This window comes from Tursiops truncatus, chromosome 9 (assembly GCF_011762595.2).
Source record: "Tursiops truncatus isolate mTurTru1 chromosome 9, mTurTru1.mat.Y, whole genome shotgun sequence".
Lineage (NCBI taxonomy): Eukaryota > Metazoa > Chordata > Mammalia > Artiodactyla > Delphinidae > Tursiops > Tursiops truncatus.
The window spans coordinates 36,531,244-36,770,350 of record NC_047042.1 but is presented as its reverse complement, the minus strand read 5'-3'; the positions used below and the strand labels follow the sequence as shown (position 1 = coordinate 36,770,350).

General features: G+C 38.2%; 4 protein-coding genes and 1 long non-coding RNA gene across 13 annotated transcripts; 2 read left to right on the top strand and 3 right to left on the bottom strand.

The window, feature by feature from the left end:
* Positions 1-2,437: 2,437 nt before the first annotated feature.
* On the bottom strand, positions 2,438-6,724 carry SOSTDC1 (sclerostin domain containing 1). The gene is made up of 2 exons (XM_004320192.4): positions 6,446-6,724; positions 2,438-3,945 (listed from the first exon to the last, which is right to left on the bottom strand). The coding sequence occupies exons 1-2, from the start codon at positions 6,648-6,650 to the stop codon at positions 3,530-3,532; spliced, it is 621 nt and encodes a 206-aa protein (XP_004320240.1). The 5' UTR covers positions 6,651-6,724; the 3' UTR covers positions 2,438-3,529.
* An 18,802-nt stretch (positions 6,725-25,526) lies between these two features.
* Positions 25,527-57,966, bottom strand: LOC141279463 (uncharacterized). Its single transcript, XR_012333720.1, has 3 exons — positions 57,910-57,966; positions 57,212-57,275; positions 25,527-25,683 (listed from the first exon to the last, which is right to left on the bottom strand). It is a non-coding gene; the product is annotated as an uncharacterized lncRNA (long non-coding RNA).
* A 203-nt stretch (positions 57,967-58,169) lies between these two features.
* Positions 58,170-100,682, top strand: LRRC72 (leucine rich repeat containing 72). Of its 4 annotated transcripts, none has more exons than XM_019931442.2 (9): positions 58,170-58,304; positions 63,936-64,009; positions 68,730-68,799; positions 76,953-77,034; positions 78,137-78,247; positions 85,963-86,052; positions 86,984-87,136; positions 98,207-98,234; positions 99,221-100,682. In XM_019931442.2, exons 1-9 carry the CDS (start codon positions 58,212-58,214, stop codon positions 99,384-99,386), a joined length of 867 nt encoding a protein of 288 aa, XP_019787001.1. In that variant the 5' UTR covers positions 58,170-58,211; the 3' UTR covers positions 99,387-100,682. The 4 variants fall into 4 exon arrangements, with proteins under 4 accessions (XP_019787001.1, XP_073665760.1, XP_073665758.1 ...); XM_073809657.1 differs by lacking the exons at positions 58,170-58,304; positions 63,936-64,009 and adding exons at positions 64,191-64,236; positions 64,734-64,841; XM_073809659.1 differs by lacking the exon at positions 63,936-64,009 and having other exon boundaries at positions 58,171-58,304.
* A 5,830-nt stretch (positions 100,683-106,512) lies between these two features.
* ANKMY2 (ankyrin repeat and MYND domain containing 2) lies at positions 106,513-140,785 on the bottom strand. 2 transcript variants are annotated; one of them, XM_019928207.3, is made up of 11 exons: positions 140,171-140,784; positions 137,605-137,668; positions 133,233-133,297; positions 128,530-128,668; positions 126,736-126,834; positions 120,102-120,262; positions 115,804-116,018; positions 114,877-115,012; positions 110,649-110,777; positions 109,481-109,610; positions 106,513-107,739 (listed from the first exon to the last, which is right to left on the bottom strand). In XM_019928207.3, the coding sequence occupies exons 4-11, from the start codon at positions 128,660-128,662 to the stop codon at positions 107,555-107,557; spliced, it is 1,188 nt and encodes a 395-aa protein (XP_019783766.1). In that variant the 5' UTR covers positions 128,663-128,668; positions 133,233-133,297; positions 137,605-137,668; positions 140,171-140,784; the 3' UTR covers positions 106,513-107,554. The 2 variants fall into 2 exon arrangements, with proteins under 2 accessions (XP_019783766.1, XP_019783757.1); XM_019928198.3 differs by lacking the exon at positions 137,605-137,668 and having other exon boundaries at positions 140,171-140,785.
* On the top strand, positions 139,523-198,184 carry BZW2 (basic leucine zipper and W2 domains 2). Of its 5 annotated transcripts, none has more exons than XM_019928171.3 (13): positions 139,523-140,018; positions 140,909-140,962; positions 158,090-158,154; positions 166,812-166,988; positions 171,174-171,277; positions 174,499-174,564; positions 178,230-178,365; positions 182,390-182,499; positions 187,084-187,254; positions 189,045-189,191; positions 190,304-190,442; positions 196,922-197,044; positions 197,721-198,184. In XM_019928171.3, exons 1-13 carry the CDS (start codon positions 139,903-139,905, stop codon positions 197,747-197,749), a joined length of 1,437 nt encoding a protein of 478 aa, XP_019783730.1. In that variant the 5' UTR covers positions 139,523-139,902; the 3' UTR covers positions 197,750-198,184. The 5 variants fall into 5 exon arrangements, with proteins under 5 accessions (XP_019783730.1, XP_033718898.1, XP_019783745.1 ...); XM_019928186.3 differs by having other exon boundaries at positions 139,930-140,018; positions 140,909-140,946; XM_033863007.2 differs by lacking the exon at positions 140,909-140,962.
* Positions 198,185-239,107: the final 40,923 nt, after the last annotated feature.

Below are 239,107 nucleotides of genomic sequence, written 5' to 3'. Positions count from 1 at the left end.
ATCAAACTCTCTTCTATCTATCAAGCCACTTGAGTAAAAGCTCTTTATCCATATTGGGCAAAATAAATTTGATAAACAAATCTTTAATTGATAAATATTATGATGTAAACTAGAGGTCAGACTCTGCCAAAATGATCAGTCACCATTCTGAAATGAGAGTTACTAAGGCGAGAATACAATTATGCAGTTTAATCAGACTGGAATGTGTGAATTAACTGGAAAAAAACAAAAGCTGAAATATAATCAGCAATTAAGATGCAAGTGCTTTTTAGCATTTTAAAATAATAACTACAAAGCTACTCTTTCTGTTTAAATTTTTACTTCACTGAGTGACTGATTGTATCCTAGGCTTTTCTTATTGATTGCTGACCTTTTCCTGTCATTTGATGTTAAATACCATGCATTGAATGCATCACAATGTAACATGGCCTGAAATGGATCAGTAAGTTGAATGTGACCATAAGAAATGGATCCAATCCTTGACTTAGCAGAGACTAATCTTATTTATAAGTTTGCTTTATTCCATTTCATTTTTCTTAGTACATTCACTTACTAAATACTATTAACAATCAAATTAGTGATGATTTTAGTATTTTATCACCAAAACCTTTGTTTCAATGTTTTATTAGTAAAAGGCAACCACATAGCCTTCTTGATTGTGAAGCCGTTGTCCAGTCAACTCCTTTTTATGCCTCAGGCCTTAGGACACACTAATTTTAAGACCATCTCCAAGGCCTTCTATACAAGGTGCTTTGATGTTGAGAAGGAAGAAATGGCCAAAGTGTCTTAAGTCTTCTGTTATGTTAAATATCCCATATTGGGCAATGATGAGCAAGTAAAATAGACATATGAAATAATACATTTTTGGTATATTCAACCTATGATATAATTATTATGAATGTTCCATGCATTGATATAATGATATGAAGTAGTTTAAGGTCTAGTTAGTAAGACTAGAAAATAAGTCAATAGTGGACTATGAATCATTATTTTATTTAATGATACAATAGTTGGCATTATTACAAAATCGAGAGATGTTTTCTCGTCTTTATGTATGTTGAGACTCTCCTACCTCTCATAGGGAAGGGACAACATTAATGTCCTTATTTAGCTTAGTATGATTTATGTCATATACATGTGACTTTTAGACATAATTACAAAAAGAACAATCTACCACAAAAAAGCACTAAGGACTCCTTCATGCTCAGGAGCCAAAAACTGAAAACCAAGATCTTGTCAATACATAATGAAGCCTCTTTGGCTTTCTTCACTTGGAGTGATGGGATCAATCATTGATTGAATTGACAAAACCGTTATTTAACTGTATAATCTTGTTCAAGACTCATTACATTGGTTAATAAATGGCATGTCAAACTTGAAAACAGTGAAAAACTAGTTTTTGTTTTGTTTTAGTTTTTGGTTTTGGGACCCTGCAATATTATTCAAATATTCAAAGTTTCCCAACATATGGTAGTGATTTTTCCACAATTCCTTTCTCAAACTTAACTGCATATTAGAATCACCTGGAAAACTTTAAAAACTGCTGATATCTGAGTTCCATCTTCAGAAACTATGATGTCATTTGGATGGCAGCCTGGGCATTGGGTCTTGTATCTCCCCCAGGTGATTATAATGAGCAGTAGACTTGGTATATTTAAATATCATATTCTTATCACAACTCACTGCTGGATTGCCACCCAACTTTTTCAAATGTCTTATTTACTGAATCGATGGTCTCCCTATCCCTCTCTTTTTTCTTAATATAGAATTTTCTATCAAAACTTGAATGTGCCTTATATTAAAAAAAAGCAGGGGGGCTTCCCTGGTGGCGCTGTGGTTGAGAATCTGCCTGCCAATGCAGGGGACACGAGTTCGAGCCCTGGTCTGGGAAGATCCCACATGCCGCGGAGCAACTGGGCCTGTGAGCCACAACTACTGAGCCTGCGCGTCTGGAGCTTGTGCTCCTCAAGAAGAGAGCCTGTGATAGTGAGGGGCCCGCGCACCGCGTTGAAGAGTGGCCCCCGCTCGCCGCAACTAGAGAAAGCCCTCGTACAGAAGCAAAGACCCCAAAATAAATAAATAAATTAATTAATTAAAAACAAAAAAAACAGGGACTTCCCTGGTGGCACAGTGGTTAAGAATCCGCCTTCTTATACAGGGGACACGGGTTCAAGCCCCGGTCCGGGAAGATCCCACATGCCGCGGAGCACCTAAGCCCGTGTGCTACAACTACTGAGCCTGTGCTCTAGAGCCCTCGAGCCACATCTCCTGAAGCCCGGGCACCTAGATTCCCGTGCCCTGCAACAAGAGAAGCCACCGCAATGAGAAGCCTGCACACCGCAATGAAGAGTAGCCCCTGCTTATCGCAATTAGAGAAGGTCCGCGCACAGCAACGAAGACCCAACGCAGCAAAAATAAATAAATAAAATAAGTTAAAAAAAAAAAAAGCAATTACTCTGATACGTTTATTCTGTAGTTTTTGTAAACACGTACTTTTTTATACATGTTAGAGACAAGGACAATAACTTTTAGCAGTGTTTATTTTTGTTAAAAGAAACTGATGGAATTGAAGGTTAAATCACCTTCCGATTGCACAGATTAAACAAGAAAGTATTACATATTTCATCTTTACAAAGCATCTTATTGATTTAAAAAGATCCATACTATTGATAAAGTTCATGATGAAACATGTAAGTAATAAGGAGACTAAAATATTTATTTTACATATCTACAGTATGTATTGTCCTATTTCTAGATCAACCACAAATTACACAAGAAAATATTTAGATACATGAAAAAGCTTCAGAACATAAAAAATTAACATTTTGAAAAAAATCACTTGTGAAAGCTCATTAAATAATAACATTGACAAATAAATAGTTAATCAGCTTTACTTATTAGCTGCTGCCATGCATTTCTGGCATTCCATTCCAAGCGAGGGTCAGCATGCAGGGTATAATTTCATACTATGAGACTGTAAAAAGCTACAGGGCTTATTTTTGAAGTGAAATGTCACGAAGTCTTTCACTCTTTCAAAGGGCGATCACTCTTGGCTGCTAAACTGTTCCCATGAAGATTACCAAAAAAGCACCTTCCTGAAGTGTTAACCTGAAGATTCATGGCAACAATTTTTTTTTGTTTTAACTTTTCAATTCTGAAGAGGTTTTGTTGGGGGGTGGGGGAGATGGATTGGGAAATGAAGGGTAACTGAGAAGCCCTTTTCCTTTTTAAAATGTAATGATTCAGTGATGTGTATAGTATCACCAGTCTTTCAAGAACTAATACTACAGGATGTGTGGAATTTAAATGCAAATCCCACTCATGGATGTGCGTACGTCTTGAAAAACTTGAAAAGAAAAAGCTATTTCCAAAGAAGCTCCTGATACTTAGGACAGCTTGCTGGGTTTGATCAAAGCAGAAAGCATATATTTTCAAGTAAGAAAAGAGCAGTGGCAGGCTTGAGTCTTCTGAGCAATCAAATCTGTAAAGCAGATGGTTACCAGTCAGTCCAGTTTGGAGAGCCTGAATTCTAACTCATGCTGTGCTTGCTGGATTTGCTGGCTCTTTTCCGCTCTCTGTGATGCTGGGCTGGCTTGGCAGGAGACATGCTCTCGAAGTTATGACTGGACTCATTGTGCTGCCGCGTGTACCTCTTGCACTTGCAGGCGGTGACCACCGTGATTTTGTAGGTGCGCGTGCTGCCATCTTGGCACTGCAGCTGGATTCTCTGAGTACGCGTTTTGTCATTGACACACCTCCACTCCTGGGAGCTCCTTCTGCTCCAGTACTTTGTTCCATAGCCTCCTCCGATCCAATTGGGGAGCACAGGCAGGGGCAAGCATTCGCCAGCGCACACCAGCTCCTTCAGGGGGCTGATGCTAGTGCACTGGCCGTCAGAGATGTATTTGGTGGAACGCAGTTCCCGGCAACCTACTTGAACTCGAGCTGCAGGAAACAGGAAAAAAATGTGCATCAGAGGCAAAAAACAAACGGACAGTTTTTTTAAAAAAGTAATCTGCAATGACAAAAATAATGTCCAAATGATAGCAAATGGCCAAATAGGAAGCGAACACCTATTTTATTTTCACAATGCAAAACACTGCCTGGATGGTTGTAGAGAAAGCTTTCATGAAAATTATCAGCTTATATGGCTACAATTTATGGAATAAAATAAACTGGGCCTGATTTTTTTTTCATGTATAACATTAGCTAATAGCTTACTGGAGTATATGAAAATCCCATTTTCTTAGTCTTACTCCCCAATAAGTATTAAGCAGGTCTTACATTTCTGTGTAAATATTCATTCTTTAATGAGGTAAGAAGGAGTATACTTTAATGTTCTTTTACTCATGGGTCATATTAGTTAATGTCTGCAAGTGCTTTTAATTAGGTTTTTTAAAAAAAATCTATTGAGAAAATGCAGAAAATATTTAAATATTGTGTACAATGCAATCCATAATATTTTGTTTCACTTATAAAATTCAGCTGCAGAGAATCATATATACATATGTGTACGTTTGACATTTTGCATATCAAACTTAATAACTGCATTTTAAGCATAAATCCCCAAGCTGACTTTTAAAAACACAAATATTAAAATGTTTAAATGCAAAATGTCACTACAACTCAATATTTAAAGAATATAAAACCCCCTAAATCAGGAACGTATGGTTGCCATAACAACTTGGCTACATTTCCATGAATTTTATGGCAGAAAAATGCCTAACATGTCTGATTTACAACTGCAAAAGGAACTACGGTGTTCGTTTCCTGAATATTGGTCATGGCAAACTTTTTGTTTAGTCATTTGAATTTGATAAGCATGTTCTCTAATTGACTGTTTCTCATTACATGCCTTACATAATTAAAGCAAAAATTAATCTTGAAATATTTGAGTTTTCCTTTCCATTGCTTTGTTATCTAAACTTGAGGAGAATTGCCTGTAACAAGCTTGGGGGGAAAATCGAGCCTTGTTAACCAGAAATATATATATTTCAAAGTACAGACTGCTGAAATTTAAAAAATATAAATTATAAGGGACATTGAAGTGGTCTTGCATAGAATATTGAAAGCTAGTATGAAGTAGATACTAAATTCGGAGTTTTACGTCAGCTCTGTACCGCAGTACTAGTAAGGTGAGAGATATAGGCTAAAGGGATGTGATAATTGTGAAAAAATTTAAGGTATATGCACATACATCCATGCGGGTACAGAGCATGAGACTGAAATTAAAGTGTAAACTAGCTGGCTGGTCTGGGTGCTCTGCCTGTCTGATTCTGATTCCAGTTCACCTTCCTGCAGCTGCCTTAGGAATGCACCTGGAAACAGCTGGAGATGATTTTGACCTGTCTAGCTTTTTGTTCCTGTTCATATAGAGATTTGGCATTTTTACAGTGACAGTTCATTGACAATGAATACCCACCACATTGCTCGGTAATCTAATAATAATAAAGTAGTTCCTGTGTACCTAAAAGCAACCATCCTCATGAAAATTAAAACACCTTGGTTTTCTTAGAAAGACACTAACAGTCACATTTGCTTTGACTTTTCAGAGGTTGAAACTCCTTTTAGCACTTGAACGACGAGTGCTTGAGGACGAGCTAAAGATTTGTGTAAGATTTCTTGTGCACTGTTTCTCTGTGTCTCTTTTAAAACCCTATTACTAGCATATGAACTCTTCTAAAGGAAAGGAGTGAAGTAAAAGAAGAAATTTGAATCCCTCTAACTAATGGTCAATGAGTCTGTCAATTAAGCAAACAGAAAAGAAGAAAAATATTTTCTATACAAAGTATTATTGGACTGTCATTATTTTATATCTCTAAAGTCATGAAAGTTTCCCCAGTCTCTCCCAGAAATATACAGTTACCTAAATTTTGATCTGGTTAATGAGGAATTATTTTGGAGAATATGATTCTCCAATGTTTTTAGTTTTATCCCTCTTTCTCAAATATCATCATCCAAACTTCAACTTTTTCACTAGACATGTTTTAGAAATCAGTGTGAGCCATTTTTTTTTTCCCCAAAAAAGCTTCTTTTTTTTCCCTTGTGATTTCCCATACATGCTTTGGTTAATTACCTTTATACACTTTACTAGAATTGCACATGTCCTGAAATAAACAGAAAACAATCTGAATTTAACTAGAACAACACTTTGTAAAAATTCTCATCTTGCATGATTTTAAAGAAGCAACAGTCTAATTCCTGGAAACATTTTCTTTTGGAATGTTTAGAAACTTAAGTCTGCGCCTACATTATCAAATCACTGTTTTGGTAATGTTAACTTTGTAGGGAAGAATGCCAATATACACGTGCAGCAGATTTTCCCAGATTGTTTAGCAAAACGTATATGGTTCAGGTTAGTTAGCAATGAAACAGTTCTACAGGAATGTGAGCTAATGCTACCAAATAAGAAAAAACCAAATCCATGGAAGTAAAACACACTTACTGTTCCGATCCAGTCCAGTGTCACTGAAATGCCTGCCTCCATTTCTGGCTTGATTCATCGTGCTGTTGTTGCTGGGCTGTGCTGGAACAGGTTTAACCACATGTGAATAAAGGATTTCTGTGGCATCATTTTTAAAAGCCAAACAGCTTTTCATTAGGATGCATGCAAGGGGAATGAGATAGAAATGAATGGCAGGAGGAAGCATGGTGAGTAGAGGATTTGCTTGGCTGGAGAGCTGGTTAATTCCTTTCCCTCTGCTTCTGCACTGTAACTGTGAAATTCCTCCTCAAGGTTCCCTTTATATATCCACTGAGGTTTGGCGTTCATTCAGGTGTAAAGTTGTGTAAAGCTTCAGAGTGAAAACACAGAGAAGGGGTGGGATCCCTACATGACCCTGCAAAAGAATTTTACCAATGGAAGAGAAGACTACAGAAAAGGAGGAGCTTGGTATACAAATTGCCTGAAATTTCAGAGTTGGACTTCATCAGTTGTCTGTGAGCTGAAGCAGCCAGGCATACTCTATAGTAACTACAGCCCCCCTCTTTCTCTCTCTCTCTGTCTCTGTCTCTCTGTCTCTGTCTCTCTGCCATTTCCTTTCCTAAATCTAGTTCACATTCGGGTTTAATTTAAAAGAAAATATGCTGCTGTTCATTTGAAGAGATTTACATTCCCACAGTTGTTCTGTATTTGCGATAGGGAGAGGGTTCATCCCAGATAATAAGAGGAATTCAGGAGTTAAATATTGTAGGGCTTGCATGAAGCACCTAATTAGTTAAACATATCTTGTTTCTCAAGACGCAAACCACCATATTTTTTTCTTAAATGTATAGGCACAGAGCTAAAAATCTCCCCCCTGGACACACTTAAATAATGCAGCTTTGATCTGCATGAACTGCTGCGTTCCTAGGTAAATTATTGCCAGGGGTTCTGTGTGGAGAATAATGAGCATAGCTCTGTCTGCGTTAAAGTAACTAATATCAATTTTCATCTTAAAAATGTGACACAAGCGTTAACATTCATTGCCTCATTTTACGTGAAAGAAAGCCATTTCTGACAGATTATTGTTTAGCAAATTAAATTCAAGATAATTTTTACAAGGTTTTTCATTTGCTGCAGAACACATGTCCTACCTGCATTTACTGAACATTTTGTTCATTACTTCCTTTGGCTCTGCTGCTCACATAAGAAACATGGTAGTTTTCTGTTTATCCACACAAGGCACAGATGTTCCATTAATTACTACTAGGCCACTAATCTCTATCCTTAAAACAATTATGAAATTCCAACTGATTGGTGGGACATTTTGATTGGAATCAAAATTCTGAATCTCTTTTCAGTTTTAAACCCATTTTTTTGCGCTTCGTGTGGCTATTAAACTCACCCTATGGCATGGATACATCTCTTTATAAACTTTTTCCTATTGTAACTGCTGTTCATATCTATCTGTCTATCTATCTATCTATCATCAGTTATCTGGGTTTTTCCACAGCGGCACTATCGGCATTTTGGAATAGATACTTCTTTGTTATGGGGGGGTGGCATTCTATGAGTTTAGTAGCATACCTGGCTTCTACCCACTAGATGCCAGTAGCACCCCCAGTTATAACCAAAAATGTCTCCAGACATTGCCAAACGTCCCCTGTGAGCTAAAATGACTCCACTTGAGAACTACTTGTTATCTATCTATCTCTATCTCACTACAAAAGAAAGTACAACTAAGAACAAAAGACTAATTATTTAATAATACTAAGGAATAATTAGGAGAAAAATGGTACTGTGGTTTTACTTAAAAACAACAACAGCTTCTCTTTTAGAGGTATATACTGAAATATTCCTAGATGAAATAATATGATGCCTGGAATAAACTTCCAAAACAACATGGGAGGGGGGTAGTTAGGTGTGTGGATGGGGCATGATTTGATGGCTGTTGGGGCACGCTTCCGGATATTCTATTCTGTTTACTCTTGTATATGTGCAAAATTCTACATAATCAAAAATTTTTAAAAAACTAAATTCAAAAAAATCAATATATACATACAAGTCCCCTACATATGAACGAGTTCGTTCCCAGAGCATGTTCATAAGTCCAACAAAGTTAGCCTAGGGACCCAACTAACACAATCGGCTATACAGTACTGTACTGTAGTAGGTTTATAATAGTTTTCACACAAATAATACATAAAAAACAAACACAAAATAAAGAAAACATTTTTAATCTTACTGTACAGTACCTTGAAAAGTACAGTAGTACAGTACAACAGCTGGCATACGGGGGCTGCCATCGAGTGAACAGGCAAGAAGTCCTACTGGAGGTAGGAGGTAGTAGAGCTGAAGGATCGCCAGCAATAGGAGACAGAGGGCAAGCTGCAATTTCACTCACGCCTGATGTTGATGGAACGCATGTTCGAATCTTTGAAAGTTCACAACTTGAAGGTTCGTACGTAGGGGACTTACGGTACTGCCAATCTGATCTCTATCTTAGGATTGTACGTAGTCATTTATTCTAACATCCTTCCTGGAAAATAATATATCAGTTTATTCTGTGCACATAGAGATTATAGATCAGACATCCTTCTAAAATAGTAACTATGAAAGATTTCTTATCCTGCTTATCAGGGGACTTCATATTAAATACGTGAAGTGTGTTAATATTAACCATTGACTGGTAGACCCAACGCCTAAAGGAAGTAGGAGCATCGAGATATCTAATCTCTTCCCCCTTACTCTTTTTTGTATCAGGAGGAGATTTGTTTGTTTGTTTGTTTGTTTGTCTGGCTGCACTGCGCAGCTTGCAGGATCTTAGTTCCCCAACCAGGGATTGAACCCAGGCTGGGTGTGGAGTCCTAACCACTGGAGGAGGACAAGATAATTTAATCTGCAGTTTAATTATTAGGTTGGGCTAATCAAATTAACTCATAATTGTTAAATCTGCTCTGTACCTAGTATTCTGCAGGCGCAGCCTTAGGATATCCCCTCGGGCAGGAGTAAAATTAGGAATGAAGGTAATGTGGTTGATACACGTGGACAGGGAAACTTCAGCATTCAGACAGTGACTTCTATGATTAGGTTAACTTCTATGATTAGGTTAGCAAAATACTGTGACTTTCAGTCTTGCTTGCCTGCTCTAGCCATCTCACTTGCTTCTATGGAAGTCAGCTCCCATAATGTAAGCTTTCACACGGAGAAGCCTAAGGGGCACGGAACTGATGTCTCTCACCAACATGGAGCAGAGGCCCTGAGCCAAACAACCCATGAGGAACTGAATTCTATCAACAACCACATGAGTGAGTTTGAAAGCAAATCTCTCCACAGCCAGCCCTTCACATGAGACTGTAGCCCTGGCCTACACCCTAACTGCAATCTTATAAGAGATTTTAAGTCAGAAGCACCCACAGGAACTATGAAATAATAAAAGTTTTAAATAAGTTGGGGTAATTTGTTACATAGCCATAAATAATTAACACAATATTATCTGCTTAAAAATGAAGAAATAGTAATTAAGCCATTCATTTTGTGAAGAATGCTAGGACCTCAAAAGCATGGAATCATTTAATATGGTGACTGAGTAACGTTCATTCTTTGGGCAAGCTTTAAAACTTATTTTCCAGGTCTCAGCTGAGTCATCAATGTGATGCCATTATTATTATTATTTTTTTTTTTGCGGTACACGGGCCTCTCACTGTTGTGGCCTCTCCCGTTGCAGAGCACAGGCTCCGGACGCGCAGGCTCATCGGCCATGGCTCATGGGCCCAGCCACTCCGCGGAATGTGGGATCTTCCCTGACCGGGGCACGAACCCGTGTCCCCTGCATCGGCAGGTGGACTCCCAACACTGCGCCACCAGGGAAGCCTGATGTCATTATTAATAATCAAATAATGGTATCAGAATTACTATTATTGGCCTGATATGCAAAAGCTTGAAAGTAATTTTAGTACTCTAAAATAGTATTGTTTATTATGTGACTCTTGGCACTGGAATCAGAAAATCTGAATTTGAATCTTATTTCTGCCATTTATAATGTGTATGAACTTGGACGTATTTCCTGAAACTCTCTAAGTCAGTTCCTTCAACTGCAAAACATGACCAAGCTTACCTACCTCACAGAGGGGTAAGAAAATGTGAACATGTCTAGAACAAAACCTGGCCGGGAAGAAATGTGGAAAAAATAGTCACTGAATATGAGTCTAAGCCTACTGTTTCTCATTAGAGTCGTTGAACTTAAAAATGACCTTGGAAAAAATAGAAAAGTCTCAAATACATGCAATTATCCTGTTTAAGGAGGGGAACAAAAAGTCATGAGAAAAGACTAAATATGAAATAATGAGTAAATATTATTTGATTAAGAAAACAGTTAGCCTGACTTTTTATCTTTGACAAGAGAAGAATCAGAATAAATATACACAAAACATATTTATTGAATGCAATATCTGGTGAGCTACATCTGGTCCTCTATGGATTTAAACTATTTTCAGAGAGCTCCAATTAATAAGGTAGAACTTGTAAACTGGAAAAGTAGCCATCATTAGTTGAGAAGAAAATAAAAACTACTTACAGACTCTTCATTCATAAAAATCCTTAAAAAGAGGGTGGGCTAACATCTTGCATTTATTTCATATCAACATGTGTTGAAAGCAGTGTTTATCATAGGTGCTGTAGTCCAGGGACTGCAGAGCTGAATGAGGTGTGGAGCCTGCCCTCTTCCCTCTCCCAAAAGTTCCCCTTTAGAATTCCACTAAAGGAGCTCCCTTGGCCTCATCTTCCTGTATCACTTTCTTCCTTCTTCACCACCTTTCTCAGTTGTCTCTTTATTTTTATTTCGTTTAAATGCTTTCGGTTTAATATGTAAATATTCCTTTTCCTATAAGCTGTCTCAACAGAGATAATATTAATTTAGATAATACTGCTTATAATCCAGTGTAACCTGATGTAAAACCCAAGTGGAAATTCCAAACCTGGTGGATATATTTCTAGGTAGAACTTCTCAGTCTTGGTACTAGTGACATTTTCGGCTGGATCATTGTTGTCGGAGCTATCCCCTATGTTCTAGGATGTTTAGCAACATCCTTGGGCTCTACCCACTAGATGTTAATAGCACCTCCCTCACCCAGTTGTGACAATCAAAAACAGTCCTCTGGTGTGCAAAATCATCCCAGGTTATAAACTACTGGTCTAGGCAAATCCTCCAGTAAATTTCCTAAAAATGGCAGCACCCTGCTCTTAAGGAAAACCTCACATGCAAGCTCTAGGGAGCAAATTAGGACAGTAGGGTTAGGGTTTCCATCTGATGGTACAAACTAGGGCGAGTAGGAAGTTGTCCTTTTTATTGGCATTTGCTACCTTGCTCCGTAGGAATTGATGTCCTCATTCTGTACACTTAGCTCACGCAAGTACCTAAACTCAATTTGACCAAGGCTGGCAGCATATTAAATATCCTTTTTTTCTTTCTCATGGAAAGGCATTTTATTTTAAATATAGCGGTATGTACCTGTCAATCCCATACTGCCAATATATCCCTCCCCCTGGTAACCATAAGTTCGTTCTCTAAGTCTGTGAGTCTGTTTCTGTTTTGTAAATAAGTTCATTTGTGCGATTTTTTTAAGATTCCGCATATAAGCAATATCATACGATATTTGTCTTTCTCATATTAAATATCCTGCCCACAGTGGTGCCTGGGAGCTAGAACTAGTTTTGTTCCACAAGCCTAATAGTTGTTCTAAAGCCACGTTTTACCTGGGTGTTTGCTAGATATGCAACTTCTAGGCCTGATCTCAGGCCAGAATCAGAATCCCTAGGGGTGGAACCCAGGAACCTGTGTTTTAACAAGCTCTGCAAGTCATTCTTATGCGTGCTAAAATTTGAGACAAACTGTTCTCAAATCACATGTGCCCTCCTAACTGTGGCCTGTCCCCATAGTCTCCATCACAGTCACCTCATCTATTTTAACTGGGCCTCTACCTCAGAGTCTTCCAGTTTGCACAGTCAGATGGAAGTCCTGCCCTAAAGCGCAGCCCTGCTGACCAAAACCCGACCCCCTTTTCTCTTCCTGCATTTATTTCTCCCCACAGACTGGATGCTCTCAGTGTCCCCCAGTGACTGATTAATGCTTTGTTCCACAGAGTTGGTCACAACAGTTACTACTTACAGTGATGTCATTGCTCACTAGAAATTTTGGCAGTCATATCTGATTCAGATATCACTGTGAACCCAGATTTAGGCAAAATACTTCGACCACTGTGATTTTGATTGTTTTCCACCAGCCCCCGGAACATACCATAGCCACAACAGGCTCCTAGACTGGGCAACATGCAGTCTGGCTTCACTGTTTCCTGAGGAATCTCTTACTCAAATACCAGCGGGTGTCACGACCAAGCCAAAGATGGTAATAACTTACATCACCAATAGAGACTTAACAGTTGGTAGTTCCCTGGTATGTCAGAAAATTGGAGAACAAAAAGAATTCAGCAGAGCATTTGGCCCAACAATGACACCGTCTTTTCTGGGAAATAAAGTTGTTATAGACACTTCTAATTTCAATTCCGATTTTTTTTTCTTTTTGGTCATGCTGCATGGTATGTGGGATCTTAGTTCCACGACCAGCGATCGAACCCATGCCCCCTGCATTGGAAGTGCGCAGTCTTAACCACTGGACCGCCAGGGAAGTCCCTCTGATATTTTTAATGAAGTAATTTGCCTCTAAGTTATGTACAGATGGAAGCTGTGGTGTAGAGGATTCCACAGCAACAATGTAGCTGGAGTGAAGGGAATGTGATAGGGAATATGGGAAAAAAGTTTGACCACATTGATTGGAAAGGTAGATTGGAGCAGATCATGGACTACAACCCTGTTTTGTAGGTTTAGAAGTCTGGACATTATCTGGTGGACAATGGAGAGCCATTGAAGGATGTGTGGTGTATTTGTGTGGGTGTGTTTATTTTTATTTTCACAAAGTGAAAATGCTGTGTAACTTATACCTAGGTAAAGTGATAGAACGTTTCCAGTACCCAGAAGTTCCCTTCCTGTCCTTTCCTTGTAACCACTTCCTTCCTCTCTAAAAGGAAGGGCTTCCCTGGTGGCGTAGTGGTTGAGAGTCCGCCTGCCGATGCAGGGGACACGTGTTCGTGCCCCGGTCCGGAAAGGTCCCACACGCCTTGGAGTGGCTGGGCCCGTGAGCCATGGCCACTGGGCCTGCACGTCCGGAGCCTGTGCTCCGCAACGGGAGAGGCCACAACAGTAAGAGGCTCGCGTACTGCAAAAAAAAAAAAAAAAAGTTGGGTCATGGAGAGACTGAGGTGTCAGGAGAACCAGGGTTGGCAGAGTTTAGAGTTGAATAATGAGTTTGGGCTGAGTTAGAACGAGGTTAGGGTGCTGATAGGAATTCATAAGAGGGACTTCCCTGCTGGCGCAGTAGTTAAGAATCCGCCTGCCAATGTAGGGGACATGGAGTTCGAGCCCAGGTCCGGGAAGATTCCACATGCCGTGGATCAACTAAGCCCGTGCGCAACAACTGCTGAGCCTGTGCTCTACAGCCCGCGAGCCACAACTACTGAAGCCCGCGCGCCTAGAGCCCGTGCTCTGCAACAAGAGAAGCCACCACAATGAGAAGCCCGCTTACCACAGCTAAGAGTAGCCCCCGCTCACCACAACTAGAGAAAAGCCTGTGCACAACAAGGAAGACCCAATGCAGCCAAAAATAAATAAATTAAAAAAAAAAAAAGGAATCCAGAAGGAAGTGTCTAAGAGACAACTGGAATCAGAGCTCAAGAAATCTGTCTAGCGGCTGACATCAGTTTCACTAGGATGCTTTCCTGTAATATTAGCATAATAGAACTTGGTTTAGAAACACTTTGTCAAATAACACCAGGACTTTCATTTATATATCTACTGCCATCTAATCATGCCCCTAGGCTTTTAAAATCTAACTCCCAACTTTCTGTAATTCCCAAGGAGGATGAAATATTGTATAGATATATTCGTGTTACCACGCCTCCCAAGTCGGTCTCCAACAGGTGTTCTCCTGGCCAGTGTCCTTTGAGGCAACAGAATGAGACTGAGCTCAATTCAGAAGCAAAGGAAAGTATTATTCTTTGGTCAGAGAATGGAGACGTTCAGGCTCCCGCTCTAGAGCACACATTCTCCCAATAGGTCCTGGACGGAGCTGCTTTATAGAGTCCCGTCAGGCGCAGGGGGCGGAGTTATCGCTTGGCGGTCGCAGCTGTGCTGCTCGCTCCAGATCACAGTGTCGGGTGCAGCGACTCTGCACACGGCCCGCGGCCACCATCTTGAATTGCGGGGTCGTGCGCCGCGGCTCTGCACCGGGTTCCCTGAGGTGTTGGCTGCAGCGTTTTACACTCCGAACTCCGGCCTGAAGTGCCGGGTGAGAGTCCTCTGCCCGCAGTATCCTGTAAGCGAGTGAAACTAGACTGAGCACAAAGGAAAAGAAAAAAGGTTAGACTTTATTTTATTACCTAGATTCTACTTTTATTTCCTGAGAATTGTTAGTGGCCTTTGCCAGTGACATTTGTATAGGCTTATCAGATGAATGCCCTGTGTTTTATGTGAAGCCATAAATAATAAACATTTTTCAAGATTTCTTCTTTTGTTTCCCCCACAAAACCACTGGCCTAGTTCAAGTTTCCATCGTTATTTTCCTGAACTACTCTTTCCATAACTTTTTAACAGATCTCTTGTCTTCTCATCACCCTAAAATGCACTCTCCACAGTGAGATCCAGAATTACCTTTAAAAAAGGGGAGTCTAAACATCTCATGTAAAAGTGTCATTTGCTCCTTTTACTTGCAGAACAAACACCTTCATAAACCAGCTGCCCTCATTTCATGCCACCCTCTTACTTATCTTTTATGCTTTGGTAGTAGTTTCTCATGCTCATCATTCAATTTAACACTTTAGGCCGTTCATTCCTGTAAGTGTTACTTTCATAATTCAAAACTCTGCTCTTTACAGTCTTCCTTGAATATATAATTTAATCAAACAATGAGAAACAAGGAAAAGGACAATTGAGGCAAAGGAAGCTTTTCTGAACATTCAGGAGATGGATCTCTGGAATTATGTACTACAATTTAAAATAATATAAAGACATTTATTTTAATTTCAGTAAAATTGTGTGTTTTACATTTCCAGCCCTAAAATACTGCAGAACACATTTAAGATCAGTAAAATAATTTAAAATATAATAGTATGAAGTATTAAAATATTAGAAAAAAGAGTACATGTAGATTTCAGTATGCAATATTTACTTAATTCATGAAGGTTGAAAGAATACTGCTTTAAATTTTCAAATTTTCTGAATGCATATCCTTTTTAATGCTCTCATGCCATTAACAAGAAAATTAACATGATTACTTAATAATACTTAAACTCATTTTAAAATGTATTGAACAAATACAAAAATTATTGTATTATGGAAAATATTCACATCATCAGATTTCTACTCTTTTAAAAACTGGGGTTATAAAATAGTGACTATAACATATGCATGTTGTAAAAAATGTCAACAGTTCATTAACTAGGATAAAATTCACCTCTTCCCATCCCTCCTCCATTGCTGTTCTCCAGAGATAATCACAGTTAAGAGTTTCTTGTGACGTCTTCCAACATTTTCTGCACTTACAAGAACATTTAGTTATACATGTATATGTGTGTTCATACAAGTATGTTTAAAATTGTTTTACATAGACTGGATCATGATATTCATATGATTTCTCAAATTACATTTTGTACTTAATGACCTATCTTGTACATTTTTTATATCAGAATGTACAGATTTACCTCATTCTTTTTAAGCCTTGCATTGAATGAGTTGTATGGATGTGACACAAACTATTCATCCCGTTCTCTGTTGATGGCTATTTAAATTATGTTTAGATTACCTCCTTTATAATTGTGGCGGGATATTTGTTGTGTACAATTATTGTTTTTAGCCCCAAGTTTTCCCTTCGCCTTCATTCAGATAGTTGAGGAGGGGGTAGAATTGGGAATGGAAGTGTAAGGTTGGTTATGTGTACTCCATGGAAGACCAGATGCCAAGCCTTACTCCCTGACAGCATGCCAGACAGGTGGCTAGCCTACAGAAAGGCAGGGTAACCACGTTCGTTAAAGATTCCAGCAGGAAATGTAATTGCAGAGCCTCTGGACCTGAAGGAAGCATGTAGACTGGACTTGAAGAGCCCAGTAGTGACCAACGGGAAATGATTGCTAATGAATAGAGCCTAGAGGAACCTCACCAGTGCCTTGGCCATATGGAGGAAACTTTGCAAAGTTCTTGTTAGGGGGCTGGTGGGCGAGGGGCAGGGATGAAAGGAAAATGAGGGTCAGAGTTCTAAAATTGATTTTAAAATATAAAGAAATACAATATATATTTTTTTGCACATCTAAGCTTCTAGGCCAGAATTCATAACCATCTTCGTAAACATTTAGATATACCTTGATATAGTTAAAGTTGCACTTTAATTTTGGAGGCTTTTTATCCATAGAGAACAATTCTTCATTGATTACAGAAAAAATTCCCATTTGAAATAATGTTTTTTTTAATCTTGACATCATTACATGTGGAATTTTGTGATATCCATTTGTTCTTTCAAAACGTAATTCCAACAAAAATAAACCATGCTTTTATTATAGTCTCAAGTTGTTAAGGATTTATTATATCATTTCGATGTCATACTTACATCAAGCATGGTTTAGAACACATAATATGAAATGATAAAACTTAATAGTCTATTTTGAAGAGCAGAAAAAAAAATTTATTTATGGAAAAGTCATGCTTTTACTATGACCATTGCATTTTTGTTTGCCATTGCTTTTACCTTTAATTGGTACTTTTGCAGTCTTTATTGAAGGCTTTAGCCTGGTTTAAGGTTGGCCAAAGATTAAGTCAATTAAAAATCTCATGGAAACAATTTAACAATTATTCTCTGATTAAGAAGCACTGATTAAAGTTGCTTTTAGAAGGAAAGACGGAAAAAAATCCTGAAAATGCCTTACGGCTTAGAACTTTATTATGTCAACTAGCAGTTTATATTGTCTTCAGGCCTAATTCTCTAGTGTGTTTATATAGCAGTTGGGGGCTGTTGACCTGACAGTGCCTGGGGAGGAGAGGCTCCTCTGAAAAACAGCCAAAGAAGAACTTGAGACAGACCGGGGAAGGCCCACTCCTGCCAGGACACTGCAAGCTGTTTAGTGACCATCTAGATGTTCTGCTAGTTTTGTTGCCATACTTGGTAGTCCTGGGAATCTGGCTAGTCTCAGAAGTTGAGCAAAACAAAATACAACTGTGCACAGCCACGCCCTAGGGTGACTGTCTCCAAATACCATACAAGTCCAAGGCTGAAGCACTTGAAAGGCTTGTATCTCTGCAGATCAAATCTTCATCAGATTGAGCCTTTAAAGACAACCCTTAAGCACATAAATGTTGTCATTTACGGCACTGTTTCAGCACTATTTTACCTTTCCAATTATAAAGGTGGCTAATGCACATGATAATTACAGTTCCTTAAAATTTATGCACTCTCAAGCAGATCAGCTCAGAAATGTTGGCACAGTTTCAGGGTTCCTTAACAACTGCTTGCCAAACCGCTCTTTGATCCAGTGAAATCATCATATGATTCAAAACAAGGCCTAGAGCCTTTCAAGAAGTCACATCTTAAGTCCTCATCTGCATCGGCCAACCTCCCCAGGTTGAACCTAAAAACTGATTTTTTTCCGTATCAATGCCAAAGGAGTAAGTTTTTTCTTTGTGGGATTTATAATATGCTTTCTTGGTCCCCATTCATTTAGTCACCGTTTTAGCTAACATTTATTGAGTGCTTATGTACCAGAGATTGTGGTTTATCCTGTAGTTTAGAACTAAGCTACCTCCCCTAAATTCACTGCATAAGGTAGCGGCAATCAGTTAACAGATAATTACCAAAAAACACTCTAAGTCAGGGCAGGGTAGAGTAGGAGGACAGACTTTGGGCTCAAAGCCACTGGTGGAGGTCAAAAAGAGTCCCAGTGGAGGTAATTCTGAGTGGAGCATTGAAGAAAAATTAAAGTAGGCAGATGATAAAAGCAAGTGGGTGGGAGGATTCTAGAGAGAAGAGATGGTGTGCGCACAAGGTCTGGCAGCAAGAGAAATGGCAAAGTTTAGAAGCTAAAAATGTTTTGCTTGCCTTGGAATGCCTCCCATGGAGTAGCTAGAAAAGAGGTGGGAGAAAAGCATGCCAGGAATTTGAATAACCATTTTTTTGCCCTCCTGAGGAGTTTGAATTTTACTCTAAAGTCAGTGTGGACTTTTAGAAGAATTGTGAGCAAGAAGGTGACTTGACCAGTTTGGAGTTTTGGATGGATGACTCTGAGGGATTGTAGAAGAAAGTTCAATTCAGAAGTATTTAGCATATAGTGAGCGTATCTCAAATCAAATTGTTGGAGGACTGAAGAGAGGATCTGGTCCTGAGGACAGTGCTGGACAAAAAAAGACTGAACCGTCACTCCTGTGGGTCAGGACTATCATAAAGAAAGAACAACTAAAGAGGAAAAAACTAAAAAGGAAAGTGAAGAAAAAAATAAGGGGAAATGAAAGCTGGAGGGAAAAGACGGGAAAGGAGTGGAGGTGATTTGGAAGCAACACTTGCTGCTTAAATCCTAGCTCTCCAGTCAGGGTTGAAAAGGAGCAGGGAGGAGAAAGTCAAAATATGTGTCAATAGCATTCTACTTCTTTAAAAAAGACACAAATTATTTTCTTTCTTTAAAAAAAACCACTTTATTGAGATGTGATTCACATATAAAGAGCTGTACATATGTAATATATACAACTTGATAAGTTTGAGGATAACTATATACCCATGAAACCATCAGCACAATCAGGGCCATAAACTTATCCATCACCTCCAAATGTTTCCTCCTGCCTCTTTTTGTTTAAAGGTTTTAACAAATTATTTTCTTTTTCATCTTGATGTCCGGGCAACCAACATCAGTAATTCATGGCCTGTTCAGTAATCTGGCCTGTTCTGAAAATAATACAAAAAAATTCATGAAATTTCTATAAACCTTTCATGATTATAAATTGAATATCATATCCAATTGATTTGGTCAAAAACTCTTTAATGGCTCTCTTTCTATCCCATGTATTTCAAATCTACCAACAAATAATACCCGCTCTTTCCTTAAATTATATCCAGAGTCCAACCACTTCTCACCATCTCAACTACGACAACCTTGACCCAACCTCTATCCTGGACAATTACTAAGCCTCCTCTACCTACTGACATCCTAGAAGCTGCTAACTCTCCAGTGGTTTTCCATCACCTTATAATGATCCAGAGACTGTGAATGATCTGGTCCCTTGTTACCTGTTTGTCCCCATCTCCTCCTGCTTTCCCATCTTCTGTCTCTGATCCAGGTACACTGAGACTTTTTGTCTCAAATGCACTATTTGTCCCAGGGCATTTGCATTAGTGGTACCCCTCTGCCTGGGACATTTCTCCCCCAGATATCTTTTGTTCGGATATCTCCGTAATTGAAAGGTTTTCACCATCACCTTAAGTTAAAATAGCACACTCATTACCATTCACATTTTGTGTTGTTTACTTTGTTTTTCTCTCCCCACTGCCACCAGCAGAATGTAAACTCCTGGAGAGGAAGGACTTTATTTTGTTCACTGTTGGGTCCCATATGCTTATATCTGGAACAAAGTTGGTGCTCAGTATTTCTTGACAAATTGATAAACCAATCAGTATATAATTGTCCCCTGAATAGTACTTTTTTTGCTTTATGTGACGCAGAGTAAGCATTATTATTTATAAGAGAGTTGTGGTAGAAAACTCAGTCCCTTCTCTACAGATAGGTATTACAACATTGCCAGAATCCTGGAGGGTAAACAACTTTAGCATGGAAATGAAAATGCCAGTTACTCAGCAGTGGTTTTAGAACCAGAATTTAACATCTTTTCAGGATTTCCAAGTAATCTGAGAATGGGCCAAAGTTCTGTTCCACTCAAAATGGCAATGTTTCAAAGGAAATAACATCTTGGTGATGGGGCAACTCAGAAGTATATCACGTAGGTGCATCGTTGATAATTTGATTGATATGGCATTGAATTGATGGATTAATTAGGAAGAGTGTTTAACTGAAATCTTTACAATATTTACTCTCTATGCAATATTTTCGTTTATATATTCCATTTATTTTTGTCCTTAGTCAAGTTTTGTAGTTCATTTATATCTGTCTATACATTTCTTAAATTTAATCATAGGTATTTTATATTTTAGACTGCTTTTGGAATGGGATTTTCTTACATCATTTTCTAAATATATATTGAAAAACTACAGAATTAGATAATTGATCTTATATCTGACTTCAGTACTAATACTGTTTAATACTTTTTTAGTTGATCTCAGTATTTCCTGCTAATCACACCATCTATCAATAATGATAACTTTATTCTTCCCTTTTCAGTGTTTTATATTTTTGTTTCCATCATATATTGCTATTTATTCTTCTGGTTAAAACTTTCCACTAATCTTAATTTCTGTCAGCGATGATGGGCAATCTTGTATTGTTCCTGACTTAACTAGGAATGCATTTAATATTTCATCTTTAACTTTGGGTATTGATAGTTGTGTTTTGAATAGAAACTTTTTAGGTGTCTCTAATTCCTTGATAATTTTTTTTTTTTACATCTTTATTGGAGTATAATTGCTTTACAATAGTGTGTTAGCTTCTGCTTCACTACAAAGTGAATCAGTTATACATATACATATGTTCCCATATCTCTTCCCTCTTGCATATTCCTCCCTCCCACCCTCCCTATCCCACCCCTTTAGGTGGTCACAAAGCACCGAGCTGATCTCCCTGTGCTATGCAGCTGCTTCCCACTAGCTATCTACCTTACGTTTGGTAGTGTATATATGTCCATGCCTCTCTCTCACTTAGTCATAGCTTACCATTCCCCCTCCCCATATCGTCAAGTCCACTCTTTAGTAGGTCTGTGTCTTTACTGCTGTCTTACCCCTAGGTTCTTCATGACATTTTTTTTTCTTATTCTATATATATGTGTTAGCATACGGTATTTGTCTTTCTCTTTCTGACTTACTTCACTCTGTATGACAGACTCTAGGTCTATCCACCTCATTACAAGTAGCTCAATTTCGTTTCTTTTTATGGCTGAGTAATATTCCATTGTATACATGTGCCACATCTTCTTTATCCATTCATCCGATGATGCACACTTAGGTTGTTTCCGTCTCCGGGCTATTGTAAATAGAGCTGCAATGAACATTTTGGTACACGACTCTTTTTGAATTATGGTTTTCTCAAGGTATATGCCCAGTAGTGGGATTGCTGGGTCATATGGTAGTTCTATTTGTAGTTTTTTAAGGAACCTCCATACTGTTCTCCATAGTGGCTGTACCAATTTACATTCCCACCAGCAGTGCAAGAGTGTTCCTTTTTCTCCACACCCTCTCCAGCATTTATTGTTTGTAGATTTTCTGATGATGGCCATTCTGACTGGTGTGAGATGATATCTCATTGTAGTTGTGATTTGCATTTCTCTAATGATTAATGATGTTGAGCATTCTTTCATGTATTTGTTGGCAGTCTGTATATCTTCTTTGGAGAAATGTCTATTTAAGTCTTCTGCCCATTTTTGGATTGAGTTGTTTGTTTTTCTAATATTGAGCTGGAAGAACTGCTTGTAAATTTTGGAGATTAATCCTTTGTCAGTTGCTTCATTTGCAAATATTTTCTCCCATTCTGAGGGTTGTGTTTTGGTCTTGTTTATGGTTTCCTTTGCTGTGCAAAAGCTTTGAAGTTTCATTAGGTCCCATTTGTTTCTTTTTGTTTTTATTTCCATTTCTCTAGGAGGTGGGTCAAAAAGGATCTTGCTGTGATTTATGTCATAGAGTGTTCTACCTATGTTTTCCTCTAAGGGTTTTATAGTGTCCGGTCTTACATTTAGGTCTTTAATCCATTTTGAGCTTATTTTTGTGTATGGTGTTAGGGAGTGATCTAATCTCATACTTTTACATGTAGCTGTCCAGTATTCCCAGCACCACTTATTGAAGAGGCTGTCCTTTCTCCACTGTACATTCCTGCCTCCTTTATCAAAGATAAGGTGACCATATGTGCATGGGTTTATCTCTGGGCCTTCTATCCTGTTCCATTGATCTATATTTCTGTTTTTGTGCCAGTACCATACTGTCTTGACTACCGTAGCTTTGTAGTATAGTCTGAAGTCAGGGAGCCTGATTCCTCCAGCTCCGTTTTTCGTTCTCAAGATTGCTTTGGCTATTCGGGGTCTTTTGTGTTTCCATACAAATTGTGAAATTTTTTGTTCTAGTTCTGTGAAAAATGCCAGTGGTAGTTTGCCTTGATAATTTAAATACACTGAAGCAAATATCTTTGTACATAAATATTTGTATTTTTTTATTATTTCCTAAAATGGATCTCATGATGCCAAATTGTTTCCAGAGCTTCATGGACAAACTTATCTGCAGTATATAAGTCCCACTCTTATCAGCATTTAGTATTGCCAATTTAAAAATCCCAGCAATTTAATTGATAAAGAATATTTTTAATCTAATAAGTAAGAAATACTATATGTCTTAATTTCTTTGCTCATTATTGCATTTGGTTCTTTTTTCATTTCTTAATTGGCCATTTGTATTTATTCTGAAAATTATTTATTCCATAGTTTTATTTAGTTGTGAGTTCTGAAAATATAATAAAGAGAATGATTCCTTGATTTTTGTATTGCTCATTTTAGCACATTTGTGAATAATGCCAAGTTACTTTTCAAAAATATTCTCTTGGATAATCTTCAGCCATATGTGAAAGTGCCCATTTCTTTCTACCCACCCCAAACCCGAGAAGAATAACTTTTTTAACTAAATTGCCAATAGGCAAAAATTGCATATTTTAAACATTTCACTTTCATATCTAAGACTGTTAATTAATAGGACCATTTTTCATGTTTCTCATCAGATTTTTTTCTTCCTGCATTATTTGTTCTTGTCTTTAAATTGTATTTACTTTATTCTTTCTACGTATTTATGAGAGGTCTTTACCTATGAAGTTATTTCTATAAATAGGAAGTATTTTTTAATTTGATTTGCCATTTAATTGTGCTGATGGTTCTTATTTATTTGCTGTACTGAGTGTGTCTTTTGCCCCATCTTAAGTCCTCTAGCCTCACGTCTTATTCCAGCCACTGTTGCAGAGTTCATTTCCCTGCTGGCTTCACCTAACTTCTCCTGGGTGCAGGCTGAGAGCATTTACTTGAATCCTTTGTTCCAGTCCTCTTGCTTCCTGACCTCTCAGTAGCATACACCCACGTGTACCCATTTTTGCATCCTAAAAATATAGAGGAATCAAGAATCTCTGGTTACTGCTACCTCTAACTAATGAGGTCTGGGGGAAATGGAGCTGCTTCTTTAATCCTTCAAGTGGACCTTCTGAGTTATCTCAGAACATCCCTAGGGATAGGGTAAACCGGCACACAGAGGGTGGCCAACAGCATCATGTATCTTTGTATTGACTCTTTCTGCTAACCTGTCTCCCTCCTTCTGTCACTCATTCCTGCTCTCTGGCATCATGTTCGCAAATAAACTACCCACACATGGATCTTTGTCTTAGACTCTGCTTTCAGACCAGGTCCTATATGCTTTTACATATAAGCTTTGTCTATGTCTGTGTGTTGGTATGGGTAGGTATGACCACGTATATACTTCATGTATTTTATGGTTTCTATCTATTTCTTCATGCTTATAAAGGCTTTCTCTATCACCAGGGTCAGATAAAGGTATTTGTGTACATTTTAGTTCTTTATGATTCATTTTCTCATTTTTCTTTATTACATAAAGTCTATTTGCTAAGTAAAAAACACATCATTTACTTCTATCTTTTATAACGTACATTATCGGCCACGTTTTTCAAATATAAAGTGCTTAATATTTCAAAGTGTGTTCTTTCTAAATTTATTTTCCTGTATGTTTAGTGATGCTTGGCTAATGTTGCCTGCATATATAGAGTACCACAGTACATCTTGGGTTAAGAGATCTTTTTTTTTTAAACATAGCTATTAAATTATTCAAAGGCAAAAAAAAAGTTTATTTGTGCAAAGTAGTGATTTTTTTTGTCCCAGATAAGTTTTTACAAAATTAATTTTTAAATAAAGTTGACTGAACGTCTAGCTTTTTCTCACTGATTTTGATGCTTAACTTTTCGGGGTTTCAGGGGAATTACAGATTAACAAGAATAGACTAATCCTCATATTCCTACTCTTCTTCACACATAATTATGATTTAATTAGCCAAAGATAGATACATATAAATATCCACAGAGGAGGAGCAGATGCATTATATCAAGACGCTTTTTCTCCACTTCCTAGCTGGACTCACAGCTGCTGGTGACACTCTGCATAGAGGCTTGTCACAGCAGAGTAAACAGCCGAACACTAACTGTGCCCTAAGCCTTAAATATTTAGGGCTTATATCCTCATTCCAGGAGAACTTACATCAACAACCTAATTACTTCCATTTATGTACACTTTTATGAACATGAAATTATCCAGATTTTTTTTTTAAACAAACCTAATTATCCACAAGGCCACAGCCACATGAGGGTGGGCTGCACGAAACAGCACTCTAGTATTCATGAATGATATCATTGCCTTAATCTTCTGAGTATCTCAAAAAACAAAACAAAACAAAAAGCAAACTGTTCCCCCACAATCATGCACTAAATATTTATGTGTACAGGAGACTGTTTTTGGCCTTCAGATCCTTGTCATTGAACTTTCAGTCTATTCTTATTACAGGACTACCAGGGAGTTCTGAGGCTTTTCAAATATGTTTTAATGACTGACAGAGGAAATCCTTTCTCTTATTTTCCTTTTTCAAAAATTTATTGGCTCTTCTTGTGTGCTTATTCTTCCAGTTGAACTTTTTCTTTTTTGGCCGTGCCACAGGGCTTGAGGGATGTTAGTTCCCTGACCAGGGATTGAACCCACGCCCTCAGCAGTGAAAGCTCGGAATCCTAACCACTGGACCACCAGGGAATTCCCAGTTGACCTTTAAAATCACTTTGTCACCTTCTTCCCAAAATGTGGCAGACACCAAGATGCACAGCCCAGAACTCCTTCAAGGAAGGGCTTGTTGCCCAGCTGTGAGGACTACGTAGATACCTTCCAGCTGTCAGCTCCTTCAAGGTCTTGCCCTTCCAGAGGCCACTTCCATCAGGTACCTGGGAGAAGTGGTAATAAAATCAGTCATTTCAGCTGGCCTGGGATGACTCCATGGGGCAACCAGCCCTCAGGTGGTTAGCTGAGGATTTTTGCATCTATATCTTAGTCTACTTCTCCTGCTATTAATAATTCTATTAGCTATTATGAGATGGGCCAACATCTTTATGAGAATGGCCATAATAACTTACTCATAGAGTGACTCATCCTAACAATACTTGCTGAGCAATTCTGCTACTTTCCCCCTCCTTTTCCCACATGTCAATTCCTAATAAATGTCTTATACTCTAAATTCCATCTCAATCTTTTTCTCTAGAGAGCTCAACCTGCAGCAAATTTAATTGGAATAGTGCCAAACTTATCAATTAATTGTGGAAAACTGACTTTCTTTTAACTCAGTTTTCTCATTTAGGAATAGGAGATGTCTCTAAATTTATTCAAGTCTTGTTATATATTTCTTAGCAAACCTCTCTTCATATAGAGTTTACAGATTCCTTTTTAAGGTTTTTCATGGTTGTCTTATATTTGTGGCTATTATTGATTTCTGTATTGAATAAAGCTCTTTCATTATATCTTTTATGTGACCTATAATGTTATAAATTTATTTATAAATAATGCTATAGATGTTATAAAACATTTTTTTAATTGTAACTTTACTGAGTTCACTTGCAGAGTATGCTTATTTAAAACATTGTCTACATTTTTCCCGTCAAGCTTCCTCTCTTCCTTCATTATAATTTTTACCTGGCTTAATGAATTATAACCCTGATATATCAAAAAAATTTCAGTTTTCTGCATTTTAAGAGTAATCTCAATAGTGATAGCATCTATTGAGTGCCCTTAACGTATCAGGTGTTGGTACGAGAATGGTTTGGTGTTATTTTGAGCAGCCACCCTACAAGGATACATTATAACCTATGCTTTTCAAAGAATACATATAACTCACCCATTAGCTATTGCTTGCAAGTTATTGAACCAGGAGTCAAACCCTGGAAAATTTAACTCTAAAGTAAAAAAATATAAAGACTTTTTTCCCAGGCAACATAACCAAACCATGCCTTCCTAAGTTCATTTTTATTTTTGTCACATACAAATATTTAATAAGTATAAATAATATATATTTCAATTTTGATAATATATACATTTCAACTTCATAACACACACATATAAACCCCATGAGTAATTTCTAAGTGCAGTCTTTATGTAACATTCAAATGTAAAGAAGCATATAGACTAAAAAGCTAAATTTCACCTTCACCTGACTCCCTTCCAAATGCTTGCCCTTCTCCAGAGGAAACTACTATTAACAATTTTCCATATATCTTTACATTTTCTATTAAGTTATGCATTCACATGCACACACGTACACTCATATGAGTTTGCATATGTGCATACCAAGCTAGTATATATAAATTTATTTTTGTGTTTGTTAATTTATTGGGTTTATACTTTATGCATTATCTTGTAATTTGCTTTTCTTACTTAACAATGTCCTTAAGTCTTTCCATGTCAGTATGGAAAGTCAACTTTTTCTCTTTAAGCTCTTCAGGACCACCTGACTATCACTCAAGCCCCATAAAAGTCCAAAGCCGGATTAGGCAAGGGCTTGATACCTGAGGAAAATTAGAGCTCCAAAACCAAGTAGAGAATTGGGGGAAATTATTTTGAAGACAGATCTTTAAATAACTAATACATAAATACATACACATGCATACATACATATATACATATGTATGTATAAGCCAAATATTCCCTTCTTACGTTAATTTGGTTCACTGAAAACTTAACAGGTTCTTACCATATTTTTGTCACCAATAACATTTTCTCAGGTATTGCATTATTTAGAATAAAGATTTGGCTGTATGTACTATGAATCCAAAATCACAGTGACTTGTATAAGATGGATATTTATTCTCCTGCTCTTAACAACACAATCTAAATTATACGCATCACTTCTACTCATATCTCTTGGTCTTCAAATCTAGTCACGTGGCCACCTCTAGCTTCAAGTGTCTGGGAAATTTAATCTGAGCCACCAGCTGAATATTTTTTTGCTAAGCATGAAGGGGAGAACTAGTAGATTGTTACAGGCTGTGCTCGATAACTTCATGAATCAGTTTAGAAAAGTACCCAAACAACCACTTTTCCAGGGAAGCTTTACTTTATTTTTTCTTTAAATGCTTGATCTAATCCCTTTTGAAAAACTTGTTAAAATTGAATTGAAAATGCTAGTAACTCAAAACAGCAAATCTAGTTTTGTGAAGTTTCTTTACCTAAATCTATTAGCTATTATGAGTAGGCCAACATCGTCATCAGAATGGTCATAGTAACTTACTTATAGAGTCATTCATCCTAACAAATGTTTATTGAGCAATAAGTTCTTACATCAGTCCTGAAAAACATACCAGAAATAAAGTAACAAAGATGGCCCCCATTGTGTGTTTCTCTGTATCATATAATTCCATCCATAGCATCTGCATTGGTAAATATTAGTGAAGAAATAGAAGACAGTTTACCCATGTTATTTCTATCATAAAAAAAAGAATTGTATATTTCTGACTTAATTTAGCATTTTGTTGTAGGGTTCAGAATGTAAGGTCTTTACTTTTACAATAGTGAAATAAAACAAAAAGGAAGATTAGTGTTCCAACCATCTTATAGCCAAGAAATTCTTCACATTTATTTGAGTAATGCATCTGATGAAGTGAAATATGTTACTCATCAAAATTAACCTGTCTTTTACTTGAAATTTTACTTGAAAGAATAATATGAGGTTAAAATAGAACTCATTTTCAAACTGAGTTTGAAAATGAACTTCAAGAATACAGGACAGCCAGCTGGTAACTGTCTATCAACCCAGTTATCTGAAGAGAGGCATTTCTTGATACTAGTTCGGCTTATCTGTATATTGAGGGTGTATATTGATGACAGGTCACTAGAAAAAGTCCCTGGGAACTGAGTGACAAAGTACTGTATCTCTCTATCAAATTGACTTTGTAGTTTAACACAGATGCTTTAAGCTCCAGAAAATTTTTCCAGTAGGGACTTTTTACTTCTGGATCATGATAATGCAACATAATATGTCAGATGACTTTTGCCCTTAAGATCCTGGCGCCTAACAGGACAGGGATGAATTTATATACACGATCTTTTGCTCAGTCTCTTGCAGCCTATACATGTGTTTCTTTACGTAGATTCATTTTCTGACACTAGCATTTAGTTTCTTAGAAAAGAATATCCAGATAGTAAAGTATATGCCTTTTTAGGCTAAAAATAAAATCTTCCAAGGAATACCCTAACCAGATTATACTAAATATAACCATTTGTCCATAGTTATACATGTCTGCTCCAGTCCCTTACTGCCAATTCGCAGGTAGCATTTACTGACCCATGAGCACAGCACTGCAGTAGCCCCACTATGTGTGGAAGTTCAGCGAAGCTCAAAGTGAACATATTAATGTCTACTATGGAGTAGTGTGTGTGTGTGTGTGTGTGTGTGTGTGTGTGTGTGTGTGTGTATGTGTGTGTGTGTATGGCGGGAGGGAGGTGTTGGGGGGAATCTACAGCCCTGAGAGGCCACACTTTCCCATTTGAACCAGAACACAAAGAAAGGTAATGTCGTTCTAAGAAACCTGAACAACCGAGGAATCCTCTTCCTACTTCTGTTAGTACTCTGTAGTAGCAATCTCTTACACTGAAAATGATGACATAGAAGAGAAGGGAAAGTTAGGACAATTCATATCTCCTTTCTTTTCAGTTCTTCCCTACTCATTAGCATGCCAAAGGTAGAGAGTGTTGGTAGAATGCCTATGTATCAAGAAGTTAGAAAAAACAGTTGAGATAGTTTTGTGCAGAGTTTCTATTCTTCTAGTAAGGACAAAATACATATGCATGTATATGCTATGACACATGAATTGTGGTGATTTCAGTAATTTTACATAAAAACGAAATGGTCTTATATTTTCATTTAAGACTGCCATTGTACACCAAGATGAGTGATGAAATTCATACTACAAATTTTTAATTTTAGTTTTTTCCATACTTAGAACAACACGAAATAAATAAAAAACACCATGACAGGTTAAGAGACTGCAGGAAAAAGGAAAGAGCTCTACATTTTAGTGTCTTTAATGGAAATGTTCCTATTTTTTGAAAAAGTGGCCCCATATTTTCACTTTGCACTGGGCTCCGCAATTTATGTCGCTCCTGTGTGAGCTCAGTGTGTGTATCCCTCAGCAGCCTCTACCATCTGATTTAGGCATTGTCCTTTTTAAGTTACTTCCAAGTCTGACTCTCTGCTACTCCTACCTCAAGAATCTAAGAGCCACCCAGGGTCCTTTAACAAATTCCTTTTCTGCTTACTCTAGCTGGGTGGGTTCTGTCTTTTGCAGCCAAGCACAGTGACTGATAATGATAATAATAACTAAAATTTATAGATTCTTACTCTATGCCTAGTACATATTCTCATAATAGTGTGATAAATACGATCAACTGTATTATCCAGATGAGAAAATCTAGGGTTAAAAATCAAATAAATTGAGTTCACTAGCTAATACATCCAGGGCCAGGATTCAAACCCAAGTGTCTGATTCCAGTCCTGTGTGGAGCCACATTTATTGTCATTTGTCCTTTTAAACTTTGTTGATCCCTATGGGAGGAATTTGACTAAGTTCTAAATAGGCACTGTGCCACCTAAGCAAATAGCCATTGTTAGAATCTGAGACAATAAATGTTTGAATCGGCTTGTTGCTGAAAACATAATTCTTAGGGAAGACCCAATGAACTGTCTTTTCTGAGAACCACGTTGGTGGTGATCAAGAATGTTCAATGGTTTTTATGTCTCTGGGATTCATTGTTTCTGGATTTTATTTCCCTAGATTTTACAAGATTTTACCAGCATAGGATTACACTGATTAGCAAAGGCAGACAAAGTGAGGAATTTGGATGGCTTTAAACATCATACAAATACCTCTCTTTCTGTTTATCAGAGGTGTTAAAATAGCTTTCTCAGCAAGTTGTTTTCATGCTGCTTCTGCTATTGTTTTTCTTACTGAAGTTCACACAGATAACTCGGCAGGATACAAAATTTTGCAATTACAACAGATTCTTGGAAAGTTCTGTATAAATAAACGAGGGACAAAAAAGGTTGAGATTGATGGAGTTTGGAAGCTCGGACCACACCTACCTGTACAAAGTTTACCATTCTGCCATGAGTCCCGCACTCTGTGAAAATTAAATCACTCTAATTTAGGACACACATCATTGCAGTTTTTAGATGTTTCCAATTTTTGCTGTTACAAGGTAACAGAAACACGGTGCTTTTTAAAAAAGTCTGCAGTGTACTGTAAAAAAAAAACCAAAAACCAAAACAAACCAAAACAAAAAACCCCCATGTAATGTGGGCTAAACTATGCAGGTTGAAACACTACAAACCACAAAGGTGAGGATCATAGGACAAGTATTTCTTTACCAGCTATGGGTGGGACAATGTCTTAATGATTTATTCTGAAATAACAAAACAATCTGAAACAATGAAGTGTTTCTCTGTGCCTCATGAATATATACGAATTCAGTTCATGATAGAACAAGTCATTGGCTGCCTCAGCCAAACAGCCAGAAGGGGATGATTGATTGTTTCGTGCAGAACCTCGCACAGTCGAAAGGTACTTGCAACCTGTGGTTCACCAAACGGGAAACACTGCCAAAAATGAAGGTAACTCTTCAATAGTATCACAGTATTAATACTGATGACCAGAAGTACTTGAGGACTAAAAATCACAAACTTCCCAAATCCACTACAGATTTGCTTATATAAACTATGTTTCTATTACTTCTTTAAATAAAAACTCTTACTGCCTTTAAAGTACATATACTAGAAAATAGATTTGATTAGCTTTAGTTACTCACTTCATACATACCGGAGGGTTACTGCTTTCATGAGAAAAATTTTTTACCATAAGTGAATATGAGCAAGTGATTTATTTTATTCACAGTCAGATAAGGCAAATGTCCCTTTCTGAAACGTAAATGGTATAATTTTTTATTTACTTAGAATCTAAAATTATGTCTTCATATAATTCGGTGATCATTCATTCCTGCAAACTCATTTTTCAAATTTATGGCTACTTGAAATTATTTGAGGGGAAAGGAATTGCTTATACTTACTTCTATCCATAAGAATGTTGTCTTAATGTAGAGTCCCCCAAATGTGAATTCCAAGACATGGAATTAGATTTATTTGAAGGGCAACATAGGAAGCAGGAGTGAAGGGGCAGGAAGAAAGAGAAAGGAAGGAGAGGCCATTACAGGTGTGCATTACTGAGACCTGCTGCTGGAGGGAACAGGGACTCAGTAGTGCAGGAAACTGTGAGAAACAGAATACTCGCCCTCCCTCCACTGGAAGGACAGGTGCTACGTGCCAGTCCCCAGCTACCATCCTCCATTGGTTGAGGGTTACTCCTGGGGACATGAACTCCCTCCCACTGCTGGGCTCATATACCCAGGCTGAGGATGCTCCAGTGGCTTCAGAAAAAGCTCTGTGATGGAAAAGTGGAGACCCTCCTGCCTAGAGGAGCAGTAAAATACAAGATGCCCAGTTAAATTAGGATGTCAGACAAACAGTGAATACTTTTTAAATTATAAATAGTATGTGAGATAGACTTATGTTAAAAATTATTCCTTATATTCCTTATTTATTTAAAATCTAAATGTAACTAGGCATCCTATATTCTTTTTTTTCTCTTCTAAATCTGGCAGCCCTACCACTGGCAAAGTGCTTGTGATGGGCTGCTGTTGGCCTGAGTCTGAACTTGCCCAGAACTGTCTATCTCTGCTGCAGCTAAAGTCAGAGGTGGGCTGAGGGCAGGTGAAGCAGGGCACCAAAAGTGTAACTTAGATAAAGAATAAATCTACCTAACTTCACCAAACAGAATACCACATACTATGTGTTTTCATCCTATGTGTTTTCATTTTTCTGATTGACACTTTTTTTTTTTTGCTACAAATAGATATCCACTTAACGTCCTCATAAGTAATCTTTTACTTGACTCTGTACAGCACAAGTTTGCTTAACCAAAATTATACAACAGATTACTTATCTCCTGAATCTTCTCAAGTCCTCCTAGGCTTGCTCATGCCAGTTTCTTGTCACATTGTGATCATAGATGCTTCATATGATGCCAGTAAATGTTAGACTGGGCCTTCTGAGAAGCACATGGAAAGACAGGACCAGCCATGCGAGAGATTTACGAGGGGCAACAACACCTGTGAGAGGACTATGACGAGGTTTGACCGCAGTGAATGAGAGAGGCAAGGAAAAAGGATGGGTAGAAGAGTCTTAGACTGTAGTACAGTTTTAAGAGATCTGGGCAGGGCCATTGGGCAGTCATCCTTCAGAGGAGTCCTGTGTCCTGCGGGAGCAGGGCTGCCTTGTTGACCCTGCCACACTCAGTCACCGACCAGGAACAACTCCTGGGGAGCGTGGCCTTGGTGTGGACACAAATGGACGTCAGAGCACAGTATCTGGTGCCCTTGTCAGTTGGGCTCAACTGCTCACTTTCATGTGCAGTTGCTTCACAGTTTCATAGGAAGAGGTACAAAATACACCTGCTAAAGGTACTCATTGACTGAGTACCCTCTTTAGAGATAGTTTTGAAAAATACTTAAGTTAATACTCATATCCATGAAGCTGAAGTAACTGTGATATTGCATTTGTAGAGATATTTTAGGGCAGTGAAATTTTGTAGCATTTTTTCTCATCATAGCTTTTTAGACAACAGCTTACTTCATCAGCTCCTTAGAGATGTCTTGCAGTAAACTGGCGAAATATAGTAATAGTAGCTACTTATTAAGGCTATTGTAAGGACAGTATGAAGACAACTCTAATAGAACCCTTAGCATATCACTGCCACATGGTAAAAGTTCAATTAATGTTAGCTATTGGTGAATAATTATTAAAAACCAATGTGGCATGGGAAAAAATGTGATATGTATCCATGTAAAATTGCCTTGCTTCTTATATTATTCCTAGCTCCACATTCCTGAGGAAGAACACAACATCTCTCCTCCCATTGCCAAAGAAACTGAGAAGATATGCGAGGTGATGTATGTGTTAACGAACCTTATCGCGGGAATCATTTCACAGTATATACATATATCAGATCATCACATTGTATGCCTTCATGGTGCACAATGTTTTATGTCAACTATATCTAAATAAAGCTGGAAAATTTAAAAAACAAAGTAACTGAGGAATGGGTCACGAAGATTGATTCTTTTACTTGTTTTTAGGGATAGATGCCTGCAATTGTGGATGAACAACTCAAAATCTACCAACTTTATTTGTCATGTCATCTACTGCTGCCTAAAAAATCACCACTAAAACTTAGTGGCTTGAAACAATACATAAGCATTTATTACATCTCAAGTTTCCCTTGGTCAAGAATTCAGGAAGGGGTCTTATGGGCAGTTCTCATTTGGAGTTTCTCATTTAGTTGTAGTCAGATATTGGCTGGTCCTGAAATCATCTGAAGGCACGATTGGGTTTGGAGGATCCATTTCCAACATGACTTTCATTAGACTGGCAAGATGGTGCTGGCTGTTGGTTGGAAGCCTCAGGTCCTCTACACAGGGTTGTTTGAGCGTCCTCACAGCATGGCGCTGGCTTCCTCCAGAGACAAAGGTGAAAGCTGCGATGCTTACATGACCAAGTCACACACCATACCCTCCACACAACTGCTCACACAGGGCTAGCGCACAAGGGTATGAATACTGAACACAAAGATTATTGGGAATCATCTTGGAGCTAATATGTTTATTAAAATCTCCTGCAGAATATATGTGTCCAGGAAAAATTACCTTTAATAAGAGTGCTTCTAATACTGGAGACTACAGAAAAGAATCATTTTTCACCAGAGCTAAACTAAGCCTTGGTTTTTCATTTGTAGACATAGGCAAATGCAACATGACTACCATATCCTACCCTTTTAGGAAAGGCCTAAAGCAAGGATGTAAGTGGGCAGCTTTCAAGCAGAATTCACCCCAAAGTCATACAGTGTTTGGCTTGGCATAACCAGTGTGTATAATGAATATGCAATTAAATACCTTTAGAGAAGCATTTGTTCTCCACTCTGCCACCACTCCCTACAATCTTAAATCAAGTTATATATTATCTGCTCGACCCCTGAAAGGTCCCAGCAATCCCTACCTTAAAGAAGTGGAAATTCTAAGTGTAGAGAAAAGAGGGCCAAGGGGGAAAGAGGAATAGACAGAGAGTTCCTGAGCAAGCTCACTCAGCTGTCCTCCTCCATGCAGAGGATATTATAAGAACAAATGAATATCTTGGCAGTATCATGAACGATTTAACATAGGCAAGAGAACAGTGCTCTTGAGAGTGGAGTCTGTTCAATACTAAAGTATGGAAATGGAAACTCCTTCTCCGGAGGTCTTTAGAAAGAGGAAAGATTCTAATCTGTCTGGAAGAATTTAGGTGTGGTTTTTCTTGGGGATAAATGGGTTGGTTTATATAACTTACAAAGTTTCTTCTATGATTTTTTGACCCCCTTCTATGATTTTTTAAAAAGTTATTCCTTCTCCCTCCACTCTCCCCACACACAGAGTCCCCTTAAGTGCAGAGTACGTCATGACTGTATCATGAAGCTCAGCAATTCCCTCTTCTAGGAAATGGGAGACCACCCAGGCGAACAATGATAGGCTGTCCCCTAAAATCTACATATCTGGCTTGCCGCAAATTGTCTGTCATTTCACTCTTCCATTTGTAGAATTATTTTCAAAGTCTGGTCATTAGCACTATTAATTTCAAAAGTTTCTATTATTTTGTTTCCTTTTTTCCTAAAAGTATTCCCCATGCAAAAATATTCTGATTTTTAGTATATCCAATAATATATGCATATCTTTAAAGCTCAACACTTTCAACTAAAGAACAAAGTAGTCTGTAATTTATGCTTTATCCCAAGCCCCAAAATTTTCAATGTGTGTGTTCTCATGTGAAGAAATCCAATGCTTCCAACGTATTCTTTGAATGTTATGTTTTCTTTTCTAAACAAACAATGTGATGATCAATTTCAACCTTATGCCCAGGCTTCTATACAAGTGTGTTTCCCATTAAAGTTCATCATAACTTTTCCAAATGTGTTTCTCAAACAAATCAAGATTCTTTTATCCCTATATAGCTAGATAGTCTTGATTTAATTTGACAGAAATTTCACATATCAGAGGTCAACAGAAATTGTAGCTGAGTGCCACTGTTAAAATTTTCATTGCACTTAAAAAGATTGAAAAGATATAATACACATCACCTTTTATGCTCAAAATTTAGAAACTTCTTAACTCTTTTTATCCCTGTGTTCACTCAGTGAACTTTTTTTGTACCTTTATTGAGGTATAATTGACAAGTAAAATTGTAAGATATTTAAAGTGTATTTGATGATGATTTGATATACGTATACATTTTGGAAGGATTCTCCCCATCAAGTTAATTAACATATCCATCACCTCATATATTTACCTTTGTGTGTGTGTGTGTGTGTATGTGTGTGTGTGTGTGTGAGAGAGAGAGAGAGAGAGAGAGAACATTTAAGTTCTACTGCCTTAACAAAATTCAATTATTCAATACAGTGTTATCAACTATAGACACCATGTTATACATTTGTATCTTTAGACTTCATTCATCTTAGAGCTGAAAGTTTGTACCCTTTTTACCAACCTCTCCGTATTTCCTCCACCATCTATTCCCTGGAGCCTACTTTTCTACTTTGTTCCTATGAACTTGACTTTTTAAAAAATTCTGCGTATAAATGATACCATGCAATCTTTGTTTTTCTCTGTCTGGCTTATTTCACTTAACACAATGCCCTCAAGGTCAATCCAAGTTGTCACAAATGGCAGAATTTCCTTCTTTCTCGTGGCTGAATAATATTCTATTACATATTTAGATATAAGTCTTGGCTACTGTGAATAATGCTGCAATGGATATGGGGGTGCCGATACCCTTTGATATCCTGTTTTCATTTCCTGTGGATATATACTTAGAAGTGAGATTGCTGGATCATATGGTAGCTCTACTTTTAACTTTTTGAGGAGAATCCCTACTGTTTTCCACAGTGGCTGCATCAGTTTACATTCGCCAACAGTGCAGAAGGGTTCCCTTTTCTCCACATCCTCGCCAACACTTGCTATCTCTTGTCTGTTTGATGATAGCCATTGTAATAGGTGTGAGGTGAAATCTCATTGTGGTTTGGATTTGCATTTCCCTGATGATTAGTGATATTGAGCACCTTCTCATGTACCTCTTGGCCATCTCTGTGTCCTCTTTGGAAAAGTGTCTATTCAGTTCCTCTGCCCATTTTTAAAATAGAGTTGTTTGGGGGATTTTTGCTGTGTGAATTCTTTAAAATGTTTGCATATTACATCCTTATCAGATATATGATTTGCAAACATTTTCTTCCATTCCATAGGTTGCCTTTTCATTTTGTTGGTGGTTTCCTTTGCTATGCAGGAATTTTTATTTTGATGTAGTCGCACTTGTTTATTTCAGTCAGTCTTAACTTTTAAAATCCAAGTCCCTGTTTTTAATTTTGAAAAATTTCAAACTTACAGCAAAGTTGAAAGAATTTTATAGTGAACACCCACATATGAATCACTTTTTACTATACCTTACTACTCGTCTTTTACCATACCCAGGTACACTTTTGATAAACATAAAACAACTGTCATCCCCTACTCCCCACAGTCTGATGCACAGGTTATCTTAAGAATTTCTGCTGTCATCTGTGTATCCCCACCAGACAAAAAAATTTTTTAAAGCTTTATATTGTTTGTTTTGAATTATAATGATAGCAGTTTAAAAAATAATAATGACTACAGTGGATTGAAAAGAATTCAAGAGTTCATAATAAAACTTGAACAAAAATTCATTGGTCATCTTTGCAGGTTTCTGGTACCAATTCACCACTCTGAAAATGAATTAATAAATTGAAAAGATAAAGCATTTGTTCTGTTTTCCCTGTACAAACTGTATTTCTGGGTAACTAAATCTTCAACAAGAGAAAATTATTTATAGAAGAATTACAGCTAATAAATGCAGAGAGACTGGAAGAAAAGTCACCTTTTGCATCCCTTAATGAAATAAAGGAACTAGACAAACATCAAAGGCTACGAAAACCTTTAGGAAAAGGTGGAGAGGGAATATTATAATGGGGTAATCTGGCTGACAACTCCTGAATCTACCAATCAATCTTAGCATCACTAACTGTAGGACAGAAGACATTGTGGGTCTCCTGAATGATGTAATAAAGAGTACACTATACCATCTATAAAGTGTTTCTTTCTTTAAAAAAAAAAAATTGCACTGGAACCTAAGTCAAGACTCTGAATAGCTCTACCTCCCAGTTACAAAAAAAAAAAAAAAAATACAGGCAATGGAAGCACTGGAAGCACAAGGTAAATAGTACCATGAGGAAGCCAGCAAACAAATGCAGAAAAACAGGACATTATCCAGGACCAATGAGCTGCTTTATTCAATAGCTGAAGGATATTAAAATGAAGGAGGGTAATAAGTGGAAGTAGATTAAAGAAACTTAAGAAACACATTAACCAAATAATAATTGAGGACCTTGCTTACATCCTAATTGAAACAAATTGAGTGTAAACAGACATTTTTAAGATAGTTGAGGAAATTTGGATATGAAATGAATAGTAGATGACATTAAGCAGTTATAAAATTATTTAGTTGCTTTAATAGCATTGTGATTATATTTAAAATGTCCTAGATCTTACAGTTAAGTACCAAAGGTGAAATGCTGTAATTTTGGGGATTTGCTTTAAAATACTCTAAAAAATTATGGAAATATAGATAAAGCAAGATTAACAAGATATTCTCTCTACACATATGATGTTTGGATGCTTTTATTAAAAGAGGTTAAGAAAGAATAGAAAAAAAAATGTCATCAGGAGTGGTAATGATACAGGAAGGCACATGAGGGAGAAAGAATAGAGTTACCCATGGTTCATTAGCTTTAAAATATGTTATGTTTAGAAAATTAAGTCAATAAATAGGAATGTGTTGAAAAATTATGCTGAGGTTGTATATGTGGGGGTGTGCGGGTGGTAGTCCTTTAATACCACATTAAGAATTTAATTATCTATATTGTAATAAATATAAACCCGGTAAGGAACTTTACACTGAACTGTAATTACCTTGTTTTGAAAAAAAAATACGTTACCTTTAAATTTTTTTGCATTTAACCAATATGAAATCACTTGAGCATCACTTATTTTTAAAAAAGCTTTTCTGTTCATCCATTTAAAAAATATACAATAATCTTATAATAGTGAAAAGTTGTTTTTAAACCATTTTCTACCTCCTAAAATTCTGAGATGCTCTGTATTCTCTCCTTCCCACCCACACCCCATCGTGAAGTTGAGAATTTCCGTTTAATAATGTGTATGTGCAGTGGGGCAGGTAGCAGACAGAGGGCAGAGAAACAAGAGGTCCTAGGGCATCAAAGGGTGAGAAACAGAGGCAGAATGAATTGTGGGAGCTGACGCCAACCTCTACTACCTGAAACCTTGCCATTTCCCCCACTACACGATATAGAAATGAAGCACCAAGGAAATCATGCCCAGACAGATTTCTGGAAGACTTTGCCTTCAGCTGGAACAGATAGAAGGAGACGGTCTATTGGATCCAAAGCAAGAAGGTCAAGGAGTGGAGTAATGCAACTCTCAATTAGGGTTTGCAGACTTCAAGTTCAGGGAGCATTCAGCCACTCTGTCAACCTCCTTAGGCAAGCAGGAGTTTTCCCTAAACACGGACGGCTCAAGTGACTCCTTTCGTGGGAACACTAAACAAAGCTTCTCTGGGTAAGTCACTGCAAGGAGTCCTGGAGAGATTTGGCAGCAGCTTTAGGCTTCATAGGGAGCTGGCAGAGGCAGCAGAGAAATGAGGTCGCACAGTGTAGGAAAAATCTCCTGACAGAGGCAAGGATTCAAGATTAGAGAACAGATACAAGTGGCAAGAAAGAGTGGTATTGATGAAAGGGAAGAAATGAATAGGGGTAGGGCAAGCATGCCCAATGTGTTGATCTGGTGGTGAGAGTCACCATGACAGGTTGGGAACCTAAAAAATGCAGAAAGCAAGAAAAGAATGAGAAGAAAACAGAATGTAGGGGTGGGGAAGAAATTAGGGGGAGAAAGGAAAAGCAAGCAAGCATGAAAGTGGATACTGAGGGACTTACCTGGTGGCGCAGTGGTTAAGAATCCACCTGCCAATGCAGGGGACACAGGTTCGATCCCTGGTCTGGGAAAATCCCACGTGCCATGTAGCAACTAAGCCAGTATACCACAACTACTGAGCCTGTACTCTAGAGCCCATGAGCCACAACTGCTGAGCCTACATGCCACAACTACTGAAGCCAGTGTGCTCTTGGGCCCACGTGCCACAACTACTGAGACTGCGTGCTGCAGCTACTGAAGCCCACACACCTAGAGCCCGTGCTCTGCAACAAGACAAGCCACCACAATGAGAAGCCTGCGCACCACAACAAAGAGTAGCCCCCACTGGCTGCAGCTAGAGAAAGCCCGCATGCAGCAACCAACACCCAAACGCAGCCAAAAATAATAATTAAAAGAAAAAAAAAAGAAAGAAAAAGTGGATACTGAACCAGCCTAGAGAATCTTTATACATCTTTAAGGTATAACACATTTACCCCAACATACCATGGAAGAATAATATCGAGGTAGAATATCATGGTTAACTCAGATTACCGTCTTCTTAACATGTGCCATATTTATTAGATGTTCAACTGTTTGGATTTTTTCTCATAAATAAACCATATTCTTTGCCTAAATAAATTGTAATGTAGCTCTCATCTACTGTTCAAGAAGAATAAATATAGAAGCAATTTTGCTAGAAGTTTATTTTTATTACTTGCTCAAGTATTGGTTTCTGTTTCAAAGTATGTCACAAGCCATCTCCTATTTCTTCCCTGCCCAGGCTCACCATGCACTTTGAAGGTGGCTGCCCCAACAAAGGAGATGGATTTCTCCAGCCTACTTGTACCAATGTGTGTGCCATTTCATCCTGCCCTCTCACCTTTGCTCTTCCCCAATTCCATTCCACTATTTCCTAGTCTTTGATACTTTAGCCTTTGCCCCTCCATTATTTGACTCAACAATATGATTCTATTACCTGGCTTTGACTTTTAAATACTTGCTAGCCTAGGAGTAGCTTTTCATGCTCTGGCTAGAGTGGAAGAGAGAAGGAGAAGCTGGCACAAATAATAGAGTACTGGCAGCCTTCAGGTGTGTCTAAGTACAACTTTGATGGATGCCAAGAATAGCATTTATAGCATGTGAATCCTTGCTGGGAGGCCCTGCAAAACTAGGCTTCATTCTCCTCTCTGTCCTCCTGCTGTTGGTTACCTTGGTTTCCTGCCTTCACTTGATCTAGCACTAATGTCTAAAAGAGTGATTGTCAACTTCAACTGCATGTTAGAGTCAACTAGGGGACTTTAGCAAATACTGATGCCAAGGTCCTAGCCTCCATGATTTCATTGCAATCAGCGTGGGGTGCTGGTTGGGCTCTGGGATCTTTCAGATCTCCTCACGTAATGTTATCATAGAGCCAATGATAAAAAACACTGCCCTAGAAACATACCCCAGAGTTCTGGTTGCCTAAGTGATTCCAATCTGACCAATCCCTATTTATTTAAATTGGGGAGGAAAGGGGACTGAATATATGATAACTGAAGTATCATTTACTAATAAGGTAATAATTCTGAAAATGATAGAGCCAATCCAAGTGTATCAATATGCATTGGAATGCTGTAGCATTACCTTAGCCCACTAAAATAAATTAACATGTCATCTAGACTAAATGCAAGGAAGATGTTCATGTTGCACTTGGTGCAATGTGGAGTATAGGAAGAATGAAACCAGAAATATGTGGTATTCATAATAGACAGTCAAAGCCAGATACAATTCAAGAGGTTTACGGAGTGTATGAGGAGAAGGTGCCAAGCACTTAAGAGAAAATGAACCAGAGCTGCAGCCATGGGACATGGGACCAATGATTAGGGAAAGGAAAACAGAAAAGGCAACAAGAGACATTTACTAATTGATTCCAGTTAGTTGCAGTGGAAGGAATACTGTACAAAGCCTGGTCAATATTTGCCAAATTGTGCTGTGCAAGTATAACCTGACACCTGATTGCTCACAGGTCCTAACAAAAATGCTTCATTTTGTTTTCCTTTAAACACATTGTATTAGTCTGTATAAGCTGAGCTATGCTGCAGTAACAAATAATGTCTCCCCTACAAAATCTCAAAGGATCAATACCACTAAATGTCTCAGTCACACACCATGTCCCTTAGGAGGAGGTAGTAGTCATTCAGGAGCCCAGACGGACGAAGCAGCCACTTTCGCAGATGTTGCCATCCTCATGTCAGACCAAAAGAAATGTCACGGAAAATCTTGCACTGGCATTTAAATGCTCCCATTCAGAAGTGACCCAAATTATTTCTATTTATAACTCACTGGCTATAACTAGTCACCTGGCCCCATGCAATGAGAAGGGATCAAGGAAGTGTAATCTAACCATGTGCTGAGAAGAGCAGAGGACCAGAAATATGACAAGCAGTTCAAATGGTACCACCATCTTCATGGTGAAACAGTCAACCTTTTCTTGTTTTTCTTGTTTCTCATGGAAACAGCTATGTATAAAGATATGTCATGTTATATAACTCGGTTGTACCCACTAAAATGTAATGAGGGAAAGAAATTTTGTTTTTATATGATGTGTCCCTAGGGCCTAAAACAGTTCCTGTAACATGAGAGAGTTTAAACAAATATTTTTGGATAAATAAAACTCTTGTGAGAAGTAAGAATAGGCAGAGAGAGCTAAGAGTAATGTTATCATTTTTCAGAGTGACTATCACTAACTTGCTATTAATTATTTCACAATCACCAAGAAATTTCCATAGTCAAATGATTCACCAACTGTATTGAAATGATTCTGTCACCACTTTATTAAATTGCTTCAGAAGCCTTACCCCAGTTAAGATCAAGTACAAATCCCATCATAGACTATGCCCAACACCACATATTTAACCACAAATAGCCAAGTCAGTCTTTAAAAAAATTTTTTGAAAGAGGTTGGGCAAAGAGATGGCCTTGTCCTCTGAGATACTGATCTCAACAAATAGAATAACATTCCATACTCCTGCACCTGCATGGGAAGTCAATCATTTATATTGATCTGGATTTTCCCTAAATCTATAAATTTAGTGAAAACCATTCAAAATTCTAGTCAGGCTTTTTTCTCCATAAAATTATTTCCATTTTAATTTCATCAAGTTCCTAACTTCCATAAGTCACCAAATTTCACCCAAAATGCCTTTGACATTTGCAAAACAGCTGGATTGGTTTAGGAGAATGCTTAAGGCCACTGAAACTCTCTGGTGAATTTGCTAAGAAATAAAACCATATGAGGATAACCATCCTGTCATCTTGGAAGAAGCCCTGGGGCCCTGTCCTCTCCCACTCTGGGGCCACCCGCAGAGTGTAGCAATGGAGACTAAGCATGGGGTCGTTCCCCCTTTCCCAGACCCCAGATTCTCCCAACCTTGCTCTGGACCTTATGACCAGTTAGACGGAGCTGCCTAGAGAAGCCAGGCTGAGACTTCCCTCTGATCCTGGGCCCAGGGTCTCGGATGCGTGGGGACAGAATCTGACCATTTTGCAGTTTGAGTCCAACAGGGAAGCCCAACGTTACTCATATGGTGACAAGTAACATCATATGGTGACTGGTATGAAAGTAGAAGAAGCCATCACGACAGGAGGGGTTCAAGCCTCCTGGCCTTACCCAGATGGCTCTGCATTCTGGATGGTGGTCTTTACTCACAGAAAGAAAATGTGGCCTCTCAAATGGAGTGACACAAGGTTCAAAGGTAGCTGACTGGCAGATTAACCCTGGCCACTCACCAAATCAGGACAAGAACTGAGTCTCATTCCTGTGTTCACCCCCAGTATCAGCTGCCTTCCTGAAACATGGTGGAGGTTCCTGAACTTCTCCTGAAAGGAGTTAAACAGAAAGCAGGTCAGGATGTTCTGAGTAGACCGGTCATGACAAAGGGCTGGTTAACCACAACAGAGGTTCCGAAAGGGACTTTTGTTTCTCCTACACACCTTTGAGCTTTTCTGTCTAGTGAGGGACCAACCATGGGCTTGAGCTCTGTCCAGCATTTATTTACCTGGCATTGGCTGCTGGTCACGGCGTGTCTTTTAACCCTGAAAAGGTGAGGGACCCAGGAGAGCACACCTGGCCCAGGTATGCCTGATATCACTCTGGAGTTGGTCTGGGCAGCTGGCCTCCCGGCATGGAGCTGAGACAGGGGAGCCCCCAGTTTCTGGCCTGTGGGATCCACCCCACTCATTGGGTAGCATGGACCTCCTAGGTGTTCCTGTCTCTCAGGTGGCCTGCTTGACCTTTCCTTTCTGAGCTGTGTTGACTCACCTCTATCCCCTGAGATTCCTCATTTCATAACCCAAATTCTGCTGTCCTCTCGTACTCCAAATTCATATCCCAAGTCTGCTCTCCCAGAATGACACTGTGGACACTTTGCCTAGAATCCTTCCAGTCCTGCTTGGGGCATTTATAGGTTTATACAAACACTCGCTTTATAATCTGTAGATGGTCCTGATTCAGTTTTTACAGCAAACATTGTGTGATAAACTAAACATCTTTCCTCACTGTTAAATGTAACTCTATTGTATCATTCTTTTACAGCTGTTTAATTTCCACAGGACAGATGATTCATAAATCCTTTCCCCTCTCTGGTTATTTCTTAATTTTCTTCTAGTAAAGATAGTACCACAGCCATGTATTTTTTCCTCAGATGAGCACACACTAGGAACTATAAGGGCAAGGGAGCCAGGCTGCATGGGGTGGGTCCTGCCTGTCCCTCTTACAGCTGTGTGACCCTGGATCAGTTACTTAACTCACTGTGCCTCAGTCTTCACATCTGTAAAATGAGCCTGCTGTGGAAATCTTGCAGGTAATATAGCAACATAAAAGGTTTATTGCCACTCTAAGTTCCCTTCTAGTGACAAGAATGATGAAATTATGGTCAGGACCAATCATAAGTACCATCACATTAACTCTTAAAAATCAATTGTTCTGTTTTAAATTCATTTCTGGCAAAACAGGGTCAGATTCTTATTTTTATATTTCCAATTGACAAATACCACTACATAGTTTTAAAAGTTAAAATGTCATTTGAAATTGCTATTCTCTGTTTCTGTAACTTGAGATACTGCTGATGAGATGGGGGAATAGTTATATATATTTTTTAATTTATGAAAACCACATTTGTTAACTGTAGGTACTATAGCAACAGTGTGCATGTACCATCAAAGCTTTCTAGTCTGACCACTCCCATTTATTTTTTCCTGCAAGTGGAAAAATCTCATAGCTTTTTCTTTTTTACTTTTTACATTGCTGTTTTCCATATCAACTTGCTTCTTTAAACAGACTGCTATAAAAATTGCATCTGAGCAAGGTTTTAACTCTTGTTGGAACAGACCGTTGCTGGGTAAGCAGTCTCAGTGGTGTGACAGAGCACACGGGTGTCAGAGCCTGGGCTGGGTGAAGAACCCGTCGATGCATGGAGTGGGCCCATACTGAGGATTCAGAGCCTCTGCTCATTGTCGGAGAAGCCCCACGGGGTGGTAGGTGGGTGCAATATCAGAGTTCAGGCCAGGGGAGAAGCATGTCCTTGTGGAAGGAGGAGCCCAGTGGGTGATGTAGGAGTTCACCAATGATTGACTGTCTACCAATGATAGCAATACCACTCCCCTTGCCAATGTTTAGGAGGGCATGTGATGCCATTCTGGCCCAGGGTACCTGAAGGGAAGCATTCAGGGAAAGAAAGACTCCCTAAAAGGTTTTCACTCTTGGAAGGTGAAAATGGAAAGTCGCCCCTCTTATTTCTCTCAATAGTGCCATGTCAAACTGTGAAACCTGGAACTGCTACTGCTGACCTGTGTTGGGGGGAGGCAACCTGAAAAGAAAGTTGCCTTAGAGGAGTGTAGCCTTTAAAACTAGCAGAGTTCTGGAGCCCCGTTCCTGACTGTATGGAGCCCAGATTTCCTTTGGACTTCTTGTTAGGGAGGCAAGGCATTTCTTTACTGTTGAAACAAGTAGAGCCTAGTGTCCTGATACTATAATGAAAGACATCCTCACTGATAACTACACCTTTCCTCCAAGGTTAGCACCTATCACTGCCAACGAGTCTGCTAGTGGCTCTGTTCATGACAAACCAGAAGGACTTGGAAGCAACAACCAGGATCATTTATAGATAAACAATATAAGATCCAGGGCTTAGAAGCTGCCCTGGGAAAAAGCCACAGCCAGACTTATGATTTTCCAATGGGTCTCATGTGGATCTCCAGACAAGAGCCTTGGGGTCATTCCACCAGTTAAATGAAGCTTCTTAAAAGTTCCTAATTAATACAAAGTGTGAACTTGTTATGTTACCATAGCTACCTACAGTTTACGTGTGAGCCATATCTAAGTTACAAGATAAAGTTAATAAAAAATAGTTTATTCAAACAAGAATCGTACAGGAAAAAATGTGTCAAGAGGGAACAAAATAGCTGTAGGGTAAGAAGTTAAGATATGGAAGCTAGACTTTCTTAGCAAAGAAACTGTCAAGTTTACCAATCCAATAATATTCTTGGTAACTTCTCTTGTCAAAGGACTTCTGATGGAATTCCTGAACTTTTACAGAAAACAGAACCAAAAAATAGCAAGAGATCATATCAAAGAACTGAATAATTTTGATAGTAGAAGTCACTTTCAGCATTGGCCACAGCAAGATAAACAGTTATGGGAGTGCACTTGTAATACTTTGAGTCATTAATTTGTAAATGACAAGAATCGGAAGTAAGGGTTTTCTTCACCCCAAAGACATCCTAGTTGCTAAAGCTATGATACAAAATATAACAAAAGTCAACAAAAGGAAGTTGAAAAGGAATGTATGTAATCACACCAAAGGCAGGATGCATGACATTTTCCACTAACTAACATTACTATAGGTAGATGGATTAACTACTTATACAATCTGACTTAGAAAATATAGAAAAGATTATTTAAAATAATGTCATATAAAGGGCTTGGTTGACTTCCTTTGTCGAATGGTATTCACACTTTAGTGACAGTATTTAAAAAGTTGATTAGTAAAGGTAGGAATGCAGTAAAATATTTTTAGACCACCTACATTTAGCATACATTAAATTACACAACACATTCTTTTTAGTAAATGCTCTTTTTATAACATTCATTCCAGTTACTGATAGAAACTGCAAACAGGGTTATGATATTTAACTAATTCACAAAATGCAGCTGTATTTCAAACTCTTGGCAACTGTCCAATAGTTTTAATGTAAATTTATATATAGAGAGGGAGAGAACAGGAATTATTTCAAATTTTTCTATTAGTTCCTAATTTGGGGGACGGGTGGGGCAGGGAGATCAATAGATGCAAACTCTGAGCAAGTGTTGCAATAAAAATTAGAGTCAGTGTCGGCAGGATGTAGATCCAAGAAACAACATGTATATGTGAAAATGCCGTGATATTATGCGGTACACGCTCAAGATAACATTACCACATCAACTACCTTGGTCACACTCTTGATTTAACGTAGAGAAATCTAATGCAAACCAGCTTAAACCAAAAAGAAAGTATACGTTGACCTGCATAACCAAACTGCAGTGGAAGCACGCATGGAGCAAGCTAGAACCATGAACTCAAATGCCATTAGACTTGATCTTCTCTTGCTCTGTGTGTTAGTTTTATTTTTCTCTACTGTAGCTCCAGTTTCTATATAGAAAGAAACATGGCTGATGGCAGTCTCTAGGCTCATACAGTAAGAGCTTAAAGATAGTGAAAAGATTCTAGAGAAGGATTCTGATTGGCCTGGCTTGTGTGATTGACCAATAATTGTGGCTAGAGTTGTGAGGTCTGGATAAGCTTAAATCCCCACCTTTAGACCAAAAACTGTGGCAGAATAAAAACCATATGATCATCTCAATAGATGCAGAAACAGCTTTTGACAAAATTCAACATCCATTTATGATAAAAACTCTCCAGAAAGTGGGCATAGAGGGAGCCTACCTCAACATATTAAAGGCCATATACAACAAACCCACAGCAAACATCATTCTCAATGGTGAAAAACTGAAAGCATTTCCTCTAAGATCAGGAACAAGACAAGGATGTCCACTCTTGCCACTATTATTCAACATAGTTTTGGAAGTCCTAGCCACAGCAGTCAGAGAAGAAAAAGAAATAAAAGGAATACAAATTAGAGAAGAAGAAGTAAAACTGTCATTGTTTGCAGATGACATGATACTACACACAGAGAATCCTAAAGATGCCACCAGAAAACTACTAGAGCTAATCAATGAATTTGGTAAAGTTGCAGGATACAAAATTAATGCACAGAAATCTCTTGCACTCCTATACACTAACAATGAAATATCAGAAAGAGAAATTAAGGAAACAATCCCATTCACCATTGCAACAAAAAGAATAAAATACCTAGGAATAAACCTACCTAAGGAGACAAAAGATGAGTATGCAGAAAACTATAAGACACTGATGAAAGAAATCAAAGATGATATAAACAGATGGAGAGATATACCATGTTCTGGGATTAGTAGAATTAATATTGTGAAAATGATTATACTACCCAAAGCAATCTACAGATTAAATGCAATCCCTATCAAATTACCAATGGCATTTTTTATAGAACTAGAAGAAAAAAATCTTAAAATTTGTATGGAGACACAAAAGACCCCGATTAGCCAAAGCAGTCTTGAGGGAAGAAAACGGAGCTTGAGGAATCAGACTCCCTGACTTCAGACTATACTACAAAGTTACAGTAATCAAGACAATATGGTACTGGCACAAAAACAGAAATATAGATCAATGGAACAGGATAGAAAGCCCAGAGATAAACCCATGTACTTATGGTCAACTAATCTATGACAAAGGAGGCAAGGATATACAATGGAGAAAAGACAGTCTCTTCAATAAGTGGTGCTGGGAAAACTGGACAGCTACATGGAAAAGAATGAAATTAGAACACTCCCTAACACCATACACAAAAATAAACTCAAAATGGATTAGAGACCTAAATGTAAGACCAGACACTATAAAATTCTTAGAGGAAAACATAGGAAGAACACTCTTTGACATAAATCACAGCAAGATCTTTTTTGATCCACCTCCTAGAGTAATGGAAATAAAAACAAAAATAAAAAAATGGGACCTAATGAAACTTAAAAACTTTTGCAAAGCAAAGGGAACTACAAACAAGATGAAAAGACAACCCTCAGAATGAGAGAAAATATTTGCAAACGGATCAGTGGACAAAGGATTAATCTCCAAAATATATAAACAGCTCAATATTAAAGGAACAAACAGAGAACGGGGGGGCGATGGGGGACAGCACCACACCTGCTGTGATGGATACACTTCGGGTGCTGCATTCATACAAAGCACTTGGCCAAAACCCAGGTGGTGCCATGGGGGACAGCACCATCCATATTTAGGGAGGAACCTCTACTCTCAGTAAGAACACTGGGGCCCCCAAGTCAGGACACCCCTCTGACTTAGAGGAGGCAGCATTGTGTTTGGAGGCTCCTGGTCAGGGCAGCTGTGCCTGTGCTTATCTGAGCCTGGCAGCCTCATAACCTGCCCAGGGCTTCATGGGAGCCACCAGCTAATTCCTTTCTTCTATGAAGAAACTCAACAAATGAAGAGCAGATCTTATTCTGCAAACTGTGAGCTTTGCAATGGACTTTGTGTCACTGGAAAGTGGCTCGGCCCCTTTAAGTGAAACTTAACCTCCTCTCTGCCTACAGCAAGCCGGAGGACCACACCTCAGGGGTGTGCAGGAGTGTGTGTGTGTTTGTGTTGGAGGGTGAGGAGCATATGAGCCCAGTTCAGAAATTACACCAGACTTGAGAAGTTCCAGTTAGGAGAATGGAAGAGAGCTGCATGTATCATCCACTGTGCCATCCCTGGCTTGACTGTTAACTTGGCCACCCAAGCTCCTGGCCAATTTTCCCTAGACTTGGAAATGTCAGGATGCTCACAGCTGTTTTCAGATGCTTCCTCTCTCCCTATGCATTTGCCTCAATGGTCCCTTCTCTTTCCCAGCTTTATGTACATATATATATATATGTACATATGTCAAGAAAATCTTTTTCGTATTAAAACAAAAAAACCCACATTATCTCCATTTCTGAGTGTCAGGAATCTGGGTGTGCCTCAGCTAGGTGACTCAGACTGAGTCTCCCACAAGGCTGCAGGGCTGTGGCCATCTCAAGCCTCCTTTGGGGGGACCTACTTCCAAGCTGGCTCACATGACCATTGCAGGCTTCAGGTCCTCTCTGACTTTTGGCCAGAGACATCAGTACCTTGCCATATGGGCCTCCCCATAGGTCAGCTCACAACACAGCAGCTGGTTTACCTTAGAGTGGGCCAGAGAACAAAAGAGGGTGCCCCAGACAGAAGCCACAGTCTTTTTGTAAGCTGCTCTCAGAAGTGATTGATAGCCCATCCTTCTGCTGTATTCCATTCATTAGAAGTGAGACCAAAGTCCAGCCCACTTGCAAGGAGAGAGGACTAATCATACAGGATGTGAAAACCAGTGGGGATCACAGGGGGCATTGTACAGTGTGCCTGCTATATGTGTGTGCATGTGTACATATATATGAATACATACATGCACACACATGTATTTATACATGTATGCACACATATATACACATATATGTACAAACATATACATACCCCACATTTATATATAGAGAGAATTTATGCTTGAAATGCCTGATTGTTACATCATATGTGTGAAAAAATTCAGCATTCTTAACAGCACTAACAAGACTTCTCTGCTAGCTCAAGATAAACCATCAATAACTCATCAAGCCTAAACTGAGCAAAGTGAGGGAAGGGTTAGTATTTTCAATGACATCACACAATGAAGTCCTATATGGAAATTAATATTTGTGACTTGTATGACTTTTCCACCCAGTACCACCTCTAATTTCAGGCAAGGGGGCTTCTGACCTAGGCTCCACGACTTAGAGGGCCCTGCTCAGTTCTTCCACTGGACTCTTTCCCTACCACTCCCACCCACTCCACTGTGGGAAAAGTGGATGAACCCACCTGGAGTTCTTGCCCCCTCATCTTTTTCACACTGTATACCTAGGACCTTGATGGACATGTGATTCCCTAGGTGCAAGGAATAGTCAAAGGATAGCTATTTGGTGAGATAGACAGAGCTTAGACATGGAGTTCTTGGGAGAAGATGTGAAATCACACTGAAGCAAACTCAGGTTTGGAATTGAAAATTTATTATTTGGTTAAGCTGGGGTTCTGTCTAGAGGTTCCTAGCTTTCCCAGACAGTATAGTATATTTCCAAACCTGAAACACTTCCTGTTCCTATACAGGGAGGCATTTAGAGGATCGTGTGTGAATTTTGAGAGAAAACAGGTATGTAAGGATGAAGTGGAAATGGCTGCTTTCCTGAGAGTTTAAGAAATATTACATGTGGGCAATATTCCTTCAGAACCCCAATAACTAAGCATGCCATAAGGATGAGGAGAGACTGATACTTCCTCCATTAGCTCACAATCCACCACCATTCTGATAACTCAAAAAATGCAACACTTAGATCATCGGAGGATAGCATCCTGGGCATGGACCCTGGAGATCAGTGAAGGGGTACTTTTGGAGATAGATGAAGTTTATTTAAGCAGTCTAAAGGGCAACAGGCATTAGCCAAGGAGAAGAGAGCAAAGGAAGACAGCTTTGCAGGATGCTACAAGATGACTTGAGGCAACTCACTGTTGACTTCAGGAAATATCTGGAAAATTCTTTACAGATCTAGCTTGTAAAGCTTCAGTCACTGGCATTTGCACGGTAAAAATTAAGCAATTAATATGAAACAACAATTCACAGAAAAAATAAAAATGACCAATAAACATTTGAAAAGACACAACTTCACTAAATAAATACAAATGAAAACATTGAGATAAAATTTTACTCTAATTAGATTGGCAAATTTCAACAAGATTGATATCATCCTACAAAGAAAAGGACACTCATGTATGATTCATTAATATCATCAAGGGATTTCAGCTAATGGAATACTAACCCAAGAGCACAAAAGCATTTAATACAGCATTGTTTATCATAGCAAAAAACTGGACAGTGTAAATGTCCATCAATAGAGTAATGAGTAAATAAACTATAAAATACGTTGCGGTGGAACATGATGCAACAATTTAATCCAGTAGCTGACTTTAAAAGATAGAGGTTCATGAGACGGTAAGGAGAAATATAAATGCTGAAAAACACATTACATGGATGCATTCCATTAAAAAAAAACAAGAACAAAACCAAAAACCTGCACAAGCAGAAGAAAAAGCTAGCCAGCCGCAGTGTGACAGATGCTGGCAGAAAATAGAGACTTTTGGGTCAGAGACTAAGGACAGTTTATTACTCACAGTAACAGCATAGCCAGAGTTTGGATATTTGCACTAATTCCCTTAGCCACAATTCCTAGTCCAGGTGATGTGGTCACATACAGTGGCTTGTGTTATAGGAGAGGAACTCTGAGCTTAGGGAACCCAAATCTTTTATATTGGGTAGTAAGTCCGCCTGACCTTATCGTTATTATAAAGGAGGGAGACATGATCTTTATGATGCTGCACAGTAACAAACAAAACACCCACCCTTTGCTCTGGAGGTAGACACTGTCTCTATCTCCCAAGGCCAAATATCCTTTACAATGCTTTACAATGTGGTCCTGAACAGAGGCAGTCAGTGCCTGTTTTCATAAGATGTGCAGTAACATGAAAGACTCATGTAGAATTCCAAGAATTCCCAACATTCTATTGTACTTTTCATTTTGGAAAATCTGGAAACATACAGAATACTGTAGCTGTCAATTAAAATGATATGTTATTTTACCTAAAGGTATAACAGTGAAAATGTTGATGCTCTGGTCATTATATATCATAAAAAGACATATCTTTTTATACATATAAGAATGTGATTTGATTGTAACTGATATATGACTCATTCTATGCTTATTCTACACAGTAGAAATGGGTGATAATGATTATTTTATTTCATAAATATTTTTTACTCACTTAGAAAAATAACATCCAGACTGGAATTATTCAAGACAAAATTAAGAAGAGAATTTAAAAAAAATTATTTAGCTTTAATGATAGCCATTACATGCATAATTTTTTCTTACACTTTTTTTTTTTTTAACTAGAAAATTGTTCTTGAAAAACAATTACATGTCAACAACTCCATAAGAATCTTTTACTCTGTGAACAATACATACTACCTGTCTGGGAGAGTGTAATTAAATAATGGATTTTTTGAGCTAAACTTCCAACTCCTTCATTTTACTGTTGAAGACACTGAGGCTCAGAGCCATTAAGTGCCTTGAAGGTGGCCAACAACTAGTTAACGTCAGAGCTGAGACTAAATCCCACATGCCCTGACTTGGAGTGCAAGCCTCTTTTTTCTTATCCAAATCCACATACGTGGTATGATAGAGCTTTCAAACTGGGTTATGCATACGCCTGCAGGCAATGGCAGCATGCCAGGGAGGTAAAGCCACAGGGTAAACACAGGATGTCTTGCTTCAATGTAAATATTACTCAAAGATTTGAGAGGGGTTGGGGGGAGCCACTTTATTTTTATATTAAAACAAGATTGATTATAAAGGAGAATGTACATTTTACACAAATTTTTAAAATTTCAGGCTGGATTGCTCAGCTATAATCCCACCAAATGGAGGTAAAAGTTCTCTCTGCTCACTCTGCTAGGGATACTTCTTTTGTAGATCAGCCATGTGAGGACGTCTAGGGAGAACCTTTTATCCAAGAAGTGCCTTCACTAACCGCCAGCTTTCACATTCCATTTTAAATTTCCATTATTTTATTCCTTGTGATCACTTAAATTGTAAATTTTTCTTGAAGAGGGAACACGTGAAGACCTTATAATAAATGAGTTTCTGAATTCCTTTCCTAAGAACAGAGCTGTTCTTTTTAAAATTTATTTTCCTCTTCTTAATCGGTATAAGGTAAAAAGATTAAAAAATTAATCAACAATATAATCTTTAAATGTGATTCTAATAGAAATTAACTTGTTAGTAGTTTACTTCTGTAAGATGCTCTCTGAAAGTATTTGTTTTTAATTGAACTGTTTTTTTTTTAACATCTTTATTAGAGTATAATTGCTTTACAATGGTGTGTGTGTTTTTTTTTAACATCTTTATTGGGGTATAATTGCTTTACAATGGTGTGTTAGTTTCTGCTTTATAACAAAGTGAATCAGTTATACATATACATATGTTCCCATGTTTCTTCCCTCTTGTGTCTCCCTCCCTCCCACCCTCCCTATCCCACCCCTCTAGGGGGTCACAAAGCACCGAGCTGATCTCCCTGTGCTATGCGGCTGCTTCCCACTAGCTATTTACCTTACGTTTGGTAGTTTATATATGTCATGCCTCTCTCTGGCTTTGTCACAGCTTACACTTCCCCCTCCCCATATCCTCAAGTCCATTCTCTAGTAGGTCTGTGTCTTTATTCCTGTCTTACCCCTAGGTTCTTCATGACATTTTTTTTTCTTAAATTCCATATATATGTGTTAGCATACGGTATTTGTATTTCTCTTTCTGACTTACTTCACTCTGTATGACAGACACTAGGTCTATCCACCTCATTACAGATAGCTCAATTTCGTTTCTTTTTTATGGCTGAGTAATATTCCATTGTATATATGTGCCACATCTTCTTTATCCATTCATCCGATGATGAACACTTAGGTTGTTTCCATCTCCGGGCTATTGTAAATAGAGCTGCAATGAATATTTTGGTACATGACTCTTTTTGAATTATGGTTTTCTCAGGGTATATGCCCAGTAGTGGGATTGCTGGGTCATATGGTAGTTCTATTTGTAGTTTTTTAAGGAACCTCCATACTGTTCTCCATAGTGGCTGTACCAATTCACATTCCCACCAGCAGTGCAAGAGTGTTCCCTTTTCTCCACACCCTCTCCAACATTTATTGTTTCTAGATTTTTTGATGATGGCCATTCTGACTGGTGTGAGATGATATCTCATTGTAGTTTTGATTTTCATTTCTCTAATGATTAATGATGTTGAGCATTCTTTCATGTATTTGTTGGCAGTCTGTATATCTTCTTTGGAGAAATGTCTATTTAGGTCTTCTGCCCATTTTTGGATTGGGTTGTTTGTTTTTTTGTTATTGACCTGCATGAGCTGCCTGTCAATTTTGGAGATTAATCCTTTGTCAATTGCTTCATTTGCAAATATTTTCTCCCATTCTGAGGGTTGTGTTTTGGTCTTGTTTATGGTTTCCTTTGCTGTGCAAAAGCTTTGAAGTTTCATTAGGTCCCATTTGTTTCTTTTTGTTTTTATTTCCATTTCTCTAGGAGGTGGGTCAAAAAGGATCTTGCTGTGATTTATGTCATAGAGTGTTTTGCCTATGTTTTCCTCTAAGAGTTTGATCGTTTCTGGCCTTACATTTAGGTCTTTAATCCATTTTGAGCTTATTTTTGTGTATGGTGTTAGGGAGTGATCTAATCTCATACTTTTACATGTAGCTGTCCAGTTTTCCCAGCACCACTTATTGAAGAGGCTGTCCTTTCCTGCCTCCTTTATCAAAGATAAGGTGACCATATGTGCATGGGTTTATCTCTGGGCTTTCTATCCTGTTCCATTGATCTATCTTTCTGTTTTTGTGCCAGTACCATACTGTCTTGATTACTGTAACTTTGTAGTATAGTCTGAAGTCAGGGAGCCTGATTCCTCCAGCTCCAATTTCCTTTCTCAAGATTGCTTTGGTTATTCGGGGTCTTTTGTGTTTCCATACAAATTGTGAAATTTTTTGTTCTAGTTCTGTGAAAAATGCCAGTGGTAGTTTGATAGGGATTGCATTGAATCTGTAGATTGCTTTGGGTAGTAGAGTCATTTTCACAATGTTGATTCTTCCAATCCAAGCACATGGTATATCTCTCCATCTATTTGTATCATCTTTAATTTCTTTCATCAGTATCTTATAATTTTCTGCATACAGGTCTTTTGTCTCCTTAGGTAGGTTTATTCCTAGATATTTTATTCTTTTTGTTGCAGTGGTAAATGGGAGTGTTTTCTTGATTTCACTTTCAGATTTTTCATCATTAGTGTATAGGAATGCCAGAGATTTCTGTGCATTAATTTTGTATCCTGCTACTTTACCAAATTCATTGATTAGCTGTAGGAGTTTTTTGGTAGCATCTTTAGGATTCTCTATGTATATTATCATGTCATCTGCAAACAGTGACAGCTTTACTTCTTTTCCGATTTGGATTCCTTTTATTTCCTTTTCTTCTCTGATTGCTTGCATATGGTTCTAAAACTGACATTTGTGTAATGTACAAAATTGACCAAGTAGTATGCATTTCCATTTTTCCATGTAGAATATTCATGAATGATATCTGAAATGTTGTAACGCATATTAACAGCAAATGTGGGAGACAAGAGGCTAGTAAATTATTTTATACCTTTTCTCAGTGGACCATTCTTCTCATCTGATTTTTATTTCTGGGATAAAAGCTATTTAAACAATAGTTTTCAGATGATTACTCTCTCAATGATAACTGGGAAGACTTTTACCCACCCACCTACCCCAAAAGGCTCAAATAATTTTTAGAAGTACTAAAAATAGTGTGTTTGATTTGAGGAATAATGATATTACATAGTTTCAAAGTATCTCCCCACAAGAAACCTATACATTACAAAGATAAAATAGTAACTTTACTATTTGACTGGAGAAACGTGGCAGGTATGACCTTAATTGAATAATCAAATGTAACACTACCAGTAACGGGATTAATTGACAGCAACTGCCTCCTGAAGTGATGCACTGAAAAGCACTCAACATCACCTCTGCAGTATCCCAGCAAAAAGTCCATAACCTGGATCTAGTCACGAGGAGACATCAAACCCAAACTGAGAGCCGTGCTACAAAATAACCGGCTTGTACTCCTAAAAATTGTCAAGGTCATGAAATATAAAGACAGACTCAGAAACTGCTCCAGATTAAAGGAAACTAAAGAGAGACAAGATGAAATGCAATGCATGATCTTGGATTTTTTTTTTTTTTTTTTTTTTGCTACCAAGTACATTATTGAAATAATCAGAGAGCTATGAATAAGTTCTGTAGATTATATAATATTATTATAGCAATATTAATTTCTGATTTCAATAATGGGACTGTGTTTTTAAAAGAGAATTCCTTGCTTTTGGGGAAACACACTGAAGAATTTAGGTGTAGAAAGGCAATATATCCACAAATTACTTTTAAATGAGAGAGAGAGCAAGAAAAAAAATGTAGTAATATATTTACATTTGGAATCTTGGTGATGGGTATTCAGGAATTCTTGTATTATTCTTGCAGCTTTTCCGCAATCCTGAAATTATGTCAAAGTAAAATATTTCTTTTTCTCAAAAAAAAAAGTCTGTTTGATTTCTTCACTGAGACTTTTTTAAACGCTCTATTCCAATACCAGCATTTTTTAATGCAGTAGCTTGACGCATTTCAAAAAATTACATTTAATTCCTAGATTTCAAGTTCAAATTTGGAGCCAAGAAACCAACCCATTCAGTTGAATCAACATTTATTAAATGCAGTGTGTTAGGTCCTGGCAAAAAACAGTGATGGCACAGACAGAATCCTGCCTCTGAAGTTTCCCAAGCTAGAGGAGAACCAAACTCATAAATAAGATCATAAGATAGTCTTGAAGTCTTCAAGATTGGAAGAGACTGGCCAAATAGTGACTCAACTTAGCAAAATAAACCTTAATGCAATGTTTTTAGAAAATCAAAATTAATGCAAGACATACATGACGAACAAAATGTCAAATTTTCAAATAAAGAGAGGGTCAGCAGTATTGATTTTTTTTTCCTTTTGCCTTAAGCTCCACTAGGACTCTGTCAGGCACTGCTTCACCCCTACCCTCCGGGACGGCCAGTGTTTTCCAGACCCATCTAATTTTCAGAAACGTAAATTTTCTGATATTTAGATCTCAATAAAATTATTATTACTCGGTGACTGCAGTTGGGGTCCTCTGACACACTCATGGTCTCTGGCATATGCTGTCTTTCCGGCATGTATGGCACGCAGTACCCGGCGCAGGGGAAACACTAGTGTATCTGAGGTACGACGTGGGGTCTTGCAGGGTCACACGCGGGAACGTCACAGAAGTCAGGATTTGGCTTCAGATCTTCCCTACTTTGGATTGGCTGTTAGTCAACAAGGTTCCGGTAACTGTTGGTAACCGTCAGAACAATCAGCCGCAGGCCAGGCTGGGTTGATCATAGGTGCTGCTGAGTCCCCCTGTGTCCTGATGACTGGGTACCTCGAACATCTGCCCTGTGCCTTCCAACACACGACAAGCCAAGCGAAGGCGGCAGATGCCGCCCTGGAAATCAGCCGTAGAGTAAGCATCTCCCCCTTCCCCAGATCACGGAGCATTTCGGGGCGGGGGCAGGGGCGGGGGCGGTGAGGAGGGGGCCTGTCAGATGCCCTAATCTTCTGGAAGCCACCCCTGGGATCCAGGGTGGAGGGATGGAGCAACGGCGGACCTCAGCCAAACCCTCCACTGGGGCTAGAGGCCTGTAATCACCTGGGTGGGGGTTGGGGACTGCCCCGATCCACACTAACTGATATATACTGACTTTTTCCCACTTAATATCTCCTGAATATATAATTATGGCAGTTTAGAGATTAGGTAATAAGGCCATAAATTTGGAGTCTTGACTCTCCAAAGGAGATATATATATATACACATATATATAACACTGAAATGTTTCCCTAAAGTGCAGATCGACACACCGGGGAGGAAAAGTTCTTTGAGGACAATACAAGCAGAATTGAGGGCAGTTAAGATAATGGCTAAAAGAATATTTGAGTGGAAAAAAAATGTCAAAATTGTGTTATGCCACTTAGGACCTAGCAAGGTGTTCTTGAGTTCTCACACTTGTCTAGAAAGGCTGGGGGCTATGATGATTAATCAAGGCTGAAAGTTCTGTAATGAACTGAAAACTTCACACTAAATCTTAACTAACTTGTGGTGCCTGTGTATTGCATGTAGGTATAGGAATTTATCTATCATTACAGTATGTAAATCGTCAAAGCAAGGATATTTCCTTCTATAGTTTTTAATACAGTCTTGATTCTTCTAGGATTTAATAATCCCACAATTTTCAAACATTTTTCTCCTTTATCCAGATTCCAAGGCATCTGCCGTGGAAGAAGTTGCTTTTATTCTTTCCATGCTAGAACTGTCTACACCCAAGTTCTGTGTTGGATTGTTTTTATTTTCCTGTTTTGTCAATCACTTAATTTGAAAGCTAACATTTCCTCCTCATCAGGTTGCTGAAAAATTTTTTTTTTTTTTTTTTCGGTACGCGGGCCTCTCACTGTTGTGGCCTCTCCCGTTGCGGAGCACAGGCTCCGGACGCGCAGGCTCAGGGGCCATGGCTCACGGGCCCAGCCGCTCCGCGGCATGTGGGATCCTCCCGGACCGGGGCACGAACCCGTGTGCACTGCATCGGCAGGCGGACTCTCAACCACTGCGCCACCAGGGAAACCCCTGAATACCTTTTCTGAGTGGTATCCTCTACCACCCTATGCAACACTGCAGATTCAAATTCTACCTTCTTGAAATCCTCCCTCTCAGCTCCCACTGTCTTTTTGTTTCTCTTCCTCGCTTTATAAAAATCCCCCGTCTTTCTCCTTATCCAGCTTGGTTCTCCCCTCCTCTTTCTAAATATAGACAGTTTACGATGAACTTACCTGTGTCCCACTCTCCTCTGTGCTGGCCGACCGGCCAGTCTGTACACACCCACCCTGACATCTCTGGTGAGATCCGCTCTCCCACTTGCAGCTTCCTGGTGGACGGCTTGACTTGTATGTTCCACCAGTGCCTCAGTTTCAGCATTTCTCAACTGCAAGCATCTTCCCTCCCAGTCACCTGTCTCATCATCATGTCATCACACAATCGTCATCACCTGTGACTTCTCTTGCCCTTATTCTCGGCCTCTAGTTACTTGCCAGATCCCATCAGTTCTCTTTGTACATCACATGTCATATCTGTTCCCTGCTTATTCTCCGTTGCTACTGTCCTGGGGCAGGCTCATCAGCTCTTGACTTGATTTTCCAGAGGCAGCCTTGCTTCCTATCTGCAGTTCTGTCTTCACCCCAGGCCATCATATATGGTGCTGCTACAGTCATCTTCCTGAGATTTAGCTTTGTCACATCTTTTCTCCAGTTTAAAAATCCTATAAGACTTCTCTATTGCCCCAGAATTGAGTGCAGTGATGAATTACCCAATAGTTATTAAGCCCATTCTTTTACAGCCCGACAAAACAAGGGCACAAAAAAAGGAGGAAAAATGATTTTGAAATAACTTGATATTGCATATTACTTAAAAGCATTGATGTAGTTGTCATGGGAAAAATCAGAACTTTATTGGAATTCCTTACACTGATTTTACCATGCAGTTAGTATATATATTTCATGTATATGTATATATATCTCGTATAAAATTAAATTAAATTTAAATTTCAGATTACATAAAATATGTGATTTTAGGTTAGCATTCTTAGGACCTATAAAAGTTTTGTTTGAGCAGTGGGTGCACACTTCTGAGCCTAAATTTCAAAGTTAGCACAAATAATATGACCCTAATCCACCTTTTAAAATTGATTCCTCACAATTGCCTTCCCTGTGCCTTTCCCTGCAGCCAAAGGCTGTACAACCCTAACGCCTCACACGTTCTTCCCCTGCTTTTTCTCCTTTGTGTACTTACTCCCCTGTGTCTAAAATGCCCATCCATCGATATCTGTCTCTCATTTCTCCTCACCGTTTCAGATCCAGCCCAATTGTCAGTGCTGCCCTAAAATCCTCTCAAAGTTCCCAGGGTTGACAGTATTTTCTTCTTCCTCTGAATTCACCAGAGCATATTTTCCTTTTCTCTTAGCCCTTAATATTTGCAACCTTCTTTTGCAACATTGTGTATACTTCCTTCTCTTACTAATAGTTTAGTCATAGAGAGTAGGCACCTTTCCTGATTCATTGCTACATTTACTAGCTAGTCTCAGACTAAACTAGTCATAGCCTGAACTAAGACAAAGTAGTTTGTGGTTCAATAAATGGCTGAATGATCTGTTTGGACCTACGACTTAAAAAATGTTCATATTAAAGAGTGCTGTTGTGTGCAGCTGTTGTGAAAAATAGTATCGCAATTCCTTAAAAAACTAAATATACAATTACCATGTGATCCAGCAATTCCACTTCTGAATATATACTCAAACCAAGTGTAAGCAGGGACTCAGATATTTGTATACCCATGTTCATAGCAACATTATTCACAAAAGCCAAAAAGTGGAAACAACCCAAGTGTCCATTGATAGTTAAATGGAAAAACAAAATGTGGTATATACATACAATGGAATATTATTCAGCCTTAAAAAGGAAGGAAATCCTGGCATACATCACAACATAGATGATTCTTGGAGACATTATGCTAAGGGAAATAAGCCAGTCGCAAAAAGACAAATACTGCCTGACTCCATTTATTTGAGGTACTTAGGGTAGTCAAATTTATAGATTGAAAGTAGAAGGGTGGGTGTCAGCAACAGGGGAAGAAATGAGGAGTTAGTGTATAATGGGTACGGAGTTTCATTTGAGGAAGATGAAAAACTTCTGAAAATGGATGGTGGTAATGGCTGAGCAGCAGTGTGAGTGCACTTAATGCTACAAAACTGTACAGTTATAACAGTAAATTCTATATTATGTATATTTTACCACAATAAAAAAAATAGTCCAGGGAAAGAATTCTTGTGCTTCTTTAGATGAAAGGAATATGCTGCTAGTGCAGTTGTTTGTTGTTTGGGAACTGGAACTGCTCCACCACGGATTCACTGAAAGTTGAAACTTCTTGGCACATTTTTGAGTTCTTTGGCATTTTGACACTTTCTTGTTACCAGATTCGTATGAAGTTTTCAGTTGGAAGGAAACATGCCATGATAAAGAGCTGTGTAAATAAATAATTAATTACATCAGTGATTCACATATTATGACGATAGTTTCAATTTTCCTTTTCATGTTTTTATTTTCAAAATTTGATTTAAATCCTAAAATACTCATTCCATGGCTAAAATGTTCAAAATGTGTATTAATTTCTGATTACTAAGTTAATATGTGTTTATCATAAAATATTCAAACATTATTGAAAAGTGGATTGCTTAAAAAATGACAATCCCTCATGATCTCAAGTGATAACTTGTTAGTAACTTGGAGTGTGTGCATCTTGTGTGCATATAAATATCATTGGTAACAAAACTGCCTATGACATTTTAACTTAAAAATATATTTTGGATATCTTTATAGGTCTAGATATCCATCTGTCTACATTTTTAAGCTACTGCACAACGTTCTATTGAGAAGTTACATTTTTTTTTTTTTCGGCACGCGGGCCTCCCACTGCTGTGGCTTCTCCCGTTGCGGAGCCCAGGCTCCGGACGCACAGGCTCAGCGGCCATGGCTCAGGGGCCCAGCCGCTCACGCGGCATGTGGGATCCTCCCGGACCGGGGCACGAACCCGTGTCCCCTGCATCGGCAGGCGGACTCTCAACCACTGCGCCACCAGGGAAGCCCAGAAAGAAGTTACATTTTAATTTAACCCATATTCCAATTAATGGGGCATATTTCACAACTACAATGTATGTATGAGATGAGCAGTGGTATTCACATTTTGCATGTGTGTGTATGTACTGGTGTATTTCTGAGTGCTAGATGTGAAATTGTGGGAGTAAGTTAAAAGCAAGTTTGTAATTTTAATAGCTGCAAAATTTTAATTCTAATTTGACCAGGCTTTAACATTCCAAACACTTTGGTGAAATTGAGATTGACTGTGTACAGTAGAAGCTGATGGTTTGGATGTTAAATTAAAATTCCCAGATGTGGATGCCTAAGACTGATCCATTGGGTTTTTCTAAGCCCCAGATTCAGCTCACTTATCATGGCCACAAAAATACCCTGATGGAAATGCCTACACCTGAGCCAATAAATTCTCTAAGCCCCAAGATTCAGGTTGTGTAGCAGGGTCGCAAAGGAAGTTTGGGATATAAATTAGCAGCTGCTCTCCATCCCTGGGGTATCTGTCTTTTTCACTTCTTCAGATATTTGTTCATCCCATTAAATCTAGCTCTTCTAATGTCCTCTACTAAATAATAAAACCATTGTCAAAATTTCATAAATCCCTTACTGACATTACTACCTCACCACCCACAATGAATCCCAGCTGAAATTTGGTGATTGTTTTGACTCTGGTAATTACAATGTTTGTCAGCTTCCAGAAGTGCAATGATTATACTTTCCACTTTTGTTGTGTCTTGTTAGCTTTACTTCCTCATTGACAAATTATAGATGGGCTTTAATTTTTCCATATCATCTTAGGCCATGTGGCCTATACATGTTAGTCTGTAGTTTAGTAAAGGACCTTAAGAAGAAAGAGCAAAGCAGTTAAATAGCTGTTGTTGGATGTGTGTTTTCCAAAAATAACCTATGGGAATAAAAATCGCTACTTCTCCACCAAAAATTCCCATTGTGCAAGTGTGTCAGTAACTCTTGAAACATGAAGACACTTTCTTTGCAGAGAAAAGAAAACATTTATTCACTCATTCATTCATTTGTCTGACATGTATTGAGAATTTACAGGGTGCCAAGCCCCTATATGATAATGTACATTATACTCTACTCCCTCCACCTCCAACCTGGATACTGTGTCTTCTGCAAATATGGAAAACCTACCAAATATCAGTCCTCCATGCTTGAAGGACTGATATTTACACATCTGTGCCCGAGATTAAGGATAATGAAATTCAACCACAAAAATGATTAAGTAATGTATAATTGTAGCGTTGGAATTTATCAGTTTAGAGTGGTTGCCTCCATATTCACCTTTCTTTTGATCTTCTTGTAGACATTATTGTTATTGACTGTAAATGTCTCAGTATTTTTGCTCAGTGGAATGTGGCTTGACAGATTAATTATATGTTATCAGGCAGTTGAAGATCAACTAAAGATATGTGGCCACAAGAGGGATGCTGATGTCTTTGAGCTGTTTCTTTCTCAAAAGTAAGTGTGCTTTATATGTGAAATAGAAGAGCATCATGTTATGTTTCATAGATTCAAATGTTCTCTTCCATTGTTTTCCCCTTCTGTGGATAGGCAAGTAGCACACGCTCGTTGGCAACCAGAGTCTCTATTGGAGATGCAGGATCCTGAAATGGATAACAACGAAGATTATGGAGTCAGGCTGAGTTTGAATCCCAGTTCTCTCTCTTCCAGCTGGGTGACCGTGGGTGGGTCACAAGCCTCTCTGTTAGGGTTGTCAGGTTTAGCCAATAAAAATATAGAACATCCAGTTACATGTGAATTTCAGAGAAACAAATGAATATAATTTTTTTAGTATAAGTATGTCCCACACTGCATTGGGACATTTGTTGTTTCTTTGAAATTCACATATAACTGTGTATCCTGTGTTTTATCTGGCAAACCTACTGCCTGCATATAACAGTACTATCTGCTTCACAGGGTTGTTGTGAAGATTAGGTGAGTTAGTAGAAGGTAGAGAAGGGTCTGGTACACAGTAAGTACTCAATCAGCATTAGTGCAGTTAATGTTACTACTACTATTAGAGAATAATGACTCATTATACCACTATACTATAATAATAACCCCTATTATACTATAATCTCTACCTAACAACCTTTATACTAATTTTACTGGTAAGTATGAAACTTCTCCCTTATATAACTTCTTTATATCGATTTCTTTGTTTCCACTCCAACTCCCCAAGGTGGCAGACAGCAAAGTTGGGTTCTTCTTCTACAGAGGAATCACGGTGCCTGAGATAGAACCCAGGTGGAAGAGGAAGGATGTGTTCCGTTAGATGCAGACAGCACAGGTTTTACTAGCCAACAAGTGACACCTGTGTAGTCACAGTTAGCATTTTCATCGTAATGACTGTATTCCTACTCTTCTTTCCCTTCTTCATACCTTCTGATCTCTGTGAATTCCATGTATTATTTTTAAATAGACTTAACATATTTCTACATGTACGTAATATTCGGAACTTAGCTGCTTTTTAAAGAAAATGTCCTACTTTATCAATGAAGTTAATCACTTTATCTCTAGTGATTTGAGGAAATCCTTTATTAATAAACATATTTATTTTGTTTTATATTAATATGTTTTAGTTTATTAGTGTGGTGAATAATATTTAGAATAATATTTATTTCTGTAATGGCCCTGAATCTCTTGGTAGTAAGGGAATATATAGCTGACAAATATAAGATTTTTTAAAATATACATCTTAGAATGGAACACGTATGGTGGGTAATTCTGACAAACTTAAGGTCATGCTTTGAACCTTCCTATAGATCAGTTAGTTTTATAATAACAATAAATATTTTTCTTGTCTTCAAAAGATTGCATCTCTAAGCCTTTCATGATTTTAAAAACTGTACACTCTTGATCACTAAGATAAGTAGATAACAATAAGAAAAGCTTTAAAACACTAGAAAAAAATAGAAATATTGATCTTCTGACAGTGGTAATTGGTGGTCTTCTCAATTAGAGGACAATACGTTTTGAATCCTAAGAATACTAAGTCATCATTTAATCCATTTGGGTACAAGAAATGTTTCGCAGTCCAGATGCCAATAAACTGGGTAAACTGGGTTATTTGCCTAAGTCTTTGTTGCCCTTGGAAAATATCCTGTCAGTGTTTCCTTGAGAAATCATGCAGCACATATACTGTAACAACAGAGTTGACGTATTATTGTCAGCACGAGTCATTGCCAGCATTAGTAGTAGAATTTCCTATCATTTTCTTCCGTTGGCCTCACCTTAAAATGTAACAGCGCATTATTGATTTAGGATGGGTTTATATGCAGAATAAACCCTTCTGACTTGAGTTAAATTCCCCTCAACAGTAAGCCACTTTATTACATTATCTAATAGCAGGAAGTTCAGCACCAGTACTACTAATACAAGAAAATTAATGACACTTATTTGGCACAGTTGATATTTTTAAGCATTAATATATTAAAATAACTTTCCTGGGAATTCTTGGAGAGATACTCTTAGTGGGGCTTGAGTTTCTCTGCTACCATGTAGTGATTGCTTTATTTTTCGTAGGAAATAATGAAGCTAACATAATATCATTGTTGTCCAATGCAATAGTTTAAATGTGTCAGGGTCCAAATTCCCCTCCCAGAAATTAGCTACACATCTACAGTGAAAGAGGAGAATGCATTTTGTGTGTAAATCTATTAGAAGTTGCTTTGAAGAAGCCTAGAATATTTTGTTGTGCCAGGGAAGTGCTCGAAGACTAACGGTACATGTCAAAAGGACAAGGTGGGCTGCTTGAAAAGTCTTTTGTTTGGGATAATTTGAGAATAAAAAAAAAAAAAGTAAGAAAAGATTAAGAAAAAACTATTCAAATAAGAAAGGTGGAGATGAGAAGGAATGAGAGAAATAAAGGGGAGGGGAAGATCTTTTTTATAGAATACCAGCTAATAAATGTAAAAAGAATGAGAGCATTAGAAAAATTACCATTTCATAATACCAAATCTACTGATTCAGGTAAAGGTTATTAATCAAAGCTAAAGCCATTAAATAAATAGTTATTGGGGACCACTAATCTGTTCTCTGCAGGTTGGCGGTTACAGAGGGGAGAGGGATTTGGGGGTGGGGCATGATATATGTGAACGGGATCAAGAGGTACAAACTTCCAGTTGTAAAATAAGTCTTGGGAATGTAATGTACAGCATGACGAATACGGTCAATAGTATTATATTAACTTTGTATGGTTTCAGTAACTGGATTTCCTCTGGTGATCATTTTGCAGTATATACAATGTCAAATCACTCAGAGTTTTGCCCCAGATATTACTTTTCAATGATAAAATTTGTACTTTCACAACGGAGAGTACTGGCAGATTCCGCCTTAACCAAATGACTGAACTTAGCTTCACCAAGAATGGGACAAAGTGGCATCATTTTGCCTCCCGGTGTGATGCAGTAACTACCACCTTTGTAACTAAAAAATGATCTACCTTGAATTTAATCATGAGGAAGCAATCAGACAAATCAGGAATGTGAGACATCTATCAGACAACTGTCCCGGACTCTTCAGGAAGTAAATGTTAAGGGCTTCTCTGGTGGCGCAGTGGTTGAGAGTCCGCCTGCTGATGCAGGGGACACGGGTTCGTGCCCCGGTCCGGGGAGATCCCACATGCCGTGGAGGCTGCAGAGCCTGTGCTCCGCAACGGGAGAGGCCACAACAGTGAGAGGCCCGCGTAGCGCAAAAAAAAAAAAAAAAAAAGAAAGTAAATGTTAAAGTCAACAAAGAAGAGAAGGTGACTATTCTAAATTTAAGAAGACTAAGGGGTTATACCAACTGAAAATGCAAGGCATGAATGTTGATGGGATTCTGGGTTTAAACAAAGAAAAAATCTATAAAAGAAATGTAGGAGCAACAGGAACAATCTGAATATTAATAGTAGTGTATTAGATGATATCATTGAATTCAATTTTAATTTTCCTAAGTGTGATAATGGTATGGGGGTTATGCAGGACAGCGTCCTTATTTGAGGGATGTGTGTGCTGAAGTATTTACGAATCAGAGTCTGCAACTTATTTTCAAATGATTCACCAAGAAAATTATCAACCCACAAATAGATATATTGTATATATAGATAAGAGAGTGAGCATAAATGTGGCAAAATATTAAAAACTATGAAGGCATGCACTGTACTATTCCTTCAACTTTTCTTAGGTTTGGAATTTTCCAATATAAAAAGTTGGCGAAAAGGGTTTCTTTTGTTTAAAAATGTTGTTTGCATGACAAAAAATGTTTTCATAAACATTTAAAAAAATTAGTCCCTCAGTGTCCCAAGGTTAAATATAATTGTGAAAGGATGTTGCTACAACAAGTTAATAAATGTAATATTAATTAACATTAGTATTTTTTAAAGTGTTTAGAAAAGTGCCTTGCACACAGAGTGTGCTCTATAAGTGTATAGAGACATATATGTGTATATACCTGGCCTGGGCTCACGATTTCTGTCCTAAGAAATAAAAGAGATCAGAATACTCCAGCCCACAGCAGTCAAAGGGCCAACTATCTGCAGAGGCTATGCTCTCTTTGCTGACAGCTCCTCCACCACACCCTACGTGTGCCCCTTCGCTGAGTGAGCTGCATCACCAAAAAGACTCATGACCACTTGGGCAGCTGGAGTCCTGCACAGTTCAAGAAAGATGGGTAACATTTTTGACCCCATATTTAATAAACAACAAAGGGAGAATAAAACACTTAACCCAGTCTCTGTCTCTTGGTGTCCTGCAATTTCCATGTCTTAAATCCGGTTTGGCCAAGATCTGGACAACCTCAAAGTAAGGACCCTGCAGGCACTGTTGAAGCAGGAGTCAAGGCTGTTTCCCATATTTACCTTAAGTCCCATGTCTTCTGCACTTTTCTTCCTCTGCTCTCTCCTCAGTGAAATCTTTTAAAATTAAGGTCCCCCAAAATTCAGTCATAATGAGGTATAAGTTTCTACTAATGTCATAAAATTCTCTTTTAGTATTCATTTTACTAGCTGACAAAAATCTTAACCCAAGTGCATGAAGTTTTGAAGACGGAATTTAGGAAGTTAGCACATATAAGGGTGCCAGTAATTTTGAAAGGACAGAGAGGCCTTTCCAGTTCCCCCAGAGTCATACTACATAAGCCACCTTACCCATGAATGAATTAATCATTGCTAATGTTCGTTTTTTGTTTTCGTTTCCAGGGAACTGACAGAGGTCATTGATCTTTCTAGGTTTAAAAAATTAAAATACTTATGGCTACATCATAACAAGGTAATATGATATTTGATCTTAAATGGTTCTATAATTAAATTGCTATCTTAATTTCATGTTTTTAATAGAACTGATCATGAAAAGTATTAATACTTTATACTCCTAATTTTAATTTAGGTAAGAAACTTTATATATATAAACAGGTATATTGAATAGCACGATTTGTGAAATGTTATCAGACTGGAACTTTACTTTTTTCTCCCATGTGCTTTCAAAACTGCTCAGTGGAAGCTATTGCTTCCCAGTTTCCCGGAAGAAAACTTGGGCAGTCTCATGACCTTTCTTATCTCTCTTACGTAGTTCAAAAGCTTACAGTCCATTTTGAGACATAGTCATACTCTCAGTTCAGAAATGAGAATGTGGAGGTGAATATGTTAATTCATAAATGAGACATCCCTCTATCTCCCCTCCCTTATCCAGCTAGGACTGACTGCAGATGGCCACCTGCCTGCTTCATTAGCAAGGGGGGTGTGGTTGGTTGTTTCCCTTGCCTCTCACCTCCACCCTAGCCTTCTCCAGGGTTGGTATGGAATGGGGAGGAGTGGAGGCAGAGGAAAGGCAAAGGAAAAACAAAGTTTCTATTTGATTTGCACCCTCTGGTGTCAACATGTTCAGAGTTTACTTCTCTTGATGGGTTATTCAGAAGCTCCCCTGCTAGGTTCCTCCAACTCTAATTCCTCTTCGCTGGCCACTCCTGACCTCCCTTTCACCTTGTATCCCAGTGGTACTTACAACTGAGCATCTCCTGGCCTTGGCAAACTGCCCATTTGGGCAGGATCCTTTGTAAAGTGCCCTAGATCAGCATTCCTCCAATGGTCCTGCATGTATTTCCCAGAACTCACACACCTTTGTCCTGCTGTCAGAAGGATTGATTACCTCCCAGTTGCCACCCAGACTGATCCAGCTTCTTCAGGAAGTGCCAGGCACTAAGCCAACGTGTCCCCAACTGCAGGGAATGCTTTTCAAGGGCACTGAGTGTGGCCCTTGAAGCTTTTCTTCGAGGTTAGTGTTTAGCTGGCAGTGCCTCCTCTGTAGTGGGGTCCTGAGTGGGGCTCCAAGCTCTCTTCAAGTCATAGAGCAGGACTGAACTACAATTCAGGCCAAAACAATCATTACAGTTAGTCATTCTCAAATTTCTAAAGTTGGACTTTCCAACAGCTTGTATTTTGTTCATTATAAATTGATGACCCAATCTTAGCATTTTAAATTTAAACTTTCAAACACCAGCTGATTAAAAAATAATGATTTGAGTTTTCAGTAGTAGTCTGCTTGTCAAGCAATAGTCCAGATTCACAGCATTGAATCTTTAAGCATCCATGTTTATGAAAGTATTTCAATATTACATTGCATTTTCAGTCCGTTCTTTTAACCAAGTGGAAAATGGAAAATGAAAGTTTTTCTAGTATTAAGTGCAAGCATAAGTTTCATAAGCTTAAAATAATTTCTAGGAGAACAAACACAAATACATTCAAGGCCCAGGCAGCTAACAACTGAAATGGAAAGTGCACACACTACTTAAGGGCATACAAGTTCAAAACTCTTTTAAATACCCTGCCAAAAATTATCCTGGGTCACAGTGTGTGACCTCTGATTAGAAAAAGATGGAACTCATCAAGCATGGCAAAAGTGACTAATCTTTGCTTTTCATGTGTGTTCCTTGTGGAGTTCAGTATTCAGTTTTGAAGGAAAGAATGTACAAATGTTGGCAATATTTCTAAAGGGAGAGGTATAATTAGGGATTTTGTAATATTTTTTGGCTTTCTTGTAGTGGACACCGTCCCACCTTCAGCCAGTCATTGAATTTTCACACAGTTGAATTACAGATACATTACGTACATAGGAAGGGATTGCATACACTGTCAACTATTTTACTTTCTTTTGTTTTGGAAGGGGTGGGGGGGGGAAAGGTGCAACAAAGGGCTAAATTCTCTTCTTGTGTTTGGTTATTTATGCTCAACATACTATATTATTTCCAAAATAACCATCACTTAACTTTGTTTTTTAAAAATAGACATTTATTCCATATAATCCTGAAAGGATATCATATTTGAAATAAGTTTTAAGTGGTCGGGAGGTGAGTGAATAAGCTAACGTGAGTTTTTCTATTGATCAATAATTGACTGGTTGCTAAGTTACCTGAGTATTCACACTATGAAAAATTAAAATCTTATTCAGGATCCAAAACTCTAATGGGCATATTACCTATGATAGTACTTCATCAAAATTCACATGGAAGATTTTGGTTATTACTTTTCTTTAATATCTAGATTATATTAGGTGGACCACTAAGAAGTTACTTTGCCAGAATAGAAATGGTATGAAGAATCATGGTGAAAATCATCAACATCGACAAAGGAATACAAATATTTAGAATTGTAATGTTTTGTTAACAATGATCTAAATTTGTGACCAGCATTGTTCTTACATTATATTAGGCTACCCTTTATTTAGGAACAAGTAAGGCACAAAATAGTAAAATAAAATGAACACACCTTTTTTTGTTTATTCATTTATTCAATCAACAACTTTGTTGAGATGTATGTACTGACCATTATTGGTTGTCCATTCATTATCCATTCTATTCTTTTACCTATACAGCAGAATCTGGGTTAAGGTATTGGTACATACTTCTTTTTAGTCAGGTAGGTGGCTCCATTCCCAGTTCCAAGAGGTGGAGCCTGAACTGTTTAAACCAATCAGGATAATCCCATCTTCCTTGTGAGTGGCTAGTCAATGAATTGGCTCATAACCCGGCTGTCGTAATAGATATATTGGAGGTAGTTACTGGGAGGCTTCTGTGAAAGGTTTCCTTATTCCTGAAAAAGAGCACTAGAAGAGAGGTCCCTTGTTCCCTCTGGATGTTTTCTTGCCTGGCCAGTAAGCCAGGAACCATCCTATCAACTTGTGGATGTGTCCAACATTGTGAGAAAAGCAGAGCTCAGAGAAGCATTGAGATATTCAGACTGAAGCTCTCACAACCTCTGGACTCCTTGATATGTGAGATAATAAGTGTTCTAATTTATGTGCCAGTTTGAGTTGAGCTTAGGAGTTACTTGGAGCCCAAAGCATCCTCTGTAATATGGTTTATTCTGTACTTGTAGGCTACTGATAGAATATAAAAATAAATGTGATGGTGCCTGCTCTAGTGATAGAATTAGGAAGGGCAGAAGCTGTGGCTGTACTCCTGGTGAGGAAACTGTGGTTGCAAAGTGCCTGGAATGGAATGAGAGAAAGCAGTGGTTTGGGGAGACAAAGGATGAATGTAGTTTGGTGTGCTTGGAGCCTAACATGCTTGAAGGGTGCACACTTCTCCCCATTATTATGTAGTGGATGATAAAACTGGAGCTTCTGGTCTGACCTGGAACCAGCAAATTAGATAGGTACAAGTTGTTTCTGAGGACGTGCAATGCCCCAGCCTTCCTAGGTTTGCTCAGGCTGCCCTGCTTCCTTCATTATGCTCTCCGAGGATTTGCTTTCTCCTTGTACTGCATAGATATGTACTAGTCCTGCAGCGCCTCTCTTTCTGGGTCATCTGTTTCTAATCTCCGCTGATGTAATTAGTGGGAGGCAGCTGCTCTTAGGTGCGTATTAACTGAGGCCTTCTGAAGACTCCCTGCCTTGTCTCATCTTTTAGCAAGGCTGACTGAGGGAATTTTAGGTCAGTTCATCTTCTCCAGCTTTCCTAAGAAAAGAAGCTGGGTCTGCTCAGACGAGTGATCTAAGTGATTTGCATTTTATACTACAGTTTCAAAGGTATATAGACATTTGATCTGTTTGTGTTTTGGGTCATTACCTCAAAATTTTTCTTTTACAGACGTTTAGTAGTGAGCTCATAATATTGTTGTCACAATGCTGGTATCCTTCTATTTCTGGAAGACCTAGCGTTACTTGGGTATATTTCATGTGTCACAGATTAGAGTAAGCATTTGATGAGAAACCTGTATATAACGCCTCACCAAGCAACTGTCCAAAATGGAATCTGAGTTTCTACCATGTAGCAAAAACTGAACAGTTGACAACTTTTACAAACTAAATTTAAATAAAAATACCTATTCTGGCAAGGTCATTGTTTATAAACGTCTTCATCTAAAACACAATCAAAATACTTATTTATAATAACATTTTCCACACTAAAATAATGTACAATAATGTATGGTGTACTATACACCAACTTTTTTTTTTTTCTTTTTTCGGTACGCTGGCCTCTCACTGTTGAGGCCTCTCCCGTTGCGGAGCACAGGCTCCGGACGCACAGGCTCAGCGGCCATGGCTCACGGGCCTAGCCGCTCTGCAGCATGTGGGATCCTCCCAGACCGGGGCACGAACCCGTGTCCCCTGAATCGGCAGGTGGACTCTCAACCACTGCACCACCAGGGAAGCCCTATACACCAACTTTTGATCCAAGTCATATAGCCTTGAGTTTGAACCCTTGCTCTGTTGTCTTGAGAAAGTTGTTTTTTAACTTCTTTTAGCCTCAGTTTCCTCCTAGGTAAATAAGGGAACGAAACAACATGGGCTATTGGAAGGATCATATTAGATAATGGTGAAAACATCTAGCTTAGTGCTTGGGTCATAATAAGCACTTAAAAGAGGGCTTCCCTGGTGGCGCACTGGTTGAGAGTCTGCCTGCCGATGCAGGGGACACGGGATCGTGCCCTGGTCCGGGAAGATCCCACATGCTGCGGAGCGGCTGGGCCCGTGAGCCATGACCGCTGAGCCTGCGCGTCTGGAGCCTGTGCTCCGCAACAGGAGAGGCCACAACAGTGAGAGGCCCGCGTACCGCAAAAAAAAGAAAAAAAAAAAAAAAAAAAAGATATGCTTGTCCCCTTGACTCTGAACCAGCAGTTCTCAACTAGGAGCGACTTTGCAACCCCTGCCACACCTCCCACACACAAGGAGAACATTTGGCAATGTCTGGAGACCTTTTTGATTTTCACAACTGGGGTGTGTGTGTTCCTAGCATCTAGTGGGTAGAGGTTAGGGATGCTGCCAACCATACTACAATCCACAGGGCGGCTTCCCCAGCCCCCCAACAAAGAATTATCTGGCCCCAAATGTCAATAGCTGTAAAGGTTGAGAAATCCTGCTCGAAAAGAATGCCTCCTTAATTTTAAATTCATGCTGGTGTAAAATTTTCCCCACTAGTACCTCAGCAGTTACGTGTAAGAGCTTTACCTTGAATGTAAGTGCTCTCAGCTCTATGAAAAATAATAATGGTTAAATAGTAAATAATAAAAGCTATCGTTTATTGAGCCCTTGCTATGTGCTAAGCCCTGAGGTAAGATACATGATTTGTGGAATGTCACATTCAGCATAAATCCTATGGCAGTCCTTAGACTCAGTAGTACAGATTTTCCTAAATGATAATTATAATAACATTTTACTTTAACAATGGTTTGAGTGTCAGAACAATCAGCATGTCTTCCAACTCCCATTCCTACATCTTGACTTCAACAACGTGGTACATTGCAATGTCTATTTAAGTCCTGTGAATTCTGCCTTGGAATTATCTCTCAATTCCCTCTACTTTGCTCTTCTCCCACTGTTATTACTCTACTCTGGGACCCATATATTCTTTGGAATTAGCATAACACCATTTTTGTTCATCTCTTGCTGTTATACTTACTATCCCCTCTAAATAGTACTCTTCCCTGTCATTTTTTTTTTTTCCAAAATAAAACTGGGCAATAACACTCCTCTGCACAAAATCTTTTATTAGTTCCCCAAGATTCTCATGATCTGGCCTTATCTCTTTTCACTACATTCCTCCCATTCATTTCGCCCCAACAAAAGGTACAATCTTAAAATTCCAATAATCATGGTCCAAAGATGTTAATGCTCTTGGGAAAATTATTATTCTATAGTCAAGATGAAATGGTTGAGTTTATTAGCATTCTTGAATTAATGTGTAACGCAAGAGAAATTAAAACCTCAACTAATTAGAATGTTCTGTTAATGTGTGGTTGAGCAGGCAACTGGGAAAAAAGAGAGAAGAAAAAGTCGTGGTTTGCCCCGGTGTTCTCTTTCTAGGCTGATGTTAGGTGTGGCTCTCGTTAGATCAGGGAGTGGATGGAAGGTAGTGAGTTGCTGTCAGGAGGCCAGCAGGAAGAGTAGAAAGGGATATGAAGCCAACTGGGACCCACCCCTCACTGTGTTGAAGGGTCTCTCCTACCTGGGGGAAACATGGCTCCTTTTGTGACTTAACAAAGCTGAAGTGCAGTTACTGGTGGTTCTCCTGCATGAGTGCTCACGTAATTAGGTACAGATGAGACTGTGAGACAATGAGATGAGCAGCACATGTGCCTTTTATAGCTTCATAATTTGTGACTGTTACAAATATAAGAAAAAATTAAAGAAAATTCATTAAAGAAACCTATTTTCAAACTTTGATTACAAATCTAAAATAGCTTTTCTGAGATACAAGAGGGCATGAGTAAAATTTCCAATAAATCCTCACTAAATCAGACAGGTTGGCATCTGTCTATCTGAATCAACCAATCAAAGGTCAAAACAGTTCTGTTTAACTGACGACACTAGTTACTGTGATAGGCTTTAATAAACATGTAAAACTAATTTACAATCATAAGCATATATTTCTGTATATATAAATTAGGAAGCACTTGATCAATAACTATTTCATATGATTCTTCTCCCTGCTAGATCCTGTATTAAGCCGTAAATTTAGCCTTGTTACATTTAACTTAAGGGCTGCTTTTAGAACATACCAGCCCCACGTTAAGACTCTACCATGCCTCATCCTCATAACTCAAACAAATCTGTCAATTTCTATTGAGGTTATAAAGTCAATATTTTTAAAAAAGTAGTGGGATTCTCCTTGCAGGGTAACAGAAACATTTCTGAATTCAGTTTAAATACTCCTATCATGTACTTTAATGGTGCATTTGAGGAATTTTCAAGAGTGTTTTGACTATTTTCAATTCTTACAGTACACCGAATTTCTAATCTAATCTTTAAAGTAAGATGCAGCTTCACCATATCATTAGGAGAATGGAGAGGTGGGAAGGATAACAGACTGAAGAAACATCGTTTCTTTCCTCAAGGAAGACACAAAACTAGTGATCAAGTAATTGCACAAGTCATAGGAGGTGTTGGATGTGGACAAGAAAAGGAAGATTCATGGGCATGGGGGTTGTCAGGAAAGGCCTTATTTAAAAAAAGATGAGCTGTAAAGTAACAGGATTATTCTGTGCCTTGTCTTCTCCTTGGGGATGGTGGCCGGTTGAGCTGTTAGCACTGACCTCCTGTGTGGTCAGATTACAGAGTCCTCGGCTAAGCTGAGATCTGTTGACCCAAAGGACAGTGAGCCTGAGAAGAGGAGATGGTTCATAGACTGGGGCATAAAGAAAGGGAATTCAGAATTAGACAATCTCGGAGGTAGAGCTTGGGGAGGGGAGGTAGAGCATTGACTGCAGAATTAGACCATCTCTCAGGAGATCTGACTTAAAATGCTGGAGCAGGTGGAAGTTTAGAGAAACAAAAAGTGGGTCAAAACAGAGCAAGAAGACAACAGTGAGATGCAAAGAGATCAAAGAACGGTCTCAACAAATCCCTGGAGCAGTGGAAACTTCTTGTGGCAGCCTGCTCAGGCATGGTTGGATAGGCCTTGCCAGCCTAGGGCAGTTCCTTAAGAATAATCAGAAATGTACCAGGAGGAAAAGCCATGCAGGCAAAGAGAAATCGTGACTCATACACAGATGCAGAAACGATTCAGCATTATCGGAGGAGAGAGCCCTTGGCACATAATAGGCACTTAATAATATGTGATGGTGAATTAGTGGATATATGGAGCCAAATCCAATGTGACTATAGGGCAGAGAAATGTAGGGAAGGTTGTGAGAGCAAAAGGATAGGCCAGATTCCAGAGGCTTTGAAAACCTTTCAGGGAGTTTGGTGGAGACGTGGTAAGAGAAGTTTGAGTATTTAGTTAGCTAAAAGCACCCTTTTTATCATACGTATCTTCAAAGGCAATCCAGACATAAACTCATGGCCCAGATCAAAAGGTTAAAGGTTGCACATAATTAATAAAAACAGCAAATGCTGAACTTCTGTGGTTCTTACTAAATTTTTATATCTGTATGTAATTACATGTAATTATTGTAGAAAGAATATTGTTCTCTAACTCTCATTTTCAGCTCCATGGAATAACATTTATAACTAGAAACTATTGTCTGGCAGAACTATACCTAAACAACAATGCAATATTTGATATACAAGGTATGTCTTAAATTTTGTCTTTTGATTGAATTGATTTTCAATTAAATAATAACTTTCAACTATGGTATTGCTCATGGCATGCAATAATCTGTTTTAACATTTCTGTTGAAAATATACGATGGAAGCTGTTATTTTTTAATGTTCTTGTGTACATTTCATTTTAAGATGTGCTGTTTGATTATGGTTTTAGCTCAATATTGTCATGTATCTTATTCAAGACGTAAAAGAATCTTTTTTTAGCATAGAAATTTTGCCATTCTACTGCACAGTTGGACACAAGCTAGATATTGTGGAAGCAAATTTTAATGTTTGGGAGCATTAATAAAAAATAATGACTTCATAAATAGTTTTAAATATTTTTACAGGCTGTAATTTTTCCTAGCCAAATTTCTGTTTCACTCTGAGTTAATTTTGTACCTGCAACAATCTCTAAACTGACAATTTCAAGCCTGGTATAAAAGTACATGATATACTAGGATCATGAGATACAAAGAAGTATGGTACAAAACATTTTTCTTCTGTATTACATGCTGCAGAATTGAAATATCATAAATTTTGAGATCCAGTATGATTCCTTGTTCCATGAAGAAAGGAAACCTTGCCAATTCAACTACGATGTCGTTATCGCAAAGATACAACACACTTTCACTTATGTTAAAAATGTGGGAAAATGTGCAATTTAGAATCAATAAGATGATAGGAATATTTGGCTTCCCATTGTGTAAAGAAAATATTTAGTTGAGCAGTTTGGGGGAGATACTGATTTGAATAACCATTTCCTGGATTGGCACCATAAACTAAGCAACATTGGCAAAACAAAACCAACAAAATAAGGATAACGAAAATAACCCCTTCAGAATCAAACAAAATCATTGCTACAGAAAAAAAAAAAACAGTGGAAAGAAATTGGCTCTATATTCCCAAATTACAGTCACTTATTTGAATTGTTATGCTTTGTTGTATTCTTAATGATAATTCATCATATTATTAATAATTCCTCCCTTCACCAGATGTAATGTATTCTTTGCTTTTGCTTAGGTAGCATGTTTAATTAGCATTAAAAATGTTTAAAATCTTATACAACTATTTTAATTTCTTTTAGGCCTGCACTCTTTGCATTCGTTGCATATACTCCGGCTGCACCACAATGAGTTAACAAACATTGAGGCAACAGTAAAGGAATTAAAGGGAATGCTAAATCTGAAGACCCTAAGTATTAATTTGCACTTTTATATAGCCATAACTTAAAATAGTGATAACACAGGACATTTTTTCATTTTTTGAATTTAAATTAGATCAGTGTTTATAACAAAACTACTTAGATAGTTTCCTGAAAACAAGACTAGATCTTTTTCTTTTGAAAAATACATTTTTGAAAGAACAACAGGTAGAAAAACAGTTTTTGTGAAACGATATGGCATGCCAAATGGAAATGATGAAAGCAAAAAGAGAAGGAGGTACATGTTGAAATCTGTGTTTTTGGTTTTACCTCTAAAGGCAGTTTTAGCACATATTACATGATTCCATTTATTTATACAAATGTCCAGAATGGGCACATCTATCGAGACAGCAACACTGAGAGGTAACTGTTTTTAAATAGTGGCTGCCCAGTGCTGGGGGGATGAGGGTCTGGGGAGTGACAGTCTGGGGTTTCTTTTCAGGGTGATGAAAATGTTCTAAAATTGAACGTGGTGACGGTTGCACAATTCTATGAATATACTAAAAACCATGAATTGTATACTTAAAATTAGTGAACCGTGTGATATGTGAATTATATTAGCAAAACTGACACTCCCTCCCCCCACACTAAAAAAAAGAGCACGTTTTAATGTAATCTTCCTATTGGGTGAACAGCAAACAATTCATATATATTGAATCGCACCCAGCAAGGAACTGACCTCAGTATTTGAAGAAGGTGTGAGGTGGGTTGGAAAAATAGATAATACACAGTTCCTACTCTCAATAAGCTTATAGTTGTTTGGTTTGTTTGTTTGTTTTTAAGCTTATAGTGTCGAAGGGTAAATAAACTGGTACACGATTGCAATTCAGAACAAATGGTTCTAGATGGACCAAGGGAAAAGACTCAGAGCAGTGAATGGGTTTTCAAACTTCAGAGTTTGTAGACTTCTTTATACAAGGTCATAAAATAGATGGTTTTTTCCTATTTATTTTCTATGCATTTCTCAGAATTGCCAAAGATAGTGTTTTGAATATGTGTAAAGTGGTGTTGATGGTGGAGCTTCTAATCAGCTCAATACATAGTTATTAAAATTTTCAAATATTTTGAGTGTTAATCAGTTATACCTACTATATTAAGGAGAAATGATTTAAGTTCTTATAGGTAAGATTCTTTAAACCCAACTATTAAAAGTACCCCAAGTTCTAAGGAATTCAATGCTCATTTTTGAGACGTGATAAGGTCTGTGAAAGACTTATCAGGATTGGCCTGCATATTTGAATTACCTGGCCTTTCTGTGCTGAACAAATGCTTAAAATGTCTTTAAATGATTAAAAGACTGGTTATACTAGATCTTGAACTCTCTCTTACCTTCATTTTTCTGTAAAATGGGCCAATAACTACCTCTCAGGATTGCTTCAAATATTAAGCTAACTCTGTAAAGCATTAATTGGTTTGAAGGAGTAACAACAAAAAATTGTTTTATTATGGTTTATGTAAATTAGATAATGAATTAAGATGCACACAGTCTAGAAATTCTGCTGATTGGTAAATAGATTTTTAAAAAACTGACATTTTGAATAATAATTATAATAACATGTTTGAATGTTGAGAAAATGCTTTCTTATTATATTCTCATTTAAATCTTCATAGCAATCCAATGATGTGATTAGAATTATTCCCTCTTTAATGGTAGAAATGCAGGGCTCAGAGCTTTAACCAGACTACTAAGGAATGTTGAAACTTAAACTCATGCCTTGTTTCTTTTGTTTATCATTCATTCATTCAATAAATATTTATCATGCATTCACTAAGGACACTATTAGATGGAGATACAAAAGTAAACAAGAAAGACCCTATCTAGACCTTTATGGAGCTTATAGTTTTGTAACTCTCAGCCTAAATATTTCTTACAGAACTGAGGGGGCTTGATGCAAAACTGATTGGACAATTTGCTAAATGTAAGAACTGAATAATTTAAGCAAGCTTATTTTACAATGTAAGATTTGGCGGTTAACAATCAAGGTTGCCCCATCATAGTCAATAGTGTTATGCCTTAAACAAAAGTGCCTGGCGGCAAGGGGGGTAAATGGAGTCTGAAATTCAGCCCTTGCCTGCCTTACCAGCCGTGTATGTGGGCGCAGAATGGTGTCAGCCCTGAGGTGGGGTGCAGGAGTGCCTTTTCTAGTTCTCTGAAAGGCTGTTAGGTCAGCCTGGTAGTGTAAGGTCCATATCATTGCCTGTCACAACATTTTAAATGACCTCTACTTAAAATCATAGTGACTATAAATTGTTCCAACTGAGAATCTTGCAGAGGGAATATTTTTTGAAATGGAGAAAATGCTGCGTCAGGTTACACAAAAATGCATTTTCTGAAAATTTTTGGTAACAAATATGCACAGTTTGAACGCTTGCCCTATTTTGGTTAAAGATATTATACAAAAAAATGTTGGTGGACTTCCCTGGTGGTGCAGTGGTTGGGAATCCACCTGCCAATGCAGGGGACACCGGTTCGAGCCCTGGTCCAGGAAGATCCCACATGCTGCGGAGCAACTAAGCCCACGAGCCACAACTACTGAGCCCATGTGCCACAAATACTGAAGCCCGCACGCCTAGAGCCCGTGCTCCGCAAAGAGAAGCCACCACAGTGAGCAGCCTGGGCACCACAACAAAGAGTAGCCCCTGCTCGCTGCAACTAGAGAAAGTCTGTGCGCAGCAACGAAGACCCAACACAGCCAAAAATAAATTTAAAAAAATTAAGAAAAAAATGTTGGCATTTACTAGCTACTAATTATATTGTGCAGTAATGTCACCTGATTGAGTTCCTATGAACCTCCTTTGCAATCACAGATTAGATTCAGCTCATTAACTACAATAAGAAATCCATGTATTTAAAAAATATATAAATTTATTAATTTATTTATTTAATTTTGGGTGTGTTGGGTCTTCGTTGCTGCACGTGGGCTTTCTCTAGTTGCGAAGAGTGGGGGCTACTCTTTGTTACGGTACGTGGGCTATTCATTGCAGTGACTTCTCTTGTTGTGGAACACGGGCTCTAGGTGCGCAGGCTTCAGTAGTTGTGGCACGCGGGCTCAGTAGTTGTGCTCACAGGCTTAGTTGCTCCGTGGCATATGGGATCTTCCCAGACCAGGGCTCGAACCCTGTCCCCTGCATTGGCAGGCGGGTTCTTAACCACTGCGCCACCAGGGAAGTCCCCCATGTATTTTCAAGTGTTAAAACTTTTCTTTTCAAGTTATGAAACTGTTTAAAATGCTAAAGTATTATTATTATTATTCCACTTCAATTACAGTTCTTCGTAGGGTGAGAAAATAGCCTGGAGGGTAAACCTCTAACCCATTTCAGCATTGCACCCTCCACTGGCAATGAGGAGAACTGCCAAGAGATTACCCAGTATACACATGGCTGGGAGCTTCAGGGAAGCCTAAAACCAGCTGCAGAGTGTGAGGTCCTACAAACTGGAATTCCTGACTTCCAGGCTGAGTCAGGAGGGCCACACCTTTTCTCTCCAGGCAGTCTACCTTTCCACACCCTCCCCCTCTGGCTCCATTTTCCTCTTCCCTCCCCTCCTCCAAACTCTTTCTAAATCTGCATGTGTCAAAGATTTGCTTGTGGCTGCGGACTTTCACTAACCTTCAGTCTCCCTGCCTCTTTCCCAGCGCAGAGAGAAAAAACACCACCGACAACAGCAACAAAATACTTAACCCATTCTCCTGTTCCTAAATCTTTAGTCTCCTCTTTTTTCTCAAATTTTCTCTATGTTGCATTAAGCTCCAGTATTGGAAAGTATGCTTGAACTCCTACATTCCGTAATTGTTAAGACTTGCTTCCTAGCAGAGACTTGAGGATTCACCCTTGGAGACAGGAAGTGCCCCTTTCAAAGAGAAGGTCTCCATTTTTTACAGATTCTGCTCTTAAGCACGTCCTGCCTTTCCTCATTTGGCCGCAGTCCACTGCTGATGGCAAATAGCCAGGGAGTGAAGAGGGATGCTGAGAGGTCAGTGTGGGACTATGGTCTCAGTGGTCTGTTCATCTGAGACTCTTTACCCTGAAATGCCCCTCAAGGTGGGACCACTCCTCCCAAACAACACAAGAGAACAGTCCACTCAATAAAAGGAGCCAACTGGGTCTTTCACTGCTGTTTGTCTTGAAACAGCATCCCTCACTCTCCTAACCCTTGCTTTAGTCCAAGTTTGCCTTTTAAAAATCAGGGATCATTTCCATATTCAGTACAATCATGTGGTATGCGGTGGCCCAGAGATTTTAGTTAAAATGAGATGGTGACAATGGAGATGCTGACCTTACTAAGTAACCTTGAGCCAGAACCTCTGTCTGATCATTGACAGTTGAGCTTCTTTCCACAGGCTGTTCTGTGTGGGCACAGATGGAGCTGCTTTTAACTTCTCTACATCGTTTTCCTATCTATTAAAATGGATATGTTGGTACATTATTAATTACATCAACTTTCTTCAAAGGTGGTCTAAAAAACATCCAGGTTCATTTAAATGGTGATTTTTAAATTTTGCCTTAAAAGTTAAAAAAAAATTAACTGGAGCCAATTACTTAGATGACTTTTTTTCCCTCTTCTCTTTCAATAAGAAGTAGCTTCACACATGTGACTCATGTAACTCAAGCTTGTGCAGTAAGGTAGTAGAAACATTTTGCTATATTATTGGGTAAATGTAAATTGCTTAGACTCAGAATCCCAAATTAAGATAAGCAAGACAGTGCTGGCGCCACCAAGGTGTACTCTATAAGTAGCCTAGAGGGAAGGTGGATTAAATAGTATTAACCTATTGAAAGTGAAAGTGTAAACAATTTCGCTTCATAGTTTCTAAAGGAATGTACCCATACATCATAGAAGGTTTTCAGAACTTTCAGACACAGGAAACGAATATCATATCTTAGAAACTTTATTTATGGTAATTTTAGTAGCATCAATCCAAAACTCATAAATCCAAAATGTTAAATGCTTAATAGTATAGAGGGGAAAAAGATAATTAAAAATAAGATTGCTTCCTTCTAACATTTAAGAGTAAGAAAAAAAGTGAAGAATAATAAAAATGAAATTCTTTTTAAATTATTTAATTCTAATTATGTTTTTAAGTTAATTTAGTCAGAGACTAGGCTTAATAGCCCAGTTTTCTGACTTGCTGTCATTTAGATTTTATTTTATGATGAGATGAATGTTGAACCACAATAAGTGCATCAAGTTTTTAGTATTATGACAACTTTTTAATAAGTAATGTAATAGTAGTAAATCCAAACTTGGTGATTTGTTTAGCTGAAGCCAGAAGTTTTAAAATTTATGTAAAGCAGTTATTTAACTAAGCACTAGGAAGAAAAACCAAGAAAAGAAATTAAATAGTAGTGTTCTCAGAGGGAAAAGAGAATATGAAGTGTATCCTAAAAGTAAACATCATTGAAAGATGTTGGTACATTTTCCATTAACATCATATGCAAAGGCAGACTCTACTCCCAGCTGCTATAATGTAGGATAGTGTTATGAGGTGTCAGATGTTATTCTCCAAGACAGTAACCACAGAGCAGACTTCTGCACTAAAGCATCTGTGAATTTTTCTCCCTCCTGAACTCTCATTAAAAAGAATTGTGTTTTGATGGGCTTCCCTGGTGGCGCGGTGGTTGAGAGTCCGTCTGCCGATGCAGGGGACGCGGGTTCGTGCCCAGGTACAGGAAGATCCCACGTGCCGCGGAGCAGCTGGGCCCGGGAGCCATGGCCGCTGAGCCTGCGCGTCCAGAGCCTGTGCTCTGCAGCGAGAGAAGCCACTGCAAGAAACAATTGCGTTTGGCTTTTTTTTTTGCGGTACACGGGCCTCTCTCTGTTGTGGCCTCTCCCGTTGCGGATCACAGGCTCCGGACGCGCAGACTCAGCGGCCGTGGCTCACGGGCCCAGCCGCTCCGCGGCACGTGGGATCCTCCCGGACCGGGGCACAAACCCGTGTCCCCTGCATCGGCAGGTGGACTCTCAACCACTGCGCCACCAGGGAAGGCCGTGTTTTGCTTTTATACCCTTGAAGGGTGACCTTTTTTCTTCTTTGTCTGGCTCAAACTACAAGGTATGATCCCTGTGGATCTTTTAAAATCTGTCCTTATTACTGGTTTAGTATACATCCGTTCTATTCCCTGTCCTGTAGTTATAATTATTTGCTACCACTTTAAATTCCTTCTCTTTTGAGATTAAAATTCAAACCAGTTTTGTCACTTAAGAAATCTTGAAAAATATCCATTTCATTTTTCCTCTCATTTCCCCCAATACATACATATTTCCTTTCTTTTAAATTTTCTTGTTGCCCCTGGCTCTACATTTTCTTTTTTGCCTTTCCTCTTATAACTTTTGTTTCTTATGCACCAGGTGTCTTCCATTGCCTGCTTTAAGTCCCTCTAAAGCTCATGTTTTCCACAGCGAATAGCTACCTATAACGATTTTATTAGCCAGAAAAGTTTGTGCTTATACAACAAATATCAGAATATTTTATTGCCTGCAGAGAAAACATTCAGATGATTAACTTCTTCAGTTTTTATCTAGTTTGTTGTCTTTCAAGCATCCCCCTTGACCCCCTCTTCTTTATGTTGCAAGCTCTTCTTTATAAATATTCATCAGTTTTTTCTGGCTTTCTAATGCTTAATACTTTCATGCTTTTATCAAACCTCTTTGTATTTTATAACTAGTCAAATGCTACAGCAGTACTCCTAGATTTAAATGTACGTTAAATGAGCCTCATGTTGTTGAGTGATGTTTTTGTACACAAGCTGGAGCTCTTTCTGCTACTGCCATCTAGTGGTTCTCCTCTTTTCCAGGAGTATTTTCTAGAAATTACGTGTAGGTGGAATACAATAGCTAAAGATATCCAAGTGGAAATTATAAGAGTTTTATTTCAAATTGTATTGCAATAACCCTGTTTAATATTATCTAAAGAAGAATAGGGAAAGTACCTTTTCCATGGAAATAAAATACAACTTCTAGCTGAAGATTTTAAAAAATATACCTACGTGCTGATGCCTAAGGGATGTCATGTCAGAAGCGCCTGGAGCTCTTCCGCATCAGCATGCCTCCCACCTCCAGCCTGGTTCATTAAGTATCCTAGCACCTGCGCACAAGGAAATCCGAGTCCCCTGTGCCTGGCCAGAGGTAGATGAGATGTAAAACCCGCATCTCTTCACCTCTACTCCTGTTGAGATCTGAAGCTGCTACTGGCATTTATATGTTCTGAACTAGGTGCAATGGTGTGAAGCCGAGGAAGAAAATTATAATAGAACAGTGTGCCACAACTCTGCCCATCTCCACGCAGGTACCCATGTGACCTTTGAGACTGGAAGAAGAGAACTAATGAACAAATACTTTAATAAAGAGCAGCATCAAGAACCCTCTAGAGCTGATATTGAGTTCTTTCTTTACTGATTAATTTACGGACATGTTAAACGTTTCCTCATTTGTGACAGATTTGGGTCAAAGATATGTCCTCAGCACCTAGCACAGTTCCTAGTAGATAGTAAGCACTCCGAAAATATTTGTTGAATGAATGAATTTAACAGATAGGAAAAGTAAGTCCTGCAATGAATAAGTAAGGGTTTGGTGAAACCATTGGTCTGTGAAGCAGAGCTTTACATACTGTTATGTTTTATATTAATCTTGCAATTTCTCATATTTTATCAAGTGATAAATGTAACTGATTTCGAAACCTGACATCTTAATTTGGATTCTTTCTTTGCAGCTCTCTACCAAAACCCTTTATGCCAATATAACTTGTACCGTTTATACACAATCTACCACCTTCCAGGAGTAGAGTTGCTTGACGGAAATCGTAAGAACACCTCTTCTTGCAGAGAAATATTTGAGAGTCAGTCTTATAACTCAGTGGTTTAAACTGCTGATGTTTTTTGGAAATAATTGTCTTTGTAAAGTTTTTCAATTATTTATTTTTGAAATTTTTGCTGTATGAAATTTGCTATAGTTTAGGAATTCATGTCTGTTGACCACTTTATAGGAAAGGCCATCTAACTGAGCATGAGGAAATGTCTCCTTTTGATTCTAGTTTTGACAGTAATGTGTTGAATGCCAATTCACTGGCCCCCCGGCACCCTTAATTTTTTATTTCAAAAATGAGACAATTGGACTAAGCCTCATAGGCCTATTTAAGTTCTAAAAGTCATATTCTTTGAAATTCTGTAAATATGTATGTATATATATACTAAAACATATATAATAACTTCTATGTGATATATTTTTAGACATTGTACATAAACTAGTATGTCTGATTTATATAAGCCACAAAAAAGAAAAATCAACCTCAGTGCATTACATTTTACATTTTTTGAGCTCTATTTTACCCAGAAGTTCTTTATCACCTATCTACTTACCTTTCTACAGCTTTGAACATTCTTAATAACTTATAATTGAGTAACTTCTAAATGAGAATATATTAAAACCTTATGTTTATTCCTCTTCTTCCTCATAGCCATGAGGAAAAGAAGGGATGTAGCACAGCTGCAATTTCAATCATCCATGGTGATGTGTTAGAATGTGATGCGATAGGATTGATTTGTGCCTTGTGACATGAGGGACATATATTGAGCACTTGTAAGACTATGGAAATAACTTTTTACAAATTAATTTTGACAGGATGTTCACATACAACATGGGATAAATCCATTTTTAAAAGTAATTCTATTTTGAATCACTCTGCATATCTATTTATAATGTTATATAGTAACATTACTTTTTGCATTTATCAGAAGTTACAGAAAAAGAAAGAAGATCAATGATTACGATTTTTAACCATAAAAAGTCTCATATTGTTCAATCAATAGCATTCAGAGGAAAAGTAGATGCCTCATGGAATCCAAGATCACCACTTAAGCAAAAACCAGCCCAGAGAGTACCTTCAGGTATTTAGAAAAAATGAAAAAAATGAAATGAAAACTCCTGAAACTTTTGGTTAATTTAGTTATAATAATAACTTCAATTTACAATAAGCTAAAGTTATGTAGTGAAATAAATATTTTCCAATTTTATTAGCCTACCTATATAACTTTCATCTTCATTTGTGTGTATTAAATAAGGTAATGTTATAACGAGATAATACATTGAAGTCCTTACCCCAGTATCTAGCACAGCATAATGGGCTCAGTGAATAAGCTGCAATTGCTATTATTACGATTGACACTGGATAATTTCAACAATTAAGGCTATAAGTTTTTGATAATATAGAAAAATATAAAGAAGAAATAAAGATCATCTGCAATTCCTCCATTCAGAAATAAGCACTATTATTTTGTTGTACTCTCATAGACGGTGATCATATGCAAGTATAACCTGAATATCTTCAGTAATGTTTCATTAGATGGAATTTAATTTCTTGTATGTAACAGAAATCCAACTACAGTGACTTAAGTAAAAAGAGGTTAACTTTTCTCACACAACAAAGAGTATACAGTGTCCAAGGTTAGTGTAAGGTTCAATGATATTTTCAGTGTTCGAGAATACATCTATCTTTTGTTCTGCAATTCTTTTTAAAGAAATATGTTTATTTGGTCACAACAGCTAAACCTGCTATTAGGTTTAGTAACATGCCCTAGTGAATTTAGATTTTTGACCCATTTAGGATCCTGTATTCTATAAATTTTATTTTATTTATTTTTTAACATCCTTATTGGAGTATAATTGCTTTACAACGGTGTGTTAGTTTCTGCTTTATAACAAAGTGAATCAGTTATACATATACATATGTTCCCCTATCTCTTCCCTCTTGCATCTCCCTTCCTCCCACCCTCCCTATCCCACCCCTCTAGGTGGTCACAAAGCACCGAGCTGATCTCCCTGTGCTATGCGGCTGCTTCCCACTAGCTATCGATTTTACGTTTGGTAGTGTATATATGTCCATGCCACTCTCTCACCTTCTCACAGCTTACCCTTCCCCCTCCCCATATGCTCAAGTCCATTCTCTAGTAAGTCTGTGTCTTTATTCCTGTCTTGCCCCTAGGTTCTTCATGACCTTTTTTTTTTTCTTTTTCCTTTCTTAGATTCCATATATATGTTAGCATACGGTATTTGTTTTTCTCTTTCTGACTTACTTCACTCTGTTTGACAGACTCTAGGTCCAACCACCTCACTACAAATAACTCAATTTCGTTTCTTTTTATGGCTGAGTAATATTCCATTGTATATATGTGCCACATCTTCTTTATCATCTGTTGATGGACACTTCAGTTGCTTCCATGTCCTGGCTATTGTAAATAGAGCTGCAATGAACATTTTGGTACATGACTCTTTTTGAATTACGGTTTTCTCAGGGTATATGCCCAGTAGTGGGATTGCTGGGTCATATGGTAGTTCTATTTTTAGTTTTTTAAGGAACCTCCATACTGTTCTCCATAGTGGCTGTATCAATTTACATTCCCACCCACAGTGCAAGAGGGTTCCCTTTTCTCCACACCCTCTCCAGCATTTATTGTTTGTAGATTTTTTGATGATGGCCATTCTGACCAGTGTGAGATGATATCTCATTGTAGTTTTGATTTTCATTTCTCTAATGATTAATGATGTTGAGCATCCTTTCATGTGTTTGTTGGCAATCTGTATATCTTCTTTGGAGAAATGTCTATTTAGGTCTTCTGCCCATTTTTGGACTGGGTTGTTTGTTTTTTTGATATTGAGCTGCATGAGCTGCTTATAAATTTTGGAGATTAATCCTTTGTCAGTTGTTTCATTTGCAAATATTTTCTCCCATTCTGAGGGTTGTCTTTTTGCCTTGTTTATGGTTTCCTTTGCTGTGAAAAAGCTTTTAAGTTTCAGTAGGTCCCATTTGTTTCTTTTTGTTTTTATTTCCATTTCTCTAGGAGGTGGGTCAAAAAGGATCTTGCTGTGATTTATGTCATAGAGTATTCTGCCTATGTTTTCCTCTAAGAGTTTTAGAGTGTCTGGCCTTACATTTATGTCTTTAATCCATTTTGAATTTATTTTTGTGTATAGTGTTAGGGAGTGTTCTAATTTCATTCTTTTCCATGTAGCTGTCCAATTTTCCCAGCACCACTTACTGAAGAGGCTGTCTTTTCTCCATTGTATATTCTTGCCTCCTTTATCAAACACAAGGTGACCATATGTTTGTGGGTTTGTCTCTGGGTTTTGTATCTTGTTCCATTGATCTATATTTCTGTTCTTGTGCCAGTACCATACTGTCTTGATGACTATAACTTTGTAGTATAGTCTGAAGTCAGGGAGGCAGATTCCTCCAGCTCTGTTTTTCTTTCTCAAGATTGCTTTGGCTATTTGGGGTCTTTTGTGTTTCCATACAAATTGTGAAATTTTTTGTTCTAGTTCTGTGAAAAATGCCAGTGGTAGTTTGATAGGGATTGCATTGAATCTGTAGATTGCTTTGGGTAGTATAATCATTTTCATAATGTTCATTCTTCCAATCCAAGAACATGGTATATCTCTCCATCTGTTTGTATCATCTTTAATTTCTTTCATCAGTGTCTTACAGTTTTCTGTATACTCGTCTTTTGTCTCCTTAGGTACCTTTTGTTGCAGTGGTAAATGGGAGTGTTTCCTTAATTTCTCTTTCAGATTTTTCATCATTATTGTATAGGAATGCAAGAGATTTCTGTGCATTAATTTTGTATCCTGCTACTTTACCAAATTCATTGATTAGCTCTCATAGTTTTCTGCTAGTATCTTTAGGATTCTCTATGTATAGTATCATGTCATCTGCAAACAGTGACAGCTTTACTTCTTTTCCAATTTGTATTCCTTTTATTTCTTTTTCTTTTCTGATTGTTGTGGCTAAAACTTCCAAAACTATGTTGAATAATAGTAGTGAGAATGGGCAACCTTGTCTTATTCCTGATATTAGTGGAAATGGTTTCAGCTTTTCAGCATTGAGAATGATGTTGGCTGTGGGTTTGTCATATATGGCCTTTATTATGTTGAGGTAAGTTCCCTCTGTGCCTACTTTCTGGAGGGTTTTTATCATAAATGGGTGTTAAATTTTGTCAAAAGCTTTTTCTGCATCTACTGAGATGATCATATGGTTTTATTCTTTCAGTTTGTTAATATGGTGTATCACATTGATTGATTTGCATATATTGAAGAATCCTTGCATTGCTGGGATAAACCCCACTTGATCATGGTGTATGATCCTTTTAATGTGCTGTTGGATTCTGTTCGCTAGTATTCTGTTGAGGATTTTTGCATCTATGTTCATCAGTGATATTGGTCTGTAGTTTTCTTTCTTTGTGACATCTTTGTCTGGTTTTGATATCGTGGTGATGGTGGTCTCGTAGAATGAGCTTGGGACTGTTCCTCCCTCTGCTATATTTTGGAAGAGTTTGAGAAGGATAGGTGTTAGCTCTTCTCTAAATGTTTGATAGAATTCGCCTGTGAAGCCATCTGGTCCTGGGCTTTTGTTTGCTGGAAGATTTTTAATCACAGTCTCAATTTCAGTGCTTGTGATTGGTCTGTTTATATTTTCCATTTCTTCCTCATTAAGTCTCAGAAGGTTGTGCTTTTCTAAGAATTTATCCATTCCTTCTAGGTTGTCCATTTTATTGGCATATAGTTGCTGTAGTAATCTCTCATGATTCTTTGTATATCTGCAGTGTCAGTTGTTACTTCTCCTTTTTCATTTCTAACTCTATTGAGTATTCTCCCTTTTTTTCTTGATGAGACTGGCCAATGGTTTATCAATTTTGTTTATCTTCTCAGGGAACCAGCTTTTGGTTTTATTGATCTTTGCTATTGTTTCCTTCATTTCTTTTTCATTTATTTCTGATCTGATCTTTATAATTTCTTTCTTTCTGCTAACTTTGGGTTTTTTTGTTCTTCTTTCTCTAATTGCTTTAGGTGTAAGGTTAGTTTGTTTATCTGAGATGTTTGTTTCTTGAGGTAGGATTGTATTGCTATAATCTTCTCTCTTAGAACTGCTTTTGTTGCAACCCATAGGTTTTGGGTTGTCGTGTTTTCATTGTCATTTGTTCCTACGTATTTTTTGATTTCCTCTTTGATTTCTACAGTGATCTCTTGGTTATTAAGTAGTGTATTGTTAGCCTCCATGTGTTTGTATTTTTTACAGATTTTTTCCTGTAATTGATATCTAGTCTCATAACGTTGTGGTCGGAAAAGATACTTGATAGGATTTCAATTTTCTTAAATTTACCAAGGCTTGATTTGTGACCCAAGACATGATCTATCCTGAAGAATGTTCCATGAGCACTTGAGAAGAAAATGTATTCTGTTGTTTATGGATGGAATGTCCTATAAATATCAGTTAAGTCCATCTTGTTTAGTGTATCATTTAACGTTTGTGTTTCCTTATTTATTTTCATTTTGGATGATCTGTCCATTGGTGAAAGTGGGGTGTTAAAGTCCCCTGCTATGATTGTTCTGTTACTGTCAATTTCCCCTTTTATGGCTGTTACCATTTGCCTTATGTACTGAGGTGCTCCTATGCTGGGTGCCTAAATATTTACAATTGTTGTATCTTCTTCTTGGATTGATCCCTTGATCATTATGTAGTGTCCTTCTTTGTTTCTTTTAATAGTCTTTATTTTACAGTCTATTTTGTCTGATATGAGAATTGCTACCCCAGCTTTCTTCTGATTTCCATTTGCATGGATTATCTTTCTCCATCCCCTCACTTTCAGTCTGTATGTGTCCCTAACTCAGAAGTGGGTCTCTTGTAGACAGCATATATACGGGTCTTGGTTTTTATCCATTTAGCCAGTCTATGTCTTTTGGTTTGAGCATTTAATCCATTTATATTCAAGGTTCTTATTGATATGTATGTTCGTATTACCATTTTCTTAATAGTTTTGGTTTATTATTGTAGGTCTTTTCCTTCTCTTGTGTTTCCTGCCTAGAGAAGTTCCTTTAGAATTTGTTGTAAAGCTGGTTTGCTGGTACTGAGTTCTCTTAGCTTTCTCTTGTCTGTAAACATTTTAATTTCTGTGTCAAATCTGAATGAGATGCTTGCTGGGTAGGGTCATTTTGGTTGTAGGTTTTTCCCTTTCATCACTTTAAATATGTCCTGCCACTCCCTTCTGGCTTGCAGAGTTTTCGATGAAAGATCAGCTGTTAACGTTATGGGGATTCCCTTGTATGTTATTTGTTTTTCCCTGCAGCTTTTAATAATTTTTTCTTTGTGTTTACTTTTTCATAGTTTGATTAATATGTGTCTTGGTGTGTTTCTCCTTAGATTTATCCTGTATGGGACTCTCTGCACTTCCTGGACTTAATTAACTATTTCCTTTCCCATATTAGGGAAGTTTCCAAGTATAATCTCTTCAAATATTTTCTCAGTCCCTTTCTTTTTCTCTTCTTCTTCTCGGACCCCGATAGTTCAAATGTTGGTGCACTTAATGTTGTCCCAGAGGTCTCTGAGACTGTCCTCAATTCTTTTCATTCTTTTTTCTTTATTCTGCTCAGCAGTAGTTATTTCCACTATTTTATTTTCCAGGTCACTTATCTGTTCTTCTGCCTCAGTTATTCTGCTATTGATTCCTTCTAGAGAATTTAAAATTTCATTTATTGTTGTTCATCATTGTTTATTTGCTCCTTAGTTCTTCTAGGTCCTTGTTAAATGTTTCTTGTATTTTCTCCATTCTATTTCCAAGATTTGGGGTCATCTTTACTATCATTACTCTGAATTGTTTTTCAGGTAGACTGCCTATTTCCTGTTCATTTGTTAGGTCTGGTGGGTTTTTATCTTGCTCCTTCATCTGCTATGTGTTTTTCTGTCTTCTCATTTTGCTTAACTTACTGTGTTTGGGGTCTCCTTTTCGCAGCCTGCAGGTTTGTAGTTCCCATTGTTTTTGGTGTCTGCCCCCAGTGTCTAAGGTTGGTTCAGTGGGTTGTGTAGGCTTCCTGGTGGAGGGGACTAGTGCCTGTGTTCTGGTGGATGAGGCTGGATCTTGTCTTTCTGGTGGGCAGGACCATGTCCAGTGGTGTGTTTTGGTGTGTCTGTGACCTTATTATGATTTTAGGCAGCCTCTTTGCTAATGGGTGGGGTTGCGTTCCTTTCTTGCTGGTTGTTTGGCATAGGGTGTCCAGCAGTGTAGCTTGCTGGTTGTTGAGTGGAGCTGGGTCTTAGCGTTGAGATGAAGATCTCTGGGAGAGCTTTTGCCATTTGATATTCGTGGAGCTGGGAGGTCTCTGGTGGACCAATGTCCTGAACTCGGCTCTCCCACCTCAGAGGCACAGGCCTGACACCCAACTGGAGCACCAAGACCCTGTCAGCCATACGGCTCAGAAGGAAAGGGAGAAAAAAAAAAAAGGAAGAAAAAAAGTAATAATAAAATAAAGTTATTGAATAAAAAATAATTATTAAAAAAAAGAAAAAAAAAAGAAAGAAGAGAGCAACCATACCAAAAAACAAATCCCCCAATGGTAACAAGTGCTAAAAATTATACTAAAAAAAAAAAAATCCCCAAACGGACAGACAGAACCCTAGGACAAATGGTAAATGCAAAGCTATACAGACAAAATCACACACAGAAGCATACACATACACACTCACAAAAAGAAAGAAAGAAAATAATATATATATTGTTGCTCCCTAAGTCCACCACCTCAATTTTGGGACGATTTGTTGTCTACTCAGGTATTCCACAGATGCAGGGTACATCAAGTTGATTGTGGAGATTTAATCCGCTGCTCCTGAGGCTGCTGGGAGAAATTTCCCTTTCTCTTCTTTGTTCACACAGCACCTGGGGTTCAGCTTTCGATATGGCCCCGCCTCTGCGTGTAGGTTGCCTTAAGGCGTTTCTTCCCTCCCCAGACAGGACGGGGTTAAAGGAGCAGCTGCTTCGGGGACTCTGGGTCACTCAGGCCGGGGGGAAGGAGGGGTACGGATGGGGGGTGTGCCTGCAGCAGCAGAGGCCGGTGTGACGTTGCACCAGCCTGAGGTGCGCCGTGCGTTCTCCCGGGGAAGTTGTCCCTGGATACCGGGACCCTGGCGGTGGCGGGCTGCATAGGCTCCCGGGAGGGGGGTGTGGAGAGTGACCTGTGCTTGCACACAGGCTTCTTAGTAGCTACAGCAGCAGCCTTACCGTCTCATGCCCGTCTCTGGTGTCCGGGCTCCTTTAAGCGGCTCTCTGAATCCCCTCCCCTCGCACACCAGGAAACAAGGAAGCAAGAAAAAGTCTCTCGCCTCTTCGGCAGCTCCAGAGTCTTCCCGAACTCCCTGCCGGCTAGCTGTGGCGAACTAGCCCCTTCAGGCTGTGTTCACGCAGCCAAACCCAGTCTTCTCCCTGGGATCCGCCCTCCGAAGCCCGAGCCTCAGCTCCCAATCCCCGCCCGCCCCGGCAGGTGAGCAGACAAGCCTCTCGGGCTGGTGAGTGCTGGTCGCCACCGATCCTCTGTGCGGGAATCTCTTCGCTTTGCCCTCTGCACCCCTGTGGCTGCGCTCTCCTCCGCGGCTCCGAAGCGCCCCCCCACTCCGCCACCCGCCGTCTCCGCCCGCGAAGGGGCTTCCTAGTGTGTGGACACCTTTCCTCCTTCACAGCTCCCTCCCACTGGTGCAGGTCCGTCCCTATTCTTTTGTCTCTGTTTTTTCTTTTGCCCTACCCAGGTACGTGGGGAGTTTCTTGCCTTTTGGGAGGTCTAAGGTCTTCTGCCGGCGATGAGTAGGTGTTCTGTAGGAGCTGTTCCACATGTAGATGTATTTCTGCTGTATTTGTGGGGAGGAAGGTGATCTCCACGTCTTACTCTTCCGCCATCTTGAAGGTCTCTCAGCTGCTTTTTCAAACAAGAATCCAGTCAAGGTTCACGATTACATTTGGTTGTTGTGGCAGATTTCTCTTTTAAAATAGTCTTGGGCTTCCCTGGTGGCGCAGTGGTTGAGAGTCCGCCTGCCGATGCAGGGGACGCGGGCTCATGCCCCGGTCCGGGAAGATCCCACATGCCGCGAAGCGGCTGGGCCCGTGAGCCATGGCCGCTGAGCCTGCGCATTCGAAGCCTGTGCTCCGCAATGGGAGAGGCCACAGCGGTGAGAGGCCCGCGTACCGCAAAAAAATAAATAAAAATAAAATAGTCTTAAATTTTTTCCATGACTTTTTGTAGGGACCAGGCCAGTTACATTATGGAATGCCTCAATTTGTATGATTGTTTCCACAAAGTATAATTCAACGTGTCCCTTTATCCCCTATATGTCCTATAGAATAGAAGCAATGTCTGGAGGACACGTTTTGGATGCAGAAGGCTATAGCGTAGAGCAGTGGTTGTCGAAGTGTGGTCCCCAAATCAGCAGCAGCAGCATCAGTTAGTAATTTGCTACAGATGCACATTCTTGCCCCAAACAACATCTACTGAATTAGAAACTCAGGGTGGACCCAGAAAGCTATGTTTTAACAAGCCTTTCAGGTGATTCTGATGCGTACTCCCACCAGAGAACAACCAATGTAGAGGCAAGAACGCAAGGTTTAGATCAGATTCTCCTGGATTTGAACACCAGCTCTGCTAGTAATTACAATTTTTATTTTGGACATGAATTTGCTTCACCTTTCTGTTTTTTAAAATGGGGGTAATATCTTCCTTTGGCTGTTAGGATGCTTAATATGCAAACCATTGCAACACCTGATCTGACACATATCAACTGCATGATAAGTTGGACTGTTCTCTTGGTCAGCCACTTCCTTGTTTTTTCTTTTAGTTCATGTAAAAGCTAATGCTCAAACTGAATGTTTACTGGATTAGTGGGGGTAAGCCATGCTGTGGTAGGAAAGGAATCTCGGGATAGAAAATCTCCACTCTTAAAAATAGCTAATACACCCAGTAACAAGCAATATATGGTAACTCCCATCTGTTTTTCAGGGCTAGAGAGTTTTTCAGGTGTGAGGAGGATAGCTGATTGCTACCTTTAGTGCTTTACATTTCTTTCATATCAAACCTCCAAAAACAAAATTAGGGAAGAAAGGATAGGGAGAGTATTTCATTGCATTTGAAATTTTTTCTTCTTAATTCACATTCTTAATTCATAGAAAGGCTGACTATAAGCCTCCCCCAAATTGGCAGCATGACCGTAATCAATCTCCTCATTTTCTACAAACCAAACATATATAATAAAATTAATAAAACTCACTATGTAAGTTTTTAAAACTTGTGCCTTATAGTTTTTATAGTTTCTATATTTGTTCTTACTGTGACATGCACATTTAGGACTCTAAATTCTTTTATTGGAAATAAACTATTCTTGAAAATGTTTATAAAGCAATTGTAACACCACATTTTGATTTTATTATTCTTAACCCTAAAATGAGAAAGAAATCAATTGTATTCCAAATAGATTGAGAAGCAAGGACAACTTGAAGTTTCTTCAAATTTCAGGAACAAAATTAAAAGACACAATTGGAAGAAATATTTGCAATACATACAATAGGAAAAGTTAATGCCCATTATCTCGAAGGACTCCTATAAATCAATTTGAAAACTAGTCACAAAAGATACGGACATTTATAGAAGGAAAAAAATGTGATGTCTAACAATCAGCCTCACTAGTGAGCAAGTAAGTGCAAATTAAAACAATGAGATACCATTTTCATCCTGCAGGTAGGCAAACACTGAAAAGGTTGGTGAAGTTGAGGGGAGAAAAGAGCACAACTCATACTCTTCCAAGAAAGTTGAACCAGGGTAAACTGGTTCAACTTTCTTGGAAGGTTATATGGCATATGACAGTATCCACCCGTATATAAAATGTGCAACACATTCAACACAGCAATTAAATTTGAAATCTGTCTCCTACAGAAGTATTTGCACACATGAACAAAAATATATGTGTAAAGTGCTAATTGAAACTTTTTGTAATAGAAAAACAGAAAATCTAAATGGTCACTCATAGAATGTTAGCTTATGGCACATCCATACAATATGAACAATTGGATTTAGAATCATTCCGTGGTATATTTTGAGTACAAAAAAATATGTTGTGGAGTAATATAATGCAGAATAATGACAAAATTAGAATTTCGTCAGCAAACAAATCTTTGTGTATATGTATGTGCGTGAGTGCACGTGCATACGCACATAGGGGGCTGGAAGCATACATACAAAACTCTTAATGGTGATACTTCTGATATAAGGAATTGGACAGGTCAAAGGGAGATTTCACTTTTTACTATTTTCTTGTTTATATTCATCAAAAGTAAAATGTGAGCTTTTTGTAATTAAAAATGTAGAAAGAATCTGGGGAGATGAAAAAAGACATGGGAGACTTGGGTTAGCCACTTGTGAAGGGAACGATGCCTTGAACCCCTCTCCTAAGGCAGAGGCTGTGTGCTCCCTGCTGCCTGTGAGTTGGCAAGAGCTCAGACTGTGGGCTTTGCTGGCCCAACAGGTGCTGGTACATTCCATCACTAGCCTGGCACTGGGCCTTCTGGAGAGGAATAAACAAAGTAATGACAGTCTCTAGAAGATACCATAAGAAATCCAAGCTTTGAGGACTAGCCTTTGAGCTCCAAAGCTAGGTAAGATGTAGATTCTTGTGATCTAGGATTTGTTTATTTTGTGTCTTTGAAGTTAATGCCAAGAATCCAAGAGGTTTAAACTGCCCTAAATATTTTTTCCTCATTTGGTCTATTAGTCCATTTACAGATGCATGTGCCTATCTGAAAAAAGAAAACGGATCCGTTTCCGCACATGAGACTGAGTATCTTAATTATAAAAATTTCCATTTGGATTCCGTTGGTAACTAAATTGATTGAGCATTTTGTTCTCAGAGTTTTGAGACGTGTATTGTATTAAAGAATTTGCCTTAAAACCTTAGACACACCTAAGGCACTATATCTGAAAGAAAATTTGAGTTTGAGGTTAGGTATCACAGCAATTTTGACCGATTGAACTATTTATCTAAATGATTGCTCAAAAACCAGAGAGCTATGCTCTAGACTTTTTCCTTTATAGCATTATTTCATTGTTTTAAAATGTTGACTAAACATTTGAAAAATACTAATTTAGAATTTTTCTTTTAGACTTTGCATTTGCGAACAATGTAGACAAGTAAGTGATTTTTAAACTTTACTTTTCTTACCAGATTATTTCATAATCGTGTTGATTCCCTAGATTATTCCCATTTCCCAAAATGGATTTTAATGGGTTAAAAAAATGACTAACTCTTCAATAGATCAGAAAAATTGCTGTCTTCCTGTGATATATGAGTTCAAACTATGTATTCATATTTGACATATTTAGATTTTTTAATATTATTATTATAACCTAAAATAAATGAAAATGTGGGGTGAGGTGGAGGGAGAAGTTAGACAAAAAAGTTAAAAAAGAAAAAGACAAAATCTTGAAAGTAAGCATAGAAAAAAAACCTTAAGAATTACCTGATATTGTAAATGAAGGTCTTTACTTCTTTGTTTACTGTTCCCCTAAATATGTTCAGTGAGAGCAATTATTAACATTTTATATTCACTGGAATTTACATTTTCAAAAGAAATAGTTCATAAACTATGAAAAACATTAAATTTATGAATATTGATGAATTTTAAAATCATCATTCTGTTTTAATATTGCACTTAGGAATTTTTTCTTTGGATTCAGTCTTGAAAAACAGTATCTCCAAGCACTTTTACAAAATATAGTATAATATAGAGTTATATAATAATTAACTATTATTAATAATAATTATAATTAAAAGTTATAATAACTTTTCAATAAAATGTACATAAGATACTAATATGCATATGATATCTATATATATTTTTTAATCATTTCATTTAACCACTGATTTGAAATATGAATGCTTGAATATGTGAGACCTATTATAGCTGATCCCAAATATATTCACTCTATTTTTAAAATAAACAATATATACAATATAATATGGTGTTACTTGTCCTGAAAGTCATTTGTCAGTAGGGCCCAAAAGTTATTTGTCAGTGGTACTACACTACAGATAAACGAAAAATATGGCACTGATTCACTTAAATTAAACATTGGTCTAACTGATTTTTTTTCTGACATAATTGCCATTTTTTCAGAACTATGTTTGATGACCCAGAAGATGCTGTTTTTGTAAGGTCCTTGAAGCGATCGGCAATGGCTATTACCTCTCTGAACTGGGACACAGTTCCAACACGAGAGGAAAAATACCTTGAAGAGAAAGACACAGAACCTGTCCAAATGCTCACAGTTACACTGAGATAATCCTTGGGGTTTCTAGAAATCCTAGTAGTTTTCAGTTATACATTAAACTTTCTGTGATTAGCATATTATATATTTATTGTGGTATTATTTGAAACATTTGAATGTAAACAGAAACACCAAGGAAAAATAATTCCTACATTTTGTTTCTTTTGAAGTAAAACATGTATATAGAAATGTATACAAGTCATAAGTGTTTTGCTCAAAAAAATTTCCAAAAATGAACATGCTCATGTAACAGGCACCCTAGATCAAGAAATGGAACCTTACCAGCACTCAAAAAACCTCCTCATTCCTGTTACCAGTCCAATGACCTATTACTATCCACCCATCCTCCTGATTTCTAAACCATATATTTATTGTGTCTGTTTTTGAAAGGCATATAAATAGAATCATAGAAGTTGAATTTTTTTTTCTGGCTTCTTGTACTCAACATTATAAAATTGTAAAATTGACCATGTTGTTGCCAACAGCAATAATTCCGTTGTTCTCATTGCTATATAGTATTCCATTGTATGACTACACCATATTGTATGACTTTCACTCTCACCTTTGGAGGCACATGCCAGTTCTGGGTGTGGGTTTATGATCTGTGGTTGGCCTACACCAAAGCACTCTGCTAGAGGGAAGGGAAAACAGAAAAGCTTTCAGCAGTTGCCTTGTGCTGAGACACAAAACCGGACATGTAAGGTAACCCAAAACGCATTGCTGATCTTCACCAGCTAAGCTAAAGCGCTAGATCTAAAGCTTATAAAAAGCAGAAGGGGGCTTCCCTGGTGGCGCAGTGGTTGAGAGTCCGCCTGCCGAAGCAGGGGACACGGGTTCGTGCCCCAGTCCGGGAAGATCCCACATGCCGTGGAGCGGCTGGGCCCGTGAGGCATGGCCGCTGAGCCTGTGCGTCCAGAGCCTGTGCTCCGCAACGGGAGAGGCCACAACAGTGAGAGGCCCATGTACCTCAAAAAAAAAAAAAAAAAAAAGCAGAGGGACATTTCCCCTTATCTGTTGGTGCCTAGACACTATCACACTGTACCACAGACACACTGGAGAAGTGAGGCTGAAATCAAAAGAAGCAAGAGATGAAAACCCTAGAGGGAGTAGTGAACGGTCACTGAGAATCAGTGATCTCCTTCCCCCTGTGGGCACTTGTGATTCTGTGCACAGCCAGAATCTGCAAAGTCCGGTATGGTCCCTGGCAGAAGGTTGCAGCTGAGGAGAAGAAAAAGTTAGGTATTGATGTAGGTGAGTGGCTGATATTAAGGAAAAATGATGGTGTGTTGCTTCCAAGATTAGGTCATAGAAAGAATCAAAGTCTTCTCTTCCTCTCTCTCCTTATCACTTACTCTGCAGGAAGCCAGCTGCCACGTCATGAGGACACTTACACAGTCCTCTGGAGAGACCCATGTGGTGAGGAACTGAGGCCTACTTCCAGAAGCAAATAAGGAACTAAGTCTTCTGCCAACAACCAAGTGAGTTGCAAGCCATCCTCCAGACCCAGTTAACTACCTTTCAAGCAGATCTTCTAGATCCAGTTTAAGCCACAGATGACTGCAGCCCTGGCTGCAAGCTTCACAGCACCCTCCTGAGAAACCCCAAGCCAGAACCACCCCATTAAGCTGCTTCTATTTCTGGCTGCAGAAGCTGTATGAGATAATGCTTATTGATGCTTCAAGCTGATAAATTTTGGGGTAATTTACTACGTAGTAATAGATTAGTAATACAATAACCCAGCCTAATCCATGGTGCTAGAAGTGTTTGTTGTAAGCAAGGATGCCTTGTGAAGCCCCTGTCAAGCTGAGAGGTATCACAGTGAAGTCTTCAAGGGTCCTACGGAAGCAGAGAGCTAGTTACTGGTCAAATAGTAGTTTCTAGGCATGCTACTGCATTCTAGAACTGGGAGCCTGAATTGAACTCATCATGAACTGAGTACCATTAGACCCACCAAGCAATAATGTTGGGCAGGTAAAGCAACAATCCATTTCATGATGGAAATGGTATATGTTGGCTCAGATTTAAGGTGGCTCATAAACTGCATAAGCAGTATTAATTTTTAATTAGATTGCAGTAAATTGAGGATGCGATATTGTAATCTCCAGGTTAACCACTAAAAGAATAGAAAAAGAATGTGTAGTCTTATATTTTATTTTATAAATTTATTTATTTTATTTATTTATTTTTGGCTGAGTTGGGTCTTCGTTGCTGCGTGTGGGCTTCCTCTAGTTGTGGTGAGCAGGGGCTACTCTTTGTTGCGGTGCACGGGCTTCTCATTGCAGTGGCTTCTCTTGTTGCAGAGGATGGGCTCTAGGCGCGCGGGCTTCAGTAGTTGTGGCACACAGGCTTCAGTAGTTGTGGCACGCAGGCTCAGTAGTTGTGGCTCACGGGCTTGGTTGCTCCGCGGCATGTGGGATCTTCCTGAACGAGGATCAAAACCGTGTCCCCTGCATTGGCAGGCGGATTCTCAACCACTGTGCCACCAGGGAAGCCCTGATATTTTATTTTTAATCCCACAATTACTGAAAAGGATGAACAATTTATTCCAATTACAAAAATATGGCTAACAAATTTTACTTAATCTCCTTTTTAGAGAACTAATGGAAATATATCTCATTTGTACAAAGAAAAAGATTTGCTTTAAAATGCGCTCCTCAATACTAGGCACTTTTTGTTCAAGAAAGAAGGGCTACTAGTGGTCATGATTGGAAAACATTATATTAAATACCATTTGCAGAAGAGCACAAAACAGAAGACATGGTCCTTACTTAAGTAATCTAAAACTCTACCAAAATTGAACACACAATTGAGAGGGTGTTTTTAATTAAGTTCTTAGTTTTAAACAACAAAGACCCATTCAAATGGGCTCAAGAGAAAGCACATTTATTTCAGGATCCATCAGATGATCTTATAGCTAAGAAACAGAAAACACTGATACATAGATTTGTGGAGGGTTGTGGTTTCAAGCTGAGGCTCTGGAATCAGACACATCTAGCTTAGCTCTTCCACTTACCAGTTATGTTACTTGGACAAGTTAGTTAATCTCTAGGCTTTGATTTCCTCTTATTCAAAATAATAATAATAGTTACTTCATAGAGTCTCAAGGATTAAGTTAGGTCATGTATGTAACAGGTAGAGTGGCTTTCTCAAAGAAAGTGCTCAATACATGTCGGCTGTTAGAGGTGACCCTTGAACAACTTGGGTTTGAACTACTCGGGTCCACTCATATGCAGATTTTTAAAAATAAATATGTAGCATAGTACTACATGCTCCACAGCTGGTTGAATCCACAGATGTGAAACTGACAATATGGAGGACTGATGGGGAAGTTATACTTGGATATCGAGGAGAGTGGGCACCCCTAACCTCTGTGTTGTTAAAGAGCAGTTGTGCCCCTTAGGAACTATACCTACCATCATAGACTGAATGTTTGTGTCCCCTCAAAATTTTTACATTGAAATCTAATTCCCAATGTAGTAGTACTTGGAGGTAAGGTCTTGGGGAGGTAATCAGGTCATAAGGGCGGAGTCTCATGAATGGGATTAGCATGCTTCTAAGAGGCCAGAGAGCTAGCCTGCCTTTTCTGACATATGAGGACACAGCAAGGTGGCCCTCTGTAAACCAGGAACAGGACACTCACCAAGAACTTGACCGTGCTGGTACCCAGATCTCGAACTTCCAGCCTCCAGAACTGTGAGAAATAAATGTTTCCTGTTTCAACCACCCTAATCTATGGTAATTTGTTTTAGCAGCTCAAACTAGGGCACCTGGTCTGTTAGGGTTCTTCAGAGGAACAGAATCAATTGGGTGCATGCATATATAGAGAGAGCAAGTTATTTTAAGGAATTGCCTCATGGCATCGTGGAGGCTGGCAAGTCCAAAATTTGTAGGGCAGGCTGGTGTAGACTTGAAATTTAGGTATGATGTGATGTTTCAGTTTTGAGTCCCAAATCCACGGAGCAGGCATTTGTCTGCTGGAGCTTATTTTTGTCTGTAGTTGTTGGTGTTTCCATGTTGCTGGCTTCTTCCGCCTCAAATCTGCTATATATGAGGCAAAGAAAAAGCCCAGAGAAAAAAACAAAGGGTCATTGCCTGGATCCTGCAGGGCCTAGCCAATCTGCCTTCTTCTGATTGTTTTATATATAATGTTTAGGGTTTTTAGTTTTACTTAGTACAAGGAATAAGGAAAAGTATGTCTACTCCATCTTCCCAGAAGCAGAAGTGTTCAGATTTTTTTTTTTAAATGTAGTTGAATTTGTTTCCTTTTGTGGCTTCTGAGTTTAGTGTCACATTTAGGAAGACCTTCTTCATGCCAAAGTCATTAAGAATTTTTTCATGGTTTCTTCTGGAATTGATAATTTTTTTCACATTTAAATCTCATCCATTTGGAATCATCTTGCGATTAAGTAGTTTTATGTGAGTTTATGAACTATCGAGCTACATTGCCCTGAATTGATCAATGACATAGCGACCTGATTTATTCTAGACAAATTAAGATCACCATTTAAAAAGATGCCTTTATTGATTTATAAAACTAGAACTTAGTCCTTAAAGGCCATAGAAACTAGGCCAAGAGCCACCTTTAGGCGGGGGTGGGGGCAGAATCTCCTGTTTATCTGCTAAAGTAATTATTATGAGAAGAAATTTTCTTTTTCTGAAATTAAGATCTTGCTTTTCATCTATGCAAATAATGCTTTAATATTGTCTTAATTTACATAAGCATGCATTAATCTCTATACAATTTCAAGCAAATACGAGGTTTTCCAAAATAAACATCAGTAAAGAGGTGCAAAAACACCTTGTACTGAGCTTCTTTTCCAACCAAAATAACTATAATCTAATCCAAAACTTGATGTGCCTTTGTACTTTTTCTAAGAGCATATAAATCTCAAAAATATTAATTTATGTGCCTTCATTTTCCTTTGTTATATTTACGTATATTTAACTTTTGAAATTTGATCCCATTTGTTTTCTAGTTGTCACAAGATGTATTACTGATTCTTTGTTTCTGATTTATAGAAAGCCAGATGAGAAATTTGCTCATGTAACCAAACCCCATAAACCCAGTGCAGAGCCCAGGGGATTCAACATTTTCCCCTCCTTTTATCCCTCTCTTGTCTGTGTCTGCTCAGTGGCTACATTCTCTCAGGTACCTCTACCTGTCAGCTCTAGCAGCTCTGGAACTGAATCCCTGTAATTTATAATTGTCCCAAGGGAGAAACAAACAAACAAACATCCTCCCTCTTTGGCTTCAGGAATGTAAAATTTCTGAAAAGTATCCTTATTGGCCTAGTTGTAAACCATGAGAACTGGAAGACATCTACCTCCCGCTCAAGAAGGGGACTGATTTGCTTCAGAAGCACGGGAGATGATACTGAGAAGATAAAAACACTGCAAGAACATCTACTTTAAGAATTTCTATTAAGTTTAATATCCAATAATATTAAAACTCAAGTAAACTCATATACGTCATGATGACTAAAATCACTCATCTTTTTAAGAGCCTAGGGATTATCTACCACATCCTGTAAAATAATGGCTTGTCTTCAGAGCTCTATTATTATCTTACATCTGCAGAGAAACTACAGTGATGGTAACATATTAAGAGTGTACAATGTTGTAGTCAAAACTGCAGACCTTGTTGAGTTCCAGTTCTGTATTTTTGGATACATTAGTAGACCTCTTTAGACTTTAGCCTCCTTATCTGTGTTATGGGGATAAAAATAAAGTCTACTTCATGGGATTGTTGTGAATATTAAACAAGATAACTTCAGGGATACAGTAACTTTCAGTGGTAGCTATTATTACCACCTATTGGATCAAAAAGCAGAATCCAATTTCCTAATAAACCCACTGGCTAATTTAATATTCTATTACATCTGCTCTAAGTATAAGACATATTGGAATAGTAAGGCTATTCTTATCCTTTAGGTCTATTTTTGTTTAAGAAGTTTCTTGATGGCATATTGAAAAACAAAACAAAAAAATGGGTAACACCTGTTTTGATGGTGTTATAATGGAAACATCTATTTTTGGTTATTTATGACAAAGGAAGGGAGTATAATGAGAACCAACCTCATTTCTCTTAAACTCCATCTTCTGACCACCCCCCTTTTTTTTTTTTTTTTAATGGTATGCGGGCCTCTCACTGTTGTGGCCTCTTGCGGAGCACAGGCTCCAGGCACGCAGGCTCAGCGGCCATGGCTCACGGGCCCAGCCACTCCACGGCATGTGGGGTCTTCCCGGACCGGGGCACGAACCCGTATCCCCTGCATCGGCAGGCGGACTCTCAAACACTACGCCACCAGGGAAGCCCAACCACCCCTTTCTTGAAATACATCCATGGAAATTTTGATATTGACATGGCTTATATCTAAAGTTCCCTTTGTCCAATTGGAAAGTTACTATTAATGCCAGTTGTAGCTTTGTTAGAGTTCTGATTCATATTAGCATTCATTTCAATGAAGGGAAAATTACCTCTACGTTGCCTCATCTCTTGACTTTCCTATTCCCTTCTGCTGTTTCATAACCTTCCATGCTATCCAAAGACAGGGACCATGATGATACCACACACCCAGAAAATAATTAGAATCAGGGAACTCAGGTTAAAAAACACACTTGTGGAAGAGGAAGGCCTGGGAGGACTATTTTTCTGGTCAAAGATAAATGTTTATCAGTGTGTAGATTGAGGTACCTTGATGAGTGAAAGGAGGCTCATCATGATTGACAGGTTCAGGTAAAATCTGCCTGTAGAATTCCTACCCACTTAACTGTGATTTACTCACATGAAGTCTTCCTAGAGCAGCATGGTACAGGGTGTGCAGAAGATGTATGTGTTGGCACTGGGAGAAAAGTAACTGAGTGTAAGGAAGAGGAAAAGCAGCAAGACAGAAAAATCTAATCAGTGAAGTGAGGCGAGAATTCTAGTCATTTTGATTTGCAATTGTGAATATTAAAATAATTATACTGTGTTCTCCAGTATTTGCTAAGTTTCCTAAAATGTTTTAAGTTCTCTAGTATTTCTTTAATATTTGCCACCCTCGACAGCAAAACACTATGAAACAAGATGTGAGGTGGCGATATCAGTAGGCACAATTTATTTTACAAATCAACACAAGAAACTTTGAAACACAGCACTATCTTCAGATCTCATACTCTAGCTTTATTTAAATACTCAGACACTAAAAACTGATGCCAGGACAGTCTATAAGTGACAGTTACAAATCAGTTTGTGGACAGGAAGAGCCATATGAAAAGCTTACAGGAAGGTAAAAGCCTTTCAAGTGGAAAATGGCACATGAGTTAGTTTTATAATTGTGGACACAGTATGTTTAGCCTTTGTTTAATTGACAGTTCCGTCAGATATCTTTTTAAATGCACATGCTGAGATAACTGTGGCTATGCCTTAGTTCCTCCTGGGGGATTTGACATTTCTGAAGGTACAAAGACTGTAGATAAAACACCACTGCAGGAACTATATAAAGTTCAGGCTGCTCAGGATAAATTCTGTAGAAAAACTACAATTAGGTGAACTATGGCAAAGATCCTTTAACATGTAGCTTTTCTTCATTTCATTGCATCTGTTTTTTTTTACCATCTTTATTGGAGTATAATTGCTTTACAATGATGTGTTAGTTTCTGCTTTATAACAAAGTGAATCAGCTCTACATATACATATATCCCCATATCTTCATTGCACCTTAATAAGTAGAACTTCACTATTGTAAATGCTATTTATATGCATTTTATTTACATATAAGTTATGATTCTTTTAACTACCCATCTCTATGGCTATAAAATTTTTCTTTCCTGAAAATCTCCTCTCTCCTACAACTGTTCTGCTTGCCTCTGTGTTCCCTAAAACCTATATTTCTTCTTTAAAAGGCGATTTATTTTCCTTTGAGAACAACTGCTGGGAAGCCTGCCTCAGAAAGGGAATAGAAATGTTTCTCCTACATTTTGAAAAAAAATTTTTCTCCCTAGGAATATGTGACCAATTATTGAACAGAATCAGTAGGAAATTAGGGCTTGGTAGACAGAGCTTTGCTGGAGAGCACGTATTCTGTGAAATGTGGAATCCTGCCACAGTGCCATGCAGGTGTGGAGGCAAGGAGGACAGTCTCGTGAGTTTTCCAGCTGCCCGCCAGGGTGAGGACTGTCCACGCTGGCACCTGCTCGGGCTCTTACTCCTCGGACTGCTGTGGACCTGCAGGAGCATCCTGTAAGCATTCCAGCCCAGCACCACTCTGAAGAGATTCTCTCTCCCCTTCCACAGAATCCTTAGGATTGCAGTCCTCCTGGGAGATTCCTGTTTCAGCCTCCGGCTGCTCTTCATTAACACAGTTAGAATTGACATTAAGTTTGCCATCTGATAAAAAGAAAAAAAGTGAGTCATTTTGTTCCTACCATGTGCTGGACACTCTTCTAAGTACTTTACGTGTATTCAATCATTTAATCCTCATAACAACCATGAGGCCAAGTATCATCTCTATTATCATTTTTTACAAATGGAGAAACTGAGAAGAGAGGGGTTTGTTAACTTGCTCATAGTTGCACCGCTAGGAGAAGAACAGAACTGGCATTTGAACTCAGGCCTTGAAATCAGGATTGCTGACTGGCAAAATCCACATTCAAATACAGTTCTGCCATGAGGTAGCTTGATGTGCTTGGTTAGGTAACTGCCTGTACAAGGCTGTTTCCTTATCCATAAAGTGGTGCATAATAAAGCCTATCCTACATCTGTGGAGAATAAAGGTGTAGAATGGTGTGTGATACGGGCTGATGTCTAACAGCCAGGAGTTCCCATTCTACTGACTGTCCTCCCATATGGCTTCTCTAGTACCTGTCAACATAAAGGATATACAAGTTTGGTTCAGAAAACGGGAGAACGCACGGCAGTCAGAAAGCCTGACTATTCTCTTAACAATTTATTTCTAAAAATTTAATTTTGTATGAATTCAGCTTTGTACCAATCATCCGTTCCCACTAGTAGTGTTTCTCCACCAGGTGGTAAAGTGGACACAGTCCCTTGAGGGGTGGAGATGGACGTGCTTAGTGTTAGAATCACCTGGGCAGTGCTTTCAAACTATCACTCCCCAGAATGTGCTATATATCCTCTGGGTAGTGTGGGCGGTTCTCTTCTCCAATATATGAATCATTGCTCAAACAACTCACTGTTCCTGATGAAAATGAGTCATATACTTCAGGAGGGAGGGAGAGGAAAAATAATATGGAACTCACTGCCCTCACACTTGTAGAAATTTAATTTGTTCAAGTTAATTTGTAATTTATAGATTTACTCTGTAATTTCACCTGAAGTTTCATAGTTAAGAAATTTAAAGGCTTCCGACCTTAAAATTTTTGGGTAGCCATTAGGGGAAATTTAATTATTTTCGTATTCAAAGACCTTAAAATCCTTTGTGAGCAAAATATAAGTAACAACTCGTTAAGAGTGCATGGTTTCAGGGCAGTCTCATGAGTCATAACGTAGAATGTGGAATAAACGATATTCCTCAGAATCTTTTTTTTAAATTTAATTTAATTTATTTATTTTTGGCTGCATTGGGTCGTTGTTGCTGTGTGCGGGCTTTCTCTAGTTGTGGTGAGTGGGGGCTACTCTTCGTTGCAGTGTGCGGGCTTCTCATTGCAGTGGCTTCTCTTGTCGTGGAGCACAGGCTCTAGGCGCGCGGGCTCAGTAGTTGTGGCACACGGGCTCAGCAGTAGTGGCTCGTGGGCTCTAGAGCACAGGCTCAGTAGTTGTGGCCCACGGGCTTAGTTGCTCCGCGGCGTGTGGGATCTTCCCGGACCAGGGTACGAACCTGTGTCCCCTGCACTGGCAGGCAGATTCCTAACCACTGCGCCACCAGGGAAGTCCCATCCTCAGAATTTTATGTCTTTCATTTTCTAGTGATAGCTAGGCTGACTACAGTCTTGTACATTATCCCAGGGACTCAAAACAGGGATGCATTTAAGCGTGATCCTTATGTTGGTTAACCCCAAGCTTCCTTGGTCCCCTGAGAAGACTCGGTTCCTGTGTGTCCTGTGTTAGTATCATTGATTCTTCCTTTCCCCACTGACCAACAGTATGATCTTGCTTTTTATACACTTACTGTTGTCCTCTTCACTCTTTTCTTTGGCAGCCTCCAACTGTTGCTTCTCATAAATGTCCTTGAGACTCTTACAGATTTTCTTGTGTGCAAACCAATGTGTTTTCTGGCAGGTTTGATCGCAATATATTACCTGAAGGCAATTGTACGTTTATTTTCAAGAGGTGTAATCGCATAATTTTTCAATTATGACATTCAACCAAGTACTGTGCTATAAAAATGTTAACTTTTCTATGCTTTATTTTAAATGACCTCCTGCTGGTCCAAGGAGGATGAGAAACACATGGAACACAAGTGCCCCAGCCAACCCCAGACATGAGAGAAAAAATAAATGATTGTTGTTTTAAGTAAAATATTTTAGAGTGTTTTTACATGTGGCAGTAGTTAATCAATATAGATGGTCACATTTAATTCTCACAACTCTAGCCCAATTTCACACATAAGGAAACTGAGGCTCAGAGAAGTAAGTAATTAAAGGAAATGAAACTGGAGAAGTAGGTTATAGCAGAATATGATAGGTTACAGAAGAATATGCTGAAGAATTTCAACCTTAAAAAACAAGAGGAAATTAACATAATCTATAGGGTAAAGTGAATGTATAGACGCATGCATGTGGGTGACATTTGTATGTGAGAAGAAGAACCCATTCAGATATGCCCTTTATAAAGATAATTCTGACAGAAGTGGGTAGTAATCCAGAAAGCTTAAAGATTCGTGACAGTCAGAAGGGAGTTGTAGTTTTACAAGGAAGAGCTGATGAAGAGATTGTAGTTAAAGTCAACATCAGAAGATTTAAGACTGCATATTTAGAACTGTTCCATTGTAGGTTCTCATATCTGCACCAGTCTCAGTCCCCTATGGATAATTTTTCTCTTGTTTTCTCATATTGATTCATTCATTCATATTCTTTCCTTTTTGGGGGTAGTCAGCATAGAAGTTGGGCAGCCTGGGAGTTTGACAGAACATAGAGAGGGCACAGAACTACATTTATCCTGTAGTTCTCTTCCAAAATTATTTTAAAATATTAGATGCAATACTTTATATCTAATGGATTAGAATTTATTAGAAAACAGACATCAACTATTATATTTACAGAATATTAAAACTCAATTATCAATTTGGATGAAATCTAAACCAGATGTCAATGAACTGAAAAGAACTTCATTCTTACCATTTTGCACACTGAGCATCTTTTACTTGCTCCTTTTTCTCCACAGGTGGTGCAAAATTCAACATCCACGAAACCCACCTGACCAGTGATGGCTTGGGTAAGTACAGAGAATGCAGTGGGATCAGAACCCTACAGTGGGTTAGAAGAGGAGGAAAAAAACCTCTGAAATCACCATTGAAAGACTACAGAGAAGACATGTCAAGAACAAGAGACAAAATTATTAAGGCGAGAGACTGCACAGACTATGACAAAATGATAGATGCCTTTCTGAGTACACCTTTTTCTATACAAAGTACATGGCAGGTAAGTCATGGATCCAAATATTCAGAGAGAAAAAAACTGGCCTTATTCTAGAATAAAAGTATTTTTTCAATTAGGATTATTCAGTAAGCACACAAAGATTTCAGATATATGACAATGAGCTCAGAGTGGAATTTCCTTCTGAGAATTAAGACAATATACATATTTTGAGGGACAATTTATAGGGCACATCACAAATGTTTATCTTAATTCTTAAAAGTTTAGTGCAATTTAAGTGTTTTAAAGACTTTAAACTATTTACTTGATGCTGGTCTGCAATTCTAATAGTTAAAAATTATCACCTTTATTACTGAAATGTTCCAAACTCTTAAAATTAAAAAGACATAGATGTGATTGCATTAGGGTATTAAGAAAAACCAAAAAATATGAAAATTATCATATGGCTACTGAAAATCAGAATGGCTTGCTAAAGAGGAGTTATGAAATTTTTTTACATGGGAAATTATAAGGGCAAATATTTATCTGCCTGGGATAATGCTATTAAGACCTATTTGAATGTTTATCAGCCTAGCATAATACTATTAAGACCTATTTAGAGCAATTACAGGGTATCGAGCTGTCTTACCTACTCAAAACAGTTCTTGTTTCTGAGTTTTTCCAATTTGCTTCTTTATTCCCAACTAAATTTTTGCCAATTTTCATAATTTAAATTTTCATTTGCCTTTTCTTCCTAAGTTTATTTGTTTTAATATTACCTTATCAATTGTACACAACAGAGCTTTACAAATACCACCTTGGAACATTGTTTTACACTGTACTCATTTTGAAAACCGCCTTACTCCTCCTGAAAACAAATGATGACTGAGTTTCCTTTCACATTCAAGGGCTGAGAATTCTCTTTTGGAATGAAGATAGTATAACAGTGAGAAAAAAATAGTGAAATAAAACCTCAGATACTAGATATAAGTTAATAATTTCATAAGGAATGAATGTCTATGGCAGTTGTGCTCAGAAGAGAACTTGTTAAAAATTCAGATTGATCTATACTTTCTAAATTAGAATCTCTAAGGATGTGGTCCATGTACCTGCATTATTACAGGTAATTCTGAAACATACTAAAAGTTTGAGAATTACTGGTACTTAAATGTTACAATGAACACTTATTAATCTATAAAATTATTCTGCCTTAAAAGTAGAGTATTTGATCAGACAACAGTCTGGCCCACAGAGTATGATATATTCAACAGATTTTACAACAATTACATTTTTTTTTTTTTTTTGTAAAAGTGACTGAGACATGTTCAAAATCTCCCCCACAACAGGACTTTTGTGGGAGTCAGAAAGCAATGACATTCTCACAGATGTAACTGGAGGTAAAACTAAAGGATTTTTTGCTAGAAGTATGGCTGTTAATGTGAACTATTGCTTCAGAAAAAAATTGACGGTACAGTAGAGTAACTCCATGAAATCTTTCTTGTCACAGTTGAATGACAAGAATTCTTTCTTGCTGTGCAAAATCTTGTCATCTACTTTGTTAAATAAGAATCTGTTTAGGCACCAGAGCTCCACCTATAGAAGATATGCAGCCTAAAAACGAACAGGATGCTTTATTCAATGTATCCTATAAAATCAGAGACATTAGCTAGCCTTCCAGATGTTAAAATACACACTGTCAATTGAGAAAGCAAAATATCTTTAACAGTTATCATCTGTTACAATGCTGGAGCAGCATTTCTTAAGTGTAGCCATGCCTCACACTTCCTGCTGAATTCTGTCACAGGTGGAAGCCAGAGTTCCACAGTAGGCGGAGGGAATCAAAACCCCTCCATGAGGGCCCAGGCATCAGCACTGTCAGAAAGGACCATAGGGGACCCTCGTGGCAGCCAGCCATGAGAACCACCATGGCACGGGACAAGCTTAACACTGCTTCAGAGGCTTTTGAACTTGCAGGATACCGGAAGCCATTAGGCAGTAAACAGTGGCTATCTGGGACACTCACAACCACAAGCATTGCAGATAAATAAAGTTCTCCGGAGAGCAGAATATGTAACTCTTAAAGAACAAAAATGTTTAAAGAGAGAAATTTTTCTAAATTGCATTAAATAAATACTATCTTTTTACTGATGGCTCAGATCACTAGGATAAATATCAATCACACACCATACACTCTAACTACATTATTTTATGATACAGGGTTAAAATGGATTGTTGAGCCTTACACTAACCTGCTTTGACTTTTTAAAAAATACTCCAGGCTGCTAGTTTTAGTTTTTGTTTTCTCCCTTGAAGGTACAATGTCAGCTACACTTGTTAGTGCTGGAAATATCCCACAGCAGCCACTATTAATTGCTTCTCTGATAGCCATTCCCCCAACTCCTTACTAACAGAAACATAATTTAGTCAGAGCAGCAGTGTTTAGACCAGTCAAAAGCATTTCCCCAGAATACCCATTTCTCCAAAATACTCACTTCCACCTGTGCCACTAAGAGCACAGGTCAGCATGCGTTTCAGGGAGAGCTTATGTTTTCCAGCTACAGACCGATTTCCTTTGCTTGTCTGCCTAGGATAGGAATGTGAGCTTGGAGGAAGAGCATGAGAAGCCTTGCAACTCTGAGGTCATAAGCATGTGTATGATAATCTGTATGGCTAAAGAATATCGGGTGGAAAAACAGGAAAGTATTTGGGTCCTCAGTCCATTTCTGCGCTACTGTGCCCGATCTGGTCTGCCTACCTTTGGGCTTCTGAGTATATAAGAATAACTAAACCCTTATCTATTTAATTCATAGTTGGCTGGAGTTTGATATGCACAGCCAAAACACATTCATAATTGATACACCACCCTCATAATTTGCTAACTTGAATCTTCCAAAAGCTTAAACACCAAATAGCCAAGCATATTAAAGAGCAAGGGGAAAGAATCTCTATGTGAAATCATGGAGAGCTCTCAGGAATACATCAGTGCATGAACTTCATGAGATCATCTTGTCTGCTTAGGTCTTTCTTCTTCCATGGTTCTGAGTCGGTTAAGTCAATGTATAAAGGAACACCTGGAACCCATTTTTAGTCCTGATTTTTCAGACTGAGAATGATATAACAGCCTAGAGAAGGCAGAGAAGAACCAACATTGCCAGATGGAGGGAGGAAACCAGGGATGGGAATAGTGTCAGGATCAGTTTCTTGCCTAATAGACAAAGGCTGATAAAGGATTTGATTGAAATGCGTAAAAGCATAACTGGTGTAGATAAGGTAAACTGGAACCTATTCAAAACAGGGAAGGCAGGGAGTGTCTTTCATACTACTTAAATAAATATATGACAAAAGGGCAGTAAATAATTTAAAGAATAGATAATAAAGTTAAAATTTACTTCCCATAACTGGCAAGTATAAATAGATTTTTTTTAACGTATGGAAAATTTATAAAATCAGAGGCATTAAAGTAGAACACAAGAAGCTGGGACATCCTTTGAGATTGTTTAGCAGGACACACAATGAGCCTTCTCATGACTTATCCTCTCACATCCCCTGACAGGAAACCATCAACGCAGACATTCAATTCCTACTTTCATCTAGTATGGGATTTTGTACTGGTTTTTCACACACTACACCTGAACAACTGTGGATCTGTATCACATAGTGGATGTGTACCCACTGTTAAGGTTTCACAGAGGCATTAAAAATGTAAGTATCCACTGTAACAATCTATATTCTGACATAAGGATATACTGTTTATTAAACCATGAACCATATAAATGGAAGAAGAGGATTGAGAGAGGGGAAATGGATAAACAGAAACAGTGTTAACAGGCAAACCTATCTCCATGTTTGCTTCTGAAGTTTTTCTAAAATAATAAAGAATTAAGTCTTTATTAAATAAATAAATAATGCTAAAGAGAACGTGACTTTAATTGTACAAAATATGGTGATTAGGTCTTACTGATAGAGTTAACTTAGTTGTGAAGAGCCTTACAATTTCAACAGGAGCAATGCTTCGCACCAGCTGCTGGAGGAGTGTAGCTTCACAGTAAGGAAATTTTCTGATACTTTCTCTAATGATCTTTTCTTGATATATTGGAAAGCCATCAGAAGGTCGGCCTTTTAACAAGCTGAAAGATATTTTTTAAAAAGTAACTAGAGTTACTTTTTAAAGGAGTTGAGTTACTAAGCATTTCCTCCCAGCTGAACCCATGAACTTTGAGTAGTTTCTTCTTTGCTGCATAAGATTTTCCTTGGGTCTTCACATCATGAGGATAGACTCAATTCAGATTGCTGCTCTACCTGCGCATTAGGCTAGGCCTTATCAGGTTTAGGGGCTTAGAGATGTATTTATAAAAGTAACCCCTGACATAAAACATACTAAACACTGTTATCAGATTAGCTAGTTACTTATTACCATGTCAGTTATTTGTACAAAGAATGAAAACTCTCATTGAGTCACACCCTTCTGACTTAGTTCTCTTTTCTTAGTAAAACTATCGGAGAATTTGACCCCCAGGGGTCAGAGAACAAGGGTAACACACAGCTCTCCTGGGTACAGAAACAGAGATACATTGAGCGCCACTGTGAATCCAGAGCAGCAATTATGGCATAAGCACTCCTATCCTCAAATTTGGACTTGGGCTGCTTTCTAGCTTATGATTTTACACATGATATCTAACATCTCCAAACTTCAGATTTCTCACCTATAACTGGTGATAACAAAAGCACTGTTGTAAAGAGTATAGAATGGAATAATCAATTAGTTATGAGTGCCCCTTGTTTCTTACAGATGAAATGTGATCTCAACATTAACATCTGCTGCTAAAATGTTTAATTTTTAAATCCATAATGAGATCTCATATAATGGAACATTATCCATTTGAGTGTACTTTATACATGACATGGGAAAAAACAGTACCTTTTGATCAGAGTGTCCAGTTTATTCTCTCCGTCTTTTAAGAAGTTAATACATTTCTGAAAGATACAGCTGATGTAATGCATTTTCATAGCCAGTACTTCATTCATGTCTCTTTGCTTCATACATTTCTCACAAATCAAATCCATCACCTTGTAGCATTTATTCAGAGCTGCTTCTTCTGCCAGCAGAGGATTCTCATTTATAAGCATCACAATCTAGAAGAAATCCCAGTGAGCTTAGAAATTCATTGAGAAATTTTCCATGTGCAAATTAGGTAGTCAGTTTTGATTACCAAATAAAGTCTTTCTTATGGTCACGTATTTACTGTGTTAATTTAAATGAGAATGCAAATTGCCACTGATCAAGTTGTAAAACTAATACAGAAGGACCCTGACATTATGGAATCTCTTGAATTCTGTGTATCAGTTATCGAGTGATTTGCCATCCAGCTAAACTAGGGTGTTAGTTGGCCAGTAGGAATCATGGTTTCACTATCTCTGTTAAAAGCACTTTCACTAAAGATAAGCATGGCATATTTGTACACCTTTTATATATAGAATCAACTAACAGAGCAATCACTACTTTTAGTTAACATTACTGTTAGGATTTCATGGCTAGGAAAACCATAATTCTCATTCATTCTTGTTAATTATAAGGAAATGAAGATTTTTACTGACAAGAAGTCTAAAAATAAAAGGTGTATTACTTACTGATTGACTACATTTCTCTTTGGAAATTTTCCTAATATGCTTCTAATCACCAATGCGAATAGGTCAAAGCGGAAAGCAAAAATAGCTTTAAAAAGGGATTCTAAGAGAGTTACCCAATCTGATGCATTATGAGTCCCACACTTCCCATATATGCCCAGGTTAAGCCCAAATTTAGTGTAATAAGGAGTATTTATTTTTTCTTTATTGGTTGTGGTAGGCTTTCATAGGACAGCTGTAAAAATCCATAGTGAGATACAGTAATGTAAACGTGTGTAACATAGGCACAGTTGTATTCTCAGAGCAGAAGTTCATTCAGTATTTGTTAACTTACGTGTTACAGCTAAATACCTGTCCCAGGTAATCTTAGGAAACAACAGGTGGCAGATTTCATGAATTAGATCCTTTTCTTTAGACATGAAGATAATTTGTTAACTTAAGTAAAACCCATGCTGAGCTTCCTACTTGAAAATTTAACATATATTAAATGTTCCTGTTAAATTAAGGTTTTTTACTTATTTTTGACACTACTAAATTGATATATAACCTAGTATTTTACTTAAAATATAGCACTCAATAACAAATTATTAGACTTCATGAAATAAGTATAATCAGAATCCTTATTGGTAACAAAAAGTTTGCTGAAAACTTTCCCTACCGTAATATATATCATTAATTACCTGTTTATATTTCTGCTGTCAACTGCAATCAATTGAAGCTGTTTGCTCAATATTTTGTATACAGCATTTGTAATCTAAGGATAGGATCTAAACTTACATGTAAGAATTCTTTAAAAAATCCCAAATAGAACCCAGATTAATGATTGATTTTTTTTTGTTTAAGACATTAGACTTTATTTTATAATATACAGCAGTACACACAATAAAAAATGATATATACCCACAGCTCAACAGTGAGCTCACTGAATCATTTACATAGCTGCACACAAAATAATAATATTTGAATTAGTTTCTGTCCTTTAATCTCTGTAGCATTGTAAAATAATATATTTATTATAAAGGGAATCATTAATTACTGAAGAGGAATAAATAAATTCTGGGCTTAAAAATCATGTTCATAATCAAAAGATAGGATCACTTGCACACATCTGTTTCCTAATCACTTAGAGACTCTGCTAAACTCTATTGTCATTTTTCCTGTGACTCTGTTTTTCTCCATTATAATCTCTGTATTCTGGGCATTAGCACAATTCCCCAAGTCCCTGTTGAAAGCAAACATCCTTATTGCTATTGCAGCCACTTAACCTCCGTGCAAATGTATCTGTGTTAGGTACAATGCAGCAAAAAGGTGCACTGTTGGATCGAGTGTTGTACTGTGCTTATCTTAAAAGGTCTTTGATTTGGTAGAGTGGCTATTAGTTACTTTTTTTATAATAAGCCCTATGAAGACCTGTGCCAGCTTGAAAAGGGGTAAAGCAATGAAAATGGGCCACCACAAAAGCAACTGGGCAGCTTTTATCTAAAGTATGGATAAAAGAAAGGTTTTCAAGTGAATAGACTATTTATACGTACAAAAAGCAAGGCGTGGTCTGAAGGAAGGTACTATAATTATAGAATAGTCTCTCTTATAAGACCAAGTGCTCTAAAAAATATAATGTAGGCTATTTTAGTTTATATACCTTTACAGTTTGTCTGTATAAATATACCCCTAATCAAATTTACTCAAAATATGTGCCTTTAAAGATAATTGGAGGTACAGTAATTCTTAGGATATTTAACCCTGAGAAACTAGGTTCTGTGCAAACATCAAAAATTACTCCATAGACTCAATTATCACAATAATTGAGATTACTGCAATCTCAAAGGGTGGACACAGATATAAGACACAGTGAAGCAGATACATACAGGAAACTTCTTCAAATCAATCAAACCCAGAATATTCTGTAATGCTCAGGCTAGAGGGGGAATGACAAGGGCCTTGTAAAACCACACACGTTCTCTACATTGAGAAATACTGTATCCCTGGGAAAAATCCTGTCTTCCCACTCCAGCTTGCTCCACTCCTAATAGAAGTGCCACGGAGAGGGAGTCACTGTTTACAGCAGTTCTGTCTTTCCTGTGTGTGCTGGGAGGGAAAGAAAGACTGAAACAGAAGAGGCTAAATATTTTTTAGAGGTTAAATTCTAAGTCCTATAAAATCTCCACTAGAAACACAAACACCTGATTCATGACTGAATTTCCTTTTTGCCCGATTAGGGTCATAAGTGTTGCCTCTAGCGGTTCTTTCAGAATGTTAAGTAAAACATTTGAGTTTTGAAAAATAAAAACAGAATAGATACCACTTGTCTGTTGTATGGGAAAGGATCTGCTAGTCTGTCATCTCTCTAGATGGTCCAGAAAATTAATTTGGGTGAAGGACCACATGAAAGGTATTTTTTGATTTGTTTGTTCCTCGAGCTTCAAAGACCATATGCAAAGGGATGTAGCAGTAAAGTAATAAGATTATACACAATTTGGAACTTGAGTGTTAGTTTTCAAAAGAGTTACTTTATGAGAGCTGTCCACTTATTTTAATGACAATAAGTATATTCCAGATTCTTCTGTAACAGACAAAGGAAATCTATTTCACTACATTAACACTTTGTATTAAGGGAAAACTTCAATTTTTGACCCAACATACTGTCTTGCTCACCAAACAGCTCTGAATTACTATCAAATCTATACATTATGAATGAAGACATATGGTAGACATTGAAATTTGAAAAAGGACAGCATCATTGTAGCACACATGGAGTTTTATGTGATGACTCACTGAAAAAATAATATTAATTTGGATCAATTAAAAAAAAACAATCAGTTTATAAATAAACACAAAGGTCATATATAAAACATGAAGCAAATAGCAGTGGCAATAGTTCACAATAGCCCTTGAAGTTTCCCAGTTAAGCCATTTGGACTTCTGGGTTGGTCTACTGAGTTTGAAAATCTGTGTGATTTGACTATTCACTAGAAGTGTATCACTTAAATGCATCAAATACCGACTTGCATGAAAAAAAAAATGTGTTCATTATTACATTCCAGAACATTTCCTGGAAGGATAATTAGCGTAGTAGATGCTGTTGGTTCCCCACCCAGATTCCCTTTACCAGGCCTGTGTACCAGGTCCCTGCTGCTGGCTCGTTGGCTGCTGTGGGCTCCGAGCTGCCTCCTTCCTCAGGGAACTTTCTTCATCCAAAGACAGCCACCTCACTTGTCACTATCTGGGAAGCTGTCCTTTCCCTCTGGGGACAGACCTCAGCCAATTACAGACTGACACATGAAAGCCTGGCTCCCTTGCCTCTCTGGAGCCATTAATGATCCGGAGCTCACTGTGAGATGAGGTGGAAGCTAGGCTTCGGCTGAACCCATCTCTCTGCCTAGCTTTTCCTCTGGCTCTAGGCTGTGTCCCTCACTCTCTTCTAGGTTTCAAACAACAGCACTCCTTCACTGTATCAAGTGAACAAGAGAGTCTATCACAAGCTTTACATCAACAAAAAGCAGCCCAAGACAATTATGATCCTATGTACTAAGAGCCGTTTAAATTCTGAAGCAATATTTGAATAGAAAGCAAATATAGTAGACGTTACGGTACCTTGACAGGATGCAGATTTGTTGTGGTGATAATTTTGTGCAGGGGGCTTGCCAACTTCGGGGGCAGCCTCGGCTCTTTATCCAGTCCCTGGGGCTTAGTGTAATAATCCAGTTTCTCTCGAGGAAAGAAATTGTTGATTATAGTCACACAATCATGTTGACCTTTTAATAGAAAAATAGGAAATATATAATTTCATTATTCAAAATAAGACATTTTCCATTTTTTTAATTATGTTACTCTGTTTTCTGAAGTAAACATGCATCAACATCTTCAATTTGTAGAAAAGGAGAGTACGGGGGAGGAGGAGAGGTAAAATGTTCTGGGGAACATCTATAAGCATGCTTTGTGATCAAGAAATAATCTTTCTTTTTTTTTTGTGGTACGCGGGCCTCTCATTGCCGTGGCCTCTCCTGTTGCGGAGCACAGGCTCCGGACGCACAGGCTCAGCGGCCATGGCTCACGGGCCCAGCCGCTCCGCGGCATGTGGGATCTTCCTGGACCGGGGCACGGACCCGTGTCCCCTGCATCGGCAGGTGGACTCTCAACCACTGAGCCACCAGGGAAGCCCAAGAAATAATCTCCTTTTAAAGACACAGAATTCACAATACATGAGAAGATTATGTGGATAACAACAACAAAAAAGCAACGTTCAATTTAAAATTGACCCTAAATGTTTAATAAAAGTTGCTTGTAATTTAAATGTCTCTTCTTCCACCCCTACACAAATGATATTCATTCTTCCCTAATCACATCTGGCTTTCTTTACACAGAATTTAAATTTATTCTGTATAAAGTTATTATCATTATAATTACTGTTCATATTGTTAAGCTAACCTCTTCCCCCCTTGAATTTGAGAAAAGCTTGGCCTCTTTGTGAAATGAATTAGAGAAAAAGCTTTTGCCCCCGTAAGCTTGGAATCCACATTACGGCTCCTCATAGATCCCTGTGCCACTTCTCTAAGCCATCTCCAGAGGTAAAAATTGTTCTAGGAAAGCAAAACCTTCCCTGGCGAAGCTGGTGGCCTGTGTTTTCCTGCTGCCTCCCCCTCCCTGGCTCCCTCTCCACTACTTCTCTGGAGCAAGAAAGTGGCCACTCTGGGCCAGCAGGCTGTGCCTGCAGGGCACATTTGCAGGTGCAGGCTCTTCCAGAATCTCCGGAGGACAGACTTCTTCCTCCGCTCTGCCTGAGGAGGGCTGAGGGACCAGCGGCGGAGAGTCCTGGGGAGCCGGCCCAGACGCCGGGGCTCCCAGAGAGGGGTCCACCCTGGGTGGCCCTTGTGGCCCCTGCCCACTTGTACACAGTCCAGGGAGCATCTGCTCGATCCTGCCAACAACAGGTGACCTGTGGGGGGATTGCATTGTGGGCCAGGTGGACCCTTGAGGTTGGCCAAGGGCTCAGCCTGCCTGAGAGTTCAAGGAGAACTCAAGAGTGGACCGGCTTCCCGCTGTGTCTCAGCAGAGGACAAAATATCTCGTGGTTTGTTGACCCTAAGACCACAGGTATAGAGAGATGGCACTTCCCTTCACGGCTCCACGACGCTGTCGGCTTTACCTGACTGCCTAGGAGATGCAGACCAAAGGGGATCCAATCTCGAAAGACTCTGCAATGCCTCCAGCAAAGGGCTTCTTCCGCGGAACGTGTTCTTACGACTACAACCACCCACAACCAAACCATAACCACAACCACCAAAGAAGAAAACTTAAATTAAGCAGATCAACTACAGTATGTAAAGAGACCTTCATGGACCACAGAAAGATTCCATTTTTAAAAGTTAGTAGACAAACTGAAAGAGGTAATCCTGGTTACTATTGAGAACTAAAATAGTAATGTAGAAGATGAAGGGGATGAAATATCTCAAAACAGAGAAAAACTAGGATATAGAAATCATTATAGAAGAGATGAGAGCTGAAAAACAGATCCAGGAAAAAAAAGAAATGGATGGAGAATTAATAATTAAACAAATGATAAAAGAACACATCCATGATATGAAGGGAAGTTTTAGTAGTGATCACAGTATCATTTTTGGTATTTGATGTTATTCTTAAATGCTGAAACACCAGTTTCTTTTTCTTTTCTTTTTTTAAAACCAGAAATCTCCATTGTATATATCTTGAGGAAAAGTCAAACAGTAACAGGAAATATTAAAAATATGAAATGTTCTGTTTAGAAAATGATCATTTCTACCTACATAATCTTCAAGAACGGAGAAAAATGACAATCAAGCAAATATACTACAAGCAGGATGTAAACATGACAGCGCCAAAAGTAACACAGATAATGGTGTGCAGGAATTTACAACTGTACATGAAGAAACTAAAGAAGATGAAGACAAATTGCAACTGCTTTCTAAAACACATCCAGCTTCAATAAAAAGACAGAGGTTCCTGTTTAAAAAAAAAAAAGGTGCTCTAAAATAGCTTCTAGAGACTTCCCTGGTGGTGCAGTGGTTAAGAATCCACCTACCAATGCAGGGGACTCGGGTTCGGGTCCTGGTCTGGGAAGATCCAACATGCCGCAGAGCAACTAAGTGCGTGCACCACAGCTACTGAGCCTGTGCCCTAGAGCCCACGAGCCACAACTACTGAGCACACATGCCACAACTACTGAAGCCCGCACGCCTAGAACCCGTGCTCCGCAACGGGAGGCCATTGCAGTGAGAAGGCCGTGCACCACAATGAAGAGTAGCCCCCGCTCACCACAACTAGAGACAGTCTGTGTGCAGCAACGAAGACCCAACGCAGCCAAAAATAAATAAATTAAAAAAAATTAAAATAAAAAATAAAATAGCTTCTATCAAAATAGACATAGGAATATTTGAAGGTAAAGGGATCAGAGGAAAATACAGACTTAGTTTGTAACTACATCTTCTCATCAGTCCCCCAACTAGTATACTCAGAAAAAGCCTTGTTAGCAGTTGGAAATATTTGTACATAAAATACTGGCTACCTAACAATGACACTGTCGTACGACTAGAGGTTTGTTAAAATTACACCTTTGTGAGAAGGAAAAAAATAATATTACTTTACTTTTTTCCAACATTAATCTTTCTCATTTTAGGTAGTACTTAGGTAATTTTGATATTTTATTTAAAAAAATCTGCCAATAATTTATATTAGAGTGATATACATATATATTTAAAGTTTATCTTTATACATTTTTACTTAATTTATATTTAAATTTTAAATTTGAAACTATTAAATATTTAGTTTTATGAGTTTTTAATTTATGAATTGTGAATACCTACAAATAAAATAGTACTATTAATATAGAAAATGAATGCTGGGGGTGGGGGCTGGGTGGGGACCAGTGCATCATTTTGTGCCATTATTACTATCACTGGACTTGAGTCTTCTAGACTGAATGGGCTCACTGAGTCAGCCCTCGGCAGGATTAATGAGAACATACACACAACCAGACACATGCTAGTACAATTTTTTACTTTCAAGGATAAACTGAAATTGAAATACAGTTCCAGACTAAGAAATGAAAAGTTGACAAAGAAAAATAAATTACATTCTCACTTACACAACCAGGATTTAGAAAACTGTGGAGTAACTTCTACATATGATTGAGAGAATAGAACAGTGATATAAGAATCATGAAACTAGCCAACATATGACTCGCATTTCAGAGAAAAAGAGAGTTTTGGTTATGATGGGTTTCAAACAATATACAACCTACGTACCATCTGAGAATGTCCTGTAACCAAAACCTAAATGAGAACAGAGATCTCAAGATGGAGCAACGAGAAAAGAGAGGAGAGAGTGAAGAACAAGAGCCCTTGGCAGCAGAGTTAGTTAATCCCAACGGGTGGAGACAGCACGATGGAGAAATTATACTGTAGATGGTGAGGACTGCTGAAGCAGAAAGAACACACCATGAATGACACTCTAATGACATATTGGCCCAAACATTCTAGACTTTCTCAGGCAAGTCCACAGCTAGTCGTAGTGGTGGAGGAGGAAAGGAAAGGCCTGTTGCCTGACAAGGCAAACACAGAGAATGTGGAGAAATAAATGAGTTATAAGGATTTCATCTTGTTGGGGTTGCTAAATGGGCAAATGCAAAACCTTAAGAGTAGGGCACTGGGTATAGTTTTGCTCTTGTTTCTAGATAGTAACTGAGAAATATGGGTTTAACTGGGAACACTGTGAATAGGAGAGTACGCACTGGTAGAATATAAAAGCATTCTTGATCTTTCAAGTTAATAAAAGGAAAAAGAAAATTTACTCTAACAAGACCAGGCCAATCACATTAAGGAAACACACACACACACACACACACAAACAGCCACATACTGAGTGAGACGGGAGGGACTTCCATGGTGTACTGGTAAGTGAGGAAAACAAGTTGCAAGGAATATATTTGTATGACCTGATTTGTAAAAGATGAAAAAATCTTGCACGTGTGTGAGTACATATGTATACATATTGATCTGCCTGAGGGGAATGAAAGTGGGAGAATGAGTTTTTAATAAGACTAACTATAAGGAGAATATAATGTCAACTTGAAAGGGTACAATGTAATTTTCTGTCTATGAAATTAGTCTAAATAGATTAAAATGGAATAAAAGCATTACCCTCACTTTAGGATGGAATTGTGGACAGGTGTACATTAGATTTTTATTAACGTAGTATTGATAGTATTAAGAAAACAGAGAAAAAGAAAAGCATTGTATTAATGGTTGAAAGTGCAGGCTCCTCCGCTTCCAGCCCTGTGATCTGGGGAAAGTTACTTAACCTCTATCTCAGCTCTATTTCATTACATTGTGGACATAATGAAAACTTGTAGAGTTAAAGAGAACTTCAAATCATCCAATTCCCTGGCTTCTTCGTACATATCAGAAAACTGAGGATCTGGAGGTGAAGGGATTTGCCTGTGATCTTGTAACTAATTAGGAGCAGATATGAACTAAAATATGAGTCTCATGATTCCTAGTTTAGTGTTTTTTCTTACTAAACTGACACCCTCAAAATTAGCTGAGGGCTGAGGTGGTAGCAACCAGGAAGCCCCTAACTGTGGGAGATAAATATTTCTCTGAAGTTTGCACAGCAAAGCCATACCTTTTTCAAATCCTCCTGAACTGAAGTAAAATAAAACAAGAATATTTGTTCTTAAAGAGCTGTCATAAATTGACTCAGTGACTGTTTTGACTTAATCAACAGTACTTACTATTAGTAGTTTTAAGTAATATAATAATAAAATTTAACACCATATACAGTTACTGTCCCCCGTATCTGACTAATTCCCACTGTACCTTAGCTTACATGTAATTTCTCTCTTGAAATTCCCTTGGAATGGGAGAGAAGATCCCTCCCTTTGATGTATTTTACGGAACCCTTAAGTCACCATTGGAATACATTTTCACATAGTCATTGCCTTTATCCTCTTAGCGCCATGAATGGAGGAACACCCTCTGTCTTATTCACCAAAGCATCTAGAGTGCTGCTTGGTCTACAGGTTGTGAATGTTAAGTATCTGTTTAATGAATCATTAGGCCTCACCGAGCTACTTACTACATTCCCAATAAATCAGATTATTTCTATCATTGCTTTTCTATCAATGGACTCTTCTAACTGCCAACTCATTGGGGCCAAAATACCAAACATCAAATATTCATTCCCACTCTCTTCTAAACCCCCTATATTATACCAAGTAACAGGATTAACACATCAAGAAATATTGGGCACACGCAATAAATGTTTGTGGTTGATGAGGATAATGAAACAGCTGTATATTGTATTATCATTAATGCTCCTTCCTAGTCATTGTTGTAATTATTATAAACAGCAATAACTGATGGCATTTATTGAGAGGTACATGTAAAGCTCTTTAGGTCTATCATCTCATTTAATCCTTTCAATAACCATGTAAACATTTTGCAATGAGGAAACTGAAGATCAGAATCATTAAGTAACTTGCTGTTAAGTGGTACAGCCAGAATTTCAACCCAGGATCACTGACTCCACAGTTCCTGTTCTTAAACATTAGGTTAAACTATTTCCTTAGAGGAGTAAAATATTCTCATTCAAGCATTTGACTGCAACAAAAAGGCCTCACCACACTCTGTATTTCAGAGTGGAGATTCAAAATAGCTTGTTCATGTTATCCAAAGTGTCATTAGGTGTTTCATTAAGTTAGACAAAACTGTAAACATTTGCTTTTTTAAAAATAAACATGACAGGGCTTCCCTGGTGGCACAGTGGTTGAGAATCTGCCTGCCAATGCAGGGGACACGGGTTCGAGCCCTGGTCTGGGAAGATCCCACATGCCACGGAGCAACTGGGCCCGTGAGCCACAATTACTGAGCCTGCGCATCTGGAGCCTGTGCTCCGCAACAAGAGAGACCGCGATAGTGAGAGGCCCGCGCACCGCGATGAAGAGTGGCCCCCACTTGCCACAACTAGAGAAAGCCCTCGCACAGAAACGAAGACCCAACACAGCCATAAATAAATAAAATTAAAAAAAAAAAAGTGAAAGGGAGACAAGGTCATTTACATGGCTGTTATAAAAAAAAAAAAAGAAAAGAAAAAGAAACATGACAGTATTTACACTCTGAGAAGCAAAGTGGTATTTTTTTCCATGGGGGAAACTCTGGGTATAAGCTAATGTAAAACTGCCATAAAAACTCACCCACAAAGGCTGCCATCTGAGCTGCTGTTCTTCCTACAGAGTTGACAACATCTGTCTCGGCACCAGCTTCCAACATTACCCACGTGATGTCTTTATTACCTAGAGTTAAAAAGAAACATACTTGTTAAAATTAAGGACTGCACAATTCAAATATTCCCTTTTAAATAATCTGTACCCTTTTTTTTCTGCTGAGTTTTAGGTTTCTATTTTGTGGATCTTTTCATTTTTTCCAAAATATAAATCATAACTATAGCAAAAAGTAAAATGCTATAGAACCCGCATAGAAATTAACCTTATTTTCTAGAAAACACATCAAGCAATACAAAAATGGTATGGAATTGAATATAACTTTTTTTTTTAACAAGACAAAGTATGTTTTTCCTATGATAATACTTAGTATTAAAAAAAGAATAATGCTTAGTATAAAGTCAAAACAAAGACAGAAAAAATAAAATGACTAAAAGTCTCCCCTTAATGTCTACTAACTCATCCCATCCTTCACACCTACAGGCCCTGAGATAACTACTGACAGTTGAGGATCTATCTTTTTACACTTTGTCCTATCTACACATTCATAGTGATTCTATTTGTGTTCTTTCACTAAAGGAATCCTTACAGATAATCTGCTATTATCAACTATACTCAGTGGACACCATTTCCCATTACTTTTTGCAAGCTTGAACTATGATTTCCTTAGGAACAGTTCCTGGAAAACACTGTAGGATCAAAGGTTATGCATATTACCAGGCTGCCTTCCAGCAAGGTTGGGCTGATGTACACTCCCCAAAACAGTGCACAAAAGTTCCTGTGCCAAGACTGGGCATCATCATTCCTCCTTAACCTTTGCCAGTATGTTTAAGTGAAAGGTTATCATTTGTTGTTCTAATCTGCAGATCTTTGAGAGCGTTTTAAGCTTATTAGCCAGTTGTATTACTTTTGTTCTCTGTTCAATTTTCTGTCTAATTTTCTACTGTAGTATTTGTTGTTTTCTAACTGACTTATAAGAACTCTTCATATATAATGATACAACCCTTTTAGAAATGGTAATAACTATTTTCCTTAGTTTTTTAATTTATATTTTAACTCTATGTATGGTATTTTCTATATATGGAAATGTTTTAAGATTTTATGTAATCAAATTAGGCAATGTTGCCCTTTTTGAATTCTATATTTTATACTATGCTTAGAAATGCTTTTTTTCCCCCTGGATTATAAAAATACAGATTACTGCTTTTAAAGCATGGTAATATTAAGTTACATATTTATTTTCTTAAAAAACTGTAACAAGGACAGATAATTCCACTTAATTTTAGATATTTCCCAATTGTCTTTCTTCAGCAAATTATAAGCAACATGAATCAGAGTAAGTTTCTAAATGGATCATCATATTTAGTACTTAAATGTCACTGAAGCAAATAGCCCTATCATAGCAGGTGTTCTCTCAAGAGAACAACAAAGAAGCTTTCATATTACTTCAAAATATAAAACTATAGAACAGCAAAGGAACTAAATTGTAAGAATAATAGATCTAGCTCCACAACTCTAAACAAAATATATTGTCAATACAAAGAATCAAGTGATTTAAATAACTAAAGAAACATCACCAAATAAACTATATAACATACTTCATACATTATAGCTTTTCAAAACCGATTCCCACCATGTCTTTCCACAAGACATGATCTTAAAATTACTATAACAAAAATGCGCTTAATTTAAAAATGTACACATTCTTATAACAAATTTGTATAGGTGACTATTATTGGTATATTAGAATAAATGCTAAAACTTCACCAGAAAGTGCAGCAAACATGAGGGCTGTGTATCCATGTTCATGTTGATGACAATTTACATCAGCTCCATGTCGTAAAAGTAATTTGCACATATCAAGTTTTCCTTTATATGCAGCATGCATTAGAGGAGTCATTCCATTCTTTAACAGAAAGGGAAAAAAAGTATTAAGTTTACTTATTTACCTTTCCCCCTGCCTATGAACAATTCCTGCAATTAAATTAAAACACAAAATAAAATGAATTAATAAAATCATCTTTATAATCTGCATTTTTATACTCAATTCCCCACTTGGATCTTCCATAAACTGCTGAAGAAAAAAGATGGTTTTATTACCTGAGGTTTTCTACAGATTAGCAAACAGATTCAGAGAAGAATTGCTCAACTTCACATGACTAGTAAAATGGCCAGGGCAAGGACCAAAACTTAAATTTATCAGGGCTCTCATCTCTACTACACATACTTAGCTCCTGGGGAAACAAATGAACAAGCAGATACAAATGCGTTAAAAAAAGAAAAGAAAAGAAAAAAGTAAGGAAAAACCTTAAAACAAATAGAATGCTTATCAAGGGGAAAGTTGAATATGGTATATCCATAGCATGGAATAGTATGGAATAGTGTGATGTTACTAATTGAATACATTTGTATCTATTGAATTGAAAAAATTTCCATGAATTACTGCCAATGAGAAAAACAAGATGTGAGAAATGTATGTTAGAGTGTTCTCATTTTTAAAAAATGATCCTCAAAATCATATTTATATTTTGATCATATATATGATTTGGTTATATATATGATTATATGAATATGGAGAAATGATTGGTAGTGTTTATACCAGGCTACACTGTTTAGTCTCCATATGTTTTGTCCATATCCAATGAAACATCCAACTTTATATGTTGACTACCTAATACTATTTGGTGGATAAATAAATGAGATGTTCCCTGTAAGTAAATCTTCTCAGAATCCAGGAGAGACTCTCTGAGTGCTGGAATTTCAGAGTTACTCTGGATGAAAACCTCTCTAAAACACATAATCTCTTTTTTAAGCAAATCTTAGAATACTAACATAATTTGAATTGTTCTTGATGATTCTAGACTATTATAATGAACATCGTCATCAATATTATCAGAGGTTTGTTGATGTGAGAATCATAGGAAGGTTCTACACGAGGCAACTTAGTAGTAGTCAATGTTTCTTGAGAGTAGTAACGGGAAACTGATAAGGAGATTAAAACTTTAGTAGTTTAAAAAACTTTAAATATGATGACCCTAAAAATAAAGTTTCTCTCCCATAATTTTTAAATCAAAGAATTCATCAATATTAGTCTACTGAGTTACAACTCTATATCATTAAATGCAGCATTCATTCATTCAGCAAATATTTATTGAGTGCCTAAGATATGTCAGACACAGATCTATGCACTGTGGGTAGCAATGAGCAAATTCCATGCCCCTAAAGTCTAAGTCCCTGGCACTAAATTTTAGTAGGGGTGACAAGGCAGATGGTGATAATAAGTGCTATAGGGAAACAGCATCGAGTAAGGGGGAGAGGGAATGGCAGAAGGTAAGAAGAGATCGTTATTTTTAAAAGAACAGTCAAAGAATGTCCCTCTGAGCAGGTGGCATTTGAACAAAGCCCTGGAAGGAGCAAAGGATGTAAATAACTAGAGGAAGAATGCTCCAGTAAAGAGAATGCAAGTGTAAAACTCTTTGGGGGAGAGGATCATTGGGTTCAAGGAATATCAAGGAGGCCAAATCTGTACGCAGCTCACTCATAGAAGCTCCAGGAACCTCCTTGTCTTGAATTTGGTGCCCCTAGGTTTAAACATTAAGTACAGGAGTGTGTGTCATGTTTTAACCTTAAGTAGGATGCCAATGCTTGTGGAAGGTTTCTGCAAACTTATTCAAGTTACAGAAAAGCCATTCTACCTTAAGTTGTTAAAAGTTTTTACCCCCAGTAGTTAAATATTATCAAATGCATTATATCTATTGAGATGATCATATTTCTCTTTTATTCTGTAATACAGTGAATTACATTGAAAGATTTTCTAAACTGAACCATCCTATCATTCTTGGAGAAACCTTACTTGGTTAAGTCTTATTATTCTTTTGATACACTACTGGATCAAGTTGGTAATATTTTATATAGTGTTTTTGCATCTGTATTTACAAAGTGAATTGAGCCCACAGTTTGCTTGGGCTTCTTCCTGTTTTGGCATCAGCATTATGCTAACTTTATCAAATGAGTTAGGCACCTTCCCATCTTTTTATGAACTAATGGTACAATCTGTGTAAAATGAGAATTAAATGGTCCTTGAATGTTTTGTAAAGCTTACTCAGGTGTGCAGCTTTAGAAGGTAGTTGGCACTTAAATACATTTATACAAATCTTCCTTAATTATCCCAGTTTTTCTATTTCTATATGAGATAAATACGTTCATTTTTATTTTTCTAAAAAATCACTACTTTCATATGGGTTTTCAAATGAATTGGCTTTGAAAAGTTATGACAATTCCTCTTATAATTGCAGTTATGCTCTTACTTCCTTGGTGTTTATTTATTATTTTCTTGCTTATACTTTCCAAATTGTGTCTATTTTTTTGGTCTTAAATTGATAACTTTGTTTTATCTTTTCTTTTTTAACAGCTTCACTGTGATATAATTTACTCATTTAACGTTACAATTAAATAGTTTTAAGTATTTTCAGAGTTGTGCAACCATCACCACAATCAATTTTAGAATATTTTTGTCAAAACCAAATGAAATACCATACCTATTAGCAGTCATTGCCGTTACCCCTCCCCATCCCATTACCCAGCCTTAGGCAACCGCTAATCTACTTTCTGTGTCTATGAACTTGCCCATTTCGGACATCTCCTGTACATGAAATCATACAATATTAGTCTTGTTTGATTGGCTTCTTTCACTTGGGAGAATGTTTTTGAAATTCACCCATGTTGTAGCATGCACCAGGACTTCATTCCTCTTTGTGACTGAATAATATTCTGTTGCATGGATACACTACACTGTGTTTATCCACTTATCAGCTGATGGATGTTTGGACTGTTTCCACCTTTGGCTCTTATGAATAATGCTGCTATAAACATTCATGTTCAAGTTTTTGTATTGTCATATGTTTTATTTTTCTTAGTTACATACCTAGGATGGCTGAGTTATATGGTAACTCCATGTTTAATCATTTGAGGAATTGTCAACCCATTTTAAAGAGCAGCTGCACCATTTTATATTCCTACCAGCAAAGCACGAGGGTTCCAGCTTCTCCATATCCTCACTAATACTTGTTATTATCTATATATTTTTTTTTATTATTGCCATCCTAGTGGGTGTAAAGTGGCCTCCCATTGTGTTTTTTTTGTTTTTTGTTTTTCCTTTGCGGTACGCGGGCCTCTTACCAACGTGGCCTCTCCCGCCGCGGAGCACAGGCTCCGGACGCGCAGGCTCAGCGGCCATGGCTCACGGGCCCAGCCGCTCGGCGGCATGTGGGATCTTCCTGGACCGGGGCACGAACCCGTGTCCCCTGCATTGGCAGGCGGACTCTCAACCACTGCGCCACCAGGGAAGCCCATAAACCAGTTTTTAACAGTGTTAATTAAATGTAAATGGAGATGTACTATTTCTGTCTTATATAAAGTGCATAGACTGTTAGGTTATTCAAATTTTCCATCCCTTGAATACTCTTTTCTACTTATCATTTTCTAAAAGATGCTATCGTGGTCTTACAAATTTCTCCTTTGAATTCTACTTTTTTCTTTATAACCTCAAAGCTTATAAGATTATTAGTGAAGGCTTAAGGCTGGTATATTCCTGGTGGTTTATCAACTTTCTATAAGAAAGAGTCTACATCTTTTTTTTTTTTTTTTTTTTTTTTTTTTGCTTTAAACTTTTTTTTGCGGTAAGCGGGCCTCTCACTGTTGTGGCCTCTCCCGTTGTGGAGCACAGGCTCCGGATGCGCAGGCTTAGCCGCCAAGGCTCACGGGCCCAGCCGCTCCGCGGCACGTGGGATCTTCCTGGACCGGGGCACGAACCCGTGTCCCCTGCATTGGCAGGCGGACTCTCAACCACTGCGCCACCAGGAGAAGCCCTTTAAACTTTATTTTGTCTGATATTAACTTTACTACCCATGTGCGGGTAAAGGGTTAACAAAACACCTCCTTTGCTGCATGAGAAACTGAAATTCAGTTAATGTTCTAGTACTAGAACTGTCCTGTATAATACCTACTAGCCACACATGGCTAATGGCTGCCATACTGGACAGCTCTGAAGAGAAACTACCATCTCAGAAAGTTATTCTGGATTGCAATTGTTCTAGAAAGTTAAGTTTAGGTCAGTTAACCCTCCGGAGAAGTAGAATTGCTGGATCAAAGGTATATACATTTAAAAATGAGAAATATTCTAAAATTTTCTCCAGAATATGATGCCAATTTATACCTAATCCAGTAGCATATAAAAGTCCAGTGTTTCACAAGAAATGATATGGAATTGGTTTAATAGTCACTTATTTGATTACCAGTAAAATTAAACATGTTTTTACATCCTTATTATCTTTTGCAACCTGTTGCTGACATTTGCTTTAGAGCTTAGGATAACTTGAGCACAAATGCTAGAAAACAACTCTTATTATTAGATTTTATATATTACCCATTCTCACAGGAAGTAAAACTTTATTAAATGTTTTAAATTTTACCTCATCCAAGCAGTTGACATGAACATTCTTGCTGGCTAACAATGTTCCAGCTTCTTGGACAGTACCTTAAAAAAAAAAGAAAGAAAGTGCAAAGGTTTTTTTATATCTAGAATAGAAAAAAAATCTAACGTCAAGGAAACAGACTTTAAAGGGTTACCTGTAAAACTAAGATGAGTCAGGTCAGGTTGCTAAGAAATAAAGCGTCAATCGCATACTGTTTATTCCGCAAAGTAATTATCCCAGAGAACAGATTCATATAGACTAAAATAGCTGCATCTTGCTTTTACTTCCATTGGCCTTATAGTATATTAAACTGGCCACATTTTCCTTTTGGCAGTAATACAATAACCACAAAGCATAACACTTTTAATACTGAAACAAATCTTAAAGGGCATCTAATCCAACCCACCATCTGAAGCTTAAATTGCAGTCAATGTAATAACAGTTCAAAATACAGTCAGTATTTATATACCTTGTCACCACTACGTCCTGTGAATTGATGGCATGCTCCTAATAGAATTCTTGGTTTGGAAATGCTGAGGTAAATGTATCTTTTATGCCTCGAACTATATAAAAGTGCCATATGGTCAGTATTCAGACTCTCATACTGAAAGCCATCTGATGTAAACCTGAAGGTCAGTCTCTGTAAATTTGTAAATAAGCTGTAATTGGGCCACGACTATCAGGTTTTCCAGCCTTCTGTAAGGCATACTAAGGCATAGTTGCAGGAGAGAATGTTGCTATTATCATCCTTAATAGGAGCCAATCACATGTTCTGCCAAAAAATTTCTGGTGTGACAGGGAACAGGATAATGAAATTGCATGTTCTCAGGGAGAAAGGATGAGATAAGCCTCTCCTCTAAAAGGACATAAAAGAATAGAAGCATCCTCAACTAGGAGTTATTTCTTGTCTTTAAATTTAGAATTATAGTTCAAGAATGTGTTAAACTTTGCAGTTCTTCCAGAGCTAAAGGTGGAATGCAGAGTGAAGCTTAGCCTGCTTCTTTCTACCCAACCTGCTTCTTAGGCACATGGTCTGAGTGCCCCTCACCAACAGAGGGGAGATACAGAAATGTCTCCTAGTTTGATAGCGAAATAGCTCAGCTGGGGAAATGTCAAGTGAGTGATCTACAAGGCCCCGAATTATGACAGCAGCTATTGTGCCAAGAGTTCATTTGTCTGGTCCCACACTCCACCTGAGGGCAGCTGGTATCACTGGCTGAATGGCTACAGAGGGACAGGGGAAAGCCTTCAAGCATGCAAGCAAGTTGTGCAGGGCAGCTTATCCATACCTGTGGCTTCTCACCAGAGACTCTCAAACATCTCTGGAAAGGAATTAGAACAAACTCCTGCACACCAATTTCACTTGAGGAAGATGCTTCAGCTGAACCCCATTATCCACTGAGGAATAACTGAAGTTATTTTCCATCTGACTGAGAGATGTTTATGCAATAAAGGGAGAATACTATAGGGATTGTGATCATGCCAGAGCCTGCTATATGTTAGGGAAAGGATGGGGATTGCAATCATAAACATTTGGCTCATATTAGACAACAGGCCAATAATTCTATAAAATGTTTAGCCCAGTGGCTAACAATGTACAGTAAATCTGTCCAATCGCAGGGCAATTAAAAGAAAAAAAGTGAGTTGTTCACTCACATACCATGGAATACCAGTTAGTCTTTTGAAATGCAGGGATCAGGATGGGAAAATTTTTCTGAAACTGTTTGGGCTTCTAGAGAATGAAAACATATTTTGGAAAATAGATGAGCAAAATACCCCCAAGAGGAAAAACTTTTGATGATTTCTAACTTGGAGTTCCTAATTTAATGACATTAGGAAACTGTAGAAGGTCTAGAATAGCATGGAAATGGGAAACACATAGTTTACACAGAAGGATTTTTATTTTTTGTCATTCCTTACTGTGCATAGTATACTCTCAAACAATATTTTGCAATTAAAAGATTATTTGCTTTACCTGGGAAAGAAATATGTTAAATCTGATTTAACAAACTCTTAAGATGAGGGGATGTGGTACTATAAAGGGGATGGGAAATGAGTCAACATTTATCCTCATTGGAGACAAAAAAGAATAGACATAAATGACGAAAATAATATTTAATAATTTGTTTCCCTTGTGAGAATTTCTCCAAGTTGCTCCAGAGAAGAAAACACAACCCAACCTGCTCCATTAGGGTGGGATAGATAACTTATCTGGATGGACGAGCATTTTAGCAGAGAAGAGATGATGATAAGAGTGATATTCTCACTGTTACTACCCTCTCTTGTATCACACTAGAGCCCTTTCAGGACCACTATAAAACTGAACAAGTCATATAAAACCCTCAGTTTTCTTATATAGGAAGCAGAAATAATAACATCCATCCCACAGTGTTCTTAGGACTAAGGGCTTGGCTTGGTGCGGGGCACAGAGTACAACCTCAGTGCATATTAGATGCTCTTGTTATTTATATTTACAGCAGCATAATATAATTCATTGCGACATTTCTGATATCTAGTTTGGGACCACTGGTCTCTACTGAAGACAAGGAGAAGTAGCCAAAACAAACAAAAAGGGAGAAACAAACTAACATGTCATTTTCTGTTTCCAGCCATCCATCAGATAGTCATGAGATCTGAATATTTATGAGTTTCAATCATTTAGTGGGATCCCTCAACAGGAATGTTTTGAGGAATCTATATCTAAGTTAAGTATTTAAAAAACTATTTGGCTTGTTAGTTGCTGTTACATTTATGTATAAGTAAAATCATGTATAAATAATTAAAGTGTCTGAATTTAAAAATAATATATGGATACAGACTTAATCATAGATACATAGTTATAAATGTATTTTAAAATAGACTTCTAATTACAACATATATTTTGAAATAGTGAATCTGTTTGAGTGTAAAGTTTCTAAATTCTATGTGTATCTATTTTTAGACTTTGTAACAAAATGTCTTCAAGTTAGGATTATGAATCACTACATAAAAATTAGAGTAACTAAAAGAGCTGTTGTTTTGTAAAGGAAGACAATGAAGCCCACAGAGGTTGCAAAACCTGCCCAGTCATATAGTTAATGGTAACTACGTATTTGAATTTAAATTTGTCTTTGAACTCTATGCTATAATTATTAGTAGACCTGAATCTTTCTATATACCAGAGGTACTAGAAATAACATTATTAACTACACAGGACCTTAGAGCAGGATCTTTTAACAGTCCCAAATTGTAAACAACTGAAATGTCCATCAGTGTCACCAGATAAGCAAATAGTAGTATATCCATACATAGAAAATAAAAGAAAAAAATAAGAAATTATTGGTGCAGTATGGATGAACATGAATATCATGATGCTGAGTGAAATGTCATGCAAAAAAAAAGGAATATTTATTATACTTACTGTATAATTCCACTTACATAAAATTCTAGAATAGAGAAATCTAATCAATAGTGACATCTATCAGTGGTTGCCTGGAGACAGGGGTGGAGGGAGTGACATTACAAATGGGTATGTAGAACGTTTTGGGGGTGACAGAACTGTTCACTGTCTAGATTGCAGTGGTTTCATGGATGTATACTTATGTCAAAACTGACTTTTAAAAAGTGTACACTTGAAATATGTACCATTTATCATACTTTAGTTATACTCCAATAAAACTGGTAGAATAAACCTTATTGTCCGAGTCCGCTTCACATCTCCTTTAACACAAACAATAATAATAAAAAAAATAATTACGTTACTTTCTTGTGAAATTGGCAGCAGTGATCCCAGGGATTTCAAGTACTAAACAAGATAAGTAATGAAAGACTTTCTGGCTTATATTCTTAAAGTTTAATTTATTTTGAAATAGTGCTTCCTCAGTGTTTAATGAAAAAGATATCAGAGCTTAGAAGAATGGGTCAATCTACAAATAATATAACCCAGTTAACTGTGCTTAAGTGATTTCATTTCTCTTCTGAAATGTTGTGAAATGGATGCTGTTAGTGACTATGATTTAAATGGATATGTGAGAAACAGCTTCTCAGTTTCATCTGGAACTTCTTTTTGGCATTCTAACAAATAAACAACCTGTAGAATACCTAGAATGTGCATTTACTCAGAAGAAGAAATTGTTTAAAAGTGTCCGGTAGCAATGTGCGGTATTCTCTGGACTGTAAGTCCCACTTACAATCGGCTTAACTTCTGGAGGGCAGTGGTTAGCCGGAGGGAGAACTCAAAAATTTGTTGAGTTTATTTCAGATTGGCCAAGATGACAGGTCACATGTGGCTGGAAACTTATTGTTAGTTCCACGTACTAGTACTGACTAAGCCAGTGGTTCTCAAAGTTGAGAAATGTACTGAAGGGAAAAATATCAGAACTCTACTCACCTCCTTTCAAGAAAATTGCTTCTTATGAGTACGAATATAAACTTTGTTTATGAGCTTCGTTCAACTGTAAGCCAAAAATTATTTTACAAATTTTAAATGCACACAAAACTACAAAATCAATAACGTTTACAATTAAAATTAATTTAACTTGACAGATGAAAATATTTTGCTGCAATTAAATTGCCTCTCAAAGTGAATAAGATATGGTATGGACTCTGGTGCTGGTTTCATTTTTTCATTTTGTTTAGTTTGTTTTCAAGTCCAGCATATTTCTAGGACTGTGGGCCATATGATATCTCTGCTCTGCCACTTATTACCTGTATTATATTGGGCAAGCTATTTGAACTTTTCAGTTTCTTTGTTTCTTGTCTATCAAGTAGAGACTGCCATGTTTACCATAATAATAGCCAACAGAGTATTTTAAACACATTACTCATACTAACTCATTTTATCCTTATAGCAGTGTTGTGAGGTGGGTACCATTTTTCACATGGAGAACCTAAGGCTCAGAAACAGTAATTTGCCCAAGGCCAAGTCACCAGCAGATGAATGAGGTAGGATTCCAAATCAGACTTGAGGGGTTAACTACCATCCTATGCTGTCCCTCATAATGTTGTAGCTTAAAAATAATTCCTAGCTTATCAAGATTAAATGCATGGATATATGTAAAGTGCTAAGAATTATGCCAGGCCCAAAATAACAATCAGTCAAAGTTGGCTACGGTTGTTACTTTCTCTTATCTCCCATTACATTTTTTTAAGAGTATGGTAATGTCCCACAGACCTTCACTTGACAAGAATGTATCACATACTATGTCTATCTCACTTCTTTTCTCATCAGCTTGGACCAATTAAATAGGTGAGACAGTGTCTGTGTAATTTGTTGCACGATGTAGGCCCAGAAAAAAATCACAGTGCTAACCAGGCAAAATTCACATTAATTCTTTTATTTAATCTTTAAAAATAAAAACTAGTGGATACCTAATAATGTATCCAAGGATTCCCTCCCTACGTCTCCACACACACCACCTGCCGCTTTCAGAGACCCCGTTTATAAAACTGCTCACTTGTTTACACTTTTGAGAGAGGGTGATAGCTCTGGACTGCTTAAAAACAGAATTTGCATCCCTGGTGGATTATAAGTTGATGCGTTGTCTCCTTTTTTTGCCCAGCACTGTACCTGGCACAGAGCTGAGACTCACATGGTTGCTGAGCTGAATCCCAGGGCCACCAAAGGCACGGAGACATGAACCAGAGACAGGCAGAAAAGGGAGACTGCAGTGCCAAACAGGTCAGCGAGGACCGTGCTGGACAAACAATCTGCAACAACTCCAAGTCCCACAATTCTAGGCAAAGAACACATCATAGCAAATTACAGCTGTGACTGAGTTCAGCCTGTCGAGATCAGATGGAGTGGGCTCAGCTCATGAGCACCTGTTGAATTCCAATCCGATATTTCTCTCCTTTACGTTTAGACTTTTCTTGTCAGTATAAAGAATACATGTGCCTTTCTCTCTGTAGGTCCAGATGGGAGCCAGGTTACTTAGAAAAAAAGAAAGACTGGAAATTACGGAGTTTATGTTGCAATGACTGGCTCCTCTGCCGTTCGAGGGAGCTTAAAACAGCCAAATGAACAATGCCCGCAGTTCCCACACATCCGTATCGCCGCGCCGTGACAGTGCAGAAGCCACGTAGTCACGCTGTTGTCACCTGGCAGGTAACGGGACTTCGGGAACTCTTCTGGGACGTCCACTCGGGGACGGAGCGGAAAACATGTCTTCTGGCTCGTCCCCGGGGCCTGCGTCTCCCTCCCTAGGACCCGGAGCGGCGGAAGTGGGACGCGCGTTGGGAGAATGGAAGGGAAAGCGCGGAAGAGCGCGATTAGAAGGTCGCAGCCCTGCGAAGTGCGCAGAGCGGTGTGGACGCCTCCCCAGCCCCCTCGCTGTTCTGCGAGTTCCTGCGGCGGCCGGGGGTTTCTGGAAGGAAGCCAGGGAGGCCCTGGACTCAGAAGCCTCAATGCGGCAAATTACAGACCTTGTTTTGTGCCCTTGTAAGGAACCCTTCTCCTTAGGAGCTCCCTCCACCCGCCCCAAGCGAGGGCGGGGACAGCCAAGGGATCCAGATCTTTCGGCCTCCGGAAGTCGAAACGGCCCTCAGACAACCGATCTAAGAACCTGAAACTTCCAGACCACTATCGCCCAGACGGACGGTGGTCAAAATCACCTTAGGAGTTTTGAAGAATGCACATTCTGAGGCCCCACCCCGGGTCGCTCATTATCATCCGAAGTGGAGCCTGGAAATGTGCACCCTTCCAAAAGCTGATTTAGAAGACGAACGTCTGCAACCTCCGCTCCCGTCCCAGCGGCGCTTCTCCTTCCCCACCTCTCCGCCCCCGCAACCGGTCCCAGACCAAAGGTAGGAGTGCTGTTTCCCGGTCGCAGGATGTCAGCCTCGCAAAACCGCAACCCAGGGTCAGCCGGGCCGGGGGCGCCGCCCGGGCTCCGCCACGCCCCCCTTCCCTCCCAGGCCAGGCAGGCAGCGCCCCCGCCGCAGCCCAGCACCCACACCTTTTCCGATGACTTCCAGCAGATCCTTTTCCTCCTGGGTCAGCTCGCCTTTCTTTATGTGAACCATTGCTTCCGCCAGCTTGACAGCGATTGTTTCTTTGAGAGTATTAAAAAGTAAACGACGTGTCTGTATTAGGAACGCCAGCCGCAAGGTTAGGCAACTTGAGACTAGGACATTAAGTAGCCAACCGCGGAAGCGTTCGAATTCTCTCCACCCTCCCGGGGGCTGGCGAGCAGCGGGCGAGCTCGGGCGAGCCGGGCGGGCAGTCTCTGCAGGCCCAGCAGTAGTCTCCGCCCCCCGCGAGTCATTGGCCCGGCCGGGAGGAGGAGCTGCAGGAGGCGGCAGCGAGAGTCTCCCATTGGAACAGCCTGGGAAGGAAAAACCAAATGGAGAAAATCAGAGGGGGGAAATTAAATGCCTGTTACACGTCTCCCACCGCCATCCTTTCCGGTGCACGTATTTAGGGACACACAGTATTTAAATTCTCTTTCTGGAATTTCTGTGTTCGGCAGTTTCTGCTAGGGGCATGCATCTCCCTTGCTCTCGATATACACCCCCCTTCATTTCCCAGGGAGTGGAGCGGCCCGGGACGGGGGCGGGCTGGGAGGCGGGGCGGCGTGGTAGGCGGGTCTGCGCCGAGCTCCGTGTGTCGGTGTCAATGTGTCTGTCCTTCACTCCTCCATTGTCTGCCGCCACCACTGCCGCCGCTGCCACTGCCGCTGCCGGAATCGCTGCAGCCCCCAGCCTCGCGCGTCGCCGCTACCTCCTCGGACAGGTGAGAAGCAGCCCAGGTAAGGCAGCGGGGGAGCCGGGAAGCCTTCGACAACCGGAGCCAGAGCCCCACCGGGAGCTTCCCCCCCTGCCGGTGCTGGCCCTAAGGAAGCATGTGCCTGCTGGGGCGGCTTCCTTCCTCTCGGTGGGGAAGCCGCCCCTCCACCCCATTACCATCACTCATACCGCGTATCAGTTCCCCGGAGTGAAGACCCGCCACTTGCCACATTTGGCCGTCCCGGGAGACCGAGAGCGGCCAGGCGCCGGCCACGAGGTGGGAAGTGGCGGGTGCCCATCGTCCCGTGCGTGGCATCGCCAGATGTAACTCCCGGGGAAGCCAGGGTTGAGGCTTTGGACTCGGGGTGGGCTGGAGAGGAGAGCCTCCCATTACGAGCGAGATGAACGCATGTGAGAGTAGTCTCGGGAGAAGGTAGTTCTCATTTGGCAACCTGCCCTCCTCACCCCTCCACCCACCCACCCCCACTTGTCATCTCCTTTGGCGTCTGTGGGAGCTGTAGAAGAAAACCGGATCTGATCGCTCTATGGTGCCCGTTAAGGACGTTTGGAAGCAATTTACACTTGAACTAATACTTCGTTTATGAAAGACAGCCGGGGATGAGGGGGGGAGGAGGGCCTCTTCTCTCTTCTAGAGTTCCCAGTCTCTTTGTAACTCAGATCTTGAGATTTATGGAAATAGGAAGGGGAGGGAGAAGGGGCGGAGATTAAATTGGTGTTGCTGTCTATATATAGCATTAGATTAGCCTCTTAATCCAACCTTCATTCAACTGTAATATGTAGCTTCAGGCTTTCACTATAGGAAGCCAGGGACCAAATACAAGCGTGTACCCTCCTGTGACTCAGAGACAGGACTTGCTTGCTAATACGAAGTCAGTCGTTCCTCCTGGGTGCACATCCATAACATATTTACAGCATCAGCGAAAGCTTCTGTAGAAATTAGTGTTTACTGTTGTTTCTCTACAGTATTAGTATTAGTATTAGTGTTTCTCCCAAGACGCGTCTGCTTCAAAGAGAAATATTTGTATAATTATGTAGATTTTTTTTGTTAAGCATCCCCCCCATACCATCACTTTCTCCCCGCTGTGCCATATATGAAGTGAAGTGTATTTTCCTCTGGCCATACGCCTTCATTTCTTGGAAGCATTCACTAACACTTGTGAAATCCTGGAAGATGTTCATTATTTCCTGCCTTTAACAAAATTTTTTCCCCAAATCCCAGATGTTTTCTTGTCTAAGTCTTCATCTTTACAGGCTGGGGCAGATCTGAGCCAGAACATATCACATGAAAATGGTTTGAAATTATTCATCGCAATGTATAACAAAGAAACTTTTGTTTGGGAATGCTTTAATAATGATGTGACTGTTCAAACAAGTAGTAACGCTTTTGAGTGACCCATCTTTTGTAACACTTAGAATGCTGCTATTGCCACAGTTACAACTGATTGAAAACACAGTATCATGAAGAAGAAACCCAGAAACCTAAGAAAATGCTTGCGGAGTAACCTTTCCTTACCATGTGACTTAACATTTTACAAGGGATGTTACAGAATTGGGTGCTTGATTGACAGTATTTCCATCTCTTGTGTCAAATTGGGGCCATGGTTACTTGAAGGTCACACCTGTTTGTCTCACTGAAGTTGTCTGTTCCTCGAGGATAGCAACTTATTATCTATTTTCCTGGTGCCTTATGGTACCTCCTTGGTATTTAGTCCTCTGTGAGTACATGAATTCCGTAAAGCTAGAGTGAATGACATTTAAAGTAAAAAAGCTAACATCTGCCTAGAAATGTATATAAATAATATGTTAAGTTTAAATTTCTAGAAGCAGATACGTAATGGATTGTGTTCATCAGATGGATTCCATTAATCGTTTTTGGCCAATGTTAATATTTAATGTAGGAATAAGATTAGCTAATGAGCATACCTTAGACTAGATCAAGGAACTTTTTTTGTATTAAGAATGTATTCACATCTAAGGAGTTTTGTTGGTAATAAAATAGCTACTACTTATTGGGTCCTTAGTCTGTGCCGATATTCTACCAGATGCTTTGTTATAAGATTTGTTTAATCATTGTTGTAGCGACCTAGGAACTAGCCAGTATTACCCCTGTTTCTGAAAATAAGAGGACAGAAAAAAAAGAAGTTAATTTGCCCACAGACCCACAGTTTGGAAGTATCAGAGCCAAAATTGGAACCTAGATCTGTCTCCAAAACCTTTTCGCTTTTCATTATTCTCTATCTCTGTGGCTAGCAATAAGGGGGAAATCATATATTCTTTAGCTAATAGATAACACATTCATGTGGTTTAGCGTGACAGAGGTACAAAAGACTCTCTGACCTCTTTGCACAGTTTCTTCTCCGTGCCGTACAACCCATGGTGTCTATTTTTCTCATACCTTTCTGAGAAATTGTATGTGTTTATATAGCTTATATGTATAGTTCCACTTTTTTTTTTTTCTTACAGAAATGAGAGCATACTAACACATTGTTCCACAATATGCAATAGAATTTATACGTTGCTTTGGTCTCTGTTTCTTTCTTCTCCTTTTAAAAAATAATGATTTCTGAAATGTATGAAATCCTTATATGTGTCCCCATCATCCCTTTTTCTACTGCTACCACCCTGGACGTCTCTTGGCCTGTTGCAGTGGATTCCTAAGTAGCCTGCTTTCCATCCAGCTCATTCAAGGCACCACCATTAAGGCACCACCACCAATATACACTGAGCACTCATCATGCACCCAAGGATGAGACGTACTTTGTAAAGACAGAACTGATTCACTTAAAGCATGTCAGTGGCTCTCCACCTGCCGCAGAATAGAGGCTCTGGTCTCGTACTTCTGGTTCCTCTCCACCAGCCCAGGTTCGGTCTAGGAGGCTCCGACTTCTGGTCCCAGCCGGCATTTCCAGTCAGCCAGCCCCTCCCACATACTCTGCTCTAAGGTCACCTCACTGATTCCCTAACATGCCAGTAGTTTCCACCCCTTTGTTCCTGCTTTTCTCTTCCTGGAGTGACCTCCCTTCCCTCTTTACCGAGTCTTTCTCTCCTTCCAGATCTGATGAAGTGTCAGCTTTCAAGATACTTTCATGGTCCCCTCTCCCACCCCATCCAGGAGGGGAATACAGGCCCTAGTAAACATTTTTATTCCTGTCCCTCAGCAAGGGCGATAAGAACAATCTTTCCTCAGGAGTTGCTGGTACAGTTGCTGACATCCTCTAATTTTCTCCTATCTTCTTAGGAGCCCTGGTCCCCACCCGCCTTGTACCCCGAAATTAACATCACCTTTGCTTCTTCATCTGGATCCCCATGAAAATAACCTAAGGCAGGCACCTTTTTCATGACATCCTAGTTCAGTTTTTGTTAATCTATTTGACCCCTTCTCCTTCTAGACTGTAAATTAACTAGAATTAGTTTACCTTTGCTTCTCAAGATTGTGACCCATGTCTCGCACGTAGTGTGTGCTCAGTACATGCTGAGTTGAATTCAGTTTGATCTCCAAGTTATTTCAGGTGGATTTGTTTCCCTACTTGACTAATCCTTCCTGGCAATGTGAGGTGATGTGGCCCTAAGCACACACAATCATAACCAAGGGGAGAAGGTCTGTAAATGTTTTCGGTCTCAAGCTGCTTGACATTCTGATGAATGCTACCAACCAAGAAAAAAAAATTGTACATATGCACACGTTACAAATTTTGCAGACCATTCCTGGACTCCCTCTTTGAAGCCCTTGACGTACAGCTCTGTGCTTTAAGAGAATGCCGTTTTCTTTTTATTGCAGGGGAATAGCTCATTTTTGAGTGTTGTAACTTTTGGGGTAATGTTTTCCTTGACATTTAACTTTCTTTTCTTGGGTACATTTCTTGACTGAGTGGATATTTGATGATATTAAGGATTTTTATTTTCTTTGAAACTAATATTGTGGTTATATGTTTAAAAGGTCCCTTATCTTTTAGAGATATGTACTGAATTGTTTAAGGGGGGGAAATGGTAGGACATCTAAGACTTGCTTCAATATAATTTTGTGACAGTGGGGGACAGGGACTGAGTAAGAGTATTAATGAGACAAAGTTCACTGTGTAGTTAAGGGTTGAAGGTGGGCAATGAGTACATTGACTTCATTAGACTGTTCTCTCTGCTTTTGATACGTTTGAGATTTTCCATAAGGAAGTCTTAAAAAGGAAATCTGGACATATTACAGCCCCTAAGAAATTGTCGTTGTAGTTTAAACCAAAAAAAAAAAAAGAGAGAGAGAGAGAGAAAGCAATATGGATACAAATGCTCTTTCTCTATACTTAGAGTTGAGCTTATGCGGTTATCCATTTAATGTTAAAACAGTTACACCTAAATCTGCAAAAGACTGTCTTGTGAACAATGCATTTCCATAAACTGTTCACATCACCCTTTAGCTTCTCCACAAAACGAAGAGGTAGGTGGCGTATCTCAGTGCTGTGTCACAAGCTTGTGAATATCCTACTGGCAGCTAATCTTCATCTTTTTTAGACCCTGACGAAGTAATTTGCAGACACGTCTCAACAAGGGGTGCAAATATATTTCGTTTAACTGAGAAAATCAAGACATGAATGAAGTGGAGATACTGATTTTCTTCTTGTGTCACATAAATCAAGTCAGAAGGCATTTCCAAAAAAAGAAGTACTTTGGTAATGTCACGAGCAATAGTTAGAGGAGGTATCTCACTGCCTGAAAATCGGGAGCACACTCAGGTGTGCCTGCCACGTCCTTCCTCAGGATTTGCTTAACTAAATGCTTGCTTTGACAACTGCTTTCTGAATTCTTAAAACTTTATAACTTGCGTGTCTTGATGTTTATGTTTCTTTTATGATGTTTTGGACTTATGAAATGTTAATGTTTCCAGAAGCCAACATGGAATTTTTTGGTATCATTTATAACATTTCTTCCCAGATTTGGTTTGAAGCGTTCTTAAAGAATATTTAATTAAGCTTCAAAGCCAAGCCTTCACAGTGTCTAAGGACAATGTAGCCAGTCCAGTCTCATTGCCAGGTAATGCTGAAGCACACATTAGTGTATATCCAGCTTCAACTCATATATATTTATATTAGCTATGTCACTGTGGAATTTAAAACTCAAGGCTGGTGCCTCTTATCTCTGAGTATAGTAAAACAGTTCCAATAATTAAAAATAGAAAGCTATTTTTGCATCAGAAGGGAAAAGGTAGCATTCACCTTCGCAATAAATACATTTAAGCTAGAAAACTGGTGTTTTTATCTCTTGGTATTTGGTTATCTGTTGCGGGGTTGTGTTAAAAAGACCCGGCAGACAAAGCAGCCCTTAAAACTACATTCATCAGCCTCTGAGTAAAATCTCTTCCTGGTCTGTTGATTGTGGAGTAAAGCAGTCCCATTAAGTAGCCTCTTCTGACCTGGTAGGAAATGATTATGGATGAGCCCTGGGAGACAGCCAAGCACAGCCATAGCTCTGAGAATTAGAGTGGGAAAACCAAGACTCCGTGATGAGATGGCTTTTCCAAGGCAATGTCTCTTGCTTTCACTTTCTTCATATATAAAACAGGGATACTAACCAAACTTACAGGATGACTCTGAGGACCCTTGAGGATCCCCTGTGAACTATAAAATGTTATATAAAAATTAATTGTTATTTTTAGGGCCAATTCTACCTGTTTCTACAGTTGAGAAGAAGATGAATAACACAACTACAGGCCTAGTTAAGAAATCATTTTAAAGTAAAATTGTATAGACATTAGTATTTGCCATAAGCCCAACTTCCTACATTTTGGAAGAGATTTATTTTTCAAGAGAGACTTTCATAAAGATATAATTCTAGTAATTCTATCTCAGGATTAACTTATTAAAAATATTAATCAGGATTAACTTTTTTTTAATAATAATAAGAAAGTTCTTGGTATGCATCTGTTGTTTTTAGTGAATCCCAAATGATAAGACATGATATTTGTTCCCAAGAGGCCTCTATCCTTTAGGAGACGACCCGCCAGCCCCTGAAACAATAGGGACTAAAGTCATCATCCAAAAGCCCCCCCCCCCCCACCTCTGTCAGCCGACAGGTTAGACCCCTTTGAGAACTTCCCTTTGCCTGTTCAGGTGGCTGTCCGGCTCCGTCCAGTCTTTCAGCTCTAATGTGAACAATGTGGTTACTCCCTACCCACCCACTGGCTTCCTGCTCCCAGAATACCCTCCTCCACCCGTTTCTGCATATCACATTTTACTCCAATCCTTCTCAGCTCAAATGACCCCTTCCCCACACAGCCTTCTCCAGTCCCCAACCAGAGCAGTACAGTCACAAGTGCATATTCCAGAACGTGTGGAGCTCAGTGGGAGGACTAGAGAAAGTGAGATTCTGAACAGAGTCTGGAAGGATTGGTGAATTTGGGCAGGCGAGCCAGAAAACGGAGAACATTCCAGGGAGAACAACCCCCAAGAAAACAACTCCATACAATATTATAACATGTTATAAATATTTATAAAATAAATATTGGCTGTAATTTTCTGGCCAACCGTATTGGAACTAGAAATTTTTTCTTTCAAAGGCAAGTTTTCTTCCGTATGTCAACTTTTTTAAAATCATGGAAGTGGAGATTATATTTTAAAGCACACTAGGTTTGTTCTTGCTCTCAAGTAATTTATGACATCACATGTTTTAGACTAAACTGAAAATTATAAAGCAGTATCTTCAGAATTGGTGGTAGCAGGAAAGTTAATAATGAACATAAAAAGAAACCATAGAAGAGAAAATCATATACTTATTCGGATATTTTGCCCTTGAATACAAACTAATTTGAAATTATCCAAAATAGCTAGAATATCAATAGCCAAAATAACTAGAAAATAAAATGAGTAGGAAATTGTGAAATTTATTTTGCAAGTGAACTATGATGCATGGAACTGTTTTTATCTATATAGTGCCTTAAAGGAATTTTATTCTCTCAGTTTGATTTTTTTTCCAGTTGGACTGTTCTGATTTTTTGTTTTCTACTTTTATTGATGAATGGAATAAAGACATGGCTGAAACAGTTAAACCTGAGAGATGCAACTTGGGGATTTAATAATCAGGTTAATGTGAATCATTTTAATGCGGGATTGTGGTTGTCGTTAGGAGTTTCCACAGCATTTTTCCTTTGTATTTATTAGGGGAAAAAATACACGACAATTTAGAATAATTTCTAAATTAAAAAAATCTGCTGTATACCAGTATCAGCAGTATACATAAGAATACTTTTCTTTCTTAACTCATTCTGATGTCTATGTTGGGGCCATGGGTCTCTTCAGCAAGTATCTTTTAGGCAGTTAAATGCCAACTGGAATAATTTGGCCTGTTCTAAATTTGGCATGTGTTGAGTGAAAAGTGCCAAAAAATATTCTGATAGTCATATTTGTAAACTGCTTTGGAAATAAAAGGTTTAAGTAACTCACTGAATGAACCATTCTTTTGGCAAATGCCAAAGAGACAATGCTTTCATTGTTCTTTCTTGATTTTTTAACTTCAGGTGTATCCTTTGCTGTTTTTTGTTTTGTTATCTTTCATTCTCTTAATTATATATATAAAATAATATATTAGTAGGAAAACAATAATAACAAATTTGTGAGATGTGTAGAATTGTGTTTCCTCTTTTCGTAGTTCGACTTATTTTTATGTTAGAAGAGGACTTTTAAAAAATAATTGTTAGATGCACTGTTATTTTGAGGACTCCTAAATAAATCTCAAGAAAAGTGCTAGGCAGAGGTGAGTAACAGTAAGCAACATTAACTCTTAGCACTACGGAGACTATATCATAAGCCACCATGGGGTGTGCAGTTTTATAATATCCTACTGTATCCTCTTCTTTTTTGCATATTCACACAAAAGACTTTAATGCTTTTCAAACCAACCTCGACAGCTTCCTGGATTTGTGATCATTTCTAAGGAAAAAAGAGAACATGACATATGTTTTTCTCAGTATACAAGGTAATAGAATGGGGTTATTGTAAACAGGAAGGAGAAGCCCACATTGCTGGTACAGAGGAAGCTGCTGGCTAGAGGAAAGGACGCCACATCGGGCGTGGAGGAGTGTGAAGATGGTGTTTACGTTAGCATTGAGCCTCTGCAGGAAAGAAGTTGAGAACCAGCTCCAGTAGTACCAGAAACCATGGAGCCATAAATTTCCTACTATTTACATGTCCTTAAGAGGCAGGATTTCTGTTAAATCCTCTTGCTAAAGACAAATGTTTTTCTCCTTACTAGAACTCCACGGAGAACTATTTGGCATTTGGGAGGTAACATATGTTAATTCAGTTTATCCAAGTGCTGAACTAGACGTTAAAATTAATATTTATGCTTCACTCTCTGACTCTAAACCATAAAATTCATGAGGCAAATAATAAAAAAGCTGCCTTCAAGAGTCATATAAATGGTTACCCAACAACTTCAGTTGGTTCGTTGGAGAAGTGCTCTGCAAGTAGACAGTTGACGGGTTCTGGCCCTGACTGTTCTGTGTTTGTGAGGGCCTGATTTTTCTGCTTTGATCTCTGCTTTATCACCAAGGTTAGAATGGAATGCCTGACCTCAGGCAAGTGGCGTGACATCTCAGAACCTTATCAGAGTGTGAGATGAAGGTCTAGGTTTAGTTCTTCAGGTTTCAAAGTGTTCCATACCTCATGGATATCCATTATAAGTTAAAACGTAAAAAAACAAAAATGCAACACACGTTTGATTGTTAAAGCATTAATAAACACAACTGCAACTCAAATTCATCATGTGATGTACTTTAACATACCGGAGACCATCACTTCTTCTTAACTCACACTGCCAGGTTTTTCTGTGCAGTGCTTGGGTCAAACTTCACCTGCTAGAAAGTGAGCACCATGCATCTTGTCTATGTATTTTGTCTAATTGGTCCCATCTGCATCCCTATTGACCAGTACCAGATAGAGGTATGTTTAATAAATGAATGCAAATGAATGATTTTAAGCCTTTTGAAAAAGTATACTTGAAAGTTTGTAATGTGGCACTGATCTTCTCTCTCTCTCTCTCTCTCAATTTGAGTTTCTGTAATTCACTCCTTTAAAATTGTATCTGGGAATACAGTTTCATATCATCAGTGTGCTATGTCCGATTAAGTCCCAGGCTATGCTTGGGCATTTCTATCCATTTCATGCTGTCCTCATTGTGAAATAGGCATGTGTATGGTAGGTAACTTTTTGCGTGTGTGCAGCCTTTCAAATAAAGCTTCATCTGCTAGACAGGCTTGGCTTGGGCAGGTCCCCTCCTGGGAGGATGGGGGCCGGAGTGGCTTGGTTGAGAGAACTCACAAGTGAGAAGACATTTGGACTCCTGCCCATCACCACCTTTGAACTTCCTGAGTTTCATTCCCATGTTTTGTAAAAGCCATTGCTCCAAAGCAACATTCTCCCACTAGTAACCAGTCTAGGGTGTTATGTTTTTTTCCAGAAGATTCTGTCATCTTCTCCTCCTTGATTACAATGCTAAGAAGAGAGGAACAGACTTCAGTCCCCCTCGCCATAATAACTTATCTTCTACTCTTCTATTTGTACTGATAGTCATAAACACTCCCATCAGTTTTGTGTTTGATACAAAATTAGCCTTAATCAACTGAATGCTCTCTGGCATTTGACACCACTCCCTGCTGATTTTTTTTTTAACTTAATTTTTTTTTAGAGCAGTTTTAGGTTCACATCAAAGTTAAGAGAAGGGTACAGAGATTTCCCATATACCCTCTCCCCCGATACATACGTAGCCCCTCCCCATTATCACTCCCTGCCAGAGCTACTTGGTGATGCATTTGTTTTGTCTACAATTGACATTAATGTTTGGCAAACAGAAATAAGTCTTTCAGGGAAATATCTGCCTGGTTGCTGCTCTGATGTGTTTAGACCTGTGTGCACAATTTTCAGTTCTTGAGAGCAAGGCCCATCTCTGGCTTTGCTTACCTTTGTTTCCTCTTTAATGCAGGGCTTTCCAACCTTGGCACAATTGAAACATTGGGCGAGATAACCCTTTGTTGTAGGGGGCTCTCCTACAACATTGTAGATTGTTGAGTAGCATCCCTGGCCTCAACCTACTAGATTCCAGGAGCAGCCCCTTCTCCCAGCATGATAAGCAAAAATGGCTCCAGACACCGCCAAATGTCCCTTGGGGAACAAAATTAACCCTGGAGTGAAACCAGTGCTCTAGTACAGTGCCTGATACACAATAAGCCCGCTCTAAAATACTTGATAAATTAATAAATATATTTAAACCACAACTAGACATTTAATCATTGGATATTCCTCTGTTTCATGCCACCATTTCCTCTAAATTCTCTGAATTTACAACTTGAAATATTGTAGGTATGCAATTGTCATCACTATCCTGTTGTCTTGCAGACAGAAGTTCGAAGGGTCTTAACTAGAACAGAGGTTTTAAGACATTTTGCTATTAAGATACCCTGAAATGTTACATTTGAGGAATGAGTTTTCTAAAAGCCAAAGTATGTACAGTGTGTGTAGTTGAAGGTGTGTTTGTGTTTTTCAAAGTGTTGAGACATAAGAATGACATCAGCAAGATTAGGCCATCTGGGAAGCTGAGTGGGGCTGGTCAGTTGCTGGGGGAAGGGAAGGGCCTGGGAGAGATCCCAAATGGGGAAAGTGGAAGGGCCCAGAGAAGGACATGTGCTTGCCCCAGGGACTGCTTACAGAGTCCCTTGAGTAGATGGCATGAATTGATAAGCAGAGTGAAACTATTTCGGAGTTAATTTATACTTCTTGAAAGTTTTTGAAAATAACTTCATTGAGATGAAATAAGTGACATTATGTAATTGTCTTTATTTCAGTGAAGAGGTTGTACATTAATACTTAAAATGTAATTTCTGGAATATTTTTATTTACAGGGAAGCAAGAATCATTCGAAAATAAGATAAAGTTTAAGAAGTGAAATCAATTTGGAAATGTCATAATGAAAATTTAATCACGATGCTTTTATGTCTTCTTAAGGCAGATTTAAATGAATATAGTTAACTCAGTGTACTTTTTTTCACAACACAATTCCTTTGGGCTTTGATCCCTCTTTCTTAAAAGGTCGTTGCTTAGCACAATTTAAGTTCCTACCATTAATGTCCCTTGTTGCATACTACTGTTGTAAAATTTTGAGGAGAGAACTATAGTTTAAGTTTTGTGCTTTTTAAGAAAGATATCTTTGTTCTTTTATATCATTAATTATAAGAATGAAGAGGATATGAATATAATAGTAATATTTTTGTATTAAAGAAATATTTGAATTTATTTAGAAACATTTTTCTTTTATAGGTAGGCTATTTGTTATTTTAAATTTTTAATGTTTTTTCCGTTATTATAAATACTGAAACTTAGATAGAATTTTCTAGGAGCTATAGCGAAGTTTGTTGTAGAGGCTGGGTGATTTTGAGTCCAGAGAGGCTGTTACAAAATCATGGTAAGGATATTGAACAAGCTAATGTTATTCTGGACAACAAAATTGTGTAGTGTAATTATAGGCAAATATTTAGCTTATCACTTTAGAATGTTCATAATTTAAAGTTTCACAGAGCAATTTAATTTTGTTTTTCTTTTGAGAGAAGGATGCTACAATGTTATCAACCCAAACGATCCCTAGATATGACAACTTTTTGTACAGGAGTTTATGATGTTTGTTCTTGCAGTTTTAGCTTTAATGGAAAGGAGAATAGTTTATAATTATGGGCAATTTTTAGTTTTCTTTTATGGTAAATTACTTTACCCATTTGAAATATAGAATAAAAGGTAGTTCTTGAAACTTACTCCTAAACACAGAGTACATCCTGAGAACGTTGCAGTAAAGTGGGTCAGTTATATTTTGCGTTTTGTGTGCTGGTGTTATTGCATCTTTATGACACACTTTATACTTTGGGGATAATATTGTTGCCCTATAATTTTTATTATCTTAGAATCGGAAGTCTCTCTCTTCCCATTGTCTTAAGTAGTATTGACGGTACAAAGAGAGTTTCACTTTGAAGTTTGGTACTTTTTCTTTTCTTTCCTGCTATAGCCACATAGTTTTGAAATTTGGGCAAAATGCTCTGCAGAGCTACTTTATTTGAAAAATATTAATTAAAAAATTCCTATCCTTTGAGTGTGTTTTCACCTTTTTATCAAGTTTGTGTGTTGGGCCGTAGGGAATGCTTTAGAACTGGGTTGCCTGACATAATAGCCACTAGACACGTTGGCTATTTCAATTTTAATTTTAATTAATTAAAATTAAATAAAATTAAACATTTAGTTCCTCAGTCACACTAGCCGCACTTCAAGGGTCCAATAGCCACATGTGGCTACCATATTAGACAGTGCAGATATAGAACATTTTCACGGTCACAGATAGTTCTGTTGGGTACACCTCTCCAGGATGGGTGTTGGCAAACTGCAACCTGGGGGCCCATTCTGATCCACTGTTTGTTTTGTAAATAAAGTTTGACTGGAATACAGCCATGACCACCTATTTATATATTGCCTATGGCTGCTTTCAGGCTATAACAGCAGAACTGAGTAGTTGGAACAGAGACCATGTAGCTCACAGAGCCTAAAATATTTTCTTTCTATCCCTTTATAAAATAAGATTGATTCCACTTTAGAGTATCCATAGTTATAATGTCAAGGTTGTTTGAATAGCATAGTTATTTTATGTGTAGCATATATTAGTAATATTAAATGCCTTACATAAGGCAGATTATCATACTTCAAAGATGAGCCAGACCAGAAGAACAGGCAAGAATAGAGTATCAGGCCAAATTGCTTGATTACTAGTTGAGAACAGGCATCCACTAGTAGGGACAACTAGAAGGTATGGCCTTCTGTGATAGGTCAGACACTTTCCAGAATGGAGAGAATTAAGGAAGAATACGAGGGAAGACATCATTCAAGGTGTCAATCTACTCAGGGTGGGCAGGGCAAGTGGCAGAATTAATACACAGTAGCCATGAGACCCTTCAGTGCTGCTGGCCCATTGTCACACTTGGACCCAGAGTCTGGTTGGGAGTAAGGGGTGGAATATGAAAAGAGCATGAGGGCAGTTAGAAGATAAATAAAGTGAGGTGGGGCGATATTTATCTAATATGTTAGACTTAAAAATCTTTCAATTAAACTTTTCCATTTAGACTTAAATAGAAATTGATTGAAAAATGTTTATTTCATTAATAAAGTACCTGCTTTCTATTGTTTGGTTGATTGTATCGCTTTAGTATTTTTATGGCCTTCTTTTATCTTCTAAACTATCCAAGAAATTTAGTCTCTTAGATGACGTGTGAAATACTTGAATCCGTTTTGTTTTACCACTTTACATACAATTTTTTAAAATTCTATTTTAAGCCGTGGAGCTTTTTCATTTTGGTGGGACATAAGCTTCTTTTCTTTTTATTTTTTTAATAATTTATTTTTATTATTTATTTTAAAATTTTTGACTGTGTTGGGTCTTCGTGCATGGGCTTTCTCTAGTTGCAGCGAGTGGGGGCTACTCTTCGTTGGGGTGCACAGGCTTCTCATTGTGGTGGCTCCTCTTGTTGCAGAGCACAGGCTCTAGGCATGCGGGCTTCAGTAGTTGTGGCACGTGGGCTCAGTAGTTGTGGCACGTGGGCTCAGTAGTTGTGGCTTGTGGGCTCTAGAGTGCAGTCTCAGCAGTTGTGGTGCACGGGCTTAATTGCTCTGCGGCATGTGAGATCTTCCCGGACCAGGGCTCGAACCCGTGTCCCCTGCGTTGGCAGGCAGATTCTTAACCACTGCACCACCAGGGAAGTCCCATGAGCTTATTTTCTATGTGAGTGTTTGGGTTATAGTTTCTATGGAAGCGAAATCATCATGATTTTAGTTGATTTCAACTTGTAAGTTGTAATGCATTCTAATAAAAGTGAGCTTTTGGGCTTACCTTGTGGCTCAGTGGTTGAGAATCCGCCTGCCGATGTAGGGGAGACGGGTTCGTGCCCCGGTATGGGGAGATCCCACATGCCACGGAGCGGCTGGGCCCGTGAGCCATGGCCGCTGAGCCTGCGCGTCCGGAGCCTGTGCTCCGCAACGGGAGAGGCTACAACAGTGAGAGGCCCGCGTACCGCAAAAAAAAAAAAAAGAGTGAGCTTTTGACCTTGGCCTAAGAGAACTGCCTTTGTTAGTCTTCCTTTGTTACTTTCCCAGGTTTAAGCCAGCACAGTTTCTTAGTCATCTTCCTTTGTTACTTTCCCAGGTTTAAGCCAGCACAGTTTCTTAGTCAAAGTGTCCTTGCTCTTCTTCAGCCAGAGCTTCAGTGAGTGCCTTATAAAGGCTGACCCTCACTGGAGCAGATTATAATGTAGCACCAGAGCTAAATTTAGAGGGAAGCCAAGCCTCTACTCCAAATAGTAACAGCTAAACGATAGAGACTTTTGGTGAACAGAATATCTTCATTTAGTCTTTCAATACCAGTAGGTGAGTCTCTGTGTTTGTTTATTTTGGATGTTGTGTGTGTCAAAATCTTTGCATACTTTTTTTATGTTTATGTGTTCTTTTAGTATTTTCCACGTAGACTATATTGAGGTTGTGTAAAATAAGCCTGCATAACTCGGCTATGAAGAAACAAACTTTTGTATTTAGAACTAAAGAAAATATAAACAGAGCTAAAGAATTTTTAAAATAGAGTAATTCTCTCCAGTGTAGACTGTGTTTGGTAGTAATTCCCCATTAGCAGGAAAATAGAAACAAGGTGTAAAGGTAGAGTTAATTAGGGAATTCTATATGTTTATATTCTAGACGTTAAAATAAGTCTTTTAGAGGGGGCTCCCACTTTAAAAATATTTTTAAATTCTAAAATAAAAACATCTTTGGCAAAAAAGGAAACTCCTTCCTTGCTTGTTCACCTCCTGGAGGAGTTTCAGGCTCTATTTTTGGTTTTGTATCTCGGTAGGAGACCCAAACTCTTTAACAGATATTTTTCTTCGCTAACCCAAGAAAATATTTTGTATGGTATTTTGGTATTTGTTGTGTTTTGGGAGGTGTGGAAACATTAAGGAGAACACACACACACACACACACACACAGACACACACACACACACACACACACACACGTATATTCATTACTTGTGCTCCAATAGAAATGTTTGCTGGTATAGAGTGAATCTGTTGAAAATTCCAACAGGGAAAATTCTGAATGAAAGAGTTTTGCAGTGAATATAAATAATGCATTAGAAACTCTATTTCCAACATCTTTCAAATGAAATGAGATTTCATTGATTAAAGTTATTGCTTTTGTAGTTATTTCACTGTGCAGCTGCTGCCCCATACACATACAGCAATCAATCCCTTCTCTATACTGGTTAGCTAGGTGTGTCCCGCTGTTGTTTCACCTGTCACATTGTACTGTAGATGTTTGTATTTTATCTCTGCTGGGCTCTGTGTTCCTTGAGGGCTTGGAATCCGGCTTAGTCACCTTTATATCTCCAAGCAGAAAGTAGTAAGTTCACCTTATAGGTTTGATAAAAATTCTCTCTACTTAAACCATAAAAGATATTACTTTGGGGCTTTGTTACTTTATTTAAAACATGTTTTTTTAGTTTCACTTTAAAAATGGTGATTCACGTTTTCAATGATAAACAGATTGATTTCTATGTGAAAATAGAAGTTTCTCTTTTTTCATGGGGTTGGAAGAAAGTTTTAGTACATAAATTGAATAATAATTTTTCCACATTCTTGAGGATTTTTTAAAAATTTTGAGATATAATTAATGGTATAAGTAATGGAGAAAATCTAGACATTTTCAAATCACAATTTTAAAAATCTTTGAAAGTTAATTAAATAATTTGCTTGACATTATCTTAATCATTTGGTCCTCATAATTTAGGCAATCTAGACATATTTTCAGATTGTAATATTTATGCCAGCAAGGTTATTCTCAGTTTGTAAAAGGTCTTTTAGAGCAGATTTTTCACTTTTTTAAAAGATCATTTTTGATATTTTTAATTATATATTAAATCCAATAGGAGAATTTAAAATACCCAAATACTCATCCTCTGAGGTTAAGCAAACAAATGAAAAGCTTACTAACAGTTTCTTGTATCGTTCTTAAATGTTCCTTGCCTAGAAAAGGAAATATTACATGTACCCCCCTTTTTAACCGAAAAATTATGCTTTGCACTCTTTCATTCAACTTGCTTTTTTCCTTTAACAATTTTACTTGAACATCTTTCCATATCAGTGCAACAGCTTATTTGACAATTAGTTATTAAATTTAAATGCTTACTCTCAGTATTGTTTTAGGTGCTAAAGATACAGTATTGAGTAAAACCTAACAAAATCCCTACCCACATGGATGTTACTCTTGGGGGAAATAGACCATGGCGAACAGATGCTAATGAAATGACAGGGTCTGCTGTGAGCTATGAAGAGAAATAGAGCTAGATGAGAGGGAGAGAGAGAGAAGGAGCCTTGTTAGTTCAGGGTGGTCTGGGAAAGTCTCTGAAATGGAGGCATTTGAGTGAGTGCAGAGAGTTAAAGCCACGTGAATGGCTTCTCTGGCCCACTGGAAGAAGCAAAGAGGGCAATGTGGCTGGAGCAGTGAATGATGGGAAGAGGTATACGTAGGAAACAATCAGAGAGGTAGGCAGGGCCATATGTAGTACATTGGATATAATTTATTTTGTAAAGCTTCGTAGTTCCATTTGATGGCTTATTACAACTTATTGAACTAGATAGGTTTATGAGTATTCAACTTCCATTTTTTTATGCATCCAACAATGTTGCAGCTAAATCCTTTTATATATACACATACACGTATATTTGCATACTTGTGTGGGTATAAATTGTAAAGGAAAAGTTATACAAATTCCTTGTAAAGGAATTGCTGGACCGTAGGTTATGCACATGTAAATATTTATAGATATTCACCAAATGCTTCCCCAAAGTATTGCATGGAGTTTATCCTTTATATCAAAGTTTATGTCTGTGGTTATTTTCCTTGTGTCTTTTGTCCACACTAGATATTATTAAACTTTAAAAGTTTTGCTAGTTCAGTAGTTACAATTATCTCATTTTTAAAAGTATATTTAGTATGGGTGAAGTCAAACATATACTTATTAGCTATATATTATATCAACTGCTTATTTGAAGTGCCTAATCTTATTTTCTTTGTTTTCAGAAATTTTATGAATAAGCATCAGAAGCCAGTGCTAACAGGCCAGCGGTTCAAAACTCGGAAAAGGGGTAGGTAGTGTTGTGTGTTTGTGTGTGTATGGCGGGGACGGGGTTGGGGGAAATGTGTGTTTAAAGTTCTAATCAAAATATAAGGTTGGTGAATGTCAAGTTTAACAATACAACAGCCAGTTATTTTACTAGCAAAAGCGAGTTTCTTCGGGAAGAGCCCAGAGGAATTGCAGTTCGGGGTATGTGAACTATGGGGCAAGTCAGAGAACAAGGAAGAGGAACTTGCTATTATAGGGAAAAGAGGGTAGTTGAGAGGAGCTATAATAACCCAACAGTCCATGTGAGGAAGCTGGGAGTCCAAAGTATGAAGGCTACTCATAGGTTGGTCTGGTACATTCTCTTATTGGCTGGGCTGTGGTTAGGTGGAAAGAAGTTTTCTTCTTCCTTCTGGATAGTTAAGTAGGCAACACCTTTCCGTTGGAGACTAGAGAGGAAGGCATAAGTATCTTCCTGTTTGGAGTAATTGATGGTGCATGGCAGGGTATAAGAGCTCCCCCTACAGGCCTGCCCGGACTCCAATTTTAGCTGAAATTTCTTAATTAATTCCACAAAGAGGAATTGGGATTATCTTTGTTTCCACCTAACCTCACTAATTTCTGTCTTTTGAGCTCTGACTGTAAAATCTGAAGGTGTGCATTCAAGCCTCAGAACCACTGGTTACTTAGGTGTTTGATTTTGGACAAGTCATTTAACTTGTCTGAGCTTTGTGTCTTCATCTACAAAATGAGGATGATTATACCTGTTCAGGTTGCCTTACTGTCATGTGAGGCTATGAAGGCAGTTGATAAACTTTACTGTTTTTAACATCAGCGTTTGCATTTGGTTTTTGCTTTCTTTGTGTTTTTAAGAAAACGTTCATAAGCCAAGATAGTAAAACTAAGAGAAGAGTAAATTAGGGAAGACATTGAAGTGTTTTAGCCTTTTCAGAATTTAGAAAGTCGAATTAAATTTACTGCCCTAAATATCTGTAAAACTCAGGATATTTTCAAGTGTCTTTTATCGTGGGAAGAAAAGTGATATAGCCAGTTTGATGGTGGCTGGTACAATTTCTATATGTGAGTGACTTCTTTTTGTTATGTTCATCTTCCCATTCTTTTTGTGTACAGAATTTTTAAATCTTTTATAATATTTAATCAGTTTTGCGTAATTATATAGAAATCCTCTTGGTTTTAAGAGCAGTTGAGTCAAAAATTGATAGGGAAACTTTTTAATCTATTTATTTATTTATTTATTTAGGCTGTGCCAGGTCTTAGATGCGGCATGTGCGCTTCTTAGTAGCGGCCTGCAAACTCTTAGTTGCGACATGCATGTGGGATCTAGTTCCCCGACCAGGAATTAAACCCTTGCCCCCTGCATTGGGAGCACGGAGTCTTACCCACTGGACCACCAAGGAAGTCCCAATAGGGACACTTTTAAAAATATGAAACATGGTATGAAATTATTATGTTGACTGACACTGAGGAGAGTGACTGAAAAATATTTAAGGAAGTATCATGTGTAAAGATAAAGGATGATTGAATATCTTTTTGAAGGCCTCATAGCTGATTAGGAAGCAGAATGCCATGTAATGGTCATCGAGTGCTAAATTGTTGAATTGATAAGCTATATCACATGCCTTTGGCATTTTCAGCCAATGCGTGTAGCTGAAGTTCTCTTGCAATGCTGTGACTATGTAAGTAGCAAGTGTAGCCATGTAGAAAGAAAAGAATTCTCAGTACAATAGATCATTTGAATTAGAAGAGATTGCAAGAGTCACTAGGTAACAGTAAGGACTAAAATGCTACCTGCCAGAAAGCTTCACATTCCCACTAAAAAAATGAAAATTAAAAAATATTTTAAAAACCAAAAGATACGGTTATTTTGTATAGTATTTCTGTCTTATACTCTTTTTTATTTTTATCTTTTGCATCCTTGACTCATCCCCAAAAGCTAAGTATAAGTATAGTCTGAACCACCTCCTTCTATTATATTTAGCCCTCTTACAAACTGTGTCCCCACTACACAATGTGGATTGAAATCTGGAAGCAGATAGCAATGCAAGGTGCTACAACCAGCGTACGTTCTTTGTCTCATTGTTTAAAGCCGTCTTGAAAAACATAAATGACGTCGATGATTTCCAAAGGACTTAATCAGAAACCTAGTTACAGTTAAGCTATTGTTGCGCCTAGTAATGTGATAATATTTAATGTATGCCCAACTGTCAGGTGAAGGAAAGTTTGCCATCGCCTGCCCGCTGAGGGAATGTGTTAATCTCAGACCTGGATCTCCAACTCGGCAGCTTTCTTAGTGTGACGCTGATTCACGGTAGCTGAGCTCCAACGCCAGGAGAGGGCCCAAGGATGTCTTGCACAAGAGCAGGCATGATTCAGCGAGTAAACTGGCCCTTACGGTCAGTTTTCAGTTTTGGACTGGAAAGGTTGCCTCTACCACTGAAGTGGTTTGCCTCTGATTCATTTGGTGGGCAAGACTGTGTCTGATAGCTGCGGGAATACTCACAGAGAGCCACCCAGAAGTATGTTATCTATCATTTGTCAGTTGATCTAGATTTATATAACTCAGGTCTGTTGGGGATCAGAGCAGCACTTGGGCCATTTTGTGCCAAACTGCTGACTGGAAAAAAAAATGGAGTCTACCTCATTTTCTGCTTTTCATGATAGTGAATTGCGTCCTGACGATTCATTGTGCTTTGGCTTTTCTTCTGCTAGTATGATGGGGCTGAATTCAGATAGGTGGTTGGCAGTTTTGTAGAGCCAAGAAAAAAAATCTACGGAGGATATTTCAAGGTCATTTTAATAGGCTGTCTTCTGAAGCTCTGTCTTCAGTTTGTACCTATTTCCTAGCAAAGTTAATGCTCTTCCCTGCCAAATTAGTATAAAAATGTATTTCTTTTTGCTTAACATCAAAATTAAACATTATGGTAGGACACATCATATCGAACGTATCCTTTGTGAAATATGCACATCTTGCTTATAATATTTTCTCCAGAGAGATTATGTTTTCTAGTGTGACTTGGAGGAATCTGAAAGGATGAACCCTTCTCCCTTGAGCCATTGTTATGCTTAGTGAAATGAAATATTTAATAATTGAACTGGCCTCCCTCTAAATTTTGTGGAGAAATCGGATTAAAATTAGTGAAAATAGGAGAGAAAAAAATGACCAAACTTCAGGCCTCCAGAGGGACCACATACTCAGGTTTCTCTTTGAGGCTTTAGATCCGTTTTGGTGGTTTTAAATCACTCTTAGATTTGTAATAAGTGGTGTTAGGAACTAATGAGGTAAATCTTTAAATATATACGGAAGTAAATCTATGTGTGTATAGTTAGAAAACCCATGATCGTTCTTATTCATTTACTGTAACTCAGTGACCTTCAGAAAGGGAGGGTAGATTGTTATTTGTCACTTAACACATTGGGAAAATGCTGTCTTAACCATTTACCATAGTTCTTAGAGAAAGCAATGTATTTAGATAACTTACAGGCGTATTTGAGTGTCGGAAATAGGCCTGTTTCTCTGTGTTTTGTGAGGGTGATTATGACTGACTCTTCAGTGTCACACTTGTGATTCACCAACACAGTGTAAATGTGAGACCCTAATTGTGTACTTCCTACCTCAAAGGAGTTTTGACCTGCCAAATGGAAACTCAAGGAAGCAATGGCATATTTTCGTTAGGATTTTGTTGGTACTTCTGCTACACTGTCCTCAAATGAAATACAAATCATATACACTGTTGATTGTTTCAGATGAAAAAGAACCTATGGGTAAAATATTGTCTTGTTTCCCCAAACTTCCAGTAATGTTCTTGCCATTTTCCTGTACAGGAATTTAGTTTTCCTCTAGATGGACACTTATCTTAGCAGGTGGGAGTTTTGCTTTTCATCCTGCAAGAGAATTATTAATCCTCCCAGGCCATCATGACTTTTTAAGATTCCTAAGCTATACTTGATCATTTTGACCTAGTGCATTATTACTCACTGTTGAAATATGTCTGGCCATGATGTGCTGTCTTCCTCCTTTTACTTTCCCTCTCCCTTAGCAAGTCTTTTGGAAAAGTATAACTGGTGGATGAGGGCCTTTTTACAAAGAAGAGTTTTTAAGTTGTCTCTTAGATTCAAAACAAAGCTGTCTGCATGAATTTGTAGCTTACCTTATTGCTCAACTTATATTTTCCAGTGTCTTGAATTTATAATTTTCAAACCACCAAAGTCTGTTCTACCACCTGAGTCAATGTCAAAGCATGTTGGGGTGCCATTGTGCAGATGGCCTCAGTTGATTTTGGGAGCTGGTCACGAGACTTAATAAGCAGCTCGTGGTCTTTTCACTTCTCATGCTTTTGTGTTCAAGGAGAGGGAACTTCTTCCCAAGGTGGGTGGTGAATTACCCTTTGGCTGGACCCCGAGTAGGGGATGATGCTTGCCAATGAGTTCATCCTGTGGGTCACAGTTACCCACTTCTTCCGAGCCCCGTGATCTGCGCTTCTAGGGTGCCCATTCTCTCCCTCCCCCGCTTCACAACAAGACCCCAATTATGTTTTTCCTGCGGTCAACATTTGCATGTTCTTGGCTGCATAATGTTTTGCTTATGGCATCAAAAGGACTTTTATCTCTTGTTCATGACGAATAGTGTTCAAGTTAATTTACATCTGTCTTCATGGTATCTTATGCTGCGTGACTCTGACTGGTACTGGGAATGCCATTCTTCTCTGTTTCTGAGGCTGTGGTATTAACCCCTTACAACACATCCCTTCTGTTAGACTGTAGGTAGGCAGTCTGTACAAACCAGGCAGCTGCTGTCTGGTTTTTACATGTAGTTTTTAATTGTTATCAAAGTCATGCGTGTACGTGGTTTAAATAGTCAAACAGTTCTGCAAGACCCCAGCGGAGCTCTTTCTACTCTAACTGCTCCTTTTAACATTTGCATTCCTGTGGCCAAATAACACTCCTGTATGGCTGATGCTTGATGTTTCTGTTGGAGGTATTCTAGATGCATTTCCTCCTATGGGACGTGAGGATTCGGCTCTTTCATGCCTCACCCACCTGCAAACCTCTTCTCGTTCTCCGTCCTTTCATTGTATCACAGTTTTAGCTAGACTTCTGTTTAGGGTGTATATTATTGTGACTTGGTACATGTTCTTCAGAGCTGAGCTATTATTTGATTTATTTTTCTGAACACCATTTTCTCTTTGGATTTAATGAATTTAATAATAATCAAAAATTTTTTTTTTTTTTGCTTAGTCTTCTGTACCTTAAAACTAGTCAACCCCATCCTTTCCCTTGTTATGTAAATCTCTTAATATAAACACTTTAGGAATTCTAACAATGATATTACATTGAAGGAATTCTGACTATGTATCATATCATATTGTATTGAAAAACCCTCTTCCATTTGGTTTGCTCTCTAGGCCAACTGTCCAGCTGTTAACGTGAAATGCTTGAAATGTCCTTTCACCACTGTCCTGAAGAGTACTGTTGTCTGTCTCTTAGATTTTTTTTCTCTTTTTCCTGGGATCTCGTGACTTACTAAGATTGTGAAATCATGAGTTATTCTCTCATTTCGGTGTGGTGTCTGTTTCAATCGCTTTTAAAAAGAGTGTATCAGAAACATAATTTTTGAGGCCTTGAATGTCTTGAAATATGTTTATTCTGCTCTTATGTTTGATTAGTAGTGTGACCGAACACTGGAATTCTAGTTTGGAAATTGTTTTTCCTCATAATTTTGAAGGAATATCTTCAGGTTTCTGGTATTTCTGTTGCGTAATTCAAAGTCATTCTGTTTCCTGATACTTTATATGTGATTTGGTTTTTCGCACCTGAAACTTCAGAGAGTTGCTTTATTCCCAGTGTTCTGAAGTTTCGCAGTAATGAATGCACCTTGTGGATCCACTTTCAGTCCTTGTGCTGGGTCCCTAGACAGTCCTTTATTGGGAAACTCATGTCCTTCAATACTGTAAAACTTTCTTGAAATTTTTAAATCCTTTCCTTTCCTTTTTTAAAAAAATATATTTTTATTCACTTATTATTTGGACATTTGACGGGTCGGCTCTTTTTCTTACCCTTCTGCTCCTATTTTGTAGGTGTCTGACTTTTTTCCCAGTTTCTAAGAGATATTCTCAGCTTTCTCTTTTTTTTTTTTTTTTTTCAGCTTTCTCTTTTAACTCTTCAGTTGTTCGTATGTTTTTCTGTCATATTTTTCATTTCTAGGAACTTTTTCTTTTAATTCATGAAATGTTTCTTTTTCTATAGCATTCTTTTCTTCTCCTCCTCCTTCTTCTTTTTTTTTTTTTTTTACAGTTGCAATATCTACTTATCTCTAAAGACACATATGATAGAATTTTTTTTCTTTTTTTAACTTCTGGGTTCATCTTTTGTCCCTCTCTCCCCATATGCAGACTCTGCGTAAGGGGGGGAAAAAGGTGAAATCCTTTGAACTGAATCCTACGTACTTTGCCTTTAACCTAGCCTTTTTTTTTTTTTAACACCTCTTCTGACCTCTAGTTTGCTAGCTTCACATTTTTTCAACAGCATATGATCTTTATTTTGTTCAAGATTTTGCTCCAAACTGACCTTCCACAAAACGTCTCTCTAGAGTCTGCTGAGGAGAGGAACTTACATAATATCTGTACCTCTAAATCCTCTGAAATACTTCAGGGTGTCTACAAAGTCAAAACTGTTTTCGAATTAAATACCGAGATATCATTTGCCCCTTTCACACATTCTCTCATGAGTTTACAGTGGGTGGCTACAGGTTGTGTGATATTGCAACAGATTGCATGCAGCATGTTTGGAAATCTGTCTGCCATTAAGCCAGACATTAAAGAGATTTGCAAAAGTGTAAAACAGTGCCTCTCTTCTCACTAAAATTTTTCATGTAATAAATAATTTTATGCTTTAATTTCTGTAAAGTAAGTATCCATAGATGTAACCTCCATAAACAAGAACTCTTTGGAATCTTTAATACTTCTGAAGGGTGTCAAGGGGTCATGAAAACAAGAAGGTTGAGAACATCTGCTCTGAAGCTGGATATCCAAACGTATAGCTCACGATAGTTTTTAAATATTTAAGTATGCTGGAATAATTTATCTTGTTAAGAAAAAGATTCCTCCAGGAAATAACAAGTATTTGGTGATGATGTGTAAAAAGGAGAACCCTTGAACAGTATTGGTGGGAATGTAAATTGGTGCAGCCACTATAGAAAACAGTATGTAGGTTCCTTAAAAAATTAAAAATAGAATTACACATGATTCAGCAACTCCACTTCTGGGTATTTATTGGAAGAAAATGAAAACACCAACTCAAAAAGATACATGCACCCCAATGTTCACTGCAGCATTATTTATAATAAGCCAAGATATGGAAACAACCTGTCCATTACTCAGCCATAAAAAGAAGGAAATCCTGTCATTTGTGACTACGTGGATGGATCTGGAGGGCATTATGTTAAGTGAAATAAGAAAGGCGAATTCTGTATCATCTCACTTACGTGTGGAATCTTTAAAACAAAAACAAACAAACAACAACAAAAAAACAGCTCATGGATAACAGATTGATGGGTGCCAGAGGCGCACTGGTGGGGACATGGTGGGGAGGGGGCAGTGGGTGAAGGTAGTGGTCAAAATGTACAAACTTCCAATCGTAGAATAAGTAATGAGGATGTGATGTACAGCATAATAACTTGTTAATAATACTGTATTGCACAAAACAGACTCACAGACTTAGAGAACAAACTTATGGTTATGAGGGGGGAAGGTGGAGGGAGGGGATAGTTTGGGAGTTTGGCATTGACATGCACACACCGCTATATTTAAAATGGATAACCAACGAGGACCTACTGGATAGCACAGGGAACTCTGCTCAATGTTATGTGGCAGCCTAGATGGGAGGGGAGTTTGGGGGAGAATGGATACATGTGTATGTATGGCTGAGTCACTTTGCTGTGCCTCTAAAACTATCACAACATTGTTCATAGGCTATACTCCAATATAAAATTAAAAGTTAAAAAAAATACTGTATTGCATACTTGAAAGTTGCTAAGAAAGATCTTAAAATTTCTCATTACAAGACAAAAATGTGTGACTATGTAGGGTAATGAATATTAGCTAGACTTATTATGGTGATCATTTTGCAATATATACAAATATCAAATCATATTGTATTCTTGCAACTAATATAATATCATATGTCAATTATATCTCGATTAAAAAAATTTAAAAAGAGATAACCCCTCTTGATTTTGTTCCTCCCAATCTTTATTTTGTTTGTTTATATATTCTCCCTTATTCTTAAGTGATTCTCCCTGCATCATTTTCTTTTTCTGTCTTAAGTGGAACAAAATTTTAAGTTTTGGTTGTTATACTTTATTGTTTATCAGATAGATAGGGTTAGTAGTTTACATTGGCCTATCCTATGAGTGACACAAATGATCAATCATCAATTTTTTAATGTATTAGATAGAGTGTGCCCCCTTTCAACAGAAATAAATTGCTTGAATAAATATTTAAACAAGGGCTTTAACATGAAAAACTAGTAGAAAAACTTAATCATCCTTCAACTTTTAAATAATCATACTATCAAATAAAAACCAGTGAACAAAGGAAATGTATGGTTGCATTTGGGAATATGTTGTGTAAGTAAAAGGATAATTGTATTCTGTATTTATTTTAGATGAAAAAGAGAAATTCGAACCCACAGTCTTCAGGGATACACTCATCCAGGGACTTAATGAAGCTGGTGATGACCTTGAAGCTGTAGCCAAGTTTCTGGACTCTACAGGCTCAAGATTAGATTATCGTCGCTATGCAGACACACTCTTCGATATCCTGGTGGCTGGCAGTATGCTCGGTAAACCATACATTAGAGCACCTTCTTGTAATATTATGTACTTTGAATTCTACTGAAAGATTTTCTTATGAGATAGAATCTTTATAAGCTTACATTTATGATAGTTGGTAAAAAAATGTAAATGGGAGTCTCTACAACTTTTACCTAGATTACGATTTAGAATGGTATTAATGTGGCTATGAAATGATTGTTAGTTAAGAGAGGCATAGCATTGAGGATTTTTGTTGACACACAACATGATTGGCCCCTTGACTTTAGATAAAAGCCAATTTTTCCATGTGTCCCTAATATTTGAATGTTTCTGAAGTGGACTTAGGAGGAGTAATTTCTACAGTAGAGTATAACTTTATGTTTGTCATCTAGATCCTTCCAGTATATATCATTAAATCCCAATTGCCATAGCACATTTCTTTTGAGTCCCACCCTTTTTTTCTTTTTCTTTCTTTCTTTCTTTTTTTTTTTTTTGGTATAGTGAGCAGTGAGATTTAACTGTGTCAACAAATTTAAAAAGAATTCGCATTAAATTTAATTCTCATTAAAATTCATTTTATCCATAGAAAGCCGTCTACGAAATATAGTTTAAATCTAGTTTTTAAAAAATCCTTGTAATTGTGAGTGTATAGGTAAAAGGATTAAAGATAGAAGTTTGGAAGTTGTTAAAGATAGATAAAAAGCAAAATAAAAACTATGTCTTATAGAGCAGGGACATCAGGGGAAAAGGCTTCAGAATACTATTTAAGTGGTATGGTATATTGTTCTAAATGTTTATTAGGTATCACAACCACCCATTTTTCCTTTCATAGTTATTCTTAGAACTTGGTTTTCATAATTAGTTCCTATGGTAACCATAAATCACTGGAAATTGTCAGATCCCCAGGCCAGTGACTTTCAGCTGCCTAGGGGACCTTCGCAAATGTGTGGAAGTGTTTTGGTTGCTACAAAGACTTGGGAGTGGAGGCCAGGTATGCCACCTACTTTGCTATGCAAGGAACATTCAGTACAATGAAAAATTGCCCTGCCCAGTGTGCTGTGAGTGCCTTTCATTGAGAAATGCTGCTTAAGCCAATCTACTTTAAGCCAGGGTGTATACATACATTTTTAGGTAGAGCTACCCTTTAATTCTTCCCTCTGAGCTCTTAGATCTATCTGTGCTGGTACATGGTCCCGTTTACTTTCAGGCCCCCTTTTGATCTGAACTGCTGGTTTTCACTACGTACCAAGTTTATTTTGTTGTTATCATTTATGAAAGTCTCAGTTTATCCCTGTAGATAATTCAAGTCCACGTATAAAAAGCTCTTTATCGTGTGCTCAAATCCCAATACACAGAGATAGCTATTGTTAATATTTTGGTTAATTCTTTCCTAGAAATCTCTTTACCAAAATACATAAACTTTTGAGAATGGGATGATATTATACAAATGTGATACTCTACATGCTGTTTTATATTTACTCTGCAGTATGTTGTTGCCTTTCATGCCCATGAGTGTTATGTTACCTTAGATGATTCTAAAAAGAATGAAAACCATAATTAATAGTGAAGTTGAACCTTTCCTGATGTGATTATTGGCTTTTTCAATTTCCTTAGTTATGGTATACTTTTATCGATGCACTGGTAAATTGTATGCAAGAATAGTCTTCGGTCGGTTTTGGTTCTTGCCAAAGTCACACATGACTTCACCATTCAATTCAACGCACGCTTTTCAGTTCTTAGTGCCTTCCTGGCAGCACTGTTGACCCTTTCATCATTCGTGAAATGCTTTCCTTTCTTGCCTTACGTGGGACCATTTAGACTCCCTCCTACCTCTCTAGTTGCCACTTCTCACATGACTCCTAGGTTTCCATACTTGTCCCCTTACATATGTTTAAAATTATATGCTTTGCATTGATTATCTCAAGACTTCATTTACCATCTCCATAATGATGATCAAGAAATTTATATCTGCAGCCTAGATTTCACTCCTTCACACCACACCTATCCATCCAAAAGAGGGGAGGGCAAATGTTTGGTACAACTTATGAGCACAGACAGTACAACCCCAGATGTCTACTGAGGCCAGACCTATGATATAATGAATAAAGTCAGCCAGGTGCATTCTTTTTATATAAACATTTTGTTTACAAATGGAGTATGTAAGAATTTTCTTCACACCCACAAAAATATTTACCTTCCCCTGTTATTCTTGAGACAACAGTTACCTTTGTTTTTCAGTCGTACCCTTTGAAGAGTAGATACAAGAAATACTTTACTTTTCTCGGGGCTTCCCTGGTGGCACAGTGGTTGTGAATCTGCCTGCCAATGCAGGGGACACGGGTTCGAGCCCTGGTCTGGGAAGATGCCACATGCCACGGAGCAACTAAGCCCGTGCGCCACAACTACTGAGCCTGTGCTCTAGATCCCGTGAGCCACAGCTACTGAGCCCATGTGCCGCAACTACGGAAGCCTACAGCCCGTGCTCCACACGAGAGAAGCCACTGCAATGAGAAGCCCGCGTACTGCAATGAAGAGTAGCCCCCACTCTCCGCAACTAGAGAAAGCCCGCGCACTGCAACGAACACCCAACACAGCCAAAAATAAATAAATAAAATAAATAAATTTATTTAAAAAAAAGAAATTCTTTTACTCCTAGTTTGAGAAAAACAGCAGGATCACCAAAATTTTTAGAAATGGCAATTCATACTTCGTCCTGATATCAGGGAACAAAATTTTAAATGTGAGGTGTAGCAATATTATCAATGTGTAACAAATATTTTCTTTTGTAAGGGATTGCAATTTTTAAATCTTACCTCTTAAAAGAAAAGACTATAGTTTCAAAATCAGACTTTTCAGTTATGTAACTTCTATCAGATAGGTATCATTAGCCCAGGGTTTTTACAAGATTATCATCTTAATAAAATTTTGTTCCAGGTGGTTGTATTCATTACAAAGAGCTAATTAAGTCTTGTGCATAAATTAATTGCATGAGAATAGACTCCTGAAGGAGCAGACTTTTCTAAAAACTAATTTACTTATAAAACTGTATGCCGGAGCCTGTAAAAAAGTTGATTATGTGTAGCTCATTTCATCCAAAGATCTGAAATATGACTCAAATCAAAACACTAAAATAAATAGAGTGGCCTATACAAGTGTATACTCTGCAAATACTTGTTGAGTATATAATAATTATTACTCTAACTTGGCTTGCTCAAATTTCTACCCTTATTCTGATAAAGTAGAATCAGAAAACAAAAATACCTAGTGTTCTGACTCTGGTCTTCTAATCAGCCAATGTTTGTAATGACCACCATTGAAACTTACAGGAGGAGCCTTTGAATGAGGAAAGTTGAGTAACGGAAAAAAGGCATTCTTTTGGTCTATCCATTTATTCCATGATTACTGTATAGGCCATGGGGAAGAAAGATTAGAGAGGATAAAATACACTCTTTCCTAGCCAATGCAACTGCTGCGTGATCAAATACAAATGACAAGGGGTCAGAGTGTATACTGTTCAACCCTGTGTGAATAACTGAGTTGGTGGAGGAGGGAACATTTTTAATGCCTACTGAAGTAGAAACCAGCAAGATTTGTAAAAGCCAGGTCTGGGCAGTTCCAGTATTGGTGAACTGGAGTCCAGCAAAATATTATCAAGCCTGAAAAGTGAATCATGTCCCAATGTGGGAAAACATCAGTAACTGCACTGAGAATAATCAAGTTAAATTCACTGAACAAATGTTATTGTTTAGCTGCCACGGTTAAAGATATACTTTGGAAAGAACCAGACTTGTAGTGGTAGGATCTAGTGAAGGCAAGTATATAGAACAACAATTTCATCATACACTATGGTAGGAATAGAAAATCGAACAATCACTTTGCATTATGTTAGAAATGTAAACTAATCATAACATGTATGCATCTTTTATAAGTAAATTAGTTTTTAGAAAAGTCACCTCCTTCACGAGTCTATTTTCATGCAACTAATTTATGCACAAGGTTTAATTAGCCCTTTGTAATAAATACAACCACCTGTACAAAATTTTATTAAGATGATAATCTAAAAACTGTGTGTGTCTACACATGCACATCATTCTATGAAACTTTATGTGACGTCAACCTTTATTGTTTTCCTTGATGTGCAGGAATTGATCTCTTCTGCAAATGCTCTTCTGATTTCAGCATCATCCTAATGGTCATTACCTTTCCCTTTTTAGCCCCTGGAGGAACACGCATAGATGATGGTGACAAGACCAAGATGACCAACCACTGTGTGTTTTCAGCAAATGAAGATCACGAAACCATCCGAAACTATGCTCAGGTAGAGCCTGTCACTGAGAGATTGTTGTACTGGAAGGGAAACATTTGAACAGGATTTAGGAAAACATTAGGTTCAGAAATTCTACAGGCCACTTTTTAAATAGGGATATTAGATAGGTCTTAAGCATAGGAAGAGATACTGAATTGCATTCGTAATAACGGACACTAAAGCTTCACCAAAGTAGAGTTTCTTTACCTTTCACCTATAAGAGATATGGGGAATCACAGTTTCTGGTGGAGTATATATTGGTCCAAGCTTTAGGGAGAGCAGTTTAGCACTATCTTTCAAAACTAAAACTACACATTCCCTTTGACTCAGCAATTCTACTTCGAGGACTTCATCCTGCAGACAGTGGCATGTGTAAAGTGACGCAAACAGCGACAGTTATTATAGTGTTGCTTGTAATAACATCAAAGGATGAAAACAATATATAAGTCAATCCATAGAGTTTAGTAATTCATATTAACAGACTCTCAGGTAGCTGTTTAAAAGAAAGAGGCAGGAAGAAACTTGTAATACATAAAACCGATAACGGATTCATATCCAGATTAGATAAAGAACTGTAAGTCAATAAGACAAGGACAAGCAACCTATTAGGAAAAGACTTACAGGCATTTCAGAAAAGAGGAAACACAATTCCTCCAAAAAACAAAGGAAATGAGTTCAAACTCATTGAGAAAATTTCAATTAATATCGAGATACCCTTTTGCATTCATTAGATTGTGAAAATTAAGAAGTATTTAGGCCCTGGTGAAGATCAGGAAGCGGTGGTAGTGTAAAATGGGACAACCTTGTAGACATTACCTTCTAAAGCTGAACATATGTGCATTGTGACCAGCCAGCTTAGGGTTGGTGTGTTCCTATTCTGATTCTTTCACTGACTCTTCTTAAAAGTCAGTTTTTATTCCCATCTAAACCATGAAGGCAAGTCCCAGGTCAACAAGTCTTCTTGTTTTACACATTTCATTATATATATATATATATATATATATGTATATGAAAAAGGCCATAGGAATCCCTGGCACCTACGTGATTTCAGATGCTAGAAACTGTCTTTACTTTGTTTATTAAAATGTGTAAGGCATGCTAAGCTGAGTAATTTGGGATATGTGGCCATTAAGAATTTAAACTTCAAAAATCATTATTTTAATCACATGCTATTTTAGCATAGATATTTATTCCCCTTTTTTTATATTTAAGAAATGTGTAATAGATAAAAACCAAGGAAATCTTTAAAAATGGACCAAAAGCTTAAGCACGTGGGTTCAGTGGATGATGTTCTAACCTGTCCTCTCTAAATCTGTGCTTCTACTGTCTTATGTCAATGGCCACAAACACCTTGGGCCAGGTGGATACTGAAGCAGATGTTCTCAATTCAAAAGCTGTTCGTTTAAAATTCTCTCTCGCCTTATGATATATTAGATAAGTACAGTTCACTGAGGATCAGAATTTCTGAGTTCTGTTCCTGCTCTGATACTTAGTAGCAGTTTCCAGGTCTGTCAATGATGTTAACGCCTGCCTTACCTTCCTCAGAGGATTTTTGTTAGGATTAAATTAATGCAAGTACAAGGTGTATTATTTGCTGTTTGAGTCCCACTGGGAAAGAAAGATAAGAAGGCCTGGAAGAAAAATCAGTACTCTACTATTCTCATAAAATTGAAAAGATCTATATAGACTTAACCTCATCATTATTTCTAAATAGGATAGTTTCTTTTACTTATGATTTATTTTTTCATATGGAATATGTATATTTGAAAGAACTTTTGATACATTATTGTTTCTAAGTTTATTAAACATTATTATATACTGATAGACTGACAGAGGTCAATGGGGTAGTCAGGGAGAGAGATTAAACTGAGAAAGGTATTTGAGTGGAAGTTAATTGTATAAGTTAATAATAAGAAGTTAATTGTATATTGAGTGGAAGTTAATTGTATAATATAAAGGTATTTGAGTGGAAGTTAAATGTTAATTAGTTCATTGAAGAGTACTTTGGTAGTATAATGACTTTTGCTTTCATATGTAAACATTTACCTGTGGGGATTTGGATAATCATTCTTGGATAAGGAGAATTCTTTTTCCTGATGATAATCACACTAAGAAATATGTGAGTGCTGGTGTAAGTTGGAAATCAAATTTGTGGGACTTCAGTATAGTTTATTTATTTTTTTCCTTATTGCATTATCAATTCCCTCCTGGCTCACTTTTCTTTCCTCATAAAGGGCAACACTATAATTTTTACTCTTGAACTCCATCTTGATCACATTAAGGAAGAAACACAGAGTTTTAGATGAGAGTATATCACATGGGTATAAGAGAAAAGAATTGTATTCAGAAATCATTTTGACACTTATTAAAATAATATTTATAAAATCTCCATTTAAATAAGAACATTGTATTAGTCTGTTCGGGCTGCCGTAACAAAATACCACAGACTGGGTGGCTTAAACAAGAGAATATTATTTCTTGCAGTTTGGGAGGCTGGGAAGTCCAAGATCAAGGTGCCAATGGATTTGGTTCCTTGTGAGGTTTCCTTTCCTGGCTCTTAGAAGACCATCAGTCCTGTCAGACTAGGGCCCCACCCTTATGACCTCACTTAACCCTGTCCCGAAGTCCCTACCTCCAAATGGTCACATTGAGGGTAGGACTTCAACATATGAATTTAGGAGGAACACGAACTCAATCCAGAACAAACATCATTCCTCTTAAAAACAGTCCAGAATTCCACTGACACAGTTGCAAACCCTGCTTGAGAATTCTAACTAGATTGTGGAGGCCAGTAATCTTTATTGCGCATCAGCTGAAATCATGTTTGTGTTCACCTGGAGTATAATCTCTCCTGAACTCTGATCTCCTCTTCATCATATCCAGCGTGTAAGTGATTCTATCTATGATCCCCTTAGTTTCAGTTATTTTCAATCTCTACATCACATAGTTTTAAAATTATATTCATTTCATTTTCATCAAAGTTATTTTTGGTTCTCACCTGTTACATTCTCAAATGAATTTATTTTATTCTACATGTGCATTTTGATCCTCTTTTTCCCTCAGGTCATAATAACTCCTTGAAATGCTGATAGTTCTCATACCACAGTCTGAGAATGTTTAACTACACCTTTTTATTAGTGTAGACCCTTGTAGTTAGGGTGAGTTTCTACACCTCCTTCTATTGCCTTTTAAAATTGTTCACGTAATATTGACTGGTTCTCTTTTATGTTTAGGTCTTCAATAAACTCATCAGGAGATATAAGTATTTGGAAAAGGCATTTGAGGATGAAATGAAAAAGGTAAAAATTCAACTGTAATGCTCTGTTTGCTAAAATGATGAAATGAAGAGGGACAAAAATTTTGCTTTTATAGTGATGGTCCAGAAGTACCATGGACCTCTTAAGTTTTTAATAAATGTTTGTTGAATGAAGGAATGAGTATGACAGATCATTAGCTAATAGCTGTAGAAAGAAAACATGATTAGCCTAGAATTTTTCCTTCATGTTTAATGTAAGCCAGCATGCTTTGTTCAAAGGAATAACTTTACAGAATATGTAATTAGTTAAAGCTTGTGAAAGAGCATAGCACAGCAGCTAATACTCAGTAAAATTCCTTAATTTTAGAAGATACAGTTTAGCAAAGGGGATAGAAGCACATCTTTGGAAATAGTGTCTGGGTGTAAATCTCAGTGGTTTTTCTCATCTATAAATAGCCGCAATAAAAGTACATACTTTATGGTTGTTGTACTAATAAATGAGATGAGCTGTAAGGTACTTAATACAGTAATTGGCCTCTAATAAGTAGCCAAATAAACAATAGCACCTTATTAAAGAAGCCCTCTTTTCAGAAACTGCAGCATGTTCCTCCTTCTAATTTGTAGCTCCTCTGTATTTATATATAGCAGTCACTACATTAACTTGTTACTCTGATTTTAGGTATATGCCTAAATTATAAACCAAGAGAATAAAGAAATCATCTACTTTGTTACTTACTTTGTTACTTTGCAACATCTACTTTGCTGCTTACCTACTCTTTTTCCTTTGTTCAAAGTGGTTCCATGTATAATGAAGAACATCTAAACAGTAAAATCATTGTTTTAAATTTACATTCTCCATGACTCAACTTTCACACTTAAAAGAATCCTTCAGCATGGATACATACAACTATATGTATAAAGATGTTCATCACAGTATTGAGATGTAACCCAAATGTTCATGGTGGGAGATGGGTTATTAAATTATGGTCTCTCAATACAGTGGAATAATATGCAGTCATTTAAAGAATGAGGCACAACCACGTGAATTGATAATAGAAAATGTCTATGATGAATTGTTGAGTGAAAAAGCAACCATTTGGTAGAAGTTTAACCTTAGGCAGGTCACTTAAGTTCTTTGTGCCTCAGATTTCTTTGTCTTAAAGCGAGGATCAAGACTTTTGTAATTATTAATACACATGAAGTGTTCAGAAGACTGTCTGCTTCACTTAACAAGTTTGAGCTATTATCAGTGCATAATTCAGTAGAAGCATGTGTATATGCATCTAGTTATTTATAAAATGTAGACATATATAATTGCATTTAGAAATCTGAAAGAACACGTCAGACTGTTAATAATGTTAATTCTAAGGAAATAGGATTAAAGAGGAGATTACTCACATTTTTATATTATTCTGTGTTGTTAGATTTGTTCTACTAGCAGGTATTACTTTTTTTAACATGAAAAAACATTTAAATGGATAAAAGTGGTCCATTATATTGATAGATGTTTAGAAAATAACAAGTGCATCATTAAAATAGAGGGATAGATATGACAAAAAAATGATGTTAAAGCATTCAAATAAACATCTTATCATTTTGCCTAATAATATCACTCATGTTTTTCTTTTAGTTCATTTGAACCTTGAAAACTTTCTGTTTGATTCATTTGATGAACATGCTCTCAAGAATTATTTATTTTTCACAGTGTATCCTTTTTTTTTTTTTTTTTTTTTTTTTTTTTGCGGTACGCGGGCGTCTCACTGTTGTGGCCTCTTCCATTGCGGAGCACAGGCTCCGGACGTGCAGGCTCAGGGGCCATGGCTCACGGGCCCAGCCACTCGGCGGCATGTGGGATCTTCCCGGACCAGGGCACGAACCCACGTCCCCTGCATCGGCAGGCGGACTCTCAACCACTGCGCCACCAGGAAAGCCCAGTGTATCCAATTTTTAAAGAAAATTCTGCTGCAATACATGTAGTATCTGATTTTAATGCTGACTAGTATAATTGAGCAATGTGGATATTAATTTTAAGAAAAGATATAATTTTTGCACCATCTTGCTATAATTGAGGGGTTTTTTGATGCATGTGAGTATATTAACGTGCTTAAACAAGTAGTGTTAATATTTTAATCTTGGGGGCTATTTTTCATTATTTACTTCAGTCTTACTTATTTTGATAATAAGAGAAAGAAGCCAGATTGATATAAAGTATCTACAGTTTTGTTGGTTTTTTTTACCCCATTCCTGGGACTCGCTGGAGCTTTAACCATTGATACCTCCTTCCCTCACTCCCTCTTTTCTTGTGAACTTAGAAAGTGACTTCTTTTTAAATCATTGAGATTTTAATAGGCATAAATTGGGAGTGAAATGGACTGGTTGGTTCCAGTTCTGCCACTTACTCATCATATAAATATTTGGAGTCACATAACCTCTCTGTAAGGTAATAATCCTTTAACTGTTGGGAATGGTAAATTAATATAGTCCTACCCACTGCACAGAGCTAATGGAATTTCATTGGCCCTAAAACATTTAATAAGCCTATATTGATGCCAGTGATTTTTTGTCGGTACAGAGTAATGAAAAAGTCAACAGGGCCCCGATAGTGATACTGGGCCCTGGGGAATCTCAGTAACATGCCCAAGGTCTGTTGAAACAGAGAAAATAACCATGGAATATAAATATAATATAGTCAAAGCACTAAGTGGAGGAGGGTTAGGAAGGAGGGCATTCTATAAGCCTGGATACTCTTAGAATTCAGAATGGCAAGTGGGGTCTAATCCCCTTTGCTTTGGCTTCCCTTCAACCATTCTGGGGTTGCTACTTTGTTACTTTCCCTACTGCTGGGATAAGAGGATGGCAGCATTGTGACCCAGAAGGACCCAAACAACACTGTCATCCTCTCACTGCAAAATCACAACAGAGGCCTTTACTCTGCTAGGAACTTTTCTTTATCTTACATCCATCATTACCTCATCACCAGGGCTGGTGGTAAAACTGTATGATCTAGGAAATACCTAGTTTGAATTTCATTTTTGTTTGTTTGTTTGTTTATATATCTTATTGTTTTTATTTTTTTATTTTAACTTTATTTTTTATTGAAGTATAGCAGATTTACAATGTTGTGTTGAATCTCATTATTTTAAAAGAGGCATCAAGAACCTAGAAAACCCTTTTTTCACTCAGCAGTCTTGTTTTTAAAAAGTTTTTTATGCTGTGGGCTCAGAAAAGTATATGCTACATGTCAAAGCTTATTGACTCCTGTTTTTTTTTGTTTGTTTTTTGTTATAACCCAAAGAAGATGGGTAGATGTATTGTAGGATGAGGATGGAGGGGGGACCATGCATAGAAGTGAAAAACATATGAAAGGCAATAGTGTATTTCAGAAAACGCTTTGTAATACTTACACTTTGTCATATACAAAGTCGAATGTAAATTATTTATGTGACCCATTTACATTGTTCTCCAAATGTCTGTTTTCCTTCCCCTGAATGCTATCTATAGCTTTGTTGTAAGTGAACTTGGAAGAAAGGAACTATGATAAAGCATCCAATTTATAATCGAACATATGGGTGTGTCTCCAATGAATAAGAAGTGTACTGCGTAAGAGCCACCAGTTGTGTGCCGTCTAGCTATGGACGTACACTGTGTGTTATTTTTCTACCTCAGTCCTTTACTTTATAGACATGGTTTCTTTTGTTTGACCCACAGCTTCTCCTCTTCCTTAAAGCCTTTTCTGAAGCAGAGCAGACAAAGTTGGCAATGCTGTCTGGGATTCTGCTGGGCAATGGCAACCTTCCTGCCAACATCCTCACCAGTCTCTTCACTGACAGCTTAGTCAAAGAAGGTATTTATGCTCATTTTCTTACCTGTCAGATGTGAAAAGAAAAGAAAAGCCAAAGATAGAAAAATAGCAGTACCTCTTCTTAGTGTTCTCTACTTCCCACCCATCCTCCATGTAAGAGACTTGTGTGTGTGTGAGTGTGTGTCTTCAAACAATAAGAGAATTGTACATGTTTATTGTAGGCAATTAGGAGAAAAAATATGCACACCTATACAAAGACAAATAAAGAATAATAATAAGCTGGAATTTTTGGTTTAAGACTCAATGCCTAGGTCAAATACGCTGAAATTGATCTGGTCCAAACCATTTCTCTCAACATAGATGCTTACTGGCATACTTTGTTGGGACATTGCTTCATTGTGCAGGACTCTTTTGTGCTTTGTGAGTCATTTAACCTTTTTGCCCTCAGACACAGAATGCCAGCCTAAAACACCCACCTGCATTTAGCAGAATAGCCAAAAATGGCCCTTCACATTCCTAAATGCCCCCTTAAACAGTTTTTCATTTCCCTGGTTGGGGCCATTCTTCTGAACTGTTTCCCCTCAAGATGTTGTGCTCAAATGTTATGTTCATTTAGATCACATTTTTAAGATATTCATTCTGTTTTAGAAGTCCAGGTGGCTGCCTCAGAGTTTTGCTTTAATTTTAAGACATTAAGAGTTTGATGGGCATACATATGATTACTTGATTATAGAATAATACAAAAGTGGGCTTTTTTTCTTGCAGGAGGATAATGATATTCAAATTATAATGCAACACAAAACAAAGAGTTCTTTTTTTCTTAAAAATAAAAGAGCTTTTGTGAAAACATCTGTTTCTTCTTAGAACTTGGTTTTTCTCCTATAAATGTGAAGTCCCAGCCTCATTAATACCTGCAGTGAAATGAGTTACAGTTTCTTGTAGCTGAGAAAAGAATAGTAAACTAGGGCTTCCTTGGTGGCGCAGTGGTTGAGAGTCCGCCTGCTGATGCAGGGAACGCGGGTTCGTGCCCTGGTCTGGGAAGATCCCACATGCCGCAGAGCGGCTGGGCCCGTGAGCCATGGCCGCTGAGCCTGCATGTCCGGAGCCTGTGCTCCGCAACGAGAGAGGCTACAACAGTGAGAGGCCCGTGTACCGAAAAAAAAAAAAAGAATAGTAAACCAAGAGTCAAATGATATTATTTAGAGATTCTCTATAGTTTTCAGGCTCTCTAATTGTTATTAATGTATTGTTAATACTATAGCACTTTAAAGTATTCTCCTGAAGAGAATTCATGATCCTTCGTGTTTTACTTATGGTACTAGACATTTTATACTAGGAAGACAAGATAAAATGTAAACAGTAAATATTAATTACATCAGATTATTCCTAGTGTTTATAACAGAAAATAATTGCCTTTCTGGTTGTATTAAAAACCTAAGTGATGTATACAATTTCTTTTGAAATGTATTAAAAAATAAATTATTAGAAGGATAAATGGACAGACCTGATAAAGCAAATGCAGCAAAATATTAACTGTTATAGAATCTAGATGGTGAGTAAATGAGTGTTTATTGTTCAACTTTTCTTATGTTTAAAATTTTTTATGGTAAAATGTTAGAGGGGTAGGAAAGGAGAAGAAAAATACCTTTGTTATGGAAGTTATGTAGTACCTATGTCATTATGGTTTTTCTTTATGCTCCAGCATCTCTAGAAACAAAAGTATTAAGCTTCTGCTTCCCAAATAGGAAGGGATTATGAAATTATACCTTTTCCCCAACCTCCCACCCAACAAATGGCTATGGGGAGACCCTCCACTCAGTAGAATCTCAAGTACAAAGAAATTTCTCCAGTCCTTCCACCAAGAGCCACTTTTAATGTAAAATGATAGGTTTGAGCCTCGTTTTTAGACTCCTAGTTTCAAGCATGCTTTATTTCTCTTACTTGCAATGAGGATTACAAGATCTGTTATCTTTATTTTTATTTAATTACATAAATTTATATTATGTTTTATATTGACTTTTGGAACGAATGGTAATGTTAAAAATCCAGGTCAACAAGTTGATAACATAAAATTCTCCAGGTCATATCACAGGTGTTATTGTCATAGACAATTTGGGGGGCTTAGTTTCTCTGCTATTCAAAAGAAAAGAATTGGGTAAAGTTGGTGTCTGTATAAATTATATTTTATATATATATCTCAATTGAATTTGTTTACCAGCAAGTAACTGGAAGACAAGACCCAAATTTGTATACAAGGGCATTTCTTTTTTTCTTTCTTTCTTTTTTTTAAATTTTTTTTTTTTTTTTTGCAGTATAGTTGATTTACAATGTTGTGTTAGTTTCAGATGTATAGCAGAGTGATTCAGTTACACACACACACACACACAAACACACACACATACATTCTTTTTCAGATTCTTTTCCCTTATAGGTTACTATAAAATATTAAGTATAGTTCATGGTGCTATACAGTATGTCCTTGTTTGTTACCTATTTTATATATAGTAGTATGTATATATTAATTCCAACCTTCTAAGTTATTCCCCCCACCCAGCCCCACCAAGGGCATTTATTTCTTATGTAACAATAAATATAAAAGCAGAGCAGACTTCAGGGTGAACAGCAATATCATTCGGGACTCAGGCATTTTCCCCCATTACCATAGCATCGACTTCATTCCAAGGGTGGGCTCCTTAGCCTTTAAAAGAAGTCTGCTAGTCCAGTTATGGCACAGGCGTCTTCATTCAGGTTCAGTAGAAGAGACTTCTGAACATAGGATAATTTATCTTGCCTTCAGCTGATTGGCTGAAATTGGCCACATGTCCCACCCAGTAGTAATTGTTGGGGGATGCTATGGCCAACAACTTAGATCACTAGGCTAATCATTGCAGAAGAAGGTGGTGCCAGGGCTTAGACTAATTAGATGGAAGTCACCTGGCCTGAGCAACATGGGAACTCTCTTAGGAAAGAGGAAAGGAGAATAGACACTGCTTAGACCATCAACGATACTGAAGCCTTCAACTCAGAAAAATCAGTTTAATATTTCAACTACTCCTTAACTCTTCATTAAACAAATGCAACATTAATTTAGAAATCTGGAGTGTTCACAGAAAAGCTATTAGTTATCTGATTATTTATGTTGGAAATAAATCTTATTATAAATATGGGTATGTAATTGAGTAGATTCCTGATTAACATAGCTTTTCTTTTTTTTTTTTTTTTTTTTTTTTTGCGGTTCGCGGGCCTCTCACTGTTGTGGGCTCTCCCGCTGTGGAACACAGGCTCCGGACGCGCAGGCTCAGCGGCCACGGCTCACGGGCCCAGCCGCTCCGCGGCATGTGGGATCCTCCCGGACCGGGGCATGAACCCGTGTCCCCTGCATCGGCAGGCGGACCCTCAACCACAGCGCCACCAGGGAAGCCCAACATAGCTATTTTTAAAATCTCTTTTAAAATATCCAGAAAAGATTTCAGCTTAAAACAGCACTGACATTTTCATACCTTAACTCATGAATATTTTAAAATGCTTTTTACAAAAATCAAAACTGTGAAGTAAATGATGCATGTTCATCTATAGCTTTATTTATTTATACCGGTCACCATTGATGTTCTTTCACTGATATTATTTATCAGCAAATTAGTTGACATGTTGACATTTCAGTTTTATGGCTTTCGATTTATTTGGTGTACCTCAGGATCACGGTTAAAAATATGAAATACTGGTGAACCACAGGGTGAAATATTAGAAGGCAAAACATTAGAAGATCCTTGGCTTTGAATCTGGTTTTGACCAAGGTAAAAATAAATAAATTTACAGTTATAACAGGTTGGAATTAGGGAGTCCAACTTTGAAAAGTACTTTAACATTTTTTTTCCCTTCTTAGAAAATATTTTCTTGAGTAATGAATAGTACAGTGCCTAGAGAGCTTTCCATTTTTCCTTTGTGCCAAATCAAGTCTTTGAGTTATTTAGTCATTTCAGGACGCCTAATGGGAAATGTTGCCTTGTACATCATCACAAGTGGTTTTTGTTATGAAAGGTTTACTCTTTTTTTTTTTTTTTAACAGGCATTGCAGCCTCATTTGCTGTCAAGCTTTTTAAAGCATGGATGGCAGAAAAAGATGCCAACTCTGTTACCTCCTCTTTGAGAAAAGCCAACTTAGACAAGAGGCTACTTGTAAGTGTTGTCTGGACAAAGGGTTGTATGTTTCATGCTTCTGCCTTGGCTCTGTCAATTGTGATGTAATACATAACTGAAATGCCCGAGTCTATGTCGAATTGGAACATGGTTCTTTTTATTTCTGTATTATTGGCAGATAGAAACTAATTCCAGTTTAATCTTTGTTGCATAAATAAATGGAATGATAAAATTAAGGAGTCATAGGGAGTACAGAGACTTTCAAATTTAGAAGTTTGTTGACATAGTGATAACATTTATCAGAATTAACTCTTTTGCAGCTAATAACTATAGAAATGTAAAGTTTTAATATGAAATTTAAAGTCACATCGATCCCACCTAATTAGATATTTGTGATTATCTTGGGTCGTAGGTGAATGACACTGACCTCAAATACACGTTAGTTTGTTAACAAAATAAAAGGTTGGGCTTCCCTGGTGGCGCAGTGGTTGAGAGTCCGCCTGCCGATGCAGGGGACACGGGTTCGTGCCCTAGTCCGGGAAGATGCCACATGCTGTGAAGCGGCTGGGCCCGTGAGCCATGGCCGCCGAGCCTGCGCGTCCGGAGCCTGTGCTCCGCAACGGGATAGGCCACAACAGTGAGAGGCCCGCATACCGGAAAAAACAAAACAAAACAAAACTATAAGCTTAAATCAACTATACTTCAATAAAACATTTTAAAAAAAAAAAAAGGTTAAGGAAGATTCCTTGTTTATACTAAGATTCCTTGGAAATACTTAGATATTTAAGAAAGCTAACAAGTTAATAGTAGTAATTTGAAGCTCCCAGTATCATGATTGCTTGATTATATTTTTATTTCTCTTTGTTTTTTCAAAGAAAATCAAGAAAAATATTTTGTCCTCATAATTCCTATCTGCTCCCTATAATTTCTGCCAGAAGCAACAGCTGTGCAGATGACAGAGATTGCTTCAAGTGAAATTGCTTTTAAAATTTTAGGACAAAGTCTAAAATTGCAAGACATGCTTGCCATCTTCTCTTTACCTAGTTACTTATCTGTTTTCTCTTCCATTGCGTTCTGTGCAAGGGTGTTGATTCATGGGATAATTCCAAATCTGGCTCATTGTAATAAACTCTTTTATTTTCAATGACTTAAAATTCCTTTATCTCTTGAGGTTTACCTAAAATAGCCCTATTTGGGTCTTGGAAGTCTTTAGAATATGATAAAGAAGAAAAATTAAGTCTAGATTCTTGTTAATTTCTGCCACTGATAATACTTTTCATTTAACTTATATTTATTAAGTGCCTGCTCTGTGCCAGGCACAGTCCTAGAAGCTGTGGAGCCAGTAGAGACAGGACAGAAAAGTTTCCTGCCTTCATGGAACCTACTTTCTAGCAATGAAGGGTATATAGAAGTCACAGAAGACAAGTGAATAGGTTGCTGATGTGGGTGGAAGTTCATATAAAGGAATATATTCGTGTCCCTGAGTCTGTGGATTAGCTGTATCTTGGCAAGGCCCCAGCCCTTTCATTCTGGGTCCCAGGCTGAAGGAGCAGCTCATATCTGGGCTATTCTGTCCTCATGGCAGAGGACAGGAACACAGGTGACTGAAGGGAGACATTCTGGTGCTTTAAAAGCTCACCTTCTTTCGTCAAAAGAAATCACGGAGAAGCCTGGCGTGGGGTAGGAAGATTTAGTCCACTCATGGGCTACTTCTCCACTTGTGGAGACAGATACAGCAAGGAGGGTCTTCACTGAATACTTGTTTAAGGGAGAGGGGTGGGGGGTGAATTATTAGGAACAAAGATACAATTACAACTTAACCACAAAAGACTCAGTTATTTCTTAAAGCATGGTTCCTTAAAGATGCCAATAGGCAGAGCTTGGTTAACTTAATTAGGTTACTTCATTAAAAATTTTTTAATGTATTTCCTTTTTGAAAAATACATATCATTTAGCTGTTCTTGCTAGGTTTCTTTGTCTACATATGTTTTGAACATGAAAAGCATAGGTAGCAGTTTCTACCAGAAACTCCATGAGGACAGGGTGGCTGTGCCTTAGAACCATGCCTGCCTGATATCATGCCCCCATCCCTGGAAAAGGGAACAATGATCAAGACATTGGCTAGAAACTTTTCTAGGAGCTGAAGATATTGAAAGAAATCAAGCAGGCAACCTGTGCCTTTATGGGGCTTACATTCTGTTTCAGGGGGACAGGCAATAAACTAAATAAACAATTAAAATAATACATGGTATAATAAAAAGTGAAGAGTGCTCCGAGAGAAAAACTAAATAGGGAAGCACTGAGGAGTGTCAGTGTGGTATGAGAAGGCCTCTCTGATAAGGTGACATTTGTGTGAAGAAGCGATCTATTTAGATATCTCCAGGAAGAGTATTCCAGGCAAAGGCAGCAGAAAATGCAAAGGCTTTGAGGCGTGGCATGTTGGGGACAGCAAGAAAGAGAGGGTAATTAGTAAGAGCAAAAATGTAGGAGATCAGGTCAGAGTCATAGCAGGTCCCCTATCATCTAAGAACTTTGGCTTTTATTCTGAGTAAGATGAGAAGTTTTTTGGAAAAGTCTCTGCAAAACGTGCATAATGTGATTTTGGGGTCTTAACAGGATCTCCCTGGCTGTTGCATTGGGAGCAGATTCAGGAGGAAGGGCAGAAGTAGGGAGACCTTAATCTAGGGATGAGGTGATAAAGGTTTTTACCTGGGTAGGATTTTTCTTTTTTTTTTTTTTGCAGTACGCGGGCCTCTCACTGTTGTGGCCTCTTCCGTTGCGGAGCATAGGCTCCGGACGCGCAGGCTCAGTGGCCATGGCTCACGGGCCCAGCCGCTTCACGGCATGTGGGATCCTCCCGGACCTGGGCACGAACCTGTGTCGCCTGCATCGGCAGGCGGACTCTCAACCACTGTGCCACCAGGGAAGCCTTGGGTAGGATTTTTGTAACAAATGCAAACTATGTTCCAAGTTAGTAAAGGTCATGACATGATTTATACTGATTTTAGCTCAGTTTAATCTGAATAATAATTTTTAAGATGTTATGTATCATTCATAAGGACTGTGGTTATAGTTCATAAAAATAAATAAAAAACCACTAGTAACATGTTTGATGATGTCTTACTCTGAACATAACTTTCCATCAGAATTTGCAGTCACATTCTCCCTAAATTGAGTATTGAATGCTGGCACGAGTAACAGAGTAATTATTGCCTTTGGGGGTCACACAGCTATGCCCTTAAATATTTCTGGCTGCATAATTTGGGTCAAGCTGCTTAGCCTTGTTGAGACTTAGTTTATTTTTGTAGAAAAATTTCTACTTTTTACAATTATGAGTAAAATGCCCACCACCTCTTGATTCGTAGAAGAAACTCAAAATTAAACTAGTTCCCTGCCCCCACAAATTTGAAAGGCCTCTTGAATGGTAGAATAAATATCAGTGACAACATTTCAGTCAGGTATGAAATGTTTGCTTTAACATGAATGTGTGTTTGATAGCTGCTCCCACCAACTCTGTTCTGACATTTTGAAACTGATGACTCAACAAGGCAAATTATGGGATGATGGTACAGAGAATATTGAAATTTGAGTCATGACAGAAGCCATCTGGCTATGTCCCTATGCTTGGTGGCAAACTCGTTGCAGATCTTTCTTCTGAGATTTTTATTGAAGCCACATAGCCATTGGCCATCTATATATGCAAATCTCACCATCATAAAAGTCTGGATCTATTTTATAGACTCTGCAGCAGTCTGAAAAATGTGAGAGCTTTGAAAATTGCCTTCCTTTCTTAGTTGGGTGTTGGCGTCACACAAGGTTAGAACATGACTAAGTGTTCCTGAGACTCTGCCGAGCTGTGTAAGGTGAAATGGAAGTGAGGTGAGAATATGAGAGCAGCCATGGTGTGCTGCTCTTTTAAAAAATTTCCAACAGAATTATGTAATGAACTGAAGAGATGGTAGGGCGGATTTAGATTAGATCTCGCCGTGAACTTAATTTAGAGCCACCATCGTTAAGAGATACAACAAAAATTCCCTTTAGCTCTGAGCTGTTATTTTAGAATAATAGCAGCATTTTCCTTAATGAAATGCTGAATAGAGGTCCTCGAGATGATAATAGTCAATGTTGTTTTCCTCATATTATCTCAGATCATTTCAGCATTACTAAAACTGGCTTTGGTCTGTTAACTCATAGTTAAGGAAACAGTGTGGTTAATGATTTCAGTTTTTTCTAGTCGGTTTAAAATAATCCCAACGTTATTCAGGGTTATCATCTTATTGGTACTTAATTTAGCAAATTTAGCTCTGTTTTTGTACGTGCTGCACTTTGATTAAAGTAAAAGAAAAAGGAAATAGCAGTGCCAAATGAGTGCAACTAGTTTATGTAATTTGCTTAGCATTTTTTATTCTCTTTCTTTGTCAAATTGCCTAATTTTGGAAGGTACCTTAGCAGATGCTCAAGAAATATATCCGAGATTTATTCTTTTGAAAAACTCCATCCTTCTTCTTTTCTTCCAAATATGAGATATTCTAAGTGTTCTCTTAATATGAAAATGTTGTTCTTTACGCTTGCTGAAATGTGAATGGCATGTTGTGTAACAGTCTCTCTTCTTTTCTCTCCCAGGAGCTCTTTCCAGTTAACAGACAGAGCGTGGATCATTTTGCTCAGTACTTCACTGACGCAGGTCTTAAGGAGCTCTCTGACTTCCTCCGAGTCCAGCAGTCCCTGGGCACCAGGAAGGAGCTGCAGAAGGAGCTCCAGGAGCGTCTTTCTCAGGAATGCCCGATCAAGGAGGTGGGGACCATGGACTGACATCACTGCAAACCCGTTCAGCGAGAGGGATGATGTAGCACAAGCTTTACCTCCCTTAAGGAGACCTCCCTTTGTTTATTGCTATGAACTCGAGGCCCTTTTCATACCATTTAAATGAGCTCGATTTCAAAGTATTGATTCAGACTCCTCCAGGATGTTCCAGAAAATAATGAGTATTTCCACACAAGTGACTTATTTACCAGGTTGCTATGGTTGTCAGAATGTTTCATCTGTTGAATAGATTTACTCTCCACTAGCAGTATACCTCGATTTATGGTGGTTTTCCCATTTTATTGCAGATTACATAATATGGTTAAGTATTGGGTGAATATATATAGGTTTTAATTTTAAGACAAAAAGGGGGTGATTTTGCAGTCATATCATGGGTAAAGACCAGTTGGACCAGTGGCTCATTGGATCCCACTCATAATAGTTGCGTATTCACATAACATAAATACTACCTTCTTGTATAGCTATCTTTCATATGGCTATGATTGTATCTTTTTTTTTCTAAGTCCTGCCTGAAGAAAACTTCCTATTTGAACTTTAAAAACTTTTACATGATAATTCAAAAATTGCATAAAGAGTCCTTTCCTTTTGCCACTTACTCCCAAGTCCCAAATCCTCACTATCCTGCGTGCTCGCAGCCTTGCAAGGTACCTTTTGCGGTTTAAGACTGGAGAATTCCGGACTGATGCTGTCCAGCAGGTGGAGGTGTTGGTCCTAAGTCTCATGGCATTAAGGTCAGCAATATATTCAGTAATCTTTCTCCAAGCAAAGAACTTGAACATGATTTAACATGGGGAAAAAAAAGCAAACCAAATAACACTGCGATACCTTTAGGTGCAGACATGTCACCTTTCTTTGCAGCTGGGGGACTAGGACTTCCCAGTTCCTTCGGTTCTCAAAGGCTGCTTAACCCACAGCTGACCCCTCTGTACCCCAGGCCAGCAGGAAAGAAAGCAACGTATTTTCATTAAAAAAAAGGAAGGGAGAAAAATAGCTGTACTACTCACAAAGTAGTACACGTGAGATATATTGATATTATGGTTTTTAATCACTTCTGAGGCCCTCACCTCTATTTGTGATTCTATTCAAAAGGAGAAGGATTTTTCCAAACAAGTTTAATATAAGATACACTGTTAGGCAGATTTTATTCCGTACGATCAGGTTTTAGGATACATTTGCATATTTAAAAGTAACTCTGAAGGGAAAATAGCCTGCTGAGGGTTGCTGCTTTGATATGTATCATATGTAAAGTCTTTGCACTTTACAGTTTATTTACATGAGGCATGAGGATCATCAAAAGCGATAATTAGAGGATGAATTGCAGAGAATGCCTTGTACAAGCCCAAGACATTTTTCAAGAGGTTTAAAGTTAAGGATCGGAAGTAAAAATTCACAGCTTTGTTGCCTTCTTCAAACCCCAGAAAGTCAAACTGGCTTAAATAATCTTTGCCCTGCTTTGCTCAAAGGGGTTCCTGCCTGTAAGAGTATAGCCCCTAAGAAACCACGATTCTCTTTTTTTATTTTCTATTATCCAGCACCTCCTGGCCAGAGATAAGCCTATTAATTTGGGGACTAAAAATAAATCTGCTTTGAGAACAAATCATTGTGTTTTTCCTGCCTCTCGTAACTGGAGAGTATATGCCAGGAAGGGAGGAACTGAGCAGAATATTTGTCTGCCCCTAACCTTTTACTGATCGGGCACAGTGAGAGGGGAACTCCCCATCTGTCTGTTACTCTCTGACTCCTTTTTTTGTGAAATTTAGGTGGTGCTCTATGTTAAAGAAGAAATGAAGAGGAATGATCTTCCAGAAACAGCAGTGATTGGACTGCTGTGGACCTGTATAATGAATGCTGTGGAATGGAACAAGAAGGAAGAGCTCGTTGCCGAGCAAGCCCTCAAGCATCTGAAGGTACCAGGTCCCAACAAGGCACAGTCTTGGCTGCAGGCCAACTGCAGCTCTTAACAATGTGATAGATGTGTTCTAATCAGTCCAAACACATACTTCCTAGTGTTTTTCTTTTCAAATTTGCCACTACCTAAAATGTTTCAGATGTAAGAGCTTATGAAATACCTAAGGGTAAATTCTTACTAAAAACAATGTCAGAAAATCCACAGAATAGTCATATATTCAATATTTAAAGGGAAATATAGTCTAACTATTGGTTCTCCTTCTACATGATAAAAATTCTTAATGAGTATTTTTTATGTAAACTACAAGCTGACATTAGAATTTGAAAACTGAGTGGTGGAAGAAATCAACCGATTGTGTAAATTGTATATTTTTGTGGGGAGATACATATGTTTTTGCTTTTATTGTCCTCTCCCTATAAAAGTGTCTTAAGACAAGTGGAAGACTTAGAGCCTGCCTTCAGAGTTTACACTTGAATTGGGAAATCAACAGGTACCTAGTTTAAACTAGGTAGGATGTAAATTCAGATTACTCTCAGTATTTAGGAAGACAGAGCAGTGAGTAGCCTATGCAGGTTAAGTTGACCAGGGAAGGCTCAGAGGAGGAGTTAAGTGTTGAGCTGAGTAGGTCTTAGAGAAAACAACAGCCAAACAACTGGAAGCCAAGGTCATTTGGGACGAAGGGAACAGTATGAACAAAACCATAAAGATGACATGTGGGGGGTCTGCGATGTTTAGGAAGGAGATGCCCACTCTTCCAGTGGCAGAGCCACACTTCAGTGATGGAGGGGTCACAGCAGCCCTGGGAACCTTTGGAACTTAGGAACTCTGTCTTATTTTCACAGGACCCATTAGACAGACACAGTAGCATGGCAGTTATCTTTAATATAGTCAGAATTTCATATTTGGTTGCTTTTAGTGGGTACAGCGAGAGAAATCTGATAAGGTGCAGGGATAAAAAAAATCATTTTGATTGGTCACAATATTAGAATAAGATAATCCTCAAAGTGAAGATTTTCTAAGCAAACCTCCAGATTATTGTTATGATTCAAGTGGTGTCAGCCCTGCACCTCTCACGAGAGTAAATGGTTTTACTCCCCACTTCTGTTCCAGCAATACGCTCCACTCCTGGCTGTGTTCAGCTCCCAAGGCCAGTCAGAGCTGATCCTCCTCCAGAAGGTGCAAGAGTACTGTTACGACAACATCCATTTCATGAAAGCCTTTCAGAAGATCGTGGTTCTTTTTTATAAAGGTGTGTATCTATGTCATCCTGCCACTATGTTTCTATGTTTTGTTGAAGCTTTTCGAGGGACAGAGTAGGGGGTGAGGCAGAGGGGGATATAGGTTAATGATAGTCTTTGAGTTTTAGTGATGCAGCCATATTATGTAGAGAGAGAAGGTGCAAACACCGTAGACATGCGTGGCCTGAGGAACCAGCCTGAATAGGCCCCTGTACACTTGTCACTGGTGGAAATTGCTAGAAGACTGGTGATGAACTAATAATTTTGGTGGGGAGGGATGGTGAAAAAGACTGTAATTACAAAAAATAAGGTCTGTTTTTGCATTGTAAGGATTAGCTATAACAACGGTGATCACCAAGTGGTTGCATATAGTATGTTCATACCTTTTCAGATGCCATAAAGCTGACTTTAAAATTACTGAAATAACTAGCTTTTCACTTTGCAGTTTAGTTATTTGGCCCAGCCATTCTACTGTTTTCCAAGGAAATGGCTATTTTTAGAACTTCACATTTACTGTCTTGTTATTGTATTTATAAGGATTAGGTTGCCATGACAACTGGCACAGCCAGTTTATTAAAAATGAATGCTATTAGGGTTGTTTTTTTTTTTTTAACATCTTTAGCTATTAGGGTTTTAACTGATCTCAATCTCTATACCTATAGTATATGAAGAAAATGATCCTGGACTCTTCTTTGGTCTAGGTGTTTGTAGTTTTATGAGGCGGGGGGGGGGGGGAAGGAACACTTAAGAAACGAGATGTTTTGAACATTATAAAATGTTAATTAGAAGTTACTGCTATCTTAAATGGCGTAACACAGAAAAGGCTAAAGTATAAATTAATACCAACCAAATGTTTCTTTTCTTTTTGATGTGTTCTTAAAGTTGTCTATCTTGAATGACAAGTTGGACATTTGGAATGTAAAAATTTTACATTACTGATTACTAGCTGTTTTTAAAACGTTTAATAGCATTTCACAAAGAGTTTTAACTGGCTGTCCAGATTCTTCAAATGCATACGTCTTGCCCACAAGGGTTTGGGTGATCTTTTGCTTTCTCAGCACTAAGGTATTTGGCACAATTTCCATATCAGTGGGAGACTGTGATGACTGCCAAGTCCCATTTGAAATTCAGTAATAGGTGTTTTTCTGTGGCCAGATCTGAATTGGCCCTCTTGGATGTGGTCATGGGATAGCAATGTCCTAAAACTAGGGCTTAAATGATACCCAGGGTCATGAGATAGCAATGTCTTAAGTCTAGGTGACCCATCAGAACCAAACCTGCAGGTCCTATGGCCAACCCACCTGTGGTACCCAGGAGCCAAGAAAGAGGAGCAGCCCCCCGCAGCCAGTAGCCATTCTGTCCACACCGGCCACAGCTGGCCCCATTTTAAACTGGTAGAGAGGCCTGTGGGATAGGTTTCACATTTGCTTCGTGAGTGGTCAATATTTTCCACTACAGAAAAGCAAACTGTTTATAAACTAGCTGCCTAAACACATAATTTCCTTTCTTGTTGTTTAATAGCCAGCCCAACCAAACAGTGTCTCTTACCAAATCCTTGTTCTTTGCTTTTTTTTTTTGCGGTACGCGGGCCTCTCACCCTTTGTGGAGCACAGTCTCCAGACATGCAGGCTCAGCGGCCATGGCTCACGGGCCCAGCCGCTCCGTGGCATGTGGGATCTTCCCGGACTGGGGCACGAACCCGTGTCCCCTGCATCGGCAGGCGGACTCCCAACCACTGTGCCACCAGGGAAGCCCGAAATCCTTGTTTTTAACTGAGACGTAGTTGTTTGAGCCTCGTCTGCAGCAATACCTCATTTCATTATTATACTTAATTCAAAAAAACAAAAAATAAACTACTTTTTATCAGTAGGGGCATTTAAGTGGCATATAAACTATCAAAATCCTATTCTTCAAATTTCTCATTTTAACCATTAATGAATGCCAACATCCTTCCCTATTAAACTTCTTATAACAACTATGAACAGCTAGCAAAACTGATTGCTTTATTTCCTATTCTTCAGCCCCAAATGCTAGGGACCTGAACAGTGACCTGAAATTATAAAATAACCAAGCAGTGGGCCCTGAGAAGTAAAAAGAAGAGGCATTAGCTCTTCCTTAGGCCGTTGATTAACTAGGTAGTCAGCTTTTTAAAATAGATTGTTTCAGTTAGTAAGGTCTGTGGCAAGTATGAGCAGGCCCAAGGGAACACAGGGGGATAAGTGTCAATAACAGTTTTATTCTGGCTCAGTTATTTGGAAATGAAATCAGGAAGCTTTTTACAAATGGAAACCTAAACTATATCACTAAAAAGTTAAAACTAAATGTCATTTTCTAGGTAATTTCATAATTTTCCACAAAATTATACATACAGGCTGTTTTTTTTAGTAAAATAATTGCATTTTTTCTCTTGAGAACGTGGAATCCCCAAGGAATGATTGTTCCATACTACTGTTAGGAGAGTTACTGTGTTTACCTTCCCTTTTGAATAGTAGTTTTTACTTTGACCTTATTTCATCCAACAAACACTTGTGCACCTGGAGACATATATTTCATTTTTTTTTATGAGGATTTGGGTGCTCTTGTTGTGTATTTCATATGCCTAGGAAGGCTTGAGGACAGCATGTATTAAAGCACTCCTTTCCCGGTGCTCGTGTGCACGTGACTCACCTGGAGCGCTTGTTAAAACAGATTCCCCAGGGATTCTGATTCAGTGGGTACAGCATTGGGCCCGCAAATTTGCGTTTTAACAAATTTCCAGGTGATGCTCTGACTGTTCATCCGGGACCACTGGTCTAAAGGGTATCGGATGTGAGAAGTGACAAATCCCATGAACCATGGTAACATGGTTAAGATTATACTTATCATTAATTCCATACACACATATACATTTTACAAATTATCAAATAGTGTCTTTGTTTCTTTTATCTAGTGATGTGGATCCCTTGACATTTTGCTTTCAAGCAGATTTTCAAAAATGTAATGGAAATCATTTCTTCTTTCCCATTTTAAGTCTCAATTACATACACCCACCTTACTGTATTTCCAGAACTTGAGGATAACAGAAACATGAGGGTATGATTCCTCATGTCCCCTTTGAAAACCTAATTACTTAAATGAATGATATTATTAAAGTATTTTTAGATGTTTTAGTTAAAGTATTTTTGTTAAAGTATTTTTAGATGTTTATATAAAAAACAGTGGAATAAAAGTGAATAAACTTTAAATAATAATGCTTTTCGGCAATGAAAGGAGAAAGTGGTGATTGGTCACTCAGTGAAGATTTACTTTTTGTACTAAAATCTAGATTTTTGTATTTCTAAGGCAGTAAGAAAAATAGTAAATTCATCACTACTTTTTAAATATCACATTATTCACTTTCTAAATTTTCTTTCTTCCTGAAGCTAAGTACCATAGTCTCAGCATGTAGGTCTGAAAAATATATAACTACCTTCTCAAGTACCATTAGTATCTCTATCATGGCTTTTATTGTTTGCAGATATTTCTTAGGTTAAATTCTGTTCCTCACGCACATTTTTCTAAAAGAAGTTTCTTATTCTTGTTCTAAAAAAAAAGGTTATTTGCCTTCTCACCATATAGTGCCAACTTTTTAAGGTAAATTATTTTTGACTTGTGTCCCTATGTGCCACTGCTAATAAAAAGTACTGAATTTTCTAAGTTCCAAGTGACACAGTTTTCAACTTAAATATTTAAACAACTAACGTTACCTAAAACTTCGCAGTTCTCAAACCACTTTTACAATATTGTCTCTTTGACCCTCGTGAAAACCCAAATTTTGAATTATAACTCTACACATTGAGACATATTTAGTTTTTCACATCAAGTTCATCGATTTGTACATTATACATTTATTGAATGCAAACTAGATGGCAGGTCTTATGTTATTAAATGCTGGGAATGAGATGCTGAACAAAATAGTCCTTGACTTCCTAGATTTCAGAGTGTAGAAGAAAATCAAGAAACATAATCACCTTGTCAGTGGCTAAACTAAGGCTCGTACAGATAGATGCTGATGAAGAGTGAAAGGATGATAGAGGAGGGGCCCCTAACTCAGAGCTGAAGCTGACTTGGAGAAAGAAAAAGGAAGGCTCTCAAGGGACACAAGTATTTCACCAGAGATGATGAAGAAGTTGGCCACATCGAGGGGAGAGAAGTGTACTGTAATGTGAGGGGGTTCTGTGCAATTGTAGAATGTCTTCCTTTCTTGCTGTACTTTTACTGATCCTCCGTATTCCTACTGTGCATTTTGGGAGATCCCAACACTTTGTCATCTTCATCTCCCAGTGATAATGAACTCCTCTCCCTACTTTTCCTTAGTGGGAAAAAAAAGTTCTCTCTCTTCTTCATTTGTCAAGGAGTTCCTTCCTTTTAAGATGAGACGTTTCCCTACACAAAAGTTGACTTTCTTTCTGGTGTTCGTGCTTTGCCGCAAAGTCGCCCTGTGTAGGTGCTTATGTCCCTTCTTTATTGTTTTATTCCCCTGGGACTAGAAATTTGGTCTTGCAGCAGGTGCTTATTACTAAATTAGCTTCTTCTAAGAACTCAGCTCTGCACAGTTTGTCTGATTTTCAGTGGATGAGACATCCTATAAGTTTTACCTGTCATGTACTGTCCTTTTCACAAGCACAGTCACTGACAAGTATTCTAGTAGTTGCATGGCCTCTTTCGGCCTCTGTGGGGCAATAAAACTCTCAACCTTCAGAGAATGAGCTCTCAGCCTTCAGAAGGAAAACCTGAGACAAAGAGTATCGCTAAACTACACTCTCCGTTGCCTTTCCAACCTGTACATTGTGTCATAACATGATTCATTAAGGGGAGGAGAAAAAAGAGAATTTCTCTTTACATGTTTAATTCTATGTTTTGTTTTATAACATTAACAATAGCAGTTATATAGTACATGCATATAATTTATAAAACAAAAAATACACATATGTTGTGTGTACACACTCAAAATTGTCTTACTGATAGGGGAGCATGATCAAAACAGTTTGGAAATTATTGGTCTAAATCACAGGCATTTTAAACATGTCATAAAAACAAATTATATAAAAGGGACTTTAAACATCCATGTTTGAGCTAATTAGCATTCCTGAAAGGTTTCTGCAAAGCCATCTTACCCAGTAACAGGTCACTTCCTTGAGCTGTAAAGCATCTGCTCGTCATTGGTATGAAAACTGGACTTTGATGGCAAGAGGCAGGAGAATTCTTTCATCATTGTGAGTGGGGAGTGTGGAGCTGGAAGCACAAGAAACTAAAAGACTAGAAGCTAAGAGTAATTCCTTAGGGCTCCTGGTTATAATTTTTATATCTAGTCCTTATATATGAATAAATCTAGACTTCCTTCTTCCTTTGCAAAATGTAGTGTATTTAATGACCAAAATAAAACAAACTTTATATTTTCTAAAACCAATCATGTGCATTTTTAGTCAATTTGACCTCTTCAATTGAATCCAAGAGCCAATTATTAATTTTAAAAAAACAAAGTTTTTGTTATGAAAAGATCACTGAGGTTTTGAATGAAACCAGTATCAAATCATTTCTCTTGTTTTCATAAGCTAAAGGTATATTTTAACTGCAAAAACATCATTAGAATGATTTATCAGCATTTGCAATGGATTGGGCAGGCGTTGGGGATGATAATAAATCCTTTTATCTGTTTTCCATCTAATTTCCCACACCAAAATCCCAAAAGATAACCCATTAGAACATTGGCAAAGTCTGTAGGCTATTTTTTTCATATTCCCCTTTCTATTCTTAACATTAAATATTCTAAATTAATGGTAACTTGAGGGTATCAAGGAATATTTGTGGAATTTAGAGTTCTAGGTAATAGTTAATAGATAACACTTTTTGTTTCTCTCCTAACAGTGTACAAGGAAAACATTACTCATGTGATTTAGATATTGTGCTGTGGGGAAGTAAATTTAGGACTTAGCGATAGAGTACTGTAGAACTTTGGATTATGTGTGTATTGGTCCCATGGTACACCCAGGAAGCTCATCATTATATTTAATTATTAACATTGTTATTGCATCCTGTCTGCATTTTTTTCATTTGCTTTCTTTTCCTCCTAAAGTAAATCCCCTTGAAAGACCAGTCATTTGTGGTTGCTGCTTAATCAAGATGTGTTTGCAGTTGGTGGCAGGACACAGAGTGTTCTGAAAGGCTGGAATTGATGATTCATTGGCAAAATTACAAAATAACCTAGTTTCCTGCCAGCACATTAGCACTGTGAGATTTTCAAGTCCCGGTCCCATCACCATCCCTCCCCTAACTACTAAAATACACAGGGCACTGCGCTGTATGGAAATAAGCTTGGTTCTTGTCTTCTGATAAGTTTCAATACGAATTTCTTTTATAAAAGAGCTTTAATATTTGAAGTGATTGCTTTCTATTAAACTATAAGACATGAAGTTGCTTTAAAACATGACATGTATGTAGTAGCTTTGAAACCTTTGATTTGAAATTGCAGCTGATGTGCTGAGTGAAGAAGCGATATTGAAATGGTACAAAGAAGCACATGTTGCCAAAGGCAAAAGTGTTTTTCTTGACCAGATGAAGAAATTTGTTGAGTGGTTACAAAACGCAGAAGAAGGTATGATTCCATTTAACAACTCTGGTGACCATTTAGCAAATCCTTTCTCACTACAATTCAAAATAGCTCCCCCCTCCACAGATTTTTCTTGCCTTCCTAAAACTAAAGTTCTGAGGTGTGTTCCACAGCATTTTGTCCACCTCTTAGCCTTCCTTTCTGAATCAAGGCAATGAAAATTTCTGCAAGATAAACAAAACAAAACCAAAACCTCTTAAATTATTCCTAATTTAAGGGACAAAGAGGAAGAAATAATCAGCAGCTGTGAAAGGAAAAAAAATACATTTGGCTTAATCACTTTTATGGGATGATATCGATTTTTATGGCACCTTTACCAGTTGACTGGTATTTAAAATGGCAATACAAGTTGGAAGAACAATAATGATGAGACTTAATCCAACTGAGCATGAAAAGTTGCCGATCCAGAAAAATATAAATGGTTTTCGTCACCAATAATATTTCTGAGCATGTTGCATTTTTAGAAAGGTAATTTCGTTTAAAAGCAAAAAGGAGCAAAAGTTTACTGCCTGCCCTCTATATGACTCTCTTACCTAGTAAATGGATGCCTAGGCAAAATGTCTTTTTTAGTGGGGGAGGGAGATAGAGTAGAAATTCTTTCATGACCTTATTTAAAGGTGTCTCAGAAGAAATGACCTGACTTTTCTTTCTTCTCTCCTAGAATCTGAATCTGAAGGTGAAGAAAATTAGACAGCTCAAGAAGCACAATACCTAGGTCACCACACAACACTCTTACGGGGAATGCTGAACCATTTGAGAAGAGAAACTTGGCTTCTGTTTTCACAAAGGAAAAAAAAAAATAGGATAGGCTTCCCTTGTGCAGAGGGGGAAATGGTTTTTGTTTTTGTTTTGTTTTTAAATGGAGCCCTGAGGCATCAGCTATTATACTTGGGACTCTACCTCTCACTCACTATATGCTAACTTAAAGCCATTCAACAGGGAGTCCAGTAGGTGTCTGAAATTAAATACTCCACAGACTCCTCTTTTTTAGCTGTATTTTTCAGGTACTGTGTGGTGAATGCCCCACTGGTGTCTATTACAGGGCCACTTTGGTAGTTGTGTATCTGCTCGTGTATGTGATTTGACAAACAGTTTTTTAAAATAAATGGCTTTTTAAAAATCTGGGCTTATATTTTCAGAGCTTTTATTTCTTTACTGTTCTGACTTCTTACACAGATGACATTTCAGTGTTAGGCTTTTTTTTCCCATCCAAAATGCTGAATTGTTCTTGTCTATGAAAACACTTCTGTTCCTTTTATCATCATAACTAATACACTTCACTTATCTTTGTAGTGAAATAGAAATCAACCCCAAAATACAGGCACATAGCAGTAATACCAAGAAGTGATTTATTTATTTATTTATTTTGCGGTACGCGGGCCTCTCACTGTTGTGGCCTCTCCCGTTGCGGAGCACAGGCTCCGGATACGCAGGCTCAGCGGCCATGGCTCATGGGCCCAGCCGCTCCGCGGCATGTGGGATCTTCCCGGACCTGGGCACGAACCCATGTCCCCTGCATCGGCAGGCGGACTCTCAACCACTGCGCCACCAGGGAAGCCCTAGAAGTGATATTATTAATAATAATTATTATCTACATGTGAGAATGTCATTTTCATTACACAGGAAATAGTAAGGACAGAATAACTGCAGCCAAGAATGACTGGAAGTCACAGGATAAAGAACTTTAAAAGTATTAACTCATCTACCGCACTATGGTACACTGCCCTGGAGATGAAAACCACGTGGTACTAAACAAAGACAATTCTGGAATGCATTGCCTTTATAGCATAGTCCCTTGAGAGAAAAGCAGGAAACCGAAGGGAGGGGTATCTGATTTCTTCCAGTTCGTCAGTTCATGGCAAGCCTCCATCATCTACCTACCCTTCCATCTATCTAAAAATTAGAACTATGAAGTTAAACGGTAGTCACGTTATAGAGTGCATATGTAACGTGTTTATTTGAAGTGAAAAAAATGAATCATTTTCATTGAAAACAAAGTTGGCAAACTAATTTGACAAGTGCTGACTGCCAATTAGGATACGTGACAGGCACACTCTGTAAATTAAGTTCAATCTTCATCTCCGATGTTTTGACGAATATATTTAAAGATAAAATAATGCAAATTACATTCAATTTGTAATAAAAATTTTATATGTCAACTTTTATGTATTTTTTTTTTTTTTTGCGGCACGCGGGCCTCTCACTGTTGTGGCCTCTCCCGTTGCGGAGCACAGGCTCAGGACGCGCAGGCTCAGCGGCCATGGCTCACAGGCCCAGCCGCCCCGCGGCATGTGGGATCCTCCCGGACCGGGGCATGAACCCGTGTCCCCTGCATCGGCAGGCGGACTCCCAACCACCGCGCCACCAGGGAAGCCCAACTTTTATGTATTTTATATTTAATTTTATGTCAGTATGTCCCCCTTCATTTTAGGGGATCATGTGTAAAGCATGCGAAGGGCACTGCAGTAGAGGATATTTGACTTTGCCCCACTATTTCCAAAGGGTCCACACTAAGACCTAGAAAAGCAGAGTTGTCCAAGGTCTTAGAGTTAGTGACCAAGATGGAACTAAAAGTCCCACTTCTGAGTCCCACGCCTTTGCTCTTTTTTTCCTATATTCTGCTGTCAAATTATTTATGAGAATGTAAGTTTCTACAGTTCAAAAATTTTTTCAACTAGCACTTCTATCGAATAAACATCTGGGAAATCAATTTTGTAGCCTATAAACTATAGGAGTTGTAGAATACTAATACTTATCTTTTCTAGCGCATAATATTTTCCCCAAACGAACTTAAGGTAGTGATTTTCAGGTAAGCGAGCATTGGGGGAGAGAGAGGATGCTCATCAGCAAGAATTTAATAACAAATCAACCAACCAAAGCCCTTTCTTTCTCTGAAAGACGTGTCTCTTTTTCTTTTTAAAAATAAAACTTGTCCTAATTATAAAAGTAATTACATTAGTTATCTATTGCTACACAACAGATTATCACCGCATTTAGCAGCTTTAAACAACAGATATTTATCCTATCCGTTTCTGTGGTCCGGATCTAGGAGCTGCTTAGCTGGGTGGTTTCCAGCTCAGCCTCTGCTGAGGTTGCAGTCAAACTATTGGTTGGGAGTGCAGTCCTCTGAAGGCTGTAGCGTCTGCTTCCAAGCTGACAGCGGTTGTATGATCAGGCCACTCAAGATGCCTGCTCTCTTGCTCTCTCTACATCCCCTGCTCAATCAGTCCCTGCCTCATATGACTGACCTTCCCTCCTAATCATAGTGTCTAATCAGTAAATGCCTACTTGACCCTGGCCCCAGCTGGTGATTGTTCTGATCTTTAGATCAGAGCTCTACTAAGATAGTTTGAAAGGGGCGTGCCCCTCAGTTGGTTTCCCTGGTAACCAATGAGCCCACCTGATATCCATTCCCTCTATAACTGGTAACCTCCCTCTCCCCGTGGTACCGAAGACTGCTGCCGCGTCTTGCCCTGGTGTCCTGCCTGCCGTCTGCCGCATACCGTGGCGTGTCACTCCAGGCTCTGCTTCAGACACGTAAGATCCCCCATCCATTAAACCATTAATATCCCTGTTGCTGCCTCGGGGCTCTTTCTTTGGTCTTGAGGCTGGGGGAGTACAGCGCTTGCCAGCCTGTGGGGTGTAGCCCAGCAGCAGTGGTTGGTGGACCTCAGTTCCTCACTGACTTTTAGCCAGAGCCTTGAGTTCCTTACCACAGTGTCCTCTCCTTAGGCTGCCTGAGAGTCTTCATGGCCTAACAGCTGGTTTTCCCCAGAATGAGTGGTCTGAGAAAGGGAGCCCTGGGAGGAAGCCATCTTTAATAACCTAATATTTGAAATGACTTCCCATACATCCCGTCTACACATTCTTTGGGTTACACAGACCAACCCTGGTACAATGTGGAAGGCATCTGCCTGAGGTGGACTACCAGGCAGTGGGGAGAATTGAGGGCCGTCTTGGAGGCTGGCTGCCACAGTAGTACGAATCTACATACTAAAATAATTCCTGGTTAGGTTAAAACTGTATGTTAACCATATTGTTTTTCATCTGGATAGATTAAAACTAATGTGAAAACAATGAAAGCACAAAAGACAATTTAGAAATATCTTTATAACTGTGGCATGGGAAAAGCATGACACAAAAGCCAAAAAAATCTGATTATAAAAAGTTAACACTTTTTCTCTGTATTGAAAGATATGCATAAGTCTTGGGCAGGGGTGGGAGAAGGAAAGGGGAAGGAGAGTTTTTCTCTTTTTAATCTATATACTTGGATTTCTTTAGAAAGAGCATGCAATATCTTTATAATTTAAAAACTAATACATGTTTATTTTGGAAAATATAGGAAAGCTTTTGGAAGAAACTAAACATCACATAGTATTCTGCCACAGAAATGAGAACTTCTAATGTTTTTATATTTTTACGAATATGGTTTTGCTTAATTCTTTAAAAAATTAAGTCCATTCTGTACCAGTTCTTTTATTCTGCTCTTTATTAAGTGGTACTTGGTACTACATCAATAACTGTCCTTCAAATACATGATTTTAAAATACATATAATTGGTATGGATGGGGCATAATTGTGACTCTTTATATTCAATATAAGGTATTATATAAATTTTTGCTTTTAAAAGTAGCTATTTAAAAGATTCTTACATAAGTCTTTGTTCATCTTATGGTTATTCAGAAAAAAATAGAAGTGGAATTTGGGTCAAGGAATTTAAATAATGTTAACACAACGTGGTCTTATTTTCTGAATTTGCAGTTTATACATTTGAAGGTATTTAACTCCCAGGCAATATCATTTCAATAAGAAATTGAAAAAGTATCTGTTAACCTCTAAAAATATGAAAGTTTTAAGATTCTGGAATTCAGGTCCAATTTGTAAAATTCTAGAAGTGGGGAACTGAAAATATTTCATTGTCAAGCCAAGCAAAGCAGCAGTCTGGAAGCACGTCAGGTCCTGCATGGTTATAGACTCACGTGGTTTGAGCCACAGTGGTGTCCCCGACTCAGTTGGTTCAGCGTGTCTGGCCTCAACTCCTCCCCGCTGACGGCAGCTATTTGTTAACACTCTGTCTTTCTGAAAAATGATAGGCTTCAATGTTCCTCCTGATAGATGCCTTTAAACTGCCACGGCCCTCTACTTGTGGAATAGATGGAAATAAAATATTTCTTCCGTGAAAACTTTAGAGCGACTCTTGGCGTCCTTAAAGTCTCTACACCTTGATTTTGTGTGTTTGATGTACAAGAAAGAAATAGGCATAGTCTATGGATTGAACAGAAATTAAGCACACCTGTGGGAGCAGGGCTCAAATAAAGACCGTAAACATGAGCAGAGTCCCAGAAGATGCCGCCTCCCAGCCTCCACTTCTACCTCCCCGAGGTAAATCATCATCCTGAGCCCTGACAGCGTAGGTTCATTTGGCCTGTGTCTGAGGCCAAATCGTCATTATTGATTGTATCATTCTCTGAAACAGAGCCAATAAAAGGTGGGGCTATAATTTATAAAATGATCTGACCCTATCATTTATTTGTTTCCAAAAGAAGCAAAAATATTTTCTCATGAGGATTGTTTAGCCAGGCTCTGCAACAGTACATTTGTGGGTGTTGACCACACAATGTTGACCAACTGTGAACCCCTCAGCCTACCCTCTCCATCGTAGAACAGGCCTAAGAAAGGGAAACTCTCACTGGGCTAGATCACTAGTTTTCAAACTTTACCGTGCATCAGAATCATGGTAAAGGGCTTGTTAATCATTCATCATTCAAGAGGGCTTGTTAATTACAGATTGTTGACAACAGCGCCAGAGTTTCTGATGCAGTACACCTGGGTTAAGACCTGAAGACTTGCATCTCTAACAAGTTCCCAGGTCATGCTTCTCCTGCTGAATCAATGACCACAGATTGAGAACCACTGGACTAGCTGGTTTCTAAACCCTTGGGAATAGGCATGTTGAAGAAACCCAGCCTCACAGAATGGGAACTTGATTTAGACTAACTCAAAAGCTATTGAATTTCTATAATTTCTTCCCTAGCTCTCTCAAGCTCCCGTCTCCTCTGTATCCTTAAGTATTCTGAAGAGGTATGAGAGAGAGTTTGAAACATTTCAACTTGGACAGTCTTGACTTCTTGCAATAGAAAAAATCCTTTTGAGTAAATGCTGCAACCTTTCTTAACATTCTCTTTCCCTTTGAACAGGAAAACCCAATGGTTTTCTAAGTGCAGACCCCAGACCAGTGGCATCAGCATCACTTGGGAAGCAGCTAGAAATGGAAATTGTCAGGATCCACTCCAGACCTGCTAAATTCAAAACTCTAGGGGTAGACCCAGCAATCTATTTTAACAAGCGTTCCTGGTGATTCTGACCCATGGTTAGGTTTAAGAACCACTGGCCTAAATTAAACTTAAGGTGTCAGATTATCTTGAAACACATCCCTAAAAGACATAAGGGTAGGAGGAAAATTAGGACAAAGGCAGGACCAAGCTTTGGCACAAAATAAGGGGTTACTGAGATGATAGATTTCACTGCTTTTGAAGGCTGGATCAGAGACTGAACAATATGTCTGGGGTCAAGCTGACCTGGAATGCTTCAGGGAGGCGTTTTTTGTGGTTTTTTTTCCTTCTTCTTTGCTAATTTAAGAGAATAAAGGATGTCAGTGCCCTGTAACTATATAACTCAGACCAAGCTGTGGAAGTGGCTGTTAGCTAATATGAACTCATTCCCAGGTGCATGGGAACACCTTCTGAAAAGTTATAGTTCTTCTAAAAACTTTTTCTCTCAATTTCTTATCTTCTTACTGAGCAATGAAATGAAAATGTATTGGTTTTTTTTTTTTCTTCTTCACAGTAGCTTATCATGGATAAGTACAGCAGCAGTTTTAGTAGGAATAAGCAGCACATTTTCTAAATACAGTAGAATCTGGAAGATGAGTATTCTCAAATAGACTTCTGGATAATAGAGAGGAACATAGGCATATCAGAGTAGGAAAAGATGAATTTTATATGTACATGCATATGGGGTCTAGATAGGAGGATTACATTTAGGCTAACTGGCTTGTAAACAAAAGATTTTAAAATTCGCATGCCATATTAATACCGAGGATAAAATAACAAATGAAATTTCTGATCATTTATCTTTCTTTTGGCCGAAACTTTAAAGGTTTTCCATGGATTTTAGAAAAGGTGTTAACTTTGCCAATACAGCCTCTAGTCTTCTGTTCACATCAAAACACATCATAGTTCATGTCTGTTGATTCTGTTCACAACAATTCACATCATAGTGAATACTAAATGGCTTCTGAAATATTATAAACTGTGACAATGGCCCATGAACTATTTACAAGTGCATTTTACAATTTCCAGATATTTGAGTTTTTCTAACATATTGTTGTTGCTGCTTTCTGGTTTAATTTCACTGTGGTCAGAGAACTTGCACAGTATGATTTCACAGCTTTTACATTTATTGAGGCTGTTTTACAGTCACACATTTGGTCTGTTGATGAATGTACCACATGCTCTTGAAAATAATGTGTAATCTACAGGTGTTGGATGGAATGTTCTGTAAACATCAGTGAGGTCATTGTGGTTGATGGTGTTCAGAGATTCTGTCTTTAATGATTTCTTTGCCCAGTAGTTGCATCAATTGCTGAGAAAGGGGTATTAAGATCAACTCTGGTTATAAACTGTCCATTTCTCTCTTTAATTTGACCTGTTTTGCCTCATGTGTCTGGGAAGCTCTGTTATCAGATGCATACATATTTATGATTATTATGTCTTTCTCATGAATTGGCCAATTTTTCATTAGAAAATGTCCCTTTTTACCTCTAGTAATAACCTTTGTCTTGAAGTCTGCTTTATCTGATGGTACAGCCACTCCACCCCTTTTAAGGCATACTATTTGTTGGCATATCTTTTTTCATTCATGTCCTTTTCAATCTGTGTCTTTATATTTAAAATATGACTCTTGTTCACAACATAACTGAGTCTTGCTTTTTAAAAAATCCATCTTGATAATCTCTGCCTTTTAAATGGTGTGTTTGGTTCATTATTGACATAGTTGGATTTAAGTCTACAATTTTAGAATTTTTTTCCTATTTGTCCCCTCTGTTTTTAGTCCTCTTTCCATCTTTTCCTGCCTATTTTTAGAATTAATTGAATAGTTTTTAGAATTCCATTTTAATTTACCTGTTGCCTTCTAGCTGTACCTCTTTATATTTTTAGTGATGGCGCTAGGAGTTAAAATGGACAATCTTAAATTTTCAATTTAGCGGTACTATTGTTATACTTTGCATAAAATATAAATACCTCATAACTGTATAGGTCTTCCTACTATCTCCTCCATTCTTTGTGTAATTGTTATCATATATATGACATCTATAAATATTGTACACTGTAGAATACAATATTATCACTTTTTGTTTTCAACAGTTCTGAGTATTTTTTTGATGAAAGAAAAACTTGTTTTATTCCTACCCATTGATTTGCCATTTCTGGCGCTCCTCTTCTTCGTGAATATCTGAGTGTTCACCTGGTGCCGTGTCTCTTCATTATAAAACAAAACCCCAAATCCTGTTTTTACAGTTTGTAGAGGTATAGATCTGCCCACATTCTTCATTATGAAAGAATATTTTCACTGGATGTAGTGTTCTGGGCTTGCAATTTTTTTTTTGTTGGTTTTTTTTTTTTTTTTTTTTTTTTTTGCGGTACGCGGGCCTCTCACTGTTGTGGCCTCTCCCGCTGCGGAGCATAGGCTCTGGACGCGCAGGCTCAGCGGCCATGGCTCATGGGCCCAGCCGCTCCGCGGCATGTGGGATCTTCCCGGACCGGGGCACGAACCCGTGTCCCCTGCATCGGCAGGCAGACTCTCAACCACTGCGCCAGCAGGGAAGCCCTGGGCTTGCAGTTTTTAACTCTAAGTGCTGAAAGATCTTGCTCCACTGTGTGACTCCATTTTTTCCAACGAGTGGGGAAGGTGGTTGGGGAGGGGTGAGGAATTCAAGTCATTGTCCGGGAACTTCCCCGAAGCGAAAAGGTACACATAGACATAGATATTATTAGATAGCATACATATCATACTTCTGAAAAAAGGGGAGTGGGATACACTCACCAGGTGCTCTTCTCTCCCTCCAAGTGTCAACTCCTCCCATTGCTTGTGTCCCCACCAGTATCTGCCTGATTTTTTGTCCCTCTCCAGTGCCTTCAAGTAATTATTTTTCCTAATGTGTTTAGAGTTTACATCTATTATCTATGGAGAGTTCAGTCTTACAGAAATTAGCCGTTACCAGAAGCAGGACCTTGAACAATGAATTCTTTAGGGATGTTATTGACCAGCCCATCACTCCAGCTTGTAGCTGTAGTCACACAATACCCACACCTGTCCTTGTTCATTTACATACTTATTAGATGTAAGCTTTTTTCGACTCAGCTACATTCGTCTTTTAAACACCCTGGGAAAAGTCTGTAGCCTCCACATTTGGAGAGCTAATTTAAGGAACGATTTATCATGTTGCTGTTAATGGCTTAAAGTGGGGTTCAGTTTGCCCCCAAAGTCAAGAGAGATCTAGGAGATATCAAAGGAGAGCGTGTTTCTGCTATGAACTTGGCATCTGACTATACCACACTCAAACAAAAATTCGCATCCTACTCTGCTAGATCCTAGTCAGAGGTATGTATGAAAGTTGGTTAACTCATGTTCAACTTGATTGCTCACAGCTCCGAAGAGAAAGCTCTGGTTCCAGAAATCCTCCTTCATCTTAGATTACCATTTCTGTCAGGTATTAGTTACTTTGGCAGAAGTAAGAAAAATCTAATGTTTTGTAAAAATCATTGTAGGTTCCGTAGGAAACAAAAATCTCTATTAAAACTTAATCTGGGGGACTTCCCGGGTGGTCCAGTGGTGAAGACTCTGTGCTGCCAACGCAGGGGGTGCGGGTTCGATCCCTGGTCAGGGGAGTAAGATCCCACAGGCTGCGCTGTGTGGCCAAAAAATAAAAATAAAAAAGCAACTTAATCAGGAAGGCAGGTATACTCGCCACCATAAATAATAATAATAATCAGGGACTGGAAATGGATGGTGTCATGGGAAGAGAGAATTCCTTTTGGTCATAATTTATATCACAAAATTAATATCAGTGAATGAGTATCAATATCACACCTGGGGTGGGGTGCAGTTATCAGGTCTCTGATAGTTTTGTTTCATTAAAGCCACCTTTAAAACCTAGTATAACTTCTTATGTTCTAGTTGACAGAAAAAAACAAAAACATACAAATACTGGCATTTTTCCTGGTAATTGTAGTATCACCTCTACTGGCAACTTGTTGAAAGCACTTAAAAATAATGATGATAAACCACTGTAGAAATAGATTGTGGGTTTCATTACATCCCAGAACTTCTTCAGTGAACTATGATATCAAGATATAAGGATACCAAAATCTGTACTGGTTAGAGTTCTACCAGGGAAATAGAACCAGTAGGATATACATATATATCTATAGATATAGATATAGACACAAAAACACACATATATACATACATGGGGACATATACACTATTTTGCATAGGAGCTACATGGAATAACAAAATAATATTAATCCCATTTTAAAGTGCTGAAAATATGACTTCAGTTTGTCTTCAGGTTAAAATAAAATCTCCAACAATGTCAACGAAAATCTCTAAAATGGATATTATAACCTTTTTCATTCTTAAACATATTCTACAAAACTGTGCTATGTTTGAAGCCTGCAGTAAATGGTTTTGGAGACATTTAGTCTCCAAGTGCATCAGATTGGGATTCAGAAGACCATGGTCTCAATTGTTGTTTAATTTAAAAAAAGAGAGACCATGATCTCTCTGTTCTTCATTCTTCTCTTGATGGGTTTCTTCTTGCCAAATCAGAGGGTTAGACATGATGACCTCTAAGAACACAGATCTTTCTAAGTGTCCGTGATTCCATAATTCCATACATAGGAACTGAGACTTGGAGCTGCTCTAAAACTGTCTTCTGATCTCTTTGAACCATATCGATATGCTCTCAGGATACCCTAAAAGAATGGCTGTAATAGGAAAATTTAATATTTGCCAATGTCACAAATCACCATTTTTTTTACGTGCTCCATCAAATTCATAAAAGCCGCTGATAAATTCCTCTACCACACTGTGGTTAAAAATAATCATTTAAGTCAAATGTTAATTCCTGAAGTTGTTTTAGTTAGATGAAGTCCAAAGGCTTATTTATTTTTTTCCCCTTGTGTATATAGACAAGCTATCTTCCATATACAATGACCAACAAAGTTTCAAGCAAATAAACTCCCAGGAGGTTTTTATGATTTGTGTATTGTTTTAAATGTGGGGAAAATATTCTTGTTCTTAAAATCATGCTGAAAATAAAGAATGATTCTAAAGGTAAAAGATTTGCTAGTGGGCTTCCCTGGTGGCGCAGTGGTTGAGAGTCCGCCTGCCGATGCAGGGGACGCAGGTTCGTGCCCCGTTCCAGGAAGATCCACATGCCGCGGAGCGGCTGGGCCCGTGAGCCATGGCCACAGCCTGCGCGTCCGGAGCGTGTGCTCTGCAACGGGAGAGGCCACGCCAGTGAGAGGTCCGCGTACCGCAAAAAAAAAAAAAAAAAAAAAAAAGATTTGCTAGTTACTAAATGAATACAGTAGATGTCTCTAAAGATTGGACTGCAAAATATGTTAGAAATGTGTACACTCAGGAAAATTACACAGAACTCATGAAAGAACGTACTGCTTCTTGGAAAAATAAAATAAAGAAGCCAGCTGGCAAGGGCTTGCCAAATAGTGGTATCAAGGTAGCTCAGGCAGGTAGTTAACAGCAAGACAGCCCCACTCCCATGGGAAATGTGTGTGCCATTGTCAATATCAGAGTCCCCTACTAGCATCTCACTTTTGCCCTGGGGGCCATTCTTCTTTCCTTTGGACATATTTTCATAATGCAAAAATGAAGAGGAAAGGGAACTCGGGGTATAGAGAATGGAAGGGATGGGAAAAGGAAGAATTGAGGCTGATTTAATGAAATGTTTGTTCCAGTGACCCACTTACTATTTGTCCATCTCTGTCAGGAGTTGGCCTCAGAACAGGATACTGTTTCAAAAAAAGTAACAGCCCATTTTCCAAGAAATATGGAGTAGTTTAGATAACTCACTGTACCTTTCAGTTGTTAAAAACTCAGGTAATAAACTTGATTTGTCCAACACAATAGCCAACTAAAGAATATGGCCTCTTAGTGTCCGTTTGGGAAGGCAGCTATGCTCTCTAGCATACCACTGATGCTGCACATACTGGTGTCTGTTTTGGATGAATTGGGTTTTCTTTTCTTCACTTTACAAACAGTGATAAAGAATTTAAAAAGTAATACGCATCGTGCTAAAGATCCAGTTTTTGAAACTGGATTGGAATGTTTAGGGGGGTTGCTGGCCCTCAGAATTGCAGAACCCAGAGTGAATTAAATGTGACTTCATGCCTTAACTTTAAAAAAAAATTGATCTCTTACAGGCCATCTTTCACAGGATTTTAGCAGAAAGTGCTGTAAGACATGGACACACATACACACGGAGCAGCTCTGAGGTTATTATCTTGGAAGGTAAATGAGGGATAAGATGAAGAAGCAATCACAGAATCCAGCCCAGGAGAATGAAGGGAGACAGAATAATATTCTTAATTCTACATGGAAGCAGAAGGAAGCCACAGGCAATCTGGGCTCTGAACCAAATAGGAAAGAGGATAATCAGAGAAAGCCTTAAAGATTAATATTTAATTAAACAGCATAAGAATATCGCAGTTAGGAAACATTTTTCATATCAATTTAGTCTCATAGTTCCAGACTTATCTCAGAGCAATACAGGTTCAAGATGAGTTTACTCCAGTGAAATTTATAGAAACTCAAATTAGCTTAAGCAGTGTTGAGGAAGAGCTAAAACTTACTGCTAGAGTCACTGATTGGGCTTAAGTATTCATGTTTCCTTGAATCTTTCTCTAGGTGTCTATCTTATTCAAAATTAATTTTTTAGTATTTCTGTTATAGTGAATAGCCTTCTAATCTATATCTTAGGTAGTCACACATAGGAGAAACGGAGCTCTTTATTAGAAGGCAGCTAAAGCAACACCATTCACCTAGGATTTCAATCACCTTTAGGCCAGTAACCAGAGGCACAGGCTCGAGCAGTGCTGCCCTCAAAAACACACCTAAAAGCAGCACTAGAGGCAACAGGTGCAGATCCCACAAAGGAGATGAGTGAAAGCTGCTTATAGACCATTGTTGGATTAATTTCCTCTTGGCAGACAAATGACCACATGTATAGTAGCTTAAAACCACTGTCTGGTGGTCAGAGTCTAGAATGGGTCAGCAGACCTGTGTTCTTGTGTAGGCTCTAGGGAAGAATCCAGATCCTTGCTTTTTTCAGCTTCTAGACACTGTCTGCCTTCCTGGGCCTGTGGCTCCTTCCTCCATACTCAAAGCCAGCAGCATAGCCTGTTCTGTGTATGCCTACTCTCCCTCTTATAGGACTCTTGTGATTACATTACACCTGGATAATTGAGGAAAATCTCCCCATATCAGAATCCCTAATTCGATTACATCTGCAAAGCTCCTTTGCCATGTAAGTAACATATTCACAGGTTCTGGAGACGAGGATGTGGATATCTTGCAGGGGTATGTGTGTGGGGTAATTATTCAACCTACTACAGTTGTCAAAATGTCAATCAGAGTATAAGGACGCTTCCTATTATATATAAGGAAGGTTACAATGCTCTTTCGCGATGAACTAAGAGAAAAAAGAAATTATTAGCCCAGGATACTTTAATTCAGCCTTGATTAAGTCAAAGGGGAAAAAAAGTCCCTATTTGAAGATCCTTAAGTGAAACAGAAGAAAAAATAGAAAGATGCTGAAGGAAGTGATGCATGAATTTACATCACTAAATTAGTCATTACTATATGTTTACAGAGAAAGGAAGACAGATAGAGGACAATGTATAGCCTTTATTTACCATAAAAAGTAAGTTAAATCTACATTTAGTCTGTTCCTTATCATCCTAAAGTGAATATCTTTGTACTAAAAGGGGAAGGAAATTTCCCCTAATATTTCAATTTTCTAACTTTTTATATTTGTTTTATTAGAGATTCCCTAAGCATTGTTGACCTTAGAATCGTTTTGTTTCATGGAAAATGGTGTTTGTGAAAATATTTGCTTTGGAGAACAGCTTGTTCACTTAAAGTTGCAGACAATGTTTGTTTTTAGGAGGATGAATTTATTCACCAGCCTCCTGATAACTGCTATGACTTCACTGATCTTGCAAAAGCAACTCAGCCAAAAAAAAAAAAAAAAAAAGCAATGACAAGAAAACTTTAAATTTAAATTAGAAGACTATCTCATGGACTTTTTATTTGTGAAAGTTGATTTTGCAAGTAAACACTTTTTTATTTGATTTTTGATTTTAAAAGCAGTTCATTTTCATTTTAAAAAGCAGTTATTTTTTTAACAACTTAAAATTCTTTATTCCTCCGTAACATAGTATTTTTGAGTCTTCTGATTCTTCTATCAATTCTTCGGATAGTGTGCTATTGAATCTTGAACATAAGTCTCCAGTTATCCCAGCATCTCTGTTCTTCTCTTATATATTTGAAAATGTTCATAATTAAAAGTGAAGAGATTTTAACTGTTCTTGCAACTATTCTAAAATATATATTTGAAATTGTATTTTAGGATCTGATGACACTTCGCTTCTTTCATTGCCAAATGAAATACTGAAAGTTCTGTGATGATGCAAATGGATTTCAAATCCATACAAATTTTGGAAATATCAAGTATTTCAAAATAATATTGAAGCTTTTATTTATGACATGGATTTTTATCACAGTAACACGTTGGCTAAACTAAACTTAATAGTGAACACCATTAGCCAGAAATGGAAGGAAGACCCAAAAGGTCTTTGGAAGGGTATCTCCAAAGTCTAAGATATTCTTAAGTTTCAATAATCTCAGAAGTATAAATGCTTCAAAATAAAAAAAAATTGAAAATGTAAATTATTTACATTTACCACATCATGCAGTTTTGAGAAACGTTGAATAAGAAATTTTTTATTGTGGTAAAAATCCCATAACACAAAATTTACCATTTTAACCATTTCTTAATGTACAGTTAAGTAGTATTAAGTGTATTCACATAGTTGTGCAACCAATTTTCAGGACTTTTTCATCTTGCCAAAACAAACTCTATACCCATTAAACAACAAGTGCCCATTTCCTCTTTTCCACAGTCCCTGACAACCACCCGTACACTTTCTATTTCGATGAATTTGACTACCCTAGATATCTCATAGTAAGGAAATAATTCAATATTTGTCTTTTTGTGACTGTTTTATTTCACTTAGCATAATGTCCTTAAGGTTCATCCACACTGTAGCATGTGTCAGAATTTCCTTCCCTTTCAAGGCAGAATAATATTATAATATGTATATAACCACATTTTGTTTATCAACTCATCCATTGATGGACATCTGAGTTGCTTCCACCTTTTGGTTATTGTCATTAATGCTGCTATGAACATGAAAGTATGAATATCTTTTCGAGACCCTGCTCTCAATTCTTTTGGATATATATCTAGAAACAAAATTGCTGGATCATATAGCCATTCTATTTTTAATCTTTTGAGGAAATGCCATACTGTTTTCTCTAGTGGCTGCACCATTTTGCATTCCCACCAACAGGGCACAAGTGTTCTAATTACTCCACATCCTTGCCAACACTGGTTATTTTCTATTTTTTGATAGTATTAGCCATCCTAATGTATATGAGGTGATGATATCTCATTGTGGTTTTGATTTTGCTTTTTCCTAATGATTAATGATGAGCATTTTTCATACGTTTGTTGGTCAAATAATACATTTCTAATTTAATTTTTTGTTTTAATCAGTGTCTGCCATCTTCAGAGTGACTAAAAAAATTAATTTTTCAAATATTTAAAAACTAAATAAGTACAGATAGTCTTCCAAATCATGCTCACTTTATAAATTTGTAACATCTATACTACTGAAGATATTAAAACTTAAAACTGAACGAAGAGTTTTGGGATTCTGTGAATGTAAAACAGAGATCAGGTTTGCTGTTTGAAGCTGTACTTGGGCAGAGCCCCTACTATGCCTCTGGGTGTCACCTGAAACTATTTGACTCGCTTCCACCTGGGATACAACTCCTATAGCTCCTCCCTGGGCAACTTGTCCATGATGGGCAGTGTCACCCTCGATAGCTCATGGTTTGGGAGAACCAAGGACACGTCCTTAAACTCCTCTTGCTTCAGGAGCCCCTAAGTCACCTGGCCAGGGCTGGATGTCACCAGTGAGGAGTCTAACACCCCCAGAGCCTGCTTGGTCACCGAGGAGCTACAGATGTCCTGCTGTGTTACATAACTGAGTCTTCTTTCTTTCAGCGTGATTATTACTTAGCTCTTAAGATGTTGTATCAACCTAATTGTTCTCCTGCAAGCTGGTAAAACTTTTTGAGCTTCATATTTCTCTGGACTTCTGAGTATTCAACATATTTCTAGCATCTTCTTGGCTTTTGATCTCATCAGAGAACGCATTAGCTGGCAGCTTTCTCTAAAGGCTAACAGATACAAACCCAAAGAAGGAAAGTCATAATCGTATTTTAAATGTACCCTGAGTGTCAATGAGCCCAAATCCGTAAAATGTTACTTGCTATTCTTCTAAATGATTTGATACCCTGAGTGGTACATAAGTAATTGAATAGTGACTTTTAATTAAGGGTCTGAAGTGAAAGCTGCGTTATGCAAAATTAAATGCTTTTTAATAGCTAATTGAGAAAACACTTTTAAACACTAAAAGTACCGTACCAGGAAACTGAGCAAATTGCCAATTTGATTTGGTAAAGTGTTCTCTGATGACACTTAGGATTTAGTTTCTTTTTGTAAATGAATGTTTCTTTTTTGTTCACAAAGCTCAGAATTTTATTTCAATATGGCCAATACTTCAAACATAGACCATGTAGTGTATTAAATAATATATTAATGTGAAAAATCAATATATCCTATGACTACTTAGGGACTAAATAATATGTTTCATATCTTTATCTAAGTTTTACAGATAGTAAAGTTAACGAAGCATTATGTATTGAATTGTGCCCCCCTTATTCATATGTTGGTATCTTAATCCCCAGTACCTTAGAATATGACCTTATCTGGAATAGGATCATTGCAGATGTAATTAGTTAAGATGAGGTCATTCTGGAGTAGGATAGGCTCCTAATCCAATATGAGGGTGTCCTCATTAGAAGGGGAATATTGGATACAGAGACGCACACAGAGGGATGCCAAGGAATGCCAAAGGTTGCCAGCAAACCACCAGAAGCTGAGACAGTGGCATGGAACAGATTGCCCTGTGTGGCTCTCAGCAGAAACCAACCCTACTGACATTGATTTCAGACTTCCAGCTTACATAACTGTGAGACAATAAATTTCTATTGTGTAAGCCACCCTGCTTGTGGTACTTTGTCATGGCAGCCCTAGCCAAATGTTATGAACCGAATGCTTGTATCCCTCAAAATTCATATGTTGAAGCCATAATCTCCATTGTGAGGGTATTTGGAAATAGGGCCTTTGGGAGGTCATTAGGTTTATATGAGATCAAGATGATGGGGCCCTGAGTTGGAATTAGTGTCCTCATAAAAAGAGCCATCAGGGAGCTTGCACTCTCTCGTTCTCTCTCTCTGCCCTATGAGGACACAGTAAGAAGGTAGCCATCAGCAAGGCAGGAAGAAATTCCTTCACCAGAACCCAATGATGCTGGCACCCTGATCTTGGACTTCCCAGCCTCAGATCTGTGAAAAAATAAATATCTGTTTTTTAAGCCACCCAGTCTATGGCATTTTGCTATAGCAGCCTGAGCTAAGACACCAACTAATATACTAGGTAACCCACATGGAACTCCAAGTTGAATATAGAGCACAAACAGCTCTGCTGGGTGTCTGAAATCAAGTTGACATAAAAATTTCTTTTAAAATATTGAATATAATTATAAATGTCAAATTTGTGAGCATCCTAAAATTGATCAGAAATTGTTTTTAGAGACAGATGAATAAAGCAAATACTTTTAAATTTGAGTGTAATACTGTGTTCTAAAGTGCTTCAGTATTGGGAATCTTGCCACTGAAAGCTAATTTAAACATTTGCCAAATTAAAACACATAGTAATCAAATAAGTACACAGGCTTCTGTAGATGTGAGTAGGCAAATATAATTGTCATTTCAGTAATTATACTTATTCCCTAAGGCCAAATAATCAATTTTCGTTTTATCTTCAGAACAACCCTGTAGGGTAAAACTATTATTAGTCTGACTTTACAGCTGATGAACCAGATTAGCAAAGCTAAGTTACTCACCCAAATTTTTCCAGATAATAAACCATGTGTGACTTTTAGGTGTGGATATTTAAATGCTATAACACCCTTAAAGAATATGCATAAATTTCAAAATACAAATTTTAATAAGTTTATTTTACAAGTCTATCATTATTTTTATAAAAAACTTAAAAATGAAAATTATCCTTAGAATTTCTATATCTGAAAGGCTGGCTCTTTGAAGTATGTAGTCATTTTAAAGTTGACCCCTGAAAGACGTGGGTTTGAATTGCATAGGCCCACTTATATCTGGATTCTTTTCAATAAATATAGTACTTGTATTTTCATTTTACAGCTCTTTAAACAGAGTGTGGGGGGAAAACTCTGTGTTGGATTAGAGATCACAATATGTGAGATCCAAAAGTACTAGGATTTGAGTCTTGATTCTATTCAAACTGTTTAAGCTTCCTGCCCTTGGGTGAATCGTTGATTACTTGCTTTGTTTTTGAGACAGAGATAATACTTGGATTTTTGATTTCACAGGGGGTTGGCACTTCTAACCACTGCATTGTTCAAGGGTCAACTGTATATTTAAATATATTATCTCAATGAGGTTTTTTTCTTAAATAGACAAGTAAAGAAGAATTTCTAACTCATTGGTGGGATTCTTATTTATTGTTTTGATTCTTTAACAGACTCTTAGTTAGGATTTTATCCTTAACTTTTCTATCTAGTGTTTTGAGAATTATGTAGAATGGAATAAATTGTGTTTTGCAAGTGTAAGTTGCTATTTATTATGACTGATACTCTAGAATATCAGTGCCATTTAAAGGTCTCTAATCTTATATTCTGTTTAAGATCTGTTGGCTTTCCTTACCAAATACATCAAAACAAACTGTTCTGCTCTTATTTGTCAAAGGTTTTACCACAATTATTACTTTTCTACAAATATTTCCCAACCTTCCTTTACTGCAGTTATTGTAGTCCCTATGACAGAAGTTTATTAATTTCTCATAGGGTTGCTGTCACCGTTGAGTGAGATGAAATTTATTTCATAATATAGGTCCTCTCATACACAGGATTATGCACATCACCCAGCTTCTCACAAAATTTTAGTGACAATTAGATGAGATAATCAATGTAGTATGCTTAACACATTGTCAGCACATAATGAGCCCTCATTACATATTAGTTGTTAATAATACTGTTAACAACAAGATGAGATTCTTTTAATAATAGAGATTTATGTTGTAATAATGGGTTATGATCATGTACATAATGATAATAGTTCATTTTAAATGTTAAAAAAAGGAATGGGAATAAATCTTTTGCTTATGTTCAATAAATTAAAACAATAAATAATTTCTTCTTTTTCTTTATGCTTTTACCTGTTTACCAGTAGGGATACCCCAGGAGGGTAAGCCATGGGACCCAGCTTGCTACTGGGGACCTTGGAGGAATAATGGTGGCTGCGCTGGTGTGGCACTTGGTGCCTACCAGCGCTTTATGACCTGAATCTCATTCTCTAGGACTCCCTATGGGACCAGAAAATGGTTTCCAAATTGTGGATGACTCTATTGGTCCACTGCCCTAAGACTGCTTCCTTTGCAGTATTTGCTGAGTGGAGGTGCTAAATAACTTGAAAAGTGCAGCTCCTCGTGCAGAAAAATGAGTTCATGGTATCAGATGCCTGGAAGGATGAAGGTTTTGGGTACTTCTGCTGGGTAATGCCTTTGGAAGTCCTCAGAAATTTCCTTGGTGAGTCCTAGAACTTAGTTAACTATATCAGTGCCAAGCGGCTGAAGGAAATTATGTCTGTGCTGTCTTCCTTCACAGTTCTAGGTACTATGATCTCATTTTTTTGACTGATGACTATAACAAGGTAGATTGTTTTTTGATTGGTAATTAGATGATTGGATGACTGCCAAAAAAGTGGAGATTGTTCTTTGACGGTTTTAATATCTGGCATATATTTTTGGGACCAGAACAAGACTAGCAGAAGCATTTTATTATATATTTCTGTGAGTAACCTCTGAAGCAGAAAAGATTCAACTATTCAAATTAAATAGAAACTTTAAATAGCTAATATAATAGTGGAGGAACCTTAGAAATGTCCATGTAGTAAAAGGCAAAGACAATTCTGGACCATTCTAAGAAAGATCTTAAGCGTTTCAGCAAGAGTGTATCATAAACAAATTTATGTGGAGCATGAATTGTATGAGAAAAGGAGTGGAAGAAGGAAAACTGGCTCAGAGACCATCCTGGTAATTCAGGTGCAAAGTGAGTGGTGTGTGTGTGTGTGTGTGTGTGTGTGTGTGTGTGTGTATGTGTATGTGTAATATGAGATGTGCAGGACCTACTCTGAAGCCATTGAATCAAACTGTGGAAGTGAGGCCAAAAATCCATCCATATTTTTTAAAACTTCCTCAAATGATTTCAAGGGCAACCAGGACTAAACTTCCTGGCTGAGATGAGGAAAAAGCTAAAATTAAATTGTTGCTTTTTGCCCTATCTCCAAATTTTATCTTGTTCTTATGAATCTTTCTGCTGACGTTGCTACTGAAGCAACCTTGGGTCCACTTGCCTGCTGTGCAGCAAAGCCAACTGACCGACAGCAGGCTGTGGTGAAGGAAAGTACAGTATTTATTTGCAATGTGCCAAGAAGTACGGGAAGCTCGTCTTCCAAAGACCCAAACTCCTCGATGGCTTTCAGGGAAGGATTTTAAAGGCAGTGTTTGGGGTGAGGGCTACAGGGTGTGTGGCTTTCTTCTTACTGGTTGGCAGTGGGATAACAGGGTGATGTTTGAGGAGTCTTAATCAATCTTCTGGTCCCCACCAGGGGTCTTAATTTCCAGCAGAACAACTCAGATATGTGTGTCAGATTGTTATGCATTTCCTTTGAGGAGGAACTAAGAATGTTTATAACTAAACTATTGTCGTTACTTTTCTTCTTTAACTGCTTTTCCTTTGTTTCTGCAGTCCCTCACTTCCCTAATTAGTAACTGCTTGAGTCTGCTCTTTGGAACTCAGGGAAGGCCTCAGAGACGAAAGCCTTTTTCTACAAACAAGAAATGGCAGGCATAGAGAGACTTTTGTACCCAGGAGGGCCCTCAGGGTCCTGCTCAGTTTCAACCCCCCCCCCTTTTTCTTTGATGCTTCTCAATCCTGAGGGCAACAAGGGAGGGACAAGAAAGGGAATAAAGTTTTGGATAGAGAGGTTCATCTTATACTCAGCAGAGGAACTCGGTTTTAGGGGACTCAGTGTCAATATCACTTAACTGATGATGGACTTCCCTTCCTCACAGACCCTTCCTTTTGTCTATATAGCCCTGTACCCTGTTCTTGCTTTTCCTTATTGCCTAGATGAAATCTCTTGGGGTTGAACAAGAACAGCAAAATTTTACAATAAAAAAAATCTAAAAGATATCATCAGTGGAACAACTTGAAAGTTCAGGGATCTTCTGAATAACTAATAGTCAGAGGTCCCTAATAGGTACAGAACGAATGACCCTGGATGACATTACCAAACAAAAAGCATCATGTGGAAAAGAACAATGTTATTGCAATAATGTGAAACATCTCTTTTCAAATGTAAACATTTCAGATGCTGGATAACCTTTTACTCATTCTAAAGAAGAGATGGATGGCCTCAGACCTTGACAGGGCTTCACCTCATCACCCTGGTTCTTTAGTCACTGTCAGGGCAACCAAAAGCATCATTTCCCATCTGGGGAGTTGCTGTGGCCTGCCCTTTCAGAGGCCTCCTCTAAAAAGTTAAGTATAAATAACAAGTTCTGGAAAGTCTTTAATCCGTGAATTAGCATTTCAAAGATCAAAGATAATAGACCTCTGAAGTCTCTCTCTGTACCAAAGAGCTGTCACCACGCTAATAGTTCAGAGGCTCCTGGTCTCCCTGTTTCCCTCCTGTCTCTATCTCTGTTCTCTCTCTTTTTCTCTCTGTCCCCTCGAACCGTTACAGTTTTAGGAATATGCTCTTTGTTTCCTTTCCCTTGGTGGTTATTCTACGATTGTCTGTCTTTCTCTATTTTCTGTGCTCATCCAGCTGTCCTTCCTCCTGTACCTCTCGTAAAGCAAATATTGTCTGAGCTTCCACTTTGTATTAGGCTCTGTACTAAATTCTGGATATTCAACAGAAAATAAAACAAACGTGATCCTTGCCCTCATATGTATATATGTTGCTTGCATTTTCCCTTTCCTTCAATCTACTTTCTCTTGCTCTTTTTCTTTCTACTTCTTTGACCTCCGTTAATTGGCTCTAATGCAGAATGAAAAAAAAATTTAATGCAACTTATATGTATATATTGCTAATCTCTCTCCTCCCACTGCCCTACGTTTTGATGTTTGTTTCACTTAAAAATCAAAGTAAAACAATAACTGAAACTAACCAAGCAGAGTCTGGGATATTATCCAGTATTCAAACACATTAATAATTCTCAGTAAAATGTATCAGGATTTATTTATATCAAGTGGAGTAAATGAAGGTTAAATTGATACTTAGTCTCATGATACTTTAGGTCAAATTTTGCTACTAAAAGAATCTCAGCATCAGACTGATAAAAAACTTTGCTAATTTCAGAGCTTCCTTATTTTAGAAAAAGGACGAAGGATTTCAGACCTGCTTAGCACATGCCTGGCGCATAGTAGGTAGTCTTAGAAATATGTGCTGAATGAAATTTCACCCACTTTATTGTCCACATGTGTGCAGCATGTAAGGACAAGTATAACTCAAAATTAAGAGGTTTGATTCTCCCTATTGACAATAAGGGAAGAGTTTTCCTCGCTCTCTTTTTCTTGGAGCATTTATTTTAGAAAACTTATAATTGGAAGTACTTTCTTCTGTTTTTGAAATGTACATAAATCCTTTTGAGGATGACATTGGCATTTGGTCAGCTTTGTGACCCAAGAATATGTTTCTCAAGAACCTGGGAGCCATCTCTCTGAATACGAACATCAAGGGAGATAGCACCCCTCTCTCCCAGTTTCTGGGGGATGGTAGTACACTAATTTAGGTGGGTGCTTTGTTCTAAGTTGCAAAACTACCTCCTGTCATAAAGATCTGAGAATTTTGTTTTTTTTCTTGGTGAAGCCAGCTAGGTAATATAGATGGTTACCTAATTACCAGGTAAAGTAAGGATGAACTACGTGTGTGTGACAAATGGTGCTGTCAAGTCCTCTTACTTGAGAACTAGTTATTAGTTATCTTTTGAACATGTATAAGGTGAGTTGTATCTGCTTGGTTATATAAAAGCATAAGATTCCTCTCTGTTCTTGCAGCCTCTTAGAGGGATTTAATGCTTATGCAATTGAAAAAAAAAAAAAAGGTGTTTCTTTCTCTACTGTCTTTGTGGAGAGGATTTCTGGGTTGGGAGATGATTTTGTTTTTAATTCTATTTCCCCAACGATTTACACCATGATGTAGTAGCCACATTTTAACGATAACGTTCAGCTAATTGTAACTCCTTCTTACTGAAATTTTTGTTTGCTAGTGATAAATTTCAGTTAATGTTAAATTAGCCTTTTGTGTAAAGCATGGGCAGTTGGCAGGTGTCACTTGTAAAAGTATTATGTGTACTTCTTAAATATTGTGGCCTGAGACGGAGATTGCTGAGGTAGGGGATGGTCTATTGATATCTGAGGAATTTGAAAGAAGAAAAGTTAAGAAGGAAATCTTCTAAAGTCAATGGCAAAAGCTAAAAAGAGAAAAGAAGTGTGTCTGAGCTGAGCAAGTTTGAGAGATTATTTTACTCAGTGGGTGTGATGGTTAATTTTATGTGTCAAATTGACTACTCTAAGGGATGCCCAGCTAGCTGGTAAAACATCATTTCTGGGCATGTCTGTGAGGATGTAAAGAAGGTCACCCTCACCAATGTGGGTGGGCGCCATCCAATTGCTTGAGGGACTGTGTAGAGCAGAAAGGCAGAGGAAGGTCGCGTTTGCTCTCTTTGCCTGAGCGCAGACATCCTTCTGCCCTTGGACATCAGTGCCCCTGGTTCTCTGGCTTTCAGCTTGAGACCTGGACTTAAATCACCGGCCCCCCTCTGATTTTCGGGTCTTTGGACCCAGACTTGCACTACTGATTCCCCTGGTTCTCAGGCCGTCAGACTTGAATTAAATTACACAACTGTTTTCCCTGGTTCTCCAGCTTTCAGACATCAAATGATGAGGCTTCTCAGCCTCCATAGTTTTGTAAGCCAATTCCTATAAATAAATTCCCAGTGCCTCTCTCTTTTTGTCCTGTTGCTTCTGTTTCTCTGGAGAACCGTAACGCAATGGGACTCACTACAGTGTTCCTGTAGAGTTTTTCATTTTAACTCATTTAGGATCACAGACACGGGTGCTCTCATGTAAACTTAGTTTTATCCAGACTTTTGAGTGATGTTTCTTTGGTCACCTCTGCATATTTTTGAAATAATTGTGTACGTTGTAGATCTGCAGGTATTTTGGGAATTTAGATATTTAATCTGTTAAAATATCTTTGGCTGCACATAATAAATACCTGACTCAGTGGCCTTATGAAGACATATGTTAGCTCCTGTGCAAGTTTAGAGGAAGGACAGGGCTTCATGATTGGCTAAGCCCAGTGGCTCTGATTTCATTTCTCTTTTATTCTGTTGGTTGTGCCTTCTTTGTGTTATCATAATCCTTAGACTGGTTTCTCTTATCATGGCATGTGCCATGCTTTAAAACTGCCTACTATGAGAAGCAACTTTTGCCCTGGTATTTCAAGTAAGACTCCTGAGATTCTCCTTTATCAGACCACTTTGTTCGCATATGTACACCTGAAGCGAAGCCTGTGGTCAAGGAAGGCCACTAAACTAGCTAAGAACCAGCCTTGTAGATAGAATGAGATTCCCCTTCCTCTGCATTACATGTGTTACTGGGAAACAGTGTATACTTTCAGCACGGGAAAAGGTAGCTGGAGTAAATGGGTACTGGGTAGGTACCAAGGCACCGTGTGTTGAATAGGCCAAGACGTGTCTGTTACATAAAATTTTACAAGGTATAACCTGCCAAGGCACCCGTGAGTTAGTGTTACTAGGTGCTAGAGAAGACTTAGGGTTCGCATGCTTTGCATAGTTTCTCACACTGCTATTATCTTATAGGAATGATTCATCACCCTGTGACACATCTCTACTGTGGTAGAGACGAATGGTGCTGACTGCAGTTCATTCTCTGGAAGACTTCACAGTCTCTTGCACCAATTACTTCAGAAAATGAGCTATATGGAGCGACTGGGACATTTAAGAACAGGTGCAAGTTTGCTTTTCTCCCTTCCTCTTCCCAGGATATGACAAGCCTAGAAGCCTTGTATTGAGAATAGTCACATCACTAGATAGGGGAGCTTCTGTCATCCTGAATCCAGTGGCAACACAAAGCAGAAGCCTCTGCTATCTCTGATGAAACAGCATAAGCAAGGAATAAACTTCAGCTGTGTTAATGCATGAGGTTTCAGGGTTAACATGACAACATCATAACCTAGCTTATCCTGATTGACTTATTATGTCACATTATTGGATCACACCTGGCATTATTCAAGCCCTATTATAAGTTTAAATGCTTTTTTCTCGTATTTATAAAGTAATATTTATATTTGTGGGGGTTGGCCATTGCTTTATTACAACATTTTCTCTTTATGGTCCAACGTTATTATCTTTTGGAGCTATAGATTAATATATAAAACATGCCTTTCCTTACCTAGCCCTGCCACTTGGCCTATAGGCTAACAACGTAAGTATACATTACTTTTATGGGTAAAATGGTTAAAGTTTTAAGTATGAGTCTTATGGTTAAGAATTCAAGTAATTACTATAAAAGAGTCCACTTAAAAGCAGTTTCTTAAGAGCACAAATGAGCTACCTTGAAAATATTGCTTTGTTGCCGCTAAGTTGAGAACATAAAATAATGTTTTTCATTCACATACTAATTTAATGATTCCAGATTTGTTTCATATGTTTTATCTCTTTTCCTCCTCACTCTGATTAAATGAGATATTGGAAAAGTGGTATCACTTCAGGCTATAGACGAGTAAACTGTACAGTCAGACTTAGCCAAGGCCTAATCCATGGCTAAACAAGATTTATAGACTCCCAGATAAGTGGTATTTATATCATGCCACATGTCAAAACCACTTCTATGAATATAATAGTTATATTTCCTATGATTTTCTAAAAAGATGAGGCAATAATCAGTCTTACTTTTTACAGCATAAAGTAATTTACTGCATTTTTGTCTTAATACTTGATGCTTGCCAAGAAACACAAGAAATGATTTAAAACTCCCTTGTGTGCTATCTGGTGAGTTCTTATAACAAACTTCAAATCTCAAACTATGTATCTCTGGAAAATAGCATGGGAATATTTTATTATAAAGAAGTTAATTATAAAAAGCATTTATTTTCCAACTGAAAATCTAGGTTTACAATGAACATACTTTAGAACCTGGCAAGGCAGGTAGCATGGTGTATTAGATATTGTGCCGGGGTCCCCAAATCCACCCTGTCTCAGTGAGTCACTAGAAGGACTCTGAAAAGCTGTTAAATGCATGGTTACAAGTTATTACAGTGAAAGCACACAGATTAAGATCAGCAGAGGGAAAAGGTGCATGGGGAGAGGTCCAGGAGTAATCAGGTATAAGCTTCCAGGTGCTCCCTCCCAGTAGGGTTACATGGGGACATGCTTAATTCTCCCAGCAGTGATGTGTGACAACACATGCAAAATGTTGCAAACCGTGGAAGCTCCCATTAGCCTTGATGGTTTTTCTTGGGGATCAGTCAGGTAGGCATGCAGCCCTGTGTGAGTGACCACAACTCAGACTCCAGTCCCCCCAACCGCTGCCAGAGCAAAACAGGCATTCACCACAAGAACGGCATGGCCTAAGGCCACAGGCATACAAAGCACTTATCAGGTAGAATATGCCAGGGCTCAGCTCGTCTCCCAGGAACTGGCCAAGGGCAGTTCTAAAGACTGACCTCTCTTTGCAATGTGCAGGGTTTGAGTAACTCAGGCCTGCTCAAAAAAGTGAATACTTTTGTGCCGAGATATAGAATGGGACCTGGAATTAGGAAGAAGCAATTCTGCTGTGTGACCAATAGCAAATCCCTTGTGATCCCTAAGCCTCAACTTTGTGATCTTTAAAATGATGTTAATAACATAGGAAACCATAATGATCTCATTGGAGTATAATAAAAAAAATGAAGGAAGGTATATAACGGAGTCTTATAGTTTATAATTTATTCAAGTGATTATGGTAATTTGGGGATAGGAGCCTCATAATAAACATATGATAGTGTAAATGCATTTATTCATTTGATAAAAATTCATTGAATGCCTAGAATTTGCTAGGTACTAGGAGAGAACAAAATGTTAAAGCTCACTAACATGCTTCTTGCTCTCACCGAAGTTATTATATATTAAGAATGGGTAGAGAGCACTCCCTCTTGCGAGAGCACCAGAATCACAACTTACTGCTGAACAATCATCGACAGGAAGACACTGGAACTCACCAAAAATGATACCCCACATCCAAAGACAAAGGAGAAGCCGCAATGAGACGGTAGAAGGGGAGCAATCACAATAAAATCAAATCCCATAACCACTGGGTGGGTGACTCACAAACTGGAGAACACTTATTACCACAGAAGTCCATGCACTAGAGTGAAGGTTCTGAGCCCCACGTCAGGCTTCCCAACCTGGGGGTCCAGCAACGGGAGGAGGAATTCCTAGAGAATCAGGCTTCGAAGGCTAGTGGTATTTGATTGCAGGAGTTCAACAGACTCCACGCTTGGAGGGCACACACAAAGTAGTGTGTGCATTGGGACCCAGGGGAAGGAGCAGTGACCCCATAGGAGACTGAACCAGACCTATCTGCTAGTGTTGGAGGGTCTCCTGCAGAGGTGGGTGGTGGCTGTGGCTCACTGTGGGGACAAGGACGCTGGCAGCAAACGTTCTGGGAAATATACCTTGGTGTGAGCCCTCCCAGAGTCTGCCATTAGCCCCACCAAAGAGCCCAGGTAGGCTCCAGTGCTGGGTTGCCTCAGGCTAACCAACCAACAGGGAGGGAACCCAGCCCCACCCATCAGCAGACAAGTGGATTAAAGTTTTACTGAGCTCTGCCCACCAGAGCAACATGCAGCTCTACCCACTACCAGTCCCTCGCATCAGGAAGCTTGCACAAGCCTCTTAGATAGCCTCATCCACCAGGGGGCAGACAGCAGAAGCAAGAAGAGCTACAATTCTGCAGCCTGTGGAAGGAAAACCACATTCACAGAAAGATAGACACAATGAAAAGGCAGAGGACTTTGTACCAGATGAAGAAACAAGATAAAACCTAGGAAAAACAACTAAATGAGGTGGAGATAGGCAACCTTCCAGAAAAAGAATTCAGAATAATGATAGTGAAGAGGATCCAGGACCTCGGAAAAAGAATGGAGGCAAAGATTGAGAAGATGCAAGAAATGTTTAACAAAGACCTAGAAGAATTAAAGAACAAACAAGCAGAGATGAGCAATACAATAACTGAAATGAAAAATACATTAGAAGGAATCAATAGCAGAATACCTGAGGCAGAAGAATGGATAAGTGACCTGGAAGACAGAGTGGTGGAATTCACTGCCGCGGAAAAGAATAAAGAAAAAAGAATGAAAAGAAATGAAGACAGCCTAAGAGACCTCTGGAACAACATTAAATGCAACAATATTCACATTATAGGGGTTCCAGAAGGAGGAGAGAGAGAAAGGACCCAAGAAAATATTTGAAGAGATTATAGTCAAAAACTTCCCTAACATGGGAAAGGAAATAGTCACCCAAGTCCAGGAAGTGCAGAGAGTCCCAGGCAGGATAAACCCAAGGAGAAACACATTGAGACACATGGTAATAAAACTGACAAAAATTAAAGACAAAGAAAAATTATTGAAAGCAACAAGGGAAAAACGACAAATAACATACAAGGGAACTCCCATAAGGTTAAGAGCTGATTTCTCAGCAGAAACTCTACAAGCCAGAAGGGAGTGACATGATACATTTAAAGTGATGAAAGGGAAGAACCTACAACCAAGAGTACTCTACCCGGCAAGGATCTCATTCAGATTTGATGGAGAAATCAAAAGCTTTACAGACAAGCAAAAGCTAAGAGAATTCAGCACCACCAAACCAGCTCTACAGCAAATGCTAAAGGAACTTCTCTAAGTGGGAAACACAAGAGAAGAAAAAGACCTACAAAAACAAACCGAAAACAATTAAGAAAATTGTCATAGGAACATACATATCAATAGTTACCTTAAACGTGAATGGATTGATGCTACAATCCAAAAGTGGATTGAATGGATTGAATGCTACAACCAAAAGACACAGGCTCGCTGAATAGATAAAAAAAACAAGACCCATATATATGCTGTCTACAAGAGACCCACTTCAGACCTAGGGACACATACAGACTGAAAGTGAGGGGATGGAAAAAGATATTCCATGCAAATGGAAATCAAAAGAAAGCTGGAGTAGCAAAACTCATATCAGATAAAAGAGACTTTAAAATAAAGAATGTTATAAGAGACAAGGAAGGACACTACATAATGATCAAGGGATCAATCCAAGAAGAAGATATAACAATTATAAATATATATGCACCCAACATAGGAGCACCTCAATACATAAGGCAACTGCTAACAGCTATAAAAGAGGAAATCAACAGTAACACTATACTAGTGGGGGACTTTAACACCCCACTTATACCAATGGACAGATCAACCAAAATGAAAATAAGGAAACACAAGCTTTAAATGACATTAAACAAGATGGGCTTAATTGATATTTATAGGACATTCCATCCAAAAACAGCAGATTACACTTTCTTCTTAAGTGCGCATGGAACATTCTCCAGGATAGATCACATCTTGGGTCACAAATCAAGCCTTGGTAAATTTAAGAAAATTGAAATCATATCAAGCATCTTTTCCGACCACAACGCTATGAGATTAGAAATCAATTACAGGGAAAAAACCGTAAAAAATACAAACATACAGAGGCTAAACAATACATTACTAAATAACCAAGATATCACTGAATAAGTCAAATAGGAAATCAAAAAATACCTAGAGACAAATGACAGTGAAAACATGATGACCCAAAACCTATGGGATGGGGGCTTCCCTGGTGGTGCAGTGGTTGAGAGTCCACCTGCCGATGCAGGGGACACGGGTTCGTGCCCCAGTCCAGGAAGATCCCACATGCTGCGGAGTGGCTGGGCCCGTGAGCCATGGCTGCTGAGCCTGCGTGTCCGGAGCCTGTGCTCCACAACGGTAGAGGCCACAACAGTGAAAGGCCCATGTACCGCAAAGAAAACAAAACAAAAACCTGTGGGATGCAGCAAAAGCAGTTCTAAGAGAGAATTTTATAGCAATACAAGGCTACCTCAAGAAACAAGAAAAATCTCAAATAAACAATTTAACTTGACATCTAAAAGAACTAGAGAAAGAAGAAAAACAGAACGCAAAGTTAGTAGACGGAAAGAAATCATAAAGATCAAATCAGAGCAGAAATAAATGAAATAGAAACAAAACAGTAGCAAAGATCAATAAAACTAAAAGCTGGTTCATTGAGAAGATAAACAAAATTGATAAACCTTTAGCTAGACTCATCAAGAGGGAGAGAACTCAAATCAATAAAATTAGAAGTGACAAAGAAGTTACAATGGACACTGCAGAAATACAAAACATCATAAGAGACTACTACAAGCAACTCTATGCCAATAAAATGGACAACCTGGAAGAAATGGACAAATTCTTAGAAAGGTATATGCTCCCAAGACTGAACCAGGAAGAAATAGAAAATATGAACAGACCAATCACAAGTAATGAAATTGAAACTGTGATAAAAAATCTTCCAACAAACAAAAGTCCAGGACCAGACGGCTTCACAGGTGAATTCTATCAAACATTTAGAAAGAGCTAACACCCATCCTTCTCAAACTCTTCCACAAAGTTGCAGAGGCAGGAACACTCCCAAACTCATTCTACGAGGCCACCATCACCCTGTTACCAAAACCAGACAAAGATACTACAAAAAAAGAAAATTACAGACCAATATCACTGATGAATATAGATGCAAAAATCCTCAACAAAATACTAGCAAACAGAATCCAACAACACAGAAAAAGGATCGCACACCATGATCCAGTGGGATTTATCCCAGGGATGCAAGGATTCTTCAATATAGACAAATCAATCAATGTGATCCACCATGTGAACAAATTGAAGAATAAGAACCATATGATCATCTCAATAGATGCAGAGAAAGCTTTTGACAAAATTCAACACCCATTTATGATAAAAACTCTCCAGAAAGTGGGCATAGAGGGAACTTATCTCAACATAATAAAGGCCATATATGACAAACCCACAGCAAACATCATTCTCAATGGTGAAAAATTGAAAGCATTTCCTCTAAGATCAGGAACAAGACAAGGATGTCCACTCTCACCACTGTTATTCAACATAGTTTTGGAAGTCCTAGCCATGGTGATCAGAGAAGAAAAGGAAGTAAAAGGAATCCAAATTGGAGAAGAAGTAAAGCTGACACTGTTTTCAGATGACATGATACTACACATAGAGAATCCTAAAGATGCCACCAGAAAACTATTAGAGCCAATCAATGAATTTGGTAAAGTTGCAGGATACAAAATTAATTCACAGAAATCTCTTGCATTCCTATACACTAACAACAAAAGATCAGAAAGAGAAATTATGGAAACAATCCCATTCACCACTGCAACAAAAAGAATAAATTACCTAGGAATAAACTTATCTAAGGAGGTTAAAGACCTGTACTCAGAAAACTGTAAGACACTGATGAAAGAAATCAAAGATGACACAAATAGATGGAGAGACATACCATGTTCCTGGATTGGAAGAATCAATATTGTGAAAATGACTATACTACCCAAAGCAATTTACAGATTCAATGCAATCCCTATCAAATTACCAGTGGCATTTTTTACAGAACTAGAACAAAAAATCTTAAATTTGTATGGAGACATAAAAGACCCTGAATAGCCAAAGCAGTCTTGAGGGAATAAAATGGAGAGGGAGGAATCAGACTTGCTTACTTCAGAGTACACTATAAAGCTACAGTAATCAAGACAATATGGTACTGGCACAGAAACAGAAATATAGGTCAATGGAACAGGATAGAAAGCCCAGAGATAAACCCACACACATATGGTCACCTTATTTTTGATAAAGAAGACAAGAATATACAAGAAAAGACAGCCTCTTCAATAAATGGTGCTGGGAAAACTGTTCAGCTATATGCAAAAAAATGAATGAAATTAGAACACTTCCTAACACCATACACAAAATAAACTCAAAATGATTTAAGACCTAAATGTAAGGCCAGACACTATCAAACTCTTAGAGGAAAACACAGGCAGAACACTCTATGACATACATCACAGCAAGATCCTTTTTGACCCACCTCCTAGAGAAATGGAAATAAAAAGAAAAATAAATGGAACCTAATGAAACTTAAAAGCTTTTGCACAGAAAAGGAAACCATAAAAAAGATGAAAAGACAACCCTCACAATGGGAGAAAATATTTGCAAATGAAACAACTGACAAAGGATTAATCTCCAGAATTTATAAGCAGCTCATGCAGCTCAATATCAAAAACACAATCCAATCCAAAAATGGGCAAAGACCTAAATAGACATTTCTCCGAAGAAGACATACAGATGGCCAAGAAGCACATGAAAAGCTGCTCAACATCACTAATTATTAGAGAAATGCAAATCAAAACTATAATGAGGTATCACCTCACACCAGTTAGAATGGGCATCATCAGTAAATCTACGAACAACAAATGCTGGAGAGGGTGTGGAGAAAAGGGAACCCTTTTGCACTGTTGGCGGGAATGTAAACTGATACAGCCACTATGGAGAACAGTATGGAGGTTCCTTAAAAAACTAAAAATAGAATTACCATATGACCCAGCAATCCCACTTCTGGACGTATGCCCAGAGAAAACCATAATTGAAAAAGACACATGCACCCCACTGTTCATTGTAGCATTGTTTACAATAGCCAGGTCATGGAAGCAAGCTAAATGCCCATCGACAGACAAATGTATAAAGAAGATGTGGTACATATATACAATGCAATATTAGCCAGCCATAAAAAGGAACGAAATTGGGTCATTTGTAGAGATGTGGATGGATGTAGAGACTGTCATACAGAGTTGAAGTAAGTCAGAAAGAGGAAAACAAATATCGTATATTAATGCATATATGTGGAACCTAGAAAAATGGTACAGATGAACCGGTTTGCAGGGCAGAAATAGAGACACAGATGTAGAGAACAAATGTATGGACACAAAGTGGGGGAAGTCATGGGGGTGGTGGTGGTGGTGGGATGAATTGGGAGATTAGGATTGCCATATATACACTAATATGTATAAAATAGATAACTAATGAGAACCTGCTGTACAAAAAAATATATAAAATTCAAAAATTCAAAAGAAAAATAGGTGGAGAGATAAGTGAAAAGACCTGGGCAAAAGGAGTGATAAAAATGATGATGGGGTTGGTAGAAGGTGTGATGGGGTTGGTAGAAGGTGTGATGAGAGTAGCTTAGATGGGTAATGTCACCTGGTTAGTGTTGTTCACCAATTATTCCAGCAATTCAATTTATTCTGGCCCAGGGACTGTGACCAGAAGGTGTTTGGACCCCTTATGACTGAAAGCTTTATAAGCAAGTGTGCACTCTGCAGGCCCTCACCCTGACGTGATAAGATAGAAGCTGCTTGGGTTGCTGGGTCAACGCATAAAGACAGCTGTCTTGACTTTCAGTTTTGCATGTGTGAGGAATAAACCTTCGTTAGAATTATGAAAGTTCAGGGTCCCATTTTCATTGCAGCATAATCTACCATATCTAATAGAGTACGTAACCCAGACTCAGGAATTAGGAAGGCCCAGAGTGAAAAGAATACCAGGGAATTAAAATAGTTCAGTGTGCTTGGATTAAAGAATGCTTGAAAGGCCAATGAGAAGAATTAGCATGAAAGGTCCAGGCTTTGAAAAGCCTTGTAAACCATGTTAAGGAATTTGACAAATGGCAAAGAGCCATTGAGAATTTTAATTTAGAATGACAAACAGGTCAAATTTATGTTTTAGAGTGATTATTTTTGTTGCAGGATAGGGAGTAGATTGAAGCAGGACAAAATCTGAGGAAAGGAGGCATGTTAATAGAGCCTGTAGCAGCAAGCCAGAGGAAAGCTATCCTCAAGTGTTGGGGAGACTGGAGGTGAAGGAAAAGAGTGTAAATAAGCCTTTACAAAGGCTTTGGGAATGCGTTCTAGCAATGTGTTCAAATAGTCCAATGTTTCTGTAAAACATGTAAACATAAGATATTTTAACCCTAATCAGCTGACATTCTCTGCTCCAACTTCTCCTCTGTCACACTTCTCCCTCCTGTCAGGTGGCTTTGTAGAGGCTGTCCACATATTTGAATTAAGCTAGGGATATATTTAGTTTGGGTTTAGTGTGATATAGTTATGTAGCCTGAAGTCACTTCCATATAGAGATATTCCATATATATATTCCATATATAGTTTAGCTATTTTCATGTAGGAATGTCTTCCAGGAAAACTCATATTGCTACCATGTTAATCCACTCCATGAAACACAAAGGTGCAGTGCCAGAATCAGAACCTCTTATGAATTTATCCTGTGGAACCCAGCACAAAAAGAACATGGAGGAGAAAGATTGTGATTTGCAGAGCCAAAAGGAAGTCTGTGGAAAATTCTTTCAATCATTAGATATGTAAAATTGTAAATGGAAGATTCTGTCTCAACTGTATGTATCTCATCAAAATGGAAGTTTTCTCATATCAGGCACAATTGCATAAAACCTATAATATGTCACTACTTATGGACATCAATGCAAACTTACGGAGTTGTCGATTCAAGAGTATTTAAGATTATGAAATGCCTTGAAAGGAAGAGAATATATATGAAAGAAATTTGTTAGGGTGAGACCACTAACATCAAAGATACCCCCAATGCCTTCTGGTATTCATTCCCTTGTACAATCTCCTCCCTTAAGTCTGGGTTGGCCATATTGCTTGGTTTTGACCAATGTGGTAGAAGTGATGGATTCTTAGTAGGTGAATTCACCTACCAAGTAGTAGATTCACCTTAGTAGGTGAATTCTGAGGCTAAGTCCTAAGAAGTCTTGCAGCTTCTGCCTGGATCTCTTGAAACATGTACTGTAGGGGAAGCAATACATTGTATAAAAAGTCCAATTACCCTAAGATTGCCATTCTGTGAGGAAGCTCAAGCTAGTCATGTGAGAGGGCCTGCATCCTCCACCTATTTCAGCCATGACAGCTGAGGCCCCAGGCATTTGGTGAGAAGCCATCTTTTATGTCCTGCCAATTCAAGCCTCCATATGACTGCAACAGATTGAGAAACCTCAAGTGAGAAATGCCAGACTGAGTCCAGAAAACCCACAGAACCATGGGCAATAATACCAGATTATTGTTTTAAGCCTCTCTTTTTTGGGAGGGGGTTGTTAGGTAGCAATAGGTAACTAAAATAGAATCACTGTGGTATAGTAAAGACACCCCCAAAAAATCTTTTCCACACTCCTATCAAGAGATTGGGTCTAATTTCCTTTCCCTTGGAATCTGGCCTGACCAGTTAATTCTCTGCCCAGAGTACAAGAAGTGATACTGTGCCAGTTCTGAGGCCTGTCTTTGAGAGGATTGTAAGCTTCCACTCTGTTCCTTAGAGCACAAAGACGTTATGTGGTAAATTCACACAGAGACCATGTGGATAGTCCCTAAGACTAAGTGGAGAGAGAGAACATCTCAGCTGAACCCCAGCAGGTGAGGATGTGAAAACAGACTCTGCAGACCAACCTGGTTGCCACCTCAATATCACCTAAGAGTCCTATCAACGTTATAGGGAGCAGAAGAATTGGCCAGCTCAGCCCTGCTCAAATTCTTGACCTATGAAATTATGAGATAGAATAAAGAGATTATTATTATTATTTTCTTTTTCGGTACACGGGCCTCTCACTGTTGTGGCCTCTCCCGTTGCGGAGCACAGGCTCCGGATGCGCAGGCCCAGTGGCCATGGCTCACGGGGCCAGCTGCTCCGTGGCATGTGGGATCCTCCTGGACCGGGGCACGAACCCGTGTCCCCTGCATAGGCAGGCGGACTCTCAACCACTGCACCACCAGGGAAGCCCCAAGAGATTATTTTTTAAGCTATTAAATTTAGGGGTAATGTAATACATTATGCAGAAATAGATAATGGAGATCAGGGGTTTCTCCAAATTTATGTAACATTACCAATAATGCATTGTGACTGTAAGTTGTAGAGCAAAAAAAAAAGTTAAATTATTGATAATAAATAAATTTCAATTAATCATACTAGAGAGAAGATAATGACTTTTCTATTTTCTCTGTAGAAAATATTATAAAACGTTTACCACATAAAAAAGAGATCAAAAGTAAGTAGCCAAAAAGAAAAAATGTATTATACAGTTATATAAGTCAGTAAATTAATAAAAGCTATGTTTTTTTTTTCAAGATTTTGTGAGATTTTAGGACTGATCATTTTAAAAATTTATAATTTGTTGTGTTTACCTATTCTAGACAATTACTTAATTTTGTACCAAATTTTATTTTTTGAACTGTTATTCTTTTTCTTAAAGTGTTCCTCCAAATTTTCAGAACACTGAGGTCAAAGAGAAGATTCTATAAAGAGAATAGAATCTTCAAAGAGAATAGAATAGAATAGAATCTTCAAAGAGAAGATCAAAAAAATACAAAATGTCATGAGTGAAGTATCAGGAATCATAACGGCTTTGGACTTTTCAACAACACTGCAAAAGAGAATTTAATAAAGACCTTCAAACTTCTAAGGAGAAATAATTTCCAACCTAGATCAATACACTGGGCAATTTCAATAAAATGAGAGAGACGAATAGAAATATTTTCTGACCAGTTGTATAAAGTCTCAAAAAATTTACCATGCTCCTTTATTTTAGGAAAGTGCTAAACAATGTGTTTCAGTATATTTGAACTTGTAAACAGGATATGACTTAACTCAGACACACTTTTATTTCCCAAAATTATGTCTTTGCCCTAAATAGTACCTGGTAGAGTGCCAAAAATATCCTGAAGACACAGTTGGCATTTTATGGCAGTAACAGCTACTATACAAAACCCCCTGAGTTGAAATGACAAAAGTCACCTTATGAACTGTACTCCTTAATAAACAGTTATTGTTTTAAAGAAAAATTTGTGCAAGAAACTAAGTTTGAAAAATACACAGGTGGTTTTACTATTTTTTTTTTTTTTTTTTTTTTTTTGCCGTACGCGGGCCTCTCACTGTTGTGGCCTCTCCCGTTGCGGAGCACAGGCTCCGGACGCGCAGGCTCAGCGGCCATGGCTCACGGGCCCAGCCGCTCCGCGGCATGTGGGATCCTCCTAGACCGGGGCACGAACCTGTGTCCCCTGCATCGGCAGGCAGACTCTCAACCACTGCGCCACCAGGGAAGCCCGGTTTTACTATTTTTTTTCTAGAATACCATTGTTTATATAATATAAAATATCAGATTACTGCTACATTAGGCTGTAAGTATTTCTCTCCCCGCTCTCAACTCTTTCACAGTCTAATCCCAAAGTGATCATCCAGGAACACTGTCAGCGCCCGGGGAGTCCCTGCTCACCCTTTCCCAATCACTGTTTCCACACACACTCCCTCAAATGCACGACTACCTGATATTTATGGTTATCGATCCCTCGATTTTATTTATAGTTTTTAAGTCATCTCTAAATACTGTCATTAAATTTATGTTTTTGAGTTTTATATAAATGGAATTATAAAATCTACATTCTTGCGTTTGGGTTTCTTTCACTCAACTCCACGTTGGTAAGACACATCCATATTGTTGAGTTAGCTGGATTTTGTTCATTTTTGGTTTGGGATAGGTTTCCACTATGTGAGTGTACCATGATTTAGTTATCCATTTCTAGTATTGATGGATATCTGAGTTGTTTCCAGCTTGGACGATTTCCAGTGCAACAGAAGCTGCATTAGACTATATCAATCTCACTTTTAGAACTCATAAACTGTTTATAGGTGAGGCAGAAAGATACATTTTTATACAAATTAAGAACATTTCGTCACCCTTATAAATGCTAGGTTTCCTTGCATTTTTCTCAAACATAATGATAGCTTATTTAAATAAGCTATAAAGCTGTTGACCACTTTAATTGCACCTTTTCCTGTTCATTCTAATATATTTGTATTAATTAAGGCAGTATTATTCGCTTTCAAATAAAAATAATGTATTTACTGAAGTAGCCATTGGACTAAATAAATACAACACATATTGATCTACAGCACTTAAAATGAAACACATTCAGGCCTCAGAATTGAAATAGGGTAGATTTCCAGAAAGATTTTTTTAGGTGTGATGGAACATTAATAAATTGCATCAATTCCCTCTAAATTGTAATCTCACTGGTATGTTGTTAATATAGTGAATAAAGAAAAATTGGAAGGGAGAATGTGGAGACAAAAGAGGCAAAGGGCCAAGAGGATTATCCCATCACTAAAGCTGATTGTCCCACCTCTTTAAAGTCAGCTGATCAGGTTGGATTTGTCTGGCCATCAAGCTGAATTTGCCCATTAGGCCCTGGAACTGTATGTAATTTTGTAATAGCTGAATATGCCACCAAAAATAGTCACTTACAGACATTTAGAATTGAGATTTTAGTGTCATATATGAGAAGATAGTCATATATATCTATATGTTTTAGTCTTCTTGGCATCATATGGAGGGGAAAATAAAGCAAGTAAAAGCAATAAAAACTTCAAGTTTAATTTGTGGTTAGAAGAAAAACATTTTCTGAAAATGAATTATGATTTGAGGTCTTTTAGCATGAATTGTGAAACATCCTACATAGCAAAAGGGGGTCTGAATATTATTGTAGGAGGGATGAATGTGTTGCATTTAATTGCTAAAGTTTGGCAAAACATCAAAAAGGATAACAGAGAAAATAGAGCAAGAGATAGACTCCGAAGGAGACAGACAGTTATTGATCAGCTCCTTCGTCTCCTTCTTGGCCAAGAAACTCCCTTCTCAAGCTTCATTCAATGCAAAAAGCTGCAAATCATTACAAAGGAAAGTTTCTACAGTTCTTTCCTTTATTTCCCTGGAGACACAAGAGTATCAGAGGAATAGATGACAAAGAAATTTGTAATAAAAAGAAAATCGTTATAAATAATTTAACTGGATCAATTCTAGTAAAATCACTGAGAGACATTTAAAAAATTGGCGTTTAATTTATTTAAGGATATTTTATTGACTAAGGAAAATACAGTGGGGTTTAGATATAGCAAAGTGTACTATAGTTGAAGCAATTTAAAATTTGCAGTATTACTGATATTTTATTTGACTATAAATTGTGCATGAGCAATTTTATTTTATATTTTATATATTTTATATTTCTGAGAAGTCTAGAAAGTCTTTTGGTAACATAGTTAAAAGTTCTGTACAATAGCTTAGGAGTAATTTTACTTAGGATTTGTTGAACACAATCAAGTCTTGGTGTTGAATTATTAAAAAAGAAATGTTGACCTTAAACTGAACTGATAGAAAAAGAAAAACAGAATTAAAAAAAATTAAGATCATGTTAAGCTAAACCTAAGCCACAAATAAAGAGTTTTTAAATGAGGATTGTTAAAACATGCAATAGATTACCCAGATGAAGTGAGAGAATTTCCTTCCATGGTAAAATGACGAAGACTGAAAAATTGAAAGATCGTTTGAAATGTGACTAGAGAAATATTTTTAGGACAGAAGGGGAATATGTAGTCACAATTATTTTTCAGGAAAACACACCTCTCAGATCTCTCGTGGGAGCATAACTGAAGCCAGCCCCAACGCTATACTCTGAAATTCATCACAGCATTTGTGCTGATGTTTCTAGCCAATTACTGTGGCAGAGATACCAAGGCAGGCTCATTACAGGAGGGTGTGCTGGATGTCTCTGACATTTGGCTTTGGCTTGAAGACTCCCTGCTTTCCTTGCCAAAGCTTTTAAAAAGTGCACTGCAGTCTAAGACTTTCCTTCCTTCCTCCCTCCCTTTTCTCCTTCCTTCCTTTCCTCCTCCTTTCCTCCTTCCCTCTATCCCTCCCTCTCTTTTATCCTTCCTTCCCTCTGTCCTTCATAGAGGTCAGACCTGAATTGTGTTCTTTTAGCTCTCCTAGCCTCCTATGGCTCCTTTCCTATTTTCCCTCACAGATGTTTCTCCCAATAAATCTCTTGTGCATCTAATCCAGTCTTGGTGTTTGCTTCTCAGAGAATCTGGATTAATGCACGAGAATTCTGTTTGAATTAGATCAAAAACAAAACAAAACAAAACACATTTAAAACAAAGGAGAAAGAGAAAGGAGTATAGTAATCTCCTAAATTGTTAGAAACTCATCTCATATTACAGATTTATTTAAGGATTAAGAAATTATATGTAAAACTGATTAGATTTAGTTTGTCATTGTTATTCCTATTTAAAAACAGTTAAAAAAGCCGTTTTCTAGGAGACTCAATTTTTTTTTTTTTTTTTTTTTTTTTTTTTGCGATACGCGGGCCTCTCACTGCTGTGGCCTCTCCCGTTGTGGAGCACAGGCCCTGGACGCGCAGGCTCAGCGGCCATGGCTCACGGGCCCAGCCACTCCGCGGCATGTGGGATCTTCCCAGACCAGGGCACGAACCCGTGTCCCCTGCATCGGCAGGCGGACTCTCAACCACTGCGCCACCAGGGAAGCCTGACAAATTTCTTTTATAAAAATAAAACTTCCTCTTCCACTTAACAAAATAAACAGTCTCTTACCTTAGTCTCCAATATAATTCTCTGAGAAGAACTACAGTCCAATGTCCTATTTTTTTTCTCACTCAAAAACAGCAATTTGTCAACAAAGGTGCAACATCAAAGCATAATTTGGAAAAAGGACATTACCTGTGGCAGATTTTATTTTCCAAAGATACACTACAGTACCTAGCATCCTCTGTGCTCTTCTGCAGTGTGACTTGTAACCCTCCCATCAAGAGGTGGCTCTGCTTTCCCCTCACTTTGAAACTTGTCAGGCTTGGGTTCTCCTGACTAGTAGAGAATGGTGGAGGTGATCTTCCTTGGATCTGTGCGTTGATAACTCTTACTAACTTTGGAAAATTCCTGACCATTATTTTCTCTTTACATATTTCTTCTGCCCCGTGTTCTTTCTCTTTTCCGTCTGGAACTATAGTCACACACACATTACTGGATTTTTGTCTCACAGGTATCAAATGCTCTGATCCATTTTTCCACTTTTCATCTTTGTGTTTTAGTTTTGAATTATCTTCAAGTTTACTTTTTTCGTCTGTTGTGTCCAGTCTGCTGAAATCACATTTTCAAAAATCTCTGATTATATTTTTCATTTTATTTTCATTTTCCCCTTAGTAATCTTTATCTTTCTGCTGAAATTCTCCGTGTGCTCCTGTATGTTTTCCACTAAATCCTTGAACACATTTATCATTTTGAGTTTTCAGGACCTGTCTGATAATTCTAATATCTGGATCATCTCTGGTTCTGCTTCTACTGACCATTTCTTCTTTTGACCAT

What these genes read in the sequence shown, in the direction of transcription:
- ANKMY2 (XM_019928198.3), bottom strand. Translation starts at nt 140,237, where the DNA reads ATGGTTCACATAAAGAAAGGCGAGCTGACCCAGGAGGAAAAGGATCTG. An exon ending in TCAGATGGCAGCCTTTGTGG is followed by an intron (nt 120,263 to 126,735) that starts GTGAGTTTTTAT and finishes TTCTATTAAAAG; the next exon opens with GTCAACATGATTGTGTGACT. An exon ending in CTGGACACTCTGATCAAAAG is followed by an intron (nt 115,013 to 115,803) that starts GTACTGTTTTTT and finishes AATATCTTTCAG; the next exon opens with CTTGTTAAAAGGCCGACCTT.
- LRRC72 (XM_019931442.2), top strand. Translation starts at nt 58,212, where the DNA reads ATGACTGGGTACCTCGAACATCTGCCCTGTGCCTTCCAACACACGACA. An exon ending in TGCAATATTTGATATACAAG is followed by an intron (nt 77,035 to 78,136) that starts GTATGTCTTAAA and finishes AATTTCTTTTAG; the next exon opens with GCCTGCACTCTTTGCATTCG. An exon ending in AGCCCAGAGAGTACCTTCAG is followed by an intron (nt 87,137 to 98,206) that starts GTATTTAGAAAA and finishes TTTTTCTTTTAG; the next exon opens with ACTTTGCATTTGCGAACAAT.
- BZW2 (XM_019928171.3), top strand. Translation starts at nt 139,903, where the DNA reads ATGTGCACCCTTCCAAAAGCTGATTTAGAAGACGAACGTCTGCAACCT. An exon ending in GTTCAAAACTCGGAAAAGGG is followed by an intron (nt 158,155 to 166,811) that starts GTAGGTAGTGTT and finishes TATTTATTTTAG; the next exon opens with ATGAAAAAGAGAAATTCGAA. An exon ending in CCATCCGAAACTATGCTCAG is followed by an intron (nt 171,278 to 174,498) that starts GTAGAGCCTGTC and finishes TTTTATGTTTAG; the next exon opens with GTCTTCAATAAACTCATCAG.
- SOSTDC1 (XM_004320192.4), bottom strand. Translation starts at nt 6,650, where the DNA reads ATGCTTCCTCCTGCCATTCATTTCTATCTCATTCCCCTTGCATGCATC. An exon ending in CACTGGACTGGATCGGAACA is followed by an intron (nt 3,946 to 6,445) that starts GTAAGTGTGTTT and finishes TGTTTCCTGCAG; the next exon opens with CTCGAGTTCAAGTAGGTTGC.